Source organism: Micromys minutus (assembly GCF_963924665.1).
Source record: "Micromys minutus genome assembly, chromosome: 15".
NCBI lineage: Eukaryota > Metazoa > Chordata > Mammalia > Rodentia > Muridae > Micromys > Micromys minutus.
Genome location: NC_137984.1, coordinates 58,023,056 through 58,311,413, shown reverse-complemented (window position 1 = coordinate 58,311,413; position 288,358 = coordinate 58,023,056). Strand labels below are relative to the sequence as shown.

The 288,358-nt window shown below is 37.7% G+C and overlaps 1 protein-coding gene and 1 pseudogene across 17 annotated transcripts; both read right to left on the bottom strand.

The window, feature by feature from the left end:
* Nucleotides 1-72,639: 72,639 nt before the first annotated feature.
* MBNL1 (muscleblind like splicing regulator 1) lies at nucleotides 72,640-219,146 on the bottom strand. Of its 16 annotated transcripts, XM_080929415.1 has the most exons (12): nucleotides 218,380-218,671; nucleotides 191,782-192,816; nucleotides 107,128-107,298; nucleotides 106,080-106,190; nucleotides 100,209-100,409; nucleotides 88,998-89,255; nucleotides 87,838-87,891; nucleotides 86,824-86,977; nucleotides 81,259-81,294; nucleotides 80,476-80,570; nucleotides 77,635-77,709; nucleotides 72,640-75,986 (listed from the first exon to the last, which is right to left on the bottom strand). In XM_080929415.1, the coding sequence occupies exons 2-11, from the start codon at nucleotides 191,953-191,955 to the stop codon at nucleotides 77,653-77,655; spliced, it is 1,311 nt and encodes a 436-aa protein (XP_080785541.1). In that variant the 5' UTR covers nucleotides 191,956-192,816; nucleotides 218,380-218,671; the 3' UTR covers nucleotides 72,640-75,986; nucleotides 77,635-77,652. The 16 variants fall into 16 exon arrangements, with proteins under 16 accessions (XP_080785541.1, XP_080785543.1, XP_080785534.1 ...); XM_080929417.1 differs by lacking the exons at nucleotides 106,080-106,190; nucleotides 218,380-218,671 and adding an exon at nucleotides 218,692-219,146; XM_080929408.1 differs by lacking the exon at nucleotides 106,080-106,190.
* A 32,657-nt stretch (nucleotides 219,147-251,803) lies between these two features.
* LOC308430192 (elongation factor 2-like) lies at nucleotides 251,804-254,295 on the bottom strand (annotated as a pseudogene). Its single transcript has one exon. The product of its transcript is annotated as an elongation factor 2-like (transcript).
* Between the last annotated feature and the right edge of the window lie 34,063 nt (nucleotides 254,296-288,358).

Here is a 288,358-nt window from a genome sequence, read left to right as displayed (position 1 = left end):
CTCCTAAGCCCACAAGTCCAAAAGTCCACTGGCTCACAGGCCTACAGGACAGACAAGCTCCAGTCAGAGACAACAAGACATCAACTAACATCATAGATAACAAGATGGCAAGAGAAAAGCTCAAGAACCTAAGCAACAGAAACCATGACAAACTGACAACATCAGAACTAACTCTTCCCAATACAGCAAGTAGTGGATATACAAATGTTGCTTCTATGTTAATAAATCTGGGTTAGTAGATTAAGATATAGGAAGGCTTAAAAAATTCTGAAAATACCTCCAAACATGCTATAATCCTGACATCCCTTCTCCTTGTTACTCTAACCCCTTGGTAGCTTTACTTCTTTCCATTTTGGGCCCATACTAGACTAAAATTTCTGGAAGACAAATTTCAAGGAAATTGCTTCAAGAAGCAAGCTGGAGTAGCTGTACTAATATCGTTCTAATATCGAATAAAATAGATTTTTAACCAAAAGTTATCAAAAAAGATAAGGAAGGACACTTCATACTCACCACAGGGGAAAAAATATATCAAAATGATGTCTCAATTCTGAACACCTATGCTCCAAATACAAGGGCAACCACATTTATAAACGTAACTCCATTGAAGCTCAAAGCAGATATTGCATGACACACAATAATAGCGGGAGATTTCAGCACCCCACTATCATTAATGGACATAACATGGAAACAGAAACTGAAGAGAGACACAATGAAACCAACAGAATTATTATTAACCAAATGGATTTAGCGGTCATCTATAGAACATTTTATCCTAAAACAAAAGAATATGCTAATAGTGCCACTCCCGGGGTCAACCATAGTAGTCTACATAGATTAATATTAAAAACTCCAAACAGCAAGAGACAGTCTAACAGCCTTAGAATGAAGGTGGGTACACAGTTTAAGAATAGACTGCAGGTAACAGAATTTAAGTGTAAAACTTTTTAACTGTTACAGTGATTAAGAATTCAACTGAAGCTCTGTCATTGGGACTGGCAAGGCTGTGTTTGCAGATCAGCTACACAGGCTTTTTTATACCTGGACCAGCAAAAAGGCTGGGACATGGGCTAGGTGAGGTCATGCCAGGAGTTCTCTGAGCACAGAGAGTGCTGTGCTCTCTGGAAGAGGGTCTTTTCCCAGAGTGGGGGCCGGGTCTATGTCATTAGGACTCAGGACCTGCCCAGGAAAGGTAGGGTTTGTAGATCAGCCTCACGGGTGCTTTAAAACCTAGACCAGAGGTGAACCTGACCAATAGGCTCAAGGAGGGCACACCGGTAGTTCTCAGATAGCAGAGAGAGCTCTCTGGATAGGGTCCCGTTGGACCTAGAGAAAGACCTGCATCTCTGCCAGTAGGACTCAGAACCTCTGGGCAAAGGGCTGAGCTACCAGAACAACTGCACAAGAGCTCCTACATCTGTGCCCATAAAGACAGAACCGAGTCACTGCCATCAGAACTCACTGCTTGCTCACAAAAAGCTGAACACTCAGAAGCAATTTTATTTCTGAGAGCACAAGTCCTGAGATCCACAGGAGAGACAAGTGCCAGTCAGTGACAACAAGATCACCTATAATCACAGATAACAAGATGGCAAGAGGAAAGCAAAAAAACTTAAGCAATGGAAACCAAGACAACCTGCCAACATCAGAACCCAGCTTTCCCACCACAGCAAGTAGTGGATTACCAAACACACCAGAAAAAGATGATTTAGACATAAAATAATACTTCATGGGGATGATAGAGATCTAGAAGAACTGCCTAAATAACTTCTAAAAGAACTAGGAGAAATCACTCAAAGAACTACAGGAAAGCACAACAAAACAAATGGTGGAATTGAAAACAGAAATAAAAACAATAAAGAAAAAACACAAAAAAGAGACAACCCTGGAGATAGAAAACCAAGAAAAGAAATCAGGAGTCACAGATGCAAGCATCAACAACAGACTAAAAGAGATGGAAGAGAGGATCTCAGGGGCAAAAGGCAACATAGAAAACATAAACAAAACAATCTAAGAAGATCCAAAAACCAAATATGCTCCTAACTTAAAATGTCCAGGAGATCCAGGAAACAATGAGAAGACCAAACTCAAGGAAAATAGGTGTAGAAGAGGGCAAAGAAAATCAACTAAAAGGCACAGTAAATATCTTCAACAAAATTATAGAAGAAAATGTTCCTGCCCTTAAGAACAAGATGAACATGAGCATAAAAGAAGCCTACAGAACTCAAAAAAAAAAAAAAAAAAAAAAAAAAAAAAGGACCAGAGAAGAAATTCTTCTTAACACATAATAGTCAAAATACCAAATGTTCAAAACAAAGAAAGAATACTAAAAGCAGTAAGGAAAAAGGACATGTAACATATAAAGGCAGATCAATTAAAATTTCTCTAGACTTCTCAGTAGGAACTATGAAATCTAAAAGATCCAGGATAAACATCATACAAACCCTAAGAGAACACAAATGCCAGGTTACTTCATCCAGCAAAACTCTCAATTGTCATAGATAGAGAGACCAAGATATTCTAGGACAAAACCCAATTTGCACAATATCTGACCACAAGTCCAGCCCTACAAAGGATAATTGATGGAAAACCCAACACAGGGAGGGAAACTACACCCTAGTAAAATCAAGATAATAATCTTGTAATAAACCCAAAGTAAGAAAAGCAAAAAATAACAATTCTACCCATAACAACAAGAATAATAGGAAACCACATTCCTTAATATCTCTTAACATCAATAGACTCCGTTCCCCAATAAAAAGACATAGAATATGAGAATCTATGTAGCATTTACTTTATACAGAAAACACATTTGAGCAACAAAGACAGACACTATCTCAGAGTAAAAGACTAGGAAAAAACTTTCCAAGCAAATGGTCCCAAGAAACAGGCTGGAGTAACCATTCTAATATTGAGCAAAATAGATTTTTAACAAAAGGTTATCAAAAATGAGGAAGAAAAGGTTTTACTGATCAAGAACAAAATCTATCAAGATAATCTCTCAATCCTGAACAGCTAGCTCCAAATGCAAGTCCAACCACATTCATAAAAGAAAGTCTACTAAAGCTCAAAGAATATATTGAACAACACACACTAATCATGGGAGATTTTAACATACCACTCTTATCAGGGGAAAGATCAATGAAGCATAAATTTAAAAAAGACACAGTGAAACTAACAGAAATTATGAACCAAATGGATTTAACAGACATCTGTAGACCATTCCATCCTAAAACAAAAGTATATACCTTCTTCACAACACCTCATAATGCCTTCTCCAAAACTGACCATATAATCAGTCACAAAACAGACATCAACACATACAAAAACATCAAAATAATCCCATGCATCCTAACAGAACACCAGGGACTAAAGCTGATCTTCAATGAGAGAAAAAAAAAAAAATTCCAAATACACATGGAAGCTGAACAATGTGATACTCAATGATAATTTGGTCAAAGAATAAATAAAAGAGAAAACAAAGACTTTTTAAAATTTAACAAAAATGAAGGTACAACATACCCAAACTTATGGGATACAATGAAAGCATGCTAATAGAAAAATTCACAGTTCTGAGTGCCTACTAAAAGAAACTGGAGAGAATATGCCTCACAGATTAAAAGCACACCCCAAAGAACTAGAACAACAACAGCAACAAAAACAAAAATGCAGATATATCATAGAGGGCACAAAGTAACCAAACAGCACTCAATGAAGTAGAAATAAAAAGAACTATACAAAGAATCAACAAAAGGAAAAGCTGTATCTTGGAGAAAATCAACAGGATTGAAAAAACCCTAGCCAGACTAAATAAAGTGTGCAGAAAGTATCCAAATTAACAAAATCATGACATGAAATGGAAGACATAACAGAAAATGAGAAAAGTTAAAGCCTATATTCAACAAAACTGGAAAATCTGGAGATAATGAACAATTTTTTAGACAGATACCAGAAAAAATATGATCAGATGAGACATTTAAACAGTCCCATAACCCCTAATGAAACAGAAGCAGTTCCCAAAAGTCTCTCAACCAAAAAAGCCCAAGACCACATGGGTTTAGTGCATAATTCTATCAGACCTTCATTGAAGACCTAATACTGGTCCTATTCAAACTATTCCACAACATATAAACAGAAGGAACACTTCCAAACTCACTCTTTGAAGCCACAATTATGCTCAGAAGCTAAATGACACAAAGAGCCTAGAAACAAAGAGAACTTTAAACCAATTTTTCTCATAAACATTAATGTAAAAATACTCAATAATATTCTTGCAAATGGAATCCAGGAATACATCAAAATGATCATTCTTCATGATCAAGTAGGCTTCATTCCAGGGATGCAAGGATGGTTCAATACACATAAATCCTTCAATGTAATCACTACATAAACAAACTTAAAAAACATACAAACTAACTAACAAAACCACATAATCATCTCATTAGATACTGAGAAAGCATTTGACAAAGTTCAAGAACCTTCATGGTAAAAGTCTTGAAAATATCAGGAATTCAAGGCCCATACTTAAACATAGTAAAAATCAATATCTAGCAAAAAAAGTAGGCAACATCAAACTAAATGTTGAGAAACTTTAAGCAATCCCACTAAAATCAGGGACTAGACAAGTCTGCCCACTCTCTCCCTACCTATTCAATAGAGTACTGGATGATCTAGACAGAGCAATCAGACAGCAAAAGTAATTCAAAGGAATACAAATTGAAAATGAAGAAGTCAAAATATCACTATTTGCGAATGATCAAATAATATGTTTAAGTGAAATCAAAAATTCTACCAGAGAACTGCTCAGATGATAAGCAAAGTCAGCAAAGTGGCTCTTCATAAAATTAACTCAAATCAGTAGCCTTCCTCTACTCAAAGGATAAACAAGCTGAAAAAGAAATTAGGGAATTGACACACTTCACAATAGTCACAAAAAATTGAAAATACACTGGTGTGTTTTCTATCAAGGAAGTGAATGGTGTGTATGCCGAGAACTTCAAGTTCCTGAAGAAAGAAATTGCAGAAAATGTTAGAAGCTTGAATGGTCTCCCATGTTCATAGATTAGAAGAATTAACATAGTATAAATGACCATCTTGTCAAAAGCAATATACAGATTCAATGCAATCCCAATCAAAAGACCAAGTCAGTTCTTTATACAGTTAGAAAGAACAGCTTGCAAATTCATTTGAAATAGCAAAAAATACCCAGGATAGGGAAAACTATTTGCAATTATAAAAAAAAAACTTCTGGAGAAATGGGATTTCCCTGACTTCACCCTCTATTATAGATGAATCCTGATAAAAACCACATAACGTTGCTACAGAGACAGGCAAATAGATTAATGGAACAGAATTGAAGTCCCAAAAATGAACCCACATACCTACAATCACTTGATTTTTGACAAAAGGAGCTAAAAGCATTCAATGTAAAAAGGACAACATCTTCAACAAATGGAGCTGGTTCAATTTTAAGTCAGCATGCAGAAAAATGCAAATCAACCCATTCTTATCTCTTTGTAAAACTCTCAAGTTCAAGTGGATCACAGACCTCTACATGACACCAGGTACACTGAAATTAGTAGAAGAGAAAATGGGGAAGAGCATAGAACACATAGGAACAGGGGAACACTTCTTGAACAGAGCACCAATGGCTTATGCTCTAAGATCAAGAATCAACAAACAAATGGGACCTCATAAAATTGCAAAGCTTCTGTAAGGCAAAGGATACTGTCAAAAGGACAAAACAGCAAACAAAAATTGAGAAAAGTTCTTTATCAATCCTATACCTGATACAGGGCTAATATCCAAAATATCTAAAGAACTCAAGAAGTTAGACACCAGAGTATCAAATAATCCTATTAAACATGGGGTACAGAGCTTTAAAAAATTCTTAACTGAGAACTTTCAAATTATTGAGAGGCATCTCAAGAAATGTTCAACTTCTCTAGTCATCAGGGAAATGCAAATCAAAACAACACAGAGATTCTGCCTTACACATGTCAGAATGGCTAAGACCAAAATCTCAGGTGACAGCAGATGCTGGCAAAAATGTGGAAAAAAAGAAATGCCCTCCATTGTAGTTGAGATCACAAGTTGGTACAACTACTCTGGAAATCAATCTGATGGTTCCTCAGAAATTTAGAAACAGTACTACCTTAGGACTCAACTATACCACTTCTCGGCTTATACCTTGAAGATGTTCCAACATATAACAAGGACACATGCTCTACCATGTTCAGGGAAGCCTTATTTATAATAGCCAGAAACTGAAAGAACCCAGATGTTCTTCAACAGAGAAATGTATGGGGAAATTGTGGCACATTTATATAATGGAGTACTACTCAGATGTTAAAAACAAGACTTCATGAAATTCCTAGGCAAACTGATGGAACTTGAAGCTATCATCTTGTGTGAGGTAACACTCATTGTATGCCTTGACTGATAACTGTATACTAGCCCAAGAAGTTTGGAATGCCCATGGAACAATTCACAGACCTCATGAAGCTCAAAAAGTATTAAGGCCAGAAAGTGGATGCCTCATTCCTTCTTACAAGGGAGAACAAAACACACATGGGAGGAAATAAAGGGACAAATTGAGAAGCAGGGATTGAGGAAAACCTCACCCAGAGACTGTCTCACCTGGGCATCCATTCCATATGCAGCCACTTAACCCACACACTATTTTTGATGCCAAGAAGTACTTACTGTCAGGAGTCTGATTCTGATCTCTCCTCAGAGGCGTTCCAGAGCTTTCTTATACAGATGAGGATGCTTGCAGCTAACCATTGGACTGAACAAGGGGACCCCAATGATGGAGCCAAAGAAAAGACTGAAGAAGCTGAAATGTTTTGCAACCCCATGGGAAGAACAACATTTTTAACCAACTAAACCTTCTCCAGCTCTCAAGGACTCAAATGCCAACCATTGAGTACATGGAGAGACCCATGGCTCCACCTGCATGTGTAGCAGAGGATAGCATTGTCTGGCATCAATGGGAGAAGAGACCTTTCATCCAGTGAAGGCTCATTTCCCCAGTGCCAAGGCACTTAGTTGGAAGAGGGTGGTTGAGAAAGAAAGCACTTTCATGGAGGCAAGGGGGGGGGGAGGCTAGATCAGTGTAGGGGGGAGGAATTGTATAACATTTGAAATGTAAATACATAGAATATCCATTTAAAAAAACAATGACTTCATGAAATTCATAGGCAAACTGACAGCATTAGAAAATATTTTTCTGAGTGAGGTAACTCAGTCACAAAAGAACACACATGGTATGCACCCACTAACAAGTGGATAATAGCCCAAAACTTGAAACACTGAAGATACAATTACAGACCATATGAAGCTGAAGAAAAAGGAAGACCAAAATGTGGATGCTTCAGTCCTTCTAAGAAGGGAAACAAAATACTCATTGGAGGGAAATACAGAGACAATATGTGGAGTAGGGACTGAAGGAAAGGTCATCCAGAGTCTGCCATACCTAGAGATTCATCCCATATACAGACACCAAACTCAGATACTCTTTCCAATGCCTAGAAGTTCTTGCTTTTAGGAGCTTGATACAACTTTCTCATGAGATGATCTGCCAGAACCTGACTAATACAAATGTGGATGCTCACAGCCAACCACTGGACTGAGTCCTTGAGTCCCCAATGGAGAAATCAGAGAAAAGACTGAAGGAGCTGAAGGGGATTTCAACCCTACAGGAAGAACAATAGTAACCAACCAGACCCCTCAGAGCTCCCAGAGACTAGCCTACTAACCAAAGATTACACATGGAAGGACCCATGGCTCCAACAGCATGTGTAGCAGAGTATGGCCTTATCAGGGATCAAGGAGAGGAAAGATACTTGGCCCTGTGAATGCGTAATACCCGAGTGTAGGGGAATGCCAGGTTACGGAGATGAGAGAGAGTTGGTGGTTTAGAGGAAACACTCTAATTAAGAGAGGGGGTGGGGGATAGGATAGTGGGATTTCAGAGGGGAAAGAAGATAACCTTTGAAAGTCAAATAAAGAAAATATTCGATAAAAAGAAAAAAATAAAGGAAAATACCTTATCAAAGATTAATTTTCTCATACATATTGCTCCTTCATTAAACAGTAGAAAGTTTAAGGCAATCCAGAAATATCAATGAATAAATACAAAGACAATTGGTTATTGATTTTGTTCATAAAATATATTTGAAAAATCCTAAATTTGTACAGAGTAACTATTAAAAGTGAGATCTATTGCTTTGCTTGTTTCTGTTACAAGAATAAAGAGTGCAGAATTGGAGGACGACTCTGGACATCTCATGGTATATAGTTTTGTTTTTCTTCAACTTCGTGCAGTGTTCTGCTGAATCCTTTTTTCCTGACACCAGGATATCTTGGCCATCAGGAGCCAAGCATTAACACAAAGTCACACCATACTACAAACCTTATACAAGAGATTTATTGGAAAGAAACACACAGACTGGCAGCCAATTCTGTACAAGGGCAACAACAATGGGCTGGTTAAAGTGCTGGGTCTTTGTAGGGTTTTAGAGCATGCTAACTGAGCTAATGTCAAAGTACTGTGCATCCAAAACTAATTCTTGGCCATTAATTTTCAAACGTTGATTGGTCTGAGTCATGATGAACTTTAATGCTGAGTCATGGGATAGGGATGTCCATGTCTCAGAGCTCAGGGACAGAACAGAGGTGGGGTGATTTTCCAATAGCCACTTACTCTACACCTCCCAGAGCCTATGTCAGTGTCTCCAAGTCTTTTCTCTACTTCATAGTGTATACTGAGTGCTTGACCTATAAGTTTACATCAGTATCAAGAGGTATTTGTCCTGTTTCACCAAGGACAAAGTTGAGATTGAATCATGACTGTGATCATAGTTGACCAGTGGCAAAGTTTTACTTCAGTCAGTATTTGACCCCAAGGAATTGACCTCCAGTGCCATGTTGTGAATTCTTGTGGATATTAAATCTGCACTGCACAGTGGAAATAGGCTGTAAAAAAGCCATCCTTTCTAAAGTTTTAAGTACTTAAGAGTTTTCCTAAATGAAGTTGTACCTAGCTCATTTAGTTTCAGGTTGGACTAGGGAGTAGTTATATTACAGTCTCTGGCTATACTAGTGAGTACGTAGCTAACCCAGTGTTATCCTCTACACCACTAGACTTCCACCCCTTCTGAGCTTCTTTAATTTGATGGTTTCCATTCTGCTATTATAAGTATTCTAAAATTCTAGCTGTTTGCTGTTTCAGTAAATATTTAAAAAAAATAAATGCTTATCTCCTTATTGGCCCCGCGTTCTGACTCTGAGGTCTGCTTCTAGTATGGAGCCGCACGCACTGTTGCCCTGTCCAAGGCACAATCCAGGTCTCACTCTGTTCACATGACTCTCTTCCCCTGGTGGTTTCCCTCCACCTTCCCTATTGCCTCCATCCCAGGGTGTTTCTTTACCCCAAATCTCAACACAAACACAACTCTAAGGCCCGATAGATTTTTATACAGGTTTATATATTCAATTCTCAATCTACAAACCCTCTACAAAACAAGATTTCATCAAATAGATCAAGGCATATACTGCCCTTCTATATGAGATATTAGACCTATAAAATCCTTAAATGTTTATAATGACTTAACGCCTATTAAGCTCACCTAGATCTAATTTATCTCTCCCAATGTCCATCTTGAAACTTCCTCTTCATCCTCTCCCCTCCTCTCACCTCTGACCCTCTCTTTCCATCTCCCTTATCCCACCCAGTCACTGGCTCTCCTTAATATTACTAATTAAAATGGAAAGGTTCAGATGAAGTCACCTCATGAGCACATAACTTGGCAGCCCTTCTTGGGAAGTGGAATTAACATTAAAATAAGAACAGTTTCCAGACAATCTACACCCCCCTTTTTTTTTTCCAGTTAAAAGGATTTTCCCCCTCAACTATAAAATAAATACAACTATTACCATTTTACAACTTATAAAGTATAAGACAGCCTTAACACCTAGACTATCAATGTTGTCTATTAAATAAAGCACCTTTTTTATCTATCTTGAAAGACTATAATTCTACACCTGACTAATATCTCAATTTTAGGTTGTAGGTCACCTGAAAACCACCTTTTTAGATCTATATTAACTTTCTTTATGCCAAATAGCTCATTTGGCTATGAGGCTACCAGTCCTCAAGCACATCAGAAATCCTAGAATGACTAATGTTACCTAACATATGTAAAACACAAAACACACCTTCCAAAACCAGCCAACGTATAAATACCACTGATCACTTGGACATTCCCTCATCTCTCAAAACTTTGGAGCATCAGTCTTCAGTCTTCTGACCAAGAATCATATCAGACAAACCTTTGTAATGCAGAAATTTGAAGAACTGATCATTTCAGCTTGGAAAAGATTATCAGTTGACTATTCTGCAAAAGTATCCCTTTCTAGACAAGGTTGTCTGTAGATAAACGAGGCAATTCTTGCCTAGTGGCTGTCTCGCCACAACTGGAGCAACTCTACTGATGCTCAATTTCTTCTTAGAATCTAAGAAGGGGTGCTGTCAGGAATAGACAGGTCTCTAGTCAAATGATCTTTAATTTAAAGAACATCTATATATGTCATATTCTGTGGACTTCTGACACCTTTGAAGATTATCTATCTACATAAAGCATCTCTGAATTGTTAAACTTTGACTACTCTTGGCCATCTGTAATTGAAATTATCTTCAAAAATTAAAAAAAAATCTTTTAATGGCTCAGAACTATGAGTTTGTTATCTAGCCCACAATTAGTATTGTTTAAGCAACTGAACACAGTGTACAAACTTTAAATCTGTATTAAATCAAGTTTTTAGTTCCATAAAGATTAAAACTTTAACTTTTTATCAATTAGAAAGATTCTTACCAATGAAGATATGACTTTTGCTTAGTTACCAAAATAATATTATAACTTTCTAATAAATCCTGAATAATTCCTTCCTGTATGATTATGACCATTTCTAAATTTTTCATAATAACAACATTACAATAACAACTTTCATTCCCCACCCAAAGTTCAGGGAAATGAGCAACAACTCAAGCTGAATATATGGGCATTAAGAATTTAGAAGGAGGGAGGGGAATGAAGAAGCTGGACAGGCCTCAAGAAGGAAAGCCACACTGATGGTTGTTGTTGTCTCTGATATCTGGAATCAGGCCAGTTCAGCATTCTGATGACAAGCTTTACCATAGCAGTACATTCTGTAACATATATAAAACTCAACAGAAGACATTTTAGTATCAAGAAATATTGTGCTTGATCTTTTTAAATTTAGTTTTTCAAATGGTCTACCTCTATCAAATCTGATCCACATAACTCTGGAAAGCACAAAGAGCCAAATCACACTTTTAAAAACACAAAGACACAATCTTTCTCCCAAAATAGCATGTCCTTCAGTTGGCAATTAGAGTATCTTGTATCTTGTATTCTCTCCCAGAGAAATAATATATGTGGAGATCAGGTGTGGCGGCAGTCCAAAGATGGCACTTGGGACTCCGGCCTAGTCTTGTGACCTGACTTCCTCCTGTCCCCTCCCCAGAGATTAGCCACTCCCACCGTGCGAGCTGTGCAGGCGCACCCATGACTCAAGATCACGCCAGATGACGTGGACCTATGAACTGCAGCCATGCAACATGGACTGAGGAGGTGGAGTTGAGAGAGGATAAAGGGACTGCGCTTGGGGGTGGAGAAAAGAGAAAGAGAAACAAAAAGAGAAACAGAGAAAGAGACAGAAAGATTTTCACTGGCATGCTGTAAGGTTCCTGAATAAACCGCTTTGAGAAGAACACTGTGTCCTCACTCCTTTTCTGCTGGTCGGAGATGGTATCAACAAGTGGTGGCCCATATGAAACTCCCCTTTGGCATTCAGAACTCATCTCGGTCAGGGTGAGTAGTCGGTAAGCTTTCAGGTAAGTGGGACAATCAAGGTTCTCGGTTTGAGATTATAAAGCTCCCCAGTAAAAGAGACAAAGAAGGCTCTTAGTTTGGGACAATAAATTTTCCGGTACAGAGACAAGTTACACCCGGCACTATGGGAAACACAACATCAGTTCAGACAGTTCGCCAAGCTCTAAAGAATTTGCTGAAAGCAAAAGGAATCATGCTAAGAAAGAAGACTGTAGAGATTTTTTTTTTAAAGCAGTGGACCAGCTAGCTCCCTGGTTCCCAGTGTTTGGACATCTCACATTGTCTAGTTAGAAAAAAATTAGGAAAGGATTTGCAGTTTGCTGAGAAAAACTCAATTAAATGTTGTTATTTATAAGACTTGTCTTGGTTGTGGTGTCTGTTCACAGCAAGAAAACCCTAAGTAAGTCTTGGAAAGGTCGGGAATTCAAGGCTCATACATAAACAAAATAAAAGTAATATACAGCAAACCAATAGTTAACATCAAACTAAATGGTGAGAAACTTAATGCAATATCACTAAAAACAGGGACTAGACAAGTCTGCTCACTCTCTCCTTTCTTATTCAGCATAGTACTGGATGTTTTGCCCAGATTAATTAGACAACAAAAGGACATCAAAGGAATGAGAAAACTGTTACAGCTGATAAACAACTTCAGCAAAGTGGCTGGATACAAAATTAACTCAAACAAATCAGTAGCCTTCCTCTGCTCAAAGGATAAACAAGATAAGAAAGAAATTAGAGAATCAACACACTTCACAATAGTCACAAACAATATGAAATACCTTGGTGAGACCCTAACCAAGCAAGAGAAATATCTGTATGACAAGAAATTCAAATCTCTGAAGAAGGAAATTGAAGAAGGTCTCAGAAGATGGAAAGATCTTCCATGCTCATGGATTGGAAAATTCAACATAGTAAAAATGGCCATTTTACCAAAGGCAATCTATAGAGTCAGTGCAACTCCATCAAAATTCCAACTTAGTTCTTCATAAAATTAAAAACAATTTGCAAATTCATCTGAAATAAGAAAAAACCTAGAATATAGAAATCTTTTCTCAACAAAAAGAAAACTTTGGGAATCACTAACCCTGATCTCAAGCTATATTACAAGGCAATTGTGATAAAAACCACATGGTATTGATACAGAGATAGGCAGGTAGATCAATGGAACAGAATAGAAGATCCAGAAATAAACGCTCACACATATGATCACCTGATCTTTGGCAAAGAAGCTAAAAACATTCAATGAAAAAAGGACAGCCTCTTCAACAAGTGGTTTTGGTTCAACTGGCAGTCAACATGTAGATGAATGAAAATAGACCCTTTCTTATCTCCTTGTACAAAGCTCAAGTGCAAGTATATCAAAGATCCCCACATAAAACCAGGTACACTGAAACTATTAAAAGAGAAATTGGAGAAAATATTAGAACAGATAGGAACAGGGAAAATTTTTCTGAACAGAACACTAACGACTTATGCTCTGAGATTAAGAATCGATAAATGGGACTTCATGAGATTGTAAAGTTTCTGTAAGGCTAAGGACACAGTCAAGAAAACAAAATGGCAGCAAGAGACTGGGAAAGGATCTTTACCAACCCCACATTTGATAGAGGTCAATATATACAAAGAACTCAAGAAGTTAGAAGCCAGAAAATCAAACAATCCTATTAAAAATGTGGTATAGAGCTAAAGAAAGAATTCTCAACTGAGAAATATTAAATGGCCAAGAAGCCCCAAATGAAATGCCTAACATCCTTAGTCATCAGGTTTATGCATATCAAAACAACCTTGAGATTCCATCCCACACCAGTCAGAATGGCTAAGATCAAAAACTCAGATGACAGCAGATGCTGGCGAGGATGTGGAGAAAGAGAAACACTCCTCCACTGTTGGTGGGATTGTAGGCTGGTCCAACTACTCTGTAAATCAGTCTGGTGCTTCCTAAGAAAATTGGACATAGTACTATCTGAAGACCCAGTTATTCCACTTCTGGGCATATACCCCAAAGAGGCTCTAACACATAATAAAGGCACATGCTACACCATGTTCATAACAGCCTCATTTATAATAGCCAGAAGCTGGAAAGGACCCAGAGGTCCTTCAACAGAGGAATGGATACAGAAAGTGTGGTACATTCACACAATGGAATACTACCCAGCTATTAGAAAAAAATGACTTTATGAAATTCCTAGGAAAATGGATGGAACTAGAGAATGTCATCCTGAATGAGATAACCCAGTCATAAAAGAACACATATGGTATGCACTCACTGATAATTGGTTACTACCTCCAGAATTCTCTGAATAAACAAGAAACAACTCAGAGACTTTGTGAAGCTCAAAAAGAAGAAAGGTCAAAATGAGGAAGGTTCAGTCCTTTTTAGAAAAGAAAAGAAAGAAAAAGGAAAAAATGTGTATTTATTATATATTATTATGTAACAAATTTTGTGAGCTACAATATTTTATAAAATAAATAAATTTAAAAAAAGAAAAATTTAAGACCCTCATCCTAGCTGCCTGGGTGTAAGTCTTCTCCTAGCATCCTTTAGATGAAGATGTAAAACATTCAGCTCTTCCTGCACCATGTGTGTCTTGATGCTGCCATGCTCCTGCCTTGATGATAATGGACTGAACCTCTGAACCTGTAAGCCAGCCCTGATTAAGTGGTTTTCATATAAGACTTGCTTGTTCATGATGTCTCTTCACAGAAGTCAAACACTAAGTAAGACACTGTTCAAACTGAATTTTCAAGTATCTTTTTGAATGATGAAGCTTTTCTCAGGAATTTAGAGGGTCAGAAACTCAATGGCTTTCTGGATCATTTTCATTCAATCTAATGATTTTCAAATTCTTGTCTAACAAACTGTAGGAATACAATTCATAAATCATAGATAATGAGTTCTAGAGAAAAATTTATTATAGAGTAATTTTTCTTTTTGAGAAAAAGGGAGAAGAGCAGAGACAGAGCTAGAGAACCAATTTCCTGCGTAGCAAAAACAATTCCTAAGCAATAAGTTACTATCAAGCTGCTTAGGCAGAAATTGTGCTGAGAAATGAGAAGGAGGATGAACTGCTCAGTCCAGTTGACCCAACCAGACTATCAGATGGCTCTTTCCAATTTATTCATGTAGTCTTTTACAAGCAGCATCTAGGCAGAAGTGCTAACTTACCAGAAAACAAAAACAAAACAAACAAAAAAAAAATACAGAACCTGGGTGTTCTTTTGGAATTTCTGGCCTTGAACAAGGAAGTTGATTACTCTGAGGTTCTGCCCCAGTTGGCCAGTTTCTATCTTCTCTTTTCACTGACATGAAACTCTGTCGCTACGATCTCCAACCATCAGAAAAGGAGCGAAAACATAGCGTTCTTCTCAAAGTGGTTTATTCAGGAACCTTACAGCATTCCACTGAAAGTCTACCCTCGGCCCAAAGGCAGTCCCTTTTATCCTCTCTCAACTCTACCTCCTCAGTCCATGTTGCTTGGCTGCAGTTCATGGGTCTGCATCATCTGGCATGATCTCTAATCATGGGTGTGCCTGTGCAGCTTAAAGGAATGACGTGGCTCTATTTGGGAGTGGGAGGAAGGCAGGGGCCAGTCACAAGACTTGGCCTGAGTCCCAAGCGCCATCTTGCACCATCTTGGAATTATCGCCACACCCACTCTCCACATTTCCCCCTTCTTTATTTATTGGCAGGGAGAATGTCTGTTTTAGATTGCCCCCTGTGGCAATGCCCCTTATCCGTTATTGGGAGACAAACAGCATAGGTTTGATCCCTGTCTTAGGTTGGTGGCATGCCCAGGGAGTCGTACCCGTCACTGACTACTTCTCTAGCATGCAAAGCCACAGTTGAGGAGACTGCCCAGTCTGCACTGCTGCAAAAGCCTGTATCATTAAGGCTTGAGGTCTGCACTGCCGAAATTGTATACGGCACATGCACGAGAATGCCAGGATGCTTATGAGGACCAAGAAAAGGGCTAATCCAGCTAGTCCAGCCCATTCTTTGCCAATCCTCCAGCTAAGGAAAGGTCAATGCGGGTGGAATTGACATGGACAATAGATTGCTGGAGTTCTCAAACTACACCATCAAAATGTTGAGACCAATTTCTTGTAAGATACTGAAATATAGTACGGGACAGCTGTGCACCATGGCTAGCATTCACTAAAGATATAGAGGTGACACACAATCGGGAATATTTCCACTCATACCCTAACTGTATTAATTCCATTATAATATCAGCCTGTTCCTGTAGCAAATCAACTCTCTGATTCAGGAGCAAGATCCCTGCTTTCAGTTGACTATTAATGTTACCCTAAATATCAAGGGCCTCTGCAATTCCCTCAGACAAGTTATTAAACTGCGGCTGCGGTTTGTACCACAGTAGTGAGGGATATGGCCGCCGTGGTACCCGCAGCAGCTGACAATGCATTAGCTGTCACAATGGCAGCAGTGATGACAAAATCCCTTTTAGGCCTGAATAAGGTCATAGCTGAGGGGGCCTGTACAGGCTAGGGAACAAAGCGTGTCATTCTAGTCTCCACAGCCAAATGATGCGTAACTTAAAGTGCCCAGGTTGTTTTAGCTACTTGAACTTATACTATACTCTGAAGATTAGAGCGAAATCCTGATTAGGACAGAGGAAGTGTCCACTCTCTATCCTACTAATGACACCTTATTAGATCAGCATCATGCTGTCATCTGGCAATGGAATACATTGAAGCAAGATGACAATGTTTCGGAGAAGGGTTTAACTTCAAGTGACAAAAAGAATCTTAGGAGGCTGTTTTGCAGAAGCTAATTTTGCAGAAAAGCTTGTCCTTTTGTCTTTTCCCTATCTACTTAGACTTTCTCAATAGACTCAATGGATGCTGTTCTAGAAATCAGCTTGAAGAGAATATGAAAAAGGAGGCCACCTAACTGTCAAAAGAGTTAGACACTTATGCTGACCTTGTCCTGTTGCAATCCATATGCCTTAATCTTGACCTATGAACAATGAAAACTGGAAAGTTTTTGAAAGAGAATTATTTTTCTATCTTTCTGAAGAGATTGTTAAGTCAACTCTAGCTAGTAGATACTGAGAACCTCTAATTAATCTTTTTTATAACCCCAGCTAATTTTCTTCAATGTTCTATTATGGGAAACACCATAATATCATATATACAATATCTGTATAATACACAAATATATATTTTACCTCTAGAGTCACTTAAGTAGACTACATTCTTTTATTTTATAAAGAACTTTTGTATTTCAGTTCCAGTAATACCTTAAGCAAAATGAATTTCATGGAATTTCTAGGCCAGTGTTCTGAGCTGGAATATATAATAGTTGTTTGGGATTTCTTTATCAAAAGCACTTTTATGACATACAAATGTAATCATGATATTACACTCCTCAACTTGCTAATAGCTTTTCCCAATCAATAGGAGAGACTTAAATCTGTGAAATACCATGAACAGTACTTGTAAGCAAATAGTTTACCGACTGGCTCTGCATAGTTTCCAAAGCACAGTCATACCCACACACTTCAGCACAGCCCTCTAGTAGACTGTCTTTATGTGTTAGCCTTCCTGAGCATGTCCTATTCAGCATAGGATAGGCCATTTCAGTGTTACTACTATGAGTATTCTTTTAATGATTTGCAGCTTCATTATTTATAACTTCTAACTGTATTTCAGACACTCTTCTTCTATAGGGGATTTTCATTCTAACTTGGTCACTTTTAAAACATTTCACATTTCAAAAGAGTCCTCCTTGTATAGTATTAATGGTCTCAAGGTTTTATAATATACCCATTATATTACCATGATTGGAAAAAAACATATTGATGATCACATACTGATAAAGTAATGAACAATTAGTGATACTGAATTGGATTTTTCTTTGTATTTAAAAAGGCATCATTTTTTCTTGTTTAAGATAATATGGTCTTTTAATGGTTCACAGGAATAAATGGCCTTGCCTTCAGCACATACTTGAGATCATGGAGAATCAAAAGAGAGGAATATCTTGAGTTTTTAGTTGGGATAAGGAAGGCTTTTATTCATCCTGAGGAGATGCTAGCAGCAGATCTCAGAAAATATGTACATCCCTGAGAAAGAAGCATTTGTTACTCATTACTCTTTTTCTTAAAATGCAGTTGTTCATTGTATTAGGTTAAGGTGAGGTTGGAAGCTTAGTTTCACCTCTTGGTTTATTACAGAAGACAAGTTCGTAAGACTTTTTTCCTGATTGTAGAGTTTATAGTCTGTTTACTCAGACACAGCAACTAATATCGTTAATATCTGCAGGTGGTACAGGCCACAGACTCCCTTAAAAACTTTTTATTCTGTTAAGACAGCAGAATCTTATTACATCTATTACTTCTATGTTTAGTCAGTGACCCATATTTCAAGTTTCTACACAAAATGATCTCAAATTTAATTTGGAGGACCGAAAGTTTCTATCCATGTCAGTAGCTTCAGAATGTTGTTGTAAGCTAGAAGCATCCAGCTTATATTAGCTAGAGTCTTTTAAAGTTATCATTAAGCAGAATTTTCCAAAGGTAAGTGACATCTATTGATTCTGGTTACTGCATCAATTTGTTTAGAACAGAGTTCTGGGGTATAGATTGAGGCAGAAAACAAAATTTCTGTTTGTTTATAGGACTGTCCCATGAAGGTTTGGGCTGAGCTCCCTCCTAGAGTCTCCATAAACTATTGGGAAGAATAAGTACATAGGGAGGTCTCATAGGGTTGGAGAATTACAGTCTTTTCTTTATCTCTGCAGTATTCGACACACCTATGGTCAACCCCCATACCCCTGAATTATTTACCTTATAGTAAGACCATATATTAAATTACACACCATCTAAGAAAATTCCTTTAAAGTATATTCTCCAAAGAAACTCTGTTTTACACACAATCCTGCCCTCTCACCTGGAGCTTGAATACTTCATTTATGAAGTATAACTCTCAATAAATGTCCTAATTATCCAATGAAGCCCTGCCTCAGTGGCTATGAAGCCAGTTAGCTCTTTCTTCCACCACTGCCAATTGCTTTTGCTACTGTATTACTATCTTTAGCACCTTCATATTGAAAAGGTAAAAGTTTTCCCTGTAAGAATCAACAATTACCTGAAGAACTTGATAGTTATATGATGGTAGAACTTTTACCATGGGACCTTAGGCAGAATTTTTAAAGGTAGCCATCACTGGAGCTGATTGTTCATTCTCACTTTGGAGGGTGGAATATCATCTTAGAGTCAATTTATCTTTTTGCAGAGAGAATAAACCCTTCTATTTTAGAGTCCCACAGAGGGGCATCTTGAGTGTCTTGGTTCCCTAGAGTTTTTGATAAAATGTATCCCTTTGAGGTGAGCTCTTTAGCCTGAAGTCACTCTGAGCTAGCAGGTTATCTTCCTGAATAAATTATTTCCTAGAACTAAAGCTACTACAGTATTTGGGCTTTTTCTCTTAGCTGTAATATTTCTTCCTAAGCCATTTGTATTGTTTTTCTTTCTTTCATGTGTTCTTTTGCAGAATAGGAGGTGAAAAGATTGTAAGAACCAAACATGATGGATAAATACAAGAAAAGTCTCAAAGTTGTTGTCTGCCAGACACTACAAGACTGATGCTCATATAAATTCACAGAAACTGGCAGTATACACAAAACAGGTACATAATCAAGTCAGATAGTATCTCAGAACCAGAAAGAGCAAATAGAACATAGATTTCCACCATTAATCAAGAAGCTGTCTGCAACAATATCAGTTGAAAAAGAGAGAGCCAATCATTTTTTCCAATGGAGTCCCATTGGTTTATCAAATGTAATTGAGGGTAGGCCCAAAATCCAGGAGCAGTTGACCAACACAAAATGAAATCAGTGATATTTTTGTGAATATTTGTTTCATTTTACTTTTGGTGATTTTTTTTTTCTTATTGGTCTTTTTGTTGGTTGTTTTAATTTTTATTTGTTTGGAGGGGCAGTATTGGTTTGGTTTCTTGTTTTATAATAATAATGATGATGATGATGATAAATAATAATAATAATAATAATAATAATAATTTTATCCCCTGAAACTAGTGATCCTCCTGCTTCTGCCTCCTTCAGCAAATCCTACCAGCATGTGCCAACTGCAACTGGTGTTTTATTTATTTTTTTAAGAGAAAAAAATGCACTCTTCTGGTTGGGAGGGTAGGGAGAACTTTGGAAGAATTTAGGGAGAGAAAAACATGATCAAAATATATCTTGTGAAAAAGTTTAATAAAGGGATACTAAAAATAATTTCAGGCTGAGAGTATAGAATTCCAATTACTATCTAGAATGTGCTACATTTTGGAATATTTTTGACATTTTGTCTTGGGCTGTTGACTTGGAGGTAAGACAATAGCTTAGAGTATCTGAATACGAGCATTTTTGGTGATTTCTCTTGCCCTCAAATCTCATGTATGCATTTGACTATCTGAAAGACTAGAGGACTCTTAAATTTTATGGAGGTTTGAAGGTCAAAACTTGTGCACTGATAGCCCTAAGAAGGTGAGTGCAATCACCCATCTGTGATATACTAATTAAAAAGATAAGGAATAGTAACTGGAAGGATTGCTCAGTGGTTAAAGAACTTCCTGCTCTCCTAGAAGACCCAAAGCACCCAATTCAGGAAGCTCACAACTACATGTATGGAACTCCTGTTCTAAGTTACATGGTAGCCTCTTCTGGCTGTCACAGACATCTACAAACATGCATACAACATTCATACAAATACATACATATAAAAATTAGAAGACAAAGACAAAAGTAACATTGAAAGCCAGACTGTTAAGGTCTAGGTAAAATATTAAGGATTTATGGAATGAAAGGCCTAGATAAAATGGTAAGACCTAAATGATCATTACCTGGCTAACCTGTCATTTGTGCTATTACTAATATTATGAAGAAATTTTTCATGTTGTTTCTCCTGTTACTTAGAAACTTTCTTATGCCCAAGTTGATTACATATTCTGTTATGTTCTGTGCCCTTGGAAACTAATCATAGTTAAAGTCAGTAGAACTGCTTTGTATAGTTACCCACAATAAACTTGGACTTGAACCAACCACCCAGCAGGACTTCCTGCACCTGTATATAAATTTGCCTGGTAGTAGTTTTTATAAGCTACCCCTGGGATGGACCCCAACATAAGAGAGACATTTGCACCAATATAAGTAACTATTTGGAACAAACTTACATTTTGAATAGGAGTCAAGTAAAATTTAAGTTCCCAAGATCTCCCTGGGAACTCACATCTTACCTGGCAGAAAGAGACATGTATATTGGTAACTGATATCCAGGTTGGCAAGTTAAGACATGAATGTTAGCCAAGTCCCAACCTAATTGACAAGACATGAATGCTAGACAAGGCAAATATTCTGCCATAGTTGAATATTCCAAACAAGGAGCAGAATAAGTGTGCAACAAAGACAAGACATGTTTCCAAGAAAATCCCCTATCCCTAAATCCTGACTGGTGAAATAACTTGGCACATGTATTTGTGAATTTTAGGCTTAAAACTTTGTAGGACCTTAACTCAAGTTCAGAGTTAACCTTGAACTGGCCCTTATCAATGATTCTTGAGGTGTGGCATTCAATAAATCATCCCTTTTTTATTTTTGATTGGTGTTTGAGTAGTTGGTAGAGTGAATCCCAGACCCCAACAAGATAAAGAAGCTTTAATGTGATCACAAGTGGTAAAATACCAGATGAAGTCCATGGCTCCTACGTTCATCTTCAGAGTTCTGATAGACACCCACAAACTTGTAGGTCACTGATAATTGAGTCTCACCTCATAATCAGCTTTGAACTCCAAAGTGAGAAAATCACTTAGAACATAAAAGTCACTAAAATGGATGGAAAGTCAACAATGTGGGTGAAAAATTAAAAATCACAGAGGAAAAAACTCAGCGGGAAAACTTAGTTCCTATAAAACAAGCAGCAGATATGGTATAAATAAGCCAGTCCTACATAGAATACATCAGACTAGGTCAAGCAACAAAAGGCATATTAGGAAAGGAAAATATGATTTGAGAAGATTTGACATCTTACAAATGTCATGACAGAAAATATCAAGCAAAAGTGTTGTAGTTTCTTCTTTGACCCAAATAAGCCTGTTCAAATGAAAACACAACTCAGTTAAACTAAATTGGGCAGATCTACAACAGAGCTATGCTGTTCCACTGCTAAGAAATCCTTTACAAAGTACAGTTTCTCCAGTCTTCATGCTTAAGCTCCATTTTCTCTCTCCTCTTCTCTCCTGCCACTTCCTCTCTTTCCAACCCTCCAGCTCAACCTTCCTTTCCCCTGCCCATTTACAAGTTCTCACCTTTATTTTACAAATTAAAATGGGAAGACAGTTCTGATAAAGTTACCTGAGTATGTGACTAGGCAGCCCTTCTTGGGGGAAGTGGAATTAGCATCAAAGTACAAACAGCTCCAGGTAAATCCACAACACATGAGAAAAGCTTTCTTAGCTGGTAGATGTATTTGTGGCAGAATGCTTCCAGTCTCATTTCTTGCTTACATCATACTCTTGACTTGTGTCTTATTTCATTGAGTTTGCCATAGCAGAGAATATATAGCTCAACATCCATCTTTTAAAGTGTTCAGAGTAAAAACTATTTGGGCCAAGACAGGCAATGGGTACTTTGTTGTTGTTGCTGTTGTTTTCTGTTTTGTTTTGTTTTTTATAAGTAATGCCACTTGAAATAAAAATCCTGAGAAGGACTTGGAAATTAGACTTGAGTGATAGCAAAAACAAAAAGAAAAAGAGACAATAGCCAGCAAATCACAGAGAAAAACAATCCCTCTGGCTGGAAAATTTGAGAATATTGCAAAATTCACCTTGTAGTAGGATCTGATGATTTCTTGACTTTCCTCAGTTTCAGTTGTTATGTCTCCACTTTCCTTTCTGATTTTGTTTATTTGTATACTCTCTATCTGCCCTCTAGTTAGTCTGGCTAGGGTTTATCAATCTTGTTGATTTTCTCAAAGAACCAACTCTTGGTTTTGTTGATTTTTTTCAATGGTTCTTTTTGTTTCTATTTGTTCTATTTCTGCCCTAATTTTTTTTTATTTTTTGTAGTCTACTCTTCTTGGGTATATCTGCTTCCTTTTGTTCTAGGTCTTTTAGCTGTGCTGTCAGGTTGCAGATGTAAGCTCTCTCCAGTTTCTTTCTGGAAGTACTTAGGGCTTTGAGTTTTCCTCTCAGTACTGCTTTCATTGCATCCCATAGGTTTGGGTTTGTTGTGTTTTAGTTTTCGTTGAATTCTCGAAAGTCCTTCATTTTTTTGTTTATTTCTTCTTTGACCCTGCTATCATTTAACAAAGTGTTGTTTTGTTTCCATGTGTACTTAGGCTTTTTGTTGTCTTTGTTGTTGTTAAAGTTCAGCTGTAGACCATGGTGATCTGAGAGGATGCATGGGAGTATTTCAATCTTCTTATATCGATTGAGGCTCGTTCTGTGTCCAATTATGTGGTCAATTTTCCAGAAGGTGCCATGGGGTGGTGAGAAGAAGGTGTATTCTTTTACTTTAGGATTATATGTTCTGTATATATCTATTAATTCTAGTTGGTTCAAAGTCTCTGCTAGTTTTGCAGTGTCCTTGTTCAGTTTCTGTTTCCCTGATCTGTCCATTGGTGAGAGTGGGGTATTAAAGTCTCCCACTATTATTGTGTAGAGTGAAATGTATTTTTTGAGCTTTAATAGGGTTTCTTCTATGAATGTGGGTGCTTTTTTATTTAGAGCATATATGTTAAGAATTGAGAGTTTCTCCTGACAGATTTCCCCGGTAATGAGTAAAAATTGTCCTTCCTTATCATTTTTGATAACTTTTGATTGGAAATTTACTTTATTCGATATTAGAATAGCCACTCCAGCTTGCTTCTTGGGGCTGTTTGCTTGGAAGTTTTTTCCCCACCCTTTTACTCTGAGATAGTGTCTGTCTTTGTCTCTGAGATGAGTTTCCTGTATGCAACAAAAGGCTGGATTTTGTTTATGTATCCAGTCTGATAGCCTATGTCTCTTTATTGGGGAGTTGAGTCCATTTATATTAATAGATATCAAGGAATAGTTGTTTCTGTTTCTTGCCATTATTGCTTTTGTGGGTTGAGTTGTGTCTGTGTCTTTTTCTTTTTTTAGTTTTCTTGTTTAGGAGTTTTATTGTTTTTACTAGGCTGTATTTTCCCTCATTGTATTGGGTTTTCCACATATAATTCGTTGTAGTGCTGGGTTTGTGGTCAGATATTGTGTAAATTTTGATTTGTTTTGAAATATTTTCATCTCTCCATCTTTGATGATAGATAGTTTTGCTGGGTATAGCAGCTTGGGCTGGCACTTGTGCTCTCTTTGGGTGTGCATGATGTCTGTCCAGGCTCTTCTAGCTTTCATAGTCTCTGTTGAGAAATCGGGTGTGATTCTGATTGGCCTGGTTTTATATGTTACCTTACCTTTTCCCCATACTTCTTTTAGTATTCTTTCTTTGCTTTGGGCACTTGGTGTTTTTACTATTATGTGTCGGGAGGTATTTCTTTTCTGGTCCAACCTATTTGGAGTTCTGAAGGCTTCTTTTATGCTCGTTGTCATCTCATTCTTGAGGGTAGGAAAGTTTTCTTCTACGAATTTTTTGAAGATATTTACTGTGCCTCTTAGTTGATACTCTTCTCCCTCTTCTATTCCTATTATCCTTAGGTTCGGTCTTTTCATTGTGTCCTGGATTTTCTGGACATTTTGGGTTAGGAGCTTTTTGTTTTTTGCATCTTCTCTGGCTGTTTTGTTTATGTTTGCAATGTTGTCTTCTGCCCCCGAGATTCTCTCTTTCATCTCTTTTAATCTATTTGAAATGCTTGCTTCTGTGACTCCTGATTTCTTTTTTAGGTGTTCTACCTCTAGGGTTATCTCTTTTAGTGTTTTCTTTATTGTGTCAATTTCCATTTAAAATTCCCTCTTCCATTCCTTTGTCTCTTTGGTTGTGTTTTCCACTAGTTCTTTGAGTTCTTTAAGTGTTTTTCTTGTTTCCTCTTTAAAAGCTTCTGAATCTTTTTTCTTTTTTTCCCGTTCTTGTTTAAGTATCTCTATCATTATCTTGAGGTATGATTTCAGGTCTGCATCTTCTTTTTCTGGAGTGTTTGGCATTCCGAAGTTTGCTGTTATGGGAGAGCTAGGTTCTGGTGTTGCCAGGTTGTCTTGGTTTTTTTGGGATATACTCTTTTGTTTTTCTCTTGCCATTTTGTTGTCAGTGATATGTTCTCGTCTTTTCCTTGTATCTGGTCAGTGTCCCTGGCTCTCCACTGGTCCGGGTGGCAGATGTGCGGAGCCCTGTTCTATGCCTCAGAGTCACCGGGTGGGAACAGAAGTTCCAAAGTTCTGTTCCTGGTCCCTGGATCAGGCAGGTAAGAGGGTGTGCTTTGCGTGCGCACTCTGCAGAGATCTCTCTGCTCCCTGGCTGCCTAGATCTCCTACTCACCCGTTTTTCAGCCTTTATGAGCTGCCGGTCTGGGTGGCAGATCTAAAATTAGATATTCTGTATTTATATTTGAGATGTTTTTACTCCCCCCCACCTGCTCCCTCACTCCCTCCCCCTCCATTTGCCTTTACAAAGGTGCATTCCCTCCTGATCACCCTCTCCACCCCATTGACTTGGCATTCCCCTATATTGGGAAAACAGGTCTTTTTGGAACAAAAGCCTCTTCTCATATTGATGCCAGATACTACTATCTTCTGCTACACACACAACTGGATCAATAGGTCTCTCAAAGTGCACACAAAGGTTGGTGTTTTAGTCCATGGGAGTTTTGAAGAGTTTGTTTGGTTGATAATGTTGTTATCTTAGCATGAGGTTGTAACCCCTTTCATCTCCTTAATTCCTTCCATTAGCTACCTCATTGGGATCCCTGAGTTCAGTCCAATGGTTAGCTGAAAGCATGCTCATCTGTATCTCTATTACTCTAGCATAGTCCCTAAGGGGGCATTCCTGTCTGGTTCCTGCCAATAAGTGCTGTTTGAAATCAGCTATAGTGCTTGGATTTGGTGACTGCATATGTGTTGGATCCCTAGGTGAGGCAGATTCTGAGTGATCTTTTCTTCCATCCCTGTTTCTCTATTTGACCTTGCATTTCCTCCCATGAGAGTTTTGTTCTATTTTTAAGAAGGACTGAGGCATCCCTATTTTTGAGCCTTTCTTTTTGAGCTTCATAATGTCTGTGAGATGTTTCTTGGGTAATGGGTTTTCAAAGTTTTTTGGGGCTAGTATCCGCTTATAAGTGAGTGCATACCATGTGTGTTCTTTTGTGAGTGGGTTACATCACTCAGGATGATAGTCTCTAGTTCTATCCATTTTCCTATGAATTTCATGAAGTCATTGTTTCCAATAGCTGAGTAGTACTCTATTTACCTGTTGATGGACATTTGGGTTCTTTCCAGGTTCTGGTTATTATAAATAAAGTTGCTATGAACATGTGGAACATGTGTCCTTGTTATATGTTGGATCATCTTTGGGACATTTGCCCAAGAATGGAATAGCTTGTTTGATTCTGACAGATGTTTTTTGGAAAATATGTATTGCCTTCCTGAGATCTCAGTGTTTTATCAAAGGAATCTGATATTTTCTGTCTTTACTAGCAGAAAGAGACCAGGTTCTGGAAGAAAAATTGTCTTTCTTGTCCCAAGATTTTTCCCTATTTTCCCATAGTTTTACCTGTCTTTCAGATCTGTGCTCTTTTCCAAGGCTGTTGAACCTATGCTGCTCTTTCTCATCTGTGTTCTTAAATATGCACATCTCACATATCTGAGAGCTATTCTAGGACAGACCAATCACTAAATTCTGCAATTCCTGAGACTCTCTTTGCCTAGGCCTCTGGCTTAAAAGATATGTGTGTTTGTCTCTACCTACCTCTTTGTCTCCGTCTCTTGGTCTCTCTCTCTCTCTCTCTCTCTCTCTGTCTATCTGTCTGTCTCTCTCTGTCTCTGTCTCTGTGTCTCCCTGTCTCTCTTTGTCTCCCTGTCTCGTGTGTGTGTGTGTGTGTGTGTGTGTGTGTGTGTGTGTGTGTGTGTGTCTCGCTCACGTTCTGTGTGCATCTTTAAACACCATTGATGGTGTTATCTCTTCTTCTGGGCATAAATAATTTCTCTCTGAATTTACTTACAGCAATGAGGGCACAGGTCCATGCTGGTGCTATCCTTGAAATAAAAAATGAAATGAAACAGGAGGAGGTGACAGTAACTGGAAAATTAATAAGTATTGTTTTCAGATTTTGGACTTCTTCATCTACATATTTAGTACTTTTACTTTTCAGAGTCTTCTGAGGTTGTTTATTGTGGTAGCACATCCAGAGAATTTATTTGCAACCATGGTAAAGAAGCTGCTGCAGATTTTCTCCATTTTTATCACAATGAGAATATATGATTATTTTATTCATCATCTACCTCCTCTTTTATTCAGCTTTTATGATGATCTCAAGCATTTAAAAATGAATATACAAAATAAGAAATAATGTCCTTTGTTTTATATATTTCTAAAGTCACAGTACTTTCCTATAAATGTCAGTCCTTTGCTTTTTCTTATGATTCAAATCTTTTGTGTGCATGAAAATGTTGATCCTTTGATCTGCGTATAGCCATTCAATTTCTTAACTATTGTAAACAGTGCAAGAAAAGCCATGTCTGTGAAGGTATATAATCTCTGAGAGCTGATGACTGAGCTTTAGGGAGTGGTATCTTCACACTGACTTTCAGAGTTGCTGGACCACTTTTACTCCTCACCAACATTTGCTTCCTTTCTTGATGATAATAACTCTGATTAGAGGCCACCAGGAACAGACAAGATCCAGAGACACAGGCCTGGTAAGACTGCGCTGCCTAGGCACAGAGAGGTCTGGGCTGAGTGCACAGAAAGTGCCGCCCCATAGGTCCAAGGTAGAAGGAACTCTGCCTTAGGGACTCATTTTCAACCCAGAAGCCCTCTCGTGTGGACCAAAGGGTCAGGCCTTTTGCCACCGGGAACAGCAGAGATCCAGGGACACAGACCTGTTAAGGCTGCACTGTAAGTATCTAGGTTCAGAGAGGGCTCGGCCTGGCACACAGAAAGCGGGCCTCCATGATTGGTTCAGAGGAGCAGGAGCACTGCAATAGGGACTTGGTTTCCACCCAGAAGTCTCTTGCATGCAGACCATATGCTCAAGCCATTTGCCACATAAAATAGCAGGAATCCAGAGACACAGGCCAGGGTCACTGGAGAGAAGAGAACCAATCACTGACAACAAGACCACAAATAATCAGAGACAACAAGATGGCAAGAGGAAAGGGAAGGAACTTACCCAATGGAAACCAAGACAACTTAGTAACATCAGCACCCAGCTCTCCCATCACAGCAAACAGTGGAATGCCAAACTCTCCAGAAAAAGAAGACTCAGACCTGAAATCATACCTTAAGATGATGATGGAGATCTTTAAACAACAATGGGAGAAAAAGCATAAAGAAATAGAAGCTTTTAAAGAGGAAACACGAAAAACACTCAAAGAACTTAAAGAACTAGAGGAAAATAACCAAAGAGATGAAAGAATTGAAGAATGAATTTAAAATGGAAATGGAAACAATAAAGAAAACACTCTAAGAAACAGCCCTGGAGGTAGAAAACTTAAAAAAGAAATCAGGAGTCAGAGGTGAAAGCATCTCCAAGAGACTACAAGAGATGGAAGAGAGAATCTCAGGGGCCAAAGACATTGAAAACAGACAAAATCATCAGAGAAGATGGAAAAGTCAAAAAGCTCCTAACCCTTGAGGCATCCAGCCTTACAGACCAAGAAACTATAAGATTCTAAGACCCTGCAATTTAAAGACTGTCATTGCTTAACTGCCCAGAATATATCTTGTAAACCAATCTAATAAATATCCTTTTAATATACACTCATTCTGTCAGATATTTTCTCTATCTGTCTCCCTGTCTCTCTGTCTCTCTGTCTCTCTGTCTCTCTGTCTCTCTCTGTCTCTCTCACTCTCTCTCTCTATATATATACACATATACATATATGTATGTATATATATATGTATGTATTTACAACTCTTCATTATCATGAGTTTTGTGATTTCTTTTTTACTTCCTTTATGGTAGTGAACCTTAAGTAAACCTTTGTACTATAAGTTGTGCTTACATTTCTATCTCTGTCTCTGTCTCTGTCTCTGTCTCTGTCTCTGTCTCTGTCTCTCTCTCTCTCTCTCTCTCTCTCTCTCTCTCTCTCTCTCTCTCTCTGTGTGTGTGTGTGTGTGTGTGTGTGTGTGTTTGTGTGTACTGTGGATATACTGGAATGTCTTTATAGAATCATTTTGGTCATTCTACCATAGGAACTGAACCATAACTACATCTTAGTTTGAATGTTGCTATGCCAAAGGATATGAATAAATGTCATTAGTCCCATAATACAGCTATCTTGAAGAATATAAGATGTCTTGTACACAGGTGCAAAAGTGATTTGAAAGAGAGGGAGGAAAATATAGATTTCAGTTTTAATGATAACTAGAAAATGAGGTTGCAATGCTCATTCCTGTGTACAGCATAAATCCCATGAAGGTATCAAAGCTGAGAAGAATTGGCTCCTTTTCCCCTTCAGCTTTCTCAGATCTTAAATAAGAGGAAAGGGAAGGGAAAGTCATACCTGTCAACGAATATCAACAAATGAGACCAGATTCTCATTGTACTATTCCTGAATAAACATATAGCATACACTTGAATATACCCATTGACCCATGATGCTCCATGTACCATGTATGCCCATGAGATTCCTGTGCATCATTAGGCTGTGGGTTACTCTGTTGCCCTGGGTTGATGAATCCTGTTCCCTGGTGATTCTCATTTGAATATCATATCCTAAGATTGGATTTTTGTATTTAGACTGATGTAAAATTTATAACATCAATAAAAACTGAAATAAAAATATTGTGCTTACAAAAACAATTTACATTTCTGACCTATTATAAAAGTAGGTAATTCAGGGGAAGAGAGTAATTTAAAAGCTTCCTAATATTGTTTGGAGGAATTTGCTATGTGTCTCAGCAGGCAGATATATCACCATAAACATGTGATAAAAATAGCCAGTTATTTTCATCTGATCTCCTTTTGATTATATGATATTCTAAACATAAATAATTTAGGAAACACACATGCATTAAAAACATGCAGCCAAATGCTAATGTGAGCATTTCTGGCCATGTTTGCATGCCTTATGTGAAACGAGATGTTTCACAGATTTACTTCAGATTAGGACACTGAGAGAATCTCATTGTTTTCCTGAAAAATGAAACTGAAATTAAACAAACACAAAAATCTCTAAAATCTGGTAATAGTGAAAATGTATCCTTTGCCTAAAATATAGAATACAAGTTGTCCTTAAATTATTGATTAGCTTTGACCTAGTGGTTTCTCGGGCCTTGCTTCCTAAAACAATCCCTCTCTCTCCACCCTCAGTTACCTGTGTATGCCCCACTGCCAAACAATGAGTCAGCATGTAAGTCTGTGAGCCTCCCATTCACAGAAGAAGTTTCCCAAGCACATTAAATGAGGTTTCAGGGGCCAAGTCCCATGTGATGGAAGCATGCTGAGTAAAGAGCCAAACCTTGCCATCTTCCCCACAGCCAAGAAATTGGAGACAACTTGTCTACAAGCTGTACCATCAGTCAGTCATCAGTTGCCTTCATTGGGGCATCTCTCTTGCCCCTGAAATTTGTAACAGAGACATTGCCTTGTGAGCCTATGCTCTCCTGCTCCTCAGAGTTCACTTCACTATGTTTTTCTGTGGCATTAACAACTTTCCTAACATGTCTTTTATTCAAAAAGACAATCATCCCACAGAGACTCCTTTGAATCCCCAAATCTGAGATCCTCACTGTAGTTAAATGTATTTCTTTTACTATATCCTTCATTGTCCATCAAGAAAATATATCTCAGGGGCAAAAACCAGAATTATTATCGTTCACTTCACTAACTATCCACAAACTTGTTTTCTTAAGGCAAGTATTCATCTCATAATTTGCTTAATGTAATTTGGGACTGAGAAGTAAATTATCATAACTCTAGCTTCATTTGACATTACAGGTAGAGTGTATTCAATCGCCTCAAGCTTGAATCTCTACAAGGTGACATTCTGAGCACCAGAAAGAGTGTTGAAAGCTGCTTCTCTTTTCTCTGATCTGATGTCTAGTAAGATTCCCACTGAGGAAGCCAAGCTGATTAGCCCACTTGCTTGAGCTTTGCCTTAGTTACATTATAGATAATTTGGATAACTAAATATTGACTTCAAGGTTCCCTATTGACTCAGAACATATGGATTTAGAAACAGTTTGTCAGACTTTTGTGGGAGAAAATGAGAATAATGTGGAGCCCCATAGAACTAGAAATTCAACATCTGAATACTCTCAATATTAAGATAATACCTCTTTCAAGGTTAGCAAAGTATTAGGAGATTAAATTATAAAAACATAGTCTCAAGTACATATTGTTCATGCATTAAATTTAAAGGCAAATATTACTTTGAATTTATATGCATTTTGATGGTGTCCAGGGTCTTTAACATGACACTGCCTAAAGTCAAGTGAGAGTATTGTCTGAGCATCCTCCTCTGTGTCAGTCTGGCTTTGGAAGAGCTTCTGAGAAGGCATCCATATCAGGTTCTTGCCAAGAAGCACGAGTTGGCCTCAGCAATAATGCTTGGTTTTATTGGGCACATATGGGGTGTATCCCCAAGTAAGGCAGCCTCTGCATGATCTTTTCTCCTATACCTGTTCCTCTATTTGTCTTTTTATTTTCTCCCATGAACGTTTTGTTCTTTCTTCTAGGAAGATTGAGGCATCCACTTTCTGGCCTCTCTTCTCTTTGAGCTTCATAAGTTCTGTGGATGGGTCCTTGGGTATTCCGAGCTTTTTGGGTTAGTATCCACTTACAAGTGATACATACTATGAGTGTCCTTTTGTGACTGGGTTACTTCACTCAGAATGATAGCTTCAAGATGTTTGCAGCTAACTGTCAGACTGAACACAAGGACCCCAGTGAAGGATCTAGAGAAAGGACTGAAGTAGCTAAAAGGGTCCTCAGTCCCATGGGAAAAGCAAATGATCAACTATCCAAACCCAGCTCCCAGGGACTAAAACACCAACCAATGAGTTCGCATGAAAAGACCTGTGGCCCGAGGTACATACACAGCAGAGTATAGCATTTTTTAACATCAATGGGAGGAGATGCCTTTGTTCCAGTGAAGGCTTACAGGAATGCCAAGGTGCTGAGGTGGGAGAAGGTGGTTGGGAGAGGGAGCATCTTCATGGAGGCAATGGGACAGAGAGGGAGGGAGGATGAGATTGTGAAAAAGGGATAACATCTGAAATATAAATGCAAAAAAATTTTCAATTAAAAAAAGGGAAAAAAAGTATTGTCAAAGTCAGACTGATTTGTGGCATACCTGAAAGATATTTTTAAGTTAATAATTAATGTCGGAGGGCTCAGACTACTGTGGGTGCCTGCATTGCATGCACCAATGTTCCTGAGCAATGTAGGAAAGTTTATTAAGCATGAGCCTGGCATTGAATCATTGCCAAACCAGAAAGCAACATTCCTCTGTGGCTTTTGCTTCAAGTTCCCTGATTTAAGATCTTGCCCTGATTCCTCCAGTAACAGAATGTAATACAGAGGTGTAGGTCAGATGAACTCTTTCCTCTCCTAAACTACTTGGTTTTTTTTCCCCCCATACAACTTTATTTTAAAAAGAGAGATGCGTGTACAGATTTTGAAAGCATTTTGGAATAAAACTATATGAAATCATTTTTGTCAGTACTTAGTTCTTTTAAGAGGTTTGATATTATGGATTGAAATCTTACTATTTACCATAAGCATAAAGTACATGTAGAATAGAACATAACATGAAAATACTCAGAGATTTCTTGGTGTGTATAGATTAAACATAATGATTTTTGAATACCAAAAATTGCCACTAGGCTATATGCTTAGTTCTTGGATTATTAATGCTTTAAGGACCAGGTGTACCACACTCTGAGAGGGTGCTATACAATTTATTTTTCTAAGAAGGACTGAGGCTTTCACTTTTTGTCCTATGTTTTTCTTGAGCTTCATATGGCCTGTGAGTTGTTGGTTCTGGGGTATTCAGAGCTTTCTGGGGCTAGTATGCAACCATCAGAGACTGTATATTATGTCTGTTCTTTTGTGACTGGGTTACCTCACTCAAGATGATATTCTCTAGATGCATCCATTTACCTAGGAATTTCATAAACTCTTTGTTTCTAATAGCTGAGTAGCACTCCACTGTTTAAATATAGGACAATTTTGTATCCATTCATCTACTGAAGGACATCTGGGTCTTTTACAGTTTCTGGTTATTATAAATAGGGCTGCTATGAACATTGTGGTGCATGTGTACTCACTGTATGTTGGAGCATCTCTGGGGTATATGCCCAGAAGTGGAATGACTGGGTCTTCAGGTAGTACTATGTCAAATTTTCTGAGGAACCACCAGACTGATTTCCAGAGTGGTTTTACCAGTTTACAACCCCACCAACAGTGGAGATGTGTTCTGTTTTCTCCACATCCTCGCCAGCATCTGCTGTCATCTGAATTTTTGATCTTAGACATTCTGGTTTGTGTGAGGTAGAGTCTCTGGGTTGTTTTGATTTGCATTTTCCTGATGGCTAAAGATGTCAAGCACTTCCTTAGATGCTTCTCAGCCATTCAATATTCCTCAATTGAGAACTTTTTGTTTAGCTCTTAACCCCATTTTTTATAGGGTTGTTTGATTCTCTGGTGTCTAACTTCTTGAGTTCTTTGTATACCTTGGATATTAGACCTCTATCTGATGTGGGGTTGGTAAAGATCTTTTCCCCAATCTGTTTACTGCTGTTTTGTTTTCTTGACAGTGTCCTTAGCCTCATAGAAACTTAAGTTTCATTAAGTTCCATTTCCTAATCCGTGGTCTTAGAGCACAAGCCATTGGTGTTCAGTTCAAGAAAATTTCCCCTGTGCCTATGTGTTCTAACGTTTTCTATACTTTCTCTTGTAATAGTTTTAGTGTACCTGGTTTAATGTTGAAATCTTTGATCCACTTGCACTTCAGCTTTGTACAAGGAGACAAGAAAGGTTCTATTTTTATTCTTCGGCATGCTAAGTGCCAGTTGAGCCAACACCATTTGTTGAAGAGGCTGTTCTTTTTCCATTGAATATTTTCAGCTCCTTTGCTGATAATCAAGTGATCATATGTGTGAGGGTTCCATTCTGGATCTTCTATTTTCTTCCATTGATCAAACTGCCCATCTCTGTACCAGTACCATGTGGTTTTTGTCACAATCGCCTTGGAATATAGGTTGAGATCAGGGATGGTGATTCCTGCTGAGGTTTTCTTATTGAAGATGGATTTTGATATTCTAGGATTTTTGTTATTCCAGATGAATTTTCAAATTGCTCTTTCCAACTCTATGAAGAATTAAGTTGGAATTTTGATGAGGATTGCATTGATTTTATAAGTTGCTTTTGGTAAGATGGCCAGTTTTACAATGTTGGTGCTTCCAATCCATGAGCATGGGAGATCTTTCCGTTTTCTGAAATCTTCTTCAATTTCCTTTTCCAGAGATTTGAAGTTCTTGTCATACAGGTCCTTCACTTGCTTAGTAAGAGTCACACCAAGGTATTTCATATTGTTTGTGACTATTGTGAAGGGTATCTTTTCCCTAATTTCTTTCTCCACATGTTTGTCCTTTGAGTAGAGGAAGGCTCCTGATTTGTTGGAGTTAATTTTATATCCTGCCACTTTACTGAAGTTTCTCATCGACTGTAGAAGTTCTCTGGTGGAATTTTTGGGGTCACTTAAGTATACTATCATGACATTTGGAAACAGTGATATTTTGAATTCTTTCTTTCTGATTTGTATACCTTTTATTTCCTTTTACTGCCTAATTGCTCTGGCTAGGACGTCCAGTACTTTGTTGAATATGTAGGGGGAGAGAGGGCAGCCTTGTCTAATCTCTGATTTTAGTGGGATTGCTTCAAGTTTCTCACCATTAAGTTTGATGTTGGCTATTAGTTTGCTGCATATTGCTTTTATTATGTTTAGGTATGGGCCTTGGATTCCTGTTTTTTCCAAGACTTTTAACATGAAGGGGTGTTGAATATTGTCAAATGCTTTCTCAGCATCTAGTGAGATAACCATGTGGTTTTTTTCTTTGAGTTTTTTTATATGGTAAATTATGTTGATGTATTTTTGTATATTAACCCATCCCTGCATGCCAGGGATGAAGCCTACTTGACCATGGTGAATGATCGTTTTAAGTGTTCTTGGATTTGGTTTGCAAGAATTTGGTTGAGTACTTTTACATCAATGTTTATAAGTGAGATTGGTCTGAACTTCTCTTTCCTAGTAGGATGTTTGTGTGGTGTAGGAATGAGAGTTATTGTGGCTTTGAAGAATGAATTAGATAGTGTTCTATCTGACTCTATTTTGTAGAATAGTTTGAAGAGTATTGATATTCAATAAATTCTATCACACATCTTCAATAAATGTGTGATAGAATTCTTCACTGAACCCATCTGGTCCTGGCCATTTTTTTGTTTGGAATGCTTTTGATGACTGCTTCTATTTCTTTAGGTGTTATGGGATTATTTAGATGGTTTACCTTGTATTGGTTTAACTTTAGTATCTAGTATCTTCAACTGGCTTATTTATTACAGTTGCTTACGTTGTGGTGACCCCAACCATAAAATTATTTTTATTACCTTTTCTACTTAATAATTCTTGTTTTGTGACTGTGATGAGTTGCAATATTTTTGGAGGTATGGGTTTGTCAAAGAGGTCATGACCCTGAGGTTGAAAAACCACAATCTTGGACATTTTTAAATAAGTTCTAGTATAAAGTTTGCATTTCTTGTTTGAACTACTTAGCATATGTCTGGAGCTCTCTTCCATGAATTTTTATATGCTTGTTTGGATCTATCATGTTGTGTTGCAGGATACTTGATCACACTATGAACTCCCAAGATTGTGTTATTCATTGAAAAAAAACCTTTCTAATTGTCATGTGGTTTAAATCTTAACACTCACCTTTATTTCCTCAGGCTGAAATACAGATACACTCTTAGTATACAACTTTGATCCCAAATAATGTAGGCAGAGTTAGTTTGTAGAAGGAAGCACACATGTTTGAAAGTGATATCTAATTGAGTAGCAGACAAAATGATAAATTAGAGAAGATTTGAAAAAACAGGGTATGCCCAACTCTCATGAGAAGAGATATGAAGGGGAAGCATCTTGGGAAGGGTAATGAGAAGAAAGCAAGGCAGTTTTATCAGGACATTTTTACATAGAACCATTGCAGAGAGAGAACACATGTGAAAAAAAATGAGCCAGAGAATGAGAAGGAGCTAGAAGATTAGAACAGATTTCCAGAGTTAGTTTGAGGCCATGTAGAGTAATTCAGAAGAAGCAAAGAGAAGCCAAATTGAACCAGTCCTCTTGGAGTAGAGTTTGAGTCTGACCAGCTAAATTGAAGCAGTCAGTTAGAGTTCAGACAGAACTAAACATGGTGAGATCATTTTATTTTAAGTCTTAGAGACTAAAACCATTCTATTTCTAGATTTGATGGAGACAACCTATTTAGAATTGTGAGCTTAAGCTCTCTGTCTCTCTGTCTCTGTCATTCTGTCTCCCTTTCTCCTTCTCTCTTTCTCTCTTTCTCTCTCCTTTCTTTCTGAATAATGTTTTTCAGTGGGTCTCTGTATTTGTTCTCATTTAATGCAGAAGAAAGCCTCTCTGATGATGGCTGAATAAAGCACTGATCTATGATTAGTATAACACAATGTCATTAGTAGTCCTTTTAATGTTACCCCCTTTTAGTCAAGGCTTATCCCATGTCTCTGTGCTATCTATTCTTTTGTTCTTAACCACTGAACCAGTGCTAGATATGGGTTCCATCTCATTCAGTGGGCCATAATTCAAATCAGATCCAGGGACATAGGCCTGGTGAGACTGCACTGCGTGGAGCCGAGGTGCAGAGAGGTCTGGGCCGAGGTCCCAGAAAGTGGGACCACCACAATTGGTTAAAAGGAGCAGGACCTCTGCTGTAGGGACCCAGTTTCTGCCTGGAGGGCCCGTGCATGCAGAACAGGCACTCAGGCCATCTGCCACCAGGAATACCAGAGATCCAGGGACACAGGCCTGGTGAGACTGCACTGCAAGTAACCGGAAAGCAGAGAAGTCTGGCCTGAGCACACGGAAATCATGCCCCACCATTGGTTCAAGGGAGCAGGGACTCTGCAATAGGGATTCAGTACCCACCCAGAGGGTCCTTGCGAACAGAAAAAACACTCAGGCCATCTGCTACTAGGAACAACAGAGATCCAGGGACACAGACCACATACACAGGAGAGACAGGAACCAATCACTGACAAAAAAACCATGTATAATTACAGAAAACAAGATGGCAAGAGGAAAGTGAAACAAGTTACCCAAGGGAAACCAAGACTCCCTGGCAACACCAGAACACAGATCTCCCATCACAGCAAAGAGCAGAATGCCAAACACTCCAGAAAAATAGGACTCAGACCTGAAATCATAACTCAAGATGATTATAGAGATACTTAATCAAGAATGGGAGGAAAAGCATAAAGAATTAGAAGCTTTTAAAGAGGAAACAAGGAAAACACCCAAAGAAATAAAAGAACTAGAGGAAAACAGAACCAAAGAGATAAAGGAATTGAAGAAGGAATTTAAAATGGAAATTGAAACAATAAAGAAAACTCTAAAAGAGACAACTCTGGAGGTAGAAAACCTAAAAAAAAAAAAAAAAATCTGGAGTCACCGATGTAACCATCTCCAACAGACTACAAGCAATGGAAGAGAGAATCTCAGGGGCCAAAGACAACATGGAAAACATACACAAAACAGTCAGAGAAGATGCAAAAGCCAAAAAGCTACCTAACCCAAAATGTCTAGAAGATCCAGGACACAATGAGAAGTCCAAAGATAAGGATAATATAAATAAAAGAGGGCAAAACATATCAACCAAAAAAAAAAAAGTAAACATCTTCAAAAACATTGTAGAAGAAAACTTCCCTACCCTTAAGAATGAGATGACCATGAGCATAAAACAAGCTTACAAAACTCAAAATAGATTGGACTACAAAAGAAATTCCTCCCAACACATAATAGTCAAAATGCCAAGTGCCAAAGCAAAGAAAGAATACTAACAGCAGTAAGGGAAAAAGGTCAGGTAACATAAAAAGGCAGACCAATCAGAATCACACCCGATTTCTCAACAGAGACTATGAAAGCTAGAAGAGCCTGGACAGACATCATGCAAACCCTAAGAGAGCACAAGTGCCAGCCCAAGTTGCTATACCCAGCAAAACTCTCAATCACCATAGATGGAGAGACCAAAATATTCTAGGACAAAACTAAATTCACACAATATCTGACCACAAACCCAGCAATACAATGAATTGTAGCTGGAAAACCCAATACAAGGAGAAAAAGTAGAAAATTCCTAAGGAAGAAAACCAAAGAAGAAAGACACACAGGCACAATTCTACCCCAAAAAGCAAAAATAGCAGGAAACAGCAACCACTATTCCAAAATATCTATTAACATAAATGGACACAATTCACAATAAAAAGATATAGGCTATCAGACTGGATACATAAACAAAATCTAGCATTTTGCTACATACAGGAAACTCATCTCAGAGACAAAGACAGACACTATCTCAGAGTAAAGGGTTAAGAAAAAACCTTCCAAGCAAACAGCCCCAAGAAGCAAGCTGGAGTGGTCATTCTAATGTCGAATAAAGTAGATTTTCAACTGAAAGTTATCAAAAAAGAGAAGGAAGGACACTTTTTACTTATTGCAGAAAAAAATTTGTCAGGAGGAACTCTCAGTCCTTAAATATATGCTCCAAATACAAGAGCACCCATATTCATAAAAGACACCAAACTAAAGCTTAAAAAATACATTGCACCTCACACAATAATAGTGGGAGACCTCAAAACCCCACTCTCATCAATGGACAGATCATAAAAACAGAAACTGAACAAGGACACAGTTAAACTAGCAGGTTTAGGTTAGGAACTATTTGGAATTAATAAACATCTGAGAACATATCATCCTAAAAGAAAAAAAATACAGCTTCTTCTCAACACGTCAGGGCATCTTATCCAAAATTGACCATAAAATCAGTCACAAAACAAGCCTCAATAGATATAAGAAGATTGAAATACTCCCATGCATCCTATCAGATCACCATGGTCTAAGGCTGGTTCTTAATAACAACAAAGCCAACAAAAAGCCCATATACACATGGAAACTAAACAGTGCTCTATTAAACGATAAAATTGTTAAAGACGAAATAAAGAAAAAAAATTAATGATTTCCTAGAATTTAATGAAAATGAAAACACAACATACCCAAATCTATGGGATATAATGAAAACAGTACTGAGAGGAAAACTCATAGTTCTGAGTGCTTCCTAAAAGAAATTGGAAACAGCATACACTAGCAACTTTACAACACAGTTGAAAGCTCTAGAACAAAAGGAAGCAGATACACCAAAAAGGAGTTGGTAGCAAGAAATAATCAAATTTAGGGCAGAAATAGACCAAATAGAAACAAAAAGAACCATTGAAAGAATCAACAAAATCAAGAGCTGGTTCTTTGAGAAAATTAACAAGATTGATAAACCTTTAGCTAGACTAACTAGAAAGCAAAGAGAGAGTAACCAAATTAACAAAATCAAAAATGAAAGTGGTGACATAAAAACTGAAACTGAGGAAATTCAAGAAATCATCTGATCCTACTACAAAAGGCTCTACTCAACAAAGCTGGAAAATATGGAGGAAATGGATGAATTCCTAGCAGATACAAGATACTAAAGTTAAAACAAGGACCAGGTGAACCATCTAAATAATTCATAACATCTGAAAAAATAAAAGCAGTCATCAAAAGACTCCCAACCAAAACAAGCCCAGGTCCAGATGGGTTTAGAGCAGAATTCTATCAGATATTTATTGACTACCTAATAACAATACTCTCCAAATTATTCAACAAAAGAGTGTCAGATAGAACACTACCTAACTCTTTTTTCAAGGCCACAATAACTCTCATTTGCAAACCACTCAAAGACCCTACAAGGAAAGAGACCTTCAGACTAATCTCACTTATGAATATTGATGCAAAACTACTCAACAAAATCCTTGCAAACCAAATCCAAGTACACAGCAAAATGATCATTCAACATGATCAAGTAGGCTTCATCCCTGGGATGCAGGTGTGGTTTAATACATAAAAATCCATGAACATAATCCACCATATAAACACACTCAAAGAAAAAAAAAAAACCACATGGTTATCTCACTAGATGCTGAGAAAGCATCTGACAAAATTCAACACCCCTTCATGTTAAAAGTCTTGGAAAGAACAGAAATCCAAGGCCATACCTAAACATAATGAAAGCAATATACAATAAACTAATAGTCAACATAAAACTTAATGGTGAGAATCCCACTAAAATCAGGGACTAGACAAGGCTGTCTCCTTTCCTTCTACTTATTCAACATAGTACTGGAAACCCTGGCCAGAGAAATTAGACAGCAAAAGGAAATCAAAGGGACACAGATTTGAAAGGAAGAAGTAAAAACATCACTGTTTGCAGATGACATGATAGTGTATGTAAGTGACCCCAAAAATTCCACCAGAGAACTCCTACAGCTGATAAACAAGTTCAGCAAAGTGCCTGGATATTAAATTAACTCAAACAAATCAGTAGCCTCCCTCTACTCAAAGGACAAACATGCAGAGAAAGAAATTAGGGTAAAAGATACCGTTCACAATAGTCACAAACAACATGAAATACCTTGGTGTCACTCTAACTTAGCAAGTGAAGGACCTGTATGACAAGGAATTCAAATATGTATAGATGGAAATCGAGAAAGATGTCAGAAAATGGAAAGATCTCTCATGCTCATGGATTGGAAGGGTCAACATTGTAAAAATGGCCATCTTACTAAAATCAATCTATAGATTCAATGCAATCCCTACCAAAATTCCATCCCAATTCTTCATAGAGTTGGAAAGAGCAATGTGCAATTTCATCAGGAATAACAAAAGATCTAGAAAAGCAAAATCTATCCTAAACAACATAAAAACATATGCAGGGATCACTATCCTTGACTATAATATCTTAACTGTTATAAGTTAATTGTGCTAAAAATTGCATTGTACTGGTACAGAAATAGGCACATGCATCAATGGAATAGAATAGAAGACCCAGAAATGACCCTTCATATATATTGTCACTTGATTTTTGACAAAGGTGCTGTAAGCACTCAATGAAAAAAGGACAGCCTCTTCAACAAATGGTGTGGGTCCAACTGGCACTCTGCATGCAGAAGAATGAAAATAGACCCTTTATTATCTCCTTTTACAAAGTTCAAGTGCAAGTGGATCAAAGATCTTCTCATTAAACCAGGTATACTGAAACTATTAAAATGGAAAGAAGGGAAAATCTTAGAACATATAGGCACAGGAGAAAATTTCTTGAACAGAACACCAATGGCTCTTGCTCTAAGGTCAAATATTGAGAAATGGGACTTAATGAGATTGCAAAGCTTCTCTAAGTCTAAGAACATTGTCAACAAAACTAAATGGCAGCCAGCAGATTGGGAAAAGATCTTAGCAACCCTACATCTGATAGAAGCCTAATATCCAACGTATACAAAGAACTCAAAAAAAGTTAGACACCAGAGAATCAAACAACCCTTTTAAAAGTGGGGTACAGAGCTAAACAAAAAGTTCTCAATTGAGGACTATGGAATGGCCAAGAAGCATCAAAAGAAGTGCTTGACAACCTTAGTCATCAGGAAAATGCAAATCAAAACAAGCCTGAGATTCTACGTCATACCAACCAGAATGGCTAAGATCAAAAATTCAGATGACAGCAGATGCTGGCGAGGATGTGGATAAATAGGAACACTTCTCCACTGTTGGTGTGGCTGTAAACTGGTACAAACACTCTAGAAATCAGTCTGGCAATTATTGATCATAGTACTACCTGAAAAGCCAGTTATTCCACTTCTGGGCATATACTGCTGAGAAGCTCCAACATACAACAAAGACACATGCACCGTAATGTTCATAGCAGGCCTATTTATAATAGCCAGAAGCTGGAAAGAACCCAGATATCCTTCAGTAGATGAATGAATACAAAAATTATTGTATATTTACACAATGATGTCCCTCTCAGCTATCATAAACAATGACTTTATGAAATTCTTAAGAAAATGGATACATGTAAAGAATATCACCCTGTGTGAGGTAACCCAGTCACAAAAGAACAGACATGATATGCAGCCACTGAATATTGGATACTAACCCAAGAAAGCTCTGAACACACCAGAAACAAGTCATAGAGTAAACGAAGTTCAAGAAAAACAAAGGCCAAAGAAAAAAAAAATAGAAAAAGTTAAAATGTAAAACCATTATGCTTAATTTTTACACACCAAGAAAACTTTGACCAATTCCAGGTTACATCTTGTTTTACACGTTCTTTATGCTCATTGTAACTTGTAAGATTTTAATGCATACTATCCAACCTTCAAAAGTAAATCAAGTACTGACAAAAATGTATTCATATACTTTTATGCAAAAATGCTTAAAATCTGTACATTTATCTTTGCTTTTTAAAATAAATTTGTTCAATTTCTTAAAAAATTAAATTAAATTAAATAAAGAAGCTATGGTAGCAAGAGACAGCCAGTTGAGACTCCTTTTCCCTCTTTATTTGACACTTCAGTAGCATTGTGTTCCTATATTTTAGGGAAAATCCATTACACTAAATTTCCATACCAATCCTGAAATGCCCTTTAATTCTTTCTCTCCCCATGTTCCTTCCCTTAATCTTGTCATTCCTTTTTCTCTCCACTTAATCCTCTTTGTCATTCTCATCTCACCCAAAGATCTATTCTATTTCATACCCCAGGGACATCTATGTTCCCTGCTCCAGTCTCTTCCCCAGTACCTGATCCTTCTAGAACTACAGATACTAGGTTGGCTATCATTTTAGTGAAAGGCTAATATCCACACATAAGCAAATGTGTACACACCACATTTTTTGGGTGTCTGGGATATCTTTGGGGTCTGGTTTACTCTATTCAAGATGATTTTTTTTCTAGTTTCATCCATTTGGCTACAAATTTCATGATGGACAATACTATATTGTGTAAATATACCAAATTTTCTTTATCCATCCATCTGTTAAGGGCCATATAAGTTGTTCCCAGTTTCTGGCTATTACATATAGAGCAGCAAGGAAGAATTGTTGTATTGTAGTAGGCCTGGCTGTTATTGATTGTGTTTTTCTGCAGGCCTTTGAGATTTGGGATATTTATATGTCTAGGTGCTGACTTCTGATTTTGTTGGGTAGGCATTTTTGTTTCCTCTCTAGGTTTTAGGAGAGATGGCTCTGTTATTTCTAATAGAAAACTTTTTGCAGCCACTAGCAGTCCCAGGCAAAATGCATTTCTGAGTGTTGGGAGTGCACACTTTGAAATGAAATAGTTTATGGTTGTGAAATAATCAACAGTAGAGGGCAGTGGAGAGTGTTTACCTAAAGCCAGTTTACTTAGTCTCCTTGGGATGGTGTTAGACTATGAAGCTGGAATCCCCTCAAAGTCTTTTATAGTGTGTGGGCTGAGATTCCGTGCACTTCTCAGCTGGTACGTTATCTCACAATTCCTGCTGCTGTTAAACACAGACAATGGAGTAAGATGGGGGAAGGTGGGATGGTGGATGGAAGAAAAGTTTTGGGGATGAGGTCAGAGGAGAAATCGAGACTGCAGCAAATTTCCTGCTACAGAGTTGGAGATGAGAGTGGGGGATTTGTGACTGGAAGAGAAAAGATATGAAGATCTGCAATCCACCTATAGCTGCTTCCCTAGCAGGAGTGACTTCCAGGTTACTGAGCTGTGCCTACTGGAGTTGGGAACTGGGATAAATCAATGGGTGGAAAAAGGCACTTAGGAGGGGAGTAACTGTGGGATCCACAGGGGATACAGGAAGCTCAAAGGAAAGGCTGTTACAAAGTTAGGAGTAAAACAGACATTAGACCTGACAATTCAGAGGATGAATGTATTTTCTTAAACACTTGTTCGGTATTTTTAAATTTATTTTTATTGGATATTCTCTGTATTTACACTTCAAATTGTATTTACTCACCCCCATTCCCTTCCCACCCCCCCACTTGTTTCCATGAAGATGCTCCCTCTCCCAACAATCCTCTCCATCTCAGCACATTGACATTAACCTACACTGGAAAAATGCACCTTCACTGGACCGAAGGCCTGTTTTCCCACTGATGCCAGACAATGCCACCCTCTGTTACATATGCAACTGGAGCCATGGATCCCTCCATGTGTGCTCACTGGTTGGTGTTTTAGACCCTGGGAGTTCTGGAAGGTTTGGCTGGTTGGTAATGTTGCTCTTACCATGAGGTTGCAAACCTTTTCAGCTCCTTCAGTCCATTTTCTAGATCCTTCATTGGGGACCCCATGTTTGGGGTAGCTGCAAGTATCCTCAATTGTATCTGTATGGCTCTGGCAGAGCCTTTGAGGATGCATCAATATTTGGTTCCTGCCAGATAGCACTTCTTGGCATCAGCAATAGTGCTTGGATTTGGTGGCTGAATATGGGGTGGTTCTTCAGGAGAGGCAGTCTCTGGATGATCTTTTTTTCAATCCCTGCTTCTCTATTTGTCCCTGTATTTCCACCTGTGAATGCTTTATTCTTCCTTCTAAGAAGGACTGAGGTATTCATATTCTGGCCTTCCTTTAATTTGAGCTTCATAAGGTCTGTGAATGGTTTCTTGTATATTCTGAGCCTTTTTGGGGCTAGTATCCACTTATCAGTGAGTGCATACCATGTGTGTTCTTTTGTGACTGGGTTACCTCACTCAGGATGATAACTTCTAATTTCATCCATTTGCCTAGGAATTTCATAAAGTCGTGTTTCTAAAAGCTGAGTAGTACTCCATTCTATAAATGTACCACAATTTCTGTATCCATTTCTTTATTGAAGAATATCTGGGTTCTTTCCAGCTTCTGGCTATTATAAATAAGGCTGTATAAAAATAGTGGAGCATGTGTCCTTGTTATATGTTGGAGCATCTTTTTGGTATATGTCCAAGAGTGGTATAGTTGGGTCTTCAGGACCGAATTATGTCCAGTTTTCTGAGTTGTACCAATTTGCAATCCCACCAATAGTGGAGGAGTGTTCCCCTTTCTCCACATCCTCACCAGCATCTGCTGTCACCTGGGATTTTGATCTTAGCCATTCTGACTGGAGTGAGGTAATCACTTATTCTTACTTATTAATTTGAGTGAATGAATGTTATATGTGTGCTTATTGGTATGCACATTGTATGTGTATGTGTATTTATGAGTGCACATACATGTGTAGGCCAGAGGTTGTAGTTATTTACAAGGTTATCCTTTTATCACATCCTTTTCTACTACACTTTCTCCTTCTGAAGGAATCCCTCTTAATTTCATGTAATTTTTTTGACATACCAAGTTTAATTATTGTTGCCTGCACAAGAATGAGGAGGAGTTGCTTACTGGAATGTGAGTAACTTTTTAAATGACTGTACCACTGAAGAAAATTACAACCTCTAGTCAATGCTAGTCAATGGCCCATAGTGCCCCAGTGATGGGCAGGGTCACATGGACTCTTTCATCACACATCATCGAAGGGCAAGAGGTCTGAATTCTGAAGTATTGAGCAGGTAACCATGGCTACCATGATTTGATGAGTGAAATGGTTGTATCATGTCTAGAAGACACTATTTCACAGTCCTCCTTCCCAAACTCTGTCACTTACATTCTTTCTTCCCAATTATACTTTAGTGATGTTCCCCAAGCCTTGAAAAGAGTTCAGTTAGATGGTTTCCCTAGGGACAAAGACATGGTTGTCATTTATTTTCTACACTTCAACCATCAGCTTTATGTTAACCCACTGCAGGAAGAAGCATCTCTATTGAGGGCTTGGAGCAGCATTAATTTATAGGTATAAAAATGAATATACAGGAGGCATTTTAACAACATAACCTTTCAGCAAAACAACAGTGACAGGCTCTACACTAAGGCCCATTACTTTCTGAACCATGGCTTTTCACCAGATTCACAGAAATAGACATAAAGTCCTTCCCATTTAATGGGCTTCAGATTCATGAAGAAATGGGTTGGTCACCTATATAATAGTCATACCATTTTACATCAGTATACACACACACATATACCACACACACACACATACACCACACACCACACACCACACACACAAATACATACCACACATCACACCCCCCCCCACATATATGCAGTCATTATGCTAGTCACTTGTTCCACATATGGGTAGGACTACTGATGTTTCTCCCCCAGCTGATTGCCTGCCTCCTTCAAGCAGAGTAAAAGTTAGGCAGAAAAGGAAAACTTCTAACTCAGATGCAGTTTGGTCTCTCAATGTCCTGCCCCATCCCTCAAGTGTCTGGCATCTTTTTTTTTTTTCATAGACCGTCTTTTATTGGTAAAAGGACACATAGAAACATTAAAAACCACAATGGGGTTTCCTAGAAAGATCAATAGTACACAAAACATGTAAAGGAGAAGCACAGTGTTTCTAGTACACAGAATTTAACAGAACTCTTTCCACATGGTAAATAAGGCAGTGAAAAATTAGCAGGCAATAGTCCCCTGGTTGTCCAAGACTTTAAAAAAACATTTTAGAGAGTTTAACAGAATGAAAAGAATGTTGTAGAAAATATCAATCAATACAATTTTTTTCTTTTTCTTTTTCTTTTTTTTTACAGTGAGCAAAAAGTATATGTAATACAGGGTGTAACGCGGAGTTTGTCAATGTGTTCTTGGTGTGTAAGGATTGAGCATGACTTTTTTTTTTGTTTTGTTTTGTTTTTTTCTTAGACATCACACTGTCTGTGACTTGTTTCTAGGGCAGTGCGAGACTCTGGGGTTAGTATCCCACTATCAGTGACTGCATATTATGTCTGTTCTTTTGTGACTGGGTTATCTCCTCAGGATGATATTCTCTAGATGCAGCCATTTTCTTAAGAATTTGGTTAAGTCATTGTTTCTGGTGACTGAGTAGTATTTCATTGTGTAAATGTACCACAATTTTTGTATCCATTCATCTTCTGAAGGACATCTGGGTTCTTTCCAGCTTCTGGCTATTATAAATAGAGCTGCTATGAACATTGTTGTGCATGTATATTTGTTGTATATTAAAGGGTCTCTGGGGTATATGCCCAGAAGTGGAATAGCTGGGTCTTCAAGTAGTACTATGTCCAATATCTGAGGTATCGCCAGACTGATTTCCAGAGTGGTTGTATCAGTTTACAACCCTACCAACAGTGGAGAAGTGTTCCTCTTTCTCCGCAACCTTGCCAGCATCTGCTGTCATCTGAGTTTTAGATCTTGGCCAATCTGAATGGTGTGAGGTGGAATCTCAGGGTTCTTTTCATTTGCATTTCCCTGATGGCTCAGGATGTCGATCATTTCCTTAGATGTTTCTCACACATTCGATATTCCTCAATTGACAACATTTTGTTTCGCTCTGTACGCCATTTTTTACTAGGGTTGTTAGATTCTCTGGTGTCTAGCTTTTTGAGTTCATTGTATACCTTGGATATTAGGCCTCTATCTAATGTGGAGTTGGTAAAGATCTTTTCCCTTTCTGTTGGCTGCTATTTTGTTTTCTTGACAATGTCCTTATCCTTACAGAAACTTTGCAATCTCATTCAGTCCCATTTGTTAATCTTTGACCTTAAAGCTTGAGCTGTTGGTGTTTTGTTCAGAAAACTTTCTCCTGTGCCTATGTTTTCTAAGGTTTTCCCTGGTTTCTCATCTAATAGTTTCACTGTATCTGGCTTAATGTGGAGATCTTTGATCCACTTACACTTGAGCTTTGTACAAGGAGATAAGAAAGGGTATATTTTCATTCTTTTGCATGCTGAGTGCCAGTTGGACCAGCACCATTTGTTGAAACGGCTGTCCTTTTTCCATTGAATGTTTATGGCTCCTTTGTCAAAAATCAGGTGACCATATAGGTGAGGGCTCATTTCTGGATCTTCTATTCTATTCCATTGATCCACGTGCCTATTCCTATACCAGTACCATGCAGTTTTCAGCACAATTGCCTTGTAATATAGCTTGAGGTCAGGGGTAGTGATTCCCACAGATGTTTCCTTGTTGTTGAGGATGGATTTTACTATTCCAGGTCTTTTGTTATTCTATATGAAATTGCACATTGATCTTTCCAACTCAATGAAGACTGTGTTGGAATTTTGATGGGGATTGCATTGAATCTGTAGATTGCTATTGATAGGATGGCCATTTTTACAATGTTGATCTTTCCAATCCATGAGCATGGGAGATCTTTCCATTTTCTGAGATCTTCCTCGATTTCCTTCTTAAGAGGTTTGAAGTTCTTGTCATACAGGTCCTTCACTTGCTTAGTTAGAGTCACACCAAGTTATTTCATCGTTTTTGTGACTATTGTGAAGGGTATCTTTTCCCTAATTTCTTTCTCCACATTTTGTCCTTTGAGTAGAGGAAGGCTACTGATTTGTTTGAGTTAATTTTGTATCCAGTCACTTTGCTGTACTTGTTTATCAGCTGTAGGAGTTCTCTGGTGGAATTTTTGGGGTCACTTAAGTACACTATCATGTCATCTGCAAAGAGTGATGTTTTTATTTCTTCCTTTCTGATTTGTATCCCCTTGGTTTTTTTTTTTTTTTTTGCTATCTAATTGCTCCAGCCAGGACTTCCAGTACTATGTTGAATAGGTAGGGAAAGAGTGGGCAGCCTTGTCGAATCCCTGATTTTTGTGGGATTGCATCAAGTTTCCCACCGATAAGTTTGATGTTGGCTGTTGGTTTGCTGTATATTGCTTTTATTATGTTTAGGTATGGACCTTAGATTTCTGTTCTTTCCAGGACTTTTAACATGAAGGGGTGTTGAATTTTGTCAAATGCTTTCTCAGCATCTAGTGATATGACCATGTGATTTTGTTCTTTGAGTTTGTTTATATGGTGGATTACATTGATTGATTTTCTTATATTAAACCATCCCTGCATCCCAGGGATGAAGCCTACTTGGTCATGATGAATGATCGTTTTGATGTTTTTTTGGATTTGGTTTGCAAGTATTTTGTTGAATATTTTTGCATCAATGTTCATAAGTGAGATTGTTCTGAAGTTCGCTTTCCTTGTAGGGTCTTTGTGTGGTTTAGGAATGAGGGTTATTGTAGCCTCAAAAAATGAATTAGGTAGTATTCCATCTGATTCTATCTTGTGGAATAGTTTGGAGAGTATTGGTGTTATATCCGCAATAAATATGTGATAAAATTCTGCACTGAACCCGTCTGTACCTGGACTTTTTTTTGGTTGGGAAGCTTTTGATGACTTCTTCTATTTCTTTAGGTGTTATGGGATTTTTTAGATGGTTTACCTGGTCCTGGTTTAACTTTGGGATCTTGTATCTGTCTAGGAATTCAACATTTCCTCCAGATTTTCCAACTTTGTGGAGTATAGTTTTTTGTAGTAGGATCTGATGATTTCTTCAATTTCCTCAGTTTCAGTTGTTATGTCTCCACTTTCCTTTCTGATTTGTTAATTTGTATACTCTCTCTTTGCCCTCTAGTTAGTCTGGCTAGGGGTTTATCAATCTTGTTGATTTTCTCGAAGAACCAGCTCTTGGTTTTGTTGATTTTTCAATGGTTCTTTTTGTTTCTATTTGGTCTATATCTGCCCTAATTTTGATTATTTTTTGCCTCTTGAGGGCCAAAGGCTGCGCCCTTACAAGATGGTGCTGGTTTCAGGTGCCATGAATCAGCTAAAGTGTGGTAAATAACCACTGGGCACATGTGCAAAGAGTGGTGCGAGTCAAGTCACCGCCCATCTCGGGGCTTCACGATCAGACCACTAATGAGCAGACAATCACACAGAGACACACCACCCTTGCAGGTATAAATTAGGGTGCCATTTCCTGCCTTGTGTCTTCCTCTTCAAGATGCAATAAAGGTTTTGCTACAGAAGGATCCTTACTTGGTACTATTATTTTTATTTAATAAGCCTAACCTTCTGTTGGAAGCAATATCAACCCATACATGGTACCTCCATTCAAATTACTTTCTAAATATTATTTTTGTAAAATTATGACATGCTGGGAACTCCCAGTAGTGGTCAGATGGAGACATCTCAGAAGCCCATGGCAGCTCCTTCTGAAAAAGGATGGTGTCTGAGACCCTGAGAAACAGTGGACCCACCATCTGAAATACGAGACTGCCAGCCATAGGCTGGAATAGAGACTTCTTAGTAGCCTAAAGTAGCTCTTTATAAACACAGTTGTTCCCATTTCTCCTAACTGTAGCCCTGGACAATGGCTGTATAGATTTCATTTGTGTGTGACTACTTTTCAGTTGACCTTGGTGTGCATAATATTCTACTATACCTGGCTTCCCTATTTCTTTCTCTTTCTGCTCTGGTGGATTCTGTGAAATGAGATATTTCTTGATGTAATAATTCTTAAACAATTGGTAATTGAAGCACAGAGGCACAGCACAGCACAGCACAGTCCTAATGGCCCAGGTGCATGCTGTGTGTTCTCATCTTGGAAACAATGTAATAACTGCACAGTGGTAGTTCCAGATTAATGCCCAACTTGCAAAGAAAGTTTGAAGAGGTTATTAGAAAATGAATTAGAGCCAATATTGGGGCCCCAAAAAAGAAAAAGTTATGAAATAAGTTTTGCACAACATTTGAGAGTAGTTTCTGGATAGAAAGTATAGAATACATGAAATTACATACTAGGAAAAGTAAGTCAAAATCCTGGGATTCATAGGAGAGTCACTGTGTGCAATGTACAGGAACGGAAAGCTGGAGGAACTACTGAGTTTAGGGTTAACTTGATTCTTTCTGGCCACGGCCTGGCAGATGTTCCCATATCATTTATCATTAGAGCTTCACAGGAAAATGCAAGTAGCTGACCTCAGATCTCTGAGCTTTTGAGTATAATAAGTTAAAAGTTAAAGTTTAAATAATGATAAGTTTGCAATTATTATTTTGGCCACATGCCTGGGAGGGGAAGCTTGAAACTTTGGAGAAAACTGTAAATCTTAATTCTTTGTGGGATATGGTTATTCTTTTGAATTTGATTTGGTAATGATTATAAAATGTCTTTTTTTTTCTACCTGGTTTTGGAGTATCAATAAGAGACTGGGGCAAGAGAAAGGTGAGCTTGTGAGCTAGTGAGCATGTATGAGCATGTGTGTGTGTATGTGTGTGTGTGTGTGTGTGTGTGTGTGAGAGAGAGAGAGAGAGAGAGAGAGAGAGAGAGAGAGAGAGAGAGAGAGAGAGAGAGAGAGAGAGAGAGGAGGAAACTTTAAGCCTTGAAACATTGCCTGTTAGCTTGTACCCCAGAAGTAGTCTGCTTATTTAGTATATGCCTTCCAGATATCTCTGCTTCAAGTTGAGAACTCCAATCCTGTGTAAAGGCTGGACCCCGAAAATGATATAGTAGGTTTCCATGTGACGTTTTTTTATATATCCTTGGTGTTATTTAACACTTTATTTTCTCCTATCCCATAACTTCTTCAGCAGTTAAATCACTATTGCCCTTTATCATTTTCATACATGTGTGTTCTTCTATGCTTTCCTAAGGTTTCTGTTTTACCTTCTCCTTCTAATGGTGTTTTTCTACCTTCTTGTTCTTTGCAGGCACACCAGTGTAAACACAATGCCTCAAGGATTCTAAACTAAGATTCATATATGAACAAGAAAGAATATGTTGTATTTTTCTATCCTGGCCCAAATCTCTTTTGGTATCTTTTCTCAAATCCCTTCTGTTTTTCTGTAAATTACATAACTTCAGTTTTCTTTTTAATGTGTGGGGCTGTGTGCCAGAGGCCACATAGAGATCCCTGGTCTGGCTAGGTGCATGGGTTCAGGCAAAGGGGAGGTGACTCAAGCAGGGGAAGCTTCCCCTGCATTCACTGCTGATGCTTCCTTTCTGACACTGCCACAAGATGCTGGGCCAGGATCAGCCAGCAGGAGACTCCAAGGAGTGCAGGATAGCTTCAAGTGGAGATTTTGAGAGAGCAGATCACTTCCTAAGCAGAGGTGTTACAGTTCTTATGACAGAAGCTTTCAGACAATGGAATGATTCTAGAGTCCCTAAATTTTGTACAGGCCTTGTATATACAGTGTTGGTATGGTTCAGAGTCTGAAAACAGGTGCTTCCTATTGGCTTGGCCTGAGGGCTTGGAAAAACCTCATCTACATATTTGGGAGTGTGGTCCTATTTTTGACTTAAGCCTATGTGACATGTGTTCGCATCCTCACCTGTAGAGGAGGGACTTAGGGCAATGACCTATGCTACTAAAACCTCTCTACAGGGGGCTTTTGAGGGCTGTAGCTGCTTGACAGGGGCCTGATTTTCCCAGAGACTAGGAAGTTCCTGCCATTCCTTAGGGTCTCTGGGGGTTCTACTTATATAGACCAAGAATCAGGGTACCCTTCAGCACCAATTGCCCCACAGAATAAATAAAATTTCATTGTGCTTAAATGTCTTAATTTTATTATTAATTAGGCAGCTGCTCTAATTTGCCTACATTGAGAAAAAAACATATGTGAGCAAAATCATCTCTGTAGTAGGATAAAAAATTTTTTCGGTATATTATAAGAAGTTGAATATTAGATAGTATTTTTTGCCTTTTTTTTCTGTAGCCATTTTGGTTATGGTGATATAGAATTTCAAAGGAGCTTTAATTCATATTTCCCTTGGGGCTAAACATGTTGAGCACTTAAAGTATTTATTAGCTAATTTTGCTTCTTCATTTGAGAACATTGCTCAGTTGCATAGCCCATCTTTTAAATTTGAGTTATTTCTTTACTTAGTATTTGGTTTTCCAAGTTGTTTTTATTGTCAGTAGTAAACCTCTGTTAGATGTATAATTGCCAAGGATTGTCTCCTGTCCTATAGACTATCCCTTCACTTGATTAAGTTTGTTTTTCTAATAGAACATTTTAATTTTACATGCTACTATCTGTCAGTTGTTGGTCTTGGGCCCTGAGAGACCACAGCCAGTTTAGAAAGTCCTATGACCTTACATTTTCTTTTAGTAGGTTCAGAGTTTCAGATTTCCTACTAGGTCTTTGATCCTTTTGGAGGATGAGAGTTAAAGACTCAAACCCGTTTGTCTCCATGCAGATATCCAACTTTCCTCTCCCCATTTGTTGATACTGCATTTCTTGATGATGCTGTCATTTTTTCAATGAATTTTTTTTACAACTTTTTAAATAGACAGGTGACCATTGCTGCTCAGATTTATATCTTCTTCTATTCATTGTTTTACATGTCTGTTTTCCTGCTATTACCACACTGTTTTATTACCATGCAATAAAACAGTGTGATAACATGGTAAAAATGACACCTGGGAAACTGTGAGATAGGCTCCAGGAAATAAGGCCTTTTACTGCAAATATAATTTGTTCTCTGGATTGTTCTCCATTTCATGCCTCCAGTGACAAATATTAGCTTTCAACTTAATATATGTTTATTCTAGTAGGATGGCAAACACAGCCATTGAGTCCACTCTAGTGAGAGAATGTTGAGTGCTGTTCTCACGGTACCCTCAATCTGGAGATGGCCTCTGCATGGCTTTTGTGCTTTCCCAGATGTAGACTGCAGCACTCACCAGGCAACTGCACTTAAATTAGTTGTTCTGAGAAAGTTCTGGGAAAGGGTTGCTCTGTAAATATTTATTATGTGCTTACTGACATTTATTTACATTTTTTTCTGATCATATTTTTTGACCATGTTTCTCTGATCTCAAAATGTCTTCCTTAGATCATGGTTTTTTTATTACGTATCTATATTTAAAAAGCACACTAAAATTGAGGTAAAATTGTCTAAAGCATTAGACTGCAGTCCACCCGTCCTTTCAGGTTCTCAGATCCCAGGTCTTGCAGACAGGTGTGTGACTGGGTAGATGAACATTATCTCTAGAGTATAAATTAAAATCAAAAATAGTGGAGAGACCTAGGCTGCAGGAGAGCGGAGGGATCTCCAAGGAGCGCATACGGAAAGTGCACCACCTGCCTTGCCCTGCCCTGCCGTGCCTGATCCAGTGACCAGGAACAGAAAATTAGAACTTCTGTTTCCACCCAGCAGCGACTTCAGGACGCAGAGCAGAGCCCGGCCCATCTGCCACCCGGAATGGCAGCTCATAAAGGCTGAACAGCTGGTAAGTGGAAGACCTAGGCTGCAGGGGAGCAGAGGGATATCTGCAGAGCACTCACAGAAAGTGCACCCCCTGCCTTGCCCTGCCCTGCCCTGCTTGAGCCAGCAACCCGGAACAGAACTTCAGAACTTTGAAACTTCTATTCCCACCCGACGACTCTGAGGCATAGAACAGGGCTCTGCCCATCTGACACCTGAACCAGTGGAGATCCAGGGACACAAACCAGATACAAAAGAAAGGCGAGAACATATCACTGACAACAAAATGGCAAGAGGAAAGCGAAAGAGTATATCCCAAGGAAACCAAGACTATCTAACAACACCAGAACCCAGCTCTCCCATAACAGCAAACATCGGAATTCCAAACACTCAAGAAAAAGAAGACACAGACCTGAAATCATACCTCAAGATGATGATAGAGATACTTAAACAAGAACGGAAGGAAAAGCAAAAAGATTCAGAAGCTTTTAAAGAAGAAACAAGAAAAACACTCAAAGAACTCAAAGAACTAGAGGAAAACAGAACCAAAGAAATAAAGGAATGGAAGAGGGAAATTAAAACGGAAATTGACACAATAAAAAAAAAAAAAACGCTAAAAGAGATAACCCTAGAGGCAGAACACCAAAAAAAAAAAAAAAAAAAAAAAAGAAATCAGGAGTCACAGAAGCAAGCATTTCCAATAGATTACAAGAGATCGAAGAGAGAATCTCAGGGGAAGAAGACAACATTGCAAACATAGACAAAACAGCCAGAGAAGATGCAAAAAACAAAAAGTTCCTAACCCAAAATGTTCAGGAAATCCAAGACACAATGAGAAGACTGAACCTAAGGATAATAGGAATACAAGAGGGAGAAGAGTATCAAATAAGAGGCAAATTAAATATCTTCAACAAAATCGTAGAAGAAAACTTTCCTACCCTCAAGAATGAGATGACCACGAGCATAAAAAAAGCCTTCAGAACTCCAAATAGGTTGGACCTGAAAGGAAATACCTCCCGACACATAATAGTAAAAATATCAAGTGCCCAAAGCAAAGAAAGAATACTAAAAGCAGTAAGACGAAAAGGTCAGGTAACATATAAAGGCAGGCCAATCAGACTCACACCCGATTTCTCAACAGAGACTATGAAAGCTAGAAGAGCCTGGACAGAAATCATGCACACCCTAAGAGAGCACAAGTGCCAGCCCAAGCTGCTATACCCAGCAAAACTATCAATCACCATCGATGGAGAGATGAAGATATTTCAAGACAAATCAAAATTTACACAATATCTGACTACAAACCCAGCACTACAACAAATTATAGGTAGAAAACCCAATACAATGAGGGAAAATACAGCCTAGTAAAAACGCTAAAATTACTAAACAAGAAAACTAAAAGATGAAAAAAACACAGACACAACTCAACCCAAAAACGCAATAATGGCAGGAAACAAAAACAACTATTCCTTGATATCTATTAATAAATGGACTCAACTGCCCAATAAAGAGACATAGGCTATCAGACTGAATACATAAACAAAATCCAGACTTTTGCTGCATACAGGAAATTCATCTCAGAGACAAAGACAGACACTATCTCAGAGTAAAAGGGCGGGAAAAAAACTTCCGAGCAAACAGCCCCAAGAAGCAAGCTGGAGTGGCTATTCTAATATAGAATAAAGTAAATTTCCAACCAAAAGTCATCAAAAAAGATAAGGAAGGACACTTTTTACTCATTACCGAGAAAATCTGTAAGAAGGAAATCTCAAACCTTAACATATATGCTCCAAATAAAAAAGCACCCACATTCATAAAAGAAACCCTACTAAAGCTCAAAAAATATATTTCACCCCACAGAATAATAGTGGGAGACTTTAATACCCCACTCTCACCAATGGACCGATCAGGGAAACAGAAACTGAACAAGGACACTGCAAAACTAGCAAAGACTTTGAACCAACTAGAATTAATAGATATATACAGAACATATTATCCTAAAGTAAAAGAATACACCTTCTTCTCACCACCCCATGGCACCTTCTCGAAAATTGACCACATAATTGGACATAGAACGAGCCTCCATCGATATAAGATTGAAATACTCCCATGCATACTCTCAGATCACCATGGTCTACAGCTGGTCTTTAAGAACAACAAAGACAACAAAAAGCCCACATACACATGGAAAATAAACAACGCTCTGTTAAACGATAGCAGGGTCAAAGAAGAAATAATGAAAGAAATTACGGATTTTCTAGAATTCAACACAAACGAAAACACAACATACCCAAACCTATGGGATGCAATAAAAGCAGTACTGAGAGGAAAACTCATTGCCCTAAGTGCTTCCAAAAAGAAACTGGAGAGAGCTTACATCAGCAACATGACAGCACAGCTAAAAGCCCTGGAACAAAAGGAAGCAGATATACCCAAAAAAAGTAGATGGCAAGAAACAATCAAAATTAGGGCAGAAATAAACAAAATAGAAACAAAAAGAACCATTGAAAAAATCAACAAAACAAAGAGTTGGTTCATTGAGAAAATCAACAAGATTGATAAACCCCTAGCCAGACTAACTAGAGGGCATAGAGAGAGTATACAAATTTACAAAATAAGAAAGGAAAGTGGGGACATAACAACTGAAACTGAGGAAATTCAAGAAATCATCAGATCCTACTACAAAAACTTATACTCCACAAAATCAGAAAATCTGGAGGAAATGAACGAATTCCTAGACAGATACAAGATCCCAAAGTTAAACCAGAACCAAGTAAACCATTTAATAACCCTAAAACACCTAAAGAAATAGAAAAAGTCACCAAAAGCCTCCCAACCAAAAAAAGCCCAGGTCCAGACGGGTTAAGTGCAGAATTTTATCAGACATTTATTGGGGACATAACACCAATACTCTCCAAACTATTCCAAAAGATAGAATCAGATGGAATATTACCCAACTCATTTTTTGAGGCTACGATAACCCTCGTACCTAAACCACACAAAGACCCTACAAGGAAAGAGAACTTCAGACCAATCTCACTTATGAACATTGATGCAAAAATACTCAACAAAATCCTTGCAAACCGAATCCAAGAACACATCAAAACGATCATTCATCATGACTAAGTAGGCTTCATCCCTGGGATGCAGGGATGGTTTAACATAACGAAATCCATCAATGTAATCCATCATATAAACAAACTCAAAGATCAAAATCACATGTTCATCTCACTAGACACTGAGAAAGCATTTGGCAAAATCCAACACCCCTTCATATTAAAAGTCCTGGAAAGAACAGGAATCCAAGGTCCATACTTAAACATAATAAAAGCAATATACAGCAAACAACAGCCAACATCAAACTTATCGGTGGGAAACTTGAAGCAATCCCACCAAAATCAGGGACTCGACAAGGTTGCCCACTCTCCCCCTACCTATTCAACATAGTACTGGAAATCCGGGCTGGAGAAAGTAGACAGCAAAAGGAGATCAAGGGGATACAAATCGGAAAGGAAGAGATAAAAACATCACTCTTTGCCGATGATATGATAGTGTACTTGAGTGACCCCAAAAATTCCACCAGAGAACTCCTACAGCTGATAAACAAGTTCAGCAAAGTGGCTGGATACAAAATTAACTCAAACAAATCAGTAGCCTTCCTATACTCAAAAAACAAACATGTGGAGAAAGAAATTAGGGAAAAGGTACCCTTCTCAATCGTCACAAAAACTATGAAATACCTTGGTGTGACTCTAACTAAGCAAGTGAATGACCTGTATGACAAGAACTTCAAACCTCTAAAGAAAGAAATTGAGGAGGATCTCAGAAAATGGAAAGATCTCCCATGCTCATGGATTGGAAAAATCAACATCTTAAAAATGGCCATCCGACCAAAAGCAATCTACAGATTCAATGCAAACCCCATCAAATTTCCAACCCAGTTCTTCATGGAATTGGAAAGATCAATGTGCAATTTCATATGGAATAACAAAGGACCTAGAATAGCGACATCCATCATCAACAACAAAAAAATATCTGTGGGAATCACTATCCCTGACCTCAAGCTATATTACAAGGCAATTGTGCTGAAAACTGCATGGTATTGGTACAGAAATAGGCAGGTGGATCAATGGAATAAAATAGAAGATCCAGAAATGAGCCCTCATGTATATGGTCACCTGATTTTTGACAAAGGAGCAGTAAACATTCAATGGAAAAAGGACAGCCTATTAAACAAATGGTCCTGGTCCAACTGGCACTCAGCATGCAAAAGAATGAAAATAGACCCTTTCTTATCTCCTTGTACAAAGCTCAAGTGTAAGTGGATCAAATATCTCCACATTAAACCAGATACACTGAAACTATTAGATGAGAAAGTAGGGAAAACCTTAGAACATGCAGGCACAGTGGAAAATTTCCTGAATAAAACACCAATAGCTCAAGCTCTAAGGTCAAAGTTTAACAAATGTGACTTAATGAGATTGCAAAGTTTTTGTAAGACTGTGGACATCGTCAAGAAAACAAAATGACAACCTAGAGAATGGGGAAAGATCTTTACCAACACCACATCAGATAGAGGCCTAATATCCAAGGTGTACAAGGAACTCAAAAAGCTAGACACCAGAGAATCAAATAACCCTATTAAAAATGGGGTACAGAGCTAAACAAAACGTTTTCAGTTGAGGAACACCGAATGGCCGAGAAACATCTGAGGAAGTGTTTGACTTCCTTAGTTATCAGGGAAATGCAAATCAAAACAACCCTGAGATTCCACCTTACACCAGTCAGATTGGCCAAGATCCAAAACTAGATGACAGCAGATGCTGGCGAGGCTGCGGATTAAGAGGAACACTTCTCCACTGTTGGTGGGTTTGCAAGCTAATACAACCACTCTGGAAATCTGTCTGTCGATACCTCAGAATATTGGATATAGTACTACCTGAAGGCCCAGCTATTCCACTTCTGGGTATATACCCCAGAGACACTTTAATACACAACAAAGATATATGCACCACAATGTTCATAGCGGCTCTATTTATAATAGCCAGAAGCTGGAAGGAACCCAGATGTCCTTCAGAAGATGAATGGATACAAAAATTGTGGTACATATACACAATGGAATACTACTTAGCCACCAGAAATAATGACCTAACCAAATTCTTAAGAAAATGGCTGCATCTAGAGAATATCATCCTGAGTGAGATAACCCAGTCACAAAAGAACAGACATAATATGCAGTCTCTGATATTGCGATGCTAACCCCAGAGGCTTGCACTCCCCCAGAAACAACTCACAGACTGTATGAAGTCCAAGAAATAAAGAAAACAAAACAAAACAAAAAATATTTACAAAACAAGAAAACTTTAACTATTTCCATGTTACATTTTGTTTTACATGTACTTTATGCTCATTGTAACTATTAAGTTTTCAAGGTATACTATCAAACCTTGAAAAAAATTAAGTACTGACTAAAAAATATATTCATATAGTTTTATGTATAAATTATGTTAAAATCTGAAAAAAGTACTGACAAAATGTATAATTTTAAGCAAAAAATGTTTAAAATCTGTACATTTATCTTTGTTTTTGTAAAATAAAGTTTTTTTAAAAAAATAAAAAGAAAATAAAATCAAAGATAGTGATGCTTCTGTCAGTAATTATTTTGTTCAGAATTTTAAGATTGCTTTCCTCATCTTTGTAAAGAATGATACTAGAATTTTGATAGTAATTATATTGAATTTATAAATCACTTTAAATATTAATTTAATTTCTATGTTTGAGTGCTTAGAATATATGTTTGTATGTATTATTTGGACATTTCTGGTAACCGTGGAGGTCAGAAAAAGAGTTGGATCTTCTAGAAATAGGGTTACTGATGGTTGTGAGCTATTATGTGGGTACTGAGAACCACGCCTTGGCCTCTGCAAGAACAAGTGTTTTTTAACTGTTGAGCCATCTCTTCAGTCATATAGAAGAGTTTTGATAAAATATTATTTTTATTTTCTTAATCCTGGCAATCTACTAGCACAGATGAGTCTTTTCTTTTCTTTTTTTTTTTTTTTTTGAATGAGCCTAAATTTATTCAATACCCTAGAGTAAAGTTTTGATTATAAGAACCCAACAGTATAAAAAGTACAAAACAGATCTGTAGATTTCTAATATATTAATACAAAGTGCATGACTACATACTGCAGGCAGAGAGTGGAGGAAGAGAACGCTGTGACTGAGGTCTAGTAATAAATAAATAAATACAGAAGCAGAGATTATCCATCAAAGTATATTCTACTACCAATACTGCAGTCAAAATGTACAAAAAAAATCCCATGTCAAAGTTAGGAACAAGAATGGTAATGGCTGGACTCTGTACTGCACCAGGGTTGTGGAGAAATGACAATTCACTGAGCAGTCTGTGCACTTTGTAGCTTGTACTAGGTAGGTTTTTCCTAAAAGGAAGAAATGAACAATATAAAACTATAGGCAGCCACAAACTGTGGCTTCTCCTTGTTGTGAAACTCTAAAAGACTTTTTAGAAATCCAGTTTCTAAAATGATCACGAGCAACAGAATACTAAGGCAGTCACGTACCCTCCTCTATGAGGTTCCACTTGGAATTGACTTTTTTCTGAAGTTTGAGAAGAGGCAATTAGACAACTTCAGTTGGGTCCCACTGAGAAGCCAACCAAAATCATTGAGATCTAGGTGTAGAGCTCCATTCAGCTAACTTGATGTTAGGAAGACAAGACTTTTCATTTTCTAGTATCTTCCTCCGTTTCTTTCTTCCATGTGTTCTTTGTGGAGGTCTTTCATTTCTTTGGTTGGATTAATCCAAAAATGGTTTCTGAGGCTATTTTAAATGAGATTGTCCTCCTGGTTTTTCTCTTAGTGTTTGTCACAGGTGTATAAAAGGTTACTAATTTGTGTATGTTAAGTTTGGACACTGGTGCTTTGCTAAAAGTATTTAGGAACTGTATGAGTTTTCAACTCTGCTAGTTTTCTGATGAGGTCTTTAAGACCTTTTGTGTATAAATTATTCATATGCAAAAATTCTTTCTTTCCAATTTGAATTCCTTTCACTTCTCTCTTGTCTATTGATTTAGGTAAGACTTTATACTATCTTACGTAGAGAAAATGGATAGCATTATCTACTTCCTGATAGATGTGAGAATCCAAGCTTTCCTCCACATTTTACAACACAGGCCACAGATGTGTCATATATAACTTTAATTATGAAGAAATGTTTTCCCTCCATCCCTCATCTCTACAGGGCTTTGATTATGGTAGGATGTTGGATTTTGTCAAATATTGTTTCTGTGGGTATTATAATGATTATGTGGTTTCTGTTCTTGAAACCATTTATTTGATGAATTGAATTTACTGACTTGCATATGTTGAATAATCCCTACATTCCAGAATGAAAGCAACTTGATAACAGTGATTCGTTTTTATATTTTGTTACTTTTAAGTTGCAAGCAGTTTATTATTATTGTATCTATGTTCATTAGTGAGACTGAGCTGCAATTATCTTTTATTGTTGTGACTGTCTTTTGGTATCAAGTTAATAATGGCTTTGTGTAAAAGAGTTTGAAAATTATCCTTTCCTATTTTATTGAATATTTCGACAAGAATTAGTGTTACTCCTTCTTTGTACCTCTGGTAGTATTTGAAATGGTTCCATATGGACTCAGGCTGTTCCCAGTTGGGAGTTTTCCTTCTTTAAATTACTGATTTAATTTTATTTTCTGTGATAAATCAGTTTGAACTATTTTTCTAAAGCTGATGCTGTAGTACTGAAGATATCACTATCATCGTGTTACAGTTAATATGTGATTTCATAACTGGAAATATATCTTCTGAATTATGCCTGAATGTGTTGGATGTGTATGTTTTCATTTGTAATGTGCTCTTGATGGAACGATCCCTTTATAACAGTTAAATGATGCTGGTTTGGTTTGAAGTCTGTTTCACCTGATATTGCAGTAGTGATGCTTCCTTGTTGTTTTCATTCACTTAGAATGCTTCCCTTTGTCCTTCCTTCCTAATAATGTCCCTTATGGTGGTGTGTGATTTTGAAGTCAGGGGGACAAAAACCACATTTTCTAATCCAATCTGCTAGGTTGAGGCTTTTAATAGAAGAATTGAGACACTGAGTGCTATTATTGAAAGACGTATTGATTCTTTTTCTATGGCTAATTTTGTGATTTTGTGTGTTTGTGTTTTGTAGTCTTCTTTTTTAAACACTTGAATTTGCATCGTTTAAATTTTCCCTGGAGCCTCTTAAATTTGCTTATCTTACTTTCCAACCTGAAGTGTTCTTTATAATAACTTATTTAGGCCTATGGCTTCGCCACGATAAAAATACTTATGGTTAAAAAAAAGTGTATTAGAGTTACTCTTTCTCCCTCAATGAGGATAATTATGTTGGTTATATTTACCTGAGTTGGCAGTTTAATTTTTTTTCTTTAAATCTGTATCTTTCCAAGTGCGTCTATCTTTTTCTCTTTCTGTTAAAAAATCAACTAGTATTATGAAAAAGCTTGCCTTTTTAATAGTGTGTGTGTGTGCGTGTGTTTTCTTTCTTGCAGTTTTTTTTCTGTTCATTTTTCTTTTCCTTATGTATATTCGGTGTTCCAATTGTTATATAACACGTGAAGCTGTTTTTCTGGTCATGTCTGTTTGGTAGTTTGTGTGTGTGTGTGTGTGTGTGTGTGTGTGTGTGTGTGTGTTATGTAGATGAAGTTTTTTTCTTAAGTCATGGAAGTTTTCTTCTATGAAATCACTGAAAATAATTGCTATGCCTTTTGCATTATATGTATATTATATGCCTTTCTCATTTAAAATCCCATAATTTCTCTTTTCATTATATTCCAAAGTTTTTGCATGTTCTGTTTATATATTTTTCATTTCATATTTTTTGAGTTTTATATAGCCCAGACTCTCCTTAAATTCACTGTATAGCTGAGAATTACCCAGAATGTCTGATTCCCTTGTCTTCACCTACGTAGTACTGACTTATAGGCCACCCATTTTTCTTAGGTGATGCAGTCCAGAGTTTCATATACATTAGGCAGGCACTCTCTTAATTAAGCCACATCTCCAGCTTGTCCACACATTGTGTGTGTGTGTGTGTGCATGTGTGTATGACATATATTATGATTATGTATACATATACACACACATACACTTTGTATATATTTTATATACATTGTATATACTGTCACCAAATGATCTGATTCCTCAGCCTTGTCTTCAGGCTTCTGAAAACATTGTCCTCTCCAGTGGTTTATTCCCTTGGGAAGGCTTTCTGATGAGAATTTGATTTGACTGACTTCTCATATGCATTCTATTTCACCATATTTTACCTTTTCTTTCCTTTAGCACTTCTCTTTATTAAATTCTATTTCTATATCCTTAATTCATTCAGCTGCTTCTATTCTCTCAGGATTCATTAAATTCATTCATGTCTTCTCTGACAACTTTCAACACATTTATAATTGTTCTTTTGATCACGTCTCTGGAGGTTCATTTAAAATTCTCTCATGGGGAGTTGCTGTGGAATTTGTAACTTTTGGAGAAGATATGTGGTCTTGTTTAGGTTTCTTGTGAGGCACTTTGCCCATCTAAGGTTATCTGGTATTATATCATTGGCTAATTTATTTTTCTTTTCTTTTAAAATTCAGGTATTCTTTCTCCTTTCCGTGGAGTTATTTGCAAGTATTGAGATATTAGATTGTTAAGGTATAATCTGATTGGGGTGATTTTATTAATGCTGAAGTTCAGAACACCAGGCTATATTCCAGACCTCTCTAAGAGTTGTGGGATATCTATCTGCATTAGCTATAAGACAGTAGTAGTTTCATATAGCTTAGCTACTCCCCAAGTGTCAGTTGTTTTAGGAAGTAAAAGAAAACAGTCCTCTGAGTATCGGTGTATTCATTATTGTTGGTATAGTGTAAAAAACAAAGAAAAGAAGACAAAGCTCCTTGGGATTACAGAACATTATGTTGCTAAGTAGGAAGCATAGAAATGGGAGTAGAGGTAAAAGAGTAATAAAATAATCTGAGAGTAGGCTTTGCGACCTTTGGATTACTCTAAACTGATAAAAAAGGAGAAACATATACTCAGATAAAGCAGATGAGTTTGATCTTTCAAGAGGTCTCAAGGGAGTCTCAGGAGAGAAGGTATGCAATTTGAAAAAGGTGAAAGGGTAACAAAAAAGGGAAAGGGTAGGAAGAGTGCAAGCACCATGCTACACTAATGTTGAATAGACTGTAGATAAGGAATAGCTACAGAACAATAATGCCTTGGGTGGACACGGGCTTTGGACATGATTCTGGGTACACTCCTTGAGCTCATGGAGTGATTGTTGGTGGCAGCATTTGTTTTAATCTCAGTGCCTTCTCTAACCTCAGAGGGTGACTGAAGTTTAGGTCCTGTCCTGTCTTACTGACCTTCTTAACCACAGAGTCTGACCAGTGGTCAGGTTCTGTCTTTCAACACTCCTTGTATATTTATGTGTTCTGGGGTTTCAACCAATTATAAGGTTTGCATGGCAAGCATTTCACCCACTGAGCTATTTCCCCAGTTAAGAATTTTGGTGTTTGCTGATGAATTTACAAAGAGGTGCAATGTACCCAGAGAAGTATGCTTTATTTGTGCTTTGTATGGTTTTGTTTTTATGGTACTGTGGACTGATCTTGTTCGTGTTAGCAAGTCACTCTGTGGCTTCTGAATTTACATGGTTCAAAATGTATAATTTAAAAACCAGGATTACTATTTAAACAAAATTTAAGCTAAATAAATGAGTTGATTTTGTATATTTCTTATCTTAAATCTTAAAGAAATTTCTTTGGAGCATCAAAGAACAAGGTTTTTTATGATGTAGTATTTAGGTTTACAAATGGAACTGGAGTGTGGTCACGGTTAAACTCTATGCACCTTTGGCTCCAGGTATGAGCTGTGTTAACACTGTTTGAAAAACAATAAAGCAGTGATGTCTTTATGAAGGCAGTCTTTATGGTTGATTTCATTTGAAGAATATGTGTGCACTTTATTGAACCTCAGCCAGTGAGATTGTAGAGGTAGTCACCTTGTGGGGAGCCAAATGCAGACACCATTACAAGATGGCGCTGGCTCCCTCACGGTTTGAGGTAAACAACTCCATATGTAGGAATGCTCTTGTCAGCTAAGGCGCTGCACCCTGCTCATGCGCAGTACATAACCTATCTCCGGCCAATCCTGAGGCCTCTGGTGTTAGCAGACTGGTGACAACCAATCATGGCAAGCCCGTATGCGCCTCTCCCTATATAAGCGGACAGCTAGGGTAGTTGGGGCCCCTCACTTCCTGCTCTCCCCTTCAACCAAGAGGCTCCCACAATAAAGTATGATCTGAGAAGAATCCTCTGGTGGTGGTCGTCTTTCCTCGCTGGTCGAGGAGCGCGCCACATCTGGTGCCAAAACCCAGGACCGGTCGAGGGGCCAAAGAGGATCCAGAACTCAACATGTGGGAGCGGTGACGTCGGTAAGTCAAGTTTTCCCAGGTATGTTGCTTGTGGGTCCCGACCCCCTGGTTCTCTGTGCTGTGTTTGTGATTTGGGTGATTGTTGTCCTTGCCTGCTGCTTTTGGTTGCGGTGTAGGGAAGGACGCAGAGCGTTAACCAGGAACCAGGATAGTTTGTCAGAGACCTCAAAAGCTAAATTAAAAGGGGAAAACTTGGGTAGGCCTAAGAAAAAAGAAAAAAAGGAAAACAAAGACAAAAGCTTAAAAGTAGTGCCTGCAGGTGAAAAAGAAAACCAAAAGGGGGAAAGACCACTGAGAGAGGAAACAATTGTGCCCCGGGAAACAAAGTACAAGTTTCCGGGAGAGGATACTTTGTATCCACTAAAAGAGCAAAAAGCTTTAGAGCTGGCAGAAGAGGAAGATTTAGAGGAGAAGACAGCAAAATTTGAAGTGGAGCGGTTTCAGCCTGGGAGGAAGACTCCTGTAGCAAAACCTGAAGCTCTTAAAGCAGCTGCCTCTGCTCTTCTGCTTTATCCAGAGAGGAAGTGGGAGTTCTTTTGTTCGCCAGAGACACGCCATGCCTTCAGGCAAATGTTTCCCGTCTTCGAGGATGATCACTGCCTCGAGCATAAGCAAGTAAAAGAGTTGGCAAAGTCAGTTCAAACTTATAGAGTCACTGCTAATTATACAAAAAACCTAGATAGGCTGATGCCACCTGGATTGCTGGTCTCTGGCCTATTTCCCAGCCAAAGGGTAATTTGTCTATTCCAGCCCAACCTAAGTGGTCACCTTTTGTACAGGAAGAAGAGATTCAGCCCTGCATCCTTAGACTGGCTGTCAATCTCGGAGAGTACGTTGGGCAGTTAAGGGCCTCTTTACCTTTTCTTCTAATATAAGAACTGTTTATAATAATACCTTAAAGAATTGATCTGGTTCAAAAACAGATAGATATATTGTGGCAGATTGCCCAGATGGGCTGCCAATAAGTTCTCAGGATTATGTGTGACCAATATTCAGTATAAAAATTTTACTAAAGCTACAAATTATTCTGAACAATTATCTCAGTATCTTTTACATGTGTCCATTGATACCTGTTCAGGAGTCATTTTTGCTTCTCCTTTATCGGGAGAAAAGGCTTCGCATGTTATTACTCATTGAAGCGTGGAGTGCATGGGGCATACCTAAAGTGTTAAAAACAGATAATCGTTCTGCCTATACTTCAGCAAAATTCAAACAATTTTGCCTTCACATGGGAGTATCACTCCTGACAGGATTGCCCTATAATCCTCAAGGCCAAGGCATTGTTGAAAGGGGGAATAAAAATCTTAAAGAATGTTTACAAAAACAAAAAGGGGGTATAGCAGAAAGAGCTACCCCCCGGGAAAGAGTCTCTCTTGCACTCTTTACCCTTAATTTTTTGCATCTAAGTGATGATGAAAAATCAGCCCCAGACAGGCATGCCTCCGAGGGACCACTGGATGAGGAGAGGCTAGTTATGTGGAAAGATGTGCTGGATAATAAATGGTATGGACCTGATCCGGTTATATCGAGATCCAGGGGAGCTGTTTGTGTTTTCCCCCAGGGAAAAGAAACACCTCATTGGGTCCCAGCCCAGCTGATGCACCCCATCAAGAATGAGTTGACCTTGGTAGAAGATGTCCCTGCTGCTCCTGTCACTGACAGCAATGTTGACCAAGACCGCAGCAGACCTGAGATGGGGAATATTATTAGCATTCCCCATGCCCATATTGGTCCAAAAATTTCAATGCCAACCTTGACGAACTAAGAAGAGCAGTGACTGCCATCAATGCTACTCACGTAGATCCTGGATTTGCTGAGGGACTTACCTCTTGGCTCTCCTCTGCTGTGTCCTACTTTAAAGAATAGGTGAGGGTGGGGTTGTTTATAGCTTGCTGTCTGGGAGGTTGCAAACTTTGTCTATGGTTGGTGTGCCGGCTGCGCGCCCAGACTCAGCGAGATAAGGTTGCTATTACCCAGGCATTCGCTGCATTGGAGGATGGTGCCTCACCCCAAATTTGGCTCTCAGGCTTCAAGAGCACTTAAGTTAGGTTGCACATGCAGCCTTTGCACCCCCACGAGACCACGTTGTCTCATTGCACTGGGGAAGGCGCATGTAAAACCCGGTCTTTGGTGTAGCCTTTGCACCTCCCTGGGCTAGTTCCCATTGCACGGGAGAAGGTGCGCCTTGGACACGGCCTCCTTTGAGCAGTCCACACATCTTGAGGTGGGGACTTGTAGGAGAGTAAGTCCAATGTTGCTTGTGCTCAAGTTAAAACAGAAGGGGGAACTGTGGGGAGCCAAATGCGGACGCCATTACAAGATGGCGCTGGCTCCCTCACGGTTTGAGGTAAACAACTCCATATATAGTAATGCTCTTGTCAGCTAAGGCGCTGCACCCTGCTCATGCGCAGTACATAACCTATCTCTGGCCAATTCCGAGGCCTCTGGTGTCAGCAGACTGGTGACAACCAATCACGGCAAGCCCGTATGCGCTTCTCCCTATATAAGCGGACAGCTAGGGTAGTTCGGCCCCTCGCTTCCTGCTCTCCCCTTCAACCAAGAGGCTCCCACAATAAAGCGCGATCTGAGAAGAATCCTCTGGTGGTGGTTGTCTTTCCTCACTGGTGGAGGAGTGTGCCGCATCACCTCTCTTCTCTGACCCTTTTTTGCTTTTCTACGTTTCATCAAGAGTGAGGGGAACATTTCTGGGTTCTGTGGCACTTAATCTTGACAGGGAGATGAGTCCACATTATACAGCAAAGATGGCACACAGAGTATGATGTCATGGTCACATGGCAGTTTCACTTCATTCAAGTCTATGCTCAATGTCACTTCTCAGAGCACTAGCTCTTGTGCTCCCAGTCACCATGCTTACCTGCTAGCAAATCTGCCCAGGCTGCTTTGCATAGATGAATTTCTGTTAAAATTGTCAGTAGATATAGTTATGATGGATGACTGAAGGAATCTTTTTGAGAAAGGTAAGGTAGAGGGACAAAAAATATGTATAAATAATCGAATGTACTTAATTACACTATAAAACTAGTTCTTATTAATGAACTAGTGATGACAGTAACAAGAAAACCTATCACAATCATAGGTAATTTAGACCACTGGTTAAGAAGGGCTTTTGTCTTTGGTCAATAGATCCAAATAAAATTTTACTGACTTAGTACATTTTGGGATTCTTCTCAACATTAAGCCATGATTTTATTTTTATTTTAAAATCAAAATTTAAAGAACTCATTAAAGTTGGAGAATGTTTAAAAAAAAGATGAATTCAAAGTAAAAAAGTAAAAGAATAGCAAAAGATTTAAAGAAAAAGCAAGGTATACTAAATATTTTATTTTAAAACTTGATTACTATAAAGAAAATAAATGGCAAAACTTAAAAACTTGTAAAATTAAGGTCTCATAATCTTACCTTAAAGTTGCTCTTTTATGTTAATGAGCAATTAAAATGCTTCATGAATAAAAAAATGCTTGAAAATCCCTAAATACAGAAAAGAACACTATTTCTGCTTTTTTACTTTAATAAAAATGCTACAATTAGCAGGAGAAAAGAGCTGTGGGATGGGACTGCAGAAAATGAGTGCTGTAGATCTGGAGTTAGCCGAAAGCACTGGGAACATGTTTTCTTTATAAAATCTTTGAGGGGATACATGGTAAAGTTTCTTTTTTCACTATAAAATATACACATTTAAATATTAGCTCCCTTATAAAATATACATTGTTTTATTTTGTATGCATTGATTGAAAAAGTAATTTGAAAACTGCAGTAGTTTTTTCTTTTTCTTTCTACTGGTATGTAGTTTCAAATTCACTCATTTCATTCTGACTGCTGGGATAACAAGTGTGTGAAATAATGACTTTATTGTGTGTTGGTATTAAATTTGGATATTTTTAACGAATGGGGAGTTACTAAGAATATTGATATTCCACTGAAGAAGGGAGAGTAGTTGTTATTTAATCTTATTCAAGTTACCTTGTAGTAAAGTCAACAAGACTGAGCCTGGTTTTGGAGATGGGAAAACAGGATCATCATATAGTCAGAGGGAATACCATCTGCGCTAGTGTCTAAGAATATATTACAGTGCATAAGCATACCCTCAGATAAAATATTTCTTGAACTATGTAATTGGTAATTTAAACATGTGTAATAAACTCGAAACAAAATATGTAGGGGGTTGGGATTAAAATCAGAAGCACTTTCCACCATTCACAAGGCCCTAGGTTCAGTCTGAGCACACATATAAGGCATACTTTAAAGTGTATAAGTGCTGCTTAGATGCTGATACACACACACACACACACACATAGTAAATTTAACAGCAAAATTTACGTGGCAATACATTTATTGTTTGATCTTGACTATTTATCAAAAATTTAAACCATCAAGTAGTAAAGCCTCCATGTTTCTGAGTGGTTGCTTTCAATGTGACAGGGTAAGGTCAGGTCTGTAATCATATCCAGCTAGAATAGAAATTACACATTTAAAGATAACTGGAAACCCTCATTGGAAGGGAAGTACCACAAGAGAACTGTAGTGGCATGGAGCTAATGACAGTCATAATGTGTCAGCACTGGGGACAGAGCGATTCACAGCACGGCAGAGGGCACCCCAGAAGTAGAATGAAAAGTTAAACATCAAGTGGGGGGGGCTTTGCAAAACAGATGCAGTAAAATTACTTGTCAGTGTTTTTTTCATTACTTGCTCTACTCCAGGCACCCATTAAAGCACTTTAGATGTTATCCTAGGATTTGTTTTAATGTCAGTTAAAGCAGGTGTCTGGGGAAGCAAGTATCTGTGCTTTAAAGAGCCTGGAAACAATTCCCGAGAAACATCTAGAAACCTCCTGCAAAGTCTGTACCCCTGTTCCTAAATTCCTGAACTGGAAACTGTCACAGAAAGTCAAAGAAGTTTATCTCAATCAAAACCTTAAAGCACCACGAAATAGATTCAAACATTCCCGCTGCGAGCTCATTTTAACCACTGTAGGGTGGCCTTAGTTAGTAGGCAAAGGAAGTTGTCATTGCACAACGTAGCAGCGAACCTCTTATGACACCATCCCACTGTGATTTCCATTCGTATCAACCTTTGTGGCACAGCCTTCCTGGCTCATCCCCATCTCTCCACTCATAAGAACGTTTGATAGCAGGCCTTGGGATAAAAGCTGCTGAGCACCAGCCCACACTTGGACATGGTCTACTTGGTGTCCTAAGCACAGGCCCTTTGACAGCTGCTGGCCACCTCCTGAGAACTTAAGAGTGGGGCTGTGATTCAGTGTGGCCCTGGGCAAACATGTCCTGGCAATAAACACCTCCACTGCTCCTATCACTAGACTCCATTGTGGAAACAGTGTCACACTGGCTGAGGATGGTAATAACACTGGGGCCACAATAAAGTCATTTTAATGAGCCATTTTGACATAATGAGATTGAATTTAAAATGAATATATATCATGAATTTAAAATGAATTTATATCCTAAGCTTTTGAAAATGTATAAACCCTTAAGCATCACTGTCACACAGTTATGTCCCCAAACATATAGTGGACCACCTCAACTGCTAAAGTGATTGCTCCTGAGATGCTTCAGTAAATGGAGTTTTATCAAACAGAAGAATAACATGGTGTTACTATGCAGGTTCCTTTTACTTGTGGACGCCTAGCTGCATGACGGAAGCTACCATTCCAGTGTCTCAGAGAGATTATGCATAGTCATATACTGCTAAGATGCCGGGCCATGCCAAAGCATACACTAAACCCCTGGGATGGGTGATGAAGTAATGGATATAGCAAATGGGTTTGCTTTTTCTGTGTAAGAAAGGGTTGTTACCTAAAAGAGGGTCCCACCCTATGAGCTGAGGACTTCTGTAGTAATAACTCCTTCTGAATGTGTTTAAAAGAAAAATTATTACATGCAATATTTTTCAGATATGTTCAATTGTTGTTGCTTCATGTGGAGTCATGTCCATGTTACAATAGATTTTTCTGGTAGTATTTTCATCAGTTAAATACACCTGGAATAGAGGTTGGGGAGACGGCTCAGCAGTTAAGAGGGCCTGAGTGTAATTCCCAGTACCCACAACTGCCTGAAACCACAGCTCCACAAGGTCTGGCAGCCTCTTCTGGCTTTCCCAGGCATCCACACACATGTGGCAGATAGTTATATCGTCAGCCAAACATGTATGAAAGTAAAATAATAAATCTAAATCTTTAACAAAAGACTGAAGATATTTGAAAGATGAACTAGAAAACTAGTTCTTTATGGTATTCAAAAAAATTGTAAAGCTTTCTTCTTTTAATGAGTGCCATAACATAAATGTCCAAAAGAACTTAAACAAGTAATAGAATGGTTATCCGGTTATCTATAACTCATATCAATAACAATACATCAATCACCATTATTCTTTGTAATAAGTTTTGGATATTAAAGAAATCAACTTTCAAGTGAGACGTCTGCAGCCTCTGACAAATACTAAGGGCCAGAGTGAACACAAACTAAATCTAAACGAGGAAATACACATTTTTATATTAGAATCTGCTCTTCACAGGTATCAGGTATGGGGTACAAGTATCACCAGCTATTAAGACTTCAAACTATAGCTCATGCAAACACAGTCATGTGATCTATGATCCCCCCCCACAAATTTCTCATATACCACTTAAAGTAGTAGAGCAGCTTCTGGAGAAAGCATTGGTCAAATATCAGTTATGTAGTCAGTTTAGCATCTCGGCATCCAGAGACAACTGTTCAGAAAGTATTAACTGCCTTTGTAGCAATGCTTTAAATCCAGAAAATTTATACATGACTATGTTCATAAAGATGTACAAAAGGATGTGCAATGTAAAGAAATAACTTACTACTCAATCTCAGATAAACAAATATACTTAAAAAAGAGAAGTTTTATTAGGGCAATTTCACTTTATTTTTCCATACAGCAAAGTCAACTACTGCACTAATAATAAAAGAAGCATAAAACAAATTGCAGCCCTAGACAAAATACATAATTTTAAGCAACTACAAGCAGAAAGTAAGTTGTGATTACATAATAGTAAAACCAAGCACACTGTCCTTTCAGCAGATGAGAGTGCGTGGGTTGCTGGTAAGTGCGACATTAGGAGCCAGCTGGAGTGACAGCTGGGCAGCCAAGTCATTAAACAAGTGGCCATTGTCACTTTTTGCTCTTTTGAGTGTTTCTGAGTTGAAAATTAAAACTTTGAAATTTGAACTTTATTTTCACCTGCAGAAAGAACAAGATCTAGAGCAATTAAAAAACAACCACATACAACTACAGGTGTGCTGTTTGGTTTGCCTGTTTATGGTTTACATTTTGTGAAAGTCAATAGTTGTTTTGAAGATTTCATTTTGTGAACATTAAACCATTGAAATTAGTAGATATTGATCTTAATAATATATGTCCTTAGCATAGTTCTTTCTCTCTTTTTATTGAAGTTTTAAACATGCAGTAGTTTTGAAAACAATGTAAGGAATATCTCATCCATGATTTCACCTTAGTGACTGAAGTACCTGCTTGTTTTTGGTAATGATCTTCAGGCAGATTGGGCCCAAAGGAGTTTTGTCAGTCATGAGATCTTGGAAGGATGGCAAATCTTTCCAGCTGAAAAAATCCTGGCAAACTACAAGCTGTCCACAAAAAGCAAAGCAATGTGTTTGAAGGGTATGGAGTGCTAACTCTGTGCCACTTTTGCAAGCAATTTTGCTCAGTCTGTCATTCATTAGCCTTAACAAAACTCCTTGTAATTATAGACGTTTTTATTCAAAATAAGATCTTGCTATTATACAGGTTTCTCTCTTTTGACTATATACAGAAGTGCAAAAAGTCAACCTTCTCTCTAGACTTTCCAACATGCTAAATTGCAGCATCATCAACCCTTAAGAGTTTGCACACACGCTAAAATTCTTATCACGTAAACTTTGAGTATTTGGATTATCAACAAAAAGTCCCTTGTCCTATTTATTGATTATGCAGCTTATTTATAACAAGGCCTGATATTCAGGGATTTCAAAAATATTAAACAATAGTTAAACATTTGAAATGGATACAGTAGAAAATAAATTTTATTCTAATATCTAGGATCTAGATCTTCTCATAATAACTAATTACAAACAAAATAAATCATCAAAATATTACTCAATTGTCTGCCAGGATTGTTGCCATAGCAACAACTTAACTTCTTACTTAGCAATGATTATATATTTATAAGATATCCATATAAAAGATCTTTGTTCTTTTAATGAAAACTAGACAAGAACAGTGACTAACATTCTTACACTGTAATATTAAATCAGTAAAATATAAATCATTTAGTTGACAGTAATGTGGGTATTCATGACACTACATGTAATTTAAAACTGAGCATGTTATGAAGAAAAAACTACTTTATTTTTTTTGTATTTTGAAAAGTTCATTGGCAAAATCTAAGAAAACAATAATCTAAAAACTGAAATGGTATTCAACTGTTAATAGAAAATGAAAATCTAATAAATGTAGGAAAAGGAAAACTACATTTTAAGAAGAAAAATAAGTAATATTCTAAAATGTAACTAACTACAATAACATGTGAAGTCACCGCTACTCTCTTAACACGATTGAAATTACATTGGTATGGGTTCCAACCCGTAATGTAATAATCTAAGGCTTTAATAGATGTACAGTACAATCAGTAAAATCAACACATCAGTCTTATATTAGAAAGCATCTCTCTCAAGCATAAAAACTTGCAGTAAACTTGGAAGTATGGAGAGTTCTATAACAGAACTCTCGCTTCTCCCATTCCACACTAGAACTGCCAGTGACCTGGCCCTACTCAGCGATTTTTAGAACTGCTGAACACAGCAAAAAGATCCTTGCTAGCTGCAGCATCCAAACCACAAAAGCGGAATTCCTTTGGATGAATCCATTCTTAAAAACTGAATGCACATCTATTTTTAAAACTTTTAAAAGGCTTTCTAAGGCTATAAGCAGTTAATCTGAACAAAAGAATCACATATAAAATTCACCCATGTACTTAACCCACCCAATTACTAGGTTAATTAAACATTTCCCATTTCATATTTTGGTTTATCATGCATCTGATGACAGTGTTGTTCTCTTTGTTTAGAGTCACTATTTTGAATGTGACTGTAATGAAGCATTTAAGCAAACGTGAACCCATTTCTGCAAAGCATTTATAGTCTTTTGACTTTTGACAGAGGCTATAAATAGAAGCAAAATAATTTCCTCAAACATTTTTTTGTTATTGTGTCTCAGAAATGGCATATCCCTTTTGAATAACATGTTATATAGTAGAGTATGCATAAATATTACACTACAATGCATTAAAATAATTTTATATATCTATTATATATATATATCCATATGTGAAAGGTTATCTGTATTGAGTTTGTGTTGTGCTGTCTAATGTTACTGTAAAGTTAAATTGGCCATTTCTGAGACAACTTTGGTTTCAAAAACAAAAAAGAAAAAAATGGTGCCCTTTGATTGATTAGTACTAGCAAATAAGCAACAGAATATGGCTCCAAAAACAATAACACTGAAGAAATAATACTCTAATTTGATGTACAGTCTATGGCACTTCATGAGAATCCTTAACAACATGGTACTTAAAGCCATGATGTGCTTTAAAATATACACAGTTGTGGTTTTGCTTGGCACATTCATCTCTGTCAGACCCTCCCTCACCATGTCTTACAATCTATTACAGTAAAAATATTACTTTTAAACAAAAACGCCTGTGCATGCGCGCTCAGCTCTAACGGCGGTTTTAAATACAAGGTGCACCTTTGTTACTTGTAAACCTTGAAAGAAATAAACTTACTTTTAAAAAATTATATCTTGGTCTACAGACGTACCAATACATAATAGAATCATGGTTACACCATAGTCTGTCTTTTCAAGATGGCATGAATATATAGGAAACTAATTATGTATGCATATTTTAATGCATAACTCTGTGCTACAAAAGAAAGACAATGTTGTTTTAGATAGGAATATCTCCTCAGCACAGACACCAATTGGATGTACAAAGTGTGTAGGCAACAGTGTGCAGCAGGCTCCCATGTCGTCTTTTCTTCTGGTTAACATGCAATACGTGGATTTCTTGAGGCTGAGGGATTTTTTGTGTGTGTTGCTTGACAGTATATACAATATGGCTAATGACGTCGTCCTTACTCTAATCAAGCACACTGTCCTTTCCTCTTTGAATGATCTAGAATAGAAAAAGAGACAGTCTTTGTTAAAACATATAATTACTTAAAGCATTTTTCAATATATAGGAATATACACATACCACACACACACACACACACACACACACACACACACACACACTTTGATACATAGACAACACGCTGACAAATACTCCTTGTAAACTTATAACCAACAAAGTAGTTTGCTTTTTCCATGCACTTGACCAACTATGAAGTAAAACTGCTTTTTATACCTTCCCCCCTTTTTGAGACAGTCTTAAACTGTGTATCCTGCGTATTCTGGAGCTTGTCATGTAGACCGGGCTAGCCTGATTTCACAGAAATCCACTCACTTTTGCTTCCCACGTGCTGGGTTTAAAGGTATGCACCATTGTGCCTGGCAAGAACTACTTTGAGAAAGTTTAAAGAATGGACAAAAAATGCACCTAAATAACTTAACTGCAACATATCTTTGGGAGGGCTCTTCAGTCTTGACTCATTTTTTCAGTAAATGCCTCTCACCCTCTGGCCTCCTTTCTCTCTCTCTTGGAATCTATGTGTCTGGCTCTTGCTATAAATTCTCCTCTCTTGGTTTTTCTACTACCCCTGCAAAACCTGATTTGTGTTCTGTCCCCACTTCAAGGTCTCTTCTCTTACACAAGCCTTCCCTGTTAAATGCCTTCTTTTATAACTACCTAGAAGAGAAACTCTTGCACCTCTACCTCCAAGGAAGCTCATTACAAGTCCTCTAATTCTGGCTCACAGTTGTGAGATCATTCACATCATTACAACACTAATGTGGAGACTAACACAAAGCAGTGCCAAACTTTACTTGCAAATATGGAATCAAGCAAATAAAAGGAAGCAACAAAGAACCACCAGCCACCCACAGCCAGGACTGAGTTTTAAATGGCTCTTTGTGAATGTAAAAATATAAGTACTTGTCATGCTTCTAAGTGCATGAACTAACTGAAGTCTGTATATGTTGAATACATCTGTGCTCTATGGATGTAAAAAGCCAACTCTGCAGGTATTGAAAACAATGTTATGCAAAGCAAGCACAAGCTCCTAAGCCTTTGTAAGGAACAGCAGTATCTTCTGCACCTTAGTCATCAGGCTATCTTGAAGCACTAAGTATTCAACTGATAAATAATTAATTCAAGCTCCAATTAAAGACATGTGGACCATTTTTCCCTACTGATCTTGGATACAGTCATACATGAGATGAGATGGGTACATATTTTCATGTAGGAATGAGTAAAATAATAGTTAAAATAGTAACGTGCTGAGTCTCCAAATAAGTACCTATGAACCAAACCTACTCCACTGTCTATTTTGAAAACAGGCATTTTCTTGAAGTACAGCTACATCCACTTATTTATATATTCACTAATTGTTTTCACACTAATGTGGAAAAACTACAGAAGAAACTGAATATCCCATATACCCCAAAATCCTGGCCTGTGTCTTTATGGTGCCTTCAAGGTAAGCTCATCGAACCTTGACTCATGTCTTCTAATTACCTTTTCTGTACTTTATTTGTACTTATATTTATTTGTAATATAAAATAAAAAACTCAAAATACATTATCCTTCAATATTTTGTATTTTAAATGTTAACATATTCCAACCACAAATATAGAGTGGTTATATTGCATAATAAACTTACTGTTTTATGACGACAGCTCTACATCTGGGTAACATACTTGTGGCTAGTCAGATGTTCGGCAGATATTATGGGTATCTAGCAAATAAAAAAGTGTTTAATGAAAGATCCATGCAAGCAAGCCAAACACCAAGAGGTGAAAACATCTTAATATTAAACTTATAAAAACAGTGAGATTCAGCTGTGAGGTGACAGCCGTCATCTGGTCAACATGATATTAAGTTAGTGTAAATGCAAATGCCAGAGAAGCAACTCACTGCTTGTAATCTTCATGTTAAATACTATTCTACAAATGTTACCAGTACTTAGGAAGTAAGAGAAGTTCAGTTATCAAAACTTCATGCAGAGCAGTTGTTAAAAGAAGCCCTTTTTGTTGGCCTACACACACACACACACTCCGCGTGCATACAGCCCGTGGTTTCAAATTCTTAGCAAAAATACAGAAATCAAGAGTAAAAAAATGACTTGCCTAATTTTGTGAAAGCAAATTTTTAACATTTCATTCAGATCAGAGTGTTTAACTTTTGCCTCAAATTAAAAATACCAAGTGTGAATTACAAAATAGTAATTAAAACTAGCTTGGAAAGAGAAGAGGTTTTTCTCCTTAGCAGACTTCAGCATTTCTACTATGCATTTCATTGCATTTAGGTAAGTAGTCTGAAAGCTGGAGAAAAAAACACAAGAAGAAACCAATCCAGAGGTTACTGTTTCCAATCTATGAGAGTGCCTGATTCTTCTCAAGCTCCACTTAAAGACTGGTGACTGGAGGAGGAGCCCCACAGCCTCAGTATAGCAGAGCCTGAGGGCTTACAGCACTGAACCTGAGCAAAGCAACTGGTGCGTGTGTTTAAACTTATTCTGTACAAAGATACTAAGTCCATTTCAGAAAGTCTGTTGGAGTAACAATGAAGTCACATTCCTGAATGTTTTTGTTGTTTTCATCTAATTTAAATATCATTAACTATCTCCATCTACTAAATCACTATGTGCTTTATAATTGTCGTTTCTTAGCTGACATTTTACACAGTTTTACAGCATTGGCAAATGGCACAACAATGTGCTCCAAGTGTAATGAAGCTTCTCATACCATTGTTCCTGCTGCTGCAGGACAGGATGTTGCACCCAACAGTGTAGAAGCATCAAAGATGGGGCTGTCAAAACATACCAAGGAACTTCAACACCACTCAATGCACATGAGGGGCCAGCGATAAAGTTCTGCATGCATGAGCTATATCCAGCACTGCTAATGTACTGTAGGCATATACATACGTATATGTATATGTAGATATAATATATGTATATATATATATATATATATATTATATATATATCCATTCCCTTTTCTTTGGTTGTAAAAATGTAACAGTATAAAGACCCACGAATTATGTATGAAATGGTCACAGCACAATGCAAGAACCCAAGTGGCCAAGGGCATGTTGAATTAGCTTTGCTATAGTTGTGCTTACACCAGCAATTCTATGGTCATACATGACACACACACGAGCCTCCAGAATAATTTATGTGCACCATAAATGGACTGCATTGAATCCATATATTTCTACTAAACCAACTATCATGCCACATATGCACACACTTGTGTTCTTTTATATATATGAGTCTTGTGTGTTTACATAAATCCAATTGTATTTTGATACGTCTAAAAAACTTTTTTCAAAGAAGTGTTCAAGACTTGTCTGAAACTTAAAATTAAATCCATTTAGAATTATGTTCTTGAAAGTTATTAATGACTATATTAATAGCTGAAAATTCATCAAAAGATGATATATTGAGAAAATTAAAAGGTTGTCACAATAATCAGTTGGTGTGATTATCCTAGGGGTATTATTGCCGAGTTCACCTGAAAAGGCTTCTCTTTACTCTAACCAGGCTCCATCTAACCTCAGTCAGCAGGCCATGTGTAATCCGTTTTTGTGCCTTTCATATATCACCAACTCTACTGAACTATGCTATCCTAACATGCTTATCTGCATACTCAAGGCCAGATTTATTTCTAAAATGTTTCTAAAATGTTTTTAGAGCTAAAAATATTTTCTTTAAAGAAAATTCATAAAATGCTGGTGGGAGTAATATCATTTTTAAACTTTAAATACCTTAAATGGCCATTTTACTTTAACTAGTCCATTCTTGTTCATGTAATCTAAGTTTATGTAGGTCACATCTGTGTAAAAGAATTCTGTATGTTCTTTTCCTGCATACTCTGACTATAGGATAACTGTGATCATACAGAATTTATATATCTCCAACTTCTATGCAGCTTAATTTCATTTTTCATTTAAAACAGTGAAAATCATAACTGAAAGATGCTGTATATAAAAGTAATTAATTTTAGTAAGCAATTTGTTATCAAAAATTATATTTTGAAAATTGTATAAAAACAACTATTTACCAGAGTGGTCATTTGTGGCATGGAAATGCATTATATATTTTCCTTTTTATGAAGAATTTAGGAAAGATAAAAAAAACATATATTAGATGCTTTAATAATTACCTCATAATTGCTTTCATTTGGTTGTCCAAAGTACAGTTAAGAAAACTGAGAATTGCTTGTGTAAATACCAGTTTAGTAGCTTCAGAAACAGAGCTGTGAAAACTTTGAGCACTTATAAATGGCATAAAAGCAATCTGCTATTTGTCATCATGAGAATGTGTAGGCCAACAAGAGGTATCTTTGAAAACCCATGCTCATGAAAGCACCCTCTACAACTCTCCCACAGACACGACTCCCACTTAGTATAATGGGAGATCATGTGCTAACAATAAAGCTGTTGAACTGGGCCCTATGAAAATTTGTTTTTTAAGAAACAAAGCTGTAAATTAGCAAACCTGGTTGGCTGTGGCTGTTGCAGCGAAGGGAACACTTGTGGCAGATGTTGTTGCTGCGGACACAGTGGCTGGCGTAGCACCGTGCACCATGGGAACTTTCGGAGGGAAAATCATATAAGCAAACATACAGAAGAGTGTAGCAATATGGGAACCATGGCAACATGGAGGAGATCATTGGGCATGGTATTTATCATAGCAAGAAGCCATGTGATAGGACATCATCACCAGCGAGTGACATGCAATCACAGAGCAAAGCAGGACAACATTCCAAGGAGAGAAGGGAAGAGAGGGATGAAAGAGAAAAAAAAAAAGGGAAGGGGGAAAGCTTGTTACCATTAAATCAAGAAAATTGACACAAACAGGCTTAATTTGCTAAGTTAAAAAAAACAAGAATTCTATATAGTGTTTATAGACATTAAAGTATAAAATAAAATAAAGGTATTTACTTTGTACAGTTATCCATTTGAATAAAAGTTATTTTTTTATTATTCACTATTATGAAAATAGACAATCATTACTTTTATGAGATAGACTTGTTTTTATATACCAGAACTCAGAGTCCAATCAAAATCCACTAATAGTGACTAAAGGAAACTTGTGTGGAAAGAAAACATTTATGTGGGACCATGTCAATTAAATAGAAAATGGCATTTAATTGACAAGTGTTAGTAAAAAGGAAATGGATTTGCCCAATAGATATAAGTTGAACTTAGCAGTGGATTTTGAGGGGCTGTGAGATGCACCATAGGTTTAAGATAATCAAGAAACAAAGCTGGCACCTACCAACACTTGTAGCGGGTGTCATGCACAATATTGAGCCTGCCCATCATGCATTGCAACAGGAAGGTGGATTTGAAAAGGGAAAAGAATTAAAACATCCCATCACACGTGTAATTAGGAAATTCATTTGAACAAAGAAGAAACAATGTTATTCTGGGAACAGTGGTATGCACATGTCAGAATGATCACATCACAGGAGCACAGTGTCTGTTAGCGCTGTCCCAAGGGAGGAGTGAAGCCAGCTCACTGTGTGCTGGTATACTTTGTTTCTCTTAAATGCTGCTTACAAATAGAGTACTTCCAAAAAAATTTACACCTACTTAACTCTTTAGAAGAAATTCTGTAATGCTTTTATTTAAACCCACCTGCTATCTCTCTTACTGCTTTGCTACTTGCAAATATGACACATGAATGCATTAATGTTTTCTTTAGACTAACTAAACACCCTGAATAATTAGAAATAATATTTACTACTAAAATGCTAAGAGCTTTGATGCACAAAACTGACCGGACGATGTAATGAACAGAAACTCATTTTAACTTCTGTGCTTTGTTCCTCTGCTCACTGTACCAGCAACCATACAGACACAAACAAGGCTGGAAGTCTCCAGACAAAACTTTATTTACTGGGCTATGAAGCAATAAATAAATAAACAGTATGTAAAAAATTGAAAATTCATTTCTTTAGTTTAGAATTCAAATGCAGAAAACATACTGTGGGGAGCATACTTGCTTCGGAATCTCAAACTAGTTTATCTGTTGGTATCTGGCAAAAGAGACTGATTTTCACTGCTAGACCCACAAGACTTCTTAGATTAGCCAATGTTTATGAAAACTCAAAGGGAAGAATCTGCTAATTAGACTTCGATAAACACCCTGAGTGGGAGCTAATGAGGATGCACAGGTGTCATGTGGGGCGTTAGTCCTGGTGGTCTGAATGTGAGAACTAACTACAGATGCACCATCTAAAGCTCCTGCTGTTCTCTGGCACTCACGTACTGAAAACCTGCCTACTTTTATCAAGTACGCACCACACTCACATATGGTGAACATGTTCTGTCTACAAGATAATTTTAGATTCCTAAGTTTTAAAATACAAAATGATTTTGTATTTCTATCTAAATCTCTGAATCTTGGCACACCCTGTTTAAATACTTGCAGCATCTGTGATGAACATTTGTTAGAAAAATATCTGCCAACTGAGTCTTGTCAGAGGTGATTTTACACAACAAACTGCCATTGAGAAACATAACTGAAATGCAGATCATCAACTGGCACTGCAGCTCCATCTGCAGCTCCATCTGCAGTGCCTCTGTCACTACTGTCTGACTGACCACGGGCAGCAAGGTCACACTAACCTGACTGCGGGATACAGGGAAGTAAGCAAATATTCTTAGGGAACGCAGTGTGTAGACACTTGAAGAGATTTGTAATTTGCTACTACTGCTGTGTATAGACTAGGGAGCGGGCAACAAGAACAAAAGAACAGACCAGTAACAGCGAATATAATTTGTGACAACAGAGCAAGCAGAGCTACATGCTGGGTCTAGATTTGTATGAGCACTATCTTCCAGGGCAGGAGGATTCGGGAAGAAAATGCAGAGGAAAGCAAAGGGGTACAGTGTACTGCTTAAGGAACACTGAGACTACTCAAAGATTATTCGAGTTACAGGTTTTGAATTGAGTATGATGCTACAGTTTTCCTACTGTATTTTATTCTCTCACAGGCGCACAACTGAGCCTGTGCGTACCGGAAGTGAGCTGACCTTATACATCTCTGTATACAGAGTTAACATCTCTGAAACCTTAACATTTCCTGATTGAATTTTCGTTTGGGTTATCGCCCTCATCATTGTAACCAATGCACACAGCTCAGAAGGGATTTGTAGCAAATGAACACAAGGCAGCGATGAAAATACTAGCTGGGGTGCAGAGACTCAACACATATGGACATGGTGCTGTAGGACCCTCTTACCAAAACCAAAAGTCACTTTTGAAATGACTGTAATATTCATCCTTACTTCCAATGGGTCAATTTGCTAATTATGAACAAATAGTCAATTTAAAATTTCCCTCAACTTTTCACACAAGCCAAAATTTTAGCAAATTTCATCAGTTTCCAATTTCTCCTATAAAGATGTTTGCACAGCAGAATGGTGTGGTTCTGAGAAATGTGTCACTGTAATTACATTGTAATTACCTTTTAAATTAAAATTTTAGTTATTTGTGTGAATATAAAAATAAAATGGTAATTAATAAGTAAATTAAAAGTATAGTTACTAATATGTTAAGGAGAAAAAATAAATAGAAGAGAGAAATGTTATAGTTAAGGAATTGTGTGATAATTTTTGCTTATTTAAGTTTATAGTAAGAGTTACAGAGATAGTTTGAGGTGCTCTAAAAATAATAAATATTGTTTTGATACTTAACACTTGCAGTCAATTAAACTGTTAAAACTGCCATTCAAATGTGCCAATAGCTTCCTTATTTTTATTGTTAATAAATATTTTAAGCATAAATTAAAAACTATAAATATTTACACTTATATTGATTATAACAAAAGTGACAGGCTAAAGATTATTCTGCCTTCCTGGTCCAAACACCTACACCACCATCTAACAGCTTCCTGGCCTTTTCTTTATTTCTGGTAGTGCTATAACATGAGCCAACACAGAAGTTGCCTTAAGTAAACTGGTTTACCACTTTGAAAAACTGTCTGCTAGTGTTGTTTGAGAGAAATGATATACTTCCAAGGAAAGAAAAACATTACGGAAAGCTCAAGATGGAGGACACAGAAGTGGAGCCATGACTATTATGCCTGAGCCTATTCTTTCCTATCACTTTGCTGTTGGCAGATTCTTAAGGCACAGCCTACATAGGAGCTCATGAGCTCAGTCCAGGATGCTCGAATTCAAGGCCTTGCAAACATGTAATAGATACAGTGAAGCATAGGGACTGAGTGAAAATAGAACATCTTAGAACCTGGGCTACACTGGGTAGGAGACAGAGTGGAAAGATTCCAGAGGATACCCTCAGAATTCTCTCAGGAATGCGTTTTACCTCCTTCAGGTTCAGTGAAATTAGAACTTGCCTTCATTTATATTTAAGGCAAAAAATAAAATCAGTGTCACTGAAAATCTTATTTCTGGCATATTGAAGGGGTAAAATTAATTTTTAAACAGCCCCTAGTTTATACATAGTCTGTGTTAATGATAAGCTTAATTCTGAAGAGTAAATGTAAAACAAAGAGCTGTGTAGCTAAAAACCGATCAAACAAATAAAAAAGCCCCACTGGACTTAATAAAATAGTTATACCTATATTTTAAAATATAAAATATTTTAAAGACATAAAAGAAGTGAGGAGTTTGGTGTTTGTAAGGGCTGTTTTCTGAAATTCCTTTTAATGTAGTTATATAACAGGCTCATAGCTATTGAGAAACAAGCCTAGTTTTCTTAAAGTTTTGCTAAAAATCTCAAGAGTCATGTAATTTAGTGACAAATTGCTGCACTTCACTAGACCTCATATTTCGCAGTGGGAACATGAGAAACCTGGACAATGAAGCCAAACTCTGGGTTTGAGAAAAAAAGAGAGAGAAAAGGGAAGACATCTAAAAGGTGTTTGGCAAGCACAGCCCGGAGGCAAATGTGGCTCTTTGGAATGAATGTGGAAATAAAGGACTGCTCTGGGGCCAGAGAGCATGTGTGCTCTATCTGGTTCTGATGCCCTCAGGTGGTTGGGAGTTGGGCATCTCTAGTGTGACAACATCCCACAGGGCATGTAATCACATATAATGAGTGAGTAAAATGCAAGCCAGACACAAAGAGAAGGAGAAAAGGATGTATGTTTAATTCTTTTCTTAAATTACATATGTAGGGGTTTTTGTTTTGCTTTTGTTTTTTTTCTTTTAGCTAGATGTTTAGCTTGACTCTAATCCCTGACTCTTTGTCAACAACCTAGTTCCTATACATGTGGTCACCTGTTCTATGGAGTCAACAAATTGTTCATTTCCATGAAATAGTGTCACATGTCTACAGTTACTACTGAAGCAACAGACTTCAGAGCCCAAAGAGTCTCAGCTGTGAAAAATACAGTGTATCTTTTAAACTGTATTGTAATAGAATATTTCACTTATATGTAATTCTGTAATATATGTATATAAAATAAACTAGATTTGGGAAGTGAGCCTATGTTGTCCAAGATACTACATGTGATTATATTTGAATCCCTGGTAAGACTGACTTCCTTTAGTTCTAGAGGGATTTTTAAAAAGATAAAATTGTTAATATTTTCAACCCAAAGAATTTGTAAATAAATATACAAATGCCCCCCAAACCTGAACAAAAATCACTAGACATAGCAATTTTGTGCTGTGTTTGTCTGTGCTACCGTAGGAATCAGCAACCCAAGCATTCCTATCCACACACAACAGGATGGCCTTGGGTACCCCATCAGGTAGTCTGAACTCAAGAATACACCTATCACCTCATCCTGGAATATTTAAATAAAATATTTCAGCTAGCTGATGTATGTGAGGTAGCTGATTTTATGTGTACATGGCCAGTTTTCAGAAATGAACTATACAGAAAGTTTTTTCCCAGTAACATCTAATATGAGCATTATGCATTAATTTGCTAATAGGTCTAAAATGAACTATCTCATTCTATAGTGTTACAGAATTGAGTGATACACTCTAAGCATGGTCACCATAGCCCAATGTGCTAGATTCTTTTTATCATATATGTATATGTATGTATGTATATATATATATATATATATATATATATATATATATATATATATATAAAATAAAAAAGAAAAAAGAGTTTTGGTAATTTACTTCAAAACATAAGGTAAAAAAGTTTCAAGACTTATGAAATAAATTAAGATTACTTAAATAGTAAATTTCTAACCAAGTGAGCTATTAGGATTTCATCCTTAGATTTCTGAGCAGAATAGTATGTGTATGTGAACAAACTAAATTAACGGAAATCATAGCTGCATGACTCAGCACTAAACAGGAATACCAGAGGATGACTAAGCAATAAATGCAACACCAAGGGAACTTAGGGCTACTTCTAGTCCAGCACAGGAATAAGAATAATTTTAGCCATGCATAATAATTTATAAAGAGCACATTTTAAGAGCTCTAGAATAAATAAATTTTAACTATATACTTTGCAAACTAAAGGTTGAAAATGTCAAAATTGAGTCATTTCATAAAATTGTGAAATCTTGAAGGCAAAGGGGTCTTACAGCAGGAGAGCATCATAACACAGCTTGACAAACATACAGCAGTGTTGAGAAAAGAGAAAAAAAGAGAACATTTCAATTCCAAATAGCATAAACACCAAAAATATATAAAGCATGTCTGTCTCAGTATGCTTAGATTTTCATTTTTAACAGAAAGCCATGTAAGAAAACTGAATGTGTCTTCCCAGTTGACGACCTTACCACGCACCCTCTCTATGGCTAACACCTAACTTGCGCTGCAGGTGTTTGCCTGCTTCAACAGTAGAACCCCATGTAGATCATAACAGATGCATTCAAGAGCCAACCCTCGCCCTTACCTGGTGGGAGAAATGCTGTATGCTGCTGTAACTGCATGTTGGCTAGAGCCTGTTGGTATTGGAAAATACCAGTGTTAAAGACTGCGGTGGCACCGTTGGTTTTTTCAAGAGCAGGCCTCTTTGGCAATGGGGGAAGTACAGCTTGAGGAATTCCCTGTTTAGTGAATAGTATAAAAACAAATACCAGTAAAAAGAGAAAAAGAAAAAAAAAATCAGTTGTAGGATAGAACTGTTAGGGAGCATGAGCAAGCAAGCAGCAGAACACTTAACTACCCAGGGGAAAAATCCAGTTGACAAATTAATTAAAGAAATTAAGCAAGTTAAAAGCTTTAAAGGAAGCATTATTTTGCCCACAACAAAAGCCCATGAGAGCACATGTTATAATGAGTAAGGTGTTTTATGTCCCATAATGCTTCAGGCTTTCTGTGAGAAGCCATCTATTTGGGAAAGAAGGAAAGCTGCAGTGTGAGCCCCATGAGGACAGCCAAGTAGAAGCACTGTTAATAGTTAACCGTGACTGGCTGGGTCCTGCCAGCTCTGCCCTCCCCAGTCTGCTGACACATGCAAATGTCCCAGAGCATGCAAACTCTTCTTAAATACTGCACTATATATGTTAAAAAGGAAAGAATCCTATCGCTAAAGCCATGCTAACCACACAGGTACATGAATATAGTGAGAATCACACTTTATTTTCCCCTGAGTATTTGATTATAAAGTTTTTACAATGTAGTTAAACTGAATGTGGGCTGCTGGGATTCCAGTCTTTCATTGTTTTATATCCAGCTGTGTACACATTTTAGATCTTTCTGCTCATTTTTCAGGAAACCACACTCAGTTTTTTCATTGTATTTAACCACTTTAAACAGGAAAAGGATTATATATATTTAATTGGTTAAAAACAACAACAACAACAACAAAAAACCAAAACCAAAACTAAAACCAAAACCAAAACCAAAAAAATCTGTATCTACAATAAAGCTACATGCCGAGCTAAAAGGTGAAAGGTCATAGTACCAGGTCAAAGGTTGCCTCGAGGGGTCGCTTCAGTGATTTGACAGCCGACTGAGTCTTAATTAGCAGGCAGCGAGCACATGATGGCAATGGGCCAGTGGGGTTCAAGCGCATTAACATAAACAGCAAGCAGAGGTGCATCATGGGGGCAGCAGTGCATTTTGGGTAGGTGAGAAAAAAACAAATAAAAAAAACAAATCATCGGAATGCCATATACAACAAATAACAAGACTAAGCATGCACAATAAAGGCACTATTGAGTTGTTATTGGAGGATAATTCCTCTTTGTAGTTAATTTCAAACAACACTCTAAAGAAAAAAAAAGGGGAGGGGGAGTGGTGAAAGAAAAAGAAAAGGAGTCTGCCTTCTGTATTTTTGCTCAAGTATCCATAAACAAACACAGAAAAGACCTCTCTCATGACCATTTTACTGTGTCATGACAAAGACCTTTGTATGAATATTTAAAGAATAAGCTATATATTTATATAAAAAAGAACAGCAACAGAACAGCTAAGCCAAGAAGAAATGGACTCCTTAAACTCAGCTACAGAGCACATGGAAGGTTATCACAAGAAAGTCACTTGGTATCTATGCTGCTTTCTCTGCCCTGCATGATGGTTTCATCAAGATTTGGCACTTTAATAATCATGTTTCTGCCACAGTAGGACTTCACACTAGCTAGAGAGTAGACCCTTAAGATGTTAGAGGTAATTTAGAAAACAATTTTGTTGAAGCTATTCTTCTAGATAGTTTCAGATTGCATTATTAAAAGCAAGATAAATGTGAAGAAGAGCCTTGATGTGGGGAAGAACACTCTCAAGGAGAACAATGGCCAACTTGATGGTATACAGAAATCAGACTGGAAAAGGCAGTGTTGTTAAATCACAAAGGGAAAACGTAGTTCCTAATGAAGCAGGAATTTCAGAAACCCGACATCCAGAATGAGAAAGTCTTCAGGCTTAGGCTAAGAGGAGAAGCAAACTGAACCATTTGAGGAGTTACCCTCACTTCTCAATGGTCGCTTCTTTATATATTGTGTGGGATACCTGAACAAACATATCTTCAGCAAAACGTAGAGGTTAATAGATGAACAGCTTGCAGTGGAGAAATTGTTTACTATCTTTTCTGACTGCTGACAGGAGGGCATTGCTGTCTCCACTCACCATGGCAGCTGCAGTAGCTGCAGCCTGTGCTGCTGCAGCCTGGTTGACCTGATATTGGGCAGCCTTGATCTTGGCTTGCAAGTGTGCAGGAGGGTGGAAATATTTGCACTTTTCCCGAGAGCATCTCCCCTTGATGTAATCCATGCATACAGTGACTGTGTTGTCATTGGTATCAATCATTGTGCTGTCAGCAGGATGAGCAAACCGACAGTCGTTTTCTCCTCGGTTGCAATTGCCACGCTGGTACTCTCGACACACCTATGAGGTCATGAAACGCAGGGGATTCAGTCAACGTGAGCAAGTGGGTTCTTTCTGAGAATAGAAATCTAACTATCCAAACTGGTAACCAAGGGTGTACATGGAGGGCAAGGGCAAGCTAGAGCAATGCAGCGGCACAATTCAGCAGTGCTTAGTGTTTGAATATTAGCACCTTTCCAGTGGAATGTCCTTGAGAAAAAAAAATATGATCATGAAAAATGGAAAGCATAGAATGAAACAACTACCCAGTACTGTGTTGATTTACTTATTAATTAGAGAGAAAAACCTAGACTTTATAGTGCGGGGAGCCAGCAGCTACCATTGTTACCAAGTAAACACACACAGAATGACACACAGGGACACCATTCTGTTGATGTGATCCAAAATGAACACACCACATCATGGTATCTTTATAACTCCCTACTGTTAAAACTAAGAAATATCAGTCAAACGGAATAGGAAGCATTTTATAAAATAATCAAACATTCTTTCAAAGTGCCACGGCCATTACAATTAGAAAGATTAAGTCATTGTCATGGACTGGAAATCATGGAGCCAGAGGGAAGCTGGCAGGACAGCTGCTTACTTCTGCTGAAGGAGCCTGTGAGATACCACACCATCTGGCACCCTGAGCTCGTTCCTGAAACCACACAGTTAGAGGACAGAACCTATTTCTATAAACCATCCTTTGATCTCAACATACACTCTTGGCATACATGCATGTATGTGACCAAACACATGGGCAAATGAAGAATAAATATAATAAAAATTTAAATTAAATCTGATTCAGGTATACAGATTATTTAATTTATAGTAAATGAAAGTTAAATTTTTGGATTTTTAAGTGGTACTAAAGTAATTTAAGATTAATAGTTTAGTGAATGTCAGACAAGAACTTTCAGTTATATACTTGTAACTTTTTTTATAAAACAAAATAGTTGCAAGTAAAAAACAAAACCTTCTACCTTGAGATCATTTCTAACCAAAATGTTTCTAGAAGTCACTTTTGGGCTATATAAATTCCCTTGGCAACTGCAGAAAGTGAATGGAGAAAGACACTCATTTGTGTTACTGTGATCTTGCCTTAGATTTGTTAATTTCACTGTGGGGATCCCTGGGAAGAGGTAAAATGGATTCTTTCTCATTCATTTGCTCTTTTTTTGTATTGAAGTTTTAAGTCTCCCCATTTGGGAGTTAGATCTTTTGACCACCAGAGGGCGATGTAAAACACTGAATGAACTTAATAAGGTTAATCTAGCTTCAAACCTCAAATTTTTACAACACATACTTCAAAGACAGTTTTTATACTTCATGGATGCCCTCCCCCAGAAAAGAAATCCAAACGCTGTACACTTTGTTTCTTAGTTAGCAAGAATAAGATGCTATGATTTTTAAAAGTACTAATAAAACGACCACATTTAAACCTAACCCCTACTATATTATTGATAACCTATTATTGTAGAAAGTGGTTCATATTAAAAACTTGGGTTTGACTACAAATTAAAAAGAATGTTGTAAATAAATACTGGAAAACATACCTAAAAACCTGCACTCTACAGCACAGCAAAAGCCCAACTCAGCTATGGCCATTACTTCGTTTATTCAATTTTTAAGTATACTGAATAACTAAAAATACAAATGATACAGAAAGTTACAAAACACTGTTTTTACTAATATATTCACCTTCTTGTACAGAACAAATAAAACTTATGGGTAACAAAGAGTTCAAAATTCAGAAAACAAAAGAAGCAAGCTGTATTTCAGAGCAACCCCTGTTCTAGCTGAGTACCAAAGGAAGGTATGGGAGACTTTCAAACACAGGTTCCAGGAGCTTGTTCCAAACTATGGCCTAATCACTGGGGCCTGGAATGGAGAAGTCCTGAACAGAAACACATTACAATGCAGTGAGTGTATGCTTCCATAAAATGCATCTTGTGTTAAATCTATGACATGCTGTAAGCAGATAGACCTTTCTGCCAATAGGACATCATGACTTCATCTAACACAAAGCTCAGGCAGGTCCAGCTGTGCTCTCTCTAGTCAGTTCTCAATGATGCTCTCTCCTAAGTCTGATGAGGAGTAACAGTGAGCTGAAGGCAGACGATGGAACACTATGTGTCCCTCTATCCACACTGGAGGGAAGACCTATCTATGGCCTAAAGACAGTGCATTTGTGAGTTGTTTGTTTCTATAGCTTAAGGACTGGTTGAATACAATTTACACGTCACTATTTTGTAGAACACACACAGGGGGTGTTGTACAAATAGTTCATCAGAGCTGGTAACTAGGAATCCACCCAGAGTACACTGGGAAATCAGCCTCCCCTGAGACTTTATAGTCCACTGGCCATTTTTGCTGCAGTTTTAGATTTTAGGAATAAGTTTAGGAAAACAGTATAGGAGAAAGTGACGCTGCAGGGAAAGAATGGCAGATACCAGATGGACTCTGGAATGATGGAGACTGAGTGAAGGCAACTTTAAATAACAGTTTCTTCTAACAGTCAGCACCAGTAGAATGGGCTCTATTTTGCTGACTGCTAAATATAGACTTGGTCTGTTTCATTTTCTGAGGAAACTTTATTCTGGGTTTACTAACCTCATTAAGACAAGACAAAACTTTTTAATGTAGTTTACATTGGGAAATTAAAGTTTTTAAAATTTCAACAAATTTACCAGCAAATAGACGAAATAAAAAAAATAAACCCAAGCAATATTCTCTACTTAACTTTTCTGCACTTTTCTGTTTGCTGGAGGTCAGGGATGGTGATTCCCACAGAAGTTTTCTTGTTTTTGACAATAGATTTCATTATCCTAGGTATTTGTTATTCCAGATGAATTTGCAAATTGCTCTTCCCAACTCTATGAAGAATTGAGTTGAAATTTTGATGGGGATTGCATTGAATCTGTAGATTGCTTTTGGTAAGATGGCCATTTTTACAATGTTGATCCTTCCAATCCATGAGCATGGCAGAGCTTTCCAGTTTCTGAGATCTTCCTTGATTTTCTTCTTCAGAGATTTGAAGTTCTTGTCATACAGGTCCTTCACTTGCTTAGTTAGAGTCACACCAAGATATTTCATATTGTTTGTGACTATTGTGAAGGGTATCTTTCCCCTAATTTCTTTCTCAGCATGTTTATTCTTTGAGTAGAGGAAGGTTGTTTATCAGCTGTAAAAGTTCTCTGGTGGAATTTTTGGGGTCAGTTTAAGTATACTATCATATCATCTGCAAATAGTGATATTTTGACTTCTTCCTTTCCAATTTGTATCCCTTTGATTTCCTTTTGCTGCCTAATTGCTCTGGCCAGGACTTTCAGTACTATATTGAACAGGTAGGGTGAGAGTGGGGAGCCTTGCCTAGTCCCTGATTTTAGTGGGATTGCTTCAAGTTTCTAACTGTTTAGTTTGATATTGGCTATTGGTTTGCTGTATATTGCTTTTACTATATTTAGGTATGGGCCTTGGACTCTTGATTTTGCCAAGACTTTTAACAGGAAGGTGTTGAATTTTGTCAAATGCTTTCTCAGCATCTAATGAGATGATCATGTGGGTTTTTTTCTTTGAGTTTGTTTATATGGGGGATTATGTTAATGGATTTCCATATATTGAACTATCCCTGCATCCCAGGGATGGAGCCTACTTGATCATGGTGAATGATCATTTGTATGTGTTCTTGGATTCAGTCTATAAGAATTTTATTGAGTATTTTTGCATCAATGTTCATGAGGGAGATTGGTCTGAAGTTCTCTTTCCTTGTAGGGTCTTTGTGTGGTTTAGGAACGAGAGTAATTGTGGCTTCGAAGAATGAGTTGGGTAGTGTTCCCTCTGTCTCTATTTTGTGGAATAGTTTGGAGAGTATTGGTATTAAGTCTTCTATGAAAGTCTGATAGAATTCTGCACTGAACCCATCTGGTCCTGGGCTTTTTTGGTTTGATGGCTTTTGATGACTGCTTCTATTTCTTTATGTCTTATGGAACTGTTTAGATAGTTTATCTGATCCTAGCTTAACTTTGGTACTTAGTATCTGTTTAGAAATTTGTCCATTTCTTCCAGATTTTCCAGTTTTGTTGAGTATAGGCTTTTCTAGTAGAATCTGATAATGACTTGAATTTCCTCAGTTTCAGTTGTTATGTCTCCCCTTTCATTTCTGATTTTGTTGATTTGGATACTCTCTCTTTGCCCTCTAGTTAGTCTGGTTTATCAATCTTGTTGATTTTCTCAAAGAACCAGCTCCTAGTTTTTTTTTTTTTTTTTTTTTGTTTGTTTGATTATTTCCTGCTGTCTGTCTACTTCTCCTGAGTGTATCTGCTTCTTTTTATTCTAGAGTTTTCAGCTGTGATGTCAAGCTGCTAGTGTATGCTCTCTCCAGTTTCTTTTTGGAGGCACTCAGAGCTATGATATCTCATTGTATCCCACAGGTTTGGGTATGTTGTGCTTCCATTTTCATTAAATTCTACAAAATGCTTAATTTCGTTCTTTATTTGTTCCTTGACCATGCTATTGTTATTGTTAAGTAGCGCACTGTTCAGCTTCCATGTGTATGTCTTTGTTGTTATTAAAATTCAGCCTTAGTCTATGGAGATATGATAGGATACATGGGAGTATTTCAATCTTCTCATATATATTGTGGCTTGTTTTATGACCAACTTTGTAGAAGGTGCAGTGAGCTGCTGAGAAGAAGGTATATTCTTTTGTTTTAGGATGAAATGTTCTGTAGGTGTCTGTTAATTCCAATTGGTTTATAACCTCTGCTAGTTTCACACTGTCTCTCTTCAGTTTCTGCCTCCATGATCTGTCCATTAATGAGAGTGGGGTGTTGAAACCTCCCACTATTATTGTGTGTGGTGCAATATACGCTTTGAGCTTTAGTAGAGTTTCTCTTATGAATGTGGATGCTCTTGTATTGAGAGCATAGATTTTCAGGATTGAGGATTCATCTTGATAGATTTTTCCTGTGATGAGTAAAAAGTGTCCTTCCTCATCTTTTTTTTTTTTTTTTTTTTTTTTTTTTTTTTTTTTGGATAACTTTTGGTTAAAAATCTATTTTATTTGATATTAGAATTGCTACTCCAGCTTGTTTCTATGGACAATTTGCTTGGAAGTATTTTTCTCAGCCTTCTTCTGTGAGGTAGTGTCTGACTTTGTCTCTGAGATGAGTTTCCTGTATGCAGCAAAATGCTGGATCCTGTTTATGTATCCAGTCTGATAGTCTATGTCTCTTTATTGGGGAATTGAGTCCATTGATATTAAGAGATATTGAGGAATAGTGATTCTTCTTTCCTGTTATTTTTGTTGTCAGAGGTAGAATTATGTGTGTGTGCCTTTTTTCTCTTGCATAATTATTTTCTAGCTTTTCCTAGGATGTAATTTCCCTCCTTGTATTAGGTTTTCCATCTATTATCCTTTGTAGTGCTAGATTTGTGGTCAGATATTATGTAAATTTGATTTTGTCCTAGAATATCTTCATCTCTCCTCCTATGGTAAGTGAGAGTTTTGCTGGCTATAGTAACCTGGGCTGGCATTTGTGTTCTCTTAGAGTTTGTATGGTGTCTGTCCAGGATCTTCTAGCTTTTATAGTCTCTGTTGAGAAGTATGGTGTTATTCTGATTGGTCTGCCTCTATATGTTCCATGTCCTTTTCCCCTTACTACTTATAGTATTCTTTCTTTATTTTGAACATTTGGTGTTTTGACTATTATGTGTAAGGAAGAATTTCTTTTCTGGTCCAATCTATTTGGAGTTCTGTAGGCTTCTTGTATGTTCACAGTCATCTCATTCTTAAGGGTAAGGATGTTTTCTACTATGATTTTGTTGAACATATTTACTTTGCCTTTTACCTGATATTTTTCACCCTCTTCTACACCTATTATCCTTTGTTCTTCTCATTGTGTCCTAGATCTCCTGGATATTTTGGGTTAGGAGCTTTTTGCATCTTCTGTTTTCTTTCTTTCTTTCTTTCTTTTTTTTTTTTCCTATTTTTTCTATGTTGTGTTTGGCCCCTGAGATTCTCTCTTCCATCTCTTGTAGTCTGTTGCTGATGCTTGTATTTATGACTCCTGATTTCTTTCTTAGGTGTTCTATTTCCAGGGTTGTTGCTTTTTGTGATTTCTTTTTGTATCTATTTCCATTTTCAATTTCTTCACCTTCTTGTTTGTGTTTTCCTGTAGTTCTTTGAGTGATTCTCCTGGTTCTCCTGTTTAAGGGAGTTATTCATGCACTTCTCAAAGATCTCCATCATCATGATATATGATTTTAAGTCTAATTCTTGTTTTTCTCAAGTTTGGGAAATCCAGGACTTGTTGTGGTAGAAGAGCTGGGTTCTGATATTGCCAAGTTGTCTTGGTCTCACTGCTTAGTTTCTTGAAATTTCCTCTTGCCATCTTGTTGTCAGTGAGTGTAGGTGATTTTTGTTTCTGACTGGTGCTTGTCTCTCCTGTGGGTCTGAAGGTCCATGGGATCAGAAGGGAGATTGCTCCTGGGTGTTCGGCTCTTGTGAGGCTGTTTTGGGAGCTCAGCCCTGTGCCCACAGGTCCTGAGTCCTAATGGCCAAGACCCAGCTCTTTCTCTAGGCCAAAAAAGACCCTTTTCCAGAGAGCACCAGCTCCTTGCGTTCCCAGAATCATGGCATTCCTTCTCAGGAGTGCAGGCAGGTCTGTGCTTCAGGCTCAGACTTGGTCCAGGTGGAAAAGTGCCTGTGCAGCTGATCTGGGAGCTAAGCTTCCTACGGGATGATTCTTAGTCCTGGTGTTGGAGACTGGGCCCTCACTGTGGGCCACAAAGGACCCTTTTCCAGAGAGCACCATGCTCCCTGTGCCAGGAGAACTCTCGGTATGATCTTCTGGGATCTGTGCCTTAAACTCACCCTTGGACCAGGTGGAAAAGCACCTGTGCTTAGCCTTCCGCAGGCAGATACCGAGCCCTCTCTGTGGGCCAGAAAACTAAATACGATATTTAACCACATGTCTTGAAAAGTTAACTATGAGTGTGTAGGAATAAACAAGAAAAGAAGTGTTAAGTATAGTTCAGGTTTTCTGTCACTCTAGGAAAGTGTATAAATCCAAAAGAAGAAAAGCACAGGCACAGCATTAAAGTCATCAACATGTTAAAGTCTATAGCTCTCTATATATTTTATTACTCTTTCAAAATAACTTTAAAGAGAATTTTAAACATTAATTTAAATGAAAAAGTTAGTGAAATAGTAGGAAATAAGTAGTTAAGCCAAAGTTAGTAATTACCTTATATTAAAATAAGTAGCAAGTTAAAAACCTTTTGGACAAACTTAAATTAATTATAAAAATTGATAACTGACAGCAAAATATTAGATATTTAAAAGATGCATGAGTATACTTTGAAGAGATATTATATAGCTTTTCTATAATCTAAAAATTGTATACTTTTAAAACTTCTTTAAATTTTTAATGATATCAATGTATTAGACAAGTAGTAGCAATGTATCCTCTACAGAAATACAACTGAAAGGAAATGATCAATAAGTTTTTCCTCTTTAAAGCATTTATTAGATCCCAGGAATCACACACACACAAGCACACGTACCCCCTGCCCAAGAAAAAGAGTTGCTGCTCTTTTAATCTGTAGTGAATATCAAGTTTTTGATTTTGAATTAACTGACTTGTGTGGGGTTTTGTACATAAATGTAGTGCCCACAGAGGCCGTAAAAGGGTACCAGAGCCCCTCAGACTTTTATTTGCAGGCAGCTGTGAGCTATCACACAAGGGTGCTGGGACGAGAAACCTAATCCTCTGGAAGAACAGTAAAAAAGCTTAACTAGAGAACCATTAATAGTTGGGGGCAAGCTTTTGTTTTAATATAATACTAAATTAATTAAACTCACTAAACTACCAATCTAGATATTCTTGTTTCTTCTATTTGGCTTTCAAATGCTACTCTTAGTGCAAGTCACAGGAATTATACTAAATTTTGCCTGTACGTAAAAAATTAGCAGACACTTGTGTTTCAGTAAAGTAAAAACTTGTATTATAATTACTTTAAAAAATAATGCTTTCACACAACAAGAGTTGTTTATTTTAAAAGAAGCCCCACTCCAAAACAGGAGGAAGCAAGAAGTGATCCCACTAAACTACTACCCTAAGTGATCCTCATCCCAACAAAGTCTGTCCTGCTCATGCCAAAAGTACAATCAAGATGACTCGTATTGTAACGGGAATGATTAAGACCCAAACATGTCCTCAGATGGAATGTTAACAAATGTTTAAACTGTTTCTATAGATTGTCATGACTTATGTCATGATCTTATCCTAAAATATCAGTGCAGGAATGCATCTTTCTGTGATGGGTTGATGGGTTGACATTTATAGTTAAAGGGTAGCAGTTATGAGTTTTGTTTATTCTCATGAGGGCCATTTTTGTCCTTAGTAATAGATAAGTAAAAGACATTATGGATATTTACAATACCATTAACTTGAAAGACACGTAGTATAGTTCTCTACTAGATAATGTAGAATAAAGGTTTTCATGCATTTATTGTGCACCATGAAAAATGGCTGTCATTCTTTACAATAAGTCAATGATTTCTATTACTTCCAATGCTTTGTAATGAAACACAGGCATTATCTAAAGCTCAGCAATTTCTAATATTTGTATACACTGTAATAATTTCTTAAAATTCTCTTTTGAGCATTAAATAAATACTTGGATATTACAGAAAGGATCCCAAAATCACAAAAGAGAATTTTAGAAGCATCTCTTTAGTGACCAATTGAATAGATTGGCCTCGCTGATGACTAATAGATTGGTCTGACTTTAAGAGAAAATCAGTGTGAGCTTTATAGTAAAAAACATAGCAATCATCATATGAGTACCCAAGAAGGAGTGGATGAGCACACTGATGCAGAAACTGTGCATCTGTGATGTGCACTTTATATGCACATACTTCAAAAAATAAGTGTTTTCATACCTATTGCCTCTGCTGTTAAAAGTCAATGCATGATTTAAATGTTCTATGACATTAAATATAAATCAGGCAAATCCTCTAATTTTACATATAAGCTACATGAAGGTGAAGCTGGTCTGACCAACCAAGCTTATGTAGTATCTAACAAGCAATGTCTCCTGGGTTCCTGTTTTCCAACTTGAAATCTTTGTATCCCTATTTGTATGGTCAGTGTTAGATCCTCTAAGTGATTATATACAAATCCAAAGCCTCAAAAATCTCCTTATTGTGTGCTAAGTTGTAGAAATGGAGGAAAATATGTAACAAGAACACAAGGCCAAAATTCTAGCTGATGTAGACCAATTTCACCACAGAAGAAAATGAAAATTCAATTTAAGATAGAATGCGGCTTTAATATCTAAATAAACAGAGTGTCAACTTTGAGAAATGAATAGTGGGCACTCTCTCCATGTCTTTCACCCTTCAGTGCTCCAAGCAGTACCAGAGTTATGTGTGTGTGTGTGTGTGTGTGTGTGTGTGTGTGTGTGTAAGCTCTGGAATCACATTGCAGAGCACAAAGAAGCACATACAATCTTCCCATTTCAGTCCCCAACTGTGACTGTGACAATGACTCAGATCCTGTCAACAGAAACAAGGGCATGCCCACTGCTATCAGGAACGCACAGAACACAGGAGAAACTGTTCTAGCAGAAGCAAAGGCAAATGACAAAACACACAAACACAAAATCACAAAATACAACTATTAAAAAAACTACCAAAAATTTCAAGGGAATAAACAGTTTTGAGCATGTAGTTCAGCTTTTAAGTCCATTTCTTAATGTTTTGAATATTATTACCTATTAATAATTAATATGTTGACATTAATTTGAGTCCCATTAGTCAATTAACAGTCGTGTATTAAGAATCCTAAATTTTCTTTTGGAAGATCAGGGGAAGAAAACTGTTTTAAATGCTGTCCTATTTCATTTGCAGACAGTGTTTGTTAGAGAATTACTATACTTGCGGAATGAGAAGCCAAGCAGCAGAAGGCATCTCTACAGCTCTGCTCTGACACATGGTAACGATGCCAGCAACTTCCCCATCAGGTGTTCTAAGGAGATGTGGCGGCTATACCTGGTACATCCTGACAGAAAGCTGCAGTGATATCCTTTCTAATACTTTCAGTACTGATTAATGAATAAATAAGATATTCTTTTATATTTCTCATAACCTGGAAAGTTATTAGACTCAGTACCCTTCAAGTACACCGTATTTTGCTTTATCCATATTTAGTACACACAGACCATCTCAGCCCAGAGCCCATCCTAAGCATACAGACAGGAGAGGCAATTCAGTGTAGATTTTTAATTAATAGGCTGTTTTTTCTACAGAAACTTTATCAAACCTGCTAATTCCCGCCATGCTAAAATTCTGAACAATCATTACAAACTAGAATCATAGCTCTAATTTCCCTTTGAGTCAGCAACAGTAAAGCATGAGCATCTGGCTCACCCTCTAGTGCAAGACCATAGACAATCAAGTGACAGCCTACTGAAAAGCACTTTTATCAGGGCTCATTTCCTAAAACTGCCTGTCAGTGGAAGTACTTCAGACCTCATGATATCATCAGAGAGGTCTGGAGTATTTCGTCCACAGCAGCCACTGCGTCCCATATTTATGAGATGCTCTGGACGGCAATCGGTTGTTCCCTACAATAAACATTCAAGAAGTAACTGTTTTGTGCCAAATGCTTTTTCTATTCTTTTATATGTGAGAATTAGCACCATGAGCAAGATTTTAAAGATACTAAGACAATGTGAGGTAAGTCATCAGTTTCATTCCAGTTTCAAGCCCTCATCTAAACATGGATACTGTCGGTTTTTGGTTTTTGTAACTGTTATATTAACTAAAACAGTGTACCTACATCCTAACAAAATAGTACAAGTATTGAAACAAGTCATGTTCTTTCAGTTTTCAAAGACATCTGGGTCATAAAACCTTGAAGAATTGTAATGGAAACTATGAAGGTCCATCTCTTTATCCTACCTCCAGTCTGTCTGTCCGCATTAATTTCTGTGCAGCAGCTGCAGCAGCTGCTGGCACTGGAACTCCAGGATTCCCTGTGACCAACATTGGTGCCGTCGGCAGGATCTCTGCAGGAACCAGGCTTGGGGAAACAGGCCCCAGGTAGGGATTAAAGGCTGCTGATGCGTTGGTGGCTAAGCTTGGTGCAACTGAAAACATGGGCTGGAAATTAAAACAAAAGCACAATTTAATGGCAAGTCTCAATTCCAAATTGATAATCTACTTATAAAACTATCATTTATTCTTCATCTATCATTCATTCTTCCTTCCTTTATTTTTATTTAATCCTGTCCTTAATTTTGTCTAAGAAGATTTTAGTATACAGACATTTGCTAGGTCACTGTTTTTCCCAAAATCTAGCAGGTGGATTATGCATTAACACATCCAGAAGGTTTTTGAAGCTTGTCATCTAAAATATTTGTGGTTTAATGTCTTAAATATCTCACTACAGACATGTTTCCACCTTTGTGACTCAATCCTAGAGATGTATCTGAGACACACACTGTATAACTGTTGTAGCAGATACACTGGAAATATCTGCTCTCAAATGTTAACAGGCTATAAGGGCCTATCTTCTGAGCAGACCCAAGGGATCCCTGAGTCCCTTGGCCAGCTCATTTACCAGATCTTGTGGTCTGTGAGAGGTGGTGATTACACTGTCTTTTGAGCACAGAAGAGATAGCATTTGGCCTAGTCACTTGATGTGAGTTTCTCAGAAGAAAGGCTCAGTGTTCTACAAGCCCATACCATGCTTGTGAGGCACTCAGCAATGGAAATTAACCTTCTTCAAAAGAGAAAGGTCTGGAATGTGAAGACTGATAGAACATTACCCAGGAAATGCCACAGAATTATTAAAAAAAAACACACACTAGGGTGGTGCTACTGCATTCAATGGAGAGAAGCTAGAGAACCTACTACATGTAAATGACACTCTTTAATATGAACGTGTAAGGTCTCAAAAGACTATGCCATGGTTGAACATGCAGTCCACATGACAGCTCTGTGTTGTATACACATTTTAAATAATGAGAAAATGAAAGACTATTTGATACATACATTGACTCACTGGGAAGAATTTATAACATTGCAGAGTTCACACTGATATATTCTAACTAAAATAACTAGTCCTCCAAGCATGTAGTTTTGAACACCATGCTTAGTTACTCTGACAGGTCGTCTAATAAAGTAGCCTAGAAAAAGTCTTCCACCTCCAAACTCCAAACCTATTCCAATGCCAAGACGCTGCCCTCAGGCGGTACAAATTTCCACGTGTCACACTAACAACCAGGACAACATGTAAAACCAGTGGTGTCTGTCTCAACAAAACTCCGAAGAGCAGCTAACTCCAGTCTTTCTCTCTGTGTGCTAGAGGCCAGAGCAGCACCATAACAAGGGCAGCACTCCATGGTGATCACACATAAAATTCAAATTCTGTTTAAGAATATTCTAGCCAAAGTTGTATTCTGCTGCATACAGGGTTTGGAATTCCAGACTCTTATAACTGTTATACATTAGCCGAATTCTAAAAGATTGAAAGCTAGTTAATATCCTTCCTTTTTGCATTCATTGCTGTAAATTAAAATGAGTTTCCAGAATGCCCATTTGGTACTTACTTTAGAAAACTACTGAAATGTTCATGTCACTATACACCACAGCAATTACTTAAGGCAAATGCATCCATAAATGCATTCAGGATGAAGAGACTGTTCTCTGACATGACATAATAATGACAGTATGTCAATAAAACTCAGACTTGGTAAATCTCATCAAATAAAATACAGTGAAAACCTACATACAAATACAATGTAGCTGTCACAAATTATGAGCACCTTGTGTTGGCAGCACTAGTTACTCAGAGTGGATCTTAATCCTTAGGAAAGCCTGTGACCATGACCTGCATTACCGGAGTTGACCTGCAGAGGGCTCATAAGATCTCAAACAGGAATGGATGCACTGGCATTTGAAGTAGCCCCCAGTTTCTCTGAAGTAGGGACAGGATAATGTGGTTGGCTTTCCTAAGGGCATTTTCTAGTTATTAATTCTGGGGCTGTTTATCACTTGTTTTAAATAAGGTATTCTGTGCACAGTACAGAATTATAAGGCATCAATAGAACTGAAGGTATTATTCAATCTCACATTACCGTCCTAGTTAACTACACAAACATGGTTATTACTAGTAATTCCTTATCCCTGGCATCCACACCGTGATAAATGCTTTACTTATGTTATATTTGATTCTCTACTACAAGGCTTTTGTTCTTTTGACCTCTTTGGGGGAAGTAGGGGGAAGTGTCCAGAGAGTAGAAGACATCTCTTACTTCCCACCACACAACACAATGCCTACTCTACAGCAGGCATTCAATGAAGGAGCTGCAAATTTGTCAGGGGATATCATTATGTTTACTTTCTAAATATGATGTTCACAAGCCTGTCATTATAAAAGAATGAATGAATGGAAGGCCAGGGACTGGGCACATTTGAGTCTGATTCAAGTCTGGTTTGAAGTCTGGTTCTCACATAATCACTGAGTGTGAATTAAAATTACCTAGAGAAGTTTGAAAATGTGATTTCCATTCCTCCTTGTCTGAATTCCCAAGAAAGGTATCTTGTTTTTAAAAGCTTCAGGCTTATTCCATTTCAATATATTTTAAGAAATAGGTTTCTTTCTTATTGCACATAAGGCTTGTAAGGAGACAAGTTTCTTAGTGGGTCTCTTTTTATGAATACTTATACGTTTCTGCCCATATTGACTGCATATCTAACTCCTAGATATGCTCCAGGAATCAGAACACTACCTCTTGATGTCTACAGTGGAACACACCACTGCCCCCTGTCTCATACAGCCCAACCTCATAGAATGTAGCCCTGATGCCAAAGCTATTCATGTTTCCGCTGTCTCTACTACCTGGCAACTGGAATTGTACCCACCTCTGCAATTACTACATAACATATATATTACAGGTTTGCTAGCTCTTTTTATTTTGCCAAGAAAGTAGCAAATACATTACATATTTTCTAGCACAGATATCTAGATGGTAAAGAGATTTAAATATATGTCTTTTTTTCCACCTCAGAACTTAGTTGTTACATAATAAATATTTAAAAGCTTCTTTTTTTCTGATTTTTATATTAATATTGCATATTGGTTATTGAAAAAAACATTTAAATAGTGAAGTTTCACTTAAGACCCTCTTAGCTTAAAGGGTTCAAATGAGCCCAGGTCTATTCTTACAGTTCAGGGACTGATCACAGACTGCCTGAAAATTCAGACTTATCGATGCATGGCAAAACAGTTGAAAAAGTCAATGTGCTGATGGAAAAATATTTTTCTAGAGACACTATAAAATTATCTGATCTTATTGTTATAAGGTAGATACTAAGACAATAAGCATGAAAATACTGGCAAATTCTAGGTGGTCTGGGAGTCTTACAAAGAATAACTTCAAAGCATTCTTCACCGATTGCCAAGAATATGAAAGATTGGCAAAGTCAAGGTGACAAGAGGAACAAAGCTGCTCTTGAACTAAATCTGAGAACTCTGACTCCCCATCTCTCTCTCTCTCTCTCTCTCTCTCTCTCTCTCTCTCTCTCTCTCTCTCTCTCTCTCTTTCTCTCTCTCTCTCATACACACACACACACACACACACACACACACACACACACACACACACACAGCCCAGATTCACCACACAGGTTATATGTCCTAAGGTGCTGGTAAGTACCTGAAGAGCAGCTGCTCCAAAAATTCTAAGTCACTGTCAACCCAGGTCCTAAGTAACCAAGAAAGGGCACACTAATGGAACTCCTGAGCTCATGCTGAGTTCTTGGTACCCACTGACTACACAGGTCTCTGTGTAATGCAGAGGGCTTGGAGGAGCAGGGTTTCTAAAGAACATTATCCTGGGAATTAAAGAAATACACCAGGAGCGTCCAGGTTGTCTTCCAGAAAATGAAGTTCAGGGTGAGTTAAAGTGTATGTAAATTTCTCATTACCATGATGTAGCAACATGAAAGACTTCAGAACGTTTTCTTTTATTTTGAAAACAAATCATTATAATTTCACTTATCCTCAAAGATCATATGATAAAAAGATAAAAAAGTTCACTTACATTTTTATTAGAAATTTTAATGCCAAGAAGTTAATGTAAAATTTATTTTTTAAACTTTCATGAGTTAGACATACAAGGAGATTACATTTCTTACATCTAATTTCTTTTTTTTTTTTACTAATGAGAATGATGCTTATATAATTACAAAGACTTTCTAGGCAATATATTTCATATTTTATCTCCATGTCGAAGATAAAAGAGCTTAAACAGTCAGCCAAAGACCCAAAGTAGTTAGATAGCCTGTTCACTGTATGTTTTTACCATGTGAGCTCTCCCTCTGGCCAGGCTGGATTAAACCAGCTTTGTAACCTAAGCCACATAGTTAACCTCTCTGAACCTCTGGGCCTTAATGCTCAACCTGACACAGCATTCTCTAGCTCACAGGAAAGCTGTGAGAATGGCATATACAGTCTTCTGAGTCCAACAGATGCCTCGAACTGCTACATTTGTCTCAAAACTGCTACTCTTTTCTAATTGGCATTCCACATGATAATCTAAAGAAAGCACAAGAGTCTCCTGTGAATTTCTGCATATTTATTGCTAACTTGGTTGCCCTCTGCAATCTTTGTCTGTCCTCATACTCTCTGATATGATCTGCTCACAGAAGCCACATTGACACTAGTCCTGCCTGGTCTGTGTCCATGCGGTTCCGTGTCCTCAAACAGGCCTGTGTATGTTCAGAGTCCTTCTCTAAGTTAAAAACCGGGCAGCTTACGGCTCACTTTTCTTTTCAACTGGCAGCTCAACCTGAAGTTCCAGAAAGCAGCTGGTTATGATCCCTGTGCAATCCTCATCAAACCCAGGCTGACTCAAAAGAGCATCAGAAAGTCTCAGGTGGAAATTTGAAGACAAATTTCCCAGATTAAAGCCTTCTCTGGAGTTATCACAGTAAAAAAATGCTTTTTCTTTGAAAAATTGAAGTGATTTCAATACTTATTACAAAATATCACCCCAAATAGAGACTTTTCAACTGTGGTTTCACAGTACCTTTGTAGATGGTAATTCCCATTGAACTGTAATGACGTGAGGAAAAAATAAGCATAGTGCTGTGCTCATAAAACAAAGTAACAGATAATTACTTTGTCTATGCAGGAAAAATTAACAGAAGTACCAGGAATCTATGTATGGATGGCTTCAGAGATCTATGATTTAGTGACTACATAAACACACATGTCACCAATATTTCAAAGAGATTATCTTTGACAGTTTTCCCCAAGGCTAGCATATATGACTTTGGATGAGCCATGACAGCAGGATTTAAGGACAAGGTCAGGAGATGGGCCTAGGCTTCATCAAGAACTAAGTTCTCAGGGCTGCATTGCAGACTATCCTCCTCCATCCCAGACCCACACTTGCCTGACTCAGAGGTGCTCTGGGTCACAGAAAGCACAGAATGCCATTAAGGATGATGTACAGGTTAAGTGGATAAAAGGCCTTCCTATCAAAGAGAGGTAACCTTATGCACTAAAGTAGAAACTTTCAGATCTTTGAAACCATACATGAGGGCCAAGTGCACTAGAGATGTTTAGAACTAAATTTTCTGTAAGAAAAAATGATTATACAAAACATTCTCAACAAAATGAAAATATGTTATCACCATAAAGACATAAAATAAGAAAATGCCATAAAAATAAAGATATCACATTTTAATTAAGCCCCCAATAATGGCATAAAATAAAAATCAGATTAAAATGATAGAGAATTAATTATAATATTCTCTCACCTCGACTGTACAGTATTGATAATTGGTATCACTGCCGGTGTAATATGGGGATCCCTCCCACCTCGAAATGCAATCCCCCCCTCTTTTTTGGAATGATTGTTGCATTAAGTTCTAAGAGAGAATAATAATTACATTGAGTTCAGGTGTTAAAATGTATTAGGAAAAACATCAGTTAGCACACATGCTACAATTAACAAACTAGAAAAACATGTGTTCTCATGATCTTATAACAGTTCATAATACTGTATCAATAAATTAATCAGACATATTCTGATCACTACAAATTTTATCACATATGTAAGTAATTTAGAATTTCTGTACAATAATTAACATAAACACTATTTTACCATACATTAACCATTACATAGATAAGATTATTAAAATTATTTACCACATGCACATCAAAAAATCTAAACATTTAAACAGGTATGTGTATTCATAAACAAGTTACCTACACACACAACTAAAAAATATTAAGTACCTATGATCATTCACAGCTACTTCTCAAAAGCCCTTGGGCCTTTGTCATTTTGATTACTTCCCAGCCATGCTTATGATTTGCTACTGTGAAAAACTCCTAGCATTAGTGACTGCGGAGTGATTTCAAGTTACGTTTTCCACAAAGTCTCCTTCTTGAGAAAGAAAACAACAGGGATTCTCTTCCAGGAAAGGAGCAAGGAAGAAATAGCCTTAAAATTAAAGACTAATATTTATCATTTATCAGTTTTATTTTTCTTTTTCAGAAAAATATTATTATCATCTTTACAGGAAATTTGGAATGCATTTTAACTAAACTGAGTTTTATGGCTACTTTAAATAAACATCAAGTTGACATCTGCAAGTTAAATGATTAATTTTTAAGAGAATGTCAGCAGGACTAAAATGCTAGACTGTGAATTGCCATAGTTCTTTGACATGAGGATGAGTAACCTCACGGGGTAAAAATACTCAGCAACTGCCATCACTGCCTCTGCACACAGTCACTGTTTCAAGACAGACATGGAACACTTGGCCACACAGACAGGGATGGGGTTGAAAGTGTGCTCACCACGGGCTGCAATGGGGCGCCAGGCATCATGGCATTGGCTAACTGCATTTGCTGGGCCAGCATGGCCATGTTCTTCTGCTGAATCAAGTTATTCCGCCCATTTATTTCCAATTGTGTTTTTAAATGTGGGGGTGGATGAAGATATTTGCAGTTCTCTCTGGAGCAACGACCCTAAAAGATAAAAGAAACAAGAACCACTGTTAACTAAAATTTAACTGTAAAAATAAACTGTAGAAATGACATGCAAACATGCCATCTAAATCTGAGTTTTCCCCACAATTTATCATTCAAAGCATTTTTACATGTTAAGAATAAGTAATGAATTCAACCACAAATGTATTATTAAAATGAAGATTTAAGACATTTGAAAAGTTTAAAAGCTCAATGAAGTTTTTTCAGTTTAATAATGTCAGTGTTACTGTTTCCAGTTTAAAGGTTTACTGATTTAAAAGTAAACCTAAAACATAGCTGTCAAGTAAAGAACCTTGAAAGCTGGATACAACATCTTCATTAACAACATGAAGTCATATAAAGGAAGTTTGTAGCTGATGTTTTATCTCTACTTAGTTGGAACTAACTAGCTTAGAGGACTCGGAGAACATTGTTCCTGCAGGAAAATGGCTCCAAGGAGACACCAGTGCAAACCAAATGAGAATTGCTATAAAGCCCCCGACATTGGAAATTCCATGGCTGAAAAGAGAGCTGCCTTGTTCTCACCGCGAAGAGGTTTAGAAGTTAGTCAAATACTGGTTAGATATGAACCTTTCAAATACTGTCCCATGACCCCTGGCAAAGAACTGACAATGAGAAAGGTAGAAACAGATAAATCCCCAAAGCATACAAACTGTATTTATATAATAAGTATGTGTCTGTCCTGGAGGACTCATCAGAAGCACTTATTAAAGTCTATAATGTGCAGACCATGGGAACTACTTCATTCATCCTGACACACACACTGTTGGTCAGTCTCAACAACTACACTAAGAATGTTTTCACCACAGAATCTAAGTGTATCTGCTTGTTCCTTCACAGGATACAAAAGATTAAACTCTTCATAACCTTTTCTTTTCTATAGAAAAGTAAACTCTGTTTAATATAACTTTGAATAAATTGGAAAACTGATGTTTACAATAAGAAGTAAGTATTCTAATCCAAATGCTCTATTTAGGTTCTCAAACTTTAAGATGTTTTAGAACAGGTCTGCACTGTGTTAATAAGAACACTGCTGTGAGTTTAAGACTGTGTGTAGTCTATAGCTTCTTTCCTCATTTGCAGGTCCAAAGGAAACTCTATTCCCCAGATTCTGGCTCATTTCCCTCACTGTGGTCAGAGGCACACAGGAGCCATTCCTCACCGCTGTCAGAGGCACACAAGATCTGTGGTCCCTTTTAGCACAGGAAAATAAGTGCTGGTCTCTAGACTCTCAGTAGCACAAGTGTCTTTTCAAGGATTTTCTGACTCCAGATCCCTCCTAAACTTCTCCAGACCACGACTTTCCCTACCCCAGCTTCTTTCTTCATTTAATCCTGCCATTCTGGCCATGCACCCTCTTTGTTCTCAGTCTCCTGTCTCCCCTTGTCCACACCCTGCCCACCTCACTGACAGCTCTAGTCTGTTGGTCATACTCACTCTACTTTTTCTCCCTGCACTGGACTCTTCCAGCTGCCTCTAACCGTATCCTCTCTTATATCTACTATAAAAGCCTTTCCCTCAACCATACCCCGGAGTGGTCATGTCTGGTGCCTAAACCCCCAGTTTATAGAGCCATCTAATGGGCAAACTGCATAAGGCACTAACAGTTATTAAACATACCCCCCTCCACAGCTTAAATGCATAGCAAAGGGAAGTAAAAGGCAACACCAACAGGTTATCTACTTTATCTGCTAGGTACGACTTTTGATAGGTCCACAGATAGACTCATGCTTCATAAAGTGGCTTATTTCAGTCAAATAACCATGCCTGATATATGTTGTGCTCATAGGAACATTGTTAGCTTAAACGCATCTCAGTGAAAAACAACATCAAGAGCAACTTAGCCCCACATGATAAACCACACACAAATCAATTTGAAGTCAGATGACTGGACAAAGTAAATAAGCTCCCAAGTGCCACACACTCTGTGTACAGAGCTCCCAGGAGACATAATGCCCATTCAATATAAAGATGAACTGGCTGCAGCACAGTGGTTCTCAGTCTGTGGGTCACGATTCCTTTGTAAGTCACCTAAGACCCCTGGAAAACACAGATTTTACATTAGCCAAATTCCAGTTATGAAGATATGGTTAGGGCGTCACTGCAACAAGAGAAACCATCTCAAAAGGCTGCAGAACAAGGAAGGTTGAGAAGCACAGTTTTAACACAATATCCGGTTTTCTTCTAATCTCACATTTTCTACAAAACTGGCTTGAGGAGTATGAGAAGGTGCACTGACCCTATGACCCAGCCACAGTCAGTTCTCTCTGATCAGGTGCTTTAGCTCTGCAAACAGCACAGACAGCCTGGAAATGGATGAGCACCAACAGTTGTTTTGTGCAATGTCCCTCTCAGTACCTTCCTGACCACACAGCATCCATACCCTCTAAGAACCCAGCTTTGACTACAGTAACAGAAAGTGATTTTGTGTGCTGCCTATAAATTCTGTATCAGTGCATTCTTTCAAACTTTTGTTTTTTCAACATTTATTTATTATATGCCACAGCATTCTTATGTGGGCCACGGAACAATTTATGGGGGTCAGTTCTCTCCTTCCATCATGTGTGTTCAGGTTGTTAGAATGACAGCAAGAACCTTTACTGACTGAGCTATTTTGCTGACCCATCTTTCTTGAAATTTAGAAGCTTAGACATATGGATACCATTCTGCATACACTCAGTGGGGAGAGATATGACTTGACTATATTTATCTGTTACTTAGTTTTATTGTAATAAGCCCTCAACTTCAAAAAGCTGTGAGTATATCTTAAACAGGACATTCCCACTCTCCATCCTATGACTTTTCCCTTCCCCCCTGGGGACAGTTGACCAAATATCTACTCATTTCACATAAAGAAATGGCACCAATCCCACCAGAGTTGAAGTTGTCAAATCAATGGATTTACTGGGGTTTCTTACACAAGTATGAGTGAGGGTTATTTCGTAGTGGTAGTGTCTGTGCCCACAAGTCAGGGCCAGAGATGTGAGTTTTAACAAAGAGTTAGTTAGTTCTGGCATAGCAAAAAACACTTCAGAAGAATTTTCGTGCCAAACCACAGGAGTTTGCACTGATATGCACAGGGAAAGTAACAGTAACTCATGCAAGGGACATTTCAGAAACTCCATTTTTTAGAGAGTTTAAATCAGATTTGGGGGTTGACAGACTGATAAATGGTTGTGGTTCTACAAACAAAAAGATGATGAATAAATTAGAATAAACATCCCATTCTAGAGTATTACTTACAAATCTAGAAACACAAAAGAACTAAAACCCTTCAACCAGTATTATAAGTGCCTTTGAGAATTATGATAAAGACACAGCATCATCCCTGTCCATCTTCCCAGGCTCACCAGCCTGACGCCCCACCCCCACATGGGAAGCAGCTACACAGAGAATGGATACAGTTCCTAACAACACATTCAAAGATAAATTGTACTCTACTTTCATTCTTGTGCTAAGGAGCATAAATTACAAACTAAATTTTACAACTCTGTATTTTGAACTATGCTGGCATAATAATGCTTTTTTCCAGACAATAATTTAACCTCATCATACTCCTTTAAGCATAGACACACATTGGCACTCACATGCACTCATGCATGCACATGTCTGAACGTGAATGGGAATACACACATAGTAGAAGGCAGATTGTGAAGGGTGGGAGATCCATGTACACATTCACTGTGTTTGTATCTGGCACCATAATATATAGAAAAACACACTAAACTACAAAACCAAAGTCAAATTTGTATGAGTTATTCATCTCTAACATTTAGATACGTCACCACAGCACAAACTGAATTGGGTGTAGGATTTAAAAATGTGAGAACATAAAATACATGTGTGTGGGGGCGTGTCCAGTGTCCTTACATTACTTGCTCTTTATCTTTTGAGACAGTGTCTCACTGAGCCTGGAGGACACTAACTAGCCAGGTAGCTGCAGAGATTCCCTATCCCTGTCTCCCAACACTGCCATTATATGCAAACTCAGCCATGCTGAGCTTCTCAGGCAGAGCTGGGGATTCAAACTCAGGTCTTCCTGCCTGTCCTGCAGGCCCTGTGAGCCAACTTTCCAGCCTGAAACTATATTATTTGGTTTCACAGGCACATGTAGTTGCACATACATTCTAACAGTAGGAAGACTGGTGGCTTTGCTACCTGCTTGTGTGACTTCATGGAAATTGGTGAATTCTATGTGGCCATGTCTTCTCAGAATGATCACAGCGCACTCTGCCACTGTGATAAGGGAAACCCAGAAGAGCTCAGCCACCTTACACATGGTAACTAGCAGAGTAGGCATTCAATAACTCTGATTATCTTCTCTTCCCTTGCATTTGTAGAATAAGAATAAACAAAATGATTCAATTAAGCACTGCATCATTAAAAAGTACTAAAAATAATGCGGGTTAGAACCCAGTGAAAAGGTACACCAATGATTAATAATAAAGGCACTGTTTCTTCCTTAATCACCACCCACCAAAGAAAAACTCCATGTTAATCCTTTTATTAGCGTGGGAGTTTTGTGCACTGCACCTGTTAATTCTGATGCAAACTTATTTTAAGATAACTGTTCAACAACTAAAACCAACAGCAGTGACTGAGAACACACTCTAGTTTTTATATTAATATTTGATGCTTCTGAATTTAAGGATAAAGTCATCTAGCTTTAAAAATTGCAACAAACTTTTTTTTTACTGAAACAAGTAAAATTCTTCAAAACAAATATGTGGTTCATTGTTCCACCTTAGGATTTAGGAAAACACATTTATGTTTATAGTCTATGAATGTGGAAACGTGGTGACTAGATGAAGAAAATATATGGGTGTGATCCATGAGACGTGCACACAAAGAGGGAAGATAGAGGACACAGTAAGTGCCAAGCAGCCAACAAGACAGAAAGGATAAGACTGAATGAACCAAAAGACAGGAACTTAGAAAACCGAAAATGTTTTTTTCTGACATATTTTTAATATTTATTTTAAAATCCTACTAATGATTGAAAATAAAACAGTATGTAAGTTAGAAGGCAGGTAAATTTAATAATACAAAGAGATCAAAATAAAATTTTATTTTCTTTCTTTTTAGAATTTATTTTATACATGTGTACACTGTCTTCATTCACACCAGTAGAGGGCATTAGATCTCATTAAAAACAGTTGTAAGCCACCATGTGGTTGCTGGGAATTGAACTCAGGACCTTGGGAAAAGCACTCAGTGCTCTTAATCACTGAGCCATCTCTCCAACCCCAAATTAAATTTTTAATGCTTTCTCTTAACCTTAACAAAGAGTCACTATGACTGTTAAATCAGCATCAGACAAACTATCCCGCTGCTAAATGGTAGTAACAGCTAGAATGAAGCTGCCCAGTCAGGTCTGGGTGGACTCTAGACTAGGGAGGCAACGAACAAATACAGGAGGTGCCACCTCAGGGGCCAGTTTCAGCTTCCTTTGGCAATACTGCATTTCTCCTAAGGTTCCTCAAACTTCAACCGTTTATTTCAGTGGTTAAAACAAAACTAGTATTTTCTTTGGGACAGCAGAAGCAAGCATGGTTTTAAAGTACTTTCTTAGCCCGAAAATATGACTGTGAAACTGACAGCTTCCTGTTGAAACTTAACAGCTTTTTCTTTTCAGCTGATATATATTTTCCCAAAATAAGATTATTAATGTCTCTGGTCACCAAAACATGTAGCTTCTCACTTCCAAGACATATTTTCTTATGATTCCAACATATTGTTTAGTTATTGATCTAATGTTACTCATAATATGACATTAATATAGTTGGATTTCTATTTTCAATTGCCATCATGTAGATATGTGCACTGTGTATGTCTGGGGACATGGAGGCCAAAAAGGCATCAGATCCCCTGGAACTGGAATTACAGATGATTTGAGTCATCATGTGGTTGTTGAGAACTGAACCTAGGCCTTCAGAAAGCACAGATTTGTTTTTAACTGTTGATCCACTGCTGCAGCCCCTGAGATATGTAATTCTACCATTAACTGATAGATTTATAACAGTCTATATGATTTACCATAAGAAAAATATAATTTATCCTAACCTTCCAACATCCATATATAAATCAATCCTTCAATTTATTTTTTTAAGATGAACATGCATTCAACTAACATTAGGAATCATTTTATTTGATTTTATTTTATTTGTGTAGAGGAAAAAAATCAATGAAACTAAAACAGATTGCATTGAAGTGCATATTTCTTTATAGCTTACTTGTTCCCATGGAGGGCTTTTATACATTTGCAAGCATACCTGCGCCATAAAAGACATTCTAGCTTTCTTAACATTAGCATTATTGACAATTAGGGCCATTTATAGATGTTGTTGTGTAGGGTGTAGTACCACAGGATGTTTGGACAGCACCAGATCCTGTAAGACTATTATGCCCAGCTAGGGACAGCAATGGCTGTCATTAGGCTAATTACCAATTGAAAGAAAAACACTGATTGATATCCAGTGAGATATACTGGACGCTTTATATGGAGCTAGGGATGCCATAAGAAAAATTTCACAAACTGGTTCATTTACACAAAAATTAATTTTCTCAGACTGAGAAGCTCAAAAACCAAGATGATGGTCCTATTCTGCCCAGTTTTCAGTTAGTTCTATCCTTTGTCTTTGGTTCCATACTGACTCCCTTATTGTGCATAGAAACAGAAGGAAACAAAGGGAGGGAAGAAGGAAAGGAGAAAGGGGGCTGAGGAAGGTAGACAGAGACACTACCACTCTAAGCTCACTTGTAATTCCTGATTATATTAGACTATGGCTTATCTTATTTCTATTTTTAAGAACCTCATTTACAAATCTACCCTGATATTAAGACTCTAGTACATTAATTCTGCATGGACAGAGATACATATAACTAACAATAGCTAATATTCTAAAGAGAGCTCTATGTACTCTAAACATTTCATCATTTTAAATGGAGAGGGTTATTCTGGAAATTTTCTCAAACACAAAGTACTAAGTTTATATTGAGAAACTCAAAGGAAAAGGAGTTATTCCCTCTAATTTAGCCAATGACTAACAGCTGCAAACTTCAAAACCCTGAAAAGCGTGAATGAGTTTCAGTATTCACTTATTTTTCTTGTACATTTCTGTAAACAGTCTAAAAGTTAAGATATTTCCTAGAGGCTAGTACAATAAATTATATCTCAACTTCTCATAGTTAGTTTACCATAGATACAAAATATATATTCAGCTGAAATAGAATGCACTGGGGATTTAGGTTCTTTTCTTTTCTGGTCTCATGACAAGCTCTTATTACACACACACACACTCACAGCCTGTTGACTTTATAATTTATTATTACTTGAAGAAATACTGGTTCCATTTAATATGAACAAACTCTGTCTTCATCAATATCTAACTGGGTCATAAGCGGGAGACTTTAGGTAACAAGTTTTAGCTATTTAAAGAGCCATTTACAGAACTCAATAGCTGTTCTAGGCAGTATTTGTAGAACATTCCTAAGGATTGATGATGAAGATCTTTGTATATCAAAACCAATAGTGACATTTACACTATCCCAAAATACCCTACTTGCTGACGCAGTATCAAGGCACTCTACCACACTGGGATACTGTGACTTTCCCAGAGGCCCAGGAGCTCACATTGCACAACTCCATTAATCATCTTGGAAATGACAAAAGTGAAACTCTATACCTCTGCTTGGTGTTCTGAATGCATGAGCTTTGGGGAGGTAGCTAGGGGGAAGGGGGAGGAAGTGAAACTGTAGCACATCACAGACATTCTTGTCACAAACAATACTATATGTCTCCTGCAGCAGCTTTTGCTTATGAGGATCACATACACATGCAGCTGAGACAGCAGGTTTTATCTGCACAGCCATTGCCAGAAATCCACATCTATTTAGAGCTGCCTCTGATAGGCTGTCATACAAGCAAACAGTCTTGCTTTTTTTCTTCTACATGTGGCCTCTATGCTACCGAATGCTGTGGAGGCTTTGCCAGTACCATCAATATTTCTGGTTACACACACCTTGTGGGTTCAAGAGATGGATCCAGTCTTTATCCCTGAACTAAAGTTTATATAAGCTTGTGAAGTCCAGTGCCATTTGGTAGGTGTCAGTACCATTAAACAGCCCAACAAGTGCTGTCTGCTTTTTTTTTTTTTTTTTTTTTTTTTTTTTTTTATGGCATCATAGATCTGGTAATGCCAGATTGTTACATTGTCTGTCTGTCTGTCTGTCTGTCTGTCTGTCTCTCTCTCTCTCTCTCTCTCTCTCTCTCTCACACACACACACACACACACATACACACACACACACACACACACACACACACACACACACACACATTCTCCCAAATTGCTTCAATTATTTTTCAGCACAGTGACTATGAGACTTCTAAACTATGGCCAAACCATTTGTGATGTTTCACAGATTCCAAATCAAACCAGCTAATAATCAAAAGGGCCAGTGTTTACATAATAATCTTTGGTGGTGTCTTTGTAGAACATGTTTTCAGCTGCAGAATGACAAGTGACTTACAAACAGTATACACATTCGCCACTGTGATATTACAACATGGATGTTTTCAGCTGCAGAATGACAAGTGACTTACAAACAAACAGTACACATTCGCCACTGTGATATTACAACATGGATGTTTTTCAGCTGCAGAATGACAAGTGACTTACAAACAGTACACATTCGCCACTGTGATATTACAACAAGGATGCTAACATGGCAGAAATAAGAAGGAGGTAAACTCGGGTGAAATATATGCATACTTTTCATATCCAGTTCTTAGAATTGTGAATGCAGCTATTCTCATACACATTCAGAAAAACTTTATCTTGTATACTTCCCTCCTTAAGCATTGATTTACAACCAGAAGATGCATCTTGTTATGATACAGAAAGAACAAAGGTTACATGAGGCTTCTGTGTTAAGCACTATGCTGAGCACATTATGGACAATGACAACTCTGCTCCAGCATCACAATCATTCTGCAGTTTCATTTACTTTGCTGAAGCACAGAAGTCATATATGAACTGCTTATAAATACATCCCTGAACCCAGCAGATCCCAGTCTACTCACTGAGCTGCAGCTCCTAGCCACTGTACTGGGACACACATTCGTACCGATTGCATTAGGTTTTGTCATCTTTAAGTGTGAGTACCTAATCACCAACTTCACAATAAAACTACAAATGGCTCTAGCAAGAGCATGTCCTAACTAAATGAGGGACTCTTCTAATGTGAGTTGTCAAAGGGAAAAAATTCCAAGATGTAAGCTACTAATTTTGGAAGTTAGTCCAGATAGTATTGCAAAGTACAATTAAAAACAATATATGTCCTTCTAAGGTTCATTCCCAGCACTAACAGCAGACCACAGAGAACAGAGGACCATCAAGTGAGTTAGAGTGACGCTCCACGCTCTATTTCAACAGACACTTTGAGTGGCAAGAGGTGAGTGAGCAGTATTTCATGGACCGGTTTGATGTGTATACATCAAAAATTAAATAAATGCCTTACATATAAATGTACATACATATAAGTGGAGCATCTAGAGAGAAATAAACCAGGTAAGCTTTAGGGGTCATGCTGCTTTATTCATAGATATAAAAGAGACTAAAAAAGAAATAGAATAGTAAACTCTGCTTATGTTGATATGAAAAAGACACTATATTTATTCCTGCTAGATCCTAATAAGCCTACAAATATAATAAAGAAAATCTTTACTTTAAAAATTTAAAATAAAATTTTTACTCATTAAAGTGATACCTGAAAGTTATTTACTCATAACACATTTCAAAGTATAGTTACATCAAATATTAATATTTTTACTCTATATCTTCAAAATATACTAGCTGTGATAACATATCTAATGCACAGAGTTGCTGCTTAACCAATTTCTCATATTACATGAACAGCTTTAATGGCTTTCACTAACTAAAATCACACCACCACCCTCCTCTTCAGGCTTTATAAATATCACCAACGTTGCCAAATATGGGATTCTTTCACTCCGACCTAATATTCCAGTGGCAGTCTTTTGCAAGCCTATAGGATTCCTAACTGAAAATACATTGACCCTTTCTGTGCTCCTAAATGCCATTCAAGGACAGGATAAAATGCTACTGCTTTGAGCAGGTGACAGTGACAGAGACAGAAGGAAAGGTGAGAAGACCGTGTTCAGGACTGCTTCATCAGTGTCTCTTCCTGACAGAACTGCTATGTACCTGAACAAAACATGCTTCCTGACACTGGTTCTGTTCCTATGGGGAAAATACACCCCTTCTCCCCTCCTTATGATATTCAGCTAAACTTGTACACAGCTATCAGCTTTGACTTGAGACTGCAATGAAGAGAAAGAAAATGATTTCATGAACCAGGAACACAGCTCCACTGGGTGCTAGATGCAGCAGCATTAGGGTGAAAAAGATCTTGAGGCAGAAAACAGTATTACAACACAAGGTTATGTGAGCCTGTTTCCTGTACCTTCCTCACTCCCAGGTCTCCCACTAGCTTCCCAGAGCAGCACTTCAAATATCTAAAGAAGTAACACCTAACAAATACTACCTGAAGCTTATCTCAAGGAATAAAACAGTAGACACATTTCATATTCTGAGAATGGGGGGATATTATAAATTAATAAAAGTAAGTACAGACCACTCACACACACACACACACACACACACACACAAACACACACACAATAGAAAACCACTATAAAGGAGTTTGACACTGCAATCATCCTGTGAGCATAAGATCTCAAAAACAGCTTAGTTCTCCCAAAGCTGCAGTGTGCATTTTACGTCATTAGGATAGAGCTGTGGATCCTCGCAAGAGCAGACATGTAATATGTGTACTGAGTAGCATACCCACCGAGAGAGATGTGTTTTTATTTTCCTTTGAGCAACACTCGCCTCATGCTGTATACATGTACCTATCTTCCTCCCCAGCAAATGCTTTCCAGAAGAGGGTTTCTGATGCCTCATAGCTCTTGTACCCACAGCCTAGGTCAGGGAAAGCTGACCAAAGTCACCATGGTCATGACTGTTTCAGAAAGGATTTGATAATAATGTAACTTACTTTGAAATCCATCAATTTTATACCACAGTATTTATTCTCTTTGAACTACAACCAAACATATTAAGTTTAGTTGCTTTCTTATACTAAAAAATTATTTTCAATGTTTACCAGTTTGTAGAGTTGGAGAAGGCATCAGAAAAGTTGATTCACAGTGGATCTATTCATAGATGATGTTTGCTGAAAATGATAGTCTCAGATTTTTTTTTTTCTGTATTTTCTCCAGGACCTTCACTGACTCCTATCATCTGCATTTGAAGGAAGTTGCTTTCTGTTCTATTTTCCAACCCTATATTCCCTTTGCTTCTTTAACTACTGCTGGTCAAGCACAGCCCTGCGAGCCTGCAGGTAGAATCTCAATAGATGCAACTCTGTCCTCTGTCTGTGGGAGTAAGTATGAAAGAGTGAGTGCACCAGAATGATAGAAAGCTTTCTGTTCACTTCTCACTAGGGGTGCTGTGTGAGTGCAGCTTCCTCCCCCATGACTGCTAACTTCAGCCGTGGTCTGGACAATGGATGGAAGTGACTAGATCGCAGTCATTTCCTAGCATATTCTACCCATCACTGGAACCTTGCAAGCCTTGCTTTCTATCACCTGGGTCTCTCTCTAAAGAAATACTTTGTTTAAAGCATCTTTTTCTCCTCTTCCTTCAGCCTTCCAGATCTTCATAAATTTAGAGTCTCTTTTAATGAGCCAACATGTACTATGCCTCTAGTGACTTCAGATGCCAAATCCAGACTCCAGTAGAAAGAAAATTCCCCAGAGCCAAGGTGAACATTGTTCCCTGCAAGGCTGAATTGACACTCCTCAGCAATGACTCATACATATTGGATGTTTTCTGTATGTACATTTCAAATGTTATCACTTTACCCTTTTCCCTCCCCCTCCATTTGCTTCCATGAAGATGCTCTCTCTCCCAACCACCCCTCCACCTCAGTTCCTTGGCATTCCCCTACACTGGTAAAACACACCTTCACTGGACCAAAGGTTCTTTTATATTAAGAATCTGATTAATTGTCTACTAGTTGCCTTGGTCGTGGTGTCTGTTCACAGCAGTAAAACCCTAAGACACTCTTCCTACAATATCTCTGATTTTGTTAGAGACAGAAAGCTAACTAACCCACTTAATACGTGTTGTTTTCTTCAGCTCTGAAGCCTGCAACTGGCCTTCTGCCTCTAAGTTTTGCTTATCTAATCTTGCTATTTTGAAATGGAATCACACTATATGTAAGTTGTCATGCCTGGCTGCTGTGTTTTTGATGACTAAATAATATTCCATTATGTGTAAAAAAAAAATCTGGGTGCTAGTCTTGAAAAGTGGTCTGACAACAAAATAAATTGTTTACAGATTTATTTATAACAAGTGGCTATCTTCACATCACATTTGTGAATTCTTTTCAATTTCTTTCTTTTTTGTTGTTTGTTTTCTGTTTTTGTTTTGTTGTGTTTTGTTTTTTGTTTTGGTCAGGTACAATATACAGATAATACTGACTTCAGTAGCTTTTAACTCAGATGAGAGGTAATTTATACCAGCATGTGAATGAACCTTCTGATGAAGATAGGACTAACACAATCTCGTTAATACATACATCTTCACAAATGTTGCTAAGAGACATTTTGCCTACTCCAGGTAACGTAGAATCTAGAGAACACTACAAAATCCAACCTAATGGTTTCCATTTAGGACTCTTTAAGTAAAAACTGTAAAAGTACATCAGTGCCCATCCTCTGCTCCCAGAAATTCTAATTTATCTAGTCTTGACTGAATTCTAGATACATGTGAAAGCTGCCACTGGCCTGGAATAAATACGTTCTCTAGAGTTCTTTTAAGATTAATTTTTGTCAGGGTCTTCACGATTTATTATAATCTTTCAAGTAACTTCCAATTTTGTTTTGAAGGTGTTTATTAGCTCTCTGAATGGGAGAAATAGGAGAAAGACCTCTTCATAATGAATTGCAAGCTAGATCTGCTGCCTGTGGCTCCTTTAGATATAAGACCCCAAACAAATATCAACAACAGCTGTATGATGAGAAATTATCTAGAACATGTTGTTATTAGGAAGTAAAAAAATTCTAAAAGAAATTTAGGAAAGCAGCTATGCTACTACTGGGCCAACCTGAGTTTAAGTGTTCTGTTTGTTAAAATGTCCTCACAACAGGTAGTCACGATACAGATAACAAATTATGTCAATAGTAAATCCTACACAGCTGCGGGAGTCATTCACATCTCTGGTAATTCCTGTGGTAACTACTAGTCAATACTGATTTTTCCAACTCAATTACAACATATGTATGTTTAGATAAAATTTTTTCTAGTTTCAGCAATTGTTCATAAAAGTATATTGTCATATTATAAATTTTCAAGGAAACAGAAATGAAGGATTAGGATCAACATAACATCTGTGGAAACAAATGAGTAGAATCCCCTTTTCACTTTCATTTAATAACTACAGGCATCATTCGAAAGTACCGTGTTTCCTTATTCTCACAAGACCTACTGTTAATAACTTGTCCAAGATCAGAAAGGGCTAAAACACTTACTTCTCAAGTCTGTCTAAATCTCATTCTGCAGCTATGTTTTCCTTTAGCACACTGACTTCCCAAAAGTTCAAAGAGCCAGGAGGCCTTCTCAGTAAGACAGATGTAAGAACACAGGGCAGAACTTTCAGCAGAGTCAGCTGACTTATGGAGAAAACAATCAGGAAAGGGAGAAGGCTGTGTGCAGGGTAGCCAGGTCAGAGTTAAGGAAGAGTACTGCAGGCCTAACTCAAGTGTCAGAAAGAGACCTGAATATAAGCAAAGATTAATCCTTTGCTTGGTGCGTTTGCAGCTGCCTGTTTAGATGTCGGGAACATAGGACAGGCAAGATGGCCTAAAGGTATAAAAAGACTGGACTCATTAAACAAAGCCAAAAGTGAAGAGCAGTGCGTGTGGTCATTTACTGTCTAATGACCTGAGGCAAAACAGCTGCTTAACCAGATCAAGTGAAGGAGGCCCAGGGAGCATAAAACCACCAGAGAAAACTCAAATTATCAATATGAGAGATTACCAGGATTATTCTTTGGTGAATAACACAGCAGGCCTACATCTGCACAAATTAAAACTTCAAAATCATTTGTAATTCCCCCGGAAGAAAGAAAACTGTAGCCACCCACTTCTTAAATATGGTACTAAAAGTCACAAAAAGAAGTGTGGACCCTCAGGAATATGTGTGCATCTTCTAGAAGCTTTCCCTACATTACTGTAACAAGCTGGAACAGCTGTTTTTCATAGGCACACCATGGTAATAGCAGAACACTGAGATGTTCCAAGCCACTGCCTTTTTGACATATCTGCCTTCTTCTCAAGTGAGTTCCTTGCCCAGAGATTAGAGCTCGCCCAATTATGGCTCTTATGTAATTTGCCAGGGCGTACTAAAATAGAAAGTGGTTTTAAAAAGTTAAATCAGACACTTATTACTCAAAAACTAACAAGTAACACTGGATGTTCTGTCATTTTGTGGTTGCAAAGGCACAAATTCTAGGACAGTTGTTTATTCACGGGCAGAGGTAGGACAAGCATGCGGACTTTCAAAAGAATCCCACTCATCCTCCACCCCTCTTTAGTTTTCAAGCACTACTTGAAAAAAAAATGTAAATATGTACAAAGGCTCATGTGGTTGAACCTTGTATCCCATTAATATTACTCTGTAAGTTTTCAATTTCATTCTAAATTTTTGTCTTAGAAAAATGCATAAAATTTTATTTCATAAAGTAAGTCTCATAGCAATAAAAACTAAACATATCCCCCTACCTCTTCTTCTCTCCAGCCCTCCCCCTTTTCTTTCTTTCTTCCCTAAAGCAGAGCATTGCTTTAGGCTCACCTTAAGGACCTGAGCTGAAGAGTCACTGTTTCAAATGTACCACATAAAGAGAAGACAAGTCATTTTGCTAACACTGCGATTTATACATTTAACTCTCTCCACCATCATATAAAGAGCCATCCTGATCCAAAGTGGTTTTAAGACCTGAAGCTGCCTCCTTAGTGTAGAAAGGAGACACAATGACAATCTTGGAGCTCAGGAGGTCTACAATGTTTTATGGGTGCTGCCTTGGCTGGTTTATACCATGTGGTCATTACTCTAGATGGTGGTGAAGTCACATGGTAAGTCCTTTCTCTTCATGTCTTGATGAGGTTATCAGCCAAGATGAAGCCAAGCAACATGGTTATTAGTTAAAAACATATACTTTGCCAAACAAGAATCAATATGTTAAACACATACACAAACGCATTATGCTGTAACATCTATTTTTCGAAACACATTGAATCTGAGTTACACATATAGTATTATGTAGAAAATCAAGATTACCTAGGTATAGTTTTGGTTTTTGTTTTTTGTTTTTTAATTATTAGCTTTTGGTTATAAGTATTAAATTAGCCTTTGTTACAGAGTTTACATAATAGTTTTGAGACAATTTTTGAGAGCAAAAAAACATAAAAATAAAATATTTTCAAGAGTGGAGAGTCGAAAAAGCTTAGGGATAAAGTTTTGAGGATTATTCGCTTGTATGATAGCAAATGTTTTACAATATGTGGGAATTTGCAAATAAATTTTGGGGCTACTGACCTAAACAAGCCTTTTGCAGGCAGACATTAATGTTTCTTACAATCTCAGGGTCCAAATAGGAAAAGAGAAGGGGCAGAAACAGGAACTCCACCAGAGTGAGGGTTTTAATAAGGAGGAAGCTAAAAGACAGAAGGGACAGGGTAATAAACAGGATCTCCACCCCAGTGAGGATTTCTGTATCATGGAGGCCAGGGAGGGTCTAAGGGAGAAAGAGCATGTTCCAGCTTAAAGCAGCTTCTAGCTGAGAAGAGCTCAGAAGGGAGCTGAGAACAGGAAGGGAAGAAGAAAAGAGTGAGACAGAGGAGGGATGATGTCAGTGTGTCCTCTAGAACATGTTGAATGATGAAGAAAACTCATGAATAGCTTATTTATCTGTCACAGAATGTACTTCATGTGCACCAATGAGCCCATCTGTAAAGGGGCCAGATGTGCAGCTGTCTAACATGCTGTGTCTAGAGCCATAACTCTGCCCATTTTGGAGACATTGTTTTCCTTCCTTTTCCTACAGTATTTGTAGGCAGTAATGTCAAAGGCAGATTGGCTAGGATGAAGATGTAATAACAGGAAATCTGACACTGCCCACACTGAGAGACCTGCTCTCAGCACTGGAACTGCTGGACAATACAGAAGGCAGGTGGCTGTGAAACTTGATTGAAGAAAAACTGAAATATTCCGTATAAAACTTTTCTATGACTTCTGATAAAAGGAAAAAATATCCCAAACTGCCATGGACCATTTTTCAGAAAGGAACACCTTTTCAGAATATCTGCAGTGGCACAGAGGAGTTAAAATGAGTGACTACAATTACTCTGGCTCTCTACTAAACAGTCACAGCCTCTTAGAGGGAAGTAGTTTTATCTTCGTACATTCTGAGTTTTACATTGTAAATTTAGTTTAAATATCAAAAGCCTTTAATGTAGATTTGTTTTGTTAGCTTTTGTGGAATAGCAATTTTGCATCTAACACCAACTGCTGTACTGCCTTGCATGGTGCAATGTTACGCTCCTGCAGGGCTCTAAAAATAGCAAAGTCAAACAATAAAGAAGTCCACAACAGCCAGGAATAGCTTAAAAACTGAAGCTTTCAGATAAACCTCCATGAAATTATTTTAAAAGATATAACCCCTGATTTTTTACTATAAAACAGCTGCTCCTTCATTATATAATATTGAAATCACCCTAGGGATTCGTAGTTCTCTGTAGAACTACAGCCTATTAAAGTTATACTAAGTCTCAGGAGGATTCAGAATCCAAGCCGCACAGCCCTGCTGTGTCTGTCTGTTTACTCAGTCTATTTTTATAATACTGCAGTAGCCAAACCCCACTTACTAAATACCTGCTTCAACATTCTGCACTACACATATTCAAGAGACCAAGTGTGTAAGATGAGCAAAGAAAATTGTGTTTCTGATAAATCAGTCTAGTTAATTCTATTACAGCTAAGAATCACCCAGAACCCTGCTTAAGTGGATTTTGGGCATTTTCCAAACACCGTTATACTTCTTATTTCCTTCCTTTCCTTCCTTTCCTTCCTTTCCTTCCTTCCTTCCTTCCTTCCTTCCTTCCTTCCTTCCTTCCTTCCTTCTTTCCTTTCTTCAGGTAAGAAAGACATAGACAAAAATACCAATCCTCATTGGTTTCTTGACAAAGGCAGGGTGTCAAAATAGATGGATAATTGCCACAGCAACCGACCATGCAAACACAGTTCAGTTAATTAAGGAATGAAATAAATCCTGGCCCATAAACATGTTTCCTGTCAAAGAACACTGTTACATCTATCTTTTACGGTGTGAAGCATTTCTGACAATTACACGTACCCAAGAAAAATAGGTTTGAGAGTACTAGCAGAGAAGGATTTGCCAATTAAAAACAGTTGCCATGGAAATTGAATTTAATATATTTCAAATATGAACAGGTTACAGTATCTCTTTAATCATTTACATTTGAACATAAAAAGTGAAAAACACGATCATAGAAAAAGGTGTAGCTCCCTGAAGGAGCATCAAATATATTCTCTTATTCATAGGAAAACAACCAAAAAATGAGCAATATACTATTCCTTAAATTTCTTGGAGGTTAATTGACTAATATACCACTGAAGTGTGTGGAATGATGTTTTACCCCTAAAATTGAGCTCTTTTTGTTCCAAACCACTTTATAAAAGTCTCCAGATAGTAGTCCTTTAGAAGCCCCAAGGGAAAGATCACTACAAAGGATTCTTTGACATTCTAAACATTCTAAATACCACATGCTTAAAATATTTTGAGTGTATCACTGAATGTTCCTGACTGTTGACTCAAGGAACTAGCATGGGGCAGGCTGCAACCAGATGACTATGACCAGCCCCAGGATGTGATGTACACTGCTCCGTCATTTCTAGTACTGTTTTACTAGCACAGACCATGACAAAAAGTGCAAGACAGAGAGACATGGTGCAGTCTTTGGATAGTGAGCAACAACTGGGAGGATGAACAGCCTACATGCTTGATTTAATTGCTGCATGTGGAATTCAGACCAGGCTATTACACTCTACCTCAAAACAAAACACAAGAAACGAAACACTGGAAATTGTCAACAGCTTTAAAAAAAAAAAAAAGGCTTGAAATAGTTCACGATATGCCTTTATCCTGGAACACATGCAAATCTCTGTACAGCAACACACATGAAAGAGCTGCATTTAGGGTGACTGTAAACACCGCTAGAGGCATTGCTTGGCTGTTTGTTCCATGGTAGCAGCCCTTCCAGAGAGATAGTTAAGATAGATCCTTCAGAAGACCTCATCTAATACAACACAATGTATCCCTTACTCATGAAACAGTAATTCTCTATGGGGAAACTTTACAGACTTCTATTTTCAGAATACTATCTGGCTCTGCAAAGGACTTACTACCAGTTCTGAAGCAAACCTCCACATCTGGTGTCACTCTTAAGACAAATGACATGTGGTATTACAGAAGGTGGGGGACCTTTAACACCTTTCAACTACAGCTAGTTTTTTGCTAGGGGCTTGGGGTACTTCTAAAATTCCCAGCTGTCAGGTGGGACTAAATTCTACTGATTTTTAGAATGTCAGAAAACACTGACACCAAGGGCAGAGGCAGGAATCTGCATGGGTAACTGAGGAACTATGGGAAACAATACAGACACTGGCACCGAAAGAGGCTACAACTACCTCTAGGAACCTTTCCTTCAGTGGCTTCTTTTGTCCAGAATGGCCACCAAGCAGCTATAGGCTGTGAGTCTGGACATCTTGCCATCTGACTGAGAAGCAGTCCCCAGAATGAGGCAGATGAGAAGCTATGAATACACCTTGTAAGTACTGAGTGACTGTTGAGGGGAAGTCCTGTTTCCTTGTCAGGAAAGCGCACACCAGCAATACACTAAAAGATAAGGAAAGCTGACTTTAAGCGATAAGGAAACACCAGGGGAAGAACAGCCCTTGCTCAAGAACTGATGCAGCACGGAGAAATATCAGGACAGAATTGGCCTGTGTGAGTCTCCTTCCAGCCATGGAAAACAAATATTTTCAAACTGACAGTGAGATCAGAGCCTGAGCACTGGGAGGTGTAATGTGGGAAGTACCATAAAGTTAAAGTAAGCCTAACCTCTGTTAGAGTTTTAACATTTTCTTTCTTTTCCACACTTTAGACTACTTGAAGATCTAGAGGCAGAGAAACCCTGGCTCCATTTTATCTTTCATTACTCTACCCAGCAATGTTCTTTCTCTCACTTTTATTCCCTTTGATGCTACAGACCCTGATATCAAACAAGCAACAAGTACTCCATGTAAACTGTATACTTTTGTATAGTTTTACTTATTAGGATTTTGGCAACGAAAAAAATTTCCTTTGGCTTTATACATTTTGAACACATTTAAGTTAAGTACTGGATGAGGCAAATGGAAAGCTTGCTTCCTTTCTTCTCTCACCATTTGTCTGCTAGCTGAGACTGCCAAAAGCTGCAGGACTTGGTGCACAGGTTTGCTTACTTGGTTAACATCACTTCTGCTCACTAAACATGACTAAATATACTTTCCTTGTAGTAAGGAAGAAAGGGCTACGTTACACTAAATACTTAGATAACTAAATGGTTTCCTAGTCAATTAACAAAAATACCATGTAAGTCCCTAGAAACTCTGCTCCCTGCACTGAAACAGATTAGAACATCAAAAGAGCAGACTTAAGTAATGAGTTGATTCAACAGCTTCTTGACCAGAGATAACAAAACTTTTCAGATTTCATCTTGTGATAGGAAACCCTGGGCTTTGCTACTCCCACCTTAAGTGCACAGACATCCATGTAACAGAGGGGTCACTGACCAGCTCCTTCATAGGTAAAAGTGACTGCTCCAAAGACACATGTATTATTTTCACACCAAGCTTTTTACAACTTGGGATGTAGCTGGAATTCCCACCTCTCCTTTATATAATACAGATGAGCTTAAAAGGCTCTACTTTTGGAAGAGATGCATACGTTGCCATTAGAATATTTCAAAAACAAGCAAAGTTAACCTGAAGCAACCAATCCCCAATTTTGGCTACCCTATATTCTCTAAAACTAAAGCCTAAGAACTTGCTACTAGAAGCTAAGCCAAACACAAATACAAAATTAACTTGGGAATTTACACACAAATAGTTTGTTTATCCAGTATTTCTATTTAGCAATAAATTAAAGCCTACCAGTATTTTAAGGAGAAGAACAGTAAGTGGAGACTTACAAAATGTTCCACACACATACATAAAAATAACTAAGAAGAGACTTTAACACAGAAAAATGTGTGAAGTTGGAAATAAAACATATCATGTGAAAATGTGGTAACACCCAGACAAAAGACTTGATATAATCTATATAGGTATTTAAATCTTACTTATTCAAGTTCCCAGTGCTCCGGGTAAGGAGTAAGGAGGCAAAAGCACCAAACATCTCTCAGGCTCTCCTTAGAGACTTACACCTGTCATCAATGATTGCATGTAGGGTTCTCCAACCAGAGTAGCCATTCTTCACTGCCTATTTGCAGTAATTATTAATGTAAATGTAATTTAGAAAATCCATGTTTGAACAAATTTAAAAATGATAATTCCGAGCAATCTAAAATGCTTCCAGGAAAAGAAACTATACCTTGCCAAAAATATAAACTAAAATCAAAACAACAGTTTGAAAGAAGCTAAAGTGGCTTTAAGTTTGGAATTACTTAGAAAAGTCACTGTGTCTGCATGAGAAACATCTATTCCAAGACACATGCTACAATAAGTAAGTCCTCAGTATTAATGTTCACTGCCTAGCTGAAACCCTGTAGAAATGGATGTTCTGAGAGCAGAGAGCTGCTGCTTCGGTCCCCATTGTCACTGTTCTATATCTATACACAGAACAGTCAAAAGCCATCCAGAATCTCACAAGTTTTTATACGTAACTTCCATTGTTTCCAACCGAGTTTGAAATTTCTCACTACATGTTAAACAAATAGCACAAACATTTTACAATTAGTACTATAACTAAGAGTGATCACAGTATTGCACACATATTATAACTTATAGTAAAGGACTGACACAGCATGTTAAGAATGATTTCCTGACATTACTTGAATTATTTTTAAAAAACAGGGAAGGTTTAAAAAATATTTTTTTTTCCATAGCAAAAAAAAAAAAAAAAAACAAAACAAAAAAAAACAAAAAAAAAAAAAACAAAAAAAAACCAAAAAACAAAAACAAAAAAAAAAAAAACAAAAAAACAGTGAAGACATAAACCCACCAGAAGCATTTCTAAAAGTATTTGTCTAGTTTTTACATAAAAGTATATACTACTGAGCATGTAAATGAATACAGAATAGTACTAGCAATGCAGATGGGTTTGTAGTATATTGTAGTTAAGTATATAAATTTAAGTATCAAAAATAAAGTTACGACTCAGAATTGTAAGGATATGATATGTTGTTATACTGTGTACATATACTACATTATCTACCTATATATAACAAATATACTATATATAAGTATAATGCAGCATTTTTTCCATCTCAAAATACAGATGGAATATTTTTAGTGATTTGCTTTTGTGCCTCTCCTTTGACAGTTGTACATTTTATGCAATAATCAGCTGAGTGCTGTGACAGATAGGATCACAGAAACATTTAGGGTGCGCAATGTTAGATAAATCTAACGGAATAAATGCCAAGGATTTAGAATCATGCATTTGATCTCCAAATACAGAGACGTGTGCCACAACACAGGTTTCCAGTTTATCAACAACTTGTTTTGGGACACACAATTACTACACATTTCTAATCACATACGGTGCTGATCAAGGCCTTACATGTTACACAGTAGCTCACTGAAGTCTTTAGTTGTCAGAGGAATAATTTCTATCCACAATAACAGAAGCCCAAAGGAGGATAGACTTCAAATGAATTAGACTGAATTGCTAATGCTGTATGGACATATTAGGGATGAACTGGACTCTTATCACCACTCCATGGGTCTAATACTGATAATCTGTGTTAACCCTAGTTCAAGTCTCTGTGGCCCATACAGAAAACAAGGAATAAGTAGTTTACATCAGCCCTGATTCAAAGACGCACATAAGCACAAATGGCCAGGCTAATCTCCTAAAGCAAACATTATACCAGAGCATAATTTTATATATAAGGTATAATATCCTACAAATAATAAAAACCTTTAGGAAGAACAGTTATAGTCTTCATTAATTGTTTCTTACTACTTTGATCTTTCTAAACCTCCGGGGTAGCTTCACTGCTAAGGCTTCCTGACTCCTACGACTGGGGAATTGAGTTTGTTTTAAAGAAACAGGAAGTAAGCATGTGAATCACCAACCACAAATCCTACTTTGAATCATACCATAAGTACAGAGGAAGAAACAGGGAAGGGGAATAGGAAAGAAGAAGTGAGAAAAGATGAGACATATAAAAAGATAGGGAGCAATCAGCAGGCACAAGAACCAGAGTTCCCTAAGACAATACAAAGAATATCCCTCAGACCATCTGCCAGCAGGTGGGTTGGCCTCATGACTCGTAGCCTCTGGATCCTTTACAGCAGTTTTTATTCCTTAAAACCAGGGAATAGCTAACAAAACAGTCATTTATATTTCAAAGGGTTTGACTCTCATTTAGCTAGATCAATTTAGGAAACAAAGTTGTCTAAGTAACTATCTTGCAATTGGAAAGGTTCCAGTTACTATGAGTCAGCAAGTCTAATCCAGTGTAAACATTTCATTTTGCTTCTGAAGCAAATTTAGCTATCAGGTGTACAGCCAAAATAACATTAACACTTATAACAAAATCTATAATTTACAGGAGTTTAATACATATATAGAATGATATTGTATTACTCAAAAGATAAACATAATAGAGATAAAATACAATTTAATTTATCTCATTACAAACTGTGGAAGTATTTTTTTCTCAGATATCGAGACAAATATCTATGTACTGTATATCTGAAAATTTTAAAAGAAAGTAATCTTCTTCAGGAAAACCATACATTTAAAATTTTAAGGTTTTTATTTTAAAGCCAGGGAATATACAGGTGGTGAACACTATCTCAAATATTTCTCATTAAGAAATACAATAGTATTAACCAGCTGGATATTATCTTTTTTAGGAGTGTAAAATATATGGAAATTCACTCAATCTCCATTATGGTAATTATTTGTTTTTAGGAGTTAATTACTCAGAATGTTGCAAATATTTGTATGCATTATTCAGTGAGTAAAAGCGGTGCTTTTCTGGTCTGACTAATGATCTACTAACTGCAGCACTTTGTGACTGCAGGAATTCACTTCAGCTCTCTGCACTCTATTGGGCAAACATACGAGCTGGTTGACAGGGAGTATTTTAGTGTCGCTATTTTAAACAAGGAAGACATAATATTACAGAGTACCAAGAGCAACTCCAACACCTTGCTGTGCACATGTTTTCCTCTTAGAAGTCTTCTTTTTATATCACAATAGATGCCAATGTCTTGGTCCAAGGACAAAACAATTACTCTGACATCCCAATCCCTATTCTGAGTTGGGAGCTGTGGACAGGAAGCAGGCATATGGACCTATCCACCTGCCAAGGTCACAAGTATGTTAAGTACTCCTCTAACTGCTTTTGCATGCACAGGTCCACACTGAAAATGTTCACATAGTTGGTAAAATTTCCCTATTTTATTCATGAGTTTCGGGTTCATTTCACTTCCCTGAGAATCATAGCCTACCCATTTTCCAGTCTACTTCCTTCATTTCAAACTTGATACCCTAGTTTGGGTTGTCTGGCACAGAAAGGAAATGCATGGACAAGTTGGGATGAAGTTACAGCTGGGATTTTCAACAGTGTTGGTGAACTACTGCAGAGCTGCAGGGAGATGCTAGAGTCTGACACTGACTGCAGGAAGGATGCTGATAGCTCGGCTGAGGATGCTCTGAGCATTTTGTTTGAATTGGATCACTGCCAGTGTCCACTATTGAAAAGAAAACAAAAACATGAAAAGGAAAAAAAAATCCATTGGCCATCCAAATCACCTGACAAACTGAGGTCTTTCTCTGAAATTTTTAAAATACAATTTGCAAGACCAAACAGTAATTCAAAATAGAAATGAGTGCATATATGGTCTTTGGGAATTAAATTTTAATTATAATTTATAATTATTTTAAATTAAGTGTTTATAAATAAAAAGATAAATAATATTCTCAGTCTAACAAAGTCTACATGTAAAAGAAAGAGTTAACAATATTTACACTAGAAATGAATCACCACTTACAATGAACTTCAACAGGCTAGTGCTGAACCAAATGAAGAAGGCATAAGTAAGCCTGGAGTTCAAATGTAGAAAAAGCTGTCCACAGTTTCATGGTCATTTGCAGTATTCACTGAGCCTTAATTTTAATATTACTTTTTTTTTTTAAACTTGAAAACTCATTTATAAAATGGAAAGAAAAGTTTTCTTTCTACTGGAAGATCAACATTTTCCTAAATTAATCAAATCACTTAAGAAACCTCATATAATCAGTGTCTAATGCACTTTTACTTTAAAATTATAGCTTTGGTCATTTTGAGGCAATATATAATGCATCTCCAATTCCATCTCTGATTTACAAATACTATATCAATCTATTCTCTTTACTAATAAAATGATTAATATTTGGCAAACTATTCCTTCCCAACAGTGGTCTATTACAGCATCAGTAATAAGCCGGGCAAATGAACGAAACGGTATGTAAAGAAGCTGTTGCTTTTAGTCACCATTCAAATAACTGACAGCAGGAAGCAATTAGTCTGATGCCCCTCATTTTCTTAGTGAATAAACAATAGCAAAAGATGTCAATGACATTCAAGGCTCAGCTTCCTAATTGGATGTGCTATTTGCCTCTTTGGTGTACCTCTGTATTTAAACTGCAGTCTGTATCTGCAATCTCCCCCAATGTCAAACTGGTTCATTTCCAAGATTTAATAATGAATAAAACAGTCTTTATTCATCCCCCAACAGACCACTTAAAAATAAGTTAGGTATCAGTTTAATTCAGATATGGAAAAGTATCTGCCTTCTTATTAGGTGCTAAGGCTATTGCTTTATAATCTGAAGAACTAAGCAAGATGACTCACACAGCAAAATAAAAATGGATGAAAATAGAATAAAATTCAGTGGTATAAAGATCAACTTGTAAAACCCACATGATGAAAGCTGTGTACCTGCTCTAAAAGCCATTGAAATCAGAGACACCGTCTTAGAATCAGACACATCTGATGGTAATTAAACTTAAGGTTAGAATATTGTAACTCTGGAATCAAATGGCAGGAAAGATTCTGGCTTTGATTGCTATAATTGCCAGCCTACTTATCATTTTTGTTTGTCTGTTTTGTCTTTTTGTTTTTTATACTTCTTACTGTTTTTTTTAAATGACTTTATTTTACAAAAAAAAGATAAATGTACAGATTTTAAACATTTTTTGCTTAAAATTATACATTTTTGTCAGTACCTTTTTTTCAGATTTTAACATAATTTTTACATAAAACTATATGAATATATTTTATAGTCAGTACTTGATTTTTTTCAAGGTTTGATGGTATACCTTGAAAACTTAATAGTTACAATGAGTATAAAGTACATGTAAAACAAAATGTAACATGGAAATAGTTAAAGTTTTCTTGTTTTGTAAATATTTTTTTGTTTTGTTTTGTTTTCTTTATTTCTTGGACTTCATACAGTCTGTGAGTTGTTTCTGGGGGAGTGCAAGCCTCTGGGATTAGCATCGCAATATCAGTGACTGCATATTATGTCTGTTCTTTTGTGACTGGGTTATCTCACTCAGGATGATATTCTCTAGATGCAGCCATTTTCTTAAGAATTTGGTAAGGTCATTATTTCTGGTGGCTAAGTAGTATTCCATTGTGTATATGTACCACAATTTTTGTATCCATTCATCTTCTGAAGGACATCTGGGTTCCTTCCAGCTTCTGGCTATTATAAATAGAGCCGCTATGAACATTGTGGTGCATATATCTTTGTTGTGTATTAAAGTGTCTCTGGGGTATATGCCCAGAAGTGGAATAGCTGGGTCTTCAGGTAGTACTATATCCAATTTTCTGAGGTATCGACAGACAGATTTCCAGAGTGGTTGTATTAGCTTGCAAACACACCAACAGTGGAGAAGTGTTCCTCTTAATCCACAGCCTCGCCAGCATCTGCTGTCATCTAGTTTTGGATCTTGGCCAATCTGACTGGTGTAAGGTGGAATCTCAGGGTTGTTTTGATTTGAATTTCCCTGATAACTAAGGATGTCAAGCACTTCCTCAGATGTTTCTCGGCCATTCGGTGTTCCTCAACTGAAAACGTTTGGTTTAGCTCTGTACCCCATTTTTTAATTGGGTTATTTGATTCTCTGGTGTCTAGCTTTTTGAGTTCCTTGTACACCTTGGATATTAGGCCTCTATCTGATGTGGTGTTGGTAAAGATCTTTCCCCATTCTCTAGGTTGTCATTTTGTTTTCTTGACGATGTCCACAGTCTTACAGAAACTTTGCAATCACATTAATTCACATTTGTTAATCTTTGACCTCAGAGCTTGAGCCATTGGTGTTTTGTTCAGGAAATTTTCTCCTGTACCTATGTGTTCTAAGGTTTTCTCTGCTTTCTCCTCTAATAGTTTCAGTGTATCTGGTTTAATGTGGAGATCTTTGATCCACTTACACTTGAGATTTGTACAAGGAGATAAGAACGGGTCTATTTTCATTCTTTTGCATGCTGAGTGCCAGTTGGACCAGCACCATTTGTTGAATAGGCTGTCCTTTTTCCATTGAATGTTTTCAGCTCCTTTGTCAAAAATCATGTGACCATATACATGAGGGCTCATTTCTGGATCTTCTATTCTATTCCATTGATCCACCTGCCTATTTCTGTACCAGTACCATGCAGTTTTCAGCACAATTGCCTTGTAATATAGCTTGAGGTCAGGGATAGTGATTCCCGCAGATGTTTTTTTTTGTTGTTGAGGATGGATTTCGCTATTCTAGGTCTTTTGTTATTCCATATGAAATTGCACATTGATCTTTCCAATTCCATGAGGAACTGGGTTGGAATTTTGATGGGGATTGCATTGAATCTGTAGATTGCTTTTGGTAGGATGGCCATTTGTAAGATGTTGATTTTTCCAATCCATGAGCATGGGAGATCTTTCCATTTTCTGAGATCCTCCTCAATTTCTTTCTTTAGAGGTTTGAAGTTCTTGTCATACAGGTCCTTCACTTGCTTAGTTAGACTCACACCAAGGTATTTCATAGTTTTTATAACGATTGTGAAGGGTACGTTTTCCCTAATTTCTTTCTCCACATGTTTGTCCTTTGAGTACAGGAAGGCTACTGATTTGTTTGAGTTAATTTTGTATCCAGCCACTTTGCTGAACTTGTTTATCAGCTGTAGGAGTTCTCTGGTGGAATTTTTGGGGTCACTCAAGTACACTATCATGTCATCTGCAAAGAGTGATGTTTTTATCTCTTCCTTTCCGATTTGTATCCCCTTGATCTCCTTTTGCTGTCTAATTGCTTCAGCCAGGACTTCCAGTACTATGTTGAATAGGTAGGGGGAGAGTGGGCAGCCTTGTCGAGTCCCTGATTTTAGTGGGATTGCTTCAAGTTTCTCGCCATTAAGTTTGATGTTGGCTGTTGGTTTGCTGTATATTGCTTTTATTATGTTTAAGTATGGACCTTGGATTCCTGTTCTTTCCAGGACTTTTAACATGAAGGGGTGTTGGATTTTGTCGAATGCTTTCTCAGCATCTAGTGAGATGACCATGTGATTTTGGTCTTTGAGTTTGTTTATATGGTGGATTACGTTGATGGATTTCCTTATGTTAAACCATCCCTGCATCCCAGGGATGAAGCCTATTTGGTCATGATGAATGATCGTTTGGGTGTGTTCTTGGATTCAGTTTGCAAGGATTTTATTGAGTATTTTTGCATCAATGTTCATAAGTGAGATTGGTCTGAACTTCTCTTTCCTTGTAGGGTCTTTGTGTGGTTTAGGTACGAGGGTTATTGTAGCCTCAAAAAATGAGTTGGGTAATATTCCATCTGATTCTATCTTTTGGAATAGTTTGGCGAGTATTGGTGTTATATCCTCAATAAAAGTCTGATAAAATTCTGCACTGAACCTGTCTGGACAAGGGCTTTTTTTGGTTGGGAGGCTTTTGATGACTTTTTCTATTTCTTTAGGTGTTATAGGGTTATTTAGATGGTTTACTTGGTCCTGGTTTAACTTTGGGACCTTGTATATGTCTAGGAATTCATCTATTTCCTCCAGATTTTCCAATTTTGTGGAGTATAAGTTTTTGTAGTAGGATCTGATGATTTCTTGAATTTCCTCAGTTTCAGTTGTTATGTCCCCACTTTCCTTTCTGACTTTGTTAATTTGGATACTCTCTCTTTGCCCTCTAGTTAGTCTGGCTAGGGGTTTATCAATCTTGTTGATTTTCTCAAAGAACGAACTCTTGGTTTTGTTGATTTTTTCAATGGTTCTTTTTGTTTCTATTTGGTCTATTTCTGCCCTAATTTTGATTATTTCTTGCCATCTACTCTTTTTGGGTGTATCTGCTTCCTTTTGTTCTAGGGCTTTTAGCTGTGCTGTCAGGTTGCTGATGTGAGTTCTCTCCAGTTTCTTTTTGGAAGCACTTAGGGCTATGAGTTTTCCTCTCAATACTGCTTTCATTGCATCCCATAGGTTTGGGTATGTTGTGTTTTTGTTTTCGTTGAATTCTAGAAAATCCTTAATTTCTTTCTTTATTTCTTCTTTGACCCTGCTATCCTTTAACAGAGCATTGTTTAGTTTCCATGTGTATGTGGGCTTTTTGTTGTCTTTGTTGTTGTTAAAGACCAGCCGTAGACCATGGTGATCTGAGAGGATACATGGGAGTATTTCAATCTTCTTATATCGATGGAGGCTCGTTCTGTGTCCAATTATATGGGCAATTTTCGAGAAGGTGCCATGGGGTGGTGAGAAGAAGGTGTATTCTTTTACTTTGGGATAGTATGTTCTGTATATATCTATTAATTCTAGTTGGTTCAAAGTCTCTGCTAGTTTTGCAGTGTCCTTGTTCAGTTTCTGTTTCCCTGATCTGTCCATTGATGAGAGTGGGGCATTAAAGTCTCCCACTAATATTCTGTGCGGTGAAATGTATTTTTTGAGCTTTAGTAGGGTTTCTTTTATGAATGTGGGTGATTTTTTATTTGTGCATATATCTTAAGGATTGAGAGTTTCTCCTGACATATTTCCCCAGTAATGAGTAAAAAGTGTCCTTCCTTATCTTTTTTGATAACTTTTGGTTGGAAATTTACTTTATTCGATATTAGAATAGCCACTCCAGCTTGCTTCTTGGAGCTGTTTGCTTGGAAGTTTTTTTCCCACCCTTTTACTCTGAGATAGTGTCTGTCTTTGTCTCTGAGATGAGTTTCCTGTATGCAGCAAAAGGCTGGATTTTGTTTATGTATCCAGTCTGATAGTCTATGTCTCTTTATTGGGGAGTTGTGACCATTTATGTTAGTAGATATCAAGGAATAGTTGGTTCTGTTTCCTGCCATTATTGCTTTTTTGGGTTGAGCTGTGTTTGTGTTTTTTTCTTCTTTTAATTTTCTTGTTTAGGAGTTTTCTTGTTCTTACTAGGCTGTATTTTCCCTCATTGTATTGGGTTTTCCACCTATAATTCGTTGTAGTGCTGGGTTTGTGGTCAGATATTGTGTGAATTTTGAGTTGTCTTGAAATATCTTCGTCTCTCCATAGATGGTGATTGATAGTTTTGCTGGGTATAGCAGCTTGGGCTGGCACTTGTGCTCTCTTAAGGAGTGCATGATGTCTGTCCAGACTCTTCTAGCTTTCATAGTCTCTGTTGAGAAATCGGGTGTGAGTCTGATTGGTCTGCCTTTATATGTTACCTGACCTTTTTCCCTTACTGCTTTTAGTATTCTTTCTTTACTTTGGGTGCTTGATGTTTTTACTATTATGTGTTGGGAGGTATTTCTTTTCTGGTCCAAGCTATTTGGAGTTCTGAAGGCTTCTTTTATGCTCGTGGTCATCTCATTCTTCAGGGTAGGGAAGTTTTTTTCTATGATTTTGTTGAAGATATTTACTGTGCCCCTTAGTTGATACTCCTCTACCTCTTCTATTCCTATTATCCTTATGTTCGGTCTTCTCATTGTGTCTTGGATTTCCTGGACATTTTGTGTTAGGAGCTTTTTGTTTTTTGCATCTTCTCTGGCTGTTTTGTTTATGTTTGCAATGTTGTCCTCTGCCCCCGAGATTCTCTCTTTGATCTCTTGTAATCTATTGGAAATTCTTGCTTCTGTCACTCCTGATTTCTTTTTTTGGTGTTCTGACTGTAGGGTTATCTCTTTTAGTGTTTTCTTTATTGTGTCAATCTCTGTTTTAATTTCCCTCTTCCATTCCTTTATTTCTTTGGTTCTGTTTTCCTCTAGTTCTTTGAGTTCTTTGAGTGTTTTTCTTGTTTCTTCTTTAAAAGCTTCTGAATCTTTTTGCTTTTCCTCCCTTTCTTGTTTAAGTAACTCTATCAGCGTCTTGAGGCATGATTTTAGGTCTGTGTCTTCTTTTTCTGGATTGTTTGGAGTTCCAATGTTTGCTGTTATGGGAGAGCTGGGCTCTGGTGTTTCTAGATTGTCTTGGTTCCCTTGGGATATACTCTTTCTCTTTCCTCTTGCCATTTTGTTGTCAGTGATATGTTCTTACCTTTCCCTTATATCTGGTCTGTGTCCCTGGTTCTCCACTGGTTGAGGCATCAGATGGGTCAAGCCCTGTTTTATGCCTCAGAGTCGTCGGGTGTGAGCAGAAGTTCCAACATTCTGTTTCTTTTTGCTGGATCAGGCACCGCAGGGCAGGGCAATGCAGGGGGTGTAGTTTCCTGGTGTACTCCACAGAGATCTTTCTGCTCCCCTGCAGCCCAGGTCTCCCACCCACCAGTTGCTCAGCCTGTATGAGCCGCCGATCCAGGTGGCAGGTAGGCCAGGCTCTGCTCTGCGTCTGGAAGTCACCTCCAGGCGGAAACAGAAGTTCTAATTTTCTGTTCCCAATCGCAGTTGCTCAGCCTCTATGAGCTGCCTGATCTGGGTGGCAGGTAGGCCAGGCTCCGCTCTGAGTCCCTCTTTCTGTTTTTTAAGATAAGATTTCTCTGTGTCGTCCTGGCGGTCCTGGAACTTTCTATGTAAACCAGGCTGGCCTCAAAGCACGATCTAGCTGCCTCTTAGCTTCATTAGATCACTGAAGTTAGTCTTCGTGTGTGTGTGTGTGTGTGTGTGTGTGTGTGTGTGTGTGTGTGTGTGTGTATGTGGTGTGTGTTGGCTCTTAAGAGTTAATGAAAGATGTGTATTAGTATGAGGCAACTATCTCAGTTTGTTGATCAGGACCTGAAGGTCTGTGTAGTCTTGCCAATTCTTTACATGTTTGCTGTGTGGTACACTGTTTTGTTTATGCCTTTGAAACTTTCCATCCTGAACTCAATATTACTCACACACACATACAACACACACACACACAATCTCATTCATGTTGATCAAAAATCTGATTAAAATAGTGGCATGAGATATTGAAAGTTTTAAGCCATTACAAGCTTTCAAAAGATGAAGTGCTAATGTATAAATGATATTTATACATTTTGTATACATGAATGTATAATTATATTGTTTGTCCACCAAGTTTGAAAGAAATCTTAATCATCGATATATTCACCAAAGTATTTGTGAATCAATTGATATGTAATACGTTGTACATCACACTGAGACAAACTCAATGAACAGACCCTGAAAAACTCTAGATACTGAGAATTGTGGAAGTTACTAGTTTATATTTGTGCATAAGTTTGAGTGTTTTAATACAAAAGTCAAAAATTAAAAACTGTAATAAAATAAAAAAGAAAATATGCTTAATAGACACACACAGTTAAAATATCACAATGCCATTTGTACTGATGTCACAGCTATATTAGTTGTTCAAAAACAGGTTCTAGGATAAACGGTTTCTTCCTTTCATTTTCAGAATTCATATAAAAACAAAAGAACAAAAAAACTAGAAAACTTAATTGAGAATGTGCCAAGTTACCATGGATACATGTTCAGTTACTTCTCTGTCTGTCAGAAAAGATAAACTCAATTTAAAAGCTCATATATATAATTTGAGGTATCAAACTTTGAAGATGAAAGGGCTTAAACAATCCTGAACAAAGAAAGTGACAGCATCAAGCCATTTTGCCATTATGTCCTGAATGCAAAAAAAAAAAAAAAAAAAAAAAAAAACCAGCAGAGTTAAATGTGTGTCTCCTTTCCAATACCCGAATTGAACAATTACATCATTTAGCAGCTTCTAACTAATTAAGGGTTAAATGGATGATATATGGTAGTAAGACATTATCAGAAGCCATTTTTCTTTATAAAAATTATCAGAGGTTTCCCCCACGAAAAGGCCACTTGTGAAAGCCTGTGCTCAGTGTGGCAGGGAACTGAGCAGAACTCAAGAGTCCCAGCTAGGTGCTCTAGATCATCACATAAACACCAAGGTATTATGGCCCACAAAGAGAAGGACAAGGGACTGAGAACTGGACTCCTTTCCCTGCTAAAAGGCGTCCTCTCTATTTTTCTGCAGCCTGTCACAGTGTCTGATCCTACCCTCTGACCTCTCAGGTCAAAGGATTTTTGTCAAAACCCAATGCAGCCAGTTTAAAAACATGTAAAGCTATGTTTGAAGGGCCAAGTTCAGAAAACAAGCTAATGGAAAAGTATTCCAAACCAAATGCCTTAAGTATGAATAAATTTTGACCTTCAAATTAAATGTCCTTTAAGCATTCTCAGCTGGGAAGGACACTAGAGTCTCCATCAGCTGGAATAGCAGGTTGGTCACAACTTCCTCCTGTGTTCTGACATGGGTTGGTTCCTGCTACCTGGTGTCTAATGAATGTTTCCTTCCTAACCTCATTTCACTTCACCAGTAAAACTGCAGGGCTTTAACAGTCATCACAAAGGCTGTACTTGTTCTTGTAAGGGATCTCTGAGACAATAAAGACAAAGTTCTTGTATGGCTCACTAGAGCCGCACTGTGTATGTGTGTCCCTTATATTCCAGAATTTTGCGTAATAGTAATAATAATAATAATAAATTATAGATGCAGACAATGCTAAACCAGAATACAACACTGCAGGTTATACCCCTCACACAAGTTCTTAACCTTCCAAATGCTATGAGCTTTTAATACAGTTTCTCATGTGTTGTAATCTCCAACCATAACAGTTCATTGCAACGTAACTGAAATTCTGCTTCCGTTATGTTGGAATGTAAATATCTAATATGCAGAACCCAAACTGACATACAGGTTGAGAGGCACTGGCTTAGATGGAGAAGGAGAAGGAAGGAGGAACTCTGGAGAATTATACATGGAAAGTAAAGAAATCTTAAAACTATATCTTGTGATTTAAAAATAAATACTTGTCATATCAATTTCAGAAAAAGGTTTGGATAGAATACGGTCACCATCTCTATGGAAGTTGCATTTCCTGGACTATTAGTTGTTTGATGAATTTATCACATGGCAGATACTGACATTATCAAGTAATGAGTATTGGGTCAGGTGTGAATGGTGTTAGAGCTCTGCCTGGTGTTCTTGGTTCAGAGAATGGGGCCTAGAGAGGAATGGGGAAGAGGAAGAAAGGGAAGAAAAGATAAAAGATGCAAAACAGCTTAACATTGGGCTAAAGTAAAAGGTAGTGGCAAAATTACGGTTAAAGAAGTAGTAATGGAATGATTTTATGGCTGGGAGTCAGGACAACAGGAGGGACTGGGTTAACGAGTCATGACATTAGGACGGTTAAGTACCACTGACCTAATGGGTTCTCAGTATTCATAAGAACTTCAATTCATATCCCTCAAGACTATTTGCAGATCCTAGTGGTCCTATTAATAATTTTCCAAATACAGACAATAATATTAAGTTTATAAATAAAAATTCAATTTTAAAAGAATTGTCTCATTCCAGTATGGTAGACCTGACTGGCCAGGACTATTTTTGATCTCATCATTTCTGGTTTCTGCTACCGTCCTGTGAACATGCAGAGCTGTTATGGAGTGTCACACGCTTGATTTGATTTTTGTGATATCGTGTTCTGGCATGACACCCAAACTTTAGCTCTGTAATATCAAACTTCAGCTCTGTAAAAGCTTCATGATATTAATTAGACAATGTCATATACTCACATATACACAAACATGAACAGCACACATCAACACACATGAACACACATCCACACCCCCCCATACACACAGATAGAGACAGACAGACAGACAGACAGATAGATAGATAGATAGATAGATAGATAGATAGATAGATAGATAGATACACAGACTGAGACAGAGAAGGGGGGGGAGCTTGAGAGCAAGCACACAGAAAGGTAACTAAACTACTTCTTGTTTTTTAATTAAGTGCCTAGCTTTTAATCAAGGATCTCCCATAAATAAAATTCATTCTGCGCTTGGACACAGATTGTGCTTTTAAGAGTTGAGGACACTTAGCAGCATATGCAGATCCTGTTACAACGTGAATGATAAAGGTTGGCGACTGAATAAAACAATCAGTGAATGGATATATGACAGAGAAAAGCATATGGGCTCCTCTAACTGCATTCAAAGGTAACATCCTTACAACAGAAGCATAAATCTCTCTCAATCTCTGTCTCTGTCTGTTTCTCTATCTGCTTGTAGTCACGCTGTTTACCTCAAGGTTTACCTTTGGTTCCTGTTAATTATAGCTCTAATTGTTTAACAAATAAATGAATCAAAAAGAAACCTTCAAAAGTTGTGAAGTAAAGTAAAACATAGTGGCACTTGGTGAAGTTAACTAACCAAAGGGATGGGTGTGTATCGTTTTGTTCTTTCAAAGATTCAAAACAGAACATTATGGAAATATGGCTGACGAGATGTGTCAAATGGAGGGTTCTTGGTGCCACCTGAGTTCAACTTGAGTTCAATCTCTGGAACCCACACACTATGAAATGAGAAATACTCCTGCAATCTGTCCTCTCATCTCACACATATGGCATAACATGTACACACAAAACACATACAACACATGCTAAAAGTAAAAAAAAAAAAAAGTGGTATAATGTTAACAATTAGTAAACTCACTTGAATGCTATATAGTTCATCCTACTAACGTGGCCATTTTTGAACAAGTTTGAAATTTTCCAAAGTAACACTTAGGAAAAAATAGCCAGTAGTTAAAATAATAAATGAGAAAATGATACATTAATAGAGAATAGTGGGAACCACATTGAGAAATCCAGAAGAGGAATGCCTAATTAGGTCTGGGAGACAGAAACACCTAATTAGAAGAGCCACACAAAGGATGGATCCTAAGTTGAACCTAGAAAAAAACTATTCCCAGAAGTTTATACCAAGAAATTGGTCTAACTGCAGAAATGGCAGTTGGGTACTATAGGCCAGGGATGATTTACTCAATGTGCAGACTCTCCTCAAGCTTTTTAAATCATGGTCGGTAACTGAGAAATACAGCCAATAATACAGTGATTCTCAACTCGTGAGTTGTGACCCCTTTAATAGCCAAACAAACTTTCACAGGGGTTTCATGTACAATATTGCACACATCTGATATTTTCATGATGATTCTAACAGAAGCAACGAAACCATTTGATGGTTGGGGGTCACAACAACATAAAACACTTTACCAAAGGGTCACAGCATCAGGTAGGTTGAGAACCACACAGCAATACCTTTGGAAGTATCTAAAGCCACACTTTAGCTCCAATATCTTCCTGGGATGTTTGTCCTTCCAGTGCTATGCTAGGGCCAGCCCACAGAGCTCTATAGCTTACTAGGCTCCTGCTCAACTCTAGGTCCAGTCCCTTCATTTTGAAAGTAGTGTGAAATCAGTAACAAAGTGATTACTCACACTACAGTAACCAGCTAACTGGACAAAGCAAAGTTCTCTCCCCTCCAACAGGAAACTGCTAATCACTGTACCATTGCATCTATCCCTACTCAACAAGCATGAACCAAAGTAACAATCAGTGACAAAATAAAACTGATTTTAAAATTTGAGAACCTTAGATTGTATAAGTACTTTATTTATTGAAATTTAGTTCAACCACCTTTGGCAAGGGAATCTGTTTGGATGCCTCTTTGATATCTGCAATATCTGTCTTGTCTAAGTGACTAGGTCACAATATATACAGTTCCTGTTAGGTCAGCAAAGCCAAAACAAAACCCCTTTCTTGCTTATACATGTAGTTTTGGTTAAATGACAGAAAAGGTACAGAAGCTTAAATTGTGTTAGTTCAGGTACATAAAGTTTTAATCTTCAGGGTTAGAAAGACACAGTTAAACACACACACATTCAAGCTGTACATTTGAAAGTAAAAGAAATGTAATGTTTTCCAAATTTATTTTGCCCTATTTTCTAATGGGAGCTTTCAATAGAAAAATTAATATTCACTCTAATTTATCTCTTCAGTTATTTTTATATTTTATTTCATCAATTAATCTTATATAATATATATATCATATACACAGGAAGTCAGTGATTAACAAACTAGCATTATCTTCACTAATAATTGTTTGAATAGTAACAAAATCCAATCTTCAATAAAACTTATGTTAATAGATAATGACATAAGAAACTTTAAAAGTCATTTGATTCCAAGTTAAATGATTGCTTTATTCATAGTTGACTTTTAATAGCATGCCAGAAGACATCAGGATACATAAAATCCAGAATTCTAAAGCTTAAAACCCCCGCTTTTCCTTGAAAATGGACCATAAAAATCCTTATTTCTCCATGAGCCTTTTACTCCACTTCTGTTTTATGCTCCACAGATACCTCAGTCCCCAGGCTTTACACTTCAACATGACTTTCTACCCTCTCTCTGCTAGGTTACACAGTGACACAAGATCTCCAGCCCATTTCTAACTTTGCAGCTAGGATACAACCATATTTTCTCCTCCCACTGAAGCTTAGATTTCCTTAGGCAGGCAGTTTACTCCCTCATAAGGCAGTCTTCAACCCCAGGCCTGTGAAAAGAGCTGCGGGAAGAAGGGAAGGGTGAGAAGAGTGGATGACCGACTACTGAGCTTCCATATCTTGGACAACCTTTCCTACATGCTTACCTCCTGTTATACCCCCACACTTACCTCTTGTTAAACCCACACTTTCCTCCTGTTATACCCCCACACTTTCCTGTTAAACCCCATACTTTACTGTTACACCCCCATACTTTCCTGTTATACCCCCACACTTTCCTCCTGTTAGACCCCCACAATTTCCTGTTATACCCCACACTTTCCTCCTGTTATACCCCACACTTTCCTCCTGTTATACCCCCACACTTTCCTCCTGTTATACCCCCCACACTTTCCTCCTGTTACACCCCCACAATTTCCTGTTATACCCCACACTTTCCTCCTGTTACACCCCCACAATTTTCTGTTATACCCCACACTTTCCTCCTGTTATACCCCCACACTTTCCTTCTGTAATACCCCCACACTTTCCTCCTGTTAGACCCCCACAATTTCCTGTTATACCCCACACTTTCCTCCTGTTATACCCCCACACTTTCCTCCTGTTATACCCCCACACTTTTCTCCTGTTACACCCCCACAATTTCCTGTTATACCCCACACTTTCCTCCTGTTATACCCCCACACTTTCCTCCTGTTACACCCCCACAATTTCCTGTTATACTCCACACTTTCCTCCTGTTATACCCCCACACTTTCCTGTTATACCCCCACACTTTTCTCTTGTTATAACCCCACACTTTCCTCCAGTTAAATCCCACCCCCACCCCCCCACACATACACACATACTCCTAGAATTTTAATCACACTAAAAACCATGTTCACAGTGCCTTCCAATACAACCATCTGGCTAAAATTCCTGCTCATGAGAACACTACCTCTTAGGAATATGAATGTGGTACTGAGAAAGCTACAACTGTTTGGTGATACTGCACACTATTATTATGTTTTTTATATATGTCACAACAGTCATTGAAAGTAATTAAGGGAGATGCTACTTTATTTTAAAGGTAAGAAAATCAGCTCCAAGATGTGAAGTGGCTAATTGAGAAACCTGTAATTAATGAGCAGGGTAGCATCACTGACCACAGTTACCATTACTCTAGATCCTAATGAGGCATGACTTGGGGCTCACTATAATCACATCTACTAGCAGCACAGCAAAGCAAAATTTATAATTAAATACTCAATGATGTGTTAAGTATGGTGGCCTGAGGCTTATGGAGTAAATGCTGAGTTTGATCCTAGATTGCTGACCTCTGTACAGAAATAGGTACAAGGGTCCAGTTTGTACTTTTACTGAACTTGCTATGCTCTCCAATCCACATCTCAAGCCATTCAAGCCATGATACTATTTTGTCTCCTGGGCAGTGGAACAGGCACGTGTGTGGGCGGACACACACACACACACACACACACACACACACACACTCACTCACACACATACACCCACACCTTCTTTTTGTCCCTTTATACTTTCACTTGTATCTGTATTGCTTCAATCAAAAAAAGTATGTTGTAAAAAAAGATATTTGCTTTATAACTGTAAAAACATAAGGAAACCCAAATACACAAATAAGACATTTATATAGTGCTGTCATTAATCTCTATGTAATGTTTTAATACAGATTACAGCCATCTCTCCAATACAGCCCTAAGAATAAGAAGTTGAACACATTGATTATTACAGCCTCACACAGGACAGACATGCAAGACAGCATGCTCAGGTGGCCTCTGACTGTGCATATATCTGTAATCCTCTCTCCATCTCTCATTCTCCATTAGTTCCTATCTTGACAGACAGCAATACACTGGCCTTCTCCACTCAAATTGAGGAAGCAAGTTCTAAGAAACAGCCTCTCTGCTTTTCCTGTTCTTTGTGAATGGATAGAGCAGGGCCCCAAGTTCTAATTCACTGGCTCTCAACCTTCCAAATGCTGTGACCCTTTAATGCAGCTCCTCATGCTGTGGTGACCCTTCAACCATACAATTATTTTTGTTGCTACTTCATATCTTTAATCTTCCTACTATTATGAATAGTAATGTAAGTATGTGTATTTTCCTATGATCTTTGAGGGTCAAAAACCACACGTTGAGAACCATTGCTCTAACTGACATATACTGTTGTGGGGATTTGTGAGGTGAACCCTGTATTATGTTACATTTCAATTCTCAAATGACTATTATACCAAAAAGCTAGAATCTATAGATTACAGTCTATAGACTATGGCTAAATTGTGACAAGAACTAAATGAATTTCCATAGAATTAATGTTTCTCACTTGAGCTGGTCAAGAGGCATTTGCATCATAACATCCCTAGCAATCATGTACCCTTCTAAAGAAAACTTGAAAAGAGGAGAAAACAAAGCACAGCACCTGCATCAAGTTCTTGGCATTTCCCCTACAGATCTGCATGCAAAAGACATCCTACCCTAGTCTTTGATGCATTATGTCGGCATAGGATATCTCTACCTCAGACAACCTAAAAAGAAATGCGGGCTTCACTTCTGAGCACACATCTGTCAAGGCCTCAGCCACTCCCAAAATTGTATGTTCAATGGAGGTAGGACAAGTTCAGATCTAAGAGTCCCCTGACGATGGAATGCAATCCAGACAGCTCAAAGATATGCACTGTTCTGAGCCAAGACTGATGTTAGGATGAGACCTGTTCACTGATTACAGGAAACATTTATATCTGACATTAACATGTGAGGTCTGTGCTTTACCACAAGGCTTACTTTCACACTTCTGTAATAAAGCTGACTTACACAGACTTATCAACATAGGATGTAACCCAAAACATTTTTGCCTATGTATATCACTAATAAGCATAAATATATTTTAATGTCAAAACTGTGCAGCTATTCCAGAATAAGGACATTGCGGAATCACAAAGTGTTAGTCTTACCTGCATCGCAGGTAAATTCTTACACTAGGAACCAATATGGGATGATGTGGAAACATCCCTGTGTCTGAGCAACAGATCAGCAGAGGTTCTTAGAGGAACTGACTGTGCCATAGATCCTCACTCAGAAAAGGTTTTATGAAGAGATCAAACAGAATGTGGAAGCAGAATATAAGAGAAACGACGCCTGCCTTTTAACACTCCAGGGAGGCAGGAGGGAGACCAGTCAAGAGAGTGATTGAATGGCTGAGAGAGGTAAGCCTGGGAAAGACTTGTTTCACTTTATAAAATGTCTCACTGGCCAGGGTAGGAAAGGGACCTTTGTTCTTATCCTCTCAGGAGCATCTGAAAGGAACTAGATTCGGGCAATGGCATGACAGTGAAGATCAATCAGAATTACAAGTGGTTATAATCAGTAGTAACATGTGCACATGTCTAAGTATTTGAATGTAGTCAGCTTTCTTTACACATACTAAATATTCTTTCTATCTCTTTCTTTTATACTTTGAAGAAAAATAGAGCAAAAGATTTGCATGAAAAACAATATCAAGTAACTAAAATTAAAAACTACAATTGACATAATTAAAAAATTACAATAGCAATACATTCCACTTTAAATATAATGTTGAATCAAAAAAGTGAAAATAGTAGATAGTCTGTGCCTACTTTTTTTTCTAAAAACCCAGCATTTATCAGTAGAAATAACATAAAAGCGCAGAGTAATGCTTAAGGTTATCAAAAATAAACTTTTGAAGCTCAAAATAGGATACACACGCGCGCGCGCGCACACACACACACACACCTGTAATGAGGCTTTTCAATATGGGAGACCAGTGTGAATGCTTTGCATGCTAAACCATCTATATCATTTCAAATAGCATTTTAGGTAGGCCTGAATTACAGTTGATACAACTGTCATCTATGATAATGTATGTGAAATGAGAGCATGCTTAAATACCATCAGTATGCCTTTAAGCCTATCGCATTAGACTCCTTACCTATGTATTTACAGATAAGACTATAACTTTAAATATCACTATAATATAAATATATAAATAAACATTAAAAAGGAGTTCTTAAAATTTCAGAAATATAACTGAAATTACATGGTAATGAAATATTAACAAGTTTTTAATTCATATAAAGCATCAAGGCAAGTCTAACTTTCAGTTTTTACCTTCTGTCATACTGGAGCCTAATATACAAACCTCTGTTCTAGTGAGGGCTGTGCCTGCCTGAGTGCAGGCAAAAGGCAAATGACAAGTCAGGATTTTTCTGACTGCTAGAGGTAGCATTCAGCAACTATTTCCTTTACAAATTTTAGTCTTACCTATTTTCTATTTTAGTCAAGTGTTTCCACTTTCTACAATGAATTATATGCCTTTGTATTATTTACTTCTGGGCTCTGTGCTATTTTGATATATTGTAATTTTCTTAGCAAGATAAAAATGTCTAATATTATCTATCTTATTCATTAGAAATTAAGTATTTGTTTTGGAAAGTGTTATAAAGGCTTATAAGTGGCCAGTCTCCCATTCTTGTTGTGGTTGTGGGATAGGCCTGCAAGGCCCATTTCCTCATAGTCAGCTCCCATCAGTTTCTGAAATTCATTAGAACCCAGGAAAGGAAAGGCTCAGCAGTGTGTCTAAGGACAGGTCAGGCCCTCTGTCTCACAACATTATGTCCAGGTGGGACTATATAAAACAAACAAAGTAAAAAGACTTAGCGCAATCCATTAACAAAGCTTTGGCAGAGGAAGTAGACACAGACAAGGACAAACAGATCCTGAAGGTTTTGAATTGATAATTTAAGAAAATCAGTCTTATTGCCCAGAGTCTCCTTCATGGTTTCCCCAAGTCAGTGTCTGGTTTATCTTCAATCCAAATTCCATGACGACATATTCTGATCACCTTCACCTAGTTAGGGACTTTCCATGCTTTGGCTCTCCACTGATGCCTGTGACCTCACTTAGTGGGGAAAAAAATCTGTGATTTCACTGTTCTTCACAGCTTTCCCCATAGTTCTGTGTTAGCAGCTGATATTCACTTCTACTCCTAAACAATATCTAAAAAATGATACCATCAAATTCACATGGCAACACAAAGGAGGGAAACCTTATAAGGCTCCAACCCTGGAAGATCCTCAGGGAATTAAGTTACTGAAGAGGTGAGACTCAGTCTTCTCCAGGGATGAGGACCTATGAGGTCAGCCCTAAACATAGAGAACACTAAATGATCTCCCCAACCCCTCTCTCCCTCCCTTCCGCCCTCCTTCCCCCCCCTCTCTCTCACACACACACACCAATTATAATTAAAAAATAAGAAGTCATTAATTTGAGGAGATGGGGAAAATTGGAGGAAGGAGAAGAAGGGAAATGATATTGTATTCATATATTAAATTCTCAAAAAAAAAATAACAAATGTTTCTTATCTTAATGAAGATAATGCACCAAACCCTTATCAATATTCTAATCCTCGAGGTTATTGCCTGACACTTTTCTTGCTACCACCATATTGAAAAAGAAGTAACAATAGTATATAATAGTATTTAAATTTATGGCGCCTACTTTGTAAGTGCTAACCATTTTCAAAGTGCTATCTACTTTCCTGATATACACATGAGTGAACTGTGTGGTTTTATTAAGACTTATGACTATGAATAAGTCCATGTTACTAGAGTACAAAAGAAATGACAGCCAGCCTCTCTCCTTCAGTTCTTCCCTCTAGGCAGGACAAAGTACAGCACAGGTAAACACAAAGCTAGGGCTTTGACAAGCTGACTGTTTAGAAGTTCAAAGCATCTTTGTCTTTTTTTCATTTTACAGTGAAATGTTAATACATTAAGTTACTAATTCATAGTAATCAGAAATAAACTTTCATTAACTCTAGTTTCTGAAGTCATTTCTGTGTTCTGTTTCAATATTAAGTACTTTATTTAGCTATGAATCAAGACACAACAAGTATTTTACATTGTTGAAAGCCTAACTCTATAACAAGCTAAGTAAAGGGAATCACTTGAAATACCTGGATGGTGAGCAGTGAAAAAAAATGTTAGGTGTTTCAAGTGTTCCCAGAGCTCTCTAGTGATATGCTCCACTCAAAATAGTCATACCTATGCTAAGCTTCTAGTATACACTCAGCAGAACCTCAACAGTCAACGTTGGTTCCTTTCTGCAGTGACTTTTCTTAATTCAACAATGTCCTAAGATGTTCAACAAGCAATATTTAATCTGTAATCCCAAAGTTTGCTTAAAAAGTATTCATTTATTGCCATCAGCACCAAATGAAACGGGGCACAACACATTAATACATTTTAAACCACTGTAATATTATTAATCAACTTCTATGGGTTACTTTTAGATGTGATCACTTGACCTAGTATTTACTTTTCTTAAAATAGCCCCCTCACTTAGGATCTGTGTTTTCTTGTCTTATTCTAAAACCTCCACACATGCAGAATAATTCAACCTACAGAAGCAATACCAATCAAACAGCCCTGGCCCTTTGCAGTAACTAGCAACTCCCACACAGAAAGAAGGAATTCCATTTAACAGTTTTCAATAAATTTTGTAGCACTTGAAGAATAAATTTTGTCGCACTTTTCCTAAAAATAATAAAGAAGCATGAGAACACACAACTAATAAATTTAAGTCATTCATTTCCATTCAGATAAATTGTTACTCGAATATTCATTTATTTATTAGCACACATTTGGCATATCCAACTATTTCAGGAAAGTAAATTCTCTAGTGTTAGCTAAAAATACATTTTCTTCATCAGGGCAGATGGCTGTGTCTTGTTTGTTTGTTTGGGAGAACCAATAAGCTTTACTGGGGTTACTTACAGGCATGTGAGTGAAAAGTTACATACAAAAGAAGAAATGACTCAAAGACAGCTGATTACTAAGGCTCACCACAACAAAGATGACAGTTCACAAAACCTGGGACCTGGCTGGAGTACAGTATGTACCTGCAGGCAGCTAAAGAAGTTGGACAATATCCTTTCTAATTCAGATGGTCTAAATATAAAACCTCTTCAGGGCAACCAGACTACTCTCTGAGTCTTCTTTACTGATTGGCATGTCTAAAGGAGATTCCCAAAGTGATAGAAAGTATAATCACAAAGGGAACTGCTACATAACAGAGCAGGAGTGGGAGGGGGAGAGAGGGAGGAGGAGCCAACTGAGGAGCAAGACTCAGAGGATTAGTCTACCCTACCACCTCAGGATCTCAGCTCCAGATGGCTGTATTTTGCACCCTATCTTCCCCCCATTTCATTACTTTCTCATTTAGAACCTGTGAAATTCTTTAGGACCAAATTTTAAATAGCCCTTGTCTTTTTTTTTTTTTAACTTATATGATTTAGGTAAATGGAAAACAGAGTTGAAACTCTTCTCCTTATTCTTATCAGGTGAAAAGTTTACACTACAAATTATCTTTTCCATGCTAATGTTCACAAGAAATGGTAAAACTGAGGACGAAGACTGGCTTGAAGCCTGTTCTAAACCTCCATTTATTCTGCATTGCTTCTAGAAGACCAGTTCTTCACAAGCTGCCTGGGGAAGCAAGATGGGTGAGCCCCAGATGGCACAGCCATTTCTGCAAGTGTGAAGAACTCAAACTCCCTTAGAAAGCTGCATAAGTCACTTCAAGCCAGGCTTAGCTTCCTGTCTTCCAACTTCACTTCCAGTCTCCTTCACTGTAAGGCTCTTGGATTTCTTTGAAAACTACAAGTATATTAAAAACCTTCAGTAGAAACTAACCTGTCTTCAAATTATTCAACATATATGAACTCCTAGGAGAAAAAAAAAAAAAAAAAAAAAAAAAAAAAGAAAAAAAAGCTACCAAAAACATGAAAACTAAATGCAATGTAACTTTAAAATGGAAAATTTGTAATTTAAATATTATTAGAACGATAAACTCAACCCAATTTAAGAAACTATAAAATATTATGTTTACAAAGATAGTATCAGTTTTAAAATGGTCAAGTCTCTGTGTTATTTTCTTTCTTGTTGTTGTTGTTATATGTGTGTGTGTAGTGCCTCTAGATACTGTATCTTGTATCGAGGGCTTGTATATGTTAGGCAATAGCCTCAACACTTAAAAAATATTTCCTTTTATTTTTGAGAAAAGGATAAGTTGGTCATGCTGGAGAATCTGCTCTGTAACACAAGCCTACTTTGAACTTTCTATCAGGCTCCCACACATCTGGAATATGGGACAGTGCCAGTAAGCACACCTTCAAAATTTTGTTCTTTGTTTTAAATGTTACATTGACCTCAGTAAATATATTTTTGTCTATAATGCAATCTTAACAATATCAGTAAAGTTAACAATGGTTTTTCTTTTTCTTTCTTTTTTTTGATAGTATGGGTTTTTTTAAATTAGATATTCTGTATTTATATTTGAGATGTTATCCCTTTCCCTTACCCCTCTCTCATACGCCCGTCCTCCATTTGCCTTCACAGAGGTGCACTCCCTCCTAATCACCCTCTCCACCCCACTGCCTCGGCATTTTCCTACATTGGGAAAACATGCCCTCCCTGGGCCAAAAGTCTCTTCTCACAATGATGCCAGACACTGGTATCTTCAGCTACATATACAACTGGATCAATAGGTCTCTCAATGTGTGCACAAAGGTTGGGGTTTTACTCCATGGGAGTTTTGGAGGGTTTGGTTGGTTGATAATGTTGTTCTTCCCATGTCACTGCAACCTTTCAGCTCCTTAGGTCCTTCCTTTAGCACCCTCATTGGGGTCCCTGAATTCAGTCCAATAGTTTACTACAAGAATGCTTAGCTGTATCTATATGTGCAATCCCCATAAAAATTCTAACTCAATTCTTCATAGAGTTGGAAAGAGCAATTTGCAAATTCATCTGGAATAACAAAAAACCTGGAATAGCGAAATCTGAAGAATAAAAACATTTCTGGGAGAATCATCCCTGATCTCAAGCTGTTATGATATTACAAAGCAATTGTAATAAAAACTACATGGTATTGGTACAGAGATAGGCAGGTTGATCAATGAAACAAAACTGAGGACCCACAAATGAACCCACACACCAATGATCACTTGATTTTTGACAAAGGAGATAAAAACATTCAACGGAAAAAGGACAGTCTCTTCAACAAATGGTGTTGGTTCAACTGTCAGTCAGCCGACAGAAGATAGCAAATCGATCCTTTCCTATCTCCTTGTACAAAGCTGAAGTCCAAGTGAATCAAATATAACCACAGAAAACTAGGTACACTAAAACTAAGAGAAGAGAAATTGGGGAAGAACTTAGAACGCATAGGTACAGGGAAACATTCCTGAACAGAACACCAATGGCTTAAGCTCTAAGATCAAGAATCGACAAATGGGACCTTACAAAATTGCAAAGCTTCTGTAAGGCTAAGGACATTGTTAAGAAGACAAAAGGGCAGCCAACAGATTGGGAAAAGATATTTACCAATCCTACATCTGATAGAGGGCTAGTATCCAATATAAAGAAAGAACTCAGGAAGCTAGACTCTAGAGAATCAAATAATCCTATTAAAATTGGGGTACAGAATAACACCTAAAGAAATAGAAGCAATCATCAAAAGCCTCCCAACCAAAAAAAGGCCAAGTCCAGATGGGTTCAGTGCAGAATTTTATCAGATATTTATTGACGACCTAATACCAATACTCTCCAAACTTTTTCACAAAATAGAATCAGATGGAACACTACTTAACTCATTTTTTGAGGCTACAATAACCCTCGTTCCTAAACCACACAAAGACCCTACAAGGAAAGAGAACTTCAGACCAATCTCACTTATGAACATTGATATAAAAATACTCAACAAAATCCTTGCAAAAAGAATCCAAGAACACATCAAAACCATCATTCACCATGATCAAGTAGGCTTCATCCCTGGGATACAGGGATGGTTTAATATACGGAAATCCATCAATGTAATCCACCATATAAAAAAACTCAAAAGAAAAAAAAAAAAAAACATGGTCATCTCACTAGATGCTGAGTAAGCATCTGACAAAATTCAACACCCCTTCATGTTAAAAGTCTTGGAAAGAACAGGAATCCAAGGCCCATACCTAAACATAATCAAAGCAATAAAAAATTGGGGTACAGAGCTAAAAAAAGAATTCTCAGCTGAGGAATATCAAATGGTTGAGAAGCACCTAAAGAAATGCTCAACATCCCTAGTTTTCAGGGAAATGCAAATCAAAACAACCCTGAGATTCCACCTCACACCAGTCACAATGGTTAAGATCAAAAACTCAGGTGACAACAGATGCTAGAGAGGATCCGGAGAAAGAGGAACACTTCTCCACTGTTGGTGTGGTTGTAAGCTGGTACACCCACTCTGAAAATTAGTCTGGCGGTTCCTCGGAAAATTGTACATAGTCCTACCTAAAGACACAGCTATTCCACTCCTAGGCATATACCCCAAAGATGTTCCAATATATAACAAGGGCACACGATCTACCATGTTTATAGCAGCCTTATTTATAATAGCCAGAAGCTGGAAAGAACCCAGATGTCCATCTGTAGATGAATGGATACAGAAAGTGTGGTACATTTACAGAATGGAGTACTGCTCAGCTATTTATGACTTCATGAAATTCATAGGCAAATGGATGGAACTAGAGACTATCATTCTGAGTGAGGTAACCCAGTCACAAAAGAACACACATGGTATGCACTCACTGATAAGCAGATACTAGCCCCAGAAAGCTCTGAATACCAAGAAACAACTCACAGACATTATGAAGCTCAAAAAGAAAGAAGGCCAAAATAGGGTTGCCTCAGTCCTTCTTAGACAGGAGAACAAAACTCGGGAGAAAATGCAAGGTCAAATAGGAGAACAGGGATTGAAGAAAAGATCACTCAGAAACCCCCACACCTGGGATCCACCACATATGCAGTTACCAAATCCAAGCACTATAGCTGATGCCAAGTAGTACTTACTGGCAGAACCAGATGGAGATCATATCGATACAATAGTGGTTTCTCTTAGTTGATTTTTATCAGAGATTTGTAAATATGTTACAATAGTTAACGAAGTTATTCTGATAAATGAGAAACAAGCTGAATCTTTCAACATCAGACATCTTAGAATGTAAAATAAAATCCTATTTTCTCAAGGTTGGATGGATCATGTGTGGAGGATGGATGGACTATGCACCACACTGCATTAAGTTGTTGTGAGGGCTCGGCAGTTTACGAAGCTTACACTATGTCAATGTTTTCAATCCAGATTCTCTGGCCTCCTTTCTGGGCCACCTATACTCTTTGAAGTTCATGATAGTTTATGCTTCAAATAATCTAGGCAAACTTTAAAATATTACTGCAGAGCCACGTTTTCCTAACCTGAAAATAGCCATCAAGAGTCCTAAAAGAAACTAACACTCAAGTTACTCCATAAAAAATAGTGGTATTCCTGTATAGGTAGTATGTGTGATAGTCGCTAGGTTTATTCCAAATGATAATGGCAAATGCAAAAAACCATAAAGGAACCCTTCCCAAAATAACTCAAGAAAATGTGGAGTAAATAAACGAAAAACGTTCCAAAATTAATGCACCTGGCTTGTGATAGGTGAAGTATCTGAATATTCAGGGCTATAAGGATATCACCAAAGTATAAAGGCCATCTATGAGATGAAAACAGGCAGGGCTGACCTTGAGTAGATTCACTTGTGGGGATGGGAAAGTTTTCTAAGGGGCACTATTGAAACAGTAACAATCACTGTCAAGGACCTGACATGATTTTTGTCTATTCCTTATTTCTCTCCTCCATGCTGGTAAGCTCATGCTACTGCACAAGTATGACGCCTTTGACAGGCTGAATTCTTATTATGTCCAGTTTTTCATCTCAGACTCATTTCTCTCAGTTCTCTTACTAAAAATGAAGTTAAAACAAGACAGCAGCTTCCTCAGTGTTTGCTATATTCCAGGTATGGCTTGATATGATTCAAATATCTATTCCTCAAAGAATCCTACCATGTATTATTATACTCTCCACAAAGACTAACGTTTGTTGGTTCCCAATAACACAATCAAGTAACTTCCCAAGGTAGCACGACTATTACCACCATAAATCCACACTTTCTAAGCTTTTCTGACTCTGAAAATAATATTTTTAATCACAAGGTTAAGCTAGAACATTTCTAACTGTTAGAAATGGCATAAAGTTTTTGTAGTGTATATCTAATATACTATAAATGTTTATATTCACTTTTTAAAAGTTTGAGCCTTAGTGTTAAAACTTTTCCTTCTATTGACAAAATTTTCCTTAGGGAGAGACCTCACAGATTTTATTTACACCATGCTATCTTAACATAACAGCGCAGAATAAAGCAAATGAAACTGTCAGGAACATATTCCATGACAAAGAATTAGGAGGGGTAAGCTTATATACTATATATATATATATGAGAATTTCCACATGTGAAAGATGTTATGATGGGTTTCATTTTTGTTAGTTAAAGGGTACTACTTTAATTATATACCCAAATTACTGCCTAGTTAAAACACAAATAGCAAGCTGCCAACAAAAACTAAAAGCAGGCACAAGAAAGTGTGAAACAAATTAAAACACACACACACACACACACACACACACACACACACACACACTGTGGGTAAAGTGAAGATAGCCTCCAAACAGAAAACTATGAAGAACAAACTGGAGAGCCACATTTTAGGATAGTAATGGCCCAGGTAACTCCTATATTTATAAAATGAGGTACATGAGAGTTAGTTCTAAGTTTGCTCCATTCACACTCAATCCTATGTTTACCTTCATATCCATGTATATTTGCATAACATAATATTTTGAAGTATTCAGTTAATTTAAGCTTCTTCTGATGGTATTCTGGAAAGTTCAGCACTATCTTAATCTAACTGAAGTACTGCTGCAACATATGGTCTTTTCAAATTAAGACACAAATGTTCCTGGAACATTTGCTTATGTGGTTTGATTTTTACTCTCATCTGATATTTTCTAAACTTGCTCTTTTTGGGTGACAGCATACACTCCCCAGGATTTGGATAAAGGAGCGGCTGCATGCAGCCTAGACATTCAAGTGCCTCTTACATGCAACTGAAATCCCTCCTGTATCAGCCAGTGAATGGTGCTGGTCCTTACCCCTTTATGTGTGAACACTAATCATCAAGTGCATGATTACAGCCTCCTGGGAAGGGGAGCAGCTCAAAGGAGCATTAGATTTTGCCTTGAGGTTTTAGTTGTATTAACACAGTGTTTGGCTTAAAATTAAGCATTTTTCTTTGTTCCTTTTAAGTTTTCTTGTTTCCATAAAAGATAATGCCTTTCCCTTACTATATCTGCAAATAAACATCAAAAGATCAGTGAGAGTTTTATTACAAGACAAATATCAATACTATTCCAATAATTCTCCATTAAGTATTTCAGCTTTTAGAATTACACTCTTTCTCAGTCATCCACATTACTTTATGCACTGCAAGTTACAATTTTACAACATTGTACATTTAAACCATATTTTGAAAAGCCCTTTAATGGAGACATATACCAGTGATATACTTCTATTTGGTTTTCCCTCCACACTCTGGCACCAAATTGAGTTTCTAATGTCATAAATACTTTTCAACATGAAAAACATAAAGAAATTACAGGTCAGTCCTTTACCTCTCCATTCTCCAGGTACATGTGCTCATGTGTGATGTTAACACTTTACTCCTGTGCTAACAGCTGTACTGCAGGTTTCAGTTTTCCCACATGCTTGGCCAGGTATCAGAAAACACTAACTCACAGCTCCCCAACCCTGCAGCATCTGCCCTAATCTTCCCTTATATTTGGACTGAGTCTTGAGTCTCTACATCTACACCAGGGCCTTGTTTTCTAATCACTTTGGTACCATTTGACCCTAAAGTTAGTCTTCTTACCCAGTTCTGCAATATACTTCCTTTAACTTAATTAAATATATGTTGAATGTCCATTTCTTTCATAGGAATTATGCAGAGATTAGAAGCCAATACATAAGCATTCTTAGCCTCAAGCTTTCCAAAGTCTAGTACGGGACATTAAAGAGCAGCAAGAACTTCACTGAAAAAAATATATACCTTAAATCCATATAATGGCTACGTAGCATTCAAAGCTCAGCCCTGACACTTCAGTTTTGATGAAAAAGCCCACCCTGCTTGTTTGTGCTCTGCTACAGAGACTAAAGATCAAACAAATATTCTATCATCTGTGCAGCCGGCACTCTCACTCCCTGGGGCACTCCAGTGTTACAAACTACATCAGGCAAGATAAAAACAACTTCTGGCCCCTCTCTATTTGCGTTCATTCCTTGACATTTCCCTCCCTCCGCATTACCAGTCTGTATCATGATACAACATTTTGGTTCCTGGAGAATAGAAGATCTATCTATCTGTAAATAGTTTTTACTAACCAGATCTGTCAATCTGATAAAGACACTGTGCTTTTAAAGAGTTGTTTATATCTTGGTCAACTGTTAGTAAAAGCCAATGGGTATCTGAGCCTGCGATTTGCATATGTATCTTTTAATGTCTGCAATTAGTTGAGAGAGAGCACTAGAGGTCCAGAAGTAGTATGATCTTTGTTTTGAAGTTTCTGCAGTATGTTGTGTGTGCATGTGCTTGTATCTTCTACCACTTTATTTACTATGTTATTCAGAGAGACCTGTGCTTCAGTTGTGACTCAATCCTGTCCTAGCAGTGTGACCTTGGGAAAATCCACACATTTGCCATTTTCTGTATGCTAGCCACTATGCTAAGCACTGGCGCAAGCTGGTTCATTAAATTAAATCTTATTAAAAAACTCTGACAAGGAGATAATGTTATCCATATATTACAGAGGGTAAGCTTAGAGAACACTGTAAGTAAACATCTCAAGGTCACAAAACCAGGCAAGGAATAAGAGTCTGGAATGACTTGGGTGCAGACTGTGTTGACTCTCCTTGATGACAGTGAGCTATGAAAAGGGCGAGGAGAGAAGGGAGCAGTGGGTCCTCAGTGACCTGCATCTACTCTTTCTGGTGTCAGTGAGCCACAGAGTGAAGAGCATGGTGGGTGTTCCACTTCATAAAGCCTCAGTGTCCTCATCCCCATGGTTCAGTAACAATACTATCCTGAGTATCTTCCTGTTGTCGTGGTTAATTTCATCAGAAAATGTCTTACAGGTATAAAACGATCTCTCACTACACTTTTCTTTTCTTCTTCCTCTCATCCCTACCTTGTTTTCTAGAAAAAAAAAAAGTGATTCCTTAGAAACAACTTAAAATATGAAATTAAACAATAAAATATAAAAATTAACTAAAAGATCATTTTAATTCTGTAAAACTAACCAGTAAGCTTTCAGTTCCACATAAGATGGATAAAAAATAGGAATGTTTTGCTTTTGAGCAGCATAACTCTATAAAGAAACAGAATGTCGGCAGCTGGCCACAGCCCTGTACTCATCTCTCCATTCCGCTGCGCTGACAAAACACAGACTTTTTTTTCTTTTCTACATGGACATGTCAAATGAAGGTTACATAGTTTGACTTTCTTATTACATTTAAAAAATACTCAAAATTAAAACTCCGTATTTACCTAATTCAGCATATACTGTAAACATTCTGCTACTCTCCTCTGGAGGTCTCTGCTGCACAGAGAAAGAGGGAGCACGGGATAGACAGGTCACGGTTCAAGCTGAGCTGAGTTAAGTGTTAGCATTAGAACTGGGCGCTGGGCCTAATTCTGACAACTGATACATGCACTATAGACTGACTACGAGCAAGAAAACCATACTCCTCCTGAAATAATTATTCATAATCAACAAAAGTTTTTTCATGATTTTTAAGAGTTCACACTCTTATATTCATGTGATATCTCATCTTAAGGAATAATGAGATTTCTGGAGAAATTTAAGTGAGCTGTACTCAAAGTACATTTAACCATAACACTAATTCCTCACCTTAAAGTTCATATCAAGTATTTTTTCAAATAACTAAACCAGCTGCATTTTTACCTGAAAGCTCTTTATAACCATTAAGAATAAGAACAACAAAATGTCACTTTTATGTTTTTCATAAGAAACCAAATATGTATTTTAATTCACTATAAAAACTTTGAAATACTGTTTATATTCTTTGCAGTCTGGATGGACTATAACATAGGGCAGAAAAGAAATAAATACTATTCAATATAGTTTCCGTTTGTAAAGTTATGGAAAAGAATATATTTTAATTTTAGTACCAAATTTAGGTTGGCTTTGGAAATAAGAGCTTTAATTTCAATTATTGAGTATTGATTAAAATATTAAGTTCATGTTTTTAAAAAATCAAAGAAGGTAAAAAGATGCTATGAAGGCTGAAATCAGAAAGTCAGCTCACAGATTAGTGCCCGGGAAGCATAGGATGAAGAGTATATTAGAATTAAGTTAGATGCTGGCTTTGTGCTAGATGTGTGCTTCTGCGAACACAGTTTATAATGCTACCTTACTACAACTCAGAAACGCAGCACCAGCACCTCACATGTCTTCACCCAGTCGCAGGTGAGTTCTCCGTGAAGAGGCCCTCACTGTAAACAGGCCCTCACTGTAGCTCCCACTTGTTACCCCAGCACTAGAGACTGGGAGAGAGAAGATCACTAAGTTCACTAAGTGTTGGGGCTGGATGGACTGTAAGAGTAAATTTCTAAACAGCCTTGGCTGCACTGCAAGACCATCTTAAAAAAACAAACAAACAAAAAAACAAGGGGTAGGAGACGAGAAAGGGAGAGAAGGAAAGAGAGGAAGAGAAAATAAAATCCTAAGAGAACAGGCTGTTGCAGTCAGAATTTAAGAAAACACTCATTTAATACTTTTTGTTTTAATATTTAAATATTAACAGCAAGTTAACTACAATACAGGCACCTTTGTAAAATTAAAGATTGCTACTTTATTTTTTAATGTTTTAAATCTCAAAAATGATCTTAGTAAATACAAAATGACGACATAACATGGAAAAACAAACTGATTCATAATTTCAATTCAAATCAACAGGTACAATACTTTAAAATTTGTCCAATACCAAAATGTAATAAAAGTAAAAGAGAATAGAAATGTAAAGCTCACACAGGATCATCTCCCTCCTGGAAGTGTTTGCAGTAAGTAGTGTCCCACTGCTTTGCCTAGGTTCTCATAGTTCTCTATTCTCTACTAAAACCCATCTATACCCACCCATGCCTAGAGGTTTTGTTTTCTGTGCCTCTGAAATTGCTTCCTAGAGAAATCAGAATCTTACCTGTACATATCTTCTGGAGAAGTTTCCTGGCGTACTCTGAAAATCCTTGAGGTCTATGTCAACAGCCACTCTCTTCCTCCCAAGGCCTTAGAAGTTGGAGAAATCCCAACACCTGCTGCTACCACTGAGTGTAGAGGCTAGGGAAGTTTTAGGGTTTGAATAGCAGGACCACTGAGCCACAGCCAAAGCTCGGGATGCCTTAGCAACTGAAAGCAAGTTTAGAGGGCTCTGTGGTACCCAGCACAGAGCTCAATTGTAGCAGCAGGGGAGGAATATTCCCCACCCTCACAAGGATTTAAAGGCAGCCAACCAGGGACCACGGTTCTGCCAAGGGGTAGTGCCAAAAAGGTAGAGACATGACCAGCCAGCACAAGACCCTGGAGGATGAGCAGCAACCAGCACAGAGCTCAGGTAGCAATGGAGAAGAATCACCAAGGTTCCCACCAGAACACAAGAAGCAATGGAAAAGTGCAACAAAATACATGGGGCAGCCATTCAAGCATCCCACAAAAAGCCAAAACACAGATGAAGGGGGTGGAGATCTAGTTCTAGAAGGAAAAGTGAGGGACACATGTTATATCATGCCTGCTGTAATATCATTAAATTTTCAAAAGTCACATGAGATTACTATACCCTGTCTTTGCAACCTTAATATTAAATTAATTTATAAATGTAAAAAAAAATAATTCCCAGGAAGCTGGTCCACAGGCAAGAGGTAGAAAGGCAAAGCTGTCTGGAATTGGAAGAGAAAATAAGAAGACACAGACATTAAACTCAAATAGTATTTTTTTTTAAATATTCTTCAGAAAAATAATTACTTTCTAACTATGCAACACACATTTCATCAAGTATATCACTTTCAACCAGAGCCAGATGAGGGTGAATGGGGAGTTTGATGAAGAAAATAATTTGATAGAAAAAAGGCAGGTATTCCAGGAGTGTCCAAGCTGGAGAAGAGCAAGAGACAGAACTAAGGAAGGTGGGGTGAGCTCTATGGTACAAGACTTCGGATTGCTGTGCCTCACAGCACTGCACTTTGCATGAGGGTGTGAGACCACGATGCTTAGGATACATGGCTCTTCAATTCCCACAAGCCTTGAAGAAGGGACACTGAACTGCTTACTGTGAATTGGGAGAGCTGATCATGAGGGAGACAGATCTCAGGGTGACTCTGCTCTGGTCAGCTGGATAAAGCATGAGAAGCTGGTAATTATATCTAGTATTCAGGAAATGAAAATGACTAAGATAATTTAAGCATTCTGACTTTTGAAAATTCGTAGCAAGTTAACTATGCAGAGTATTTTATACTTTTTTTTGGACATTTGGACATAGGTGTGAAAAGACCCTATTACGTAATAGTTATGTGTAACTATTAACTTCCATATCAACCTCAAATTCAGAGCAACTAAAATCTAATAATATTTCATTTAGTTGGCATATAAAAACAAGTAATTTAGTGACTATTTAAAATGTTTTAAAAACAGAATCTAATTCCCTTTCTCATTTCCAGTATACCATTAACAATGTATGAAATGAACCCCTTTATTTGAGAGAGGGTTAGTCTATGTCTGATAAGTCAACAAAGACTAACTATTGTTATAAAATAAAATAAACCAATACAATATAGCCAATTCTCATTAAGCAACTAATATTTTAACCTGGAAGAAATTGGGATTTTGTTTTTTTATAAAGGGGAGGGGGGTGATAAATAATATCAATTACCATTTTTAGAAAACCGTTACAATATCTGTGTGTGTGTATGTGTAGGTGTGTATGGGTGTGTGTGTGTGTGTGTGTATGTGTGTAGGTGTGGGTGTGTGTGTGTGTGTATGTGTAGGTGTGTGTATGTGTAGATATGTGTAGGTGTGTGTGTGTGTATGTGTGTGTATATATATGTGTAGGTGTGTGTGTGTGTGTGTATGTGTGTGTATATAAATGTGTAGGTGTGTGTAGGTGTAGGTGTAGGTAGGTGTGTGTAGGGGTGTGTGTGTATGTGTATATATGTGTAGGTGTGTGTGTGTGTGTGTATATATGTGTAGGTGTAGGTAGGTGTGTGTAGGGGTGTGTGTGTATGTGTGGGTGTGTTTAGGTGTGTGGGGGTGTGGGTGTGTATGTGCACGCTATTTCGAATGCAGAATCATATCCATACGTGCTGTGGTATATACGAGGAGGGCAGAGGATTTATGTGAAATCTCTCCTTCCACTTGTTTGTAAGTTCTGGGGATAAGTGTAGATCTCCAAGTGTTAGAGCAAATATCTTTTGTACACAAAGACACTGAGCAAAACCTCTGTTTCCCTGTAACAACTCTGCTTCAGAACACTTAAATTCTGATTTTAACATAGTCTTAACATTTCCAGACACTGTATCAGTGAGGGAGGCTTAAGAAACAGTGGATGAAACCTGACATCAAGAGGACAGAAGTCCATCTATTCTATAATGTGGTCACCTGACATTAAACTCAACAGATCAATTTTACTTTGCATTACTGAATTTACATTTTTCAGTCTCATCTAAAATAAAGCAATAACAAGAACTTGTTGAAGCAAGTGGTGACCTAAAATGGGGAAATTAATGTATTTATTTATAAACCTTTCTGGACCATATGTGTGTCATTCATTAGAAACAAAAAAAATGTTGTTTTGTATAAATAAAATGTGCTGGTAAATAAGTTAAAACATCAGGTGTTTGAATAAATGTTAAATTTAAATACTCCTAACAAATGCATTAAAACCTATAACCCAGCACCACCTACTTAATACCATAAGGAGGCAGAGATTGCTAATGTTGGGGTGCTGACTCTTAAAGGCTGAAAGGTCAGCCTTGCTAAAAGTGAACAAAAAGTTTAAGCCATGTTTCTTTCTATGCCACTTGCCAGAAAGTTCTCAAATGTAATTGTCACAGTTTTTAGAGAATATATCTTAAACATCTGTTAATATAGGATGATAATTTTGGGAAAATTTGCAGTCTTGCAAGTTTTTAAATTAGTATTTCTTCCAGTTAATGAAATAAATACACAGGTAATGGGTACCTTATTAACATCTGAGATAAATAATGGTAAAAATACCTTTATATCAAAATGAAGTCTATTTTGAAGGCAGAAAATAGTAGCTCATTCTGAGTACTAATGCATAAACACAGCAGTAAGATACAGCCTGTATAACCATCTGATTCATACAAGCATATATTATACTAATTTTTTACATAATTATCTTTGTTTGAAAAATAACATTGCTGGCAAAAATCATGCACATCAAACTATTTCATTTAAAATCTATACTCAACTAATATGAATAAAGCATTTTAAAAATGAAAAAATACTTTCATCTAAGAAAGTATAACTGTGTCTTAAGTAAAGGGCAGATGAAGTAGAGACTAAAATATTCTATGGAGAACTATATCCCATTTGCTAAACTGTCAATCAGTTTGAAAATCTGCCTTAAGTGTGAGTAAATGCCAGCTGTACTTATGAAGCACAGGCAGGCTTCAGATCAGGGCAATAAATGTGGAATGTGCTCCCAAAGTACACTGCCTCAAGCCCTCTTCCCATGGAATCCTGCAAAGCTAGCTTGCCTCCTTTTTGCTTAGTTAATTGGCTTCCAATCTGCCTCATTCAATCACCAGCATCTATCAGCCAACTCCATGCTTCATCTTTAATGGATAATATACCTCTTTTGTTTGCCAAGGTACCATGAAAAGGATCCAAGATGGGTCCCTAACCAAAGCTCTTGTGTAACTGCTATGGTTTAGGGCTCTGTGGCCCAGCCTTGCTTCCATTCCCCAGTTTCAGCAGCAGTGGGTGGCAGCTGTAGCTGGAGTATATTGTCAGATCCACACCCAGCAGTGTGCTAGCCAACACATTCCTGTTGATTCCACACCCACACAGAGTGCCCATGTGTTTGCACTTATCCTACACCAAGTGTCAAGACAGGTGTCTTCCTGTGATCATACCTAAATCTGCTCTCCAGGCAAGTGATACAAACACTGTTATTAATGAGATATTCAGTTTTCAATTCTATATAGAAAACTGCTCTCAAAAGTTTGTTTTACAGCAACCTTACTAAACCTTTCATAATTTATTTACTCCTCATTCCTCCTACATAAATTAATTGCCCTATAAAACCTGTCACCGAAAGAAACTTACCAGGTAAAATAATTGTAACCCAGAGATTTTGCTCAGTTTTAAAATACTATTCTTATCTGCCTTCCTGGCATAGAAACCATTTTCAAAAGTTACTGTTTCCATAATCTGTAGAACACTCTTGACTACATGGGGAGATATCAGTTCTTGTAACTTTTACAGAATGAACAATGCTTCTGTTTTCATATTTTATTTTTATTTTGATATTATTGATCATTTACTAGAATATGATTGGCCAAGGACATGTAGGAGCATTAGCAAGGTTATTTCGATGATTTCCTAGAAATTCAATCCTAGAGATTAAAAAAAACTATATTTATTTCTTAGGAATTAAAAATCTTTAAGAGAAAATTAAAAATATTAGCATATTCCTATCACAGACTTATTAGATAATTATGAGCAATAATGCATGGATTATCTGTATAATAGAAAATTGGCCTTATTGATGAAACTGCAAATTTGTGAACCAAGACTCTTGGCATGTTTCTCAACACAGCAAGGTGAATGCTAGATGTAAGAAGTGTCACCTAATGTCATAATCCTGGAAAGGCAGGAAAAAATGTAAACTTTGGAATGTACCTACAACACTGAAGTCTTCTGTCATCCTCTATAGATTCTTGAAAACAGCAGTAGAGCTAGCTCTTCAGAGTGGGAGTAATAAATATTGCATCGAGCCAGAACCGAGGCAGGAGGAGGATCTGCTTAGTTCAACTCCCTTTCAGAAACATACAAATATGAATAGACATCTATGCAGATGGGCCTATTTTCTCTCATGTGTTTTATGACTGTCAGATGTTAGAATGTCAAGAACGTATCTAGTGGTCACATTTTTCTTTGTTTGTTTTTTTTTTCAGTTTTATTGGATATTCTCTGGATTTACGTTTCAAATGTTATATACCCTTCCCACCCCTCCCCTTCTTATCCCCGCTCAACTTGCTTGCATGAAGGTGCTCCTTCTCCCAATCACCCTCTCCACCTCAGTGCCTTGGCTGGTTGATGATGTTGTTCTTCCCATGAGGTTGCAAACCTTTCAGCTCCTTCAGTCCTTTCTCTAGCTCTTATTTTGGGGTCCCAGTGATGAAGACAGATGATATCTTCAGTGGCCCTGCAGAGCTAAAGCTTTGTTCCTGGCAGTGCCTGCTCTGCTGGGAGAACAACCATTGCTGCCACCAAACTTATGCATTTCCAGCTCAGCCCACAGATTTCATTAAATGCAAGGCTGAAGCAATAATTATGAGTTCAGACAGAGCTTAAGAAGTTAAAGGGCCATCCCATGAGATATGAGCTGAAACCAACTTTGATCAAGGGCTTCCCTGAATATTCAGCAGCTGAAATGACCTTCCATGAATAAGCTTCTGAGGACACAAGACTACCAGACCAGACAGTTCAAATCCTGTGACCAGAGCCCTAATGGTAAGGAAAATAATAACACAGAAGCCAACCTGTTTCTTTCACTGGCTCTAGGCCAAACTAAGGCTAATTTAGGCTGGTTCCTGCTTGTTTAGGCAACTTTAGGAGTATATTCTTTTGATGAACTTTCCCTTGGTTATAATGTAGCCCATAAGCTTTAAGAAATACAGCCACCAGAGAGCATTTACTAACAACTTATTTAGGTGCTTTATTTGAACTCTCTTCAAGTGACATGCTATGTAAGAGTTTATTTATTCTCAATTATTTCTCAGATCAAAATGAAAGGAGGTAGACAGTTCTCTAGTTAACTGTTCTCTGCAGTAATCGGAATGGTGTCAGTATCACAACAAGTGAGCTTGATTTATTCACCAGCTAATAACAGATTTCAAACTGCTCCAGCCTCTACTTGGAATAGTGGATTTAACAACAACAAAAACTATGCTAAAGAGTATATTCCTCATTATTGTCAGGAAGGGAAACAAAGTGGCTGCATAGGTTTTTTTTTTTGCATAAAATAGATTAAAGGATTTATTTATAAGACACATCTCATGATGAGGACCAGGTTGATATTGAACTTTTGAGATTCACATCCAACCTCCTGAACAAATGATTTTATATCTTGACATTAGTGAGTGATAACTAAGAGAATCAATCAGTTATTTATGCTGATATACAAACATATATAAATTATGGTTTTTCAGCATATCTGGAACTTGTTCAATCTGTCATATAGTTATTTCTTGCTAATGGTAGGGGCAGTGGAGGTGTTAAGATTCAAGGCCAAGTGTTTAGTCATGTAAAAATTTCACTCACCAAAGAGAGAGAGGAAGAGGGAGAGTTGAGGGAGAGTTGGGGGAGGGGGGAAGGGGAGAAATGGGGGGAGGAGAAGAGGGAGGGGGAAAGGATGGAGAGAGGAGAGGCCAGTATCTATAGACAAATAAGCTAAGCACCTCTTATATTCATCAGCTTTTTTTTTTTTTTTTTTTTAGTACAGAATAGGGTATATTCAAGTCATGGGAGAGTTAAGAGGGTAGTAGAGGCAGAGAGAGGGAGAGAGAAAGGAGTAGAGGCTGGCCATGAGCATGTGGAGGGAGAGGGGGTAAGGGAAGGGGAAGAGGAGAGGTAGGGGCAGGAGAGCAAGGCTGCAAGAGGCCAAGAGGCCAAGAGGCCTAAAAAGTCAAGAGCTACTCATCAGCTATTACTGAGCCCGTTCCTTTTACTCAATTCCTTGAATAGCCTCATATGAAGATAAATGTATTAATAGCAATTTTAACAAGAAAAGGGCACACTAGTCATAACAAGTGAGGTTTTAATGCACTTCCATGGTGGATAAACAAAGATCCCCCCAATATTTAGTATGGAGCAATTTGTATGGGTAACCTGACAGTGAGAATGTCTAACCATGCAACATAGACCCTGAGTCATTTGTCCTCACAATTTTATGCTTTAAATAAAACTAGCTAAATAAAATCCTCAAGTGACTCAGGATGACTTCCCGTGTCCACACCAGGAAAAGTGTCTGAGATCACATATGTCTGCTACAGTTTAAAAGATAAACATTTCCATTTCTCTTATGCATGGGGCAGGGGAGACAGAAAGACTTAGTTCTTTAATGTACGTCTAGTGTTTTATTAGAAGTTAGAATTTACCCAAGCACATTTGGTCCACAAGAGCAATGGAAGTATTGCAATTACTAAAAAAGCCAGCAGATCAGAATGGCTCACTGGGCTCTGCAGCTCACTGAGTAAAATGATAGGAAATTATATATTAGATATGGTTATAAGGAATAAAATGAAATCTAAGATCTCTAAATTAAGTGAATTTTCTATCTGATCCAAATATGCAACACTTGTTTTTACTTTTAACTGAAAAAGTTATATTTTCCCAAATAATGCAGATTGTGCCCTAGTATCTAATTTAAAAATACTTGACATAATTTATAAGAATTACTAAGAGATGGAACACATAACAAATGACCTCACAGAGTGGAATATGGAAGACTGTCCCTGCTAATATTCACCTTTCTTAAAATCTAGAAATATGTCATTTAAGCCACTTGGGCCATACTTGGATACTAATAAAAAAATAGCATGTCATATGTGTTTTATATTCCTGCATCCAGGTCAGTCCGTTACTGTTGCCTGTTTCTGAGGCAGGTATCTTATTATTCACATTTGACAAGTGATCAGGAGACTCACAAAATCAGTTTCTGCAATAGCCCCACTCTTTTATACAAATGGAAAATTAACAAAACTTCAGTACACTCGCCATGTGAGCTCGCGCGCGCGCCCACACACACACACACACACACACACACACACACACACACTCACTCACTCACAGTTTACTTTCTGGTTTCCAGTTATACAGTCTGAAGTACCTTTTTATAAAACATACAGGTACCAACTACTAACACTTTTAAGAGCTCACATAAATAATTCTTGAAATATTTGGATTCTTGCACTTTTTTCTCTCTTTTTTATTAGATACTCTGTATTTACATTTGAGATGTTATCCCTTTACCCCCCTCCTCCTCCATTGCCTTCACAAAGGTGCACTTAGTTCTGATCCCCCTCTCCACCCCATGGAGGGGAATGGTTTTGTATTTATTAAGTTGTTGTTTATAAGCAAAAGTTATTTCAAAGAGCACACACAAGCAAGACACTCAGAGAGTTTCTATTCACATGCCATATGTATCTGAATGGAGCCTCAGCTCATGGTGAAGGACAGGCTTTTTTCCCCTTGACAACCCACACAGCAGCCTGAGCTAAGCCAATCAGCTCAGCTAAGGACCACCACCAGGACCAGAAGCCTTTCTTTAAACTCAAACCTAACATTTTCCTACTTTTGATCTAGTCCCTGCTTTTGAAAACCTTGTATTTGGGTCTTTGGTGTTGCTGGCATTACCTGTTTTCCAGGTGTGGCTCCCAAGGGGTTCACATCTGCATATTAAACAACACCCTGAGTGAACTCCTCTCTTTCTTGCCCCCACCCCCACCACTTTCAAGTCTAGAAGTGACTAATTGTCCTGCTGTGCTCTTTCATGCTGTAACATTTATTTTTGCCAGTTCTTTTTGGAACTTCTGTCTCCTTGGGACTAGCCTTCCATTTTGACAGTTTGAAGCTGTCATTATTTATGACTTAGTGAACTGTCATCAATTTGTGTGCTACCCATATGAAAATATTTCCTCCAGGCAAAACTGCCACTACTATTCGAAAGACATAAATATCCATTTGTAGATCTTTCAAGTAAATTCAGTTAAGCCTTGGTGTTACCAGAGACCACATCTAGCTTTCTGTGTTTTTCCCTCTTTTAAAATATCTAGAAAAGGCAACTCAGCAAAGAACATAAATACCATCTGATTAAAAAATCTCTCTTCCAGATATTTCTCAGTAATATCATAAAACATGTTTATATACAACTAAAAATTTAATGTAATGCTTCTATGTGGTTTACATTCCTATTGCAAAATAAATTTTATGCTAAAAAATTACATTCTATTTTAACCTTAACTAATTTAAAAAGCTGGATTACAGAACTTAAAATATGTATAGGAACTAATTCTACATTATAGAATACATCAAGAATGGTACAATGGACATAACAGCTACAGTCCCAGTACTGCTGAGACAGCCATGCTGACAGAGTGCTTCTCCAACAAGCCTAGTGCCAGCATTTGCCACTGTCTAGCCTACTGAACAGTTCGGAAGACAGCTGACCCTACAGTCCAGCGCTCTAATGGGCACAAGTGCTCCTTGGCATAACCAAACACATGTGCATCACCTACAAAAGTGATTAATAATAAATGAAGTAAGGTTTAGACAACTACATTTCTAACAAAACAGAATCATAAATGTTAATCCCCAATTTCACAATAGCACAATCCATGTTTCCTATCCAACAATTATCTTAAAAACCCCAAACTTCTCTTTAATAAACATTATAAGAGGTAACAAATATCACCACATGGAAGCCTCATGGGCTCATACCATTTGCAGTAGTCTGAGGGGCATTTCCAATATTCCTGACTCTAATTTTACCTCTTAAAAATTATTAGTTGAAATGAAACTTCCTTTACTGTAACATGTTAAGCCCAAAATAGTCATTTTTGTTCCTCTGGGTCAGTGGGAGTTACTCAACCTGCAATCCTCTGTTACTAGATAATGAGGCCAAAGAATTTGAAATTAGCTAAAAATACTGTAAATGTTTAAACATCTATGACACCAAATATTCAAATAAGAAAAAAAAAATTTACATATAGGAAATTTTTGCATTTGTATTATGTTTTTCATTTGCATCCTGAACACAAAACAAACTCAAATGGAATCAAATCCTAAGAATCACATCTGTGATAAACAGAAATAAAATGTCAACGGACTCCTCAAGTATATTATCATAAAAAAGATTAGGAGAAGCAATTCAAATTTTTTCCAAAAGAAAAGTTTTGCAATGTATTAGAATAATTTGGTGGAGCCCAGACTATGGCTGACTGGCATAGCTTCAAGTCTTGGTCCTCCAGCTCTATGTTTGAGTACCAGGAATGCCAGGCCTGAGCACTTTTGCTTCATTCCCTTGTGGCTCAAGCCTGACGTTAAGGATAGCCCATTTCTCACTAAGAACTATCAGAACCTAGGGTATTTTGAACATATGTATACATTCCTTTAGACCTTAAAGGATTATATTTGCTTTAAAGTTGATAAACTTCATGAATGTCCACAATGTAATACAAATTACATTGCATAGTGTGCCTTATCACAAAACTAAAGAAATGTATGTTTAGAAAATTTCTAGTAATAATGTAGGAGAAATTGCATAATCAAAAGTCATTCCTTTGTAATCCTTAAAAAATATCATGGTACTAGAGCAAAATCAACAATGAAGTTGTTGTAAAAACACTGGGTTCAACCAACCTTTGGTTGTAAGCCAAGGGTCAAGAAGAAATGATAGATTTCAGTATCATTAGTGAGGATAATTGAAATTATATCTTTTGCTATGATGAAATCACAAGTATACAGGACCTGGTAAGATGGATTATCTCATAAAAGCAAATGACATTAAAAGTAAACTCAACTTTAGATGCAATTTTTAGCACACAAAAGAAAATATAAATACTATATATAAACAAATGACTATAATTTTAGACATTTTACAGGACAGAGGCTTGAAAGTTTTAGCAAATAAGGGCTTACAGGGAAAACTGGAAGCAAGAATTGTTATACTGGATACAACATCCAAATAGAATATAAAATGTTTGTTAGAGGCTGACCTGTGTCAAATACACACACATACACACCTTTAACAGAATGTGATACTAAGAAAATCAACTAGTGATTAGCAAGGTGAAGTGAGATTTCCATGGCCCCCCTTTGGCATATGGCAGATCCTTTGCTGACTTGTTACTAAATCTGGTTTTCAGAAGTCCACAACTGATCTAACAGAATCCACTGTTCAACTGGAAGCTGAGAACAAATGTGATTGATCACACTGATACACTTATTACATTTATATAAAAAGGTGCTTCTGAGCTTCATCAATTGTCTGCTACATACTACATTTCTTTTTTTTTTCAAGTCTCAAGAGTATTACCCCAAATTTTTATGGGGTCAGTTATTGATTTATACTACTAATGCTTATGAATGACAAGGTAAAGGTCATGTTTTCAGATTTCTGTGTTAGGAAGAAAAACTTACAAATGTGTTTAAAAAGAAAAATCAATCTATAATATTGCTGTCTAGTTTGTAAAATAATTCAGTCAATATCATTAATCAATGTATTTTACAGTTCAACAGTACAGACTGAGAACAGAATGTACGTATATTATTTTTTACCATTGTGCTACTCCACCTTACGTATATATGTTAAATTAAAATACTTTTGGCATTTTATGTTTATGACTATTTTCAGAGGTTTCCTGTTGTCTTCCAAACCATTATTTCTTCACCTTTAATGTAATATATGACCTAATTGTTGTGGTAGGATCTTAAGAATGGAGGAAAGTTTGGGTATGAGGTGAGAAGTAGCTTATTTTGATAGTGTTGCATAGTTCATCCACCTTTACATACCACAGAAATCAAATGTAGCCTATTCTGTGCTAGTCACTTAGGTAGAAAATTTTACAGGTGACTAAAGTTGCTTTTAAAAGTTTCTAGACAGGACTGAGTTAAAAACCTCGCAGTGATAGTTAGTGGGAGAACAGAAAGTTTTGCTGTGTCTCTCTGAATTTTATAAAATAAAATAATACAATAAAAATATCATTCCATTTTAAAAATATTGATATCGTTTTAAGGGCTAAGCATCTGGTATTACATAACCAATTAGTACCTTCTCCCCGGGATATATTATTTCTGCTGCTCTCAGCAGACCTGAAAATATACACATACAAGTAACATTATACAGAATACACGTCATATTTATGTATATAGGAACACAGTTCCACACAAAGACACACTGACAACAATAAAAGAAAAAGGAAGCCATGAGTTTACACAGGGAGGCGATACCTGAGCAGGATGGAGAAAAGAAGAAGAATGGGACAGCTATATGATTACATCTCAGAAATAATATTAAGATATTTACATAGCATAGCAATACTACCTGGATTTGTAAAAATATGAATAAATAAACTGCAGATTACGGACTAAGAGGGTCTCTTAGGAAGACGCTGATAGGTCCAGATTTTTAAGAGAGAAAACAAAAATACTGAAGAATTTAAAAGTAGATTTGACTGAAACACACAACTACAGTCACAATACAAAACATCTTACAGGCTGGTGAACAATAGCAATCCAGGTTCAACCACTACCACTTGGGCTTTTTAGTTTCCAACTTTGAAGATTAGAAGAAAATAAGACTGACTGCATAATTAGCAACAACCGAAATCAATGTAGTGTGAAGACCTTGAGGACACTCTTCTCCTTTGAGCAGAAAAAGAACAAGTGCTCGTTGTTCTGAGGTAGACAACTCCTGCACAGCGAGGAGAGAGGCTTACAAAGCTCTATGTTCATAGGATTTAGTAAGACTTATCTCCTCTGATAATATACACAGCAAGAAAGCAGGAAGCATTGTCAACCAAGGAACAGCATGACTTATTCTTAGGGAGATAAAAACTGTGAGGGACCTTGATGAAAGGCAGGAAGTGTCCAACATATCACAATGTTCTGGTGAGGACTGCAGTATCCCTAGTACGTAAACAATTATTCCATTCTAACCCTTAAAAAGCCTCATGTGCTAAATTTTTAATCCATCTTCATGATCCTTTTTCAAAGTGGATAAATACAAATGCTCCTGGACCAGAACCATAAGTGCAGGAAGGCTGGCACCAATACTCACCTGAGTGCTGCTACTCTCTAGAAACTTTCAGGACATGTAGACAGCATGGGGTCGATCACAGTTCTCAGGGCTTTGAGCAAGTAAGCACCTAGCAGGGTCTGAACACATTCTATGTCTTTGGATTCTCTCTTCAACTTTAAATTTAAAAACACTGGAACTATAAAATGTTTGGACTTAGAGGATAAAAAGGTTTTTTTTTTGTTTGTTTGTTTGTTTTTTTTTACTGTTACAATATGGGGAATTTTATGTGAAGCATAGATATGTGAATCTCTGTAAAGACTCATATCCCTCTCTTAGCATTATTTAATCTGTATTAAAGGCAACAGTGATAAAAAATGTAGTCTGGATTCTAGATGTTATTCACATAATATTAAAAAAAAAAACTACTAAAGGTATTCACAATATTCTCAACATTGGAACAAAAGGAAACGAACCCTGATAATGCTACCATTTTTCCATGGGCACCTGTCAGAGGCTAAACATCATTCTGTATGAAAGCCACACAGTTCCTCTAACAACACATTCATGAGCAGGTGCTAATATTCTTATCCAAATAAATGAATCATGCCACTACACTAAGCAATTTATCTCTCCACCAAGACATGATATGTACAGACAGCCAAAGTGGTAGGACCCTAGGATCATTCAGTGCAAAATCAAATAAACAATAGCATGCACCGAAGAAAGGGGGCCTGATCCAGAAATTCACTCATAAAATAAAAAGGATCCTCTACTCAGCTACAACTCTGTACGAAACCTTGCAGAGTTATACATGTACACTATGGGAAAATCCTTCTCCATCACAGGCGCTATGTTCCTTAGAGAAGAGCCTGACAACTGAGAACAATAAATTCTCTAAAACTGAATTAAAAATCATTTATGATTAGCTAAGTTATTGGCCATGATTAAGAAAAAAAATGCTGTTTTCAATTCCATGAATGTCAAGGATATTCCAGAAACCACATATACAAAAGTTATTAGGGGAAGTTTGGTAATCTTCAAGGACTTAAGAGCTTATGAGGAAAAACAGGCAGATTTCCTATAAAATACAACACAATATAGCCTATTCCATAATACATAATATCTACACAATGTGGTAGAAATATCCACTTTATAAAGGAGTCTCAATTGGTAGCTATCACAGTGTGTGGACTTTTATGAGGAGGAATTCATTGAGGAGTTATTCAAGTAGGTTACAGTTCTAAGAGTTTGACAAAAATCAAAATAAAATTCCTTAAGAATCTACTGGCCATATAGAATTCAATGTTCTTGACACCACAAGCTGATATTAAAAACTTATAATGTTCACATGTATAGTTAATGACTGATAGGTACATAGATAGATACATAGGTGGATAGACAGACAGATATGTATGTATCTATATGTATGAATATATTTGTTTGGAGATTTTGTTAAGACAAATATGGTATCAATTTTGATTCACACAGGCATCAGGTTATTTAAAAAATTTCCAGCTAAACTGGACCTAAGAATTACTTTCAGCTGTAAGTGTAGATGATGCTATTCTCATAAAGTGAAGACAGTACTATTAGGCTTTTTATTTGACTAGTCAAGTACTGTGTTTCAAGGTCCTGGTGACCTTGACAACTTTATGAGCATAATTAATTAAGCCATCCCTTTCTTTGTTCTACAGATCTATAAAGTGGGTGTGTACCATGACCTCATTCCTTAAACCTCTTCAGGTTATACTGCCTGTAGTCTGTGGTTCACTTGAGTTTAGCACTGAGAGTGGCAAAGGAAAAATTCATCTCTAGACACTAAGCAAAACCCTTAAAATTACGTGAATAATCTAAATGCAAAGAATAGCAAACCTTAAACCTTAAACATAAACCAGAGAAGCTTAGATTCTTCTCTATCACCTAAGTTTTCAATCCTAAGGGGTTTTTTTTTTTCTTTGTTTAATTATTTGAACATCTGACTACTCAATGACTTGATTCTATTAGTTACTCAAATAAGGACTTTGCTCAGCCAGTGGAATCTACTTCTCCTTCTAGGTTACTCCAAAATGTTACTAGTCTCTTCTCTAGTAGAATACAAATTGGGTAGGCTATATAAGACACTTTAAACCTGACACAATACTAACAAACACAATAGTTACAAAAAGCTTACAAGCTTTTATAAATTAACAGCTCATTGCAATCTGAATTTTCTATGAGTCTGTATTGATTTATTGCTATTTCCCAAATTGGCTTAATAGCAGGTCACAGCTTAGACCTGAGACCGCAGCTTTCCTTCACAGACCTAGGCAGTAATGATCAGTTTGCGGTCTAAATCATCAAGCTCACACAAAGCAGTGCTGTGGGTGAAAAGTCTGCTGGACAAGGCATCTTTCAAATCGCTGAGCATAAGGTCTGTAAACCCATAAGCAAACGATGTTCCATCCATCAAGACCCATTTTAGTTCAAATGCAGTATTGAAACAGTGGAAGAAATTTACAGTAACTTTATATAGCTAAAACACTTTATCTTTCTGCATATGCTGATATGGTCTTATTTATGTTACTAGAATGTATCACACAGTTCATGAAATGAAATCTCCATAGTTCCAACATGACAACCTACTAAAGCTGGTAATGAAAGATATTACAGAACCACCTGCTGGGTTTCATGACCTATTCAGCAATGCTAAATGTATTAAGCAGGATTCTTTCAGAAATGTTTTCAAGATAAATACTTACTGTTTAAATTGAGCTCAAAGTGCATGTAGTTTGAGATATGTCTTTTTATGCCAATGTGAATCTGCTTTTCTCTGGAATAGTTACTAGTCAGCTCCTTATAAACATGGCATGTTTGAAAGGTGACTCTCCAAGGCATTTAGAAGTTGTCTGGCCCATGGCATCCTTGATATTCTCTCCACCTTTAAACCAGGCTACCACAATACTACTGCTAAAATTCATATTAGGGAAACTAAGGCCAATATTTAAAAGTCATTTTAAAAATTTGGTCACTTTTCAAAATTTATAAAGTTGTCAAACATGTCAGGGGCAGCAAAAGTCTGTGGGTCAGAAAGCTCTGGTATATTTTATTATTAGGCAAGTGTTCTGCTTCAGTTCAACCAAACCAAATCAATTTCAAACACCATCAAAGAAAACTGGGACCATAATATCACTTAGGATTAACAAAGCATGCCTTTATTTAGAGAGAGAATACAAGAGAGGGAGTGGAAGCGTAACCATATGCACATTTACTACTGATTTTATCTGGAGAAACTCGGCTTCTGAAAATGCTTCTTTACTACTGGTTTGCCTCATACCTTGGAGATGATGGGATGAAAAAAACTTTACCATGAATTAGAGCCAAGTGAGTAGTTAGAACAAAAAAACATTCATTGGCAGACAAGAGTGACCATAGTGAAATTCTAAGATAGTCTTCACATAAATAAAAAGAGATGAATTACCTAAAGTTTGGAAGGTTTGGAGACAGTCAAGGGGAGTTGGTGTTTCTATTTCAAGTGCACTCAGGAGGCATAGATGAGGAACCTGTGACATGTCTGCTAGATGTGGACACCAAATCAAAAAGTTCTAGGTTCAGTGACAGATCATCCTGCAGTAAATAAATTGGATTGCAATTGAGTGATTACAACAGATATAAAACTGGCCTCTGTATGTATGGCTTTGCACAGTGTACATGTGTACCTGCACACACAGCATGTATGGCTTTGCACAGTGTACATGTGTACCTGTACACACAGCATGTATGGCTTTGCACAGTGTACATGTGTACCTGCACACACAGTATGTATGACTTTGCACAGTGTACATGTGTACCTGCACACACAAGCAGACAGACACATGCAAAGAAAAAGGTTGAAAAAAATCAGATTACCAATGTCAAAGAAGATAGGTAAATATTAGCCCTACCTGTTTCACTTTTTAAAAAATTATGAAACAGGAAACAATCCAGTAAGTAAATAAAATATCTCATCTTATCCGCAACATAATCCTTAGCTTAGTTTTCTAATTCTACCACACGCCAAACATCAACTCACTGGCTCATCTTGGTTTCTTTCCTGTTATAGATCCTATGATACAGTTTTACCATGAAACCACTCTTGGACAAGGGAGAGTTTCTCAAGAAAAAAAAAAAAAAAAAGAAAAAGAAAAAAAGCTGAGCATCTTGTGGTGCTTAACCATTGACTTTTATAAGAAACAAAAAAGTGAAATTTCAAATCTTATGCATCTGCTAACTAACTACAAATTGATTACAGACTTCCTGGCAGGTCTGCTTCTGCCACATTGGGCAACAATTACCAGAGTGTTGAAAGTAAATTTTATTTCCTGTCCTCAAAGGTACTCCTCTGCTTTTTTCCTAACAGACTCTCAATGTGCTAAACATCCAAAATAGCCTATTCAATTAAAAGTCTACAAGTAAATCCAATGAACACATATTTGAACCCACTTTAATATCAAATAATGAAGCTAACTCATTGCTACACACAAAATCAATACACAACACTCCAGCATGTGCAATACCCAATGATAGTTTTACCAAGAAGGCAGTAAACACCTCAAACTTAGGATGTCACTATAACTTTTAATAAAATGATGAGCATCTGCTGACAAAACAACAAACAAAAACATTTGTTCTTACCCAAGTCACATCTTAAACTTATGAGTTAGATTAATACCTTCGGATACCTTGGGTTATATTCACACTGAGCACCTCAACCAGACAATTACAAGCAAATACAAACGTGAAAAAATGAGGCTGGAGCAAACAGAATAGTTTTTGGTATTACCTTTAGGCTATAAAGGAGGTAACACAGACAGATCTAAGGTTTATACTCCACATTATCGGAAACCCTTTGAATCTAATAAAACCTGCATGAATCTATAGTTTGAGTTATACCCATTACAAAGAGCAAATGAAGATAATAAAATACAAAAAGGAAGACTTAAAATTGATGCTGTTTGTGCTGGAACTTTGTTGAATAAATATATACTTTACATTAACAATTGTCAATTATGGGGTAGAGAGATGACTTAGTGGTCAAGAGCCCACACCACTGTTTTACAGGACCCACGCTGTGCTTCCAGCACATACACTGCAAGGCACAGTGCCATCCAAAACTCCAACTTTACAGAGCTAATGCCTCTGGTCTCTATGGACACTTGTACTCATACATGTATATATCCAAAAGTGTGCATAAACGTGTGTGTGTGTGTGTGTGTGTGTGTGTGTGTGTGTGTGTGTGTGTGTAATTAAAAATAAAATCTTTCAAATACATGAGCCCTTTAGGACAAAATTCACATGTTGCATTTGAAATGTAAAATATGAATTTATTGTAGAACAGCACAGAACGAAAGAGGAATTTATATTAAATAGGATTAAAGTCAGAACAGATGACTATAACTATTTTCCATTCATTGATAAGCATATTTATTAAATGGATTTAGGAACAGATAAAATTCATTGTACTAATGGAACCTCATTAGTGTGAAGTCCTACACATGCTCAGTTGGGGGTTATTTTCTGTTAAAGACGGGTAAGTAAATAAGCTCCTGTGTCAGAGTCCACATTTATACAGATCTTGTTGAATACAGTTCAGATTTCATGATAAAACAATAGAAAATAACCTAGCTACAGTAAAATATGCAAAACAGTCACATTTATTCAAGGTTTCTCACAGAAAGAAAAATAATAATTCAGACTAACTAACAACATTCAGACAAGAACAATATGAATGCCTCTTATGTATATTATTTTCATACATTTAGTAATTTATATGATACAATAGACTTTATGGAATCCTCTTAATTTTTTGAAGCATCAAATTCCTGTTATAAACGAGAAAAAAAAATATCATGAGACAATAAAGTCTGACATCACAGGAACTCCTCTGCAATGAAAGCCCTGACTGAATCTATTGTCTGAGCAATTTCCAAGGTCCACAGACCTTGTCTGTGCCATAGAAAGCAGGTTTTTTTACTTGTTTTCTTTCTAACATATGGTATATAGCTTTATGTGATCATTCCAAAGATCCAAACTTGACTAGGATTCAAGAGGCAGCAGAAGCATCTAAGTGTGGACCACTGGTGGCCACTTTCTCATCACTCTGAATGTCAATATTTATATGCAATTATAGAGATTTCACAAAAAAAATTCATTCCCAGAAAAACAGAATGAAGTCCAATCTAGAAACTCAGAAAGCACCAAAGGAAACAAGACAAGAAAAACTCAATCTATAGCAAATTAATAAAGGAAAGAGACAAGCCAGAAAACTGAAATCCAAGGACAAGGAACACTGCCCTCCTTTCCTTGTAGTCTAAGGAGTTCTGAAGAGAAAACATCAGTTTGGTATATCAGAATACAAATCTAAGCAGCTGCCCATTCCATACAAAACATTTCTAATTGGCTCTTTGTCAAAACTGGCTAACAGAAACGAGACGCTCTGGGGCAAGGCTCTTGTCCCACCAGCTCGTACTTCGGAAATGAACTGCTCTGGGAATACTTTTTTTGTATTACAATGTGTAATCCTGATCTCCTATTTACCAAGAGCACTAATATTTGATCAATATATCCTCAGTAAGAGGGCAGGATTACACATTGTTCTTAAATATCTAAGAAGCCTAAGAATTTATTTCATATTCTGAAACCCACTCTTTATGCCACATCTTGTACAAAAATGAAATCATATCTTTTATTAATAGTTATTTTTATTATATTTACTATGGTATAAAAATCTTAAAGAAATACATATATAATTTATATATTCTGTTTTGAAATATTTAATAAATTATTTATATTACATGAAAATTACTTTATCATAAATAATACAGTGAGTACATATTGAAAATATACATGGAATACAAATTTTTGTCCTAGATAATTTCTGAAATATCCTATTTGAGTCTAAATACATAAATAAAACACATGATCGGAAGATGTTTCGGGAAACAAAAATTTTAATTGTTTCATCTAAATTCTAACATCATGGTCTACAAATGGCAGAGGTTTTGAAGTACATATTTTACTTCCAATATTATAATTCCTAGGAAAACTACAAAATAAGATGAGCTTGTATCTCATACAGAATGACATCAACAGTTTTCTGGTCTTACATATCAGTGACTAAAAACAGGGCATTTCATTCTAACCAACAGACACAAGGACGGTGATTAACTGAGAAGTCTCCTTATCAGACACCCTTTCATACTACTGCCCGGGCTGCAACTCCGCTGTCGTTCATTTTTCTAGAACAAACTGTTTTCTGATTTTCTACCTCTCCTGTTCCCTGCAAGGTATGAAACTATGTCAAACATCCAGACCAGAGTCTATATTCAAGAGTACTGGCTAAAAAGGCCACTAACTTTGAATGAGAATCCCTTACTAGCAATTGTTCAGAGATGGTATTGCTAAGAAAACTCATCAATGAGTTTTGTAAAGTACCTTCCTCATCTTAAATTCAGACAACTGCTATAACTGAACCAATACTTGACCAACCCTTTCATAGAGAAACTCTTCGGTAATTAAATGCAGGCTGTATGCACAAAATCATGCTATAAGGTTTCTCAGTATTAATAGTTTATGAACAAATTTCCCAGCAGATAGGCTAAATGTACAAGCTATGAATGCAGATTGGCTGTGTTAAGCCCTAGGAAGGTGCCTCTCACTGTGTGAGCCTGGAGAAGTAACTTAACTAGAGTAACTTTCTCACTCTATATAATAATTAATTTTAAACGTGTTGCCTAAAATTCAATGCTACTCAAGTTTATGTCACAAAATGACAGAATGACTATGGGATTAGCTAACTCTCCTGCCATATTAAAGCCAGCAGTGGCCATTCTAATAAAAACATGCAGAGTATGCAGCTTCTCCTACATAAACGTTTCTAGTGTTTCAGGTAAACATTCAGATTAAAATATTTCTTTTTATTATTTTATGGTCTTATAATAGCCACTAGTCTATCAACAACCAAAGAGGCCAAATTTTGTGTGTTTACCCTTCCATTGGGATTTCACAACTATCTAATACAGAAAGTAAACACTCAAAAGCACAATGTCTGCTGCTACATGAAGGGTGTGTGAGCATCACATATTTAGGGTTCTACCTGGTGACTATGCAGGTGGGCAAAGCTGCCAAATTCCACCTTGAGCCCTTTACAGTGTCTCTCACTGAGACACCAGCTTGCCTTTTCACCTAGGTTTGGCTGACAAAGGCTTCCAGCATCTGCTTTTCTCTTTCCTCCAGTTTAAAACTTGGATTCTGGTTTTCACACATATAGCTAGTGCTATGACTGACTGACTGAATCCACCCCTAAACCCTCTAAAACTCTTAAAATAAATATTTCTCAAGAAACATTCTCTTCTCTATCATTATTCATCTTCGGCAGGAATGACAAAAGACAGTAGCTAGTAACAAAGACACTAAAAGCACTGGGCATTTACTGCTGTGCCTATGTATGCCTTTGTATTCAATAGAGTATTCTCAATCGAATCTTCAATCATAGATTTCAAGTATTACAGAAGCTAATTAAATAGACCCCCCCTATAAAATATCTGCAATATAAATGACTTTCCTTAAATATAAATAATGATTTATAGCTCATCAGAGGTTAAGCTAAGGGTTGTTTGGGGGATTTTCTTTGTTTTGAGATTTTTTGCTGTTTGGAGATTTACTTATTTTGATTGTTACTTGTAAATATATATTTGAGTTCTTTCAAGGACTTTAGTTTTTTTAACTTTGCTAAAATTCATAGAAAGCAATGTCTAGTAATAAAAGTTCTTCAGAGCAAAAAGTACAATAAATAAAACCATGATGATAGTCTCTCATGGCCTCTCATGGCAAGACTTAGATTTCATCAGTCCTCACACAGCGTGAAGAAATAGGACATACTGCGGTGTATTACATTCAGAACAGAGATCTTTCTAACAGAATTGTTCATTTAAAAATTAACTCTTCAAGTCTTTCTTTCCTCATCATTCTTCTTTCTTCACCTGCCTTTTGGCTTGCCTCCCCTTAAGGAGAATAACCCTTTGTGAAACAACATCATCTAGCAAAGAGAAATCTGGCTGCTGTCCTTTCCAGGCTGAAACTGATGGATAGAAGAGCTTACTTGATAGGGACATGCTACTAAGCTTGTTTTCAGTCAAAGAATGATTTCAGAATATTAGATGAGCAATGATTTCTGAAAGCAAATTATTCTCTGAATGCAGTAACATGGCAAGAATGAATTACAGATGTAATTTATCCATCACAGTGATCCTAAATACTAATTATGTCCGTATCTGTAGAGAAATTGAAAACGATAGAAAAATTCCCCAGCTTTGCTAACTTAAATTTTCCATGTTTTATTTTGTGTAATTTACTGTCAACTATTAACTGCAGATGCTTCCTGTCTCAAGGGGGAACAGCCTGGACCTAGATATTAGCAACTCCAAGTTTGTGCTGGAGGCAGAGAGATAGCTCTCAAAGCATACTGGAGTTGCATGGCCTTTGAAGCCACAAGGTTGAGGGCCCGACAGTTAAGCCTCAAACTCATCCTAATGCAACATACAACATGCTCATCAGTAGATAAACTCAGATAGCTGTATAGCCCTGAACCCGAGACCTCAGGTTAAAATGAAATTTCCCTCTGAACAAGATAATCCAAGACAGAGGCCTAAGCCTGGGACTTTTAACTTCTTTCTTTTGGGTACTTGCTTGTTCTGTTACCAATTGTGGTTTGAGAGTCAGTAGTTGTGGGGGAAAGTAAAGCTAACCCACTAAAGACATTTCTATCCCCCTTCTTCAAGTTGCTCTCACACTGACCTTCACATTACTGTTCAAAGTTTCCTTCCTAATCTCTACCCCAGGCCCTCCTCCCTATAATCAGCACCATGAGGACAGCATTGTTAACATCTGCCTTGCCAAAGTCCAAGACAGAATATGCTTATTATCCTCTTTAAATTATTAAATCCTTATACCTTCGCAGCTCCTAAATGTCTTTGTTCTTTGCATCTGACCCCTTAACTATGACTGTTATAGAATGGCAAGAAAGAAAAACAAAATAAAATTTTGAGCTTGATCACATATTTCCCCAGTACTGCTTGTGATCAACACTGAAAGCACCTTCATAAAGCTACGGGAAGACAGTGAGAGCTGATAAATTCTACAGCTCATCCAGACCAGCACAGGACGCTTCTTACAAGACGTTTTTTACAATGAAGACTTCCTACCTTGGAGGTGATCCCCACAAGATGTTTACACTGCAGTCAACTCTGCTCTTGAAAACCTCTGCAGAAACAAGCACAACTCAAATCTGGCTTGTGGTGTCCCAAGAATCTAGGAAAGTCATTCCCAGGTTCTACTCCCAGCTAAATTCCAAAAACCAACTGTCTTCTTGAAACACTCACTGGTCATAGCAGTTAAAGTCTGTGATACCAACAATACTTAAAATTTCAGTGAAGCTCACAATGTGTTTGTAGAGTCTTCCTGGTTTAATTTGTAGCCAGGATTTAAGGCATAACTCAAGAACCCTATAATTGCTTTGGCTTCTCAGAGTTGGCCTGATGCTTTAACAATGTTGGTGCCAAACAATGAAGACATTGGGCCATTTTTCTTCTTCCTTATTGATTTTATTTTTTATTCATGAACTTGCCCAAATGCATGTATAAGTACCAAATGCATGGCTGGTAACCATGGTTTAGAAAAAGGCACAAAATCTTCTGGAACTGGAGTTATAGATAGTTATAAAACACTGTATAGGACCTGGAAACTAAACTTGGGTTCTCTGGAAAGGCAGCCAGTGTTCTTAAGCACTGAGCCATCTCTTCAACCCTCTTCCTAGACACTGAGGCAGCTATCTAGCTGATTACATTGATACTGTCTGAGGTACTACACTTAAAGTCATTTTCTTATCTTCTAGAACAGACTCAATCTTTGTGTCTAATGACACTATCTTCTTGCTACCTTGGCTTCCCTTTTGATCTACCTGATAACTCAAAACATAACACAATTATATGTATTTACTGTTATTGACCTACAACTTCAATTTACCTTGAATCATCATTTACTTATGCTCAAGCACTAGTGTATGATTTCTTGGTTGATTCCTCAGAACATGGATATGTAAATTAAAAATCGGTGTTTGTTATGATGTGATTGAGTACAGAAATTGAAATAAGGCTAACAGGTGTCATGTTCACAGCTTACAAGTTGGCCCAGCTGAGCAACACTTGGTTTCTCTGTACTTCACTGTGCCTATCTGTCAAATTTGATACAATTATCAGAGTTGTTGTAAACTCTTATCATAAAATGAAAACAATAATAAACCCAGAGCGATTCACTAACTATAGGCTCATTTCATTCTAAACTAAAAAAGTAAAAAATATATTTGCGAAGGAACTACAAATAAAAATCAGGAGAACCACAAAATCTGCTGCCATACAAAATCATTTTGGCCTTGTACATCTCTGAGAATCAAGAAAAATCAAATTTGACAGTTCCAGAACTGTACATGTTGCTTAACTCTTCCCTAAATAAGAAATGAGGTCAACTACTAACACTGTGTTAGTAGTTACCAGGATAGGAGAAGAATGTGTTACAAGGACCAGGCCCAGAGATACCTGAAGTCAGTCTGCCAGTAAGGGTGTACTGTATAATGGGTTCTACAGTTTGGAAACTGTCACTATATTCTCAAAGATAAAACACCTTGCTCCTAACAAATCAACATAAATCAAAATTTAAAAAATATCAACAAATATTAATGCCAGAAAAGAGCTGATAAGATGATGTGTATTTCGAGATAATTTTACAAAGAATGTTAATTATAAAATTCTTTAGTTGGTAGAATACTGTAAATGAGTGTTAAGTTACATGCTTACTAGAGTGAACACTGTTTAGTGTTGCTGCTTCAATGGAACTCACAAGGAATTACTGCTGTAACATACAGTACACTGTCCAATGGAGTATTCTCAGCCCAGACTTTCCAGTCACTGCTACTCAAGTTTCTCTATCAGAAGTACAGTCAAAGGTCAACTATTTAGTTACCCATTTCTACTGACTCTCAGGAATTCTGACCTAAGTCACATTTTGGAAATTTATTCCCTTATCTAAGAGCACAGAATGTGTGTCTGCCGAAGTTTAAAAGGGTAGGGTGGGGGTAATTTCCTCATGAGAAACACTTTGTAAGAAAATAAAGGACTTTGTGTAGGTCTAGAGGGAAGCAGAGACATTGATCAGCATGAAAGGCAATGGACTGGTAATGCTGATAGTTCAAACACTCTACTTATCTTTAACAAGAAAAACAACAGGATAGGCTTCGAAATTTAAGGCCCTGGGTGTCCCTGAGGGCTGAGAAGCATTCTGGATTTTAAAGCTTGTGTGAAGCATGTTCAGCAGTGCATTTACCCTACACATCATAGACTCTTAAAACCTCATAACAGAACTGCTATGACGCTAAGAACCAGAATTAAAATGTAAGTAGTTTTAGATGTCAAACATGCAGATAAACTTTGAACCTGTTTACACTCCATGCTGCTTTGGGTTTAGATAGCTTTTTAGTTGACCATGCTAACACTGTGAAGCAAGGCTAAATGAGGAAAAAGGAAAAGTATATTAAAATCTTACAAAAGAATGCAAAACAGCAAGAATCTATACCTTAATAAGCTTTATGTCTTGAATTTTGCTTGCCTGACAGTTTAAAAACATTCTCTAACTTAAAAGATTGCCTTTTTAAACAACCATTAAAAAAATAAAAAAAAAAAAAAAGAAGAAGAAGAAGAAGCAGAGTTGTGGAACCCAGCTGAAATGGATACATCTACAAAACAACAGCCCTGCACCTAAAGCTCAGGGAACACTGTAGAAGACAGATGAGAAAGATCAGGGAACACTGTAGAAGACAGATGAGAAAGATCAGGGAGTTTGCTACGAGACTGTGTCCCCTAGTAATGTCAGTAGTCAATGGCTGCTTAAATATAAGCTGACCAAGGACAAAAATCACCATGCCACAGTGGACATAGCAAAGGGGAAATACCAGGGGGACTTGACCCTACATAGAAAAACCACAGGGAACAGAGGAATAATGCTCAGAGTAGTTAAAATTAACTCCCTAAGAACACACCAATTGGTTATCCAATACCAAAATATCAGTCCTTAAAATATACATACAAATTACATTATACAAATTGAGTAGGTGGCATTTATGTATTTAAGGGAAAAATACAAATATAAGAAAGAGAAAGAGAGAGAGAGAGAGAGAGAGAGAGAGAGAGAGAGAGAGAGAGAGAGAGAGAGAGAGAGAGAGTATACACATATCCACATATGCATGTAGCACGTAATGAAAAACAAAGCCATGGACTTGAAAGAATGCAAGAAGGAATATATAGGCGGGTTTGGAAGGAGAAAATGGAAGGGAAAATAATATGATAATATGATAATCTAAAAATAAAAGAAAAATGAATAAAAAGATGTGTATAAAAATCTAAAAATATAAACATCACATGAGGCAGCTATAACAACTGAGCTTTTTGTTAAGGAAATGTTGCCGTCAGAATTGATGATTTTGCCTTCACAGGCACAGGAACAACTTCTCAGTGCTGTGAACTTTCTGCTTACTGAATACAACAGGAACATGCAAATCATCCAGGCTGCAGGAAAAGGCATCAGAAGCTTATAGACAATTACTGTAGGAGGAAACACTAAAATTTAGTTTATCTGGACTTACAGATTTCGTGTGTTTCATTTTGCAGGATTATCAGCTAAAACTGCCTTAAACGCATGATGAAAGGACTATGATGGTGCCTTTGCAAGAACAGCAAAGATACTAACCATTTCTCTAGGGGACACAGACTGTGGCAATCATGGAAGGTATTCTGAAATTAACTGCCATCACTTTGGGGCTACCTCATCAAGTCAGGCAGGCCATGCAATCCAGATGTTAACACCAGAGATTTATTTCTACTGAAAATATAGTAAACAATTATATTTTTGCTGTAATACATTCAGCATCACATGAAAATACTCTGTTCCCATAAACTCAGAAGTATGAAGAGATCCTGGCAGAATGGCACTGCATCACATCAGTGACAACACCATCATTCTACTGGCGGCTTGCACTGCTGGAGTCTTCTCTTTTGATCTCCACCCCCCCGCTTTGGAGCACAATTCATAAGCCATAAGAGGAAAAAAAATCCTTTTCAGAACAGAATAACGCACTTGATCAATTGTTCTTAGTATCTGAAGTGCCTAATGCCCCCAGACCTGTAAGTTATAAGCACTTCAGGCCATGAGTAGAATTTACTCTTAGACTACTATGAATTTAAACTACAAGTACAAAATAAAATTAAGTTAATAAAGTGCTTAAATGCTATTTAATTTATACTCTTGACTACTACTTATCTTGTGTTTTCATATGTGTTTGGAAAGGTCCAATATACACATATATTCCTACTTATCACAGTCCATTTTTGAAAAACATGTACTATGAACTTGGACTGTCCTATCCAATCCTTCAATTTAAAATTACAGTAATATGTGTACTGATTCCTTTTACATAAATAGTTTTCTTTTGTTCAACTTGTTGTGTGTGTGTGTGTGTATGTGTGTGTGTGTGTGTGTGTGTGTGTGTGTGTGTCAGAGAAATGGAGAGAGACAAGGAGAGTGAGTGAGTGAGTGAGGGAGGGAGGGAGGGAGGGAGTGGTGGAGGAGGATTCTTCTCTTCTAACCAGAAGTCAGCTATAAACCTAAGTCACCTGGGAGTGTAGCCAAAGCTTGAAACAGCATGGCTAAAGGGTACAGCCATTTCACAGGGTCCTCTCAGAGTATTTGGTTTGCTTTCCTAACTTTCTAAAAATAGTAGATTACACAAGCTACTTCCATCTCATGGCTCAAGAACTCAAACAAGGCTGGAAGAGAAATGAAAAGTAATATAGAAAACACATTTCATTAAACCAGTCAGGATATTAGAAGTTTTGTGAATTCCTTCTGTTTACTGAAACAGTGGAGATGATCTGCTGGTTGCTAGCTGGCAAGCCTGAGAATGCTCCCAAACTTCAAAACTTCCAGCATGAGTCATACAGATACTAAGTGTTTTAAGATGTGTGCTGGATCTGTTTTAGCCACAGAACTGAACACCACAGGACCACCTAAAAGGTAGAATTCCAACAAATACATCCAAACTCTGTTGACTGACTCTCAGCAGTTATTTCCCGGAAATCTAAGGAGGTTCTGTCTGGGTATAAAGCTCTATCACAAATAAATTTGGGTTGAATTTTCCTTCTACTCAAAAAAATGTTTTGCCAAATTTTAAAACTAAAAATTTCAGCTTTTCTTAGAAAAACAAAAGAAAGGAATAATGTTTGCTGTGATTAGTTGGTATAATAAATTCATTTCACAAATAATTTTTAAAACTTAACATATTTTATTTCTTTTTGTTGGGTTCTTCCGTTTCTTGTTGTGGTAACTTGTTTGTTAGTTTTAAAATCCTTGATGTGGGGGTTGAATCTCGTTAGGGACACAGGGTGTCTGTAAGCAGGACTATTGCTTTACTCAAAGGGGAACTGTTCTCTGACCACAAGTGAATGGTAACTAAAAACATATTTGGAGTTGGAAAAATAGCAACTGAATACTAATGCTCCACAATGTTTCCAAAACCTGTGCCTGCAGGTCTTCTGTAAAACCATTCAATGTCACAGCCAAACTAATGTCCTTCTTGTTCTAGTTAGAAGTTTACCACCGATTATCTACAGGATTAAAAATGGGATTTACTAAGAATTGGGTCAAAAAGTAGTCATTTATGGAGAAAGCTGTTTGCAAACAACAGCACTTAGTCCTTTGCTTCCCGAGTTATGGATCCCGGCCTCTCATTTCTCCTGAATTGGTGAGCATTAATTCAGGACTAATGTTAACAACGGAGTTATCAACACTGTTCCCTTAGATATGTGTTTCAAAGCCAAGCTAAGGTAAAGTAGTCATTTCTATCTTCTCCTTATTCATCTTGGCTAGTACTTTGCCTACATAACCTGACGTCTTAACAGAGGTCATGGTTACTAACATTCACCTCCTCATATCCTACTGTGACGACTGAGTCTTAAACATTTGGCAAAACCATTACCAGTGAACTAAAAGCAAACACTTCTAACTACCCTGATTTGATAAAGGAGCACTTGGATTACTGTATGGTTTGTTTTTAAACAGACATAATGGACTCTGAGATTCCTTCACAGATTTCCATTTGATGGTGACCCATCTTGGAAGACTCAAAGAATTAAGTGTAGGTATTTAGTATTCAAAAATTAATCTGATTAAATCTAGTAGGATGAAGGCACCCTGAACACATTTCTTGACAATGTATCAAAACAAAGATGTATGCTCTTTAAAAAATCCACTTTAAACTTGATACATGGCTTACAAATTCAGTGATAGTTCTGTGAATGTCAAAAACACTAACATAAATAAGTCATTTCTTCTTATCATTCCCACAAGCCTAACTTCTAACGTTTCTCATGAAAAACACTGTAACAACTGGCAAGAACCTCACAGAAAACGACCATCTGTAATACCTCAATATGAAAAGCCCAAATGAACAACAGGACATAGGAGTTTGTGCCTATTTACAAAGTCTACATTCAATATAGCATGTGTTTTGGATATGTTACTAGAGCAACTTAAAAAAAAAACTCACTTCTAGTCATGTTTCTGAAAAGTACATGGCGTTATCCATTAAAATCATCTCATAGAAAAAGAAAATCTTTAAGAGAGTAAAAATGTTAGCTATGATTAGCTGAGATAAAATTTGCCATTAATTTATAACAGCTTGACAAAGTTTATCAACAAATACAACATATATTCATTCAGTAGTGGCCTTATGATATATGAAAGTCAAAACATTCACCATTGCTGAACAAAGATTCTTACTTATTATCACTAAGTCACAACTATACCAACATGTAATAGTTTCTGCTTTAGGGGGGAAAAAAGAAGAGAAAGGGGGGGGGGTGGAAGCATGGAATTTGGAGTTAAAGGCCTGATAAAGTTATTTATAACAAAGTTTGGCTGGACATGATTCTATGAGATTTCTCGCTGAATGCCCCAGCCCAACCTCATGAACCAGAACATGCTGAGTAACTACAGTGTTACAAAATAAGCCATAATCCCAAATTTAGAATAAGATGTACTCATACCCCTTATCAATTATTGCATATCCTTAAAAGGAGGTAATATTTACTCACTTTCAGTGAATCAAAGCAGGCGATTACTCGTCCATTTTCAACTTGGCAGCTTTTCGAAGGATGTGCAAATTTACATTCCGTGTCTGGTCGTGAGCAAGTCCCCCTTTGAAACTCTCTACAAACTTCCAGTGTTAGCCATTTTGTGTCCCGAATTGGTGTGACACTAACAGCCATGTTTATACTTTACAGGTAGTTAAATGTTCAATGAAACCAACAAACCCAAACCCTCTCCAAAAATAAAGAAAAAAAAAAAGAAAAAGAAAGAAAAAAGAAAAAAGAAAGAAAAATTCAACAAGCAAAACAAAACAAAACAAAAACTAAACAAAACCGGAACTGATAAAACTCAGAAATGTGAGAGGATTGTGAAAAATGTCCAAAAGGCTGCTTCCCCAGCCCCCGCTTTAATGGACATGGAAAAGTGTGACTTCAGTATCAAGACCTCTGCTAGAAATTCACAGCATGAAACTGTTAATTCAAAGAGGTTTTGGTGTTTGGAGAAATACCACGATTATAAGTAGCTGGGTGTTTAAAGAAGGGCCTGGAGTCAGCCTTGTGCTCAGAAACCCCTTCCCAGTGCCAATTTGGAGCCGAAAATGCAAGCATGAAAACGTGGCAGACCCTTTGACACTGAATTTCCAAGCTGCTTTCAGCAAAGTTGTCTGACAGGGAATCTCCGCACAGCTGATTTGCGATGGAGTTTGGTGGTGCAATCGGTATTGATTAGTTTGGCATAGACAGATGCAGCAGTTTAGAGCAAAATCGAGAAAATGATTTTTTTCCTCCTTGATTTTCTGGCAGAAGGTATCTTACTTTTTCAGCAAACTTTTCTTCTAAACTAAAGCAGCCTAGGGCAATGGCAGATACTCAGAGCTTTCTCCTGATTAGAAGTAGAAATGGGGGTGTCTGGGCTAGAGGTGGAGGGCGGATGTGCTGTCGTCACAGTCTAGCTGGCAGCAAGCAAGGCAAAAGCAGAGGCTGCTCTAGAAGCGGTTCCAAGCAGCAGAGACGTCAGGAAAGGCACTTCTTAGTACCAACCTGTAGAGAAAAGAGATAGGTTAAGATTTACTAAGTAGCATTCACTGATATCCTATAGCAGCACAACCTTGCCCTGTGATACCAGACTAAGCAACTCAAAGTCAGCCTCATTCTCTCTCTCTCTCTCTCTCTCTCTCTCTCTCTCTCTCTCTCTCTCTCTCTCTCTCTCTCTCTCTCTCTCTCTCTCGCTCTCTCTCTCTCTCTCACTCTCTGTCGCTCTCTTTCACACACACACACACACACACACACACACACACAAATACTTACAGTGAGGCATATTGCAGCCAGCCATCGTAGATTTATTAAAAAGGGGGCCGTTTCCCCTTGTGAAGCAATGCATGATAGAGAGATAACCAATCACAGATAGTGTTGCAGCAATATTCTGGGCAGAAAGCCAATAGTGTGGGTTGTCTTATGAAAGGTCGCGCCTGTCAGATGTTCATTACTATGCTATAAGCACAGAAAATGTCCATCAGATGTGACTTATTCCACTGCAAGAGGACGAGCATGTGGGTTTTGAATTTACCCAACATGCAGTTAGTGGACTAAACCATGTTAGTTTCCAAACAGCTTCTAATGCAAGTCCAAGGACTTGACAATCAGTACCAGGTAATGAAAAGCAATGTTTAAAAACTACAGCTGAAGTCCAAGCTGTGCCCCCTCTGGTTCTGTGCAGGGTGGACACTCAGCAGCCTGCCTTTGCTGTCTGACATGTGAATAAAGGCAGAAAGGGGTGTTTACAAATGGTACGGTCTCCTGACCTATCCAATTCACTTCCTCCTAAAGCCCAAGTCCTGCCCCTCTGCTGAAAGCAGCACTCATACTGTAAAACTATTCCATTCAGCCATCAGACACTTTATCACTTTATCTCAGGCAGGCGAGGTATGAACAAAAGCATCCTTTATTCAGACGTTTTTTAAAGCAGAAGCTGAAGTCCTGTGTTGAGAATAAGGAGTGCAGTGTTGTCAGATGTCTGGTAAATCTGAAAGCCAACCTCCGGGGAGAAAGTGATTCCATTGCAGGAACATTAATTATTAAATGAGCAATTTGATTTGGGCAGTCTGATGCACTTCAGGGGCTCAGCCCCACATGGAGCAGGAGGGCAGGGGCTGAGCCAGCTGCCTTCTCTTAACTCAGGAGAACGCTTTGTAGAACATGGATGGCAGTTTCGCTTCTTAACAGCTCACTTTCTCTTTCAATCAAGGCAAAAAAAATCTCAGAAAAACTAACTGGTTACAAAAATAAAAGCATGTATGTTTTGGTTTGTTTTCCTTTTGAATGTTGTCAGTGAAGTAAGGCTTTCTAACTTGTACATCTCAAACCAGCACCGACACACAGCGGTAAGTCTCCCTTTTTAAAGGAGCTGATTATGAACGGTAGTTTTATAATTTTGAAAATTAGAACACAGGATATGAAGACACCAATGCTTAAAAGCATAAATATCTAGTAGGATTGAACCTTTAAAACTAATGCTAGTATGCGTAATATTGCTCAGGAAAAAAAATAAGCTACTTAGCAAAGGTATTTCTATTTAGAAAACACTACATGGCAAACTACAATTTGTGATACAGACTTGAGAAGTAACTGATCACGGTGTTCAGGAAGGTTGTTTTCAAAGTCCTCAGACTCTAAGGCACAGCTGCCAAAGCAAGACTAGTTCTGTGCAGTTCTGTACTCTAGCCACTATCCTGCATCTTTACTCAGCACTCACAAAGTTTTGGGCCTCCATGACATGAACACAGAGCACATGTGCCACTAACGCTTCAGTCCACACTGCCTTCCTCAGCCGCCACATGCCTGGAATCTCTGTTCACTTACACATGAATATCACAATGTCTGCATTGCCTCTACACAGCAATCCCTGTCCTGCATGTTCATGCCCACACATACTGAAGCCACCAAACCACATCTCAGGAGCAGAAACAACATTCATCACCTCAGCAACCCGAGAATGCTGATTAAAAAAGAGATTTGGTGTCCCAAAAGCACAGGCATATAAATGATTATTTACCATAGCAGGACTCAGCTTACCTGAAGACACAAAAGTAACATACATGTATCCATGTAAGCACATGTGATTGGAATCAAATACATAGTATAAATTTCGGGGTCCTGCAGGCCCTCCTCTGCTTAGCAGTTTCTGGGCAAGCATTGAACACTGAGCGGTTCCTTCTCAATCACAGCCTCCAAGTCTTCACCACTTTATTTCTCTCCTTTTCCATGTTCCCCTCACTCTAACTGGTTGGTGGTCTCATTTATCACATTTGTGTCTTTGTTCAAGCGTCAAGTCACCCTTGGGTAGGAGTTCTCCCTGGACTTCCTGCTTGTCTGACTGTGTGTCTTCTTTTACAGTTCTCCTGAGTATAAAACTTCTCGAAGCTTCTAGGTTGACTGCTTTCTTCTCAAGACCCCTTTCCTTTTCTAGACCTAGAGATCTAGAAAATAGCAGCTGGTTCTCAGTCCTCACAAGTGTTGAAGAGGACACTGTAAGGACTAAACTCTGGCCTGGCTGTACGTCTGTGCACAACCCTGCTCCCAGCAAGCTGTGTATAGACACATCAGCACATGCTGCTTTTCCTGTCACTCACTTCTGAACCCATGTCAACGCAACTATCACACTGTCACTTTACTGCTTTACAAAAGTTGACAAACCTCCTGTAAAAGTCAAATGTTACCACATTTTAACTTAGTGCCACTTTGGTGTTTCGCCATGTATGAACCAACACATACCACTCTTTAGCTTCTGATCCCACATCCCTATTTGTTTACATAGAGGAACTCTCACAAATCCTGCCCAAAACAGACTACTGGAACCCCACCAACATATACACACTATCACTCCATCTGGCTGAACACCCCACGGCCCTGCAACCCACCACATCCATTCTTGCTTATATTGCTATTCAGATACCATCTTCTCTGTAAAGCTGGAGCAACCATGAACAACAACAACAACAACAACACCCACCACAATTCCATCCCATAATATGTTACTTTAGGTCTTTCTAAAATTACCATCTCCCTGACAGACCTTAAAACACAACAGATACTATTAAATGTTTAACATGTATAAATTTTATTCATATTAATAAAAAACAGACATGTTTAGGCAGCCATATACCCAGTCCTAAGGGAATACTTAGTTTGAAAGGACAAGATCCAAGCAACGTGAGATAGAAGGGTGGCACCATTATAAATATCCATATTATTCAGTGGTAAAGAATATAAAATAATATAAAGCTAATTTCTTGGCTTGTTTATTTTTCTTATCTATCAAGCCACAGTTTTAGTGACACTTAGAATGAAGCATATATAAATTAAAATTTTGCCTGCAGTTCATAGTTTTTTAATTTTATTTTCATTCCATATAAGAGATATCATTCAAAAATTGCAACTAGAAAATTATAAGCAAGTTTGTAAATTGATCATATTAGAACATAGGCAGAAATGATAATTAGCATGTTTATGATTAGCCAGGTAGGAAAGTTAATAAGGAGAATGGACATCAATCTGTATACATTTAGTAAATTAATTTCATGAAACTGCTCGGTTTAAAGTAATACTGCAAAAGATTAGGCCAACATTGAATTCTCAAAACGTAACAGTGGCCCTACAAACAGAGACAGTTAGAGATAACATTTAACAGTGTGTGGGCTTTCAGACTTAGGGGACTAAGGGAACTGGACTTCCAAGAGTTTGAGGCCAGATTGAACTAGAGAGTGAATTCCAAGCCAGCCTAAGCTATACAATGAAAACTGTCTCAGAAAAGAGGATGAAGAGAAGTGGGAAAGAAGAGAAGGAAGAATATGGGGGGGAGAAACAAAGAAGGAAAAGAGGAAGAACAGAAAACTATATGGGTGATATAAAAATTATAAGAATTTTTGAAAAAATTTTCTCTAGAAGTAAGATATTTTTTCTTTTAAAACAATTATCAAATGAAATTAATTTACTTCTAAGATATTTGATAATAGGTAAATTGTCTCTGGCATGTTTCTGTCTCTATTTCAATATGCTATAAATAAATAAAATTACCTTAACAACAAAATGGTTGTTTGGGGAATTTAAATGTTTTAGAACAAGATTCAAACTTTCTGATGTTTATAGAATAAATTCTCTGTGATTCGCTGATCAATTCCCAACCACTTCCTTTACTTGAGCCATATGGCATACCCTGGAGCCAAATGTACTTTACCAAACAACCAATTTCACCTAAAGTAATATCACAGATCATGTGAACATTCTAAGGTAAAGTATATATAAAAAAGGAAATAGGTAACATAAAACAGTCAAGACTATAAAAGTTACAAAATAAAGAGAGATAAAAGATCAGAAAAATGATAAAGAAAAAAGTGGTGAAAATAAAAAAGGGGTAACTGAGGAAGCATCAAGAGCTGTCCTCTGCTCCTGTTCCAGTGAGCTTAAGGCACGGGCAGCAGACACGGTAAACACGTGCCTGCTGGGTGTGTGGTAGAGTTCTTTCCGTGAACTAGGCAGCCTCTAGAGAAGACCTGGATGCCCTGTAACATATGCTATGTGATGAGAAAATGAAATGAGTGGGGTCTCATTACAATTTTTTATTTACTAAGATAGTTTTAGTCTGAATAGAAATTATAAATTATTCCACTGTGTAAGTTTGGAGATGACAAAAAGGAGACCCTAGTCCAAAACATTTTTTCCTGGTTGCCAGTATCAACAAGACTGGTCGCTCACACAGTATTTTTTCTCAGCACTTGTCCCAAATATTAACGGACTTCAGGATGAAAATAATACCTTTTCTGGAAGCTCTGCAGCCATAGCGTTCCAGCTTAAAGTCCCAAGCTGTGTGTTCTGACACAGAAACTGTGGTTTGAAAGGGTAGGCATAACCTTCAGAAGTACTGTTCTTAGAGCAGAGCTGCTGAGCTTAGTGTTTGTCAGGGTGTGTGTAAGTGAACATGGCATGGAGATGCACACTGAGTCATTTTAATAGGTGCCCAGAGTGCTGACACCAGCTTGTCTAGCATGTTACCTGTCACTTTTACATGTCATGACAAATCTTTAATTGAAATATTTAGAAGAATAAGACCAATCTAATGTGTTGGCACTAAAATCATGGTGACATGCAAATGACGGAAGTTATGGATAACTTTCAATGACACATCCTCTCATGGCAGAGACAGTCGATGTGACCCACTGGTTTAACACACTACAGAAAAGCTGGGGCTAAGAAAATGTTGTGTTCACTAACTTTTATAAGGAACCTGAGGTCTGTCAACACAGTCTTAAAATCCTTATTCGTTCATGAATTTGGTTCCCTAAACAGTCAAACAGCATATGGTAGGACAGATAATAAAGGAGTACAGGTTACTAACTACAGCATTGTTAAAGAACTACAGAACGGTATCCAACTTAGAAAATGATTTTTAAACAAAATAAAACCCATTTAAATACAGTTAATGATTTAGAAGTGGGTTTTGCACACATACATGAGCTGCTCCAAGGCCCAATACATATACCCCAGAGTGCAGCAGAGGACTCCTAGGTCTGGCCTCAGTAGGAGAAGATGGACCTACACCTCCAGAGACTTGAAGCCCCAGGGAGTGGGAAGACCCGGTGGTGGGTAGGGGAATAACCTCTTGGAGCCTGGACAGGGGTGGAGGAACGGGATGTGGACCGGTAGACGGGTAAACCAGGAGGGGAGCAATGACTGGACTGTAAAAAAAAATAAAGGTTGTAAAAAAAGTGAACGTTGAATTTATTTCTACAAAAAAAAGAAGTTTTAAGGTATTAACATCAAGAGAAGGTAGCTATTATAATGATTGTTGTATTTCATATACTAACCACTAGCTTTGTAGCTAAACAGTCCATTGGTCTACCTTTATCAAAAGTGGTCAACCTCTTCCCTTTCCCAGAACAGTCTGGGCTTTTTATAAGAGAAGTACATGATATCATATCATATATCAACCAGTGGAAGTAAGGAAAGAAAGAAGAGGTAGAGAAGGAAAATAAACATTTATTTCATTGACTGCTTCTGGGCACATAACTCCCATGAGCACAGGCTAGTTTTTCTCTATTAGGAAACAAATAATTACCATGGCAAGACTGTACATAGGTGGTAGACAGATAGGTGAGATATACATATGACTATGGGACAGGGAAAGGATCACAAGAGACAGAGACAGGCACAGATGATACAGACACAGATTAGCACACTAAAATACTAGTCTCAAAGTATATTCAACAAGTTACATTGTATGGGCTCCAGATGCACAGCTTGAAACACTGGCAATTTCATCTTTATAATTAAGTGAAAGCAATACCAACTGGCAAGGAAATAGGAGGCACCAAAGCTCCAACAGAACCACATCTGAATGCCTCCTTGACTGTGAAGTTAAAAGATTTGTTTTAATACAAAGTACAATTCCTATGCATTTTCTTATGATACTTTGCCAGCGGTGTAGCATTGCTCTCTGTTATCCAAGAAAATAGGAGCTAACTGTGCTGTTTCACTGTTCTTCACGAGGAAACACTAACCCTTTACTCCTGTTTTACACAGACTTTATCTTGTTACCTTCTTGTAGCATATCTGATCTGTCTGTAACATTTACTATTTCAAAGGGATAAATAGAAACCAGATCGCAGGCAATGATAAAGTTAATGCTATTAAATCTACAACAAGAAATGAGGAAAATTACCTGCCTCAAATTTTCAGGGAAAAAAAAAGGTACACTGAAAAACCCAGAGTTCATCCTTGTGAAATGAGCCTGTCCCAGCTGCTAATGAGAGCCTGGGGCACAGCAGTGGTGTTACTCTGATCCTGGACTAGGACTGCAAACCATTCTCAGAGGAGAAAGAGTTTTTGACAGAGTAACGAGCAGCAAATGTAATATTTAATATATGGCTTCTCTTTTTGTGACTAGTACCACCAAGCTTCTTTATGAAGTTGGTGGGACTTCGATGTAAAGGTTTAAAGATGATTATCCTCACTGTTACAGGTGAGTGGCAATGACATCACTGTCCCTACACAACTCAAAAGCATGACAATGATCAACAGGAGAACTAAGAGAATGAGATTTACAGGTACTTGGTACTTTAGTGGCATCTGCAATTGAGAGAGCCTTCATTCACTATGCTGTCTGGCTTCCCTTCAACTAGCCCTACAATCTCCATAATTAAACACGCATATTTCATTTAGCAGACGCAAGTGGCATAAAGCATAAAAGTGGCATGTGAAGAAATAGAAGATTTAGTTTAAAACCCACCCAAAATATAATTTCATCTCTGTAAGCACCAGACTTAATCTGCCCTATTTTATATGAGACTTCTGAAATTGTAACAACTGGTCTCACTACTAACAACTAGATTTGGGTGCCAACACTGTGATTTACAACAGCAAGCTCTTGAATTTTATACATTGGATTTAAATTCTAGCATGGTAAACTATGTCAGAAAAAACTTTCTGGACTATGTCTACTAAAAATTACCCTCAATATATTGCTTCATTATTAATCATTGTGACAAAAGTATAAAAACATTGTTTACAATTAAATATCCACAATAATTTTTCATCAGAATACAATCAATAAAACCATGAGATATAACAGTATATACTATATAATTATTTGTATATATTATTTGTATATGTTATGTGGCAATATTCTAACAAATGAGTAAGTACACTTCCCTTAAAGAAATACCGTACACAAATTTTTCTTCTTTTTATAAAATCAATGAAGTATTTTCTTAACAAAACATTTCTTATTCCAAAGTCATAAAAACAAACCACATGGCTGCTTCAGAATTCGTCATTCCAATCCTAAAACTATTTCTACTGATAGATTTTACATTAATAACAACCTGAATTTCATCTATTATTTCATGTATTGCATGAGTTAAGCTTCTTTTTAAGTTATAAGCTCAGATCAGATTGTTTACAATAAGAAATGTCAGAGAACAAAGGCACATCACACCTCACAGTCTCACTGTGGTGCTTCTCTGTACTATACATAGGGCTGGCTTCAACTAATTAAAAATTTACTGAGGCCCAAGATGCTAAATAGCACCAAATTTTCTTGTTATTCTACTCAATAGATAAAATTTGGTTCATGTTATTATAGGTGTTTTAAGGATCTCTGTCAAAAGAAAGAGGCCAATATAACTACAAGTTAACAGCTATATATTCCTTCACTTGGTACCTCTTCCCTTGTGAGTGGTGACCTAAATCAATGTTGGGTTTTGACTTCTTAGGAAGACTGCAAGTGCATGTAAAAAGATTCTTCTTATGTTAGCACCACTTTAATAACATAAATGCTTGAACAATAAGGCACGATCATGTGTTAAGTCTGAACTAGAACAAGTCTATGCTTCCAAGAAAGCATTTACCGGACCCTTTTCTCAACAATAAAGCATACTCTTGGATGTCTTTCTGGTAATTTGAGAAGACATTATCGCTCAATCTCCACTGTGGGGACATGTAGAGAAGCATGAAATGCCTTTCTCCTGTAAAGAGAAACTAAATTCTTTGTATTTTCAAAATCTGTTCAATATTGCTCCCCTTACAGCAGCCAACCAATGGAGCATTTCTAGCATCAGTTTCCTGTTCCTGCTAATGCAAAATAAAGTACCACATTGCTCAAAACTAAATAGGTAAAATAAATATGTATCATTCTTGAATTTTATAATAATTTGTCAAAAAGACAATTTTAGAAACTTGAATAAACATTTGTATTGACAATCATGGGAATGGGCAATATATTTGTTTCTGATTAATAGTAGATAAGCAGGATGAAGTATCTACAGGAACATTAGATATGAAGACCTTCCAGCATTATCATGTCATATGATTAAAGGGATGGTTTTATTATACATTATTTCTATAAATGTAAAAAATGTCATGTTCCCCATTCTTCATTAGAGACTGGCCAAAGGTAATTATTTCTAACAACTTCCATAAGCAACGCAAAGTGTCATCGAAGCATAACAGAATCTGGAAAGCCAAGGTAAGCCTAAACTCACATGCCATGTGGGTTTTAACTTCAGTCACTTATGAATCTGGCGCAGGCTCTTCAGGAAGCAGCTTGCTTGCATTTCCGGTTAAACTACTATAGTAGGTATACCATGTTCACAGCAGAGTTTTCCTGTGCACATTTGTCTTGTTAGAAAATAAAAGCATCCTCCCCTCACTCCGCCCCTTCACAGTTTCAGTTACTAAATAAAATAATTCATGTGATAGAGTATTGGCAAATAAATTTTAAGACTCAAAACAGATAGATGGCAGGATATGAGCATTTCTACTTCTTCTATTCTTGTTTTGATAATGAAATGTTATGTTGTTTTAAGATTTAAAAAAAGTTATGTTCTCAGGAGATAAAATCAAAGAGTTTATCAAAATGTGGTACTTTCTAAAAGAAGTACATATTAACCAAATTAGCAGGGCAACTTGAAATCTGATCCCTTTGCTAAAGAGGAAAAACTACTCTTCCCTAATTAGTTTAATTGCACATAAGGGTCTGTGCATGCTGGAAAAGCTGTAACACATGAAGAAACAAGAAGAGATGACTACAACCTGTTAATAAGACAGTGATTAAAGCTCCACGAATTTCTACCAGCATCATATGCTCTTAAAAACCAATGACCACCTTCCTGTGGCAAATCAGAACACAACCATAGTTAACAATAAACTTAAATAACTGCCAATGGCTTGTTAATTCCAACACTTACTTTTCTGGGATATAGATGCATTAGAAAAATACTAGGCTACATGACTCAGCCCTTAAGGCTTCACTATTCAAAGTATGTATTCCTGGTACATATATGTGTGCTGAGGCTGGAGACTAGAACCCAACAGCTTTACCATCTTCAGGATATTCTAACTTAAGATTTCTGCAACTTCAATCATCAAAAATCTGAAAGGCTACTTTGAACAGTCACTGCTTACTGTGTTTTTACTTGGTCATTTCCTCAAACCAGGCTATATAATGGAGGAGGTGGTTAAAGGCTATGAGGCATGGCTATATCCTTTCATCTGCTTCAGAAAGTCGGTGCATTTTAAATTGTAACTATTTAAAATAAACCTTCCCATCACTAAACTACACTGGATACTATAGAATACAATTCATTATGTCTTCAAACAGTTATGTTTTAGTTTTGTCTAACAATCCCCCCCCCCCCAATCAAGTAGGCAAGAAGAAAACCTGTTTATTAAAGGACTGTAATGTTGACAACATGGGCAGATTAAAACAATAGTCTGACAGCAATGCCAGAACTGGTCCTATTTTCCCACCACGTGATTGTTTCATAAGTTACTAAACAAATACATGCAAGAGAAATGCTTATGTTCTTTTTTTAAAAAACATAATCCTTTAGTTTTCTTATAAGTTCTTTATTTCTATTAATTAAAATAAAATACATTATGATCTATAATGTCAAATAACATTTGATACTGTGTTTTCAAACTGCCAGCTTCATATCAAAGAGCAGGAATAGAATGTTGGGTGCAGTATGTCCCTAGAAGGGCCCATCCTTAGCTGTTTGTTTGGAGGTTTCCCCTTGAGATGGGAGGGAGGGAAGATGGAACTCTTCTGCAGAGTTGAAATACTCACCTTCTGTATGCATACAGCAGAAACCAAGACACCCATTATGTACATACACTAAATAAGAATATTCTGACAGTACCATACCCATCAGCTCTTCCTCTACCATAATATTTACTATGTTTTGAGCAGAACAGAGGACTAGATGCCCAGCAGCTGACTGACAGGCCGACTACCTAGATGAACGCTTTGAGTGTAACACTGTGACTTGACAGTAACACCTGGAGGATGACTACCCTTCTGTGCTCTCATCAGAGAAAGTGAACACTGTGAGCAGAGATGGTGTGTAGGGACAAAGCAGGACACAGCAACGTGAGGAGACACAGGAGTGCTGATCTAGGAGAGCCACCAAAGCAGTTTACAAGAGCATCCGTGAAGATGGAATGGTTTAAATTAGCCATATCACATGAGTTTTAACAGCTGATAAAGCCATAAGAAAGTAGTCCAGGGAGAAAGAAGTAAGTGATTAAAAGGCATACTTGACATTTTCTAAATCCATACTACACGAATTCCCTGTTGGCAAAAAGAAATCATAAATAGCAAATTGGTCTATAACATAAAAAGAGAAAGTCAAAACAAACACAAAAATTAAAAACTCTGGTTCCCAAGTCCCAAATATCTTCTTGGAAAAACCTGCAGGAACTCAAGAGCTATTCTTCTAACTTTGCCTCATGGTTGTCCTTTTTCTTACTAGCAGAGAAAAGTTATTGTTTTCCTTAAAACAAAAGAAAAATAAAAACAAAAATGCACGTTCAACTCACAGTGACCATAATAAATGAATAAACAAAAAAACGAAGAGATGGAATCATCCTGTACATTGCTTATGTTTTCTGATCACCCTAGAGACAAGCACTGGGAAAACAGACATCTAGCCCTGGAGGGATCTGCTCCTCAGTCAAGGACAGAAAGTAACAACTATATTATAAAAAGCTAGAAGTACACATTCTGCTGAGGAACTAAAGAGGTCAGAGGTGACTTCGAAGTTGACAACAGATCTAGGGCTGACTTGTACGAATGGTTTTGTTAGCGGACAGGGGAGGGTGGTTCTGCTTTTCAGAGTCAGTGCTGGGGACTGACCCCACAGTTGTGCACGTGCTAGTCAGGTGCTCTGTCACTGGGCGGCAGCACCGGTACAAGGAGGAAGGACTGTTTCATCTGGCAAGGAAAAGGCAACAAGACAAAGAACTGTCAACAAGTCCGGCCTGGGAAGCCCTGCCCGTGAAGACCACGGGCTGCCTCTCTGGAGCCACTACTTGCAAAGGGATTGGTTACAGCTCTGGGCAGGGACCAAGTCAGAAAGGGTCTGAGCTGAAGAATTCAGCGTGCACTTCCAATATCTAACCCAAGGGCACAGCTGCACAGCTAAGGATTAAAAAGTAAAGCACAACTCGGGGTAGAAAAATAAGATTTAAAATCTTATGAACAAAGTGGGATTCTTGCCTTGACTTCCAAGAAATCTTGCTTTAGTTGCAGCAGAGTGGAGATAAATCTAATGCTTGAGTTCATCTTAACTGTACTATTCACATTGTCCCTTCTAACAGGTTTTTCTTTTACAATTGTGTTTGTTGCACACGTTACTGTAGTAAGGCAACCCGTTTTGTTTTTGTTTTGATGAAGTACATCACATATAAATAACACTAAGGCAACCTTTGTCCTGTTTATAAAACCAGAGGTGAATAACAAACTTTCAAAAGATAAGAGAGTTTAAAAGTCATCAGTTAAGTAAATCTCATTACTCTATAAATATTCAATGATAGTCATAACCAATTAGAACACAATACTGAAATTAGCAATTGTTCTGTACTCTACAGTCCCTGGGTTCAGCAACCTATGTCTTCACACAGCTGTCTAGGTTGACCTTCCCTGTGAATCAGCACTGCTCCTCTGATGCCAAAATGACCTTCTGAAACTTACAAGGCTTCCAAGGCTGCAGATATTTTCAGCTGTATCAGCCTGGCTGTCATAAAGTTCTGCATGACATTGAGTGGCAAAGCTGGCACCTTCTGCACCAGCCTGACCTTTTAAACTCATGAGATGTTGCTACCACTCCAAGATGGATTTTCTTCCTATATAATTTTATGAAACTATTCTTCTTGGTTAATTGTGAGGTGGTGATTCTTACAATAAAATATCAATTTTTATATGAAAATAAATGTATTCCTTTAGGCACACATAGTAAATCTTTCATCAGCACACACTTTAAATAAATTTTAAGTTCCACCTATGAATTATAATTTTTAAAATTACTGGAGCACTAGAAATATTTAATGTACCTACTAAGTGTCAGTATATAAAATAGCCACTTTCAAATTCTTTAAATTTCTATATTTTACAAAATACTTAGCATCTACGTTGACTATAAGGTCCAGTACAATGTCAAGAATATGAGGGGCCAATGTCAGTAAGCATAGCAACAACTGCATGCTTAATTTATTTCATTTTCTTCCTAAACACTGCCTTAGTGTATAACTTTCAAACCTAAGCATCTTTATCTATATAGATACAGCTATGCAGTCGTCTTTGCTGAATCATAAAGGGAAATCTTGGCGCCCATTAATATCAATAATGAAAATATGAGTAAATCGGTTAAAATTAAATGGAAGTGGAAGAAAATGAAAGTGGAATTTAAGGCATTAAGGCATGTTAATAAGGTTCTGAATAACAGGAGCTATCAACTGTGAAGACAATCCTTCACAATCACAGCTTAGTTACATATTTACATATGCATGCACATATTAGAATACTTCCATTACCTTCTATTAGATGAGATAGTGTTCAATATTGTCATAAATTTTCCTTAGTAATACACACTTACAAAATGACTCAACATTTCAATATAAAGCTATAAACTAACCCATCTGTGGGAAAACCAATCCCTCTAACACACTCACCCTGTTCCAATTCATCTTCAGTTCCTGTGATACTTTGTCACCATGTGTAGACTACACATGGACATATGGGCGTCACACAAAGCTGTGCACACCCCACACACATGAGCATGAGGGAAAATGAGGAGGGAGTAAAACAGTATTCAGAAATCTCTGGTAATTGCAGAAGTATTTGACTTTGTATTATTTTAATGATAAAAACAGGTCTCTTTTATAATGAGAGAAATTAAATTAATTCCCAAAAATGCAGTTAAGCAGACAATCAAGGTACTTGCTCCATCCTTTTTGGGCTCAAGACAGTTTTTAAAATGTATCACTAAGCAAGACAGCCACCACAGCTATTGAGAGAGTATGTCACAAATGACAATCAGACACACCTTTATAGATGCAGCTATCTTTGAAATTGTTGATAAATAAAAGAAAATATTTGTAGTCCATTAATATCAGGAACAAAAGGATGAGTAAATAGGTTAAAACTTAATAGAAGTGGAAGAAAACGTTGGAGATGGTTTTCGAGTCTAAAATTGGATTTTGCTGGTCTTGCCATGTAATGAGGCAAAGGCCGTAGACTGAGGACATGGCACAGAGCTCAGGGCAGACCAGGCTGTCCAGCAGAGCCACATTTCAAAGCCCGGCACTCCATGTCCACTCATCTCCTGCCAGTCTACACCCATAATTCTTTTAAAAACCTCTTCACATTTTACCTCTCCATTAAGACTTTCTATAATTAACTGTGGTAGACCTTGAGTTTGTGTGTGTGTGTTTTAACTTAATCCAGACCATATCCAGGGAAGAAAACAGCACAGAAAGAGCAGAACTGCAGGCTGCAGGACGGAGGCCAGATTTCTACAGCACCTTCCTGTTGGCCCTGGAGCAAATGGCCTGACCTTATTCTTCCCAAGCACCTGTTTCCTCACCTATGAGCCACCATGAGGGACAAACCTGCTTCTCTAGGAGCTTACGTTATGTTTGGCCACAATACTAAAAGAACAGCTACTCACCAAGTAAGGAGCTACTTACAAATGATAACGATAAACTGTCAGATCAGTTCTGACTGGCTTGTCTTCCTTATTTCACCTAGAACAAGCCACACATTTTACAAAATCATAAACTATGTTTTAAATGTCAGTCAAAATCCTACAATAAACGTTTGATGCAGTGGTCCTTAAACAAATATTTACCCACGTAAACTGAGCAATGATAAAGCAATCAAATAGAAGGGTTGGGTTTTCCAACCTAGAATGTAGATTGGATCCTGAGAACAAAGAGCAAATACTTGGGAGGTGATGGGGTCTTACATAATGCGCTTACTTGCACTGTCACCATGTGAGAGCTTGGATGCAAGCCTGCCAAAGCGGGATAAAAAAGAAGAAGAAAATGCTGTTTCCTATGCACAAAGAAAAGGTAGAGGGGGAAAAAGCTCACTGTGCATATCTGAACCATGGTTAATAAACTCAAATAACAGCTCAGCTCTCACTAATGGCTTTTCCCCTCCTTTTAACACAAAGGCTCTGAGACTTGTGTCTCAATACTCAAGAATTTTTGTTTAGTTATTTCTTTTATTTTCTGAGACTATAATACATCATTATCCCTTCCTTTTCCTTCCTCCAAATTCTCCCTATATCCCTTCTTGTCCTTCATTTTCATGGCCCCCTTTTCCTCTATTCTTACATTCATATATGTATGTATATGTCTGTCTCTATCTCTCACACACATACACATAAAGCCTGCTCAATCTGTTGATTAACAGCTAATATGAAGAATTTAGTGAGAAAGAATTGGAATTAGTTCTGCATAGCCAGATGAAGCTGTGACTGGTCATGCTCATGTACGAAAAACTTCAAAAGAAATTGTTTACTTAGTCACATCATTTTAACAACTATAAATTGGCTTTGTTTTTCCTTAAAGGAGTCATGCTTCCTTTAAAATGTTTTGTTTTTCTGAATAGATTTATGCAAATTTTACACTATCTAGAATCTTTCTTGTGCCCACATTGCTTTATACCATTGTTATTAGTGAATATTCCGATTACAGTCCTGGAAATCAGTACTGAAAACACATCTTGCACATCCCTACCTACAAAGGATAATCCTGACAGGCCACAAATGGTCAGTGCACTCTACAGTATTTGATAAAAAAAAACATTTGCTTGGAAACCAAAATCAAGACAAAGACAACTCTATTCTCCTCTTTAAAAAATTACTAGCTATATGTTCTAATAGCTCATAAAAGAGGCATTTGTTAGCAGAGGGATACATCCCCTACAGAGTGGGTCTTCAATGAGAAACTATTCATTAAAGCCACAAGTGAATGGGTCATGAGGTTAGAATATGTTTTGTACTTACATGTATCACTTCTTAGTGAAAATTCTATGGTAGCATATTACTGTTGGAAAAAATATGGTAGACATGCTAATGGATTCTGCATTGGTAGAACAAACCACACCCGAACTCAGGATGTTTAGAAAATAGTGCACATGTGTATGTTTATCATAGGAATCAAGAGCTACCTTAAAATACAGGCGTAGAAGCATTTGCAGTTGTGCTGAGCACCTGGAGTATCCATGGGTTTGGTCATACATGGGTGGGGGCGGGGGCGCTTCCCAGAACAACGAACATGGATCCTGAGGACAACTACACATTTGAACTTCACTAAGTTTTCTCTAAGAGAAGCACGGACTGATGTGCCTACAGTCAAGTGCACAGACAAGCCACACAATGGTGACTCCTTCTCCTGTCTGACAGTAGGAGTGTCTTAAGGATTTTAAAAAGAAAAAATACTGAGCACTTTATGAGCTCTATACAATTTAGAGTCTAATTCTGAAGCAAGACAGTTTTTGTTTTGTTTTGTTTTCTTGTTTTATGTTTTTCTTTTGTTTTATTTTTACCTAAATTTGTATCTTCTTGACCAGGCATGGTGCCCTGTGTCTCTTTTTCAACTCTCAGAAAGCCATGAGAGAAAAAGTACATTACAAAATGTAGCTTAGAATGAGTCCCTAGGTAAAAAAATAATAATAATAAAGATTTTAAAATTATTGTATAAATGTCATACTTATTCCTATAAGAATCACATGAATCCCATAAATAAGGAGGGTACGGGGAGCAGTGACCTGAGTTCAATTTAGTGGCCTACTGATCGGCTGTGTGTATCTAGGCAATTCTCAGCATCCTCATCAATATCAGGAAGATGAGTTCTCCCTTCAGCTCTTATCTGCTCAGCACTATTAGGCTGTTTTCCACTCCCAGTGTTTTTTCTGAAAACAATGTAGCTTTCACACAAAGACCATGTCCCAGTATGAAAACTCTGTGTTTATAACTACTACCCACATTCCACAAAAATGATAGGTGTCCAAATATATTCATTAATGAATTTTTTAAAAGATAAGACTCATTGTTCAACGTGGTAAAGATTTAAAGGAACAGCACAGGTTAAGCTTTGATCCATAACTGAGGGGATGTATTGGTCTTCTTCCCAATGATAAAATCACAGAGCAAGTAACACAGGGATTCTTATGTGAGCTTTAGTGAGTCTTACTTAACAGGGCACACTTTCTAAGCTTAGCATGCACTGTTATTGTATCTGTACAGCCCAAGGCAGAAACTAGGTAAGAAAGAATAAAATAGCAAGAGAAAAAGGTATTTGATAAATGTGCTTTTTTTCATAATAGCCACAAGACATAAAAAAGGGAAAATGATTCTCTTGTTCTGCATAAACAATCTGAAAGTAGTAATAGTGTCAAGTCTATAGCCTTTCTATGTACTAGCATCTACTACTACAGTAGCATGCATCAAGTAGTTACACATAGAGTATTTTATGTATGACACAGCACATACACATGTCCCAACTTGGGGAGGAGAGGAGAGGTTGGCATCTTCCTCCTCTAGACCTTTTCCTTCATCTTTTGAATTATTCTCAACAATTCCCTACATGGGCTGGAATAGATCTTCCTGTCTCCACCTCCCAGTGCTAGGATATAGGTGTCCACCACCATAATCTTTTTATAGAGGTTTTGGGATCTGACCTCAGGTCCTCACATTTGTACAGCAAACACTTGGCCCACGAACATCTCCTCAGTTCCTCAGTTCCTATAAACAGAATCTTTCTGAAAACTGTCTTGCTTTTATGAGGATATCTCTTTATAAATAATAAATAAAATATAATCTATCATTTATTTCCTTCTATGTTAAACAATGTTAGGCCATTTATTTGTAATATATAATAAAGGGATTTACATGTAAGGCCTTCTACTTTCAACATAGACATTCTACTAACCCCTGATGAAAGGCAATGCAAATACATTTTTTTTGCCTATATAAGAATCAACTATTAGTTTCTAAGAGTGACTGACTGTTAAGGATTTTTATGTCCAGGAGAAATAATACCACAGTCACACTGATACAGTCCCTAAATAGCAACCCAGAGAAGTCTAAATGTCAGCCACATTGAGCACATTGCAAACTCATTCTATCATGACTCTCTCTGCCACCTTGTTTATCATTGAGGATAGGACATACAGAAGTTCTATGTGAACTGAATTAAAGGACCAAACTTCCTAACTAACATACCCATTAAGATTCAAGTGTGTTTACTGTAGAATTACAACTGTAGAATAGAGTTTTCAGTGGTCCTCAGACACTGTGCTTCCAGGTACCTGGACAACAATGACACACTTTGAGAAGGTGGCGCTTCTCAATAACTGAACTATTCAAGATAAACAATAACCGTGTTTCTCTCTAATTGAGATTTTAAAATACAATCCTGTTGTTGTTGATGAGGATGTTGTCGTGGCTTTGCATTTGGATTTGAACAGGAGTTTGCTAGATTACCCATGGGTAATCTTGAACACCAGATCTTACAGCTTCAGCTCACTGAGTGCTGCACCAACATACCTGGCTGACTCTGGTTCTTCATTTTAACAGTGTTCATACCTATCAGTATGATTATAATTATGATAAAGTTTTAAATAAGAACATTTAAAATTCTAAATAGTCACGATACAAACCATGTATCCCTTCTTCCAGCACATATCCAATCATTTGTATGTGCTCTAGAGCCAACAGTTCTATTTCTATCACAAAGCATTTCCTACCACATGTCCTTCACCTGCTCCCAACCAATCTGTATTTCTTCCCAGGAATTGTCTTCCCCCTGTTCAGGGCACGAAAGCACAACTTCCTCTCAGAAGGTGACTCCCCTATGCAAACAGCCCCTTGTGCACTCGACTGTCACACACCTGCATGTACTGCATGCTATCCAATGTGGTTCCAGACTCCCTTTCCCACCCCTTTCTGTTCCTTTCCTGCACTACCCTACTTTCTTCTCTGCCCTCCACCATTTACCCTTCCTCTATACATTTCTTCACGCACTGCTGCATGACCCATGTAAAAAGTATCTCCAATGTTTGATGTCTTAAATAACCCCCAAAGCACATATTTCACTGGTTTTATTCTTTTACATAAGTGCGGATATTCTAAAAACTACACTGCTACAGCTCAAGTCCTCTTTGGGCTATTTGGTAACTACGTAATCTTGTGTAATAAACTTGAAATATCTCCGACCCAGTTTCCCAATCTCAGAAACCAAGACATTAGCAGGGCTATCTCGTGGAGGTCTGCTGAAGAACGTGTGCATTACTTTAAAACCTCACTGTACACACAGGAGTCATTCTCCAAAGTGTTAGCAGCACCACTACTCTTTAACACTAGGGACAAGACGAAGTAGTAAAGGGTTAAAATGTGTATGTGGGGAAAAAAATCAAGTCTTCAGGTTCTGGAAATAACAAAAAACTCCTTGTCATACTAATTAGCTCTTAAGACAAAACTTCTAAGATCTATGTTACAGCTGTAGAGAATACTTAAGGAGATTTTATAAAGCAATATACAAGCAGCAACTATTATTAATTTAGAAATTGTTACTCATACAATTATAATATCACAGACTGCTTGATGGAAAATATTTCTCTGAAACCTACTGTTCTGGTCAAGAAACTGATAAAATGCAATAAGTACATAAGACAAAATTACAATATTGGCATCAGCCCTTATAGGACAAAAGAAATCACAGCCAGGAAGGTCTTAATTATTCTGCCTGTAGTGTATTAAAAAGAGAAATTTCAAAATAAACTTAGATATGGTATTTCTAAGAATTTCTTACATCCTTTCAAACTTAGCTTTTAAGTAAAAGTAAGCATACAAATAACAGTAGGTAGGCCTTTTGAAGAAGACAAGTGAGCTAAGTATAGGCAACACTTCATGTTTCACTCCAATCTCCCAAGAGCAAGCTGACCCATGAACTGACTCTGCTGACTACCTCCCTGCTTTCTCCCTACTACAATGAGTAAAGGAACTACCATGCAGACAGCTTTCTTCTATGATCAGGTAACATACTGACATCTCACTTTTTCTATAATCAATAATACTCATTCCTAACTGTTGGACAGAAGGTGAAAATAGACAGTTGTAAATAGTCTGCAAATTCTAATACTAAATCAAGTTTAGAAAACATCTTTGATAATAATGTTTACAACCTGTGTATTACTGCTTTGAACTTTAGTATCCTTAGACTTCAATACAGTTCATGCTTAGATATGCACTGACCTGTAACTTTTGAAAAAAAAAAAAAAAAACACTTAATTGTTTCCTTACCATTTTTTTTAAACTGTGGAGAGATGTCAGTACCAGAGTCCTAAGAGAAGAAATCAGACTTCACCAAACCTTCCCCAGACTGCTTCTTAAAATGGCAGCAATGTTGCTGGTTTTTAATCCACAAAATATTACTCCAGCCTGAGTGCAAAATTATCAGATACTCTTTGACTTCTGTATTTCTTTCATTTGAGTACTGAGAAGCTAGAAGTTGTAACTGCTTCTACAAGCCTCTTTACCCAGAGGTGCTTCTCCTTGCCTGCATATTCTGTATCCTTAAGTTTCATTTTCCCTAACAAAATGCATCAAAGTTTCATTTGGTATGCTGAACTTGGAATGTTTGTGGTATATAATAAAGCTGTCATCAAAACCTTGGTAAAAATGCCTAATTCTCAATCTAGCTTTCTCTTCTACAAATTGTCTATATGGTTTATTCACCTCAGCTGCCATTTTTGTTCTCCTGACATTTGCATCTATACAGCAGAAGATATCCTGTTTCAGTGTCTACTGATACTAATAAACAATACTACCAACTTTCTAGTTTAGATCATTTGGGAAAAATTATACAATGCATAGAGCTACATAAATGTTACATATAAACAGAGAGAAACATTCCTGGATGGATTCAGTGAATGCTTTAAAGGGTAGGTTATGGTAAAGCTGGAAAACTAGAACACTTTGGGCTTTGGTTTACTTATTTATCTGGAGATGCCCTTAACCAGAACTACATCAGGACCTTTCTTTGTTTCATGCCAAGTTCTATACCAGGCTGGGGATAAGAACTTACTCAAGCAATGGATTAGTATCTGCTGAGCTGTAGCCCTCTATGTCAAACAGGGACCCTCTGTATTATCTTAACTTTCATGAAATACCACTATAACATTTCAAATTATATCCCCTTTAAAACTATATATAGACAAATAAATATCTATTTGATGTTATATGGCTTCCCCTAGACTTCAGATAATGTATCCTGTAGTGTTTAACAAAGAATAATCACAGAAACCAAGTAAGAACCTTTAAAAAGTGGGGCAAGTATAAAAAGAGAGCCCTAACAGTCTAAAATTTAAGAAGTCTCTCAAAGATTATTGGGTCTCACAGGCACATGTGACAAGCACCTTTCTAACATTGTGTCCTAAAGAACAGACATAGCAGTCTGTCATGCTCTTTTAAATGTAATAGTATGTACCAAACCATAACTGTGGATATGTTAGGATTTTTATTTCCCTCAAGAATATCACTACAGTGCTTACATAAATATATAAACATGGAAACACAGTAAACATAAGTTTCCCTATCTCAATTCTTAAAACAGAAATGTCTATAGACATGGTATGTCAACTGATCCCTTCCAACTAGCTGCTTTTCGATTAATGAATTCTCCACCACTTACCTAACATGCTTCATGACTCATCAGATATGAACACAAGTTAACAAGGATCTTCTCTCTCCTCTCTTTGCACCACAGCCGTTTACACTAATATGAAATATGGTTGTTTCCACAGATGACAGAATTGCCATGCTGCCAAATTAGGATAAATTCTCCCTGAGGCACCATTTGAGATATGGCTCTACCGAGAGAGAGAGAGAGAGAGAGAGAGAGAGAGAGAGAGAGAGAGAGAGAGAGAGAGAGAGAGAGAGAGAGAGAGAGAGAGAGAGAGAGAGAGAGAGAGAGGAAGGAATAGGGAGGGAGAGAGGGAGGGAGAGAGGAAGGGACAGAGGAGGGAGAGGGAGGGAGGGAAGGGAGGAATGGGGGAGGTATGGGAAAAGGAAGAGGGGAGGGAGAGATGGAGAGAGAAAGAGGGAGGGATGGGGGAATAAGGGAGAGGGAGGAAGGGCGGGAAAATAATAACGTGTATGCTTTTGCTATCCTTCAGGAAAATATGAGCAAGCATAACTTTACATGGCTAGAAAGGAACCACATTTTCTGGTATAGCACTCACTCTGCAAGACATAACTTCAGTTATGACAGTATCTGAAAGGAATGTGCCCAGGACAATGTGATTGTGCCTTGTTTACAGGTGGATGCTTTCTCAAGAATAAAGACTATGTTTCAAGGCACAGGAATGCCTAGGAACCTGTAACATCACAACAGAAACATAGACTCCCCTTACACACAAAGCAATGCCCACATCATACAGGTGGAAATCTTTCATTTCTGTAAGTTGTTTGGCCTTGTTTCATGTCTTTATTTTCTAAGAAAGGTCTGTCATAACAAAAGAAAATACATATTAGGCACCTGAAGATAATTGCTGTTTATGAAGCACTATTTTAAAATAAATTTCTCTGCCTTGCTTCTGTTTGGTAACTGCAGGACAATGATAAGTAGTGTTTCCAAGTGTCTCAGAGTAGCAATCATGCCCTATTCTGGCCTCTGAAAGGCGTTAAGCTCATCCTCATAATTATAAGTCTGTCTCTGCGAGCACCACCTCATCATTAACTCTCTAAGCCAAATAGTAGTTTTGAAGAAATAAAAATAGATGTTGAGGTAGTATTTTTGCTCAAATTTTGGTTACAATGGATGAGAAAGACGAGTCATCTAGTTTGTGTGTATAATAAGCATCTTTACCTTGTAAAAATAAAAATCAGTTTTGGAGTATTTTGACTAGAGAACTCTAATTTAAGCTTTTTCTCAGAATACTGCTTTCCTGCATTATTTCAAAACAGTGCCACCTCTCAGAACACAAGCCATATTTGTTATATCAAATTTTCTAGTTGTTGGGGGGGGGTAAACAGTAAAAAATGGTAAATAAATATTAATAAAATGTTCTGTCAAAAGCAATACTCAATACATTATCTTTAAGATAGTTAATATAAGTATAATGTAATCAGATGTTTTACAGTCTTTGTACAAATCTTTCACAAGCTAACATGCATTTTACATAAAACATCTCAATACTAGTAGGACCTGTCACTACTGGCTTCTGTACCTTGCAGCACACTCTAAACTTCTTGGAAAATGGATCTCTTGATCTAGAAATCCAGACACTCTAAAACCTTCCAAAGCATCCTGTTAGGACCCTAAGCAGAATCTGACCATCATATATACAGGGCCTCTCCAATGCCCTTTACGGGGGGGGGGGGGGGGTGGACAGCAGCAACAACAACAAAACCCCCAACTGCCTACTCATTTGGGCTTACTCCAAGCAAGATCTGAAGCTGCAACCAGACCATTTTTGCCTCCATAAATAAATCAAATACAAGACTAACCTAGTGTGACAGCAACGGGGTGAGGAGCAATACGTAAAAATGTTTTCTTACTTCCAATAAACCTTGGAAGTATTATATAAGAATGGCACACTCTTCCTTAGGAAAGCCATCACTGCATGTTTCTACCCGCCTCCTCCACCCCCAAGGAGAAACCTTGAGATAATCTCTTCTTGCTATGAAAAGAACCAAGTGTTTCATTTCACAGGAATTCTATGCCCTGAGCAAGAACAGAATGTTAGAACCAAAACTTAATGAATTCCACTTGGAGTCTGCCTCAGACATGAAAGTGTGCACACAAGCAGTAATATCTAAAGCCATATAAGACTTTGCTTTCTCCTTTGGCATGTGCCGAAATACTACATGTGTATTTTATACTCAAGTTTGCTCTCAGTTCTAGGAGAAAAATATTAAATGGAGCATATGTGAGGTCTGTTTAAGTCTTTCCTAATAATAAAATGTGCCAATGATGTATATGGTGGCTTCAGTGACATGTAATTTTAACACAGATGAACAGGTTTCCTGCAGCTGACCCAACCAGTTCTATAAACACAACAGTCAACTTAGTTTTGGCTGAGGAAACTGCACTAAACAAAGAAACATAAAAACTATGTCTAGATCTTGAAAAGGGGAAAAAAGGCATAACAGAGATAAAAAGAAAATGAAACACTGTTACAAATACAGGAAATCAGAACACGATGGGATTCTTGAAAGCTAGTTTAGCTGTCACCAAGTTTTCAGGAGGCAAAGATGGAAGTGACAGCCACGTGCCTTCTCGGACTGTGAAATACCGCTTTGTCTTCAGGCTACCTAACTCATATTTAACACATTCTGCACACTGAACTAAGTCCTTCGGAACTCTGTAGCCTTCCAACTTTCACTTTAACTTGTCTTGGGGATCGGAATTTTATCTCACAAACAGAAGCAGGTTAACAACACCAGCACTGTAAAGCCATGGAAGAGAATGTGGACAGAAACATTTCATCTTGGTGTGGGAAGTTATGGCCTGAGTAAGTTCTTTGTATGAACACTGTGTAGAAACTCTGGAAGGGGACTAACATGTCCACTAGCGTACTATTTCAAAGGCTGAGGAAAGCCTGTGTATCCAAACTCCATAATTTCGACTTCCCGCTCCTTGTATTAATTTGTTTATGAAATAGCTTAGAGTGTGGCAGACTTTATTAGTTACTTGTTATGGTGTGTGCCTGTGCTGGTGCACAGAAACCTAAGACAGTGGCAATAACCTTCCAGGCAGCTACTAACTTTGTTTTTTGTCCAGGAGCAGGAGATGTATAATGCACATAAACCCATCTTAGCAGCCTAATGGGCCTGTCTCAACACCTGTATAGTTGTAACATGCTGTGGGCTAGCCAGGAAATCTTCAACTCTCTCTCTCTCTCTCTCTCTCTCTCTCTCTCTCTCTCTCTCTCTCTCTCTCTCTCTCTCTCTCTCTCTGTGTGTGTGTGTGTGTGTGTGGTTTCTTTAAATCTCGTGTTACATGCTCTAAAAATCAAAGTATTCTCATATGACACATTACCAACAATATCACTCTCGTTCTTTTTTTTTTTTTTTTTTTTTTTTTTTTTTTTTTTTTTTTTTAAGGTTGAGGAAAGGCTACATATTTATTTTGGTTTTAACAAACCAGTCCATATACTGACTACTTTTCATGAAAGCAACTCTACCAGCCTTAAGTGTGGCTCCACCCTGAAAAGCTCTATACTTACTTTTCTTACAGTTTTGAGTGACGCACTATAAAACGACCAGAAAGGGAGGAAAAGGGGCAGCCCTCTCAAGCAGGGCGTCTTCCGCCCTGTAAACTTGGCGAAAAAAATACACTGGCCTGAAATACAGCACTCTCCATATAAGGCAGCCCAACTAAACATGTCATGCGTAATTTATGGGTGGCAGGCAGAGCATTAACCTCTGCGTGCACATACTTGGCCCACATGAAGCCTGTGCTGGACGGCACCCCCGGCAGAGGAATGCGGGCGCTGCCGGGACCCGCGCGACCGGTGGCCGTCCTCGTCGACCCTTGCAGAGGTCACCGAGTTCACAGCACTCGGCCAAGCACCTGACCCCGTTCCCGGGCCACCGCTCCAGCCCCGCGGCGCCCCCGCGGGGGCCTGCAGAGACGCGGGACAGGGCCGGGAGCCGCGGCGCGCGGCCGCGGGGCGGTCCTGGGACCCCCGAGCGCCACCCGAGGTCGCCGCAGCGCCGCCCGCAGAGCAGAACAATGCGCGGCCGCCCCGCCACTCACCTCTCACGTGGCCGCGCAGGCTGCTCGCCGGAGCCCCGACTGCCCGGGGCATTGTGGGATCGCGACTCCGGGTTGCCCGCCGCGGGAAAGGGAACTGGCCGGGTCCGGGTCACGGGAGCAGGGCGAGCGCCCCGACTCGTCGGGTTGCGGCGAGAGACTGTGGCATGTCGCCGTGCAGCCTCTTATCGCCGCGCGCCGGTTTCCGCCGCTGCGCGGCCCCTCCCCCGCGCCAGCCCCGCCAGGAAGGCGCGCGGACGCGCCGAGCTCCCACGCGCGCCCCGGCCCCCGCCCGCCCGGGCCCGCGCCGCTCACCGCAGCTCCTGCTCCGGGACTCCGCGCCCAGCCCGCGAGGCCCGCAAGGTTAGACAGAAGGTTAGAGTCAGCGGCCCGACCTGCAGAGGCAGAAGAACCGCACCTCTTGGAACCTGGAAGGCGAAGGGCGGGAAAGAAGCAGCACGGGTGTTGGTGGCTATCTCTGTAGGCAGTCAGCGCTCACAGTTTTGGAGTTCTTGGTGGAAACTAATCCTCACACAAACACAGGCCACCTTCCTGTCTCATTGGCAAATAAGACTTACAGTTTATAGGCTCCCTTACTTCCAACTCTACAGAAAGCAAGCAGGGCTCCCTCTTTTAAAATAAAATAACTTCTTGGTCTACGCAGGAGTACTCCCACGCAAACAAGCCCTGGGCAACTTCCAGCCTGAACCAATGAAACACCAGCCCCTAGTTCACTAGGTGCTGTCCTGTAACTTGGCTTTGAATGAAAAGAATTCAGGACGTTCTGAGAAGAGATAAAGTTTGAAGATCTGCAGACAGGATTTCCAGCGAATTTTAGGAATTCTGATAACTTTGTCAGGGATGATTTTTAACTAAAAAACGTTTGTTTCGTGGTTTGAACATAAGTTGAGATTTGGTAAGCGACGGCAAATTGTAGCTGGATTTCTCCCTGTGTGTTTGTGTTGAGTGGGTGAGGCATGCCTTCTTAGGTGGGGTAAAAGATGTCCACGTCCAGAAGGTGTTAATGCAAGTAGTTTGCAGAGTTACCAGTAACAGACTAAGTGGTCGATCTGCCGCAGGTCCATGAAACACTGACTTAATGCTGCTTATTGGTCCCTTACTGACATAATTAAGTAGTAGCTCTTCTCAGTGTTAATTATTAAAAAGTACCCAAGTCCCCAACAATGGAAACAAAGTAGAATGACACTAACATTTTCTCAGAGAACAGAAACTGAATATTAGTAACCACCATCGCCTGGGGACTTTCTCTAGGCATTCATTCCAGCAATTGGGTGGAATGTGGGCTATGGCAGAAGGGTTAGTTAAGAACAGGTAGGATGGAGGGAAGTACAGGGAGCGGAGTACAGATTGCACTTTGTGCAGCAGCTAGGAAAGAGCACCAGAGAGCTAGTGCTAACATGGTGGGCAGAAATTCAGAATGCCCTTGAGAAAAGGAGAGAAGGCTCCCTGGAGGAATTTATGCAAGTAGTACCTTAAAAGATGTGCAGAAGTTAGTAAGATCAGAGGAGAGTTAAACTAGAGAGGCTAGCTGGCCAGGGAGACGACTCATTTGTAAAGAAGCTGGAACTCAGGCCTGAGAACCTGAGTTCAGACTCAAAACATCTAGCCATGGGTTTGTAATCAGGTAGAGAATGCCAGGTATTCACAGTCCGTTAGCCAACGCTGAATCCCAGATTCAGTGAGAGACACTCAAAAGTAAATAATAAGATGAAAGGTAAATTTCAGAAGATACTTGATGTGGCCCCCTGGCTTCCACGTGCACAAATACATAGGCACAGGGAGTTGGGTACAAGTGGGCCCTGAACAGTGGACAAAACTGCAGAGGACGTGCAAGAAACCTGTTTCAGTGATGTAAAATCAACACAGTCATCTGTTCTATCATTTCTGTAAAAGGAGATTAACCTGTAAGCAGGAGAGGAAGCCAGGAGCTTCAACATTATTCAGCAAACTATGAACTTGCTCAAAGGACCAGGGCGACAGGGTGGAGCCTGGACTTGAATTCTAGAAAGATCTTTGGCAAATGCTTAGAGGCTTACTGAGAGTGTATTTAGGGATGCTGGCAAAGGAAGGGTAAATGGGTGTAGACACACTGGAAAACTGACTCATGCAGGGATGGAGGAAGGGAGGGACCTTGGGAAACTCCCAAGGCCCTAGCTTAGCCTACCGGATTGCTACTACCCTTTCAGTTTTTTAAACGGCTTCTCATTTCTACCAACAGAACCCTGCCTTCCGGACAACACAGGCTACCTTTGCACCTGCTGCTATGTTAGCTAGCTTCCTTGCCTCCCTGCTCAGACAGGCCAGGGGACTGGCAGGACATAATCTTGTTTGAAGAATTAATTTACAGTTGTGCTCAGACCATTTCCGAGTTAGAGACTTGTTGGTCTTTTTTTTTCCCCCATGTGCTAGAAAAGTTGCCCTTTGCAACTGAACGAAGTGAAAACCAGGACTTTGAACCCATGTGTGGTACAGGAGGGGAGGCTGTCAACTCAGCACTGCAGGAGGGGGACTGCTAGAAACAAGGGAAGAAATGAAACAGACTCAAATTTTCTGCTCCATCACATAGAACAAAAAGTAGAAGAAAGGCCATGGAATGTTAAAAACAATAGAATGTTCTAGTAAAGAGCAAATCAAAGGAAAATCTTATTTTACAGAGATAAAGAAGAAAGAACACTGTGACAAGGCATCCAAGCCAATCTAAACCTTACACAGGAGCCAAACTAAATTAAGACCTAAAACAATGTTGCCATCAATAAGCCTAACCTGTTATTATTTAAAATTCTGAACCACTAGGGAAAAAATATCCAATCATATGTTAAAAATATTAAAGCATATTCCCTTCAACTAACAATAGTCAAATTTCAAATTGTGGGAACTAGTAAAAAAATCATTATAGTAATAAAAAGCTAATAGCCACCCCATTTAGAATCCACTGGTTCTTCTTCAGGGCCACGAGACGACTTAGGTTCTCTTATTCTGTGAGTTGTTATAGTCTGCAGACTCATGAATGCGCACATCCATAAGCACAAAGGGAAGGCCACTTTCAGGAGGAAAGGGAAATTATAGAAAACAAGTTCAGATAAAATAAAGCTACATTGGTGGGGGGCAGGGGTAAAGGAAAAGGTATTCACAACAGCTTCCTGAGATATTTCAATTCCTTCAGGTCTTAATTTTGCCAATGAGTTCAAGAGGAATATAATCAGGGGATATAATTTTTGCAGATAATATCAGTTTTTTGTTTTCCAGCAATTTAGATAAAAGAAAGAATAATGTTTTAGATAGATAGATAGATAGATAGATAGATAGATAGATAGATAGACAGACAGATAGATAGACAGATAGTCAGCCAAATGGGAATCTTTAAGACTTGTGTAAGAGCGTTTGCATTATGAACTCGGTGTTCTTTGTTCTCTGTACCAGAATCCACAGCTCAGTAAGTTCCCACTGCCTCTTTCTATGTCTCTTCTGCCTCCTCTTTCCATATCATCTAAACCTAAAAAAGATTGATCATTTTAAAAATAGAAATAGGAAAACCCTTTGAGATAATTATCTGTAATTAACTTTTATTATACCAGGATGAAATGATTGTTTGTAATAATGTAGTTATATAATATATACTAACACAATATAATATATATGATAATACTGATTAAATGGATTGTGTTATAGTATCAAAGCCAGGACCCAGCCTCACTTCATATGCTTTCACATCATACTTAAGTAAAAAATACTTAGAAGAAGATTCTAGAATGGTCACTTTTAAGATTATGCATTTGTATCTACATTATATTTCACACAAGAAAAAAGGTAACTTTTATAGCCTGAATTCAGACCTCTTCACAAGCTGAATATCTGTACTTGACAAAATTATACGAATCTATTTATTTGTCTGTTTATCTCCATTGATAATTATGTATTACACACAAAGTAAGTTCTTTTAATGACCTTCATCTAAATGTAGGTAACACATCTTACATTATATATTATATAACACAACATGAAATATACACCATTGATTGTAGAAATTACAAAAATTTAATTTCATATAAAATCAATATATTTTCAATGTTTATAAAATGAAAACACTTTAATTTAACAATATACTTTATAATTACCTACAAATGTTGTGATTAACTCTTTGGGGATACATCAAGGCCAATATTTTAGAAGCATGAAATGGTAGCAGAAACGGAATGTTAGGGACCATTGACCTGCTCTCTTAGCAGAAGGACAAAACCATTGAAACAGAGCAGGACCCACATCTGTGCTGTCAGGCTTAATTCTCATTGTCCCGTGCATTTAAGACAACAGAAACAATATGAAGTCCTATTATAGGCCTCTTTCCTCTGTTTAATGCCAGCATCAACTGCTTTAGGTTTCTAAGGATGCTGTTACTTCTCTATTCTAACCCTGTTTTCTTTCTTTCATTGTTTGTTTTATCTTCTTTTCTTTCCTACAGAAAGCACCCCCCCACACACACACACACAATGCCTCCATTCATTGCCCAAGATTAATGAGCATCAACTTTACCAGTTACCAATTCTAGGTTGTATGTTTGGAAGTGAACACAAAACAATTGCTTACCACAAAGGATTTCATTCTCAGGGTGGGGCAATGGCCAACAAATAAATAATGTATAAGAAGAACACCACAGACATACTTGCAAATGGAGATGAGTACTTTAAATAAAGGGGAGCAGATTGAGAGGCGAATTATAAATTTCATAGGATAAACCCAGACTGAGCCAGTCATGTCCCAAGTAAAACAAGGATTTCCTAGAGAAAAACAGGGCCAGTAGTAGAGATGTCTGTATGAGGGTAAGGAATCAGAACAGGAGCTAATGTAGGGAGTATTCTTCACCCACTTTCCAACGTTTTGTTTTTTGGAGTCAGGGCCTCTCAGTTGAACCCAGAGATCACCAATAGGACTAGTCAACCAGCTTGGACCAGAGATCCTGAGTTCCTGGCTTATTAGTACTAGAACTGCAGGCAGTTTGCTAGGACCAGTGTGCATTTACATGAGCTCTTGGGTTCTGAACTCCAGTCTTCAGGCCTGCTGGTTACAAGGTGTGCTGGTTTCCTTTCTTTTGTTGTAACATAACCTGATCAAAAACAGCAGAGGAAGAAAGGGTTGATTTGGCTCATAATTCTTATAGTCCACTATTATAGGGATGTTTGTTGATATAATCATATAAAAGGACATATGAAACAAAGAGGAGAGGATAGCTGGGAGCATCAAATCCATGGTCAAGAGCAGAAAGAAGGAAATCATCCCTGTGACCTCTCGGCTGGCTCTTACCTCTCTTATAAGGGATGGGTCCTTGACTACAGTGAAATGTGGTTCATTGTGGGCAAGGTTTTTGTCATATCAATTACCAATCAAGACAATCTCCCCACACAGGGACATGTCAACAGCCCACCCCATCTAGACTATTCCTCTTTAAGTCTCTCAGGTGATTCTGGAATATGTCAAGTTGTTCATGCTAGCCAGCACATGAGGCAAGCACTTTAAGCACTAAGTCATATCCACAGCCTAACTTTACTTTATCACACAACTATATGGAACAAATGGCATCTCTCGTGTGAATCACTGTAATCATCATCTTTCATATAATATCAGGCTGGAGAGTTGATCTTCTGACCAAAGTCTCACAGCTCATAAGAGGTCAAGCCTCTTGCCCTGCAAAATTTCACAGAAAATTCCTAAAATCATTAAGTAGTAGTCAGATGTGATAGATTTCTAAACTGTGTCTAAGACGAAAGTCTGTCATGGTAGGGGTACCTAATTTAAAAAAATGAAATATGTAATATGGCCTTTTAGTAAATAAAATATAAAAAATTAACCATGAAACAAGTAGCAGGGAGTCTAAAGTTGGCATTTTATCTGTTTTTGCTTTTGCTATGTAATTATGAGCAGTGTTGTGAAACACTTTCTATTATGGCGTAACAGTGATGTTGCTTAATACAGAATTCCCTGGCAATTATTTTTAAAGGAGTAACTTGTTGGTCTTATCACTAAAAAATATTCAAGTATATATAATTTAGTTCTTTCATGTACTCTCTATATATTTTTAATATTGTTCATTGTATAAAGTCTCTGATTACATTTTATAAAGGATATGCCCACTACCTTATTAATTCTTAAAGCTGACATTCTTTTTTTTGTGTGTGTGTATACACACATATACATGTACACTCATATACAGAAAAATAAAAACATTTTAAAAGTTAAATTTAATTCTTAAGAACTTACCACTTCATTCAGCAAGATTTATTAAATGCCAACATCTATAAGTATTAGGAATGTAACAGTAACAACACAGGTTGCTAGCCTCTAGTTCACACACTTGTAAGGAAACCTAGAGACCAAGATTTTATCATAATGCCATCTAGTTGTAATATAACACTAAAAAAAATGTTTTCACTAAAACTCGGGGGGGGGCATGTTTGCCAGAAAAATGATCAGAAAAAGCTACAGATAGGCCAGAAAATCTCTACTAATAAAGACACTACAGCTGAGGAAAAAAAACAGTGTATACTGAAGTATACATGTAACAAAATCATAGACCATTAGGAAAATAGAAAGTATTTCCTCAAAACTAGAATGTATGTTTCAAGTTACAAAGTGCCCGGAGCAGGGAGAACGAATGGGTAGGTTACCGGAAGGGCTTTAAGCTAGGCTCTAATGTTTAGTCTTCTTCCTTTGGAGTCAGACCCAGTCATATGTTCCCATATGCCCATTTTATCTAAATTGTCTGAGTGTAGGTAAGACATCATTTGTTGTATTCCTGTACAGTCCTTTTCATTTCTGTACCTGGTGGTGACGGTGTGGCCTCTGGAAAATCTGGTCACAAAGGACATACTTCTTCTTAGCTTGCTTTTCAGCTGTCTAGAAATGTTAGTGAAATGCTGTAACTATTTTACTTCAAAAAATAGTGGTACTCTCCCTGAGACACACTTTATCTCATACAAGACCTATGTTTTAGCTTGCCAGTAGCCACCTGCTGGACTGAACAGATTTATAAAGACAAACAAGCCATCATCCTCAGAAGCAGAGAAGGGAAGAAGGGAAGGCAGAGTGCTAAGAAGGCACTAGCACCAAACTGTGTGCTTTGAATAGTCCTGTGTGGCATCCCTGTTTATCAGGTGTCTTGATAAAGCTGACATTCTTATAAATAGGCTAAACAGATTAGTTGATATTTTTCATCTCCAGAATATATTATATGGGTCTCTACTCATGTTTGTGATTCCTTTCTTTTGATTTTTCTATTTTTCTACATTTCTGTCACTGTATGATCTCCCTCTCTCTCTCTCTCTCTCTCTCTCTCTCTCTCTCTCTCTCTCTCTCTCTCTCTCTCTCTCTTCCATCCACCCCCCTCTCTGTCTTCCTCAATGTGTTCTGTTAGTCTGAAGGCAGGAATAGATATAGTAAGAATAATAATTGGTAAGAATACTGATTCGAAAGCCTGTAGCAAATGCAGCAATTCTGTTAATTTCAATATATCTTACATGTTTACCATGTAATCAGGTGGAAATGAGGGCTAGGCAAGCCCTTAGTCTTCATGGTCATCTAAGCTGCTGACAAGCAATAAAATTAACAGCTTCATGGCAGAGGGAAAAAATAGAGAAAAGTTGCGAAGGACCAAGAGACAGACAAGTGATTTAATGAGATGCATACACCTGACACTCAGTACCCAGCAATATGAAGGGAAAGTTTGGTTGTCAGAGTAATCATGTTGTCCTATGAAAGCCTATTTGTCATGCCTGTTTCCCAGAGGCTGGGCTGCCAAACAGCAGGGCCCTAGCCTTGCCTCACTGAGTCTCATGGGGCTTTGCAACTTTCTCTCCTAACTTTCTTAAACCTATAGTAACAAATCTTCACTAGGTGAAAGGAGATTATCTCTTAAAGTCATTTTCACCTAGGCAAGAACAAAGAGCATTTGCTTCCACAAAGGACAGCTTGCTAACCTTAATGAATTGCTAATTGGAATAGCTCTGAGCACCCTGGGGAAGGATACCACCTCCTCTGCAAACTCCTAGTCACTCTCCCTGTCCTTTCTCCCCCCCACCCAGCCCCACACAAAGTAAAGGAAAAATAGAAGCTGCTGGATCCTCAGACCTTAGACACCCTGACATGAATTTGAACCTCACAGAGGTACACAGAAATGTACTATTAGAAATGAGGTGAATGGAATTAAGCCTGTGGCTGTCAACATTTTTAAACAATGGACAAAAGCCTATACCAAAAGAATCATTTTCTGGGAGTGGGCCCAGCATATAGGTATTATAAAGTCCCCTAGATGCCCCCAGTGTGCAGCTTACTACTGCCAAGCTACCGTTCAGAAATGGATGTCTTTTGGGATCAGAATCAATCAGTCTGCTCAATTTCTGCTTGGGATGGGTAAACTTTAATTGGCTGAATAGAAACAGTAGTTTCTGTAGGAAAATCGGTTTCAGCAAACTGGTGGTGTTCATATGCCTGTCAGAACTGGCAGCTTAGCATAGCTGTGGAGAGCAGCACTGGTGAGGGGAAACACACTTAGTCACACACCTGCTTGGCAGCAGTGCTTCCCAAGCAAACAAAGCAGGCTTACTCCCTATGCATGCACTAACAATCCACAGGTGCTAAAATAAAGTAGACAAAACCATTGAGATCACACATAAGAAAACCCCACAGGTTTTTAAACACATAGGTTGCTGTTGCTTTGAATTCCATACCTTCCCTTCCCTACAAAAACATGTCATAAAAAAACCTTCAAGAGTGACATCAGAGAATCAGAGAAAATAAGTATGTTCTGGCACTTCCTTTGGGTGTACTCCAATACAAAGTATCCAAACCAGTTTTGTATATTCTACTATATTTTATACATTCATTTAACATACTTCCACATGTAAAGCACACACATAAATTAACAAGAAGTGCCTCACTTGGTTTTCAGTTGACGTTTCTGTTTCAAGTCTTAATGTACAATGTAATGCTGCAAGTTTACTCTCAATCGAAATTGATCACTAGCTGTAATTGGATGGGCCTGAACACCCATGCATTAGCAAATGGCATCATCAGAACAGAGTTGCAATAGATTAACCCTCCAGCTTCCCAGTACCACACATCTTTAGACAGGGGAGAACAATCTTTTCCCTTTTAAACCTTTCGGTTCTTAGCTTTCAGGACACCAGACAATACTGTACTTTCATGCTAAACATTTTTGCTATCAATTTTCCTATCTAAGATTCAAGAAGCTGTGGAATGGCTGGCATAATCCCAACTTCCCCTAGGGTAAACAAGAGTAGACACTACACAGCTTGAAAGGTGCAGTCTAGCAATGCCAATGGTTTTGAACTCATAAATTATGAGCAGTTTGCACATGTCAATATGTGGAAGAAAGTTATCTTTATGAAAGTATACATTGAACTTTGTGCATGTGCGTGTGTGTACCTGAGTAAATATTTGAATACTCATGCATGTGCAGGAGCTCCCAGAATTCAGAAGAGGGGTTGGAGCTCCTTCAACTGGAGTTACAGTGAACTGCTGTGTGAGCACTGGGAACAAAGCCTGTTTGTTTGTTTGTTTGTTTGTTTGTTTTTTAAGCAATAGCAGTAATCATTTAATCACTGAGCCACTATTCCTGCCCCATTTATTATTATTATTACTACTACTACTATTATTATTATCAGTAGTAGTAGTATTTACATTCTCTCTTACCATCAGATTCAAATGTCTAGACTTAATAGATGTGTGACTTATCAAATCCTCTTCTTTTCTAAGGGAAGATTTCTTTTACTAGTTGCATGAAATGGTGACTTTGTTTTTCCTAAGTGGGGAGGTTAGGAAAAAGTTATCACAAATCTGTGCCTGATTATTATTACTACTGCACTCTTGCCCTTGCTGTGGTTTTTGGTGTTACTTTCATTTGTTTTGTAGAATGAATCTTTTAAAGTGGTGACAGTAACAGACAAATATTGCTTCTCATTAATATTTTCAAGGCATGTAACATGCAAGCTTTTAAAATGATGTTTGAGAAAAATCCTGAAAATCCAGTTGCATCATTTTTTTGTTTTGTCATAGATGAAAGTGCTTTCAAAAACTTGTTTGTTTTTGATGTAGTTACCATTTATCTGTTCCTGGATATAAGATATTATGTGTTTATTTCAAATAATATATCAAGTGCCTATAATAGAACTATTTGAACCTTTTCAAGTCAGCACTGTAGAGATATCTATTATTCTCAACTAGTCTATAACTGCCACCCACAGTCTTACTCCCATGTAGAGTGTAACTTCCTTCCACAACTTCAAACACCCACACTCTACAAAATAACACTTTCCTGCTTGTCATTCATTCTTTACAATTAAATAAAGTAAAAGCTAACTATATGAAAGCCTCTGCACCCACTACTTATCTCTCTTCATGGAGTGTAGCTTTCTAAAGATAATGTAAACTAGAAATTAGTCAACACACTTTCTCCCTTGGGAGATCTTCTGTAGTCTGTTTATTCTGGTGAATCTGTCTACTTGAAACTGAAAGTAATTTCAGGGTCTCCAAATACCAAATACTTCATGAAGGCAAAGGAAGATTCATTTTGCTAGGTTAGTCTTGAGCACGTTTAACTGAAGGGCAGCTTGGGCCTGACATCCTTCTCATACACGCATAATAGCCTCGAGTATGATGAAGAAAAAGCACACGTGTACTTGTGACATGCCCACAATTGTCCTCACTGAGAAATAAAATTGAAAAAATTAGAGAAAGAAGTCGCCAAATACATTATTGTATTTTCTGCTACACAAACTGATGACTCAGGCAGAAACCTCTTTGTTGGAGCTTGTAGCAACAGGTATACACATGTTGAATATAGCACCTGAGCCACTTCCAACTGGCAAGAATCTTATTGGCTGGGACTTGGTTTTGGCTGCCTCCTGGCCTGCTGACTTAGTCTTTGACTTCCACTGGCAACAGGGTATAACAATACCCCTCCTTCAACCCAGTGGACCTGGACCTGCCTAAGTATGCAGCAACAATTTGAAAGAATCAGATCAAGATAAAGTAGTTTGCTGTTTAAGGAGGTACTGTTCCTCCAAGGCTATTGGTTCCTGAACAATAAAGAAACCGTGGATTCCAACAATCACTTCAAGCTACAGTTTCCAGAAAGTGTTATATACCTACTTTATGAAATTATGACCAGAAATGACTTTGTGGTCAAACCTTTGGTATATTTTGGCTACTAGTTTTACTTTAAGTAGAAAGTAATTATGAATTAAAAAAAAACAACATGTTTAAAACACTACCTATTAAGTTTCCCATTTGTTCAGAATGTGAGGACACAACCTTTAAAGCTTAAGGAACATGTAGCTATACATTATAAGATAGTCCAATCATAGAAAAAATTATTTAAGGTCTTTTAATAGATCAGTAAGATATAATTTTAAAAGACCCTCCAAACTTCTTTTTAAGTGAAAGATAACTGAGAAGTATCAGCCTTTGGTCCTGTCTCACACACTACTGCTAAGCTCAAACCAGTTTATTGGGCCAGATAGAAAAGCTTTGCTCCTAATCATCCAGAGCACACTTAAAATTTAAAAAAATCCAACATTCTCTAATACTTTACAAGAAAAATACGAGAACACACAACAAACTAAACTAAGAACATATACTAACTTTAAGAAGACTGCAGTGGAGAGTTGCATGGAAGACACTGTCTTTGGGGTCAGAAGCTCCTTATCATACAGGCTTAGTTAGTTTCTATATGCTCCATTAATTTGGTCCAAGATGGAAAATTCAGTCATCTTTTTGTGTCTTTTGAGTAACATGAGTCAAAGGGATGCTCAAAAGTCTGGGGGTAAAATCGTAGTTATGTGTTGCTGAGAACCTGTTCATATCAAATGCTTGTGCCGCAGGAATGAGAGTCTCACAACAGGAAGAAGTTCCCCATGAAAGGTATCCTTCTGTTACATGGTGAGTTACTAAAATGAGGTGGAGGAACAAAACTAAACAGGGCAGTTGATGGGACCTCTTGCCTTCCAGGAAGGCATCCTTTGTAGACTTCTGGAAGACACTAATCAGCTTGAGATAACTTGTGAGGCCTCCAGCCATGTGCTCCTCCCACACTTTTTTCTAGAATCTAGTTCATTTTAACACGTGTGCTACTCTTTTTATTCAGTGGATTTATTTTCAAACCGATAAAGTTGTATGCATTTAACATGAGCAGCACTAGTTCTGAAATTACACATTGTGGAATTGTAACAACTAGCTGGTTAACAGATGTTTGACTTCACATAGTTAACATGTTTTTGTATGTGATGAGTACATTTAATATAAATTCTCTTAGAAATGAAATACAACATCACTTTGGTTAGAATGGCTATTACCAAAAAGACAAAATACAAACACTTTTGTTATGGTTGTGAAGATAAAGGAATTCTTTTCACTGCTTGCAAGAATGTGAACTGGTATATATACAAAACTGAAAATGAAATTTATATATGTTCCAACAACCTCACTATCTTCTATACATACAAATAAAACAAATAGAATACAAACAAAAACAGTGTTTTGAAAAAACATAACACTGATAATAGTGTTCCTTGCTACACAATTAAAATAGTTGTTATGGAATCAGCCTGAGCATTTGCCAACAGACACATGAATGAAGATAGTGCATACCTCTCCAACTAGAGAAAACCCGTTGTTCTCAGATTCCCATGCTTCTGGATCATTCTGTCTTATGTTCTCTCCTCCTATGCAGTGTTTTAATTTTGAGTTTGTTCTCCCATACACATGTACTTCAGATCACATAGCATTTAATATTCAGCAAAAAAAAAAAAAAATGTAATATGGTGAATCATCAGACCAAGAGAGCTATACTAGTATGAAATGCCCTTCATGTCTCTGCAGAACCAGCACTACAAAAGTTGGTTCTGTTTTATGTTTATATTTAGGAGAAGGCGGAAGTGTTTGAAGCTGAATTTATGATCCAACATTTTGCCTGTCTGTCTGCCTAAGGAAAGCAAAGACTGTGACTCTAGTTCGGCCATGGTCAATCTTCAAGCACGTACTTTTGTCCAAGACCAGCTAGTAAAATTTTATTGCCAAGTTTTGACTTAAGACAGGAATAAAAACATTCATATTTCATGTCATTAACATTTAGAGCATGAGAGTGAGACTGTGTGTGTGTGTGTGTGTGTGTGTGTGTGTCTGTGTGTGTTTCTCTGTACACATGGTCCTGTGATGTGTGGATGTGTAGACATAGTTTCATATGCATGTCTATGGAAGCCAGAGATCTCCCTCAGAGTCCTTCTTTATGCACCTTCTACTTTTTTGTTTTGTTTTGATTTTTTTACACAGAGTTTACTACTTGTCTGGAATTTGCCAAGTAGGCTGGACTGGCTGTCCAGTAAGGCCCCAGCAAATCTGTTTTCCATCAGCACGGTGCTGAGGTGTGAACCACTATATTTGGCTCTGGGGCTCCAGCTCAGATCCAGCTTGCACAGCAAGATCTTTAACCACGAAGGACCTCACCAGCCTAAGCATCTGTTTTCTGCTCCCTTATAACTGACATCGGGGCTGCTAAACCAACTAAAAACATACTTTTCAGGAATATATTTAATAGTTTTTCACTGGTTCATATCCTTGAACCTATGATCTCCAGAGGTTTGGTGCAACTACGATGACTTAAAGGTAACCATTTAGATTGTTTACATTGTTTGGAGGTAATTTTAACAATCAGAGGAGATTTTTTTTGACAATTTTATTTTACAAAACAAAGATAAATGTACAGATTTTAAGCATTGTTTGCATAAAATTATACAATACATTTTTGTCAGTACTTTTTTTCAGATTTTAAAATAATTTTTACATAAACTGTATGAATACATTTTTTAGTCAGTACTTGATTTTTTTAAAGGCTTGATAGTATGCATTGAAAACTTAATAGTTACAATGAGCATAAAGTACATGTAAAACAAAATGTAACATGGAAATAGTCAAAGTTTTCTTGTATAGAGATTTTTTTTTGTTTTGTTTTGTTTTGTTTTCTTTATTTCTTGGACTTCATACAGTCTGTGAGTTGTTTCTGGGGCAGTGCGAGCCTCTGGGGTTAGCATCCCATTCTCAGTGACTGCATATTATGTCTGTTCTTTTGTGACTGGGTTATCTCACTCAGAATGATATTCTCTAGATGCAGCCATTTTCTTAAGAATTTGGTCAAGTCATTGTTTCTGGTGGCTGAGTAGTATTCCATTGTGTACATGTACCACAGTTTTTGTATCCATTCATCTTCTGAAGGACATCTGGGTTCTTTCCAGCTTCTGGCTATTATAAATAGAGCTGCTATGAACATTGTGGTGCATATATCTTTGTTGTGTACTAAGGTGTCTCTGGGGTATATGCCCAGAAGTGGAATAGCTGGGTCTTCAGGTAGTACTATGTCCAATTTTCTGAGGTATCGCCAGACTGATTTCCAGAGTGGTTGTATTAGTTTGCAACCCCACCAACAGTGGAGAAGGGTTCAGAGGAGATTTTTAATCACTATTTATGTAACAAAAAAAGCTTGCTGATACTCTTAGGATTCAGCAGTCACTGATACTTTGGAAGAAACAAATGAGGGCACATTAGAAACGTTGTCTCTAGGAGCTGGGAGTCTTTTCCATATCATTTGCTTAGAGAAATTGAGGTTCATGATGGCTGTCACTGGATACAGGTATACATATTTTTGAATGGCTAGGGCAAATACTCCATTATCCCTTAACAGTTTCCCCTCAAAAAACTTAATCTAACAAATTTAAATAATTTTTGAACCCTTTACACTTTTTATCAAACTTGACCTATTACAGAAATGAAAGGGCACGAATGTGGAGTTGACCTCTGGAGGTAAGCCTGTCTTATCTGCAATTCGTCTAATATAATAATTTATCTCCAAGGAAACTTCTGACCTGGGTGGTAATTGCGGTGCTTTTCATCCAGCAGTGTTAATCAGAGATAATGCATCTCTCTGTGCATTTCTGCCCCCATTCACACAAGTGCATATGACTGCCAGTGTTTGCTCATAGTGAACCACTTTACCTCTTGGCCTCCAATCTACATTACCCAACTATCCCTGAATATCAGCTCAGGATCCTTCTTTCTCAAGACACACTGAGACCTAAACCATGTTCTGCATTCTGATACAACAAATTCAGTTCGGTCCTGCTCTGGGCCTGGCGATGATCTTTCTTTGACCTTGTTATTGCCTTAAATATTATCTCTTTATAGAATCAATCTTGAGAAACCACACGAGAAAAGCCCTTATTCTTTGTCTCCGTTATATAGTTTTGCTGAAGGGCCTGGGCATAGTCACCATCAGAAGGACCCTCTGTAAAGAGCTTTTCTTACTGTTTTACCCAGTGCTTCTCCCATTTAGACTGTGAACACCTCAAGGATGAAAACTTGATGTAAGTTATCACTACCTCTCTGGCTTTAGAACCATGCTCAAACCACGGGCGTCAGTGCACGAGTGCATAGAACGCTCACTGCAAAATGGAACGGAACAAAAACTTCTCACTAGATTTAAATTTTCACATGAAGCTTTTAGTGTTACGTCTCGACGCTCTGGATAGGAATGCAGCATGTGAAAAATGGCTGCATATGGCTCCATTTCCAAGTCATGGAGTTCTAGAGTAACTTTTCACTTTTTTGAACTTTCTCTGAAATTTCTTGATCTTGTCTTAATGGATCAGCTTTTTAGATGCAAACTTTTCAGCACCCCATTAAATGATGCCAGGAATTGTCCGTGTGGTTATAATAGTTATACTATTTAGAGTGGCATTCTACTGAAAGCCTTTGGTGAGTCATTGCTGCAGTCTGTGCACAGCGCTTACCTACTTAGAGTTTTCTAAGTTAGAGCTGCACCATACATTTGAGCATCGTTGCCTGCATACAAGCCCTATGTTGCCCTGCTTTCCTTATCAGACCGTAAGTAGTACATGTGGTATCATAAGTCAGGGGAGATTTAGCTTGGAGATAAACACACCAGGATCAAGCTTTGCGAATTTATCCATCTATCCACTCTCTGAATTTGTATGTTTTTCTTATTTATATAAAAAAAATGTGAGTAAGATTTTACAGAATTGTTGAGGATGTTAAGTTAAAGCATTTAAAAAATAATGGCACAAAAAACGTTCAGTACTTAATCATCCTCATCATCTCGTCAGAATTTTGGGTCTCATACTCTCTAGAGCCAAGGCAGGTATTTATATCTTTCCATTTTTTTATTGTCAATACACAAGAAAGTCAGTTTTCCTAGAGAATTTCTGTAATCAACCTCAACATCAAGACTAGATCCAGAAAGTATTACGAAACATTTTGCTTACTCAGAAAAGCAGAAAAGGCAACATTACCCCCAACTCCAGAATTCTGAAATGCTAATGGAGACACTGTGAACTTGACGGTTATTAGCTCAGTGGAAAAAGGCCAAAACAGGATGACAGAGAATAGGGAGAAAAAAAAGAACATCTTAGTCTGTTTACTATCTCCTGGGACCACAGCTTGGTTTCAGTTCCTTTGACTCAATAAAAACAGTTTCTCCACCTGACAACAGTATGGAGTTCAGTAATAACCAAGACCTCTCTCTCAGACAACCATGAGACCCAGCTAGTTTTATTTTGTGTATTTGATTTATATATATATATATGTGACTCAACATTGGTAAAAGATCGGACTGGGCTGTCATTTACTTATTGAGCATGTACTATGCAATGCACTACAAACAAGGGCACAGCATGAGCAGCTGAGGTGCTGCAGTCCTTAAGAAGAGCACACAGGAAAGGCCAGAATTTTAACAACAGATCAAAATCAGCCATGGACGCCCATTCTTGAATCTCAGAACTCAAAAAGCTAAGAGAGATGGATCTCTGAATGTGAGCACATCCTGGTCTTCATGGTGAGTTTCAGTCAGATAGTCCTACATAATGAGAAACAAAATCAAAAACAAAAATAAAATAATACTTGCTACTTAGAGAGTAAGAAAGCAAAGAAATGGGGGAGAGATAGAAAGAGGGAGGAAGGATAGAAGAGAGGAGGGAGGAGAGAGGAAGGAAGGAAGGCTCCAGCGGCATGCACACACTGCAACTATATTCCAGAAGTTGGGAGGCTGAGGTGAGAGGAGCGTGAAGTGGATGCCAGTCTGAGCTGCATATTGTGACCCAGTCTCAAGGAAACAACAAGAAATGAAAACAAAAAAAAATGAAAGAATGCTACTAGCAGGTCTACTGCAATTAAATATGCATATAGTAATAAGAAACCATGCTGGGGTATGTTTGAACTGAGATATTAATAAACTGTTTTGTCACCATGTATGGGAAGAGCATGCTAGAGAATGAGAAATGAGTGTGAGAGGAAAGGAAAGAAAAACCCTGGGTCAGTCATGGGCTCACAACATGCTGTGGCAAAAATGAAGAGTCTGGCCAGGAGATAAAAAGAGTAAGATTGAGAAAAGACATGTTTGTACGGATCAAGGCACAGACATATCTTGGATTTGAGATCTCTTCCTAATGAATATGGAAAACACTTAGAAGAGTGCAGAGAGTAATACGGTTTAATTTGTAAATGATCAGGCCATGCTGACAGGCACACAGGAGTGAAAAGAGTTTCTCAGGAGGCTACAAGAGCAAAGACCACAGCGTGGTATACTGTCCACAGCATGTGGAAGGAGAACTGAATAACTGGAATAAGGGTACGGATTAGAGATCATTGCAGTGAGTGAGGCGGGGGAATGGGAAGGGAAAGAGAGAGGGGGTGGTGGGAAGGGAGAGGTTCTATCTGAAGGATTTTGACTTCGGTTAATAATCTGACTGCACCAGTTACTAGGCATTCCTACCCCTGAGTCCAGACATCTGCAGACAGTTCAGAAAGTACAGTTTTTCTGTTGTTTCAAATTAGTAGAAAATTAAACAAAGAGAAATGAGAATGTGCAAACAAAACATCTAAAGAAAAATCCTGGGTCAACAAACTTGGGAAGGTTAAGGCTATATATTTGAGGAGAAGAAGCAAGCCACTTACTTAAGACCTAGTCCGTAAGTGAATGGATAGAAATTGAAAATGTATTTTGTCTTCCTAATACAAACATTTGGGCATTGTTGTAGCTGCAAATTCATGAGTAGACTATTGGGAAGTCTTAATAAAGGGATGGTCTAATATTTCATATAAGATGATAGATTTTTTTACCATGCACAGGATATACAGATTCATGGTTTCTAGTTTTCTTCCTTACATAATGGTTTTTCTTTTTAATTGGCTATTCTCTGTATTTACATTTCAGATCTTATCCCCTTAACCCCAAATCTCATCCCCCCTCCCTCCCCTTTCCTCTATGAAGGTCCTCCCTCTCCCAACCACCCTCTTCACCTCAGCGCCTTGACATTCCTCTACACTAGGAAAACAAACTTTCACTGAACCAGAGGCCTCTCCTCCCATTGATGCCAGAAAATGTTATCCTCTGCTGCATATGCACCTGGAGCCATCAGTCTCTCCATATCAATTCATTAGTTGGTGTTTTAGTCCCTGGGAGCTGTGGTGTGTTTGCTTAGTTGATAATTTTGTTCTTCCCATGGAGTTGCAGACCCTCTCAGCTCCTTCAGTTCTTTCTCTAGCTCCTTCATTGAGGTTTCCGTGTTCAGTCCAGTGGTTAGCTGCAAGAATCCTCCTCTGTATCAGTATGTCTCTGACAGATCCTCTGAGGAGGCATCCATATCTGGTTCCTGCAGTAAGCACTTCTTGGCATTAGCAACAGTGCTTGGGTTTGGGGGCTGTATATGCGGTGTAGCCTCAGGTGAGACAGTCTCTGGATGATCTTTTTCCCAATCCCTGCTCCTCTATTTGTCTTTTTATTTCTTCCAATGAGTGTTTTGTTCTCCCTTCTAAGAAGGATTGAAGCATCCATCTTCTGGCCTTCCTACTCTGTGAGCCTCATAAGTTTTGGGAATTGTTTCTTGGTTCTATCAATTTGCCTAAAAATGTCATGAAGTCATTGTTTTTAATAGCTGAGTAATATGATTGTTTTATAAATGTAATTCAGTGTGCACTGTAAACATAAAAAATGGTGAAATATACCCAAGAAACAATTAACAGACCACATGAAGCTCAAAAAGAATGAAGACCAAAGTTTGGATGCTTCAGTCTTACTTAAACTGGGGACACAACACTCAAGGGAGAAACTATGGCAGCAGAGACTGAAGTAAAGGCCATCCAGAGACTTCCTTAGTTGCAGATCCACCCCATATGCAGACGCCAAGACTCAGACACTACTGCTGATGCCAAAAAGTGCTTGCTGACAGGAACCCGATATAGCTGTCTCCTGAGAAGCTCTGCCAGAACCTGGCAAATACAGAGGCAGATGCTCACAACCAACCATTGCACTGAGCATGGGGTCCCCATTGGAGGAGTTATAGAAAGGAATGAAGGAGCCAAAGGATTTGCAAATCCATAGGAAGAACAATATCAACGAACCAGAGCTCCTAGGGACTAAACCACTATCCAAAGAGTATTTGAATGGACCCATGGCTTCAGCCACATGTGATGGAGTTGTTGGTCATCAGTAGAAGGGGAAGCCCTTGGTCCTGTAAAGTTTAAATGCCCCAGTATAGGGGAATCCCAGGGTGGAGAGGCGGCACTGGGTGGGTAGTTGGTGGAGCACCCTCATAGAAGCAGGGGGAGAAAGGATAAGATAGGGGGTTTCCTGAGGGGAAACCCAAAAAGGGGATAACATATGAGGTATAAATAAATAAAATATCCAATAAAAAGATAAATAGTTTAAAAAGCTGTGAAGTGATAAATCTGTAAATTATGGCTACAAATACTCAGTTTACATTATGGAGTTTTCTTCTTTTGTAGTATCAAAATAGTAGTTTTAGCTAAGATAAAATATAAATGTATTTAACTTGAAATGAAGTATAAAGGTCAACATATAACTCAAGCAAGTGTTTCTAAATCATATCCACATTTAGATCAGGATTTATTGAGTATTAGTAGAACCACTGTAGCAAATATTTCTGATTAGTTTGAAAACAAATAAAAATTTAATATAAAAGAAATTAATGAAGTCAAAAATAAAATTAAACCAAGAATACAATTGTAAAAATTCTAAACCTAGAACTGAACTGAAGCAAACTTAATTAATAGTATAGTCACGCTACTTGGGAAGGAAACAGAAGGTAAGAATGACACAATGAGCCAAGTAATTTGTAAACAACTAGTGATATATGGGAGAATGACAAACAGCACACAGAATCTCTGGGTCCTTGGGAGAAATTCTGATGTCATTTTAGCTGTATGTATGACACTGAGTCAGTGGGCATGCATGTCAACGTTGTCAGGCCTCAGGTATTCCATTATCTGAGAAAAAGAAATGTGAAAAGGGGAGAGTCAGAAAAATTGCCTATGAAGGTGGTTTTGCCTAAAGATGATCAGAGTGATTTCAGAATACCCAGAAAACATAGAAATAAATGCACTGATATTAATGTTTTTACATATGTTTGTTGGTACAAGCATAGGTACCTACATTTGTGTTTGTGTATGTGAATATACATTACTATATTCTGGGGTCATGAAACAAAATATATGAGTGGCAGAAATCATATATTTTGCTCTACCAACAACAGATGTGGTAAAAGGTTCTTGGATGGATGTTGTGACAGCTTAGTATATTTTTTCATGTAAAAATAAGGTAAAGATCACTAATATGCTTGTTGAATAGCACACAGACATATACAACAGGATAATGAGGCTCTGGTTGTCAAATGTGTACAGCAAATCTGACAGCAAATAATCAAGGTAGTAAACAATTACAAGTCATGGAAAAAGCAACAAGTTCCCTGAGCCCAGAAACATGATCAGCCAGTGTGGAAGAAAAGATTCTTTGGCCTGTAATGGCTTGGAAACAGCATGTGAGCACAAAGGAAGCATCACAGTTGAAAGATGCTGTTTTTGCAAGATAAGCTTGTTAAATTTCACAATTAAGATAACATTAAACGAGAATACTAGTATGATGTCCAAGACAAACTTTTGTTGGGAATTTGTTACTATATAATGGGAAATTGCAGACAGGCAATACCTCAGAAAGGCAATAAAACTGGCATTGCCCATGCCAGACAGGTATGTGTAAGAGCCTTTCTACACGGTAGCATCAGAGGAAGCAACACCTCTGGACGGCTGCTGCAGAACATGTACGACCACCCAAACAGGAGGCGAGCCAAAAAACCAAACCAAACCTAACCAAACCAAACCAAACCAAACCTAACCAAACCTAACCAAACCAAACCAAACCAAACCAAACCAAACCAAACCAAACCTAACCTAACCAAACCAAACCAAACCTAACCAAACCAAACCTAACCAAACCAAACCAAACCAAACCAAACCAAACCAAACCTAAACAAACCAAACCAAACCTAACCAAACCAAACCAAACCTAACCTAACCAAACCAAACCAAACCAAACTAAACCAAACCAAATCAAACCAAACAAAAAAAAACATAACATAACAAAACAAAACAAAAACCACCAAAGAGAAACATGCTAGCAAAATTAAGCATGTTATGAGTAACATTTATGATTATTTTTAAATAAGCTATCATAAGAGATACTGTTTTCATAAGAAAATAATAATTCTTTGAACTATATGCATATTCTGATTTGAAAATTATACAATTTATTCATGTACCAACATACTACATGCAAATTTTATACATCAGTTAACTATATATTTAAGTTTTATGAAAAATTTAAAAGATAAAGAAAAAGTATTGGTGAAAAGAGTTTATGTTTTAATTTCTTCAGTTTTACCAAAGATAACGGCATGAAAAGATTCCAAACTAAAGAAAGTGAGAAGGGAAAGCATTTGGCACAGTGACTGTCACTTGCAATGTGTACTATCCATAAAAACTACCAACAAAATAGGTCTTGAGTGTTTTAACCGTAAAACAAAGTAAGTATGAGGAGAAATATGTATGTTAATTATCTTGAATTACCCATTAAAGTTTACACACAATTCTAAACAATATGTCTTGCACAATAAATTTATGAAGTTTTATTTGCCAATTAAAAATAAAAAAGAGAAGTATCAACTGAATGTGGTTATCAACTCTAGATTGAATTGGTTACTGGAGAGATAATATTATAAAGGATATTACTAAACAACAAAATTGAAATAGGAACAGAGATTCCATAAAAATGGGCTGTCAGTAAGGACTGATGGAGTAGATTATTGTATCTAGTTGTTAATGTACATGGAAAAGTAAAGTGCCCTGTGCTCAAAAAGTCAGAACAAAAGGAATTATTACAGGGAGAAAGAAAGATGGGGGGTTGACTCTGAAACAGAGTAAAGTGCATGGATACCTTTAAAAGTGTTTTGTGACTCTTGGGCGCTTAAAATTATTTTTTTTTAATTTTTTTATTTTATCATTTTTTTCAAGAAAAGGTCTCATTTTTTATCCAATTATGGTCCTGAACTCCTGACATAGTTTGGTCAGCCTCAAAACAAAACAAAATCATAATAATTATTTTGTTTCAGCCTCCTTTTTGCTGGGATTACAGGTGTGAATCACTATACTCAAGTTATAACTTTGAAAATGAGTAAACGTTGTGGGTGAGTATTTGAAACATACAGTTTCTTTACTTGGTAGCATTATCACGGAGAGTGCTTTTGCTGCTTTTCTCATTCAGATCTTTCTGCTCTAAAAGCAAAGATGAATAACTTGCTTAAATTTATTTTCTTGGGTAAAGGCAGATCAATTGAATAAGGTGTACTGATGGATTTTTATACTATTTATTCAGAATTAAAACATGCTCTAATGATGTTTTTGTGGACCACATGACAGCATTTGTTTCCAGGGTGAAGAAATTTTGAGGATGTGATAACAACAGAATAATGCACAGGTAAACTCTCCCAGGGAACAATCATATAATTATTTTTATATGTTCAATACAATGTTATATTTATTAAATTTAAATATGCTACACTTGGCACTTACTTTTACGTTCCAGTAATAAACGGTGAGAATATACAAGGTATAGGACATACAATTGGCTTTGAAAAGCTAGAAGATCTAACTGTTCGAAAGCCAGGAGAAGATTTTTTATTTCTTTTTGTTTGCATACATTTCATATTCTACCAGACAACTAAATTTCTTCTTCTTGAATATGAGATAATGAGTGAATGAAGGAAAAAGCAAACAAGAAGGAAGGAAAGAAAGGAAAAAGAAAGAACAAAGGACACAGTGTTCGATGTTCATATATAATTTGTACTAGTGTTTCCCAGTTAAACCATCTTTAAAAGTGCACTTGGCTATTGGGTAGGAACAGCAGTCACAGAAGCTTGCCACTCTCTTTCCTTGCTTTCTTAGTGGACGATTTGGATGAGAGACATGACTTGTTCTGAACTTAATCAGTATCTCATCCAGGCTTCCATTGTCTCGCACATCCCTGAAGTATCTCCCATGTGTTCTTAACAGCTGGGGCTGTAAGACTTGGTATGAGACAGATATGTAGTCTGAACAGTCACTCTATAGTCCTGTCAATAAATGTGATCTGGTGAAACACGGATACATGTATGCATCAAAATACAGAATTTGTTTTCCACAAATATATAACTTACAACCTTCTCTGTAACTCCGCCTCAAGCATTTTTGATTTGTGTGCAGACTTTAAGTGTTCCGCTGAAATGAGTTTCTGAAGGAAGAAATACAATGCTAATATTGATCAAATGTCCCTTCGGCAATCACATGTCTCCTGGAAACAACCGGCCAAGCGCTCATATTTCCTGTCTGTAAATAGATTGTTTTCAAAGAAGAAATTCTAAACTTATTTTCCACAACCTAGAAGCAGGCTGCCAAATCAGACATAATAATTCACATCAACAACAAATCTGTCCTGCTGAGAAGACAGCATGTTCTCTATGGCCGTCTTTTACTGCCCTGAGTTACAGACACGATCAACTCACTCCATAATTTTCTCATGGTTCTTATCCAATATGAATTGTGATGTCACATAATACATAGCACACTCACAGTAATCAGTAGTTAAGGGTAGCAAAATGTCTTATGATTAAAAGTATAGATATTTGACAATGTGGTCATTGATAGATTCTAGAAATGCAATTTTTGAATTAACATAGCCAAGTTCAGAGTTGAGTTAATATGGAATACTTAAAGATGAAGAGGCACCATGTTATCGGACTCTAAACTACCAGCTTACTCTACATTCTACTTAGAAGTCCCAACTCGCATTGTCCACTAGTGAATTCACAACACCAACTAAATATTTGCTTTCCCAAACCATTATAAGGGGACAATGACTATGGTCAGGGCCCTGAGTGTGGTAATGGTTTAAACAGCAAGTAGGTACCAGGAACTGCAATGGCACGAGCAAAGATATCACTGCTTATTCACACTGTGAAAAACAAAGATCCAGTAAGAATTGAAATATTGTCAACTACTTTTACTGAGGGTCATGACTTTTAAAAGTAAAATTAAATGTGCTCTCAGTTATGTGAGTCTAGATTTTTTAAAAACAAATATAAAACAATGAATGTGTGATGTATATAATTTTTATAAGTTGTTTGAGTTTTGTGAGTTTTTACTGGCAAACTATACAAACCCCATGCGTGTGACTGAACAGTGCTCTGGGGCACCACTGTTCCTTCTAAGGTTCTGTTTGTTAACCTTGGTGTAGTATAATAATTTTAGAAATCATAAAGAAACCAAAGGCTGCTGAAATAAGGCTTGTTATGTTTCTATATTGAATACTCAGTGAAATATCATTAACATGGATAAGCAGCTTCTCAGACTTGCACAAATTGGAAGACCGTGTTTTTTAAGACTTACGCCATTTTAGAATTTGACTCAGAGTAGTATGTTTCATAATACTAAAATGAATTATCTTTACTTTCTTTTTTTACTCTATTAAGTTTTATAAAAGCAATCCGCTCTTATTAGCAAAGTTAGATTTTCTTATTTAGATTTTAAGATCATGCACTTGATTTACATTTCAAATCAGGCTTTTAAAATTAAAGTACCATATGAAATGAGACAATAATCCTAAATGCTACATGTTAAATAAAATTATTTTTATGGTGTATAAAATATAGATTTTTAAGGAAAATTATCAATCAATAAAGCATAAGAAAAATAAGAGCCATGAGAGAATTTATTAATGCCAGAAACCAACTTGTGGGAGAAAAATATTCAATTTTATTAATAATACAAACGTTGGTGGAAGCGTTAGCTGTGTAGAGGCTTGCCTATACATAAGGAAGGCAATACTTTATTTTTCAGCTAAAATAACTTTCAGATTAAAAAAAAACTTTTTTTGCAGCTTATTAAAAGCTTAAATGTGAGGTTAAGTTTTGGCAAACTGGTTAAACTTCTGTCATTTGAAAGAATTTACTATTACATGAGAGGCTTACACAGGCTAGTTTCTAATCTGCCAGCATCCATATTCTTGTATTAGTGGCATAGAACTAGGAACACAAATAATAAACTGAGAAATAACAACAGGCTGTTCTTACCTCTGGGTCCCGTTTAGAGCTGCCGATCGGTCTGTCCCATTGCTGTCAGCGACACCTCAAACAGTTCTGTTTCCTGCTAGACTCTCATTACAAGTGGCAAACACATACAGCTCTGCAAAAGAATAGTGCCTCAAAAGAGGAAGTTGCAAAATACCAGTCATTATGCTTTATAAATCCGACAAAGGAGAGAAATAATTCAAATACCTTCCTAATCATGGAGACTGAACTGTAATCTGTGCATCTCTTCATATACAATTAGTGCATATACATATTCACTCAGAAAAGACCAGTTACTGACGTGTAAACTCTGTTAAGCAGTGCTCCCTTGTATAAGAAAATAGTTCCTTGTGCCTAAATGATATTTAGAAGAAAAATTAAAAACAAAACCAGAAAAAAAATCCTTTCTATGCGGAAGATGGTGGAACTGATATGTAGAGCATAAAGTTGCTTTCATAAATTTACTTAATCTAAAGTTATTGAAGTATGACTTAGGTACTCATCAGACAACTGGAGAAAGGAAGTGGGAGGGAGAGAAAGAACGCTTAATGAGCTAGCAAGTTTTCTCAGAATTGGGGTAGTGGTTCTTTACCTGTAAGTCTTAAACTTCCTTTCTCATAGCAGTGGTCTGTTACATGTAGATAAGGCATGCAAAAGTGAAACTTACTCATCCACTATCTCTCACAACTTTAGGCACAAGAGTGAAAAACAGGCCCACATCTTGTATGGCTAAACATGTAGATGGTTAATTTTCTTACTAGTTAAAAGAGTAAATAGAAATATCTAAAGAGAGATGGCTGAAAAATGTGTTTACAAATATTACGGAGAACTAATGAAAGCAAGCAAACACAATGTCAAATAAAAGTCTATGCAGATACTCATGCATATTTCATATATACATTCATAGATGCATATTTCTCTCAGGTTCAGTCTGACAGACAATGAAAGCCAATGAATAGCCAACTGGTAGCACTTCCTCCCACCTTCACTTGCCTATTGAGGAAGAGAGGAGGTGGATTGCAAGAATAACACATGAATTATGCAAAACTCCATACACTGCAAAAACCACTTTCTGGACTTTAGAAACCATCATCCTGAGGGTATAACACTAAGTTTTTTTCCTTTTTAAAAATATCTAAAAATAAATTCCTTTCTTTTTAGATTATAGTTACATCATTTCTCTCTTCTGTTTGCTCCTTTTAAACCCTGCCATACTCCTTTCTTGCTCTTTATCAAATATATAGTCTTTCTTTTCATTAATTGTTATATCACAACATCTATATTGAACATGCATTTATAAATACTTAAGTATTACCTGCACAGCATTGCTTGTATGTTTCCAGGGCTAAACATTTAGTATTAGATTACAACTTCCTGCGTTCTTTCCTGAGGAGGACTATTTCTCTAGGTGTCAAGCCACCTTAGTTGCCTGGAGTTCTTTGTGTATGACCACAGTGGCTAAATCTACAATGTAACTCTGCACACAAGGCTCAGATATCATTGTAGAAGAGAGACAGAAACAGTATAAAACAGAAGATCAGGGAATTTGCTGGAATGGAATCTCCTGGGAATGTCAGAAGCTATGAAGTCTTACCAACATGGCTGCCCAAGCATGAATAGAACAAAAACAATAAATTCGTTAACATGGAAAGGGAACAGCCCCAGAGGCCTTAATTTTACACTCTAAGCTTTGTATTTCATGGTGTAGTCGAAGGACAGATGCATTGGTGAATATTTAAAAATGGAAATACTTTGCATTTTACATACACATATATTTAATGTGAATTGGAAGAAGTGAAATAATTGACACAAACTAAGACATCTTCCTGTTGTGAAATATCACACACAAAAAGAGATTAAAAAATACAAGCAGTAATAACCCAAGTGTTGTCATATGCAATTTGACTTGAATTCATTAGTGAAATGCAGACTGAATAGTGCAGGAGGAAATGCCACTGCTAAGATTCATTCCTAGGTGACTTTTACCATGATTTTGTGAGTATAACATGAGAATCATACAGCCCCAAAGGTTCAGTCTTACCTCCGCAGCACCTGTGGATATAGCAGTGCCCCCTTATCTGTGGTTTCTCTGTCAAAAATTTAATTTACAAGTCTCTAACCACAATTCAGACATCATGTGGAAAACTATGGAAATTATCTTGTGATGGTTTGAACAGGCTTGGCCCCCATGAACTCCTGTGTTTGAATGTTTGGCCACAGGGAGTAGCACTATGAAGAGGTATGGCTTTGTTGGAATAACTATGGCCTTGTTAGAAGAGGTGTGTCACTGTGGGGATGGACTTTGAATTCTCCTATGCTCAAGCTGCACTCAGTGTAGCACACAGTCTTTTTCTATTGTCTGTGGATCAAGACGTAGAACTCTCAGCTCCTTCTCCAGTACCACGTCTGCCTGCATGCTGCCATGCTTCCCGCTGTGACAATGATGGACTATAAACTTCTGAACTGTAAGCCAGTCTCAACTAAATGTTTTCCTTAATAATAGTTGCCATGGACATGGTGTCTTTTTACTGCAATAAAACCCAAACCAAAACATGTATATTGTAAATTGCCAGAATTCCTTACATGATGAAATTCAATTTCAGACTCCCTCTATGTGCCTAGTAAACCCACACTGAGGGAACTAACTACCCACAGTCAGTTATTATCCATTTGAGTTCTTACTGCCCCTAGTACACCATCTTAGGACCTGTACTCAAGTGACCATATTTTCCTTGATAACAATCCCAACATTCCAGAATAGAGATGTTCTACCCACTCTGACGTGCCAAAGGAGAAGGCATGAAGGTGAACATTCTTGACAATTCAAGAAAAAATATATTTCATGGTGATATAGTTAATGTTCATGGAAAGGACACAGAAAACATTGGCATAAGTAGGGTTTGGTACCAACTGTCTTAGACTTCTACTGTGGAGAAATCTTGGAATATATTTACTGTAGATATTCAGTAGACCACAGCAATCATGTCTTCTTCCTGTCATCAGTGCTCTCTCCCCTCTGTCTAAAAGGTCAGTACTTATGCTTCTGTGCTAAGTACTTATTTTGGTGACCATGCTTGAGATTTTTGCCAGCTTTCAAACTTTTACTCTGGCTAACTAATCCAACCTATTGTTCTCTTTTCCTACTCATGAAATTTTTGAGGTAATTACCAACACTGGTGGCCTCATGTCTTTCTTTTGTATTTGTGTCAAATGTAATATCAGTTTTAGCATTTTTAGCATGTTATCTGTACATTTGGAAGCCATCACGTATCTCCACATCATTGAACCATCAGCCTTTGGAACTTTCTCATCTATGGACACTGCACAAAACCTGCCCTCCCCCTATGCTCCCTAGCAACCACCATTCTACTTCCAGGACTAGACTATTCTAGGTAACATAAAGGATAGTACTTGCATAGCTTTTACTCTCCTGTGCCAGGTTTATTTCATTTAGCTTCATAGATGTCTAGCCTCTGCCCAAGTTACCTTTTATTCCCAAAGTTGGCCAGAGTTCTGCTCTGTACCTATGCCAGATTTTGTTCATCCACCAGGGGACAGTTGGATTGCTTCTTCCCTTGGACTCTGATGGAGGATGATGACCTGAACAATGTTGCACAAACATCTGCTCAAGTCTCTGTTTCCAGTTCTTTTGGGTATGCACACACACAAATTTAAATTATCCCATAGTGCCACGGTTAGAGTTTGGAGGAATTGGAACACTATTGGGTTTACAATACTTCTGCATTTAAATTCTTGCTTCCTCTTATCACCAAATCTCCTTGCTTGTCAGGAAACGAGCTCTTTGTCACCAAACTGCAAGCACACTAAAGGCCTCTCTTGCATTTCTTGTCAGCACTTTCCCTCTACAGACCACTTCCTCTCCCTGAAAGTTGAGTTTCTATTCTGGGCTTCTTCCTCACCTTCTCTGCATGGTGCATCAACTTCTCTGATTTTCTCATGGGTACTTCTAGCTGTGTACACATTAGATGCTGCTCTTTCTCAGAATTTAGTCTGATAGATTGTCTCACCACATTGTATTTTAAACACACTTCTACTTGCAATTTCCATTAGCAAATACAAATAAATTCCTAATATTTTCCTTCAACATGCATATTTCCTGAAGAAATTTTGACATTGCAAAGTTTTAGATCTTTCCCAGTAATGTGGAGTAAAATAAAATCAAAGACCAGCCTGTACTATCCTTTAAGTATGACAAGGTCACCATTATTTTTGTATCATTTCCTTATCTATAAGGGGGTCCTTAAAATACATTATTGGAAGGTTACCAAAAAAGTTCTTTCTTAAAGATTGTAGTATATCATAAAGACAAAATGTCCACTCAAATTCTTTCCAGCATTGCTTTGCTACCCATGATATAAGCTGTGTGATCAATTGGATATACATATATTGTTTTTAGCCATGCCACTCCAAATATACCCTATGTCATCTAATATGTATATTTGATTCCTGTTATCTGTTTCCTATAATATTAAACCTACTTATATAACAAATTAAATTGTTTTGAGAGATTGTTTAAAATATTTAAAACATTACCACATGTTTTCTCACTGCATTTTTTAAAACATAATTTGAAGATATTTCTAAGATGTAAATATGTGTGTGTTCATATGTGTACACATTTGTACAGTTATACATAAATGTTATACAGTTATGCATAAAGTTATCATTGTATGATTTACTCAATATCTTTCTACCTTATTTCTTGAGACAGGATCTCTTACTGAAATTAAAGTTAACTGACTAAGCTAGAGTAGACAGTCTGGAGGCTTCAAGAACCTTGGTCCACAGTGCTAGGGTTGAAGGTTCATGTATGTCCTTGTACATGGGATCTTACCTCTGGGTGTTGAGTCTTGCCAGTTTACAGGATAAGCACCTTACCAATTGAATTCTCAACCCCTGCAAGACAAACTTTGAACTAATTTATATATAGAATTCCTTCATTGACGGAAGTTTACAGTTTAAAACAGTATCAGAGACAGGAACAGTATCGTTCAGGCTTTCCTACTTTCTTCCAGCCAGGTATAGGAAATAAAAGTATTGAACCATCTGTATATAACTAAGCCACATAGTCAAAATAAAGGTTTTTGCAAGTATAAATTAACATTAATTTTTGATATTCTATGCTGCTGCTAATATTTGACATAATGAGACATTTACAGAGTTGCCACTCTCTCCGGTCAAGAAGTAATACCTTAAAAACTTTTCATTTATATTCCTAATCTAAATAGAGGTAGAAGATATTTTCATGTTACAGACATCGTCATCACATACGCTGCCTATACACAGCACTCACTTTACAGACTGCTCATTTGCTCATCTCACGCATCTGCGTTTGTTTCTTCCTGACTGGAAGGGTATAGATTATTCCATATTAATGTGCTGTACTCATCCCTTCTGATGCTGCCAATCATTTCTGCATCAGTTCAGAGCTTTCTTCTTCAGAACTGGAATGTTGTGAGATAATTATTATTTGGCTTTTTTTTTTTTTATGGAACCACAGTTAAACCTATTTTCAATATATTACTGCTGTGCTATTGATAGCATTTGGATTAAATTTTGAATAAATAAATCAATGAAAATGTAACTAGGTGATTAGAGATGGGGCCTATTGTAAAATGCATGTACTGCTCTTACAGGAGACCCATGTTTAATTCCCAGTACCTGTGTTGGATAATCTGGATCTAGCACCTTCAGGGTCTGCAAACATCTATACTCATGTACACATATCCTCAAGCATGTGTATACATGCACACACACATATATATTTAGAATTTTAATGATCAAATTAAATATATAAAATCTATTACTTTTACCTATATGCCAAGCAAAACATTTTTGAGAAATGTGTGTGCATACATAATCACACACACAGACACACACACACACGCAAATCTCTGTTAAACATTTTATAATATACACAAATGTATGCATCTTATAGTGCATTAAAATAACTGATGTTAATAAACTCATTGTAGGAAAATAACCTTATTTTAGTCTGAAATTGGGAGCATTTTCATTTAAATGTCATTTTGATAAAGATAAACAATAAAATAACAATTATCATTATTCATATTTAAGATGGCCAAAGTACTCTTTCTAAGAAATTGTAAGTCACACAGTCTGGAAGATGAACGCAGATTCTTTGTTCTTCATTATTTCATTCTATTTACTATTGCAAATCTTCTCTCCCATTCACATCTCTTCTCTGCTGCAAATCAAGAATCTCTTCATGAGAACCTAAACTCTGGAATGATTAAAAACCAGAAACTTACCTGAGGACTGACATAGTGTTATGAGTAAAAAGTTCTACTCCTGAATTCATATAATGCAGCACGGTCAGAATATTTGTTTGATACCCTCTTTATAAAGGGTGTGTGTACCAAAAGAACAGACATAATATGCAGTCACTGATAATTGGATACTAACCCCAGAAAGCTCTGAACACCCCAGAAACAACTCACAGGCCATATGAAGCTAAAAAAAAAAAAAAAAAAAAAAAAAAAAAAAAAAAAAAAAAAAAAAAACCAAAGGCCAGAAAGTGAAAACCTCAGTCCTTCTTAGAAAAAAAATATAAATGTATAGCACCCTCTCAGAGTGTGGTAACCTGGACCTTAAATCATTAATAATCCAAGAGCTAGGAATATAGCCTTGTGGCAATTTTTGGTATTCAAAGATCATTATGCTTAAGCTATACTCAACAAGAAAACTGTTTCCATGTTTTTGTTGTACATGTATGTCATGCTTATGGTAACTAGTGGGATTTCAATGCATGCTATCAAACCTCTAAAAGAATTAAGTACTGACAAAAAATATATTCGTAGTGTTATGCCAAAGTGCCTTTAAAATCTGTATATGTATCCCTCTTTTTTAAAAATAAAGTTGTAAGAGAAAAATAGGGGTATGTATACAGGAGATCCATGAGCTGTAAATAAACTGTGATGTAGACCTAGGCCTTAATCCCACATATGTCATGTACAAGCAAATAATTCCATATTTTAGGACAGGTCTATTCATATCACCTAAAAGCATCAAGGGACTGGACTGGTGAGTCAGTGGACAATGCACTCATCCCACAAGTGTGAGAACAGCAGTTTGTACCATCAGAACCCACACAAATTGGAGCTGATGTGGGGTCTGCCTGGAATCTTCGTCTGTTTCAAGTGGAGAGAGGGAATTCTCTAAGCAACTGGATGGCTAGACCTACCCAAAAGATGAGTTTTAGGTTCAGAGAGAGACTCAGCCATGACATATAAGATGCAGTGCTATCAAGAAATACACCCCACATCAATTCTGTGATTTTAGAAGATGCTTTGAACACACAGGGATATGTAACCATACACTCACACAAACACAAATACACATTTACATAGCATACACGTATACATTTATGAAAATGTATCAAATGACTGCATATTTCCTTGGAAGGAGGTTTCAATTTATTTATTTTTGAACCACAGTAGTTTTTTACTCCAGTGATTCACACACCTGGGTTGCAAGTTTTAGGCATGCTGCCTGCATTGCTGGAGGCACTTACCCCTCCTCCCCCTCTGGTGGAACTCCAGTTGGCCATGGACCCCATAAACTTCTGAATGCATTTATTTAGACTTTTGGACATCCGAGTTGTTTCCTTCTGAAAATGTTAATGGCCCTGTCCTGCCCACCCCATGGCCTGCCAATCCTGCCTGCAAAGGGTGATTCCTGCTGCCTTGTAATTCTGAAATAAAAAGAATTGGTAACAAGTGTGAGTGCTGAGTGATGTCAGGTTGGCCCCAGCAGCCTCCAGAGGGACACTGTGGGGACAGTCTCAAGGTGTCTTCTGATGAACAGGCACTGTGTAGCGTGTGGCAGTATTAGGCTGCCTACAGTTTGTTCAGGAAATTGTCTGGCGCTGGGAAGCCCTCCTTCAGGCCTTGGTGATTACCGGTCTCACCTACCACATGGCTGGGACAGCTGCTGTTGTCAAAGGGTCCCCAGGCAGGATCTGACAGTGGTAAAACAAGCACTGGGGGAAGGCCTGGCCACCAGTGTTGGATTGAAGGTCAGTGGTGAAGCCAAAGGACTCACTGACAGGCAGGTAGGCCTTGACCACAAACATGGGTATATTGGCCACCTGGGACTTCTCAAATACTTCCTGTTCAGGACACCGTAGATCTACGAACAACTTCCTCAGGACACTGGATCTTTACCAGATAGTAGATGGGCTCCATGAGGCGGGGCTGTGCAGTCAGCACACTGGCATAGAGGCAGCGGAGTGCTGTGGGATGATCCCAGCCACCTCCATGGTGGAAGGCATCAACATGCAGGGTCAAATCACGGATATCAAACTGCACACCACACATGTTCTCCTTACAGAGAGCGACCTTCTTAGTGGCCCACTGAAAGTCAGCCACCATAGTGTCCTTGATCTCATTCAGTTACTGCACACCCTTGGTGATGTTGGTGAGAATGCTGGGGCCTGAGCCATTGGGTCCGAAGCACCAGATCTTGCAGGCTTCAGCAACATCCTGCTCATAATTTCCCACCAGATAGCAGGCATGTGCCTAGAACTCCTGGCGGGCAGACACCTCACTCTTATTGATTTCTTCTGTCTGGCTCTAGGGGAAGGGCCTGGCCTTCATGTACAAGCTGGTTGTGCTTGTTGGGGGACTTGGACAGACACAGTACATTGGACTCCTCACTGACTGTCTCCTGGTATGACATGACAGGGTCAGATTTATTGATGTGGATGCAGGCATGGTCCTTCTCCAGGTCCTTAAGGCATATCTCTAGGTGCAGCTCACCGGTGCCAGCAATGATGTGCTCTCCAGACTCCAACGATGCACTGCACCATAGGGTCAGACTTAGCTAGTCGCTTCAGCCCCTCCACCAGCTTAGGCATGTCAGCTGGCTTCTTAGTCTCCACTGCCACCCTGACAACAAGACTGATGCTAAACTTCATCACTCGCATATTGTGAGCATGCTCAAAGGTGGTGATGGTCCCAGTATTCACAAGGAACTGATCCACTCAGACCAGCTCCACAATGTTTGCACAAGGCACATATTTAATTGGCCCCACATAGCAACCCATTATCAGAATGGTCTTCTTGATAGGGTTCAGGTACAGGTTCTCTTTCTTCCTAGGCGTTTTGTTGGGGCTCATGATCTGAACCTTCAGGCCTGTGGATACTATTCCAGAGAACATTCTACCAAAGACATAGAAGTGACCTTTGTCAGAGGTTGGTACCATTTTAGAAATATATTTAAGGGGGCTTTGGAATAACAGCTCTTAATTCCCATGACAGGCTGGTCATCAGGTGGCCCCTCCTACAGTAGCTCACTGTGGTACTTCTGTGCAGTGTCAGACAATGGCAAGTGGATGGTGATCATCTGCAGCAGGGCATCCCCTGCAGGCAGCCAGCACCACAGCTTTGAGCAATGCTTTACCCTCCTTGTCCTTGTCTTCCCCATCAGCTTGGCTGTCGTCTCCTTCCTGAAGTTCATGATGGCATCAAACACTTTGAAGTTGGGGTCCAGGATGAGCTGGCAGAAGGTGCCGGGAAGTTTCTTCCCATCTGGGCTATTGGCTGACTTGCTGAACTTGCCATTGGCTGGGTCAAAGTACTGGTCTCCCCACAGCTTCTTCATCATGTCTTCTACTTTCTTGGCTGGCTCAGCTGTGCTCAGCTGGCCCTCACCCTTGGCTGCAAACTTGGCCACATACATCTATGCAAATTGCTTCAGAGTGAAGGCCCAGCCATGCAGGCCTGAACCAAAACCTAGAGTGCCCAGGACAGGATCAATCATGATATTCCCCAAGGGCCCACTCTCACCCTCACCATAGGTAGAGATGATGATAATGACATTCTCCACAATGGGCTGGAAGATCTGGTAGAGCTTCTCGGGCTCCAGCTGCAGCTCAAGCAGGGCCTGTTCCGTCTTATTCATCATCAGTACAGGCTTGATGCTCTTGGCGATGGCCTATCAAAGCCTGTTTCTGTCTTTACACACACACCAGACACACAGTCCACCTCCACCAGAGTTCCATCGATGACATGAAAGGCAGCAATCACCTCTGAGAAGTCTGCGCAGTCTGGAGAGTTGATGAGGTTGATGAGAAAGCCCAAACCATCCTTGCTCTGCTTGATGAAGTTCAGGTCATACTCAGACAGCTCATAGAAGAGGAGATGGCTGTAGACTTGATTGTGAGGCAGTGCTCCTGCTCATCCTTGTGAGTGTCAGTGAAGGGTGTCTCACCATCTCGAGCAGAGATGGTGATACCTACCCTGCACACAAGGGAGTCGGTCAGTGTGGACTTGCCATGGTCCAGGTGAGGGATGACTGACATGTTCCAGATGTTGGCTTTCTTGTCCATGATGGCACGGATCTTACCTACTGTGAAGTTCACCTTGGAGGCAGATGACATTCAATTATCAGAAACAAAGGTGAACAAGGAGGTGTGCCGATGATATTGGCCACTGCGGCGGAAGAGAAAAGATTTCAATGAAAATAAATGATAGTCTTGGTTGTAGCAACCAGCTCCTTTCCAAGTGCATTTTTATGGGATTCTAAAAGTACTAATGTGGCACTGTTTCAGGTGCTATCTGCACAGCCCAGTGGTGAGGACTGTACCACTGGTTCACAGATTTTATTTTGAACTTGCTAAAAAACGCTTTAACATTTATATATTTTCTGGGTTTGTTCTTATTAAGTGAAAGAATTGAAAGGGAAGATCTGGCCTGATATTCTCAACCATCTCTGACCTCAATATATATATATATATATATATATATATATATATATATATATATATATATATATATATATATATATATATTGTAATTGAGAATTTAGTGTCCTGGGATGCTTTGAGGACTAGAGGACTAGGGTTCTACCAGAGATAAAGAGCTGAGAGGAGATGTAATCTGGAAATGAGATACAATCTGATATGTATGCTGCGAGTAATGTTTAAGCCTAATTTAAGACATAGAGTTGGACAAAGCTTATTCTACCTCTCCAATTTGTTTTTTAGAACATTATAAAGATTTTAAAAAATTAAGTCTGCTTGAAAAAATATTAAAGATTTTTAGAGAGCCATTCATCTACTTTATTTTTATGTGAAATTTTCTAAGGAGTTATGAAAATCAAAACAATGGATATAAAATCCATGAATCATCTTTGTGTCCTTTATCATCCTGTTCTCTGTCCCAGATGCTGACTCTCCATACCTTACTAGGGCTGTTGTGTCCTCTTCCTTCTGGCTTTCTTTGGCCATTAGAAACATAAGCATTGGTTATAGGTGAATACTGAGAGCCTGTGTCTTCATATTACTGCTAGAGCATATATTCAAAAGTGCCTAGCTTTTCCCAGCAATCCCCAGTTTGTTTCTGTTCCTTACTATGGCTCTGACTAGGTTCCCATAGCATGGATCTTCCTTGATGCTTGTGGTTGAGATGGGATTGAGGCAGGCAACCTTCCAGGTGCTCTGTCAAGCCAAAGACTGCTCATCATTCCAGTAATGCTACATTCTTTCTCTAAATATATTAAGTGCACTGCTCAAGGAGACCTAATTCAGGGTGCATAGTCACACTGGAATGTAGTCACATTGCAATGTAACTTAACACATTAGAAAGTATACTGTTTCAGGGGAAATACAAAGGTGCAAAGTTAGGGAGGTGTGCTGAGGATGTGGAAAGCAATCACTTAACTGAGACCCAAAGAATAAGTAAGAGTAGTGGGTATTTGGAAGGGAGGATCAGGGTGAAAAGGATATGGCAGTCAGAGAAAGGGTGGAACATTCACCATGTGGTGTGAAGCATGCTATTTAGGCAGTATCAACTCACAGGCCGCAAGAGCATTGGCAAACGGGTGCTACAATAAGCAAGAGTAAGTATGATGATGCACTAAGAGGGGCTTAGAACATCCTCTGAACAATGGTAGAATAAAGCTGAACATGAACACAGAACTCCCGATTGCATCCATGCTTAGCACATAGCCTCTAGTTTCATTTCACACCCCAAGGAAACATAAGGAGATGGAAACGAAGAACTCCCAATGTGCTAGCTCTGTGTATCGGCACCTTTCATGCCCTTTACTTCTTGTTCCTTGCAGAGAATCTATGAGATATTTCTCAGAGAACCAAGTTTTTGCCAAATATCTGCTGAGTTACATGCTTCTAGGACTTGTTATTATTGCTGTAAACATGTGATCACTCTTTAAATCAATTAAATCCTTTCCCTTTGCTAAAGATCTGACTGGTTCAACAATAATTGTATAATTCAAGCCAACAAAGAAGATACAATGCCAGAAATCCATGCTTTTCTTTTAGAAAACTGAGGAGCCATGGTAGTAAGAGAAACAGAAAGAGAAATATTAAATGTGAAAATTAATTTTAAATAGACAGGCATCACAGATATCAATAAAAAATTTTATTTAAGTTAATAATATAAAATATCATGATATTCAACAATAATATAAAATGTAACAATCGGGAGAAATACACAAAATTATGTTATTTCAACCTTTGAATCTAAATGTAAATAACAAAATGACACCCAATGAAAACATCCATATTTAGTCACACATTTTATTTCAAGTGCTCAGTAGCATCAGGCAACATCATTCTGAAGCATAATTTCTAGAGTATAACAGGAGTCAGCTGAGAGAAGATGCAGGAGAAATTATGTTTCTATGGAAGGAACCTAGCAACTACAGCATCCTTGAAGGTTTCAGTTTGTCCCTCTGGGTAGTAATGATGTCATTCCCTAGACTCCTGTCATATGCTTAGGGTTTTATGGATGACAGTAGGAATAGGGTAACCAGGGACCTCATTTCACATCCTGTATTCTTATATTTTTTTCCTCTGAAGATGCTAGATATTGTGCCCAGGAGTCTTGTAAGCTACACCCACCATATCACTGAGCTACACACCCTAGTTGGGGAATCTCATGTTGAGTAGGATTCTCTCATTATTTTCTTTTGTTGACATCAGGATGTGGAATATCCCTATCACAGGTAGTGATGATGTTTTTAAATTTCTGCATCAACATCACTGAGTAGAGTAAAAAATGTAGTCAAATATGGAAGGAACAAAATAGCAAAATATTTTCTTACATATGGATTAACTAAATGATAAATCTTTATTTGAGAACTGTTCAAATAAGAAAACAATAAGAGTGTGACAGAAGGAAGTGGAGATGAGCCTAAGGAAAAGAAGGTTTAGCGATAGAACCAAAGTAGGATCCAGCTCAAGGGGAGGGCACAAGGCTTCACACTATTACTGAGGCAATGAAGCACTCACAAAAAGGAACCTATCACGACTGCCCTCTAAAAGGCCTAACAAGTAGCTGAAAAAGTCAGATGCAGATATTTACACCCAACCAATGGACTCAAACTTCTGATCTCTGTGGTTGAATTAGGGAAAAGTTGGAAGAAGATGAGGAGAAGGGCCACCCTGTAGGAAGGACTAGCAGTCTCAATTAACCTGGATTCCTGAGATCTCTCAGACACTGGATCACCAATTAGGCAGCCTACACCAGCTGATATGAGGCCCCCAACTCATACAGAGCAGAGGACAAACAGATTTGGGTTCAGTCAGAAGATGCGCCTAACCCTCAAGAGACTAGAGGCTGCAGAGAGTTTAAAGGTCTGGTGGGATGAGGGTGGGTGAGGTCAGGGACATTCTTTTGGAGACAGGGAGGGCAGGGAGGAGATATAGAATGTGGAAAAGTTGGAGAATGGACTGAGAGGGGACTAAATGTGTAAAAAAATTAAAAATAAGACTCAGAAACATATATAATACATATATATGCAATATATAAAAATATATTACTTATTTATCCAAAGATTGCTGACCCATCTTGTATCTTCATCATTGTAGGCTATCAAGAATTACATATGTATGATAGAATCATTAAATTAAAAATGGAAATAATATCCCTTTTCGTTTTATTAGACATGTAATTAAATATTAAAATAGTTTTAATTTTTAATTTGATATGTTTAAGTGCCCTTAATTTAAATTTTCTGATCGACAATTTATATTTTATTTTTGAAATATAAAATGATTTAAGAATGTAATAAATTTTTATTCTGGAAATTTTGTTAAATTTTAATCAAATGCATATATAAATTCAAAGCCCTAGAATTGTTTTAGGAAATAAATTATACTTTGATAAAAATCAAACTTTTCTTTCCCACTTCTTTGCTAAGAGCCACTTTTTTTCATAAAAGAATTGTAAACATCTGAGGAGAATTTTAGATAGTAAGTAAAATGTTTCCTTTCTGCCAGCTGGCTGAAGTAGGTTTGCTATTTCTACAGTAAAACAACAACAACAATCCTGATATGTGTGCATAACACATAGTCTGCACAACACAGGAGTGTGTACTGCAAACTGTGCCCAAAGCGAAAAATAGAGAAATATCACACTGACACCAATAAGATGATGCAAACCCTTGGTGGCAGCCACAGCTAGCCAGAGCCACAGTGAAATGCTGAGCTACTTTCATTATCAAAGTTCCAGGACACAGAGGGGCCGTAAGCACATGTGAACTTGCCATTACTGTGTGCAATGCCCTAGTGCTGGAAGCTCTCCGGCATGACGTATTAGCTTCAAGCACTTGCTTTTGTTTGTTTATTTGGAGCTGTGGTGAAATTTGCATTTGGAAACAGGGAAATTCACAGTAATCCATTCTGGAAAGATGTAGTAGTTCTAAGTGGGGAAGTACTTGTATGTTTATTGAAGGTAGATGGCTTTCTCAATTGTATTAACTATTTTTGACATGTGAGGACCAGTTCTGACAGTAGATGGTAAATATATCCAGCCATCTGGCCACTCAAGACAGCCTGAGGACAGTCATTCTACTATTGTGAAGAACTTTACAATATAGTATTTTGCTGAAGAAACTGAACCTTAATGCATTTTTTTTCTTCCCTAAAGCCAATTATCAGTAGTTATACAGCTTTTAAAAAGCTTCTAAACACCACGTCTGTTTTATGGCAACTGAAAATTCACAAACTTATCAAAGTTCTAGTTCATGGCACATGTCAGAGAAAGTAATCTATTATTCTACACTCAACTAACTCAGTGGCTTCTGCAGATTCTTTTAACTGTCAGGATAATGTACTTTACCTTGTGGAAACCTATTTATTAAAGAATGTATGTGCAAATGCATAAATGTGTACATAAGCAGTATATACATAAATCTGGGTATCATTCCATTTATCCACATGTAACTATCTATATCTATCCAGCTATGTTATAATTGGGAACAATAGAAAAAACATGATCATTATACAAGCTAAGAAATCCAAAGGCAATCTGGGAAGTGTAAAATGTATTGTCTATTTCAATCCCTTGGGAATAATTACTACTTTATTTGGATATATTCTTCCAGACTCATTTACATCTGTATCATCTATAGGTCTATCTTTATCTATTTATACCTAACAAGGATTACAAATTTAAATCTGAGACTTTAATATTCTCTTTATTACATTATGGCCTAATCCTATAAACTGACTTTCTATTTTTTATTATTTATAAAATAGAAGAGATAATACATAGGGAAACTTACCACTGTAAGTTTAGTAATACTTCAAAATTCTTTCTTAGGATAGAATTTTAGCTTAGGTAGAGCACCTGTCTGTCACATACATGGGTCTAATTTTAATTTTAAGTACCATTTACCCCAAACACTTCAAACTTTGAAACATAAATACATATTCTTTTATAGAACACTGCAAACAATATATGCAGATGTATAATATATACAAATCTATTATTTAAAATATATACATATATCTTTTGCTAATTGGATGATGGTGTTTGTTATTTTTTAAGAGCAATAATAAGTGATTTTATTATTTGAAAATGACAAAATAAACTAATGATGGAGCACAAGAGCAAAGGTGGAAAGAGAATAAATATATATTTGACATTATAAAATTCTTTTTTTACAACTTTAGTTTTTAAAAAAACAGAGATACATGTACATATTTTTAAAAGCACTTTGCACAAAACTGTATGAATATATTGTTGTCAGTACTTGATTTTTTTAAGGTTTGATAGTTTGCATTGACATCTTACTAGTTACAATGAGCATAAAGTACATGGAAAACAAAACGTAACCTGGAAATAGTCAAAGATTTCTTGGTGTGTAAAGATTAAAGATAATAATTTTTAAATACTGAAAATTGCCAGAAGGCTATCTTCTTAACTTTTGAATCGTTAATGCTTTAAGGTCTAGGTGTACCCCACTCTAAGAGGGTGCTACATATTAATTTATTTCTCCTAATGACTGAGGCTTCCACTTTTAGGCTTTTCTTCTTTTCTTTCTTTCTTTCTTTCTTTTTATTTTTTGAGATTCACATGGTCTGTGAGTTTTCTTGAATATTCAGAGCTTTCTGGGGCTAGTATCCAATTATCAGTGACTATGTATTACATTTGTTCTTTTGTGACTGGGTTACCTCACTCAGGATGACGTTCTCTAGATCCATTTATTTGCCTAGGAATTCCATAAAGTCATTGTTTCTAATAGCTAAGTAGTACTCCAGTGTGTAAATGTTCCACAATTTCTGTATCCATTCATCTACTGAAGGACATCTGGGTTCTTTCCAGCTTCTCGATATTATAAATAAGACTACTATGAACACAGGTGAACATGTGTCATTGTTATATGTGGGAGCATTTGTGAGGTATATGCCCATAAGTGGAATATCTGGGTCTTTAGGTAGCACTATGTCCAATTTTCTGAGGAACCGCCAGACTGATTTCCAGAGTGGTTGTACCAGTTTACAACCCCACCAACAGTGGAGGAGTGTTCTTCTTTCTCCACATCCTCAACAGCATCTGCCATCATCTGAGATTTTTTTTTTTTTTTTTTTTTTTTTTTTTTTATTTTTTAGTCAGTACTTGATTTTTTTCAAGGGCTTGACAGTATGCATTGAAAACCTACTAGTTGCAATAAGCGTAAATTACATGCAAAACAAAACGCAACATGGAAATAGGCAAAGTCTTCTTTTTGTGAATATATGTATATTTTTTTGTTTTCTTTATTTCTTGGACTTCATACAGTCTGTGAGTTGTTTCTGGGGGCGTGCAAGCCTCTGGGGTTAGCATCCCACTATCAGTGACTGCATATTATGTCTGTTCTTTTGTGACTGGGTTATCTCACTCAGGATGATCTTCTCTAGATGCAGCCATTTTCTTAAGAATTTGGTTAAGTCATTGTTTCTGGTGGCTGAGTAGTATTCCATTGTGTATATGTACCACAATTTTTGTATCCATTCGTCTTCTGAAGGACATCTGGGTTCCTTCCAGCTTCTGGCTATTATAAATAGAGCCGCTATGAACATTGTGGTGCATATATCTTTGTTGTGTATTAAAGTGTCTCTGGGGTATATGCCCAGAAGTGGAATAGCTGGGTCTTCAGTTAGTACTATATTCAATTTTCTGAGGTATCGCCAGACAGATTTCCAGAGTGGTTGTATTAGCTTGCAACCCCACCAAAAGTGGAGAAGTGTTCCTCTTTCTCTGCAGCCTCGCCAGCATCTGCTGTCATCTGAGTTTTGGATCTTGGCCAGTCTGACTGGTGTGAGGTGGAATCTTAGGGATGTTTTGATTTGCATTTCCCTGATGGCTAAGGATGTCGAGCACTTCCTCAGATGTTTCTCGGCCATTCGGTGTTCCTCAACTGAAAATGATTTGTTTAGCTCTGTACCCCATTTTTTAATAGGGTTATTTGATTCTCTGGTGTCTAGCTTTTTGAGTTCCTTGTATACCTTGGATATTAGGCCTCTATCTGATGTAGTGTTGGTAAAGATCTTTTCCCATTCTGTTGGTTGCCGTTTTGTTTTCTTGACAATGTCCTTAGCCTTACAGAAACTTTGCAATCTCATTAAGTCCCATTTGTTAATCTTTGACCTTAGAGCTTGAGCCATTGGTGTTTTGTTCAGGAAATTTTCTCCTGTGCCTATGTGTTCTAAGGTTTTCCCTACTTTCTCATCTAATAGTTTCAGTGTATCTGGTTTAATGTGGATTACTTTAATCCACTTACACTTGAGCTTTGTACAAGGAGATAAGAACGGGTCTATTTTCATTCTTTTGCATGTTGAGTGCCAGTTGGACCAACACCATTTGTTGAATAGGCTGTCTTTTTTTCCATTGAATGTTTACTGCTCCTTTGTCAAAAATCAGGTGACCATATACATGAAGGCTCATTTCTGGATCTTCTATTCTATTCCATTGATCCACCTGCCTATTTCTGTACCAGTACCATGCAGTTTTCAGCACAATTGCCTTGTAATATAGCTTGAGGTCAGGGATAGTGATTCCCGCAGATGTTTTTTTGTTATTGAGGATGGATTTCGCTATTCTATGTCTTTTGTTATTCCATATGATTTTGCACATTGATCTTTCCAATTCCATGAAGAACTGGGTTGGAATTTTGATGGGGATTGCATTGAATCTGTAGATTGATTTTGGTAGGATGGCCATTTTTAAGATGTTGATCTTTCCAATCCATGAGCATGGGAGATCTTTCCATTTTCTGAGATCCTCCTCAATTTCTTTCTTTAGAGGTTTGAAGTTCTTGTCATACAGGTCCTTCACTTCCTTAGTTAGAGTCACACCAAGGTATTTCATAGTTTTTGTAACGATTGTGAAGGGTACCTTTTCCCTAATTTCTTTCTCCACGTTTGTCCTTTGAGTATAGGAAGGCTACTGATTTGTTTGAGTTAATTTTGTATCCAGCCACTTTGCTGAACTTGTTTATCAGCTGTAGGAGTTCTCTGGTGGAATTTTTGGGGTCACTCAAGTACACTATCATGTCATCTGCAAAGAGTGATGTTTTTATCTCTTACTTTCCGATTTGTATCCCCTTGATCTCCTTTTGCTGTCTAATTGCTCCAGCCAGGACTTCCAGTACTATGTTGAATAGGTAGGGGGAGAGTGGGCAGCCTTGTCGAGTCCCTGATTTTAGTGGGATTGCTTCAAGTTTCTCGCCATTAAGTTTGATGTTGGCTGTTGGTTTGCTGTATATTGCTTTTATTATGTTTAAGTATGGACCTTGGATTCCTGTTCTTTCCAGGACTTTTAACATGAAGGGGTGTTGGATTTTGTCGAATGCTTTCTCAGCGTCTAGTGAGATGACCATGTGATTTTGGTCTTTGAGTTTGTTTATATGGTGGATTATGTTGATGGATTTCCTTATGTTAAACCATCCCTGCATCCCAGGGATGAAGCCTATTTGGTCATGATGAATGATCGTTTGGGTGTGTTCTTGGATTCGGTTTGCAAGGATTTTGTTGAGTATTTTTGCATCAATGTTCATAAGTGAGATTGGTCTGACGTTCTCTTTCCTTGTAGGGTCTTTGTGTGGCTTAGGTACGAGGGTTATTGTAGCCTCAAAAAATGAGTTGGGTAATATTCCATCTGATTCTATCTTTTGGAATAGTTTGGCGAATATTGGTGTTACATCCCCAATAAATGTCTGATAAAATTCTGCACTGAACCCGTCTGGACCTGGGCTTTTTTTGGTTGGGAGGTTTTTGATGACTTCTTCTATTTCTTTAGGTGTTATAGGGTTATTTAGATGGTTTACTTGGTCCTGGTTAAACTTTAAGACCTTGTATCTGTCTAGGAATTCGTCCATTTCCTCCAGATTTTCCAATTTTGTGGAGTATAAGTTTTTGTATTAGGATCTGATGATTTCTTGAATTTCCTCAGTTTCAGTTGTTATGTCACCACTTTCCTTTCTGATTTTGTTAATTTGGATACTCTCTTTTTGCCCTTTAGTTAGTCTGGCTAGGGGTTTATCAATCTTGTTGATTTTCTCAAAGAACCAACTCTTTGTTTTGTTGATTTTTTCAATGGTTCTTTTCGTTTCTATTTGATCTATTTCTGCCCTAAGTTTGATTATTTCTTGCCGACTACTCTTTTTGGGTATATCTGCTTCCTTTTGTTCTAGGGCTTTTAGCTGTGCTGTCAGGTTGCTGATGTGAGTTCTCTCCAGTTTCTTTTTCGAAGCACTTAGGGCTATGAGTTTTCCTCTGAATACTGCTTTCATTGCATCCCATAGGTTTGGGTATGTTGTGTTATTGTTTTCGTTGAATTCTAGAAAGTCCTTAATTTCTTTCTTTATTTCTTCTTTGACCCTGCTATCCTTTAACAGAGCGTTGTTTAGTTTCCAAGTGTATGTGGGCATTTTATTGTCTTTGTTGTTGTTAAAGACTAACCGTAGACCATGGTGATCTGAGAGGATGCATGGGAGTATTTCAATCTTCTTATATCTATGAAGGCTCATTCTGTGTCCAATTATGTGGTCAATTTTCGAGAAGGTGCCATGGAGTGGTGAGAAGAAGGTGTATTCTTTTACTTTGGGATAGTATGTTCTGTGTATATCTATTAATTTTAGTTGGTTCAAAGTCTCTGCTAGTTTTGCAGTGTCCTTGTTCAGTTTCTGTTTCCCTTATCTGTCCATTGGTGAGAGTGGGCTATTAAAGTCTCCCACTATTATTGTGTGGGGTGAAATGTATTTTTTGAGCTTTAGTAGAGTTTTTTTATGAATGTGGGTGATTTTTTATTTGGAGCATATATGTTAAGGATTGAGAGTTCCTCCTGACAGATTTTCCTGGTAATGAGTAAAAAGTGTCCTTCTTTATCTTTTTTGATAACTTTTGGTTGGAAATTTACTTTATTCGATATTAGAATAGCCACTCCAGCTTGCTTCTTGGAGCTGTTTGATTGGAAGTTTTTTTCCCACCCTTTTACTCTGAGATAGTGTCTGTCTTTGTCTCTGAGATGAGTTTCCTGTATGCAGCAAAAGGCTGGATTTTGTTTATGTATCCAGTCTGATAGTCTATGTCTCTTTATTGGGGAGTTGAGACCATTTTTGTTAATAGATATCAAGGAATAATTGTTTCTGTTTCCTGCCATTTTTGCTTTTTTGGGTTGAGTTGTGTCTGTGTTTTTTTCTTCTTTTAGTTTTCTTGTTTAGGAGTTTTCTTGTTTTTACTAGGCTGTATTTTCCTTCCTTGTATTGGGTTTTTCACCTATAATTTGTTGTAGTGCTGGGTTTGTGGTCAGATATTGTGTGAATTTTGATTTGTCTTGAAATGTCTTTGTCTCTCCATCGATGGTAATTGATAGTTTTGCTGGGTATAGCAGCTTGGGCTGGCACTTGTGCTCTCTTAAGGAGTGCATGATGTCTGTCCAGGCTCTTCTAGCTTTCATAGTCTCTGTTGAGAAATCGGGTGTGAGTCTGATTGGTCTGCCTTTATATGTTACCTGACCTTTTTCCCTTACTGCTTTTAGTATTCTTTCTTTACTTTTGTCACTTGATGTTTTTACTATTATGTGTCAGGAGGTATTTCTTTTCTGTTCCAACCTATTTGGAGTTCTGAAGGCTTCTTTTATGCTCATGGTCATCTCATTCTTGAAAGTAGGGAAGTTTTCTTCTATAATTTTGTTGAAGATATTTACTGTGCCTCTTAGTTGATACTCTTCTCCCTCTTCTATTTTTATTATCCTTAGGTTCAGTCTTCTCATTGTGTCTTGTATTTCCTGGACATTTTGGGTTAGGAGCTTTTTGTTTTTTGCATCTTCTCTGGCTGTTTTGTCTATGTTTGCAATGTTGTCTTCTGCCCCCGAGATTCTCTCCTCGATCTCTTGTAATCTGTTGGAAATGCTTGCTTCTGTGACTCCTGATTTCTTTTTTTGGTGTTCTGACTCTAGGGTTATCTCTTTTAGCGTTTTTTTTATTGTGTCAATTTCTGTTTTAATTTCCCTCTTCCATTCCTTTATTTCTTTGGTTCTGTTTTCCTCTCGTTCTTTGAGTTCTTTGAGTGTTTTTCTTGTTTCTTCTTTAAAAGCTTCTGAATCTTTTTGCTTTTCCTCCCTTTCTTGTTTAAGTAACTCTATCAGCGTCTTGAGGCATGATTTCAGGTCTGTGTCTTCTTTTTCTGGAGTGTTTGGAATTCCGATGTTTGCTACTATCAGAGAGCTGGGTTCTGGTGTTGCTAGATTGTCTTGGTTTCCTTGGGATTTACTCTTTTTCTTTCCTCTTGCCATTTTGTTGTCAGTTATATGTTCTTGCCTTTCCCTTGTATCTGGTCTGTGTCCCTGGTACACTTTCTGTGTGCACTCCGCAGAGATCTCTCTACTCCCCAGCAGCCCAGGTTCCGGTTGGCAGCTGGGCCAGGCTCCGCTCTGCGTCTTGAAGTCGCCTTCGGGTGGAAACAGACGTTCCTAAGATCTGTTCATGGTCACAGATGCTCAGCCTCTCCGAGCCACCTTTCTGGCTGGCAGGTGGGCCAGGCTCCGCTCTGCCTCCTGAAGTCGTCTCCGGGTGGGAACAGAAGTTCTTAAGATCTGTTCCTGGTCACTGGATTGGGGAGGACAAGGCAGGTCAGGGCAGGGGGTGCCCTTTCCATGTGCACTCCGCAGTGATCCCTCTGCTTCCCAGCAGCCTAGGTCTCCCATACACCAGTTGCTCAGCCTGTACGAGCCGCCTTTCCAGCTGGCAGTTGGGCCAGGCTCTGCTCTGTGTCCTGAAGTCGTCTCCGGGTGGGAACAGAAGTTCCTAAGATCTGTTCCCGGTCACTGGATCGGGGAAGACAGGGCAGGTCAGTGCAGGGGGTGCCCTTTCCGTGTGCACTCCGCAGAGATCCCTCTGCTCCTCAGCAGCCTAGGTCTCCCACTCACCAGTTGCTCAGCCTGTACGAGCCGCCTTTCCGGCTGGCAGTTGGGCCAGGCTCCGCTCTGCGTCCTGAAGTCGTCTCCGGGTGGGAACAGAAGTTCCTAAGATCTGTTCCCAGTCACAGATGCTCAGCCTCTCCGAGCCACCTTTCCCATCATCTGAGTTTTGATCTTAACCATTCTGACTGGTGTGAGGTAGAATCTCAGGGTTGTTTTGATTTGCATTTCTCTGATAACTACGGATGTTGAGCATTTCTTTAGGTGCTTCTCAGCCATTCAATATTCTTCAGTTGAGAATTTTTTGTTTACCTCTGTACCCCATTCTTTTTAAATAAGATTGTTTGATTCTCTGGAATCTAACTTCTTTAGTTCTTTGTATACATTGGCTCTTAGATTTCTATCTGATGTGGAGTTGGTAAAGATTTTTTCCCAATCTGTTCGCTGCTGTTTTGTTTTCTTGACAGTGTACTTAGCCTTACAGAAACTTTCCAATCTCATTGGGTCCCATTTATTAATTCTGATATTAGAGCATAAGCCATTGGTGTTCTGTTCAGGAAATTTTCTCCTGTGCCTATGTGTTCTAAGGTTTTCCCTACTTTCTTTTCTAATAGTTTTAGTGTACCTGATTTAATGTGGAGATCTTTGATCCACTTGCACTTGAACTTTGTACAAAGAGATAAGAAAGGATCTATTGTCATTCTTCTGCATGATGACTGGCAGTTAAATCACCACCATTTGTTGAAGAGGCTGTTCTTTTTCAGTTGAATGTTTTCAGCTCCTTTGTCAAATATCAAGTGACCATATTCCTGTGGGTTCATTTCTGGATCTCCTATACTGTTCAACTGATCTACCTGCCTATTTCTGTACCAATACAGAGGCACTCAGAGTTATGAATTTTTCTCTTTGTACTGCTTTCATTGCATCCCATAGGTTTGGATATGCTGTGCTTTAATTTTCATTAAATTGTAAAAAAAAATCCTTAATTTCTTTGTTTATTTCTTATTTGACCATGTCAACATTGAGTAGAATATTGTTCAGCTTCCATGTGTATGTGGGCTTTTTATTGTCTTTGTTGTTATTAAAGACCAGCCTTAGTCTATGGTGATATGATAGGATGCATGGGAACATTTCAATCTTCTTTGAAATATAAAATATATTTAGGTAACCCATTCACAAAAGAACAAACAAATATCTGTTTTGACTTGTTTTGTGACCAACTATATGGTCAATATTGGAGAACGAGTTATGAGGTGCTAAGAAGAAGATAATCTTTTGTTTTCAGGTGAAACTTTCTGTAGATGTATGTTAATTCCAACTGGTTCATAACCTCTGCTAGTTTCACTGTGTCTCTCTTAAGTTTTTGCTCCCATGATCTGTCCATTGATGAAGTCTCCCACTATTATTGTGTGTGGTGCAATATATGCTCTGAGCTTTATTAGGGTTTCTTTTATGAATGTGGGTGCTTTTGTATTTCGAGCATAGATTTTCAAGATTGAGAATTCATCTTGATTATTTTTTCCTGTTAAAAGTACAAAGTGTAATTCCTTATCTTTTTTGATACCTTTTGGATGAAAATCTTTCTTATTCTATATTAGAATGACTATCCCAGCTTGTTTTTGGGGGCCATTTGCTTAAAATTTTTTTCTCAACCTTTTATTTTGAGGTAGTGTCTGTCTTTGTCTCTGAGATGAGTTTCTTGTATGCAGCAAAATGATGGATTCTGTTATATAATCCAGACTGATACACTGTGTCTTTTTATAGAGAAATGGAGTCCATTTATGTTAATAGATATTAAGGAATAGTTTTTGCTATTTCCTGCTATTTTTGCTTTTAGAGGTAAAATTGTGTCTGCGTCTTTCTTCTTTTGGTTTTCTTGCTTAGGTATTTTCTTGCTTAGCTATTTTCTTGCTTTTTCTAAGATTTAGTTTCCCTCCTTGAATTGAGTGTTCCATCTATAATTCTTTGTAGGGCTAGATTTGTGGTCAGATATTTTGTAAATTTAGTTTTGTCCTGGAATATCATAGTCTTTCCATCTGTTGTAAATGAGAGTTTTGCTGGCTATAGTAACCTGGACTGGCATTTGTGTTCTCTTAGAGTCTAAATGATGTCTGTCCAGGATCTTCTAGCTTTCATAGTCTCTGTTGAGAAGTCTGGTGTAATTCTGATTAGTTTGCCTTTGTATGTTACATGCCATTTTTCTTTTACTGCTTTTAGTGTTCTTTCCTTGTTCCGAATATTTGGAGTTTTGACTATTATGTGTCAGGAGGAGTTTCTTTTTTGGTCCAGTTTATTTGGAGTTCTGTAGGCTTCTTTTATGTTCACTGTCATCCTGTCCTTAAGGCTAGGGGAATTTTTTACTATGATTTTGTTGAAGATATTTACTGTGCCTTTTAGTTGATATTCTTCTCCCTCTTCTATTCCTTTTATCCTTAGGTTGGGTCTTCGCATTGTGTCCTGGATCTCCTGGACATTTTGAGTTAAGAGCTTTTTGGTTTTTGCATCTTCTCTGACTATTTTATCTATGTTTTCTACGTTGTCTTGGGTGCCTGAGATCCTCTCTTCGATATCTTGTTGTCTGTTGATGATGCTTGCATCTGTGACTCCTGATTTCTGTTTTTGGTTTTTCATCTTCAGGATTTTCCCTTTTTGTGTTTTTTTTTTTTTATTTTTTAATTTTGTTTTCAATTCCTTTGTCTGTTTGGTTGTCTTTTCCTATAGTTCTTTGGGTGATTTTTCCTGGTTCTTCTGTAATTGTTTAAAGGAGTTATTTTGCACTTCTCCAAGATCTCCATCATCATCATGAAGTATGATTTCAAGTCTGAGTCTTGTTTTTCTGGTGTGTTTGGCAATCCACTATTTGTTGTGGTGGGAGAGCTAGGTTCTGATGTTGCCATGCTATCATGGTTTCCATAGTTTAGGTTCTTTCTCTTTCCTCTTGTCATCTTGTTATCTGTGATTAGAGGTTATCTTGTTTTCACTGACTGTTGCCTGTCTCTCCTGTGGATCTGAGGGCCAGTGGACTCAGGAGGAAAATTGCTTCTGGATGATTGTTTCTTGGCCTGGAGGTAGTGAGTTCTGATTACAGTGGCTTTCTTTTGTGCCCATGGGCTCAGGTGGGAAAATTCTTGCAAGGCTCCTCTACAGGCTCAGCTGTGTGCAGGCAGGTCTTGAGTGTTAATGGGGGTTCCTGTTCTCTCTTGTTGGTCTGGATAGGTTCCAATCCCACAGTTCATCTCCCTATCTGCTCAGGAGATCACAAGGTACTTTCTCCCCTGACTGTTGGTGAGGGTATGTGGCAGGCTTTTTTTTTTTTTTTTTTTTTTTTGTTTTTTTTTTGTTTGCTTGTTTTTTTAACTTTATTTTTAAAAAGCAAAGATAAAAGAACAAATTTTAAGCATTCTTGCATAAATGTACAAAAATACCTTTTTGTCAATGCTTGGCTTTTTTTTTTTTTTTTTTTTTTTTTTTTTTTTTTTTTTTTTTAAGGATTGATATTCTGCATTAAGGTCTTACTAGTTACAATGAGCAAGAGCAAAAAGTACATGTAAAACAGGATGTAACCTGGAATTAGTAAACATATTCTTGGTGTGTAAGGATTGAGTATAAAGTTTTTTATTTTTTATTTTTCTGGAACTTCACAGAGTCTGTGAGTTGTTTCTGGGGCAGTCCGAGCCTCTGGGGTTAGCATCCCATTATCAGTGACTGCATATTATGTCTGTTCTTTTGTGACTGGGTTATCTCACTCAGGATGATATTATCTAGATGCAACCATTTACTTAAGAATTTGGTTAAGTCATTTTTTTCTGATAGCTGAGTAGTACTCCATTGTGTAAATGTACCACAATTTTTGTATCCATTCATCTACTAAAGGACATCTGGGTTCTTTCCAGCTTCTGGCTATTATAAATAGAGCTGCTATGAACATTGTGGTGCATGTGTCTTTGTTGCATATTAGAGTGTCTCTGGGGTATATGCCCAAAAGTGGAATAGCTGAATCTTCAGGTAGTACTATGTCCAATTTTCTAAGTAATCACCAGACTGATTTACAGAGTGGTTGTATCGGTTGACAAACCCACCAACAGTGGAGGAGTGTTTCTCTTTCTCCACAGCCTCACCAGCATCTGCTGTCATCTGAGTTTTGGATCTTGGCCAATCTGACTGGTGTGAGGTGGAATCTCAGGGTTGTTTTGATTTGCATTTCCCTGATGGCTAAGGATGTTGAGCACTTCCTTAGATGTTTCTCAGCCATTCAATATTCCTCAATTGAGAACGTTTTGTTTAGCTCTGTACTCCATTTTTTAATAGGGTTGTTTGATTCTTTGGTGTCTAGCTTTTTGAGTTCTTTGTATACCTTGGATATTAGACCTTTATCTGATGTGGAGTTGGTAAAGATCTTTTCCCATTCTGTTGGCTGCCATTTTGTTTTCTTGACAGTGAGTGTCCTTAGCCTTACAGAAACTTTGCAATCTCATTCAGTCGCATTTGTTAAACTTTGACCTTAGAGCTTGAGCCATTAGTGTTTTGTTCAGAAATTTTTCTCTTGTGCCTATGTGTTCTACGGTTTTCCCTACTTTCTCATCTAATAGTTTCAGTGTATCTGGTTTAATGTAGAGATATTTTATCCACTTACACTTGAGCTTCTACAAGGAGATAAGAAAGGGTCTATTTTCATACTTCTGCATGCTGAGTGCCAGTTGGACCAACACCATTTGTTGAATAGGCTTTTTCCATTCAATGTTTATGGCTCCTTTGTCAAAAATCAGGTAACTATATACGTGGGAGCTCATTTCTGGGTCTTCTATTCTATTCCATTGATCCACGTGCCTGTTTCTGTACCAGTACCATGCAGTTTTCAGCACAATTGCCTTGTAATATAGCTTGAGGTTAGGGATAGTGATTCCTGCAGATGTTTTCTTGTTGTTGAGGATGGATTTTGCTACTCTAGGTCTTTTGTTATTCCAGATGAAATTGAACATTGCTCTTTCCAACTCAGTGAAGAACTGGGTTGGAATTTTGATGGGGATTGCATTGAATCTGTAGATTGTTTTTGGTAAGATGGCCATTTTTTGAATGTTGTTCCTTCCAATCCATGAGAATGAGAGATCTTTCCATTTTCTGAGATCTTCCTCAATTTCCTTCTTTAGAGGTTTGAAGTTCTTTTCATACAGGTCCTTTGCTTGCTTAGTTAGAGTCACACCAAGGTTTTTCATAGTTTTTATGACTATTGTGGAGGGCATCTTTTCCCTAATTTCTTTCTTCACACGTTTGTCCTTTGAATATAGAAAGGCTACTGATTTGTTTGAATTAATTTTATATCCAGTCACTTTGCTGAACTTGTTTATCAGCTGTAGGATTTCTCTGGTGTAATTTGTGAGGTCACTTAAGTACATTATCATGTCATCTGGAAAAAGTGATGTTTTTACTTCTTCCTTTCTGATTTGTATACCTTTGATTTCCTTTTGCTGTCTAATTGCTCCGGACAGGATTTCCAGTACTATGTTGAATAGATAGGAGGAGAGATGGCAGCCTTGTCCTGATTTTTGTAGGATTGCTTCAAGTTTCTCACCATTAAGTTTGATGTTGGCTGTTGGTTTGCTTATATTGCTTTTATTATGCTTAGGTATAGAACTTGGATTCCTGTTCTTTCCAGGACTTTTAACATGAAGGGGTGTTGAATTTTGTCAAATGCTTTCTCAGCATCTAGTGAGATGACCATGTGGTTTTTTTCTTTGAGTTTATTTATATGGTGGATTACATTGATGGATTTCCATATGTTAAACCATCCGAGCATCCCAGGGATGAAGCCTACTTGGTCATGGTGAATGATCGTTTTTATGTGTTCTTGGATTCGGTTTGCAAGGATTTTGTTGAGTAATTTTGCATCAATGTTCATAAGTGAGATTGGTCTGAAGTTCTCTTTCTTTGCAGTTTCTTGGTGTGGTTTAGGAACGAGACTTATTGTAGCCTCAAAAATATGAGTTAGGTAGGATTCCATCTGATTCTATCTTGTGAAATATTTTGGAGAGTAAAGGTATTACTTCGGCAATAAATGTCTGATAGAATTCTGCACTGAACCCATCTGGACCTGGGATTTTTTTGGTTGGGAGGATTTTGATGACTGCCTCTATTTCTTTAGGTGTTATGGGATTATTTAGATGGTTTACCCTGTCCTGGTTTCACTTTAGTATCTGGTATCTGTCTAGGAATTCATCCATTTCCTCCAAATTTTCCAACTTTGTGGAGTATAGGCTTTTTTAGTATGATTTGATGATTTCTTGAATTTCCTCAGTTTCAGTCGTTATTTCTCCACTTTCCTTTCTGATTTTGTTAATTTGGATACTCTCTCTTTGCCCTCTAGTTAGTCTGGCTAAGGGTTTATCAATCCGGTAAATTTTCTCAAAGAACCAGCTCTTGGTTTTGTTGATTCTTCAATGGTTCTTTTAGTTTCTATTTGGTCTATTTCTGCCCTAAGTTTGATTATTTCTTGATGTCTACCCCTCTTGGGTGTATTTGCTTCCTTTTGTTCTAGAGCTTTCAATTGTGCTGTCCGGTTGTTAGTGTATGCTGTCTCCAGTTTCTTAATGGAAGCACTAACAGCTATGAGTTTAACTCTCAGTACTGCTTTCATTGCATCCCATAGGTTTGGGTATCTTTTTTTTTTTTCATTGAATTCTAAAAAATCCTTAATTTCTTTCTTTATTTCTTCTTTGACCTTGCTATCATTTATTAGAGCATTGTTTATTTTCCATGTGTATATGGGCTTTATGTTGATTTTGTTATTATTAAAGATCAGCCTTAACCCATGGAGATCTGAGAGGATGCATGGGAGTATTTCAATCTTCTTATATCGACTGAGGCTCGTTCTGTGTCCAATTATGTGGTCAATTTCAGATAAGGTGCTGTGAGGTGCCAAGAAGAATGTGTATTCTTTTGATTTAGGATGATATGTTCTGTAGAGATCTATTAATTCCAGTTGGTGGGTAGACTCTGTTAGTTTTACAGTGTCCTTGTTCAGTTTCTGTTTCCATGATTTGTCCATTGGTGAGCATTGGGTATTAAAATCTCCCACTATTATTGTGTGGGGTGAGATGTATTTTTTGAGCATTAGTAGGTTTTCTTTTATGAATGTGCGTGCTTTTGTATTTGGAGCAAATATGTTAAGGATTGAGAGTTCCTCCTGACAGATTTCCCCAATAATGAGTAAAAAGTGTCCTTCCTTATCTTTTTTGATAACTTTTGGTTGGAAATCTTCTTTACTCGATATTAGAAGAGCCACTCCCGCTTGCTTCTTGGGGCTGTTTGCTTGGAAGTTTTTTTTCCATTCTTTTACTCTGAGATAGTATCTGTCTTTGTTTCTGAGATGAGTTTCCTATATGCAGCAAAATGCTGGATTTTGTTTATGTATCCAGTCTGATAGCCTATGTTTTTTTATTGAGGAGTTGATCCATTTATGTTAATAGATATCAAGGAATAGTGGTTTCTGTTTCCTGCTATTATTGCTTTTGTAGGTTGAATTGCATCTGTGTCTCTTTCTTCTTTTGGTTTTCTTGCTTACGAGTTTTCTTGTTTTTACTAGGACATAGTACCTCTCATTGTATTGGGTTTTCCACCTATAATTCATTGTAGTGCTGGGTTTGTGGTCAGATATTTTGTAAATTTACATTTGTCCTGCAATATCTTCATCTTTCCATCTATGGTGATTGATAGTTTTGCTGGGTATAGCAGCTTGGGCTGGCACTTGTGCTCTCTTAAGGAGTGCATGATGTCTGTCCAGACTCCTCTAGCTTTCATAATCTCTGTTGAGAAGTCGGGTGTAATTCTATTTTGTCTGCCTTTATATGTTACATGTCCTTTATTCCTTTCTGATTTTAGTATTTTTCCTTTGTTTTGAACACTTATTTTGATTTTTATGTGTTGGGAAGAGTTTCTTCTCTAATCCAATGTATTTGTTGTTCTAAAGCCTCCATTTATGCTCATGGTCATCTCATTCTTAAGGGTAGAAAAGTTTTCTTCTACAATTTTGTTGAAGATATTTACTGTGCCTCTTAGTTGATATTCTTCTCCTTCTATTCCTCTTATCTTTAGGTTTGGTCTTCTCATTGTGTCCTGGATCTCTTGGACAGTTTGGGTTAGGAGGTTTTTGGTTTTTGCATCTTCTCTTACTGTTTTGTCTATGTTTTCAATGTTGTCTTCAGCTCCCGAGATTCTCTCTTCCATCTCTTGTAGTCTGTTGGAAATGCTTGCATCTGTAACTCCTGATTTCTTTTTTAAGATTTCTACTTCTAGGATTGTCTCTTTTAATGTTTTCTTTATTGTATCAATTTCTGTTTTAAATTCCTTCTTCCACTCCTTCATCTCTTTGATTTCCTTTTCTTCTTGTTTTTTGACTGTTTTTCTCGTTTCTTCTTTAAAAGCTTCTAATTCTTTATTCTTTTCCTCCCAATCTTGTTTAAGGGTCTCTATCATCATCTTGAGGTAGGATTTCAGGTCTGTGTCTTCTTTTTCTGGAGTGGTTTGCATTCCACTGTTTGCTGTGATGGGAGAACTAGGTTCTAGTGTTGTCAGGTTTTCTTGGTTTACCTGGGGTATGCTCTTTTGCTTTCCTCTTGCCATCTTGTTGTTAGTGATATGTTCTTGGCTTTCCCTTTTACCTGGCCTGTGTCCGTGGATCTTCACTAGTCTAGGAGGTGGTTGGTCTGAGCCCTGTTCTGTGCCCCAAAGCTGCTGGGTGGGAACAGAGGTCCCAATGCTAGGTTCCTGGTCCCTGGATCAGGCAGGGCACTGGCATGCTTTCAGTCCATGCTCGGCAGAGATCTCTCTGCCCCCTGGTTAGTCTGTTCCCCTTCTCACCAGGCCTTTATCTCTGGGGCTCCACTGGTCTAGGTGGCAGATGGGCCGAGCCCTGTTCTGTGCCCAAAGCTGCTGGGTGGGAACAGAGGTCCCAATGCTGGGTTCCTGGTCCCTGGATCCAGCAGGGCAGGGGCATGCTTTCAGTCTGTGCTCGGCAGAGATCTCTCTGCCCCCTGGTTAGTCTGTTCCCCTTCTCACCAGGCCTTCATCTCTCTGTGGCAGGCTAAGTCTTACCTTGGGCTCAGGTGGGAGAGCGCTTGCAAAGCTTCACTGTGGGCTCAGCTGTGTGCAGGTGGGTCCTGAGTCTTGATGGTGGTCACTCTGCCCTCTTGGTCAGTCTTGAACTTCTGATCCTTCTGTTTTTACCCTTTCAAGTGATTCCCCATATAAAGAAGCAATTTCAATTATTTTTCATTATGATAACTTATTTTGCATTTTAAGAAAAATATATCTTGCGAACTTTTACTTTTGGATAATAAGGAATAGAGAAATATTAAAACCTGCCTTATGTACAGAATTAATTTTAAGCTATTTTAATTGAAAAATCTAAAACATTACATAAAAAGCTTGAATAAAACTCCTTGAGCTATTGCTGAATCATATTCTTTCTCCATGGGACCATAAAATGTTCCCTTGAATCAGACCAATTAGAAACAAAATTCAGTTAGAAAAAGAATCAAAATATATCAACATCTACTCCTTAAATATTTCTGTGACTATGTTATAAAACATTATTTCCTAAGTATTCTTATCATAACCTTTTCTTTCTTCATAAAATTTAGTATTTTAATACAATTTACATGTGTTTGAATCTATTTGAATCTTCTTTTTAAAACAAATTATATTTATATATGTGAAAAGAGATAAATAAATGATAGTTTTTATACTTCAAAATTTCATCTATTCCAGCAGAGAAATTATTATTTAAGGAAAAAGAGAAGGTCATATTGGTCATAAGACCTAAGAAGAAATAGAAACCAAGAAATAAATCACACTTCCAACAAAAACAAATTCAGAAGTCAGTACTAAGACATATAATTACCCCAAACCCAGATGCAAAAGAACAAGAACACAATGAACAATGGCCAAAATGCATCTCATGACCACATCCTCCCTCCCCTGTGCTACCACAGCAAGCCTTGAATATTCCAACAGAGATGAAATGAAACTTAATGAAAAGACCTTAACGCCAACTTTGTGATAATGATAGAGATCTTTAAAGTGGAGATAAACAAATCCTTTAAAAATATCTAGAAAAAGACATACACAAAATATTGGAAAAAAATCCCTTAAACACTGCCAAGAAACCCAAGAAAACAACAGTTGAAAAAGGGGAATAAAGCTGTACACAATATGAAAATAGAAATAGAAGCAATAAAGAAAACACAAAGTAAGGGAATTCTGAAAATGAGAAACCCATATTAATGAACATAAACTAAAGACCATCACCAACAAAATACAAGAAATAGTGGAAACTCAGGCATAAAAGATACAGTAGAAGAAATGAATTCATTGACATAAAGTTAAATCTAGAAATAAAACCCTGACAAAAAATATCCAGGACTTCTGGGACACAGTGGAAAGATCAAACTTAAATACCCAGAGCACATTATCAACCAAATCATAAAAAAAATGTCCTAACCTAAACCTAAAGTAGGATATCTATCTATCTATCTATCTATCTATCTATCTATCTATCTATCTATCTATCATCTATCTATGTATCTATCATCTATCTATCTATCTATCTCTATATATGTATATCACAGAACATCAAATACACGAGACCAGAAAAGAAAGCCCACTTGCTACATAATAATTACAATACTAAGTACATGGAACAAAGAAAGCATATTAAAATATGTAAGGGAAAAGTCAAAGTAACAGAAATTCAGATGAATAAGAATTATACTTCACTTCTCAATGGAGACTAGAAAGGATAGAGGGCCAAGGAGATATGTCCTTCAGATTCTCAGAGACCACAGATACCATTTAAATTACTATACCCAGCAAAATTTTCTATCATCAGAGATATAGAAAGCAAGATATTCCTTGATAAAAACAAATGTATTCCACATCTATCTACAAATCTAGCCCAACAAAATATACTAAAAGCAAAACTCCAACCCAAGGAGGTAAATTACATTCACAAAAAACACAGGAAATAATCTAATGCTAGCAAAACAAAAGAAGATAAACACACACACACACACACACACACATACACACACACACACACACACACACACACACACACACACACACACACTCAACCACCATTATCAGCAACAAAATAATAGAAATTTATAGTCATTGATTATTTATTGATATCTTTCAATATCAATGGGCTCAATTACTCAATTAAAGCCAACACTGTAATAGAATGGATGTGCAAAAAAGATTTATCTTTCTGTAGCATTCAGGAAACATACCTTAACATTAAAGACAAAAATTACCTCAGCATAAAGGGATAGCAAAAGATTTTTAAAGCAAATAGACCTAAGAAGGAAGGCATGCTAATATTGAGTGAAATAGACCTTAAATCAAAATTAATCAAAAGAGACAAGAAAGGACACTTTATACTTACTCAACAAGGAAAAATCCACCAAGAAGCAAGAAGATGTTTCTGTTTTTTTGGTTTGCTTTGGTTCTGCCAGATAGTCTTTTATTACACCATAGAGGCAACACAGTAGATCTTGCAATATATGCTCTGACCAACTTTCTGAAATTAAAAATGCATAACCACATCTGTAAGAGTTTTAGTGAACAAAAAGTTAAATACAAATTTTCATACGAAGAATAGATGAGAACCAAGGACTAAATCTCCAAAGTTTAGTGGGGCTGGAGTAGGGCATGCTGATGAGCCAAGAACTTAGTTTCAGCTATATGTATATATATTTTAAATTTGAGGAAAAAATAGGCATAACTTGAGACCCATCTTCTTAAACAGCAGCACAGGCCAGACCTTACCATTGTGCCACTCATACTCACCAGATCTGGGATTGAATATTTATGGCCACAGAAACTTTGAATTCAGTTTCAAGAGGAAGACAAGCTACTTCAGTTCTGATGTCTCTGTTCTTAACATCTGTGTCCCAAATGCACAGGTACATGCATTTGTAAAAGGAACATTACTATTGCTTACTTCACATATTGGCTTTTACACATTGATAGTTGGAGACTCCAATACCTTACTCTTACCAAATGACATGTCATCCAAACAAAAATTAAAACTAGCAGAGCTTTAATGGAACTAGCAGATGTTGGTATGAATCAAATTGACATAACAGATATCTACAGAACATTTCATCCAAACACACACATATACCCTCTTCTCAGCACCTCATTGAACTTTCTTGAAAATTCACCACATACTTACAATGCAATTCTCAACAGTTACAAGACAGTTGAAATAACCCTCATTAGCCCACCAGACCATCCTAGTTTAATGCTGGATTCCAGCAACAGTAGAAACAACAGAAAGCCTACAAAGTCACTCAAACTGAAAAACTCCATTGAATGAAAACTGGTCAAGACAGAAAAGAAATGAAGGACTTTGTAGAACTTGAATTTGAATACATAACTTATCAAAATGTATGAGACACAATGACAGTGATGCGAAAAGGGAAGGTCATAGCACTAAGAGCTTACCTTTAAAAAGTGTGTGAAGTGGGATAGAGATCCAGGAACTTAACATCATATCTTAAAGCTCTAAAATGAAATGAAAAAAACATACTTCTTAAGGAGTTCAGGAAATAATCAAACTGAGGGCTGAAATCAATAAAATAGAAAGAATTATAACAATACAAAGAATGAAGCAAAGTTCTTTAACAATTCTCCTACCTTATGTAGCCTTGATATGAAGGCTTTTTCCTGGTCTTCTTATATCTATATTACAGCTTTTTAAATTTTATTCTATTGGATATTCTCTGTATTTACATTTTAAATGTTATTCTCCTCTGTTCCCATTCCCCCTCCCCCTCAACTTTCTTCCATAAAGGTGCTCCCTCTCCCAATCACTTTCTCCATCTCAGTGCTTTGGCATTCCCCTACACTGTGGAAATGTGCCTTCACTGGACCAAAGGCCTCTTCTCCCATTGATGGCAGACACTGCAATCCAAAATTACATATGCAACTGTAGCCATGGGTCTCTCCATGTGTGCTCACTGGTTGGTGTTTTAGTCCCTGGGGGTTGTGGAAGGTTTGGTTGGTTGATAATGTTCTTCCCATGAGGTTGTAGTGTTCTGTTAATATCCTTATCCTTTTGAGACTTTCTCTTTTCTGAAGGAAAAAAAAAGGATGAGTGGATTGGGGGAAGGAATGGCTGGGGAAGGTGGTAACTGGAAGGAGTGAAAGGTGGGGGCACTGAGAGAAAGATCTTTTAAAAAGAACAAAGAGAAAACTGGTATAAGAAATAATGTACTTTTGTAATTTTTAAAGAGATTACATTATTGATAATTTACATAAAATATATACACACACATGCACACATGAATGATTAAAAGCAAAATATGTTAGAATGAAAATAGTCTTTGCAGAGCTGGAGCGATGGCTCAGTGGTTAAAAGCACTGACTACTCTTCCTGAGGTCCTGAGTTCAATTCCCAGAAACCAGATGGTAGCTCACAGCCATCTGTAATGAGATGTTATGCCCTCTTCTGGTGTGTCTGAAGACAGCTACAGTGTACTCATATACATAAAATAAGTAAATAAATTAAAAAAGAAAATAGACCTTTTATTCTATTTTTACAGCTGCTCATTTTTCAATACAACAGCTCACAATAATGAAATTTTCTAATAAAGCAAGAGTATCACTGTACGTCGACTAAACACCAATGGTTATTTTCATTCTATTCAGCTAAATGTTAACTTTGCCTCCTTTGGAAACATCTGAGATATTTAATTTTGTTTATCAATTTGAGTGTGCTGAAGGATTCTTAGAGACTTCCAGAAGTGGTCATAACATAAGGGTAGAGGTGCCTCTATCACATACACAAGAATCATGCAATGTACTAACATTTCTGAGGACTAAGAGGCAGAGAAAAGGAAATCCTCTGCTCCCTTGATTTGGGACATCCACCTCTTCTGCACTTGGACAGTAGTCCTCTGCCTATGGCTTTTGCTGGTCTCCAACTGGTAGGTTTTGTGTGAGTTAGTGAATGAACTGTCCAATGGTTCAAAATTTCCAGACTTTAGTATTATGTTTTTGCCAATTTATATCATGTGCTAATATTTTTCCCATTTCTGATTTTTACTATTAAGCATTGCTCCTCTTTTACAGTAACAGAATATACTTAACACTGCTAAACTAAACAATAAGGAAAGAGATAGTTATTCCCTGTTTACTCATTTGCCAAATCCATGTTTGTCTGATTTGCTTGCATTTGGTTTATTTTAGCACGGTCAAGAAAACAATAGATGCTTTTACTGTACAAGAAGTGGCAAGAAATGAGGCTAAATCAGTTCTATCATTCCTCATAATGGGTATTTTTGAAAGGGAAATTATTAAAAGAAAAGTCTCACAGCTAATCAGAAGGGAGAAGAGAAAAGGGAACCTTTGTGTGTGTTGTTTTGAAATACGCCTATCCACAGAGTTCCCACTGTAGCATCTTAACCTTCTTCCCATCCCTTTTCTAATGGTTTAAAATAAGTTTATGATAAATTACTGCTAATGTTGCCAAAAAGTTTGTTAGAAATCACTACAAATATGCTGCAATAAGATATTTTTGCTTATCTTAATATATTTTACTTAGAATGACTTTTAGAAAACAATGAGGATTTAAAAATTATTCTTTACTATGTATACATAATTTATAATGTAACAATGTTAATTAGACTAAGAGTGTACCTGAACAAAAGGTTTGATTCAATGTTAAAAATTATTTGTATATTCTTCCTCATCTGTTTTAGTATGTGTTAATTTTGTATTCAAGTTGTTTCATTTGAATTTTACTCTACAGACCCAAACACTATTATTAAACCACAGGTACAGAATAATCAATGTTCCATTTGTATCTGGTGAATTTACTAACTCCATTGAAACAGGATTTTAAACCACTTGTTCACTGACACTACAGGGTGCTGAGTCTGCTAGTGTGAATTTTAAGATAGTTTCACATTTCTTCCCTTTAGTGTAAACATCATGATAATGTCCTGCTGGTTGGATCTGGAAGTCATCTACTTCTAGATTTGGTGTAAGTACTAACAACCCCACTTCACAGTTGTGTTAAAAACCATGTTCTAGGAACTTGGAAGGACTTGTTACATAAATTCACTAACTCATTCAAGACATCTTAACTATCTGATGATATGTGACACTGTAAAACTGCCCCTCCCCCTCATTTTCATTTGCCTATTTGTGTTTCGAGACAGGATTTCTCTGTGTAATAGCTCTACTGTCCTGAAATTTACTCTGTAGACCAAGGTAGCCTGGAACTCACAAAGGTACACCCGCTTCTGCCTCCTGAGTTCTGGAATTAAATGAATGTGCCATTACACCCAGCCCTTAAGTGTTTTTCTCATCAAGGAAACTGAAGAAATCGTCCCTGAGGAATAATGTTGTGAGGGACAGAATTATGTCCCAAGTTGGTTTCATATATTTAGTAAATATCTTTATCAAATAATGTTTTGGATTTTTCTTGAAACAATAGAAAGGTACCACCAAAAGAGGAAGACTTAGGAATATTTACTTTATATACATGAAAATACAGCCAGAGAGGACATTTTGTGTCACCATCATATCATAAGCATGAAAAGATAGGGAATTTCTGTTTTTGCCCAAAGGAAATAGTAATAATTTACTTGAAAACAAGCAACCTAAACCAAAAGGAAACAATTTTTTAAATCACCTGGTTTTAGAAAATGGACAGTTCAAAAACGAATCAAATTAATCGAGATTCTTCTTGTTGTTACTTTCATCTTTTGCAATCCAGCTGTTACTCCATTCCTGATCCTCCCACAGTTTCTTGTCCCATTCCTCTTCCCCAACGTCCCTAAGAAGAAGCCCCACCACCCCTGCAAAGCCTTCCCTAGGGCCTCAATTTGGAGGCAATATTTGAGCTTTGTAAAAAAGGAATGGGAGAGTGAGAAACCTGGCAGTCTCATCAGACTGGGGAAACAATCCCAACAGAAGGAGGTGACAGCAGTTAGAATTTATAAGGCAAATTACCTGTTATAGATTTCATGTAAAGACATACTTTCAAAAATTGAATTTGACTAGGGACTCTGTAATTCTTTTGTTATAAATATGAATGCATAGTGTGAAACCCCATGAGGCCAGCCTAGGAGTATCTTCTGCATTTAGAAGACCCGTGTAGGAATTATGTGATGCATAATGCACATAGTCTGTATTGCCAAGTTTCAAATTCCTATTGAGTAGAACAGATATGTTTTACTGGACACATAAAATATTCAATACAACTCAGAGAAATGTTCACAGCAGAATGTTGGAGCTACCATTTCTTGGAGCAAAGTTTGCCTACTTCACTAAAATAACTTAACAGGGAACCTTAAAATATAATCACCATAAAACGTTATCAAATCTTAATGCCCTTCAAAGGAATACAACAAAATCCAGCTCAGCATCTTAACATTCACAATGCTTCATGCCTGATACACATTATTCAGTGTATGATGAAGGCTAAGGCTTGTTGCTCATCCAGACAAAAGTCCCACCACAGAGGCGATTCTAGAAAAGAAGCAATGAAAGATCAGTGTAAACACCGCAAATGTAATTCCCCAAGACCTCCGGGATCTTACAGCAAATGAACAAGAGAAAAAAAATAAATGGTATGTGGAACAGTAAAACTGAGTTACTTAAAAGAAAATTCCACTAAATAAAGTTAACAGTAGAACTTCATTTCAGAAGAGAAGCTGAGTACACATAAATCAGTGGCATTAGAAGTTACTTAAAGCACAATAAAACTAAGTATTAAAAAATATCATTGATTGCCTTAAAGAAAATTGCCAAGTGGCCTAGTTTAAAAGTACTTAGAGACAGAGACACAGTTATTCAAAGGAGAAAACAGGGCAGAGATAAGGGACAGAAGTTCTCATATTTATTTAAAAATATGAAGTTACTGTTTAGGAAAGCTCATAATCCAGAAAACACGTGAACCAAAAGAGAACTGTCCTACCATGTATTAAAACCTAATTGCAGGAAAGAGAGCTCTGAGTCTGAGAATAGAGACTGGTGTGCAGAAAAGGAAGGAAACTGAGCCAGAGTACACGTAAGCAAGTACCAGTTTCAATGGCATCTGTTTCGTGGCAGTCATAGGTTCAGCCATTGACCTGACCCAAACTCTAGTCCCTGAGAAGAGAGGTCCCCAGTCAGGGAACTGCTCCTCCATCATATTGGCCTGTGTGAAATTGTGTTGATTGTGGGAGGTCTTAACCCACTGTGGGCACTCACCCTGTGACATGTGGGCCAAAGCTGTATATAAATGGTAGCTGAACCCAAGCCTGGGAGCAGCACAGTAAGCAGCATTCGTCCTTGGTCTCTGCTTCAGTTCCTGCTTCCAAATTCTGATTTTAGTTTTTGTTCTAAGTTTCCTCAATGGTGGACAGTTAGGTAGGACTATGAACTGAAATAAATACTTTCCTCCCCCACAGTGATTTTCTGCTCAGTTTTTGTCAGAAACCACAGAAAGCAAGCTGGAACAAGGGGCACTCTTTGGAGATTCATAACGGGCAGGTATGAACTGTTCCTGTAACTTTGATTACTGTCACAGTTTTATGGGAGATGAAAAATAAGCCAAAGCGTAAAATGAACTTAACCCGATGCTGTCAGACACAATCAAAGGCTTTAGAAATTTCTCAGCTTGAAGATATAACCTACTGACTGTTCTATGCTAGGAACTTCTGCATTCTTTATTCACTAAATAATCAATGAGCAGTTTGTATGGGAAAAGTGTTTACATGCAATAATATCTCAGATCTTCAGTTAAGTATTTGTAGCATTTATAAAGCTACAATACCCTGAGATTTAGAAATTTGGTGAAACAAAGCCTCCTCCCCTCTTTTAAAAGATATAGTGGATTTATTATCAGAGATTCAAGGGTGCTTGAAATTCAAGAGATGTAGAAATCATTTAGTAAGGTAATCTTCAAACACACATGTAAGACACCAACAAACTATCCCAGGTGGTTGAAACAGTGATGGTGGCAATCCTGTGGGCTTCCCTGATGTGACCAAAGCAATGGATGAGGGCTTATGGGTTTTCTCCCCCTCATATTTACTATTATTGGCATGTGACATATAAACTTCATTTGTGCTTGCAAAGCCTCAGTTACTTTCTGTTTTATTTTAACTTATCTCTCTCTTTCTGTGTCTCTGTCTCTCTCCTTCCTCCACACAATATGTATACCCACTAAGAAGATTTTTCTGAAAGCACATTCTCCCAGGACACAGGAAGAACAGATTTTAATCCTCAGTGTCCTATGCTGTTTTTATGAAACGCACCTTTGTGTCTTTGAATAGACAGACATCAGACATTTTTCAGTCATATTTCAGAAACTGATGACATCTATTGATGCATTGTTGTGTGTCTGTGTGCATGCATACACATATGCGTATGTATGCGTGTGAGGCTTTGATTTCTTCCCCAATGATGACTGTACTGAGGTTTCTTCCAACCAAAGACATTTCACTTTCCCCTGTAAAATAGCATGGCTAGTCTTGCTAACCACCTTGCTGTCTCCTTCTAGGGCTGGAAATATAGGCTTCTCACCATGCCTATCAGGCATTCACATAGATTTCTGGCAATCTAAACTCTGGTCCTCACACTTGGGCAGCACATGTGACAATGGGACCTTTTCCCAGCCTGATCTCCATGACTAATTTTAGACTTTTCACAACTGTACACTGAATTACAATGCTCACTAACACCAAATATAAACAGAAACTTATTAACTTTTGTAAGAATGAAAAGTGAAGAAATAGGCTCAACATTTATTGAATTACTGTCTTACATAGTAGCCAATAACCAAAAGAAGCTATTTACTTTAAATTAATTAAGCCATTCAAAAAAATCATCTGCATGTTTCAAAGTCAACTGCTATATTTAGCTATTGGATAAGTTATTAAACAACCAAAGTAAAAAAAATCATTATCATAGAGATCCTTATGATAGCATTATACTAGAGAGATATAGCAAATGGCCCTGTCATATACAGGCATAAATTATACTTCCAAGCTCTTACCATGGCAACAAAGTGCTGCTGAGGAAAAAGAAGGCCCATTTTTTTTATTTTCTTCTGATATGTCATTCTGCTCGCATGCCTTCCTTCTCTGCCTTATACCTTTTACTGATTCATCTTTCTTGCTCAACATACACACAAAATCAGAAGAGGGGTATCAACCATTTCCTTGTCACCCTTCTATCCTGCTAAATAAGCATTTAGTACAGTAGTCTTCAAACATATGTGGTAAGGACCTTGCTGTACTGGTGAGTAGACAAGGTGCTTACAATTGTTTGGACACCCAAGGCACTGAGGTGGAGAGGGAGATTGGAAGAGGAAGCACCTTTATGGAAGCAAGTTGATGGGGAGGGGGAAGGGAGTGTGTGAGGGAAGGGTATAACATTTGAAATGTAAATACAGAGAATATCCAATAAAATTAAAGGGAAAAAAAGAGTATTTTTCTGTCTATGATGTGCCTCTAGCAATTAATTTTGAGCCCAAAGATCTTCCAATGCTTAAAATTCCACCAGGTTTCTAAATTTTTCTTGACTTTGTTTTCCCAAATTAATAGCTACTTTGTGTCCGGAATGTTTCCCTCTATAGCTGTTTGTAATTTATAGAGCAAATGTCCTTAGGTCTACAGAACCTAGAATCCGAAGGCCTTGGCAATTAAGAAGGACAAAGTTTGTCAGAGAGAGCCTTTATGAAATGCCAGGTTGGTTTTCGAAAGTGGAAACCCTTGCAATAAAAAGTAAGATGAAGCAACACAAGTATCTGTTTCTTTCCTGGGATTGGACACATTGGCTAGAATCTGAGGTCTGTAATGTTGCCTTTTCTGACTTTGGAACAACTACCTAAGGCCTCTGACCTTAGTTTGCTGCTATTAAAATGCACTCGACAGTAACTTCTCACTGTGCTGATATTCAGAAGACCTAACTTTCACCAAAAACCTCATTTGGAAATGGAAATAGGCAGCTGTTATTGGGTCTTTCTGCAGCCTCTTAGCCAATTAAAAGTTTGTTAACCTTTGGATTCAAAATCAAAATAACAAATTCATTCAATATTGCTTTCTTCCTGCTGTAAGACTTGAAAGATGTTATGGAACTGGGACACCAACCGAGCCACAAAGTCTGTGATCTACAACCTTCCCTGCCTAGAAGATGTGTTGAAGTAATGGTGGCTCAGAGCTTGTGGGAGTGGCCAACCAATAACTAATTTGACTTCAAGCTCATACCCCAAGAGGGATCCCATACCCTATATAGCCTGGATGAACAGGATCAGGAAGCTGAAAGGTTCAGCTAGCTAGGGTAGAAGCAAACATAACAGATGAGAGAAAGAAAGAGAGAAAGAAAGGGAGCGAGTAAGGGAGAGAGGAAGAAAGAAGAAATAGATGATAGATAAATGTAAGTGAAATTATTCCTAATTATATTTTGTGATTCTCATCAGTGCTAGCCTAGTCAACATCAGAGAACTTTCTTCTGGCGCCTGATGGGAGAGATAGAGATCCACAGTCAAACATATTCCACAGAGCTCAGGGAATTCTATAGAAAAGGGAAAGCCAGGATTGTAGGAGCCACAGAGGTCAAGGACAACAAAAGAATAAGGCCCACAGAATCAACCTGGCCCCACTCATAGGATCTCGCAGAGATTCACATGTCAACCACAGAACCTGCATGTGTCTGTGACCGGCCCTCTGATTCCATGCTATGGCTCTTTAGCTTAGTGTTTTTGTTGAACCTCTAACAATGGGAGTAGGGGGTTTCTCTGACTCTTCTGCCTGCTCATGGGATTCTTTTCCTCCAACTGGATAACCTTGCCAACCCTTTGTAAGATGGTATATACCTAATGTTATTGTATATTGTTATGTAGTGTTTGTTTGATATTACCAGGAAGCCTGCCGTCTTTTGAAGGGAAATGGAGAAAAAGTGAATCTGAGGGGGCAGGTGAGATGGGGTAGAGGACTGGGATGAGGGCAGGGAAGGGAGGCTGATATTGGAATTTATCATATGAGAGAAGAATATAAACAAATTTAAATTTTAAAAAGACACAAAAACTGATGCCAGGGCCAGGTTCTGATACCAAATTTGAAGAAGAGATGCCTCTCCCAAACCCTTGCCATCTGTCACACTTGAGAGTACAAGCCCTGAATCTCTCCTGGGCAGCATAGTAAAGCTGGCCCTAATGAAGAAGCACCCATAAGACCCACAAGAATGAGAGATGTCCTAGCCCCTAACCTATTGCAACACCCAGGAGAGCAGGCATGCTCCTTGACTAAGCACAGATGGTTCTGATGGTGTATGTGCAGGGGATTCAGCCCTGAGAGTGTTAGATGAGGACAGCTGGTCCTATTCCTTGCTGGCCCAAAGCACTGGGTGATAGAGAGCTCACTCTGGTGGTGTGGTGCTAGAGAGCTGGCTGGCTGAATGACTCAGCTACCATCAAGGCTCAGATCCAGTGCTTTGACCAGGCCACCCCAACATCTACCTTATCTATGAACTTCTGGAATGTATAAAAGGGCCAGTCCCATAAATCCAAAGCTGTGGAATATCTATGTCACAGGGCAAGGGCAGGGTATCAGAGAGGTGTTCCAGGAAAGATCTTTATTGTAAGTGTAGCAAAAGCCAGAGGTCTCACACCAGAACCTTGACTCACTGCCATGATTATTTGCAAACAAAGATGTGTGGACCAGAGGATCAAGTGTGAAACACACTGTG

Coding starts and splice junctions, on each gene's coding strand:
- MBNL1 (XM_080929415.1), bottom strand. CDS start 191,955: ATGGCTGTTAGTGTCACACCAATTCGGGACACAAAATGGCTAACACTG. Junction 107,299..191,781: donor CCTGCTTTGATTCACTGAAA/GTGAGTAAATAT, acceptor TTTATCTTTTAG/GGTCGTTGCTCCAGAGAGAA. Junction 89,256..100,208: donor TGCGGACAGACAGACTGGAG/GTAGGATAAAGA, acceptor ATGACCTCATAG/GTGTGTCGAGAGTACCAGCG.